The sequence below is a fragment of the Tympanuchus pallidicinctus genome, unplaced genomic scaffold (genome assembly GCF_026119805.1).
Source record: "Tympanuchus pallidicinctus isolate F22 unplaced genomic scaffold, pur_lepc_1.0 scaffold19, whole genome shotgun sequence".
NCBI classification, from domain to species: Eukaryota; Metazoa; Chordata; class Aves; order Galliformes; family Phasianidae; genus Tympanuchus; species Tympanuchus pallidicinctus.
This window is the reverse complement of record NW_026294710.1, coordinates 13,211,109-13,429,709: the sequence shown is the minus strand read 5'-3', so window position 1 is coordinate 13,429,709 and position 218,601 is coordinate 13,211,109. Positions and strand designations below refer to the sequence as shown.

At 42.2% G+C, this 218,601-nt stretch overlaps 5 protein-coding genes and 1 long non-coding RNA gene across 12 annotated transcripts; 4 read left to right on the top strand and 2 right to left on the bottom strand.

Moving 5' to 3' along the window:
• Nucleotides 1-4,179: 4,179 nt before the first annotated feature.
• On the top strand, nucleotides 4,180-29,329 carry ITIH2 (inter-alpha-trypsin inhibitor heavy chain 2). The gene is made up of 21 exons (XM_052680968.1): nucleotides 4,180-4,369; nucleotides 5,953-6,027; nucleotides 9,916-9,951; nucleotides 10,678-10,850; nucleotides 11,554-11,658; nucleotides 11,996-12,158; nucleotides 13,619-13,726; nucleotides 15,252-15,380; nucleotides 16,047-16,163; nucleotides 17,460-17,628; nucleotides 18,754-18,879; nucleotides 19,696-19,877; nucleotides 20,414-20,599; nucleotides 21,364-21,503; nucleotides 22,077-22,249; nucleotides 24,149-24,283; nucleotides 26,192-26,305; nucleotides 26,817-27,015; nucleotides 27,669-27,841; nucleotides 28,470-28,581; nucleotides 28,988-29,329. The coding sequence occupies exons 1-21, from the start codon at nucleotides 4,286-4,288 to the stop codon at nucleotides 29,133-29,135; spliced, it is 2,847 nt and encodes a 948-aa protein (XP_052536928.1). The 5' UTR covers nucleotides 4,180-4,285; the 3' UTR covers nucleotides 29,136-29,329.
• A 1,469-nt stretch (nucleotides 29,330-30,798) lies between these two features.
• On the bottom strand, nucleotides 30,799-45,819 carry KIN (Kin17 DNA and RNA binding protein). 2 transcript variants are annotated; one of them, XM_052680991.1, is made up of 13 exons: nucleotides 45,649-45,819; nucleotides 43,555-43,649; nucleotides 42,567-42,610; nucleotides 42,325-42,447; nucleotides 41,062-41,243; nucleotides 39,666-39,714; nucleotides 39,336-39,393; nucleotides 36,710-36,833; nucleotides 36,184-36,234; nucleotides 35,872-35,940; nucleotides 34,762-34,861; nucleotides 33,064-33,164; nucleotides 30,799-31,876 (listed from the first exon to the last, which is right to left on the bottom strand). In XM_052680991.1, the coding sequence occupies exons 1-13, from the start codon at nucleotides 45,760-45,762 to the stop codon at nucleotides 31,814-31,816; spliced, it is 1,173 nt and encodes a 390-aa protein (XP_052536951.1). In that variant the 5' UTR covers nucleotides 45,763-45,819; the 3' UTR covers nucleotides 30,799-31,813. The 2 variants fall into 2 exon arrangements, with proteins under 2 accessions (XP_052536951.1, XP_052536953.1); XM_052680993.1 differs by having other exon boundaries at nucleotides 36,710-36,830.
• Nucleotides 45,820-45,825: 6 nt separating this feature from the next.
• On the top strand, nucleotides 45,826-52,613 carry ATP5F1C (ATP synthase F1 subunit gamma). 3 transcript variants are annotated; one of them, XM_052680994.1, is made up of 10 exons: nucleotides 45,826-45,948; nucleotides 46,516-46,550; nucleotides 47,732-47,863; nucleotides 48,527-48,731; nucleotides 48,978-49,121; nucleotides 49,533-49,597; nucleotides 50,149-50,304; nucleotides 51,002-51,098; nucleotides 51,917-51,954; nucleotides 52,478-52,613. In XM_052680994.1, exons 1-9 carry the CDS (start codon nucleotides 45,905-45,907, stop codon nucleotides 51,921-51,923), a joined length of 885 nt encoding a protein of 294 aa, XP_052536954.1. In that variant the 5' UTR covers nucleotides 45,826-45,904; the 3' UTR covers nucleotides 51,924-51,954; nucleotides 52,478-52,613. The 3 variants fall into 3 exon arrangements, with proteins under 3 accessions (XP_052536954.1, XP_052536955.1, XP_052536956.1); XM_052680995.1 differs by lacking the exon at nucleotides 51,917-51,954; XM_052680996.1 differs by lacking the exons at nucleotides 51,917-51,954; nucleotides 52,478-52,613 and having other exon boundaries at nucleotides 51,002-51,102.
• Nucleotides 52,614-54,540: 1,927 nt separating this feature from the next.
• TAF3 (TATA-box binding protein associated factor 3) lies at nucleotides 54,541-168,045 on the top strand. Its single transcript, XM_052680969.1, has 7 exons — nucleotides 54,541-54,811; nucleotides 64,781-65,023; nucleotides 139,128-140,950; nucleotides 145,698-145,780; nucleotides 161,367-161,622; nucleotides 165,106-165,212; nucleotides 165,950-168,045. Exons 1-7 carry the CDS (start codon nucleotides 54,646-54,648, stop codon nucleotides 166,062-166,064), a joined length of 2,793 nt encoding a protein of 930 aa, XP_052536929.1. The 5' UTR covers nucleotides 54,541-54,645; the 3' UTR covers nucleotides 166,065-168,045.
• Nucleotides 168,046-189,632: 21,587 nt separating this feature from the next.
• GATA3 (GATA binding protein 3) lies at nucleotides 189,633-216,285 on the top strand. Of its 2 annotated transcripts, XM_052681000.1 has the most exons (6): nucleotides 189,633-189,761; nucleotides 198,428-199,046; nucleotides 201,410-201,946; nucleotides 204,565-204,710; nucleotides 209,438-209,563; nucleotides 215,842-216,285. In XM_052681000.1, exons 2-6 carry the CDS (start codon nucleotides 198,806-198,808, stop codon nucleotides 216,124-216,126), a joined length of 1,335 nt encoding a protein of 444 aa, XP_052536960.1. In that variant the 5' UTR covers nucleotides 189,633-189,761; nucleotides 198,428-198,805; the 3' UTR covers nucleotides 216,127-216,285. The 2 variants fall into 2 exon arrangements, with proteins under 2 accessions (XP_052536960.1, XP_052536961.1); XM_052681001.1 differs by lacking the exon at nucleotides 189,633-189,761 and having other exon boundaries at nucleotides 198,805-199,046; nucleotides 204,568-204,710.
• Nucleotides 194,532-198,996, bottom strand: LOC128079627 (uncharacterized). 3 transcript variants are annotated; one of them, XR_008206245.1, is made up of 3 exons: nucleotides 198,911-198,996; nucleotides 197,435-197,562; nucleotides 194,532-194,749 (listed from the first exon to the last, which is right to left on the bottom strand). It is a non-coding gene; the product is annotated as an uncharacterized LOC128079627 (long non-coding RNA). The 3 variants fall into 3 exon arrangements; XR_008206243.1 differs by lacking the exon at nucleotides 198,911-198,996 and adding an exon at nucleotides 197,988-198,434; XR_008206244.1 differs by lacking the exons at nucleotides 194,532-194,749; nucleotides 198,911-198,996 and adding exons at nucleotides 196,664-197,057; nucleotides 197,988-198,434.
• Nucleotides 216,286-218,601: the final 2,316 nt, after the last annotated feature.

The window sequence follows — 218,601 nt, the reverse complement described above, 5'->3', positions numbered from 1 at the left end:
AAAGACACGAGCTGGCAGGTGAGCTTCACTGCACAGTTCACCTGTGATGGATCGTGTTGTGTCAAGGAATCTCTCTGTGTTGACATACAAACACATAAACCTTGATGTTGCTCTGCCTTCACGCATCTGCATCCCCATTTTTCCACGCAGTGCTCATAGACAGGACTGGTCTTCTTCATTGTCACCATACCAGTAGTTAAATAAACCCTGTAGGAAGTTGCTGAAGTTAAAGAAAATATTGGTGCCTTTTAGATCAGGAGAAAGGGTAACCCAGGCTCCAGACTGAAGCTGAGGAAACCAGATTGCAGACACATTTAGTCATTAACTCTGTGCTATGATGTACAGATTTTTAGATGAAAGATTTCCAGTTCTTTGTTCTTCTAGGCAGAAGAATGGGACACCAGATACCCACTTCACACATTAAATGCTCAACTAGAAGTGTATAATCATGGAACTAAAACTACGTGAAGTATTAATAAAGCACAGAATTTATTGACAATCAAAGCCAGCAACTTGATTAGGCAATTGCTGAGTCCCAGAGGATTGCACAGATAGGTTGAATATTAGAAACAGTCTCTTATCAGAGAGTGATGAGGTATTGGAACAGGTTGCCCAGGGCAGTGCAGGAATCATCGTCCATGGAAGTGTTCAAGAGAAGTGTAGATGTGGCACTGGGGGATATGGCTTAGAGCAGGCACTGGCATGGGCTGATGATTGGATGAGATGATCTTATTGGTCTTTCCAGTCTTAATGATTCCATGATTCTATGACAAATAAATGTCCACAGTTAAAAACAGTTATGGTGAAATTTGGAGTACTACATTAAATATTTTATTTCAATCCTTAATCAGTCAAATATCCTCCACTGAAACACCTGGATAGAACCTTGTGGTCCCAACTTCTGATCCCAACTTGAGTTGCCTGTGTTCCAGGCCTGACTTTTCTGGTGACATAGTGGCTGCTGTTTTCCCATTGCCATTAGCTGTGTGCACTATTGCCCAGATGAGAATTTAGAACTTCAAACTCTGATATTGCTCTGATCTGCGATGAAAATATTAAAGATGCCAGAGTGTCTGCCAGAGGACCTCAGAAGGGAAATCTGAGTCTGCCCAGAGTGTTGCTGTGGAACACTCTTTAAAAAGGTCATCATGGGCAGAAAAGCAGCTTGCTGGGTGGTTTTGAATAATAATGCAAAGAGAAAAAGCTGAAGCAAGAGAAAGCCTATTGTACATGTCTGCAGTATCATCTCCCAGAACGGCTGGTGTACAGGAAGATGCATGTCAGTAGCACCCCATGTACATGCATTTCCTTGCAGAAAACTTATCTGGGCCACTAGACATTTTCAGATAGGAAATTCAGTTAGGAAAGGGGAAATTGACTATCTCGTAAGAGACATAAATTGTCAGCATCCCTTCCCTGCTGCAAGCCAGGATAACACAATTTAATTCTGAGGAACAGACTGCACAGTTGTGGCTCCAAATGCTTCAATGGACAGTGCATGAAAACTTATTTCCAGAGGACTTCTGGCCATGGAGAGGGCTGGCTGCCCAGCAGCCCAGTTGGCACATACCAGAAAATACCTGCCTGAGATCCTGTTCTCCCCATTAAATGCTGAGGAAGCCCACCTATTCCAAGAGTAAAAGTAGGGCTCAGGGATCGCTTTGAGCTGAGCCTCCTCAGCACTTATTTCTTCCATATATATTTTTTGTTCTTTTGCGTTCAGAAATCTCGGGTTTTTTAAATATTTGGGGCAGCATATTTGAGCACTTCATGCCATCTAGTGGTCACACTGTTTTTTAATGTTGTTACTTTTACCTAAAAAATAATTAAGCCCATTTGGTGGTAATGAGAGGAATGAATTAAAGCGTTAGGAAATTAACGTTTTAATAAAATTTTGTTCCATAGGACTCCATCTCTTCAGTGCATTGGTAATTAGCTTCCAGGTATGGGGTCCCAAATACTGCTTTTCCTGGACAGGACCCACCATTGTCACATAGGTTCTGACTGCAATCATGGAAGTGTTCCTAAGTTGTCTTTAAGGTAGTTAACTTAAATATCACTTAAGTACCTTATGAGCACAGAGCACTTAAGTGGCAAAAGCCACTTAAGTGGCTGAGTTAATACTGAGTCCAAGCTCTATGGCTAGTTTTAGCCCTTGACTATTTGATTTAAATGCAAGCTGGATGTTTTATATATAACTCAGCTCTAAGTCAACCTTCCTCTGAAGCGCTATGCATGGGTTCTGTGTGCTGAGGATCTCCTCTGCTCAGAAAGCCTATGAGGGACATAAATGCGGAGCACCTTATTCAGTAGGACAGGAATCTTATGATCATAGAGTCATAGAATGGCCTGGGTTGAAAAGGACCACAAAGATCATCCAGTTTCAAACCCCCTGCTATGTGCAGGGTCGCCAACCACCAGACCAGGCTGGCCTTGAATGCCTCCAGGGATGGGGCATCCACAACCTCCTTGGGCAGCCTGTTCCAGTGTGTCACCACTGTGTGAAAAATTTCCTCCTAATATCTAATCTAAACCTCCCCTGCCTCAGTTTAAGACCATTCCCCCTTGTCCTATCACTATCCACCCTTGTGAACAGCCATTCCCCTTCTTGTTTATGATGGTACACTGACTTTTCCAGAGCTGGTGTTCTCATCTGAACTCTTGACTGGACTCTCAGTACTGTACCTGGTGTGAATTAGACCTAGCACAGGTCGTATTTATCCATTTTTATGGTGGAAGCAGGTAATCAAATTGTCAGGCATGACGTGGACAAAATCAGTTTCTTTCCATGAGCTACAAAGGAGCATAAAGATATACAACAAGGCAGTCCCATCTATCATTACACTATTTATCAAGAAAATCTGATCCCATCCTTCCCATTCACCTTCCAGATGTCTCCTCTTGAGTCATGCACATCAATTCCCCTCACCTCCACGAAAAGCCACAACACAGAACACGACCTGCAGTAATGTGGAGGAGGAGAGTGCTGCCCAGATCATGCTGTTTCGGCCTGAGGAGTGCTGAACTACCTAAGGAGCGACTTCTGAGACTAGAAACTGTCTCTTCAAGAGAAGCAGTGTTGCTGACTGTACACGTGCATCTCTGAGAGCTGAATTGGAGCTTAGGGTTTAATTAATAAACAATTCCATGGCAGTGGGCTGAAAGGCTGAAGTTTTGCTTGGTTTCTTTGTGAATCTCTGAATGCAGTTTTAGGTCTTAACCTGAGAAGTCATCTGTTGAAAAGATGGAGAAAGCATGTGTAACAGCAAACTGAGGCTGTAGAAATTTTTACTGAAACATCAAAATGTGGCATAGCATAGTATAAGGTGACAGAATACTCTAGCAACACTACGCTATACTACATTACACTATGCTATATATCTATGCTGTGCTATGCTGAACTACACTATGCTAAACTTCGCTATGCCAAACTACACTATAGTTTGCTGTTCTGTCCCTGGATCCTCACAGTATTTCAATCCTTTCCAGTGGGATTACTGAAATGTCTGCAAATTTCCTTTCTTTCCAAAAGAGTGAATGTGTTATGCCAGCTTCTTTTGCCAGAAAACTCCTTCATCCCTTCATTCTTCTTTCCTCCTCAGTGGCTTACTTTATCCATTTTTTTAAGTGACAAAAGAAGCAGAAAGGCCAAAACAGTTTCAAAAATCACAAGAGCCTTACAACATGTTTTTGAAAATGTAATCAGATGCTTTCTGATGTGATCACAGCAGATGTGATCCCAGTCTGAGAGGAAAAAGGGTATTTGTGTGGGTCAGTATCCAGCCCAAAGGTCTCTGCCAACCACAGTGAGATGGCTGGATGAAGGAGTCCTTTAAGAAGCACAGTATTGCTGCCTCCATCACTCTGAAAGCCAGTCTCCACCTCTATACTATATTTATTATGTTTATTACTACAAACAGTCTGGGAGTGAGTTCTTGCTTTGATCCTTCCAAGTCCTGGATATCCAAGGTCTGTGCCTAGCAGGAAATTAGTCAAACATCATGGGAACCTACAAAAGCAAGAGGTGAGCCTATCCAAGCCTGAGCTGTTATCGAGGGCAGGGCCAAGTGAAGACACTGTTTGGATAACCCTTGCTCGGACACCACAGCTCTGACTTGCGTTGCAAGGCAAATATTTACCTATGGCCTAAACAAAGTCAGTGTTTCAAAACTTTGTGCAAAATACTACATAACCCCCATCAGTTTCCTTGAACTTGTCTCAGAGAAGGAAAGATCTTGTGTCTAGTCCCTATGCTGGCTGTTCTCAGGAGACAAGCAGGAAGAAAATGAAGCATCTGATCTACTTCATGATTGTGTTCCTCATTTCTGAAGTAGGAAGCTTTGATCTTGTTATCGATGGAATCCCAGATGTGAGTATTTCCAGCAGGGCCCAGGGCTGCCTTCCTTGCTGAAGTCCAGATTGGTGCTGCCACTGGCTTCAGTGAGAGCAGGACTGGGTTGGTGCTTCTTGCTCTGCTTGTGTCTCATAGTTTCTCTTCTACTCTGAGCTAAAATAGTGTTGTTTGGCTTGGTTTTCACCAAATTTCACCAAATGGTCTTCACCATTACTTTTTAATGTTGTTAAAGCTGGGATAGAATGAGCAATTCCAATTTCTTTTCAAACAGGATTCATGTTTTTAACTCAGCTTTGCTTTTGCTGGTGCTTTCAGCCTTTACATATTCAGCTAGGCTTCTATGTTCATATTTTCAGTGTTTTAGATTCCATTCCCTGGATTAAGAAGAAACTCAGAATCTACATGTCTTTTTGAATGGGATCTCCTGTATGAACCACCATGAATTTCAGCAGAGTTCCATATGAACTCAGATTACTGTTAACAGAAATTCAAATACAGAGTTAAGATCCTATTGTCATTACATTCCTTGGCAGGAGGATGAGATAACTTACAGAAAAAGCATGCAATAGGATAAGATAATAATAAAAAGAGGTTTTGTTATAGTTGTGATTCAAAAGTCAAAATTTAAAGGCCTATATTCAGGTGAGATTGCATTTGAGTGTCTACACGCATTTCCACATGAATTAGAAACTGCTGCAAATTCAAATTTGCATTTTTTTTGCAATCTTTCAGCTAAGTTGGCATGAATCATGTGAAGATTTCTTTTCTTACACAAGACTAATGTCTGGATATTCTTTCATTTTTCTTTCTTCTTACAGCACCTTTCATGACACAGTCTGATTTTTATCCTGAGTTTATGATTCCTGTCAAAAATAGCCCAGAAAAATATTTCTGTGCTCCTCTCTAATCACTGTCATCATATCACTTCAACATCAATGTGCTTAAGCAATTCAAGTTTATTTTGTGCAAACCTTTGTGTGTACGCTGTCATCTAAGTTGGAGAGCAACTCATGAACCTTGGCTTCTTAATTGCCATAAATAAAACTGCTAACAAACATAGAAGAGTTTTGCTGTGGTGTAAGAAGCTCATTTCTAATTTGTACAGACATGCATTTGGAAAAGATCTGATGTTTTTCTGTGTCATTTGGACAAATTTACTTTCCATACATAAGATTGGAGACAATTTCTTGTGGTTTGAGCAGAAATTCTCTGAACTTGCTGGTTTAGGTGAGATCAGTATCTGAAATGTCAATGTTACCATACAGTGACACATCCTGATGATCACCTGCCTCTTGCTTGTAATGGGCATTTCAGTCCATTAAATATTATTCCTTGTTCTGGAAGGAAAGGTTGTAAAATGAAGGTAAAAGTCATGATGATAAGAGTAGATAGAGCTGGTTGTCCACAGAGGGAAATGGAATGTATGAATACACAGCAGTTTGGTCTGAGGTGGTTTGCAACTGTACTCCATACTGGTACATGGGGACATAAATTTGTTTTGGAATTGTATTAGAGTGCTAATCAGCAACAATTCAAGTGACAAATCTAACTGCAAGACAGCAGTGACACATCTTTGTTTCCTCCTCTTTCTCCTTTAGGAAGTGGAAAATCTGATTGACATAGAAATCGATGGATTTCCTTCAAGCTCCAGGACAAGAAATGGCAGGTACCAGGTACAGTACCAGCAATGCTTCGAATAAAGGAAAACAGGAATCCCAGGGAGCTCTCCCCAGGCAGTTTGTTCCATTTCAAGGGTTGTGAATGTGCAATCAGGTGGTACCAACAGATCCTTAAATACATTGAGACATTCACACATCTAGTTGCTGATGCTACCCTTTCTGTAGTACCTAGAGCAAGGCCTTGTTTCATATCTGACTTCCTAAGGTAGAACCATAACATAGATGCCAAGAAATGGGTATACTTGTCTGTCTCATTTTGTGTGTGACACATGTGGGACTGAAAAAAAATGGAAAAGAAGAACTTCTACACAGGCAATGTATGTTGAAACTGTAGTCCTGCAGATAGTCCATTCATTCATATCTAGTTCAGGTCAAAAGTGCAGCACAATGTGACGTGGTAAATTGACTGGGGAAGTCCAAGGACAGGGAAGAAAATTTATTTCCAGAGTGCTGATGTGTTACAGATAGTTGTACACTGCTGGTTTCTGAAACAGAAGTATTTAAAACAACATTGCAGGAGTTTTGGGGATTTTTTTTGTGTGTGTTTTATCAAGTACTAGCTAAGAATAATGATAATGAAATCAGTTGTTTGAAGATGTTGAGTTTTATTGTGCTGAATTAAAGAAATGTTATTCAGAGTGGACCTTGTCCTCCATCAGAGCTCTGGTGTTGCCTTTCTTGAGTTTGTTCAGTACAGCAAAAACAAAAGATCATCTTGAGTAAAATTGGATTTCCCAGCATCTTTGAAGTTAAGAACAGGCAACTATGATTCATCTTTATCCTAAGGTGTTTTGCTTTTTTTTCAAATGGGCCTCACACAGAGTCTAATTGTGGCTTATTGACACCTGAAGATTCTATTACACTGCCAGAAAGATGGAATATTTTAGCATAAATATGAAACAAGCCAGTTCACATTTGCCAGATTAGTATTTAAATAATCTAATGACTATCTAAGCAGAATTCCTCACTTCTTCAGGGCATCATTTCTTTCCAACGTATCTTTATTAGCATATGGATTATATTGTCTCTGTTTTCCAGCTTTCTGGATACATAATAATATAGACATATGCATATAGCAATTTGCAACCATACTTGTGCTTTTTATTATAGTAGATTATTTATCCTATTCCCATATATTTCCCATTCTTTACATTTCATATGAGTCTTTGAAAACCAATAGAGTGAAGATCTCAGGATGACTTACCCTTGTGTTGAGTCACAATAAAAGATTAATAAATTAGATGAAAAAACATCTTAAGACAATAGTTCTTGGCCAACAGCAGGCACACAGTTACTTATTGTTTTAGCACTGCATTTTTGGTCTGATTTTAGGGTGGTCCTGTGTGGAGCCACGAGTTGGACTTGATTCTTGTAGGTCTCAACTTGTATGTCTCAACACAAGATATTCTGTGATTTTATGATTTTCCTACAGTGAGCTCATTAGGTCATTGGCAACAAGACAACAAAACTCTTCTGCAGAACGTGCTGATCAGATATAAAGACAAATAATTGTTTTCCATGCACTAGATTAGATCTTGTAGTGAAAAAAAAAGTGGTCACTGACGGATCCCAAAAACACTGTGCCTCAGGTATGCAAATGGTCCTTGAGACCACAGAAATAGAGTGGCCCATGGGATAACCTTGTGAACCTCTTGTGACAGAGCAGCATCGCAACATTCACACACAGTGATCTGGGCAAAGAGTTACAGAGAGCTAAGTATCCACAGCCTGCACAGATATCAGAAGACCGGTCTCAGCACACTCCTGAAGCACTTGCCTGCAGCCCAACCCAAACTGTGCCACACATGAGGAGTTCCACAAAACACTGCTTCTGTGCAATGCAACCATCAGCAGATCTGGATGTGGTTTAAAAGAAAGGATCAGACACAAGTTTTCTTGCTAGAAATAGCACATGCCACAGAAATCTCTTCAAGGCCCATGTTTTCAATAACCACATCAGCACTCAAACATAAAGTGTAATTATTTACAGCTCTGTCCTCATGACCTGTTGGAATAATTAATCTCTGCAACCTTTGGGATCCCAGGGGGATGGTTGGGCCAACCCATGTCTGATCAGTAACAACAGTGGTGGGAGTCACTACACATGTGAGCAATAAACTCAGTGTCTCTCTCACTACCTCCCCTTTTCCTCTGCCCTCACAAAAACAATCAGGAAGGAAACCTAGGCATCCTGAAAGCTTTATGCACCATGTGTAAGGTGAGCTGGAAACCCAAGCCCCCTCTGAAAACCAGAAAAGTATCACAATAAATAAATTGAGAAAACCCTCCTTTGTGCTAAGGTCTTGGTCTTAGTCTTTTCAAAACAATTTATTTCATTTGAGGTTCACTTAATTTGTATTCACAGCTTTAATGTTCCTCACCCTAAGGATATGTCCAAGGGCAGTATTCATTCTTCACAGTCTGATTCTTTATCAGATGTGAGGGGTTCAGTTCACTGTACAATTATATTTGTAGAGTTTCACAATGGGCTGTGCAAGGATCAATCCATCATGCTTTGCAGAGGGTATCTACGGTGCCATTAACTTTCAAGTCCTGAAATCCCAATCTGGATGCTTTAGGTGAATCTGTACAGCTGTGAAGCAAAACCTGAGTTTGTTCTCAGTGAGATGGGAATGCTGCAGTCTATCTCATTTTAAATAATCCTTAAAATCACTTCTTTAAAATGATCTTGCTATGAGATGTATCACCTCTTAAGCATATCTAGACTTTCCTGGTGTATAAAAAGGCTTCAAACTAAATTACTAAATGTACAGCAAGCCTTATATACACCATTTGACTGAACTGAAATCAGCATCATCTGTGGATTTGGGTCATTCAAGTGCTACTTCCATCTGGCATAATATTGGTCTGGTTTTGTACATATTTATAATTAATCCATCAGTATGTGAAATAGTCTTCCTAGACTCCTGATCATCATCAGTGGAGTTAAGGAGTTTCATTTTGTGGTATACAGTAGTGTGTGAAGTAGTTCAGGGAGTCTGTAACATCATAAAAATGTGAGAGCTGTCAGTTTCACGTTCTATAAACCCAGCTTAAGGCAAGGCCATCATCTTCATAGCCTTTGGACACTTTAAAATAGTTTTATGTTCTTCTTATATTGTGGCACCCAAACTATATTTGGTGCTCAAGGTGAGGATGCACAATGCACAGCAGAGGGGACAACCCCTTCCCTCTCCCATCTGACAGCACTGGGCCTGGTGCACCCCAGGGTATGGATGGTGAATCACCAATTGGAACAGTCAGCATAGTTCAGGGCATGCTATGTTCAACCAAATGGAAGTATCTATTTCAAGATGAAAGACATGATTCCGTTGGCTCTGAAGAGCTGAGGTTGTTTGGTTGTGACAATCTGTAGACCAGTCGCAGGCAGCTGCATTGAGCAATCACATGTCCTCCTAAAAGTGGGGGAGCCAAATCCCACCCCAGGGATAGACGTGTGAATTTCAGGGAATTACAAATAGAATGTTTCAAGTGGCCACAAGATGTCACCACATTTTCATAGAAATTTCCAAATGCGACTACTCATATTGCAGGAAATAAGCCAACTATTAATGAGCATTGTTTTAGCTCATCTAAGCATTGTGTACATAATCAGAATTGCATATATGAAAATGTACATATGCAGTATGTATGTAATATGCTTATACGAGGGATACATCCTACATATGCATATTGCATAAAACATAGTAATAAAAGTAAATGTAATAAAAGGAATCTGCTCACTAAGCCTGAGAACTCAGATGAATTCTGATCATTTTGGAAAGCAGCTTTTGGATAATTACACTGTCTGATCTCTTAAAACAGCCACAGTCTATGCTGATAGTTTTGCTGAAATACTTTCTCTGTATTTTTCTTTTCCAGCGAAGCACATCTGACTGGGGGTATGTTGGAGATCTGGTGAGTTTTTTTCCTCCTCTGTGGAGAAAAATATTGAATAAAGAGATTTTGTAGTTAACCATTTTTTGGAAATCAATTCTTCTGTTTGTTCAGTTCCTTGTTTTTACTGCTGGTTGGGTATTAACCTAATTTCTTTAAACAGCCGACTGTTTGCACAATGCTGTTTATTCAACTGCTCTTCTGGGGAGAAGAGTATGGTAAATATGAAGAAATGAGCAACAAAAACGATTAGACAAAGGCAGTATTTTAATGTACCAGTTTAATACTGTTCTACAACTGCTATGATTTAACCATTTACAATACTAGATCAGTATTCAGCGTTTCAGTTCTTTTTTAGTTAGGGCCTTTATTGAAAATAGTAGCTCCTTTCTCCTCAGTATATGATGTTGAGGATTGCTACATAACCCTTCTACGCTGGATTATATCAAGAGAGACTTTCCAAGGAATGATTGCCTGCTGGAAAGCAAGGAAAGCACTGCAGCTCAATAACTTCTCTCTTTCAGATAAAATGTTATAATGAATTTTATTCACATGGGTATCTTGCCACAGTCGCGGGTAAAATATTGAAGTGCCTTGAAATGGAATTCATGATCCACCTGGCTGCCATATTATAATAAAAAGTGATCGAAAAAAGGGCACTGATGCTATAAAAGGAGCTGAAATCATTCTTTAGGGTGCATTTTCTAGCTGTATCCTAAATTTATAGAGTTATTTTATCAATTACAGGTGGAGGATGATGACAAGATAGGTCTTTACAGCTACAAAGTTCAGTCCACTATAACATCACGGCTGGCCAACACAATGATCCAAGCCAAAATGGTGAATAATGCAAAACGGCCCCAGCACATAGTGTTTGATGTGCAAGTTCCCAAAGGAGCTTTTATTGACAACTTTACTATGTAAGTAGTGGGCAGACATCAGCCTTGTGCTCTGACAGGTTCGATAATAAGGTGAAAGTGGTGGGAGAGAAGTATTCTTAAAAACAAAACACCTTCTATCATTTGCCAGCTTCAGTGTAATTTGAGTGTGCTTTCTCAGTGAAAAAAGGCTTATGTCATTGTACTATCTATCTGTCCATCCCTTCGTCCCTGGTAATTATAGGGCCGTTGGCCAACGTCAACAAGAATTGACAAAAGGACAGGAGTCTCAAGCAGATCACTTGTCTTTGGCAAATTGACACCAGATCAAAGGAGAGAGAGTCCCAAATAAGAGCTCTCGCTGAACAGCTTTTTTCAAAGAGGCAACAGCCAGCTCGCTGGTCAGCAGACATGAACCCATCCATGTTTCGAAACAGCAATGACATGGGTAACTGCTGGTCTTGTCCAAAGCACTGGGAAGTGTGAAGAAGGTGGAGAAGAGCAGTTCCTCCTTAGAATACGAGAGTGCCAGCTAGATGAAATAAAGAGGCAGCTAGGCAAAAAGATGCAGATTTGCTGGAAAACAAGCTTCATTCATTTGATCTTAAATGAGAGCCTTATTATTTTATTTCCCACTGGGTATTAAAGAGGTTAGATTGGACTGATTTTTTATTTTTTAAGTAAAATAATAATTACTGATTATGAAGTTTTTTCTTTTGCAAATGGACTGTCTCCTCTGTCCTAGGGATGTCAATGGTATAACATTTACCAGCTCAATTCGAGAGAAGTCTGAAGCCAGAAGAATGTACTCTCAGGCAAAAGCCAAAGGCAAAGCTGCTGGAATAGTGAGGTATAAGGATTTTGGTATATGGATACTGTACTGAACTTATTCACAGAAGGACTGAGCTGACCCATCCCAGAGGAGAGATATGACATCCTAGTAAGAAAAATGGGTTGGAAAAGCAGGTTTTGCTTACTTATAGCAACTTTGATATTTAAGTGTCAGGACTTAACTTGTGCTTCTGCTTTCAGCTCGATAAAATGTATTGTGCTAATAGAGAACAGCAGTTCCCTGGTATAGGTCACAGTTAAAACTGGGTTCAGAAATGTATAAATCTAAAAATAATGCAAAGAAGCTCTCATTTTCCTTGTATTTTCTCAAAATAACTCCACAGCTAACTTTTCAGGAGCAATGCCTTGGATATGGAAAACTTCAAAACTGAAGTGAATGTGCCCCCAGGAACAAGGATCCAGTTTGAGCTTCACTACCAGGAAATGATTAGAAGGAAACTGAGCTCCTATGAGCACGTTATCTCACTGAAGCCGGGGCGCTTGGCGAAGCACATGGAGGTAAAGCAGAGCTGGTGTGTGTAGGTAGCATCCTACAAGTGAATCTTTCTTGAGAAGGCAGAGGAAGTTTCTATGAGCCTCATGGCAGGCCACTTCTTCTACTGCTCCTTCTTTTAATATTGGCTTGAAACAAATAGCCTCAAGGCCACTTGGCAGGCCATCAGGAGAAACTTCAAACTCATATATTTATATGAGTGGTCAGCAAATTTATCCTGCCTCCTGTCAATTTCAGGTTGGATATTAGGAAAAAATTCTTCTCAGAAAGAGTAGCGAGGCATTGGAACAGGCTGCCCAGGGAGGTGGTGGAGTCACCATCCCTGGAGGTGTTCAAGAAACGTAGAGATGTGGCACTGAGGCCACGGATTAGTGGACATGCTGGGGGTGGGTTGAAGGTTGGACTGAATGATCTCAGTAGTCTTCTCCAGCATTAATGACACAGTTGGGCATTTCCTGAACTGTGACTGACTCATGTCGGAATCCCTTGGACTAACGAGCTTTGGCCCATGTATACCTCTGTGTAAACTCACCCTGACTGAAGGAAAGCAAATAAAATGCGCAGTTTATTTGGAGCAGGGCTTTTCACAATAATCCCAAATTGATTAGATAGTGTCCTATTAGAGCAGCTGTTCTCTGTAGGATAAGTTCTCCACATCTGGCTGCCTAAAAACGATTTGCCTTATTCGTACCCTCTTGCCCATACTTTCCAAGAGTATCCTGTATCATCTGCCAAGAGACAGAACTGAGGGCTCACTGGACATTTCCATCTGCCTGTTCTCATGTTTCTATGTCATAAAAGTTTTTCAGTTTTCTATAACTTCAGCACAAGCTGTAAACCCCATAAATCAAAGTCCGCTGTTCACATTTCCTTAGTGCAGGCTGTAGTCTGCTTCGAGCTTTCTAAAGGCCTGAGTAAGTCCTACTAAAAGGGACACTGTATCTTGCTTCCTAGTAAACTTACTACTAGAACTCCAACCACAAAAAGCCTTTATCTCAGACCAACATGATAAAACCTTCATTTTCCAAATCACTCTGGCTATCTAACCAAAAGTGAAAGTACACTCCATCCTATGCAGAGGAGAATAGAACACAACATTTTGTGTTCTTCCTGGCCTCAGAACCCAAAGCAGCAGTTAGGCAGAGTCAACTCATACTTTCCTGAAAGCACGAATTGGATTTGTGCTTTCATGTTGACTCCTATCCTGTTAGTTTCCACAAGGGGATGCAGAAGGATAAAGAATGAGCATTTCTGCCAAATTCATCCTATTCTTTGGACATATGTTTTGTCTTTCCATCATAGTTTTAGCATTACATAGACCCCCATCCCAAGTGAAACTAGCCCTGCGAGAGCATTCTCAAGAATATCCCACTCTCTTTCTGGAGTTTGCCTGTGGAGGGTTTATGGGATCCTGACACAGCAGTGGCACTGCATCATACTAAATGTCCTCCTTTCCTGCCTCCAGGTGGATGTCCGCATTATTGAGCCACAGGGAATTCGCTACGTGCACGTTCCCAATTCGCTTGGAGATCATTTCAATGGAATCACCACCATCTCCAAGGGAGAGAAAAAGGTAACAATTACAGAGTGGAAGCAGCATGACACTTCAGTTTTCATAGTTATTCCTCCACAGCCATGGTATTTTCTCATACTTCCTAAAAGCATTAAAAATATGACCAAAATACACTATTTTCTTTATTGCTATCTAACCATATGTACAAGATGCTCAACTACTACAGCAATACAGAAACAGAGTGTAGACCATCTTTCTTTGTGCAAATCTTTCAATTTGTAATTCTGAAAGAGCAGTACACAGGAATTGCTGGACATGAAAAAGGTGGATGGCGAATGTCAAGTAGAATAAACATTGCTCCACAATCTCAGTTCCAACTGGGAACATCTACCTAGGAAACTTTTTTAGGACTGCTCTTCTCCCTGACGTGCTTACTCTACCTTTCTCTATCATAGCTCTCATGTGTGGATAAACCTTCCAATAGCAGACAGTTTTCTGCAATAAATGTCTATCGGTGACTCTGGGAAGGTACAACTCTTTTCACTTTCTGATAGAGATCTAACACAAGGTGTGTAAATCAGACCCAGAAAGTCTGTGTATATTACTATCATAATTTATCAGGCGGTACTGTTCCTTGATATCCAGGCTCAGCTTCATATCTCATTCACTCACATTCCTATTTCAGCGAACTAATTCAAAGGTAATGTAGGCAGATATCATCTGAGAGAGTTTAATCAAGAATTTGAAGGCAAATAAGTGAACAATAATTCAGAGCCCCGTTCACCTGCTTTTATGGCACATTCTTCTCAAGCCTGAAGGTGTTATTTGTTGCCATTATTCACCTTTATTGTTATGGCAGTATTCTTAACAGCATATGTGATAGATATATAGCAAAATGTCCTCAATATTAAAATAGTCCCAGGTATTCATAACATTAAAAGAAAGAGAAGGTTTCACATTCCAAAGACCTTACAAAGAAGATGTTGCAGAAACTGCAAGCATACAAGACAGTTTGCCTCTGGATGCATATATTTTGATTTAACTTCTTCAGAAATTTTGAGTGATCTGTCAAAGCAGAGAAATGCAATGCAAAGAATAACATAACATCTGCATAACCAGTCGCAAGACTAATGAGAAGAACTCTACCACTCAGTTTGCAGACAAATTACAAGCTTTCTTTTCTTCAGGGGAAAAAAAGAAACAACAACAAACTTACTTTGAAAGCTAATTCAAAATATTGATTAAGCTCAGCATAGTTTCAACTAAGAAAATGATAAATAAGGCAGAATATTGCTCTCTAGAAAAGAATTGCCCAGCTCTGATGGAAATATTTGATACAGAAGATATGAGTCACTATGCTTGTGTCACAATTGCTACTAATGAATCAGCATACCCAGGCAAATCTCAGCGCAGTTTTTGTTTTCAAGTGACAAAATCCATTTTCCATTTAAACTGGGTGTGTAAATAAAGAGAGAAGAGAATCTTTCTGTAAAAGAAGATCTTTCATAAATGGATGAACTCTCTATTTCAATGATCTGCCTTTCTCTCCACTCCTCATTAACTGATGATCACTTCTCATTTCAAGGCTCATATTTCTTTCAAGCCCACAATGGCTCAACAACGAAAATGCCCCACTTGCTCATCCACAGCAGTAGATGGAAATTTCGTGGTGCAGTATGATGTGAACAGAGAGAGCACAGGTGGGGAATTAGAAGTAAGTATCTCTGTTTAACCAGGACCTGTGAATAGAGGAATTGCTGTCATTAGGCAAACTGTGCTAAACCTCATCATTGCATTACTTCTGCAGTTCGCTAAGCAGAAATTAAGCTCCACTGGTACGTGCAGAGAGGACAAGATCAGAAAGAGCTTTGTATCCAATTGAAAGAACAGAGAGATTTTAAGTGGATAGAACAGATTTACTTAATTTATGACTAAGTCACAATCCTACAGTCAGGAGCAGATTTCTGTTTTGTCCACAGGCCAATGTCTTCATATCTAGCAGTCATCTGGTGATTTAATGTTGAATCAAAGGGCACTCAGTGGAAGTTGTACTGATTTATTATGAGAGAAACATCGATATTTTCATGTTAACATGAAGCAAAGATATGGGAGTTGAATTATTACATAGAGAATAGTCTTTTTAAAAACATGTTTATTCATCGCCATGCCATTGCATGGCGGTTGTCTGAGAACCAGGCTCTGCTTTCCTTGATAAACAGTAAAGAGTAGACAGTGCATGGCTACAAATACATGTGTATGTGCAGAACTGGAAGTAGCAACCAACCCATTGAGAGTAACAGTATTTTCTGCTCTGTTATTATTTTGGCATCTTTAGCACAGCTCATTTTACAGCAAGGTTTATTATTATTTTATTTTGCAGATTTTTAATGGCTATTTTATTCATTTCTTTGCTCCGGAAAATCTTGATCCCCTGCCCAAAAACATTCTGTTTGTTATAGATGTCAGTGGATCAATGTGGGGACTGAAAATGAAACAAGTAAGTGTTTGACTTCGAGAATCTCCTGCCAACTTTTCCCATGTGCTTTACCATACAATTCTATGGCAGGTTGCCATTCAGATTTACCATGTTTGTTCTTTACACTTTACTCTGTCAAATGCTCACTGTATTTGGTGAATATTTGATGAATCAAAGAGTTCATTTTACTCTTTATTTGCAATACTCCTTTCCATATTGTAAAGAAGAGATGATACCATTAGAACACTGATTTTAATAGTAAAGTGAAATTTTATTTGACAGATCATAAAGCATTTTATAAAGACCTTGAATCCCTTTTTTTTAAAAATCTCCCTCACTATATCCTGGGAAAGTCTCAGTGAAGGTACTATAACCCTGCCTTCAAAAAGTTATGGACAAGTTGATGGGTTGGTGATTAGGCTGGATGATCTTCCAACCTTCATGATTCTATGATTCTAAGTTGCTGACTGCCCACTGAAGGGCAGTAAGAGTGGATTAGACAATATAACTCGTGGAAAAAAGAAGGGCAAGAAATTTGATTTATTCTGCAAAAAAGAAGTCCTGGAGAAACATAATCAGCTTTCAAATATATTTCAAGAATTGTTCCAAAAGAAAAACCCAACAACTGACATTAATGCCCACACAGGATAGAATAAGATGGAATCAGATGGATTTACAGCAGGAAAGATTTACATCAGATAATACAGAAAAAGCTTTGTAGTGCTAAGGGGAAAGTCTGTGAGATTGTAAATCATGTGTCACTGAAGATTTTCAAGAGCTGGATATTAGTCTGGGATGATCTAAGGATGTTTGAATTTGCTTCAGTGTATAATACCAGGGCTTGGCACATTTCTTCCTTGGGGAAATCAATGCTGCAAAACTGGGATGTAGGCTAATCATCACTTCTTTAAATCACATATTTTCAAACAGATGTTACCCAGCCCAAAATGACAGCAGTGCAGGCAGAGTTAAGTCACCTCAGCTAGTACAAGTAATTCCTCTCTCCTGGACCACAGTGTCTCACAGACTGCTTCTCTCTCACACTCTCTTTGTTAGCAAGTGTTAAGCAAGGATAGGTTGAGGCACATGGATTTGTTCCTGCTAATTGCATTTTTTCCCCTGTGTTTCTTTAGAGAAAAGTTCTACTTTATGTTAGAAATATGTAAAAAAGAGATCTAGAGAACAGATGCTGTTTTTGGATTCCAACGCTCACGTTCCTATTCATCACAGGCATCTGTTTACTTGCAGCCATGTTAAGAAAATGCTTTAAAGAAAACAAAGCTTAAACCTGTTATTTCTGGAATTTCCTCTTTTCAGACCATCGAGGCCATGAAGGCAATATTGAGCGAGCTCCGTGCTGCTGATCAGTTTTCTCTTATTGACTTCAACCACAATGTCCGATGTTGGAGGGATAATTTAGTCTCAGCTACCCCAGCACAGGTTGAAGATGCTAAGAAGTACATCCAGACAATCCATCCCAACGGGGGTATGAGGTTTTGATTGCAAGGTGCTCTTGACACTTAGGTATCACAGGAATGGGTACCTCGGACAACATTCAGATTGGTGGAGTATTCCTAACAAAAAGTCTGAATCCTGATTTGGGGAAAACATGTCCTGGGCTAAAGGAGACCAAAGCTTCCAGTTTATTTTGTTAGGGAATGGGATGGCACCTCCTTCCACTGAATAGGCTGACAGATGGGAACATAGGGAGAAAGTAAAAGAGCTCTAGAGACTTCTTCCTTCTTAGCATCACCATAGTATCATGCTCCCAGCAATGAGGTATGTCTATGGCTGCACGTCACCTTTGCATCACTATGGCACCATAGGACAGCTGCTTTCAATCTATAGGGCCTACCTGCAGCCTTACAGACCCCAAGTATCCATGAAAGATCAGCGTTATGAAGCAGAGTCTCACAAGCCTACCTCTAGGGTCTCCAAGGACTATAGGTTGTAGACTACCTGATGTTCTATTAAGTGCTAACCTAGGCAAAGTGTCCATCCTTTTTATGCTTCATTTCCTTGTCTGGTAAACAAGAACAGTTGCCTTTTTCAGACTTCGGAAGCTTCACTGCGGTCCCCCTGGAATTACTGATAGTAGGAGGGATGAGGAGCCCCACATGGGGACAACAGCCCAGTGCAAAAGGGAGTATCAAGATCTGCTCTCTTAATGAAACTTAGGGCAAAACGTGTAGTGTGCCTATATACAAATGTGCTTAAATACTTACAAAATATGTGTTCCCATATTTTAAAATCACCATCATGCTGGTGGACAAACTCAAGAGCAAATAGATTATAAGCTATTTCTATTCACAGCACTATGACACCAATCTGACACTTTCCATTTCAGTAAATGGTGTAACACTAAATGAGGAAAACAGTGAAAGGTCTATTTAACACAATGATCAACATGCAACAATTTTCAGCTTCTGTTTCCTTAGGGAACCAGAGTGGTAGCAGATGTACCATAAGAATCACAGAGGGGAGGTTTTGCTGCTTTAATCTCAGGTCTTTGTTCATGCTGATTAATTCCACTAGAATCTCAGAACTGATCTGTATTTGACAAGACACTCCACAAGATTCAAACCTGTTTTCTTCATTGTGTCATTGGCAGGCACAAATATCAATGAAGCTCTTCTCCGAGCCACATTCATCCTGAATGAAGCCCAGAATTTAGGCATGTTGGACCCTAACTCAGTTTCCATGATTGTATTGGTTTCTGATGGAGACCCAACTGTAGGTAAGGATTCTGCTTTAAATTAGAAGAAAGGACAGTGGAATTAGCCTCATAAATGCAAGCAATATTTAGACACTTCGATAGTAAGTTAAAAAAAAAATTTTATTTCATTCAATGGCTGCACTGCTGCAGATGCTATAGATGCCATGAGGCTGTGCACGTAAGCTTTCACAAAAGATGAGCAACTACAGAGATGCATAAGTCCTGTAGGAGAGATAATCAGAACAGTGTAAGAGAAAATCTCCTCTTCTGATAATTCCAACTCTTAATATTACTCAGTCCCAAGTGTAACATCAAAATCTGGAAAATAAGGTAGAAAGCAAATTGATCTGGATTGAAATTGGTAAAGGTCAGAAGTAATCCATTAGTGTAAGATGCCAGCCCATAAGACAAACTGCCATAGGTTTGTTAAAAAGCCAGTCCCAGTGGGAGGATGTCAACAAACAAAACCTGTATGGAATTGTATTAGCCTGCAGAGAGCTTGAAGGAGAAATTCTGGGAGAAGTCTAGATGCATTATAATTGCAGACTCCCTGGGAAGTTATTCTGCAAACACAAAGAATATGTATCATATACCAGAAAAAAGTTCAAAAGAATTATCTTCAGTGGCAATAAGTTGCTAATCTCCATCCCGAAGAAGCCAAAATGTCACTTTATGTAGGGTTTATCTGGCCAAATGGAGATTTAGCAACTAAGCCAGCTTCCTCAGCGTTCCTCATAATTAAGAGAGAACCAGAGACACTTCAAGGGCACGAATGCTCTCATCCTAACGGAGACGTCCACCGTTGCTCAGATGAATGTCACTCTGTGTTTCTCAAAGGTGAGCTAAAGCTGACAACGATCCAGAAGAATGTGAAGCAGAGCATAAAGGATGAATTCTCTCTCTTCTGCCTCGGCATTGGGTTTGATGTAGATTATGATTTCCTGCAGAGAATCGCAACTGACAACCGTGGCATGGCCCAACGGATTTTTGGAAATCAGGAGACCTCTGCCCAAATGAAGGTACATTTCTAGCCCATTACCTTTTAAGCTGAGGATCCAGTTTTGCTCATAGCTGAAGAGCTAACTCCACTAACTAGAATGGAGTGACACAATTTAGAGAGGTGGAGGTCATTAAAGTTGTTCTTTGTTTTGGAGTGTTGTGCAAGATGACAACCATGCTTTAGCTTAAGTGCAAAAATTAGGTGAGAAGCAACCATGTTGCACAACAGCCAAGACCTGGCCAATCTGATGATTAATTCAGGCACATAACACACCTTCATTCAAATCTTTTAGTTGTAGCATGAACACATTTTTAAGAACAACCGATGGACCATCCCTTGGCTTCCACAGGATTTAGGCCAGACCTCCTTGCTCTACCCATATACAGATGTTCTAAGGCTTAATTATAAAGCCTACTTTTGCTGGGGCAGGGAAAGTCCTTCTTACCCACTGATGCTCCCAGTTTTGTCACCTGCTCTCCTCTCAGTCAGGGTGGCCCATGTGGGAAGCTTGCTTTGGGTACAACACACTCACTTCTCTGTTCCCTGCCATCTCAGAGATTCTACAACCAGGTCTCCACCCCACTCTTGAAGAAGATACAGTTCAACTACCCCCAGGAGTCGGTGTCAGATGTCACCCAGAGCAGCTTCCACAACTACTTTGGCGGCTCAGAAATAGTGGTGGCTGGGAAGGTTGACACTGCAAACCTCCAGCACTTGGAAAGCGTAGTCACAGCGACAGCGGTGAGTGGGACCCTCTCTAGGATGCCTGCTCTTGGAGTTTGGGCTGGTTCGTTCACTCATGTGTCCAGTCTCCTTGATGGTTGTGTTATGCCTGTTTGGGTCCTGAGTGGAAGTGTGGGGAACCTCACAGGGGTTTGTCCCACAAGGTGTTCATAACAGCTTCAAGTTACAGCCAAGAGCAGTCACTCTCTGAAGCCTTCAGAAGGGCTTGCTTCTTATAAGAAATGTAATGTACAAAATTCAATTCCAAATCAGAATTTGTTCTAAGATTATGAAGTCATCCTTCAAGCCTTATGGAGGTGCAGGGAGACCCCCTAATGTATCTCCTTTCATGGCTGAAACTGCTGCTGCTGGGGACTTCAAGCTGGCGCCTCTACATCATGATAGGTCCTTGTATTATTCTTTCATGGTATGCCTTGTGGCATATTACTCATTTAATGGCTGTTCCTCCACTTGGAGAAGAAAGAGGTGAGGAAGAAATACATCTGGATCCTTCTTTCTGAGGAGGACTTAACAACACTTACAGGGCTTGGAAACTGTGATTTGATACTTGCTACAGAAATCAAGCATGTTGAATATTCTTCGCAGCTGAAACACTGCTCCCCTTCCAATGGAGTTCTGGGGCTTTCTGAACTGTAAGTGACTGTGTGCAGAGCCAGAGTAAGTCCTTACTGCCAAGCATCTCAGGAGTTGACAAAAGGGGACCTCAGAGACACCCCATTCACCTGGCTCACCCTTGTCCTTTTTTCTCATTTCTTGCTTAGGCAAATGCAGAGCTTGTCATGGAAACCTTGCGAGATGTTGAAGAGCTGGATGGTTTCATGAAGAAAGACAAATATGCAGATCCTGAATTCACTAGGAAGCTGTGGGCCTATCTGACTGTCAACCAGATGCTGGCAGAGAGGTGAGGAGAAATGTAGTCTGTGATGGCAGGGAAGTGAAGCATGAGAGCAATCTGGTCTTTTCTGAGACCACAGGGTTTCAAATGAGTGAGGTAAATAAATCAGAGTGAAGATAGGCGATATCTTCTGTCCTCACACTCCCATCTTAGCACTCATAGATATCAGGTAATAGAGTTTGGGAGCAGTTAAATAGAGGAAATCTCTGACTTTGACAGACCCGGGTGTGGAGCTGACTGGAAATGAAAAGAATTTGCTTTTCTGAGCATAAGAGCTACAGAGTTTCAGGAAAAAAAAGCCCTTTGACTTTAGGAAGTCTGATGAATCCCATGTGAAGAAGAATGAGGTCTTCTGCTGGGACCAGAAGATGAGACTGAGCTTCTGTGTCCAGACCAACATCCACAGAAGCCTAGAACAGTCTGCTTGTACAGTGTGTTCGTGTACGCCTTCAGCCTTGCCTTATTGCAGCATCTGCATCCTACCACCTTGACTCTATGACTGCTCTGTGGTGGAGCCACAAACACTGTGGTTGGTGTGAGGAACTACTAACTATGCCTTCTGCTTTATCTTCCACCCAGAAACACAGCCCCCACTGCAGCTTTGAAGAGGAACATCACCAAATCCATCCTGCAGATGTCCCTTGACCATCATATTGTTACACCCTTCACTTCCATGCTGATAGAGAACTCTGAAAAAGATGAGATAATGCTTGCAGATCAGCCCAAAGACCCTAGAAGAGGATGCTGCTCAGGTCAGTGTCTCAGGCCTGCTACACTATCTGTCATTTTGGATTTGTTATCGTTGATTTTTTAAAACTAACATGTTCATTGTTGAGATGGGCAGTTTGTGCTTTTAGGACAACTTTCAGGGAAAGCTGACTAAATCTTCAGTCACTTTCACAGCATCCTGTTAAGCAAGTGCTCTTTGGAGCTATTGGAGATTCAGTGAGCATATTAGAGAGATAAGCTTCCCAATAAACATGTTATGTCACATATGGAACATCTTCTTTCTGAGGCAGATACGTCTAGTTCCTCACAAGCTGTAGAATTGACCAAACTGTATCTCATCACCACTTTCTTCTCTTGGAAGCTTCCCAAGGTTACTAGCAATCAGGTGTAAGTATATGTGGTATCTGAGATGTCATAATAATATGGAGTGCCTCATTAACTAAACTCCTGGATTACTCCTTTAAACCCAATACTTCATGTTCCTTGTTACAGCAACCTTATTTCTAGCCAAATGAGGTGAAGTAGCCTTGTTCTGGCATCAGCTGATAGGGTCCATTGCAAAGCAATGACTGTGGGTCATCCCCATCCAGTTGTTCTGTGTCCTCACCAGTCAGCAATTTGAAAAAGCACGACTGTTGCTGTTAGGAAAACATTACCAACGCAATGTAAGGAAAGCACTGAAAGTACAAGATCAACTCTTTGGACAACTGAGTCTAATGATTTGCAATTTATTAATAAATAGGAGAGTTTGAATTGTCTATGAAGGAAAGAAGCAGTCTATGTTAGGGCAATGGACATCTGACATTTCACACTGCAAGTGATGGTGACATTGCTAAGAGCCCAAGCACATTCAGCAGACTCAGTTCTCACACTCCTGGTTTACTATAACCATGTCCTGCCTCAGTGAAATGAAATTTTCACGTCTGTCAGTTGTCATTTTCTAGTTCATTTATTTGTCTTTTCAATTCGAAAGTCTGCAGCTGAGATCCAAAGAGAAATGAAATGTTTGTTACTCACCCCATGTGCTACAGCTCATGACTATCAAACAGGTGAGCACAGGAATGGCACGTATTACTGTGCAAATTCATGACAGGTGACACCAGCAGACTAATTCAGATCATGTTTCTTTTGTTCTAGAATTCAAAGGACTTGAGTGATTTTAACATTAGGTCCGTGTGTCCTTTGGTGTTTGACAGAGTAGTCAAACATTGACAGCACTGAAATCAGGGTCAAAACGGGCAGTGGAACATGACTTCTGAACCTTAGCAGAGAACAGAGGCTGTAGAAGTACTATCAAAGTGATTTGACGAGTGACAATCTTTGCTTGTGATTGTGTAAAACATGCAGTCTGTACCAAAATGTTTGTGTATACAAGGCATGGAATGGGTAATCTGAAGCAGCCTTCTGTCTGTCCCTTTACAGATTTAATTAGAGCTCCTCCGTCTGCGTGAGCAAAGTGTCTTCCACTGAAATGACACATTTTCAAAAGATTGGTCAGTTGTCCTTTTATCAGAACAGACTGATTGCAAAACTGAACTAAAGCTTCTTGCTACATCTACCCTCTTCTTGGGATCTCTAGATTTTAAACATGCAGTTTTTCATTTGGCAGAACACTCACAGCATTGCTTTGAGGGTCTAGCCAAAGTGGGTCCCATTCACATGAATGAGAGTTAAAATGTCAGCCTCCATTTTTCACCAATAGCTTATGGGAAGCTTAACTGAAATGGTATGTGAATCATGTTACCCTGGTGGTGAGAATGGAGCAAATGGATCCTTATTGTAGATTTGCCTGTAGTAAATAGTGCCGTGCCTACTTTACGTGGTATAATGATATCAGGCTCTGATTCAACACATTACTTTAAAAATTACACTATTAAAATGTCTTCACTAATGAAAACCTAATTATGACTGTCATTTAACAGGCACTTTAGGATTAACTCCAAATGCACCTGATAATAATAAAGGTATCCCATCCTGGGCCAATGTCACCGCTGTGCCAGTCAGCTTCATGCCTGAGCAAAGGAGTCCTCCTGTGTCTGCTGTCAGCATAAACAGAGGTAAAAGCTACAGGATTTCATAAGGCCATAGAATCATAAAGTCATAAAGGTTGGAAAAGACCTCTAAGGTCTTTCTTTGCAAATAACCACCATGCATCAGCATTCATTACACCATAAACAAATAAAGGAAATAATCGTAATTGTTGGGCGCTCTGGGAATTTCAGCTTCAAGAATGATTTAAGCCAGCACTCGTTTAGAGGGGGCAGCTGGCCTCATACATCACAGACACCTCAAAATCCATCTGGTGCCCAAGGATTGCACTTTTCCTTATAAAATATTGAGCCACTTTGACTTAGAATAGATGAATCTGTAAAAATATTCCCTAAATTACAAGAGTGAGACTAGTTCAGACCCAAATAGGCTCTAATAGTCACCCCATCTCCTGCTGTGTTCTCCCCAAGGCTGAGGCTGCTCACGGGCCTTCTTTGCAGTAGCAAAGCTAATGTGAAGTTGCTGTTATTGTAAATGGCAGCAAGAATGCTCTGTGGAAGATAAAAATCTCAGAATGCACTGATGACTGATGGGTCCTGTTAACACTTGGGCCTTTGCCACATCTCAGTGCCTGCTTACACAGAGCATTCAGGAGAGCCATTGCCTATAAAAGCAGTGTAACTGCAATTACTCTGCGAGTGTGCTGTGTGTGGATGTGTTTATTTATACAGCTGTCAAACAAAGAGCTATCCAACACCTTCCCTGTACAGATAAAGGGTTAATTTAAGACAGAGATAGTCAAGAAACTGCTTGGAAAAGAAGAGCAATGGGGCAAAGTGACCCATCTGCCGTATGTACATATTTTGCACTGGAAATTCTTTGCATTCTGAGAAAAACTGATCAGAAGAGCATCAAGCTGAAGATCAAGCAGTTAGTGAAAATAAGGAAAAAAGACTGAGGGCCATCTCCAATATTCTGCATATTCAGAAGATTTAATATATTCAGAAAGCTTCTTCACTCTTTGGAATTTCACAGAATCACAGAATCGTTAAGGTTGGAAAAGGCCACTAAGATCATCCTGTCCAACTGTCAACCCATCCCCAACTTGCCCATTAACCATGCCCCTCAGTGCCACATCTACTCTTTTCTTGGACACCTGCAGGGATGGTGACTCCACCACCTTCCTGGGCAGCCTGGTCCAATGCCTCGCCACTCTTTCTGAGAAGAAATTTTTCCTAATATACAATCTGAACCTTCCCTGGCACAAATTAAGGCACCTCTCATCATCTCTGTTACCTTGGAGAAGAAGCCAACCCCCACCTCATTATAACCTCCTTTCAGGGAGTTGTAGAGAGCAGTAAGGTCCCCCCTGCACCTGCAGGTGCCACCACTTTTCTGTAAAGAGAAATCTGATCAAGGGCCAAGGATTTGCCTTGGCTACAGGATGAGTTAATACTTCTAAAACATGAGGAACAGCTGTATTTGAGTAGAAGCTGGCCAAGATACCCCTACTGGCAGCAATGAGTACAAAAGTTGTCTCTGAATGTTGGCAGGGAGATGGTCAGCTGGTCCTGAAAATTGCTTCAAAATGCTCTGAGTGCAGTCGCTCAGTCCCTGTGTCCCTCATCTCCAGGACAGGTATAGAATCATAGAATCATCTGAGTTGGAAGGAACCCCCAAAGGCCATCTGTCCAACTTCCCACAGTGAACAGGGACGCATACAGCTAAATCAGGTGCTCAGAGCCCCATCCAGCCTGATCTTGAATGGCTCCAGGGATGAGGCATCTCTGAACAACCTGTTACAGTGCCTCACCACCCTTAGTGCAAAAACTCCTTTTCTTATATCGTCTAAATCTCCCCTCTTGTAGTTTGAAACCATTTCTCTTTCTTTTATCACAACAGACTCTGCTGAAGAGTCTGTCCCCTATTTTCTTGTAGCCTGCTTCTCAAACCTGTGTCTTTTCTCTCTGTTTCAGTTGACAATGACCCACATTTCATCATATACCTGCCCAAGAGCCAGAGGAACATCTGCTTTAATATCAACTCAGATCCCGGACATATTCTAAACTTGGTTTCTGATCCTAGTACTGGTAAGGGAACAAAAAGTACAGTTTACATTACAGTGTGATTTTCCTTCCCTCGGGTCTGAGAGGTGTTGAAAGAGTAAAGGTGAAGTGTCTGAAAGGAGGATGCATGGTGACCTGAATGAGGCAGCAGGTGGAGGGAAGTGGTTATTTCCCTTCACATGCAGAGTACTGTGCCTAGTTTGAGCTTGCCAGTACAAGAAAGATGTTGATAAACAGGAACAAAATTAGTGGTGGCCAAAGAGATGATTATAAGACTGGAGGACAGGATGTAAAGAGAGACACTGAAAGAGCTGTGTTTGGTCAGTCTTAAAAGAAAGAGGCTCAAAGTGAATCTTGTTGCTGTCTACAATCGCCTACTCAGCAAACAAACATAGCCAGAGAGTTCTTGGAGATGCACAGCAGAAGGACAAGAGGCAATAGAAATGAACTGATACACATAAAATACAGATTAGAGATTAAATACTAGGAAAAAATTTATCACCCTAGATTTAGGCAACATCTCTGCTCTTCACAGGAGTCGTTGTCAATGGGCAGCTAATTGGGGCCAAGAAGGAGGAGAATAAGAAACTCAACACCTATTTTGGCAAATTTGGTTTTTATTTCAAAAACAAAGGCCTGAAAGTGGAGATCGACACAGAAACCATAACGCTGAAAGATGGATCTTACAGCATCATGTTGTCCTGGTCTGACACAGGACACATCATTCGGAAACAGTAAGTTGCTGAGCATTTATTGTCTGCCCTGTGCAACTTAACATTGGGCTTACCCAACCCTGGGTGAGATACGGGTTGCAAGGTGCCTACAGTGGGGCACGTGCTCCTCAGCTAAAAGTCTGAGTTCTCATTATGAATATTATGAAGTTAATGAAGATTAGACAACAGGGCCAAGGAAGTGATTCAGTTGGCCAAGCAGAATTAGGAAAAGCTGTATTTCTTTCTCTGCTGCTGACTATGTTAAGAGCCAGTTGCCTAAACATAAGCATCCTGTGTTATTTGAGGTGCCCAAGGGGCTCCTGATATGACTCCAAATATCCACACCTTCATCTGCAGAATGAGAGTAAGCAGCAAAACTGGGGACCCTACAGCACTGGACCCTTGTTTAGGGAATGGGATCACTTCCTGAATTTCCATTCCTTGTAACAGGAGCTTAGATCTGTAGGGCAGGATTTGATGGTGTGGACATGGGCATGAAGTGTCCTATTAGACACCATCCTTCCAAACCTCTGGGTGCTGCTTCCAAGGCTGTGAGTTTCTGTTGCCCTGTCAGCCAGCTCCACGCAGTTGATGCGTTAGAACATCTCAAGGGGATTGAGCACTTACGTGTGACCGGCTGGACTGAGCTCTCTCTTTTGTTTTGCCTCTGCTAGGCTTCTCATATCGGTGAAAAAAGAAAGCAATGTTACTATCAGAGTGGGTGAGGAAATGTCCTTCATGGTTTTGCTGCACCGTGTGTGGAAGAATCACCCAGTTAACGTTGACTTCCTGGGAATCTACATCCCCCCTGAAAACCAGTTTTCTCCTGAAGCACAAGGGCTGATAGGTAAGGACTGCATGTTGGGTGAAGGGGGACACTAAGAAGGATTACTGCTAGGGTGAATCAGATGGCTCTGGGATTGCTGTAGTGCCCGGGAAGCTCCAAGAACTCTATAGAGCATAAGCAGCCAGGAGGTTATTCTGAATAACTCTGTTATGTGGTTTTCCCAGCTTGGCTATTCTGTTGTGACTTGAAGAAAAAAAAAAAGTGAAACAAACCCCTCAAACCTTCTTTTTGTATTGAAGTTTTTAATTCAGCTCTCCCTTGAATAGCTGCTTTGGCAAATAACACAAAACAAAAGCAAGGGCTTAGTCCATAGAGAAAAACAGCCCTTCAAGCCCTGGACCCACCCAGGGCTCCCTTTATGATGTGGGAATCCTGTGCAGCAGATTATTTTCCCAAATACTCTTCACAGTCCCAGTCTGATTAAGTAAAAGTTTTCTGGCTCAGAAGCAGAGCTTTTTACCCTCCCCATTTGGTCAGTCCTTTAGTGCTGGAGACAAGATGCTGCGATCCATGCAGGAGTGGCTTGCCTGCTGCATCCAGTTTGGATTTTTAAAAGTGCCTACCATCAGCTTACATCACAGCCATGGAGGTTAGAACACGCATAGAGCTTTTAAATCTCTTTGATCAGGTCAGTTTACATCTGAACCAGAAGTGTATATCTACAACCAAAGACCTGGGCAAACTCCAGAGAAACCACAAGCCACCATGGAAGTGAAAGGAAACAAACTCACTGTTACTAGGTAGGAATAATGTGCTTGATTGCTCTCTTTATGACTTTCTTCTCTTTTTAATTATCTCACTGACTGCAGGCTTAATTAAGGATCTTGGGGATCCCCTATTTTCGTCTGCTAACAATCTGTCTTTAGCTGCTGGCAAAACACTTGGATTCTTTTGTAATTTAACGTTGCATGAACAGTTCTGGTCATGTTGCTGTCCAACATCTGACCTTGGCTGTGTAGTAGTACCTGGGATCCCCACAAAAGGGCCCATGCAGTCACAGAACTGTGAAATTCATTGCATTCTGCAGTTGTTTCCACTCTGCACCCACTCACACTTTGGCAGAGAAGTACTGCAAGCCAGCAGGATTAACAAAGTCTTGTTGTCTGCTTGTCGTGACTCTCATATTGGATGGCCTCTTCCTCACAGGGGATTGCAGAAGGACTACAGGACAAACCGTGTGTTTGGGACTGACGTGCAGTGCTGGTTTGTGCACAACAGTGGGAAAGGTTTCATAGATGGCCACTACAAAGATTACCTTGTCCCCCACCTGTACAGCTTTCTGAAGGAACCCTGAACGCTCAAGCTAAACCAGTTTATTATAGAAAATTCTTCTCTGCTCCTTCACACCCAGACTGGTAGCTGGCAGCCTTCCAAGCCAGATTGACCAAACATCACCAACATTTCCTTTGTAAGTGATCAGTGTTTCAAATGTAACTCCCTCTTCCATTCAAAAATTAAATCTATAATAAACTGACATGCTGGACTGTAGGAGGTATCTCGTATTAGCTGCGTCTCACAACCACTAAAGTCAAGCTCCATTAGAAATTTCAGCTGTTTTGCAATAGACATCTCACAGCAGACTTGTAATAGCATTGTGGTGGCACCTGTAATCTTAGTATCATACACAACCAGATTTAAAAAAAACTCATGCTTTTCAACTTTTGTGCTTTCAGAGAGCAGGGAAAAATGTAACTTCATGCGTTGCTGGATTTGGCAAAAAGCAGCGTGGTTAAAATAAGCCCAGCAAGGATGATGTGCATGACATACCTGACAAATCTAACACAAAAGGAAACTGGGATCATAAAGAGTCCCTAGCCTTTACAGATGTGCTAACCAGTGGTCAGAATTTCCTTGAAATAGCTCATGCTACTACACTGCAGGAAAATAAATTAGGTGAGCCCAGAATATCTTGTTTCGGTTTTGGTAAACAGTTCAGCATCACAGTGAAGTTCTCACCTAGATACAGAACTGGGGAAGTAGGATAAAGAACTGGAATTCAGACTACATAGAAATCACCAGCAGTACTAGAAGCTTCACTTCCAGGGGGATCAGTTCCCAAAAGGTGTCATACTTTTCAAAAGCAACAAATGAGATCAGTAGTGAAACAAACATACACGTGTATGTACCTAGAATTGCATTTAAAACTCTGCTTTCACAGGCAATCTTAGGAAAAAAAATAATAAAATGCTGACCAGATTCTTCTCAGCAGCCCTAATGTAGGACAGGCACTCCAGTTATCTGCTTGCCTTCCTGTACTTTGGTGCCCTTTGCCTGTGAACCAAATACTGGTATGCATCCTTCTTTCAGTTCTGTTGTCAGGAGTGTGGATTTATGCATGTTGAGCATCTCTTCAAGTGATTCTCAAAAGAGTATGCATGTCTTCTGCCTAAAGTTCCTTTCTGCAGAATTGTCCATTTTTTAGATACTGTGTTACTGCTTGACTTGTATTTGTGCCTGGGATCCCCGGAAAGCCATTGAAATCCTCCATGTGAGGTTAGTCCAGACTGCAGCTCTTTCGGTTTTCCTGCAGGGGTCCCCTGTAAACCACGAATCGTGGTTCTCTGAGGTAAAGCAAGGGACAAGCAACAGTGAATTTGACACTGGTGACCTAACTTTTAGACTGCACTGTAACTGGGGTACACATCCAGAACAGCATCCTGTTCAATTCAGCTCACCAAGGAAGGGGCTGAGTGGCTTTTCTTTATGAAAAAAATGCAGTCTTTTGAAAGGAATTTTGCTCAACCACACAACACTGTGAGTTTGCAGGGAAATAAAACTCTACCTTTCCCAAATGAGCACTGGTTACCTCTTCTCACCTTCCCCTACTTCCTAGGTCTCAGCTCCACAGCAGTCAACACAGCAGCTCCACACAGCTAAGATCAGCTTTGAAAGGCACAGGATGATCAGTTTTCTTGCCATCAAATTCCAGACACACACAATAATAACCAAAGGCAGTCTGAACCACAGGTGATGGTCTGTTTTTGCTTGGGAAAACTTGCACCTTTCTTTCACAAAAATAAGGCAGTTACACCAGTTGGCCATTTTACTGTGCTGTTCAGTGGATATAAAAGAACAGAGCGCTGTTTAAAAGACTGGTTAAGAAAGCTCTGGCCTAAGATAAGTTTATGTTTATTCCTGAACATTCCTTAAAAATAAAATACTGTATAAAATGTGACATTTTTTAAAAAATTAAAAAGTAATGTTACTCATTTAGCATCCACAGCAGTGCAGGGGAAAACAATGGAACTATGGACAAGGGAAAATGCTCTGGAAAACCAGAACAGCAACTGCCAGTTCATATCTGCACAGACTTAGGCAGGAATGCTAGAAGCCCCACAAGTAACATCCATCTTGGAGCCCATAAGCAGATAAATTGTGTATGAGGAGCCCTGAGAACGAGGTGATGGAAGTCTAATTATGTGGATGCTACTACAGCTGATAAGTTAACTAAAACTTGGTGACAACACTTACTAAGGCAGACCCTTCTTACAAAATCCAGGAGAAGAATCCCTGTTACTTTCTGCTATTCTCTTAATCCTTTCCCTTGTTCCTCCTGCCAGAACTCAGTTTTGGCTGCAAACTGAGAAGTCTGCTGTTTAAAATCCATTGGCCTCAACACACATTGCCTGCCTCAAGCAGCTGTTGTGGACAGTTCTCTGCCCCACAAAACTTCACACATACTTCAGTAAAGAAAATACTCCAACTTGCAGCTGCTGTATTTTGCAAAAAACTTTGAGAAAGGATCAGATGGAGTATTTCCACCATTAAGATTTCCACAAACATTTTATGTAACAAATCTATAGTGATCTTTAAATAAATTCAATTTGCTCTTGGTTATTCTCTATATACATTATAGGTACATATACACACAAAGTTAAAACCCTGACATAGCCGAGTCTCCTGTGTCTGCCCACAAGAAGCCAGAAAGATGGTTTGAGGAACCCAAATCTTCTCTGATCCATAATGAGCACCTCAGGCAAGTTTGGAAATGTCTTCATACTGGATCCCTTCAACTCGGCGTCCTTTCAAAGGCCCCTGGAAAAGAACAGATTGTAAAAAGTAAAATCAAAATACAAACTTGTTTGTTGCATTTCTCAATAGGGAACTTAAAGTAACATAGCTAAAGGGGCTGTACCAAATCTTGCCACATTTAGCATTTTCTAAGGAGCAGGAGTGAAGTGAACAGTTCTAGATACCTCAGGCATTAGCAGTATTACAGTGCTGTGCACAGTAAAAGCACAACAGCTAATTTTCTGTTTAAGAGTTCTGTCCAAAAGCCACATATAAGTGCACGCTGCCTATTGTACAGTGCATACGTAGCAGAATGCTTTCAAAAAACAACAGAATTTTGTGTTCTGGGTGGTTTCTACTGTTTTTCATTTATAGATTTGGAGTTCATGTCGAAGGAGGTAACCTCTATATCTGAGTGCATCAAAACGAGAGAAAAAAGAGCCTTGCTTTCAAGACCAACGTATCATGAGCCTTGGCTCCAATCAAACCTCCTTCTGTGTTTAGGATACCTCCACAATCTCTCCTCAAATAAATTCTCTGAGCTTTTGTAGCTCTTCTTCAAATGGAATCCTAAGAGAGCCTCTCCCCAGCAAGCTGTGTTTGAGAGATTCGTCTTCAAGACAGCACTCTCCCTACTTATATCAGTGAATTTAAAGACAATTTTGCAGAGCAAAAAAAGCCACAGACAAGAAGGTGTTCATATGGACCAATTTTAGCCCAGAGAAAGGTGAGACAAACAAAACAAATACAGAAACTAACAAAAAAACACCCAAACCACCAATGTAATTGTTAGTTACAAACACGACAATGGATAAGAATATAGAACCCTATGTTCAGTCTAGTAAAGGGAGGAGAAAAATCACCTCATGCATTTTTCACATTTTTTACCTTCCCACAAAATAGTGCAACTACAGCTATATTCAAAATAAACACACAGAATATTCTGTTAGTCTCTTTCAAGTTAAAAACTCGCCAGATTCAGCATCTTGGCGTATTTCAAGAGGCAAACAGCACAGCACTAGTCTGCAGTGGAGAACAAGCAACTGTTTTCCTGCTGGTTGGAAATAAGTGGCTGAGAACAGCATTTTGTACTATAAATCCCACCTGTAAAACAGGATTAATGGTAGCATCTTTCTTTGTGAAAGCTCTCCAGCATACAGATGAAAAGTGCTGTATGCAAAATAGATCTTCCAGTTCTTTTTTATACTTACAGAGTCAATGATGATTGTTGCTGAAAATTTCTTCTCATTGATAGATTCCAAGATGCCTTCATTTCCCCTGTAACCACCATTTAATACCATAACTTTCTTGCCTGAAATGAGAAATAGGAAAAATTTCCTTTGATGGAGTTGTGTTCAACTTCAATGACAGCTGAGGGAGAAGTTTCTCTTCAAGCCCCCAGCAAGTGATTCCCAGCTCTGCCTCACACCCTGCCTACTTACAAAGTACAATGAAGTTTACTCTCTACACTCCAGGCTATGCTGGCACTACAGCAGAAGCCACTCAAACTACATCAGGGAAAAATCATAGAATCGTAGAATGGTTTGGGTTGGAAGAGACCTTTAAGATCATCCAGTTCCAACCCCCCTGCTACAGGCAGGGATACTTCCCTCTAGATCAGGGTGCTCAAAGCCCCACGCAGCCTGACCTTGAGTGCTTCCAGGGAGGGGGCATCCACAACCTCACTGGGCAACCTGTTCCAGTGCCTCAAAACCCTCACAGTAAAGAATTTCTTCCTAATATTTACTCTAAATCTGCACTCTTCCAGTTTAAAGCAATATCCCCTCACTCTACCTGCCCTTACAAAAGGTCCCTCCCCAGCTCCCCTGTCGGCCCCCCTCAGTTACTGGAAGGCTGCTATGAGGTCCCCTTGGAGCCTTCTCCAGGTTGAAGAGCCCCAGCTCTCTCAGCCTGCCCAAACTCGCTGAGGTTGCACTCGATCCCACTGTCCACAAAGATGTTAAAAAGCACCGGACCCTGCACTGATCCCTGAGGAGTGCCACTCATCACCAGTCTCCACATGGACATTCAGCCAGTGACTGCAACTCTCTGAGCAGCCATTCAGCCAATTCCTTATCCAGTGAGTGGCCCACCCATCAAATCCATTTTCCTCCAATTTGGCTCCAGGATGGCGAGTGGGACAGTGTCAAAGAAGTCAAAGTTACTTCCCTCATGTCCTATTCCATTTACTAATTGCTCAGTGCGCTTTCTTTCTTTCTTCTGTCTCACCTGGGCAGTTCTGTAGGGCATCAATTCTGGTGTAAGTGTGGGCAAAGCTCACCTGTACTGTTGTGCCTCCATCAACTGGCTATTCACCAGCTGAAGATGCAGAATGGAGCACATCTGATGAAAAATCTCAAGATCCTACATCTCCTTTCTCTTTGTGCTGACAGTGCTCTGCTTACTGCTACCCTGAATGTTCCCTGAAATGCTGATCAGATGCTACTCAGAAACCTTAGTATGCTACAATCAAAGAAATACAAGGGAATCAAACAAGAGTTATGTTTTGCCAAGTACCTACAGCTATTTGAGGCATGATTTGGAAGGAAGACACAAGATAAACATGACTAAGAGCTACGGAGTGCTCCCTGAGAGGCTTCCTGGCAGCTGAAGAGAGATGCTTTCATGTAGTCAAATGAATTGAATCATGAAGCACTTCTATTTTCTTAGAAGATAATATTCTTACAAGAGATTGTGCAGACTCAAAGAAGAAACAATGCAGTATTTCCCCAGAAAGTAACCAGAATATAGATGGTGAGTGACCAGACTAGGTTATGAAATGCTGTCCTAAGAACAACACAGCTACTGTTAATGTCGTTTCAAGTGGATGTTTTACAGTTTAAAAGAACTTAAATTTAAGTTATGCTGTGACAGCTAAGCTGAAAAATAAAGAACACAAACAGCCATACCTGGTGCTGGTATTACAGTTTCCAGATGTGTCTGATCAAGCTTCAGTTTGTCTCCAGAATCAATCATTTTCACAACTGCTGTATATTTGTCAATCACCTCCTATTGTAAAAGGTAGAGGCCAATCAGTGACTATAATATAAAAAATAATTCTCTAAATTTACATGTTCAAAATTAACAAGTCAGGAATACACTTGAATGCTTTCAAAAGCAATGAGGACTTCCGAGTTGCCCTAAAGGCATCCAGTCTCCACAAAGTGCTGGCTGACCCTACTCTGAAGTTCAGGCTAGACTAAGGGGGCTCTTCTTAAAAATCAATGACTGATCTTCCTTGTAAACTAAGACCACTAATGTTATTAGTGTTGTCTGGAGGTTTTGTCAACCTTCAGATCAGTTATCTTAGCTATCCTCTCAAATTCAGAGAGCAAGTTAGAGGCTTCTTTCCCTCATGGGAGGATAAACTAGCTTGAAATCACAAGGGAGAACTGGAATAAGGCCTCTCAACGAGGAAAAATGTCACTGATCATCTTTGCACCTAGCATGTCCAACCTCCCAGATCTACAGCTCAGTGAAAGACAGCCACTAGAACTCATAACCTGCTCAGATACTTGCCAAAAAAGCTGTGATTTTGGGTTCTATACACTGCTGTCAGTCATTCAAAACACACCTAGATGTTGTCTTCTGCACTGTTGCCAGAGACCGTTGAGCCTTGGACTACCTGGTACAACATCATTTCACTGGCAGTGGCTAAAAGAAACCACATCTAAACTACAGAACAAGGCTTACAGACTGAAGATTTTGTACACAAACAGGATCTTGCTCAAAGGCAGTAAGCAGCACAAAGGTTTGTGCAACACTGACTAGTCTCAAATTAAAATACAACTGCACAGCTCTTGGTCACGTCACACTGAAAAAATGATTATTACTCATTATGGATATGTTAATAGGATAAGCAGCACAGGACAAAAACAGACGCACAAGAAAAGTCCCAGTAAAGTTACATCACAGCTCCTTTCAGTGTAGACTTAAGGCTGAGCACAGTTCTGACTCTGGAAGTCATCTGGTACCAGAAAACCTAGCCAAAGCTACATGCTTCCATTTGCACACTTTACCTTAACAACTGCCTTCTTCTTGTGATACTTCTCTCCAAGCTTCTTTGTGACAATTTTCACAATGATTTCCTAGACGATTTGAAAGGAAGAAAAAAAAAGATTAACATTCCAAAATACACAAGCAACTACACAGTGATTACATGCTGAAGTCACTCTAACCCCAACCACCAGATGAAGTCATTTTTCACATTTGGCAGCTTGGAAAATGAGTGAAATAAGCTTGGGATCTGCTTCAGGATCTTTACATAACTCAATCATTAGCAACTGCAGACTGCAGAATTGGTTGTATATCACAACTTCTGAGATACTTACTGGCTGCAACCAGTAGTCTGTTCGAGATGTTCTTTTCTTCTCTTCTTCAATCTACAGAACAACAAATAAGTATCATTTATTTTCTCCCTTCACTGCAGCCTTCCCATGCCTTCAAAAATCTGAACAAATTCTCCAGACCCACATGAGGTTGAGGGAAAAAGCCAAGAAGGGTAGGTCAGAGTGTGTTTTCTGCACAGAAATCAATCTGGTAAGATCTAGGAATCCATGATAAAATGATGGGAGATTTACGTTTATTTTTGTCAAGTGATTCTAGGTATTTTCTTTTCTTTCAAAATCTGCATTCCTTTACTTCCAACATTTGGACTAGTCAAGGTTAATAGACACAGATGAGCAGCAGAAACCAATTTTAAATGGGAAGTGATATAATTTTGTCCAGAAAGACATGAAAGTCTGAATTGCACAAGAACTGGAGGTCTGAGATTGTTTCAAAGGGAGGCCCTGGAAAAGCAGACTGACTGCCACAGGCATGGGATTATAAAGACAGAAATCCTTGCACAATCGTTACCTCCATAATCTCATCCAGTGCAGATTTCTTCTTTTTCTCTTTGGACTGACCAGAGCTATGAGCTGTTTCTTTTCTCTTAACTGCTCCTTCTGCCATCTTCAGTGCACTTGGTCCAAGGATGCTACTGGAAGAGCAAGACGGCGTTTTCACAGCAGACCTCAAATTGTCTTCTCTAGCAAGATGCATTTGAAGAACTGGTTGTACAAAAAGGCCTGCTGATCTATTTGATTTCAGTTGTGCAAATCACCTTCCAGACCTCACATGCTACCCTTTTTTAGGAGTGTGCTTTGCAGCTGGAACTGATCTCCTTGAGGTATAAATTCCATGCCCACTGATGCTTGCTGCCATCAGTCCAGCAGAACAATCTAATGGTCAGTTCACCAGTGCAAAAGCTAGGAGCTGATTGGGGACTTGAGTTAAATGCTGGAGACAAAAAAAAGTCTGCACATAATATTTTCAAGTTTGTTTTAAATATCTGAATCAAAATGAGCAATCCTGTAGCTTTAGAGAAACTGAGAACTGAGCAAGTCTCCAACATACCTGAGACCTGGAAATCCTCCCACCCCCAGAAAATAAACACTACCTTCACCATCACATACAAAACAGGCAAACAGCCCATGAGTTACAAAAGGAAAGAGCAATTAGTACAAAACTTACATCTTAGGGATTGGGGAACACCTAGGTAAAGCAAGAACTGTCTGAAGGCAGTCTGAGTTTGCCAATTTTTATAAAAGCCATGCAGATGCAGTAAAAATTGTAGGTGTTTTCTCATCCAGAAAGTTGAAGAAGGCTGCTGTGAGATAATTTTATGAAGGCCTTAGAATGATTCTCATGCTCTGACTGTGTTCTGTGGTGAGGATTTTGGATATGCTAGTGAAGGGAGATGTATAATGGGAGTGAGTTACAAAAAGGGCAATAGAAACAAACGTGAGAGGAAAATAATTGTATTTCAGAGGAAGGCAGGATAAAGTCTGTACAGAGTTCCAGAAGAAATCACAAATACATAAATAAAATCTCATAAATGACATAATTAAAGCCTGGCATCAAAGAAGATGACACTAAAGAAGGAAAACAGATACCTGTGAGGTTACCAAGGGATTCCCAGGTGTCAGTACTAAAATGAATCTTACTTAACATATGCATTAGGGACCCTGGGACAAAGACAACCAGCACAGCTCAGGTATGTCATCAGTACAGAGGACACAAGAAAGAACTGGGCACAAGAAAGGACTGGTTTACCTTGAAATCTGTGGTTTACAGAAAACAAAACTAAACAGCACATTATGCAAGCTCACATACTTTAGAAAAGTTTACTCTGATTAGATTCTGTCCACAGGGAACTCATCACTGTCTAAGATCTGCAACAGCAGAGAAGGGTCCGACTACAGTGACAACTAATAATGTGGACCAACCATGGAAGAGTCAAACTCAACCCTAGCAATCACATCCTATGGTCTCTTTGTCCAAATTTCCGCACCCTGATCAAGAAATGCAAGAGGGAATCCTGGCCTGGATTCTGCAACACCTGCAGTGAGCAGAGAGGTTGGGAAACAAGGAAACCCTGCAACACGCTGCACCATGTGGTATCAGGTTGAACTCAAACAAGCCATATATTAACAGCAATAGCCAATGTGTCTCACAGAGGCAGAACACACTTTTACACTGACAGTGGGGAGCAGTTTCCATATACGACACTGAAGTGACTCCAGAACCACCAGTGAAGGAAAAACCACAGGCTGGTCACTTTAGTGACCAAATTTTTGCAAGCACCTTAAAAAATAGATCTAAGTATTCCTCACTGAAACTAGTCAAGTGAGTGCCTGTGCTAAGTTCAGGCTCATCTTAAGTGCAACTCAAAGCTCAGGAATAGTTTACAAGTATTCCTCAAAGCCTGAAATCTGTCTCTCTTATTGCAAAGAACTACTTTATTGTCTCGTTTTCTGCCTGGCATACATCCCATCAGATATCTTATCTAAAAGCTAAGCTTGTGATGAGAAGCAAGCTTTCACTTTACTTGCAATGCATTTAATTACAATATTGCCTTACAAGAAAAGATGTACTACTCATCAAACAGTTTCACTGACTTCTCTAAGTGTTGTTTGCATTATTGATCCCCTTTCCCTGTGTTGCTTGTGGTTATATGACAATTAAATTCATGAGCTTTGCAAAGATTGACATCAGGTAGATTCAGCTCCTTTAAGGATGATCAGAGAAAATATTACCTCCAATTAGACAAATGTTTTAGGAACTGAAATTAAGAAGTCATGAATATCCATTCACAGAAGGCAACTGGGACTTGATGACTTCAGTTAGATCTCCTATCCTCCCTTTCACTTACCTATCTCTTCCCAGAGGAAACTATCACTGCCTATTCATTGCTGGGCATCTGTCATGTATGAACCATAGAGAATTCAAGAAGGCTCCTCACAGCAAATATTTAAGATATAAACATTCATCCATTTAAAATACAAGAGGAACCACAACATCACCTAGGATCTCCTCCTGATATATAACATGATAGGATGAGAAAGTAAACTACAAATATTGCAGAATAAGATACATCTTCCTTCACATACAAATACCACTGACATGAAAAGTAAGAGTTACCTTCAAACAATTTTCTCACCTGGTTTTTGAAGATGCTGCTACTGAAGTACTTGCTCCTTTATTTAAATTAAATGCAACTTTAAAAAAAAAAAAGATGCTACAATTTAACAATCTGATAATGGAGAAGATTGTGCATTTAAAAATACTTTATTTTACGTTACGGTTCAGCTTTCAAAATAAACTATTTCAAAAATGGCAAGAAATTCTCTGCCTTTTCCTATTTTCAGTACTTTTTGAAACTCGCCTCAAAGCACTCTATGAAACACTGAGCAAACGTTAGCACATATTTCATTTTAATCATGAAATCAGCTTCAGCTCAAGAAAACAGCATGTATCAAAAGCTGGTTACCTTTTTCTTCTTCATTTTCTCTGTTCAGTTCAGTATAGACTGGCTCCTCCTGCCAAAAGAAAACTTAATAGATCTCAAGAGCAAAACAGATAGCTGAGCCAGGATAACATTTTTCAGTGATCGCTGATTGCCTGGATTTTATTGACGACAGTAAGATTATCTAATAACTGTAATATTCAGTCTGGCTTGATTTATAAGATTATAAATTGAAAACAGTTTCTCATTATAGGCTCCTGTGCAAAATTATCTAATTAACACTCTCTACAGAGATGCTGTCTGTACTTGTTTAATTTCAGCATCAAAGGAAAGTGGCCTTACTGCAAGCTTTCTCATTTTGAACAAGCATGATTAGACTGGTTTTTGGACAAACTGATAATCTAAAAAAGGAAAAATCATGGAGTCTTTCCAAATTTTTAGTACCAAAGGCTCAGACCATTTAAATTTCAATTAGTTTTAAATTAAGAAAAAGATAATAGTTTACAACAGCATTTAAATATATCTATCAATACCCAGAATCAAATGGGAGGTCCCAATCCCAGGCAACAACGTGCATGGAAGTCAAGGGATAATGCCAAAGAAGTTCTCAAATTCCTTGTCAGGACTACCAGAATAAAAGCTTTTCATGTGGGGATTTAATTATTTCAGCTTTCCTGGTAATCTTAGCCTCCCTACCATACTTGTTATTTGCAGCCCTAAAAGTTTGAGAAATATGATAAATGAGGACACCATTGGTTACTGCTTAGCCTCCCATCTTGAATTCAGTATTTCAAAATTGCTAGGAAAACTAACACTCATTTAATAGAAAAGTAAGCCAGGTACAAAGCAACTCCAAGTCTTCCTCCAGAGTAAGTTAACATCTTTCATAAATGCTTAACAGAAAATTCAGAACGAAAGCGAAGTAATGTGGTGATTTAGGCAGGGGAGAAGACAGACTAAATCAAACTCTGAAATGGCTAGGACTAGATACAGACAGTCATGAGGAACAGTTTCAATAAGTTTCAAGACAGCACATAATCTAACAGGAGCTGAAACCTCTGCTTTCCTTTTCTGAAACTGATTCCAAAGAGGACCCTGATGTTTATCTGCTGTAAAAAGCATCGGGTTGGTTATTTGAGGAAAAGTAACAAGCAGCAATTTCAACTGAAACAAGGTAGGCAAAGCGAGCATGAGAATTACCTGTGAGAAGAACACTTCTCAGTTTAGAAACAACCAACCATGCATCACATATACCCACTGTTCCCCAGTTTGAACTAGCAATCAGCTCGCAACCCACTGCATGAAGATTACTCATCACCTTCTAGCTGGCTGCAATGGAAACAGTAGTGGAAAGACCATAGGAGCATTAACTTAATTGAGAGGACTTTTGAGCTGAAGGTTGATATATAACTTTCCTCACCAGTTCTTTCCCCTCCAAACCTCTTCTAACTTGCTGTTCAATGAATTTCGCTGTTTTTTCTTCATCATCAAGGTCTTGTTTCTTCTTTCTTTCTTGTTCTTGTTGCCTGCGAATGGTCTCTGGGTCCCTGTCAATGTACTGGATATACCAGCCTTTTGGAGTCTCATCAACCTTACAAAGACCTAAAGACCCAACACAAGACAAAATTAATACTAACAAAAACGAGAAAATAACAAAGAAAACATCAAGATAGATCATTTTCCCAGGCCACATTCACTGCAAGAACCTAAAAACTTTAGCAGATGTACCTTTACAATGTATCTCTTACCAGACTTCTAAAATAGACTTCAAATTACCTTTAGTAACCATTTATACCCTTCAGCTAGCTGGTTGTATTTGGAAATGGGCCAAAATATGTAGCAAGAGTGGATGGAACATTTGGTATCACAGAATCACAGAATTGTAGGGGTTGGAAGGGACCTCCAGAGATCATCGAGTCCAACCCTCTGCCAAAGCAGGTTCCCTACAGCAGGTCGCACAGACCTGCTGTACTGCATCACTTTCCTTATTGACGAAACCTTTTCCTTCCCATTGTTTCAACAAGGAAGAAAACAGCACTCTAACATATATAAACACTGCATAGTAATAGCATCAAACTATAGAAAACTTTACTGTGCTACATTATGGTTACTGGCACTCATTAGAGTGAGTTTTCAAACACTCTATGACTCATTAATGTATCCTGTAGCACACAGGCAATTGCAACCAATTTAAACCTTACACAGCACTGTGGTATGACATAACCCCTGCTCCTCCCATGGAACACAAAACTGCAGATCTCAGATTTGAACCCTTTCATTAGGACAGAAATGAAAACAAAATACTACTTCTTGTCACCACAAATACTAAGGGATTCTGCAGTTGTAAGAAATGTCCTACCATAGTTTATACTTTTTAAATGACAACTGTTGGAAGTTGACTTAGAATTCAACAACAGATGCAGTAACTACAGGTAAAACAAGGAAAGGTTTGTAAGTGATGCATTTATCCCAGATCTCTGCCACTTTTCATAAGGAAATCCCATTGCTTAGAAATGGGATTTCCTTAGAAATCTATTTGGACACGTGTTAACATATATGCAGGAGGGAAGGGTAAGGGAAAAAAGGAAACAGGAGAATTAACATAAATGCTTACTGATTACTCATCAGCAACGCAATTACCTAATAGTTTTAAAATGCCATAACCCAGAACAACAGTATTTACCTTCTCTCCCCAACCATTTTGTAAAATCAGTCAGTGTCTCCCACTGTGTTGCATTCATGTGGATGTGTTCTCGGTGACTGATATATTCATTGTACACGATATTATTGTGGACTCTCTTTGTTCCTAAAACAGAGTTATCATTAAATGTAAGTAAGGGACCCAGGAGAAACCTACCAAAACTTCTTGCACAGAACCAAAAGGCATTAAAAGCAAAAAAAAAAGAAAAACAATAAAATATTTACCAAATCGTCTCCTGAGCAGCTCTAGGAAATCATTTCGGAATTCCCTTAGGGGATATAAAGAAAAGTGTCTTAACAAAACTTATACAATTACAAAGAAATGTTCTACTGTCAATAATAATGAAATATCTGCAGCATAAACAGGAGTATTCTTTTGAACAGAGCACGGTGAAACTCAGACACCTGTTTCCCATCTTCAGTAATACAGCGTGAAGTGCAGTCTGTACACACAAAGAAACACAGTATGGTACATGCACATACAAGTTTAATCTTCCAAAGGATAATACCCTTTCAAAGGGATAAAATGGGAAGAATGAACTCTAAACACTTCCCACTAATTGCTGGTATTTCATTACCAGGTATCTCCCAAGGTTGACAAACACTGACACAAAACACGAGGCAGAACAAAGGGAAGCAGTGGTAGACTGGGTAGATGGATCACTCATCTCCCTGCTAATTCAATGGCTTAAAGATAAAGCCTCCCTTCAGACTCACACTGAAGACAGTTCCAGTCAGCCCTGCTGTCAGGTAGGTCAGGTGGACAAAGGGATCAGGGGAACAGTGGGACTCTACTCATACTGCTGACTTCTTATCTCCATGTGATGGTTCTTTAGCTGTTTGTAATTCTGCAGCTCTGACAGTCACTCAGCTGAGACACAGCAGTGACATACTTCATACTGAAGAGAAAATTAAAAGAGGACTCAGACATGGAATAAAATTATCAAATTTGGGATAAAAAGAAGAATTTAAGGTAAAAATTGCCACATTTGGGGTTAAAAAAAAGTTAAATGAGGTAAAACTGTCAAATTTTAAACATCACGGCTCCCTTAAACCTACATGCTTTCAAAAGCAAACTTTTCACATAGCCACTATATAAAACAGCTGACACTAAAATTCATCAGAATAAAGTATCTTCAATGGGACATAACAGGGCTTTAGAGGTACAGCCATGCAGATCTGACATATGGATAAGAATATATAGCAAACTTACTCAGAAAAGTAGTTCAAGAATTGCTGAGGATTTTCAGAAGCCAGAAGTAATTGCCTTTGGTGAGATTCAGACATACAATGACATTTGAAGCCATTCTAGAAAATAAAGATAAATATTTTATCTGCCTTTGTCTCAATTTGCAACATACAGCTTTAGAAGTAACTTAAAATGATGTTTTCTAAGTGAAATCTCTTGGAGGCTTCACAAAAAACACTCTAACCCAACCACAGTCTAGCAGCACAGGTTGGCTATTCCTCCTGACTAGGACATAACAGAAGTCCTCTTGCTCCCTTGTGGAATGGGGTAGATGTGGCACCACCTGCTCCATGCAGGACCATATATCCAGGTACACATGCAAAAGAAGTGGAAATTCTTGCTAATTCCCTACCTGGCCAATACTGACATCATACGTAATGAGAGGATGGCATCCTAGGAGTGGCCAAGCTATGGATTACAAAAGTTTGGCCACCTCTGATACAGGGACAAAGTCATAACAGCTTCGCAAAATGTACTCAGATGTTGGAGGTTTGGCCATATCCTTTTTTTTTTTCTTTTTTTTTAACCTAATATAATACTCTCTCATCATAACATAATTAAACTTACAGCAAACTTCTTTCCATGGGATCCCCACACTGCTACGAAAAGATGTGGCTGTAAAGGTATGATGCTTTGTTGCTGTAATTTCTGAGAAAAGATTTAATCTCTTTGGGAGAAAGGAAAAGGGCAGCAGATGAAGAACACAAATAAGATCCCTTGGAAGTCACATTTCTCTTCTAAAAGCACATTAAAAGCTTTATTCATGTAGAATGAAAAACCAGAAGCACAGTTATCCCAGGTGGAGGTACTCTTGGAGCACAGCTCTGGTGAAAATAAGAAGGAATAGGACCCTCATAATTCCATGGGCATCTGGGTTCAAGTGAACAGAGAAGTGAAAACAAGGGGAAGCATCACAGAAAACCGTCTCTTAACAGGAGAAGCTGGGAAGAAACAGAATCAGAAGGACAAGAGACCTTGCTGTGCTCCAGACATGCAAGCCCTGGGGCATGCCCCAGAACCCACCTTGTTCCCAGGAGAAATCACAACTGCCCCAAACTCCTGATGGAATAATTCCTAACCCTGCTGCCCTTTCAAGGCTGATCAGTCATCTCAATGAGACTGAACATCCCTGGAGAAAGCTCAGGACCATCATACTTTCTCCAAAACACTTCTCCCACAGGAGTGGGATTCCAGCAAAATATATAGAATCATAGAACGGTCTGGGTTGAAAAGGACCTCAAAAATCATCTAGTTTCAGCCCCCCCGCCACGCACTAGGTGGTTTTGGAAGCCCTCAGGTCCCACTCAGCTCTTCCCATCATACATGAGGGACCAGGAATACCCCAAGGAAGCATGAGAGTCCTCTCCAATGCTACCTGAAAGCAAATCGCTGGTCCCAGACCCCCAGAATGTGAGATCTGGATGCATCCTTGAAGTCAGAGGCCTTACAGAGGGATCTGGACAGGCTGGATGGATGAGCTGAGACCAATAGGATGAGTGTTAACAAGACCAAGAGCCAGGTGCTGCACTTGGCTCACACCCACCCCACACAGTATGCTTGGCACACATTACCTCCCCTACAAAGACAGGTTGAGGGAGCTGGGCTTGTTCAGCCTGGAGAAAAGAAGGCTGCTGGGTGACCTCATTGCAGCCCTTCGTACCTAACGGGAGCCTACAAACAGGAAGGGAACCAACTCTTGGAAAGGGTAGATAACTGCAGGACAAGGGGAAATGGTTTGAGGTCGAGGGAGGGAAGATTTAGGTTGGATGTCAAGGGGAAGGAAGCTCTTTACAGAGAGAGTGAGGTGCTGGAATAGGCTGCCCAGAGAGGCTGTGGATGCCCTGTCCCTAGAAGGGCTCAAGGCCAGGTTGGATGGGGCCCTGGGCAGCCTGGTCCAGTATTAAATGTGGAGGTTGGTGGCCCTGGCTGTGGCGGGGGGTTGGAGATTCACGATCCTTGAGGTCTCTTCCAGCCCTGGCCATTCTGTCATTACGGAGGACCCCAACGCCGGGGACCGCGCACCAAACACCGCGCCGCTCCGCGCCCCGCCAGCCTCACCTCATCGCGGCACTGCTTCTGGCACATCTGGCAGTACCAGCGCAGCTTCTGCAACCCTTTGGATTTGATGCGGTTAGCGATAGCCTTCGGGCTGAGGAAATCCGACTTCCCCATGGCTCTCTCCCACCTCCCTTCACCCCTTACTTTCTCGTTCCCGGATGCGGCGGAGCGCCCTCGGAAGCAATCCCCGTGGCGCCGCGCGCATGCGCGGGGCGGGCGCGCTGACCTTCAGCGGAGCTGTGCTGCAGGCGCCGCCATGTTCGCGCGGGGCTCCGCCGTCCTACTGTACCAGCCGCAATGGTAACGGACGGAGCCCCGAGCGGGCTGGGGCTGTGCCGGGTCGTGCCTGAGAGGGGTTGGGGGCCTCCGTTCGTGGAGGAGCGGGGGGAGGCGGTGAGGTGGAGGGCTCTCCGTCCTTTTCCGCTTTGCGGGCCCGAGGCTGAGCGGTCAGGATGGTTGGAGGTGGCGATGGGCGCTGAGGGGAAGGGCGCTGTGTGGCGTTCGGGGCTGAGCGGGTGAGGGAGCGGAGAGCCGTGCGGGTGGCTGGCGCTGCAAGGACGTCCTGCTGGGTGCTGGGAGCCCCGCTGCTTCCTTGTTTTAATCGTCTAAAAAGAAAAGAAAAAAAACAACTGTGTTCTTCTAGGGATCTTGCCCTTCTGATGCCCTGCTTTGTTTTCCCTGTATTTGTCAGGCACACGGGCACAAGGGGGAGTGTGAAAGCTTTGTTACAAGGCCTGGTGTGAAGTGTCCTTGCTAAGAAATGGGTGTTCCTATGTGTTCATCTCTCTGAAGAGATCTGACCTTGACTGGTGTTTGTTTGCTGGAGAGCTGATGATCTCTCCTAATTTCTCCTGCTTTCGCTTCCAGGGGCCAAGTCAGGAACATGGCAACTCTGAAAGACAGTAAGTGTGCTTTTGTCTGCTTTTTACAGAAGGGGAATGTATGGAAGCGTTGGGTTTAAGCATGATTTCGCTTGGCTTCTGTTGGATGAAGTGATTGTTGTGGAGTGTAACGCTGCCGTATGAGCCTCTGGCACTTGTATGAAACAAGTGTCCTTCATAAAATTCTCCCCTTTGGGGCAAATTCTTTACTATGAGAGTGGTGAGGTGTTGGAACAGGCTGCCCAGAGAGGTTGTGGCTGCCCTGTCCCTGGAGGTGTTCAAGGCCAGACTGGATGGGGCCCTGGGCAGCCTGGTCTGGTATTAAATGTGGAGACTGGTGGCCCTGGCTGTGGCAGGGGGATTGGAGCTTCATGATCCTTGAGGTCCCTTCCTACCATGGTCATTCTGTGGTTTTCTGATTGATAAAAAGCGTTTCTTCAAGTTGTTTGATTCTTTGATGCCATGTAAGCAAACCAAACCCTGTTCAAATGTTTTAAAATTAACTTCATCAAGTGTGCTGAAACAGAAACAGATTTTTTGTTCATTTAAAAATGAACTTAGATTGCTCTTAGTTTCTTGTATTTACCCAGCACTGGAGAATAAAAAGTTTAACTGAATGGTTCTGCTTTGATGTTGCTTCTTTAAGTAATTACTAAAGGGTTCTAATGCAGGAATACTGTCTTGTGCTTGTGTTTGTTGTTAGGGCACCTGTTTTTTTTCCTTTTTGCATTAGTATTTTTGGGACACAGCCTAAACAGAGGACAACATTTATTTTGTCTATAGCACTAGGACTGGTTTTGTTATGTTTTGCTTTTCCTTCCTTTTTCATCCAGGAAAAGCTGACAATATACCTCAAATTATATATTCGAGAAATAAGTAGAAGAAAATAGTAGAATAGTAGGGAAGAGAATAGCAAATGGATCTTATGTTGAGTTAAATATTAAATAAAATTCATGGTGAGAAAAATATATTGTAAAGATGCATTTGGGTTATTGTAAAGATATACGTGTACAGTTTTGCTGGTGTTAGTACTAACAGCATATCTTACATCTGTGATGCTGTGCATGACTTGCTTATTTATATCTTCCTTGAGGAACTTCAGGAGAGATTTCTGTATAGCTGTTGCTTATGTCTTATTCTTGTTTTCACCCTTTTGTGCCCAATATAGCCCAATTTTGACCTTCAGCTTTTACCCTTGTTAGTTACCAGGCGTTTGAAGTCCATCAAGAACATTCAGAAAATTACGAAGTCCATGAAGATGGTTTCTGCAGCAAAGTATGCAAGAGCTGAGAGGGAGCTGAAGCCTGCTAGAGTGTATGGAACAGGAGCACTGGGTGAGCGAAGGCTCTTGCACTGTGTGGTGTGGAAATAAAGGAGGGATGCTTTTATGGTGTTGACTTCTAACCTCTTAGCATATTTTTTTCACAAGAATTTGTATCCCTGGGCCACTGTTAACCTTGAGTATTCCTAATAAGTAGTTGATGAAAAGTTACTTATAAGAGTGCTGATGTGAAATTAATTATCGTGTCTGATATTTTTTCTTTAGTTTCTTGTGGTTGCATGGATGTAGTTTTAAACATAAAAGCAACATCAATTTTGACCTGTTTCTTTCTGTTATTCATGAAACTGTTGGATTTCTGTGGCGTGAGGTAGTAATGTTTAAAGATGCTGCCAAACCTTCTTTGAAATGCTTGAACTGCACATGCTTCTCAAACACTGCACTTGCAGTCAGTGTCATTATTTAGTTGAAGTTCATTATAATACCTGATGCAGAGATGCAGGTGGCTTGGAATTACTTCTTTATCACTTCTGGTCAGCTAGCCTGCAAACTTGAATGATTGTGAGGGGGATAAAAATTCATCTGGCTGTGATTTGAAACCCTTTGGAAATGATTTATTGAATTTGAAGTTAGTCAAAGATGTTTTGATAGGACAAATTTGCTTCCTGGCACCCTTGAATATCTTGCCCATCTTGTTTTGTTGTTTTTTTTTCCTCAGCACTGTATGAGAAAGCAGAAATTAAGGCACCCGAGGACAAAAAGAAGCACCTCCTTATCGGTGTGTCCTCTGATCGAGGTCTGTGTGGTGCCATCCATACATCTATTGCTAAAACCTTGAAGAATGAAATTGCCAACCTCTCCAGTGCAGGGAAGGAAGTGATGGTGGTTGGTGTAGGCGACAAGATTAGAGGCCTACTTCAAAGGTAAAACAAAACAAAAAAAAAAACAAAAACAAAAACAAACAAAAAAAACACCACCTCTCCTTTTGTCATTCTGGAGTTCTGGTGTATCATAATTTAACTGAGGTTAAAGTTTCTCCAAGATTCTAGTTCAGCGAAATGCTTTGTTCTTGAACACTAGCAGTTACTGCTGCTGCTTGCCTCTTGGTGCCACATAGTTGTACATTAGAGCACCAACTTGCTGCTGACACAGATTTCACGTTACTGCAGGACGCATGGCAATTACCTCCTGATGACATTCAAAGAAGTGGGGCGGAGACCTCCTAGCTTTGGAGATGCTTCAATCATTGCTTCAGAGTTATTAAACTCTGGGTATGAATTTGATGAAGGCTCTGTCATCTACAATCGGTTCAGGTAAGATTAAACTGAAGCTGCACTAGGGAGATGTTGAATAGAAGATTTGAAAACAGCATATTGGTTGAATTAAGTAAAATGTGAAAACTGAGTCTGTGTTCAGATTTTCTTGAAAAGTCAGTCCATTTTCTTATTATATGTGAAGAACATGTTTGCTGTGGGTATTTTTAATAGATATGGTTGAAATTCTTTTTCTGTGGTGTTTCTAAGCTTGCTTTCTATAGTGTGTGCTGTTGTATTTACAGTCAGTACATTATTATATCCTTAGGGTATTTGATATCTCTTCATGAGGAGCATAACGAGACTTGGAGGAATTGGAAGGCCAGAAGTTGTCGGTGTTCTAATTTGCTATTAAGTGCTCAATTTAGGTTCTTCAGTCAAACCAACACTATTATGCTATTTCTTATTCAGATCTGTCATCTCCTACAAGACTGATGAAAAACCTATCTACTCTTTTGAAACAGTTGCTGGTTCTGGTAAGCAGTGAACTAGAAAACAGTAGATAGGTGAAGTAATAAATCACAGGGAAGATATTCTGCATCTGGGAATATGATATTGTCATTATTGTGTGTGTATCACAAGTTTAAAAGATGTAGTCCAGAGCTGACGCATTGTGGGGCTGTGGGGAAGGAGAGCTTGTACTCATTTTGAGCTTTTCTCTCAGTCAAGAATTATGCCTGTGCAAAATTGTTGCTTCTGATGTTTTCAGCAATGAGTGGCTTCTTCTTAATAAAAGCACTGCAGGTAGTTTGTGCAGCATTGTACAGCAGCATTAAATATATCAATAATGCCTTTGGCCCTGGTCAGGATCTGAATTTCCTAGTCTTTAAACTTAATTAAAACACACAAAATACATTATCTCTCTGGTATTTAACATTTTATGATAGTGCTCCTAAGGCAGCATGGAGGGATTTGTCACCATGTACTAAGTGCGGAAAAAAAAGTAACTTACTGTTTTCTATATGACATTGTATGGTTAGAATTAGTTCAGCCTGCAGTTCTGACTCTGCTCATTCATATTTTTCAGAAAGCCTGAGCATCTACGATGACATTGATGCTGATGTGCTGAGAAACTACCAGGAATTTACACTAGCAAATATTCTGTACTACTCCCTGAAAGAATCTACCACCAGTGAGCAGAGCGCTAGGATGACTGCTATGGACAATGCAAGCAAAAATGCTTGTAAGTCTACTCTGGATTTTCTAGGATTTCAACTACTGATGTCTCTCTTGTTGTTGGTCTGCAGATTTTGATTTCTTGCAAGCTGAGAATATGCTAATATACCTTGTAAAGTGTCCAAACTGAGTGCACTGCAGTGAATACATGGTTGGTATTGGTGGGCTAATAGTGTTTAAAGTGGCATAGTGATACGACTTCAGTTTCAAGAAGATAGTGATGCATAAAAAATGCTGGTGGCTGAATGAAGCTTATGTGCTATGCAGTAGGGTTACCTGGAACTGTAAGTGTGGGTCTCTGCTGATCCCTGTATCTTGAATGTAGTGATAAAGTCTCCATTAAAAAATATTAAGTGAAAAATGGCTCCATTTGCCAGAACAGAACTTGAAGGAAATACTGTGGTTATTGAGGGACATTAACAGTGCAAGAAACATTACTGGAATTTAAAAATGAATAACGTTCTACCCATGGTATTTACTAGTCTGGCTGTTTTTCAGATGCTTAATTCTGATGCCTCAAGCTAAATTATCTTCTTCTTAGATTGTCAGTAGTATTATCTGTAGGGAAAACTGAAAAGTGCAGTAAGCTGCTTGATCATTCACATGGATCCACAAGTCTGTGTGGTATTCTCTTCGTAGAACTTCCTTTACTTGTATTTGAATGCTCATTGTATGCTTAAATTCCAACTTTAATTTTTCCCTAGCTGAGATGATTGACAAACTGACTTTGACATTCAACCGTACCCGTCAAGCTGTTATTACTAAGGAGCTTATTGAGATCATCTCTGGTGCTGCTGCTCTGTGAGTACCTGTATACACATGAAACAGGAGTGGTTGCAATGTCGTGTAATGCTTGTGCCCTCCTTCAGGCAGGTTAATGGGGAACGTTAAGGCATGGAGCAGGACAATCCATGGCATGTCTCCCATCCTTTTTTAGTTTGTGGCAGTTTACTAACAAGTGTGAAGTTTGACCAGATATTCTTTAAAAACTGATTGATTATATCCTCAGCTTTGACACATGCCCTTGACTGAGCAGGGAGAGTGTTTTCTCCTTATTTGTTTTGAGTAGATATCCCATCTGCTCCTTTTACCCGGGTTCTTCATACTCTGCTCAAACAGCCCACTTCATTGCTGTAGAACAGTTTTGGATGCGGAGAGAGCAATTCTGGTGACTGAAATGCCTTTGCAGAAATCAGTCTGTGATAGTGTGCAGGAGTTTGGGGTTGAAAGGAGAAATATAGCTGGCATCAATGGATTCTGGAAATATGTATGATAAATGTTGAAGCTGAGTGTATTGCTTCGTTTCCTGAGAATGAAGTTTTGCAACTGTGTGTTCTGTAGGTTACAAAATGTGTGGGCTTAGACCACAATTTGTAACCTCATGTAGATAATGTGCATTCCATCTAACAGTTAAAAATGCTGTACTCAAAGATGTAAATATGTGTGATACTATTCTGTACATTTACAAAATGTCTGCAATACATAACACGTTGCAGTTATGAGCTGTATTATGCTCCTCACAATGCAGTTACAAATACGTGCATAGTTTTGCCTTAATTTGCATGAGTTACTTCTTAACCTGCTTGTTCTGTTTTTTTTCCTCATAACATCTTAACCAGGGACTAATCAGCAAAAGAGGTTTGGCCAAATCCAAGAGGTAAAGTTATGGAATAGAAACTAGATTGTCTGTATGCATCCGTTTTTAAGTGCAGTCTTGAAATCAGATGAGGAAGTCGGAACTCAGCAATAGTGGTCAGACACAATTTCTTCTTCCCACATCTAGGAAATGGCTATTGCTTTCTGTTTGGACAGATTCAAGCACCAGTAAATCTTAAACAAAATATGTCCGTGATAGAGTCCATCTGCATTTGACAGTTTTCTGTGGGTTTTTTATTCTCTGAGTTACTGGATGCATTTGAAAGTATTGCTTCATTTTTTCGTAGTGCCCTGGCATTGGGCTGTGACCTTAAAAATGTCTATTTGTAAAACACTACACCTGAAAAGAGATTTGTAACAAAATAAGCATTTAAAGTTTCAGATAAAAGTAGTCTTGAGAGAGAGTTGGAGGGGAGGAGGGAGTAGGGAAGAATGAATTGTTAAAGCACTTAAAATCAGAGGTGATGCATTTTAAAAAGAAGCATTGATTGAAAGATTTTAATTTGCTTCAATTTTCCTTACAGGTGAAGAATAATTCTGAGCGTATGATTGAACTTGCCTGTGTTCATTAATAAGACTGCTCTGCTATTTTGTGAAGAAGTGGCAAAGCCCCAGAAATATCTGTACATTCTTACAATAAACTCCTTCATGAAACACGTTGTTGGTTGTCGATACATCTGGGTTTGACTTGGTTACTCTTTGAAATGTAGGTTGTTTTTAAGGCTGTGCTCTGAATTGTATAATTCCTGGCACAGAAAGCATGCCAGCAGGAGCTTCTTTTGAAGAGTGAAAGATATTCTGTCTTCGTTGTGTTATCACTGTTTAAAAGTGGTGGTTTGTTGCATATGTTGTCCTGTGTGCTGAAGAGGAGAATGGAGAATAATCTTTCTCAATCATGCAGTCGGAACGCTTATCTACCTTACTTGAACACAACACTACGACTGTTTCTAGAAGTTTGCATTCCAAAATGAACAAGACAGAAATGGAAAGAAAATGGATATGGCAATAAACATCAAAGCCATCTGTGAGTTTGACCCTCGAGACAGGTATAAGCAGCCCCCTGCTTACTCAAGCTGCTCTTGATTTGAGTTGTATGCCTAAGTCAGCTAGCCTGGAAACATAAGCATCAAGTGCTGCTGAATCAGTGCTATTCCTCATTCGCAGCCATGAGCCTGAAATTCCTTAAGCACAATTTTATTTAGAACACTTAAATCAAGCACTGGATTTTACAGAAATTCAGATGCTTTGGCCCTAATGTTCTCTGACTTTGGAGTTGCTGTGGCAGATACAGCAATTGCTCACATCAAAGTTTCTGCACTAATGATACATTAAATACTTCTTTGGGGAATCTAAGGAATAGCATGCCTACAGGGAAGTTATTTCCAAGTTCTTGAACCTTAATTTTGTTAATGATAATACAGTTACAAAAAGGGCCTGTGTATTTGCAGGTTTTTAGAATACTCAAATGTTTCTAAGATTTGGAGGCCAGCATTCCTAAGAGCTTGTCAATGGAGTAAAAAGAGTGAGTAAAGAACACACGAATTGCAGGATGTTGCCATGGGTCCAGCTCCCTGCTCTGCAGCAGGCTTTGGATGGGACTGATCCAAAAGACTGGACTGTTGATTGACTAATCAGCACTCTACTGATCACCTAATAAATCAAGAAGCTAACTAGTCAACTAACCAACTTCTAATAAAACACCACTCTTACTTAGTTCTGTCCTCTTTCCAGTTACACACAATGACTGAATTACAGCATGGCAGTTGCATGACTGGCGTACATACACCCATTAGTGCATGACGTGTTGCTCCTCTCTGCCTGCTGCACCACTAAATAACCATCATTTCTGTTTCTGGATCCTCCAAATATCCATACGCACTTCTTCCAATTTTGCTCTCTGTTCCCAAAGATGGTGTTTTTAACATGGTTACCAAGGCAATCTTAGTCTTACGTGCAGTTATTCATATCCTTGCCTGCACAGAGGTACCCATGCAAGGTCCTACTCCTCAAAAGATCCCCAAACTCACCTTGAATTTATTTAGCTCATCCTGGGGCGTTTTGCTCACTTCCTACTGCAGGCTCTGGCACTGGAGGAAGTACTGAAATTGGAAAGGGGAGGAATGTAATCTAATAAATCAACTTTTTTTTTTTCTTCAAGGGAGTAATATCCTCTACCAGTCTAAAATCAGTTTTGTTTTCAAGTGCCTTAAATCAAGCTCCTTCCCCTGCCCTTGAGAAGCCTCTTTGCTATCAAAGGATTCTCTCCATCGGCTTCCTCTCAGATCCGCGTTCCTCACAGCACGGGAATGCTGCAGCTTGCACATAAGTGCGGGGAGTTGCTCTAAATTTAACGGGATGCAGCGTTAGCGACAGCTGTGCCTCGTGGTGCTCCGTGTAGCGAGTCTGCACGCGAGCAACGAGGAGGAGGAACACGGCGGCCTTACAGCGCACCTCCCAAGGAAGCCCCCTCCACAACCGCCCGCTCTGAGGACAGCTCAGCGCCCCGCCCCGCCCCGCCGTCCCCGCGGCGGCTCCGCTCGATGCGATCGGCGTTCGAGCGCCGTTGCCTGGCGCTGGGCGGGGCGAAGCGCGGCGCCAAGATGGCGGCGGCGGCGGCGGGCCCTGCGTGAGCCTCCCGCGGCCCTCCCGGCCCAGGGCGGGCGCGGGCGAAGCGGAGCCGAGCCCAGCCGGCATGTGCGAGACGTACTCGCGGTGGCTGCTGCGGGTGTCGGTGGCGCAGATCTGTCAGGCGTTGGGCTGGGATTCGGTGCAGGTTTCGGCCTGCGATCTCCTCACTGATGTGCTGCAGCGGTACCTGCAGGGATTGGGCCGGGGCTGCCACCGCTACTGCGAGCTCTGTGAGTGAGAGCGTGCGGGTGTAGGAGAGATACTTTGCAGGCGTTGGGATGTGGGGTGGGAGGCCGCAGGGCGATGATGGGGGCTATAGGGCTAGTAGCAGCACTGTGGGGTCACAGGAAAGGCAGCTCTGGGTTTAGAGGCTGTAGGGTGTTGGGAGCTGTGGGAATTAAAGCAGTTCTTTGGGGGTGTAGAAAGGGCAGCTCTTGGCTCAGAGGCTGTGGGGCACTGCTGAGGGCGGTTGGAAGGAAAGCAATGTGGGGGGCTGTAACAGTAGGCTTATGTGAGAGGCAGATGTGTGATTACAGAATCACAGAATGGCGAAGGTTGGAAGAGACCTCAAGGATCGTGGATCTCCAACCCCCTGCCACAGCCAGGGCCACCAACCTGCACATTTAATACTGGACCAGGCTGCCCAGGGCCCCATCCAATCTGGCCTTGAACAGTTCTAGGGACAGGGCATCCACAGCCTCTCTGGGCAGCCTGTTCCAGCACCTCTCAACTCTCTCTGTACAGAATTTCCCCCTAACATCCAACCTAAATCTTCCCTCCCTCAACTTAAAACCATTTCCCCTTGTCCTGCAGTTATCTACCCTTTCCAAGAGTTGATTCTCTTCCTATTTGTAGGCTCCCTTTAGGTATTGAAAGGCTGCAATGAGGTCATCCAGCAGCCTTCTTTTCTCCAGGCTGAACAAGCTCAACTCCCTCAGCCTGTCTTTGTAGGGGAGGTGCTCCAGTCCCCTGATCATTTTCATGGCTCTGCTCTGGACCCTCTCCAACAGCTCCCTGTCTTTCTTGTACTGGGGACTCCAGACTGGACACAGTACTCTGGATGGGGCCTTACAAGAGCAGAGTAGAGGGGAATGATTGGATGCTCAGGGGTGGTGCTGGGGGCTGTGGGACGGAATTCTGTACAGTGGTGTTGGGAGGTGTGAGAGTAGGAGCAATGCTTAAGAGCATAGGAGGAGCAGCTGTGAGTTTGGATGCTATAGGACAATGCTGGGGGCTATAAGAATCAGAGCATAAGGAGTGTTGAGAGCTGTAGGGCTAGGGGTAATTGTCTGGGGGCACAGGTAGAGGGTATGTGTGGTTGGAGGCTATAAGGTAGTAATGGGGGCCATGGGATGGGAAACTGTTAGGTAGTAATGAGGGCCACAGGATTAGGAGCAAAACTTTGGTCACAGGATGGGCAGTTGTGAGTTTGGAGGCTGTAGGGCAGTGCTGAGGGCTGTAGAGATAGGAACAGTACTTTGAAATCACAGTAAGGGCAGCTGTGGAGCTGGAAGCTGTGGGCCTGTTCTGAGGGCTGTGAGTAGGAAAGCCGTAGGGCAGTGTTGAGGGCTATGGGATAAGGAGCAATGCTTTAGAAGAGCAGCTATGGTATGGGGCAGTTCTAGGGGCCGTGGGGAGGAAAGCTGTAGGATGGTGTTTGGGTGTAAGAGGGTGTGAGAAATTTTATGGGGGCACAAAGGCAGGTATGCAGTTGGAGGCTGAGAGCTAGCAGTGGGAGATGTGAGGAGGAAGGTTTTAGGGCAGTATTGGGACTGTGGGAGTATGAGCAATATTTTGGGGGCATAGGAAAAGCAGATGTGCAATTGGAGGCCAAGAGGCAGTGCTTGGGGATGTGAGGAGGAAGACTGTAGGCCAGAGTTTTTGTGTATGGGAGTAGGAGTAATACTTTGGAGGTATTAAAAGGGCAGCTGTAGAGTGGAAGGCTGTAGGGGGCAGTGCTAGGGACTGTGGGCTAGAAGTGACACTTTGGGTCATAGAAGGGCTGACTGTGGGGTTGGAAGATGTGGGGCAGTGCTGAGGGTTGTGAATAGGAAAGCTGTAAGACAGCACTGGGGGCTGTACTTAGCAATGCTTAGGAGGGGCAGCTGCAAGGAGCCATGGAGAGGAAAGCATTCAGACAGTGTTTGGGACTATAGGTTTTATGGGCAATGCTTTGGGGGCATTAGAAGGGCAGCTGTGGGGTGAGAGGTTATAGGGCAGTGTTGGGGGACTGCTGGGCTAGGAACAGTACTTTGGGGCATAGAAAGGATGGCTGTGGGGTTGGAGGCTGTAGGGCAGTGCTGGGGGTTGGGGGATGGGAAGCTGTAGGAGAGTGATGGATCCATAGGGCTAGTAGAAGTACTTTAGGGTCACAGGAAGGGCAACTCTGTGTTTGGAGGCTGTGGGACAGTGCTGTGGGATATGGAGAGTAATGCTGTAGGGCAGTATTGGGAGCTATGAGTATAGAAGCAATAATTTGAGGGCGTAGGTGGATGTCCTGTGAGGTACTTCTGCATGTTGAGTGTCTGGGGAGTTGGTCTTTGGGCAACTGAGTGAGAGGTGAGGGGATGGAAGAAGTCAGGCTGTGGGCTAGTGGGAGATGGGCAAGGAGTTGGGACTACAGAACTGTAGATGTAGGGGTAATTAAGCTTTGAAGTAGCGAGGAGATGGGTCTGCTGCCTCCCTTTCTCTGTCTGCATTGTGTAGGGTTGGTGTGTGTGTGTGTACAGGAGAGGATATAGGGGTTTTGGTTTTGGGGAGAGGATGCATATGCAAAGAGAGCACAGGGATCTGTGTGAGTGGGGGGAGAGAGAAAGGAGCTTCAGGAGTCTGTGTGAGCATAAAGCAATATGTCTGTGTGGGGACGATTGAGAAAGAGGGCAACAAATATTGCCCTGGTAGTGGATAGAGGATGACGCTGTGAGTTACTTGGGGCTGACTGGGTCCCTGCAGAGCCCACAGAGAATGTTTATAGGGAGGCAGATAGCCCTGCAGAGCTTGGGAGTGCTGGAGGGTCTGCAAGGTGTGTGACAGGGAATGAGAACAGGGCAGGAAGGCTGCCTGTGCTTCAGGGTATGAGCGTGAAGCAGAGAGTGACAGTGTCCTGATGGGTGTGGGAGGGCTTGCTGAGGTGTCTCAGAGCTATGGAGCCCTAAGAGCAGGGCTGGGGTTGCTGCACTGCTTTGGAGGAGGGGATGTGTGGGAAGGATGACAGGTGGCAACTCTGATCTGGTCTCTGTGAACTGAACACTGTACTGGCACTTCTGCTTAACTTATGGGGATGTAAGAACCACAAAATGAGGGTGACACAAGCACATCTTCAGCAAGTTTGCAGGTGACACCAAGCTGAGCGGTGCAGTTGACAGCAGAGAAGGGAGAAATGCCATCCAAAGGGATGTGAACAGGCTCTAAAAGTAGGTAGGTGAGAAGATTCAACAGGACCAAGCACAAAGTGTTGCATTTGGGTCGGAGCAGTCCCAAGTATATTTGCAGACTGGGAGACAGAAAATACCCTCACAAGATGAGGCTCAGCTTTGTGAGGAGAGGAGCAGACTTGGCCTGAAAATGCTGTGCTTGTGGTCCCGCCATCTTCCGAAGGGGCAGAAGTTCTTATTGCATCAGTGATCCCCAGGATCCTGCAGTGATCTGAAGAGAAGTGATACCCAGCCCTGCCTTTCAGGCTTGGCTAACACTGCCACAGGTACTCAGTGTTTGTAGGTCTGGGAGGAAGAGATGCAGACGTGTGGTGAGCATACAGCTTGTGTCTTTCCTTGCTGAAGGGATTGGAAGTACACAGTGGGAGTTAGAAATGAGATACCCCTCTGTACTTCAGGTGCCCTAAAAAGGGGCAGAGAGAAAATATTTTTTTATTTTCTGTGAGTGGAGAAGGAAGAGATATCATAGTTCTGCTCTGTTTTGTTTTTTGCTTTTTTCTTCAATGGAGAAAGGGAATATGCTGTTTCCATGTCAGCAATATGGTATTTCCTTATTTACCTCTCTTAAAATGATACCTGTATTTATTACTCTAAAAGGTTTGTGAAAAGGCACCTCAATGCTCAGCTGGTGTCCCCCTGATTTTTCAGAACAGTTTCCTTTTGCACCTAAAATAAGAAGCTGTACAAACCCAGCTCTGGATTAATGAGTTGAATTTCACCATGGTTTTGCATAAGTAGAATTAATTAAATTTCAATTGTAGCATCTTCATTGTCAGCATGTTATCTCACAGTCCGACCAGTTGGGGTTGAGTTAGCAGGGCTGTCAGCTGGAGGGACATAATCTTTGTATTCAAAACTGAGTGGATTTACTCTGACGTAACTGAGGCACTGTGGTATTGCTTTGAAAAGCATGTCATCGCCGTTCACATATTTTCTCAGTTGCAAAAGAAAATGATGGCTTTCCCAGCTGTGTTAGATCTTTGTTCCAGCTGTTACATCCCATTAGGAGAGCCACATTCACGATTTTCATTACTTTTCTGCTGTTGTTTCTTTGTTTCATTTGCAGTAGCTGTATTTGATGGGAGTGAATAGAAGACAAAACAATTCGCAAAGCGGACTTGAGATGTGTTTGATGCTATGAAATGCTTCAGAATGCTGTGTTGGGGTGGAGGAGAGGGTGAACTTACAGGGGAGAAAGTGAGGGTTGGTTTGTTGAAGTAAACCGTGTTATGCTGTATGTGTTTGTGGAAAGCTCATGAGAGGAAATCTATTTGGTATGCAGTATGCTTCACACATGTTTTTGTGCTGAAATGTTTGAAAACCAGTGTTGGAGTATGTAATTAAGGTACTGGAACTACAAAACAAGTGGCATCGTGCTGTTTCTGAAGGCCAAGATGTCTATATTTTTGTTGTTTTAGGGGAGAGCTGCCCATAGTGTGCTGTGTCTTTGCACTCACGTTTCTCAAGGCTTTACAAGATGCAGAAGTGAGTTTGGGGATGCTGACAGTGAGCCGGCGTTTTCCTCCATGGGGAGAATGAACCTGGAATCAACCCAAATTGCACTGTAGATTTTTATTTTACTTTTTGAAACTTCACTCTTATCAGTATATAATAGTGATCTCTATAGCATTAGGATTGGAAGCTCAGTTTAAATGAGCTAATTCCCTGCACTGATTTTCTGTATGCTCTGGCCAGCATCTATTCAAGGCCTGTTACATTCTGTGACTTTTGTTCCAATAGGCGTACCTCTTGATGCCACATAACCCTGAGTTTTGATGGTTTTAAACCAATTAACTTCTTGCTGGCTAGCAATAAAGAAAGGCAACTTGATTTTTTTGCTCAGTGTTTGTAAACTTACCAGGAAAAGGAGCAGACTGAGCAGAAATAGCAAGAAGATGTTAACAGGGGCCTTTTTTTCCTAATGAAGTGCACTCAAATAAGGCATACGTGTATACACACTGTGCATGCTTCCAGCTGTCCCTGTGGCTGCTGGATGAAAGTAATGCGTTGTGTACTTGAGTTACTCTGGAGTTACTCCTCGATGCAGGTGCACATATTCAGTGCATGGTAGGGCTGTGTGACTTACTGGAGCACAGGGAATCTATGACAGAGCTGAGGAGCTAGACCAGATAATTTACTGCTTGAAAATTCTTCTCTACAAACATGAGGGTGAATGCTGAGCTATTTATAATAGGTTGCACACGTTGCATAGAAGTAACTCAGTATTTTTTCTCAGTGTATTTCTTTCAGAGCTGCAGTTGCACCCTGCTTAAAAAAAAAAAAAAGGCATGAAAACAGAAGCTTTCTGTTCTGTACTTGTTAATTTTTCACTGACTCCTATGGTCTTTGGGCCATGGACAGGGGAGTTGAAGGATGTGGGAGGACTGACAAAGGTTGTTCGTGCAGCAGGCAATGAAATTTAAGGAGAGAATGAGAGTTTCTCCCAGTGACATTCCCCAGCTCTGCAGTCTCTTTGGATAATGTGAATATTTGTCAGCTGGTGACGTGGAGCAGCAGTTGGACTCTGGACAGCTTCTCACTGGACACTTGTTGGTTTTTTGTTTTTCTTTTGTTTTTAATCCACTTCTGCATGCAGGTTCCTCTTTACTCGCTTACACAACAAGGTGCGTGGCCATTTCTGCAGCTTTGTGATAAAGGAGTTTGGGACTTAATTTAGCTCTACTGGTTACCATAGCTCTATCAATTTTAGAGCATCATTGCCTTTCAAGGAGATAGTATAACTTACAGCTTGTGAGGAGAAATATTCTCCACTGGTTTGAGATCAGCAGGAGAGTTGTAACTTGCTTTATGAAGCATTCAGCTGTCTTGCGTCTCTTCCCAATCCGAGAGAACGTGTGTCCTGGACGCATCCAAGGTCAGGCAGGACTCTGAGCACCTGACTGAGCTCTAGGTGTCCCTGATCATTGCACAAAGGTTGGACTTGGTGACCTTTAGAGGCCCCTTCTGACTCAAGCAATTCTATGATTCTGTGATATTTTTTTGAAGTGTTGTGATACAGGCAGCAGCGTGAGACTGGAACCCAAGACCTCCACAGCTGCAATTTGGCACTTGCTGTGCAACATTGGATTACTTATTTTACTGGAAGGTGCCAGCATATGAATTTTTAAACAGAGGGTAGCACAGATACCTGAAGAATATCAAAATAAGTTCAGTATACGTAAAATTATTACTTTTATTTTTCTTGTGAAACACCAGGAGAGTTGCATGTTTGTCAGCATTCTCTTTAATGTGTCTGGCTTCTGCTGTTTAAGTGAATTTCTATTGAACAAGATAGGGAAGAGAAATGTTAAACTATTAGAAGTATAAAGGCACAAGCTCAAGTTTTTTTCAAATTTTGATAAATCACCTGAAATTGCATTTAAAGCATTTTTTGCTGTATTTTTAGTTAATAAGTGTTTTGAAACCAAAATATTTTTTTTTGCTTGCTTTTCTCACTGAGGTGGTGTTTCTAGAAAAGGTGAACTGATCAGTGCTTTCATCACTGTGACGGTTGCAGCTTTTAAACGCTTTGAGTTTTCAGTCAGTTTTATCATAGAATGCCTTAAGTTGGAAGAGAATTCAAAGCCCCTCCAATTCCAACCCTTGCCATGGGATGGTTGCCCTGCTACCAGCTCAGGCTGCCCAGGGCACCATCCAGCCTGGCCCTGAGCACCTCCAGGGATGTAGCACCTACAGCTTCTCTGGGCAGCTGTGCTGGTGCCTCACCATCCTGAGTAAAGAATTTCTTCCTAACATCTAATCTAAATCTACCTGTTTCTTAGTTTAAAGTCATCACAATTAGATTGTATAAAAAACTTGGTCCTCCTCCTCCTTGTGAGCTCCCTCTGAGTACTGAGAGGTCCCAATGACGTGTTCCAGAGTCTTCACTTCTGAACAAGCCCAATGACTTGTCATCAACTCTTTGGGTCAGAGATATGGAAAAATAATCCTTGTATTTATTTTTTTTCGTAATGAAAAGCTAAGTTTATCTATTATGCTCATCTTCTAAGCTTGCTTTTTAATGCCATAATTGCTTAAATATTTACATACCTTAAACATTCGGTATATTTTCACTCCGTAAAACATTTCACATCATAGCTGATTGCTTCTCTACCACATACTCTCAATAACCACTTGTAGGAAGAAACCCTTTTTAGCATTTCTCACTTGCTTCTGATATCAGTACATCTTCAGGAGCTGCAGCACAAGAAGACTTTTTCCTATTGCATAGATAAACTGGTCTAAAACAGCCTAAGCATGTCAGTAGAGGTGACAAGAGGCTCTCATGGAGCAGGGCTCTCCAAAGACCCTTGTTCAGCCGCAGGAATGGGACAGATGTGTGTCTTGCAGTCTTGGGAACCTGGCTGTGTGTTTCGTTTTTCCTTCCGAGGCAGTGTGAACGTACTGGCCTTCCAGTACCTGAAGGGGCCTACAGGAAAGCTGAGGAGGGATTATGAGCGCATGTAGAGGCAGGACAAGGGCAAATGGTTTTCAACTGGAAAAGGGTCGATTTAGACTAAATATCAGGAAGAAACTGTTTACTGTGAGGGTGGTGAGACACTAGAACAGGTTGCCCAGCAAGGTTGTGGATGCCTCATCTCTGGAAGTGTTCAAGACCAAGCTGGATGGGGCTTTGAGCAACCTGGTCTAGAGAGAGGTATCCCTGCCTACAGCAGGGGGTTGGAGCTAGATGATATGAAAGGTCCCTTCCAACACAAATCTTTGTTAAGCACAGTGTGTCCTTATCTGTTGGTACGGTTTTGAGTCTGGGTGATGTCTGCTTTGGGAATGAGAGCTGAGGCTCCCCATGGGTCATCTCTGAGCACAGCACAGTCAGGAATTTCAAGAGCATCCAGGGAATAAATATGCTCTGCTTTGGGGCTTGTTAAAGAGTTTTCTTCAGGCTTTGCACTTGAATTAGCTGTGTAGCTTGACCCTAACAAGTGGTTCAGTAAGTTCAAAGGTATTGCATTGCATGGTGTGCAGAGTGACTAAAAATGACATACAAAATTTCTTGTCTGCGTCAACTAAGTTCAATTTTTTAATGGTAAAACACTTCTATCAAATGCACAATAACTATAGGGATCTCAAAACTGCCCTAGAATTGTGATGCTCTTAATTACATTTGTGTAAGCCTCTGGATTTATCTGTCCCTGGAGTCTGCAGGGGAAATAATTGGTACTTGTACTAAATATTGTACGAACACAAAGTAAGAGATGGTTCTCATCGCACGGAGTTCACACTCAATACAGACAAAAGAGGCAAGAGAATTAAAACACAAGCACCTTGCCCATAGTCACACAAGAGGCCTGTGTTACAGAGCTGAGAATCAAAGCCACGATCTGAGTATTACTCTTATCTTCACCGCAAGACTGAGAAGAGAAATTCTAGAACAAAATTCTTATTTCCTAAACGTACCTGGAGGCAGAAGTTGGCTGGGGGTTTGAATTCATCCAGTGATGTGAGAACCAGCCCGCTCGGCTGCTTTGGATTCAAGATAAATCAAGAGGAGATTAGGTTCAGAGAAAGAACAAAAGAGCATCCTTTCCACCCCCCTGCCCCGACCCAATTCTCTAGAGCTGAGCCTTCTGATTCTGAGTTCAGAATAGTGATTGTGTTCCTTCTGTAAGCCTGGGCTGATTTTGTGTTATTACTTTAGCAACCAAATTGCATCTTATCATTTAGGGTTATAATATCTTCATAAGCCATAGTGTTAATGATGTGGTATAATTTTATAGAGTAACGAGAAAAATAGATGTAGTTTAAGGCATCTGTTTGATAATGATGATGAGTTAGGAGACTCAAAGCAGTGCTGTAGGTCTGAAGCCAGGTGCCCCATTCTCCCTCTGGAGGTGTTTGGAGGAACTGATCTGCTTAGGGAAACTGAGGCACTTGGAGGACTTTTGTGCTGTATAATTTACATCTCTGTCCCCAGTTACATGTGTAGAATGAAGTTCCTAGTCTCTTAGACTGTCTTCTTCTGGGGAATGTGTAAAAGCAAGGTTCTGACTGCTTGGCCAGTAAGGCTTCATGGTACTTTTTTTAAGAAAAAGAAGGTTTTTGCTGCAGAGTTTAACTTGAATTGCGCCATAGGAAATTGGTCCCTAAAATCTAGACTAGAATATTCCCTCATCATCAGAACACTGTTGATATTACTGTGTTTCATCCAGGAGGTATATCTAGCTGGTAGGTATAGTGACTCATAGCTTATGAAGCCTGTAGCTTCCATCTGATGGAAAGATACTAGTAAAGAATTTTTGTTATCAAGAGATACACAAGATATCTTCTTTTTTTGTTCCCTATGAACTAGTTTCATTCAACAAATAGAATTATTAATTTTCTAAATTGAAAAATAATCTCTAGTCGGTTATGTGCTGGTAAAGGGACACTTTGAGCATTTTGAGGGCTTGTGTAGCTTATTTTAATGTATTTTATGAAATCGGTGTGCTTTGGGTGGTGCGTGTTGTTAATTTTCTGTTGCCAGGGACAGCTGCCTGTTAGCCTTCCTCGGTTTTCCTTGCTGTGCTGTTGACATACAGTTCTTTAAAATGGTAGGGATTGAAATAAAACATTTTTTAACAGAAATATGTTCTTAACTTAGAACTTTTTTGTAGCTCAGTGAGTGATAAACCTGACAGAGCTGTGGATCATTAATCTCCATTACTGGTACTGAGAGTAGGCAAACTGTAATCTCTGCAGGATAATTGTTTTTTTTTACCTGGATTTTTGAAAAAATGTCATTGTTATGTTGTTGTTTTGTTACAGATGGCCGCACAGATCCAATTTTGGATGACGTAGGGGATGCCTTTAAGCTCATGGGGGTTAATCTACATGAACTAGAAGATTATATACACAATATTGAACCTGTGACTTTCGCACATCAAATCCCTTCATTTCCCGTCAGCAAGAACAATGTCCTACAGTTTCCTCAACCTGGGAGTAAAGATGCAGAAGAAAGGAAAGAATACATCCCAGACTATCTGCCACCTATTGTTTCTTCTCAAGAAGGTGCGAAATTAATCATTTTGTTTTCAGTTTTGGTCCTCGCATGTTTGCATATTTGTGTACATCCTTGTGCTGTGTAGTCACTGCAAATTACACAGGCAAAGGTGATATTAAAACATGGTGTCAAAACGGGTGACAGTGCTGTGGCAGAAGCTAGTTTTTCACTATTATTTACTTGCTTCAGAGATGATCTGGTATCAAAATGTGCTACGTCAACACACATTTTTATAACATGCTTAAGTTCTAGGATGACAAGAAATATTCTTTACTGTACCTCGTATGTGAAAGCCTCCCTCTGCTGTACGTTGTGCAAGAGGTTGTAAATTTGGTAAAGGCAGAAGAAGGAGGGGTAGTGAGTCTGGCACAGCATTCTCAGCACCTGGCACTGGGTACTTCTGCTGAGCAAATGGAACAGGGAAAAAAAAAAAGAAGAAAAAGGAAAAAAAAAAAAAAAAAATGAAAAAAGCCAACCTGAAGTCATCTTCTAGTCTGATTTAAAATAAGATCTGTTTAAAGGCACAGTGCTTGCTTCTAATTTTCTTTACTGACATTGGCTGGCATTTCTGGTATTTTATCATTGCTATTCCAAGTGCTCTCCTTTCCTGTATGAAAGTTGCACAGAGGCAGGGGCTGAGGCTTGCTGAACAGTGAAACCAACTGTAGAAATGCAGCAAGCTGCAGTTAACCCAATGGTTTTAACAATGGCATTGAAAAAGGGAAGATTGTTGTTTTCCTTTTTTTTCTTTTAGCTACATGAAATTTGATTGCTAGCTAATAAGGTAAATGTTTAAGAAATGTAACCTCATCTAAATTTCTCTTCAAACAGTGAACGTCCTGCGTGTATGCTTTGGGAGGAAAAAAACACGAATAAGTTTGTGGTTTGCAAAAATGCCAGACAAAGAGGATTATACTTCCCTGAAAGAGTGAAACAAAATAACACAATTCCCCAGATATTTATTTCATTTAAAATTTTGGAGAGGACAGAATCGTGCTCTGTTGTCTCTTTCTTTTTGAAGAAGTTAGATCTCAAAGGCTGAAATACGTACAGAAATTCTGCCTAGTGTAACAACGAATAAATGATGTTACCTTCCCAGTAAGGTGAAATCCATTACTGTGCTGCTATAAACGTTGGATGGGGCGATTTTTCAATGATTAGAAAGTATAGTAGTAAGTATATCTTCAGTCTTTCTTATAGGGTATTCAGGTAGCGTTTCTGTGTGCTTCAGTTTAAGAGAAACTGCAGTTGGAAACAGCTATCTGCTTGTGAATGAATGTCAGATACAGTGCTTGCAGTGTGTGCAGTTGTCCAGAAAAATGTTCTATTTCCAGTAACAACTGGAAGACTTGCTCAAGGTGGCAAGTGTTTCCTGACACTTTGTAGACTTGACTTCTCTATTGTCTTTAATTGCACAGAGTAAGTAGTTACTGAAGTGCTTTTGGTCTATAAAATCTCTTACCTTCATATTACCCGGGAAGTGAAAGCGTTCAGTGCAGAAACATTTTCTTCAATTGATAAGAAGATACTGGTAGCTCTTCCTTATGAAGGTTGTTGAAAGTATCGTTCAAAACCTAGCAATGAACTCTTGAGCTGGAAAGAAAAGGCAAAATGTAAATAATGTGTATGGATATTAGAGCAGCATCAATAAGAGGAAGGCATAGAAGACGACTCTGGAAAGTGAAAAGGGATTTTGGCTGTGCTGTTTGGCTACTTTCTTGATACTCTCGAGTCTGATTTTTTTCAGGAGGTAAACAAACACCGTTCTGTCAGAGCAGTCCCACTCCTTTGATGTGTAACAGGCTCCCCGACAGCACTGCCTTTTGGGTTTTTTTACTTGGAAAATCAAACTTGAAAAACACGCAGGAAAGATCAAATCCTAAAGAGCTCAAAGCATCTGTAGAAGAATATCAGAACGTAGGGGAGGGAGAGGTGAGAGAATTACAGACTCAGTCTGGCTCTACGTGACTTGTGAAAAGGGAGTAAAAATTGAAACGAGGACAGTTGTACTTTTTTTCTTGTATGTAACTTTTTATACTCTCTCTCTTGCGAGTTAGATCCAGGAGTTAGATTTTAGCAGTCCTTATAAATAATGTATGAATCCTTTTAACACCCGAAGCAAGAAGATATTATTTCCAAAGTTGGATGAGAACCAGGAAAACTTCTAACGCCTGAGGCTAGTGTATCAGAGGACCCATAGACACAACTTCACAAAAAAGAATACTTTTTTAAAATAGCAATTTAAAGCGAGCACTAAATATGACAACTGAATATAGGGTTTTTTTATAGCTGAGTTAAAATACTTAGAATTGAGAACATTTTAATCTTGAGGAAATGTTTGCTGAAAATACTATTTGTAATTTTGTGCTCGATGTGCTTTTGTTCGGGTTTTATTTTTTTCTTTAAGGGGAGAAGGTAGATCAAGAGACTGCCGTAGGTGTTTTGTTGCACTGGAAGAAGAAGGTTTACTTTTGCAGGTTTGAGAGATGCATTGTAGAAATTCTGAAAAGTTGCAAAAACTTTTAATAGTTTGCAGATCTTTGTAGGTTAAACAAAACTGATGGCTGATGTTAGGCAGTTCACAATACTTGACTTGCTTTGAATGTGTAATAATTAGCCAGTAACAAAGGAAGGCTTCGTGTGTGTTGTGATGTGCAATGTGAATCTTTCAGTCCCATAAAATAGGAAAAATAGCTACGTCCCATTTGGTACTAAAGCCTTGAGCTCAGCTCATTCGATGAATATTTACTTACTGCTAATGATTGAGATATTTCTGGTGCTGATACAGTTAACAGTGATGTGACTGATGGTCTGAAGGAAGGAATAAAAGTTTATTAGGTGAAGTGGTATCTTTTAATTTTATCAGCTGATCCAATTAAAAGTATTATCTCTAGTTCAACGTGACTTCATAGGTAATTCCAGATCAGTGCTTGAGCAGTAAAAAGATTTTTTTTTAATTGTTCATTGAGATAAAAGTCAGCGTTCAGTATTCACCGTGACCAGTAGGTGCTGCTAACCTCCTTCTCAACGCTCCATGTGTGTTTGCTGGCTGCTGATTTCCACTCCTCTAGAACTGGTGCTTTCGTATTTGCAGTACACAGTCTACCCAGCAGTTTTTAAGATATCTGAGTTATCACTGTGCTGTTATCGAGTTTTTGGCAAAGTTCTGTCCAGCCTGAGCAAAACCTTTTCCTTCATATATACACTTAATAGTGAGAAATGCTGAAACAGCGCTCTGAATGATTTCTGAAGTTGAGGGGGAAGGGGATGACAGCACCATCTGTAATTTGTATCAGTTCATGGCTAGGAGTTCTGTTCCAAGAAAGCACCTAGCACTTTCTTGACTAAAACTGGAAGTGCCTCATTTCAGTAGGTTGCACTAAGTAAATGATCTGGTGCTCATCCGAAAGCTGGCACTGCAAGGATCTGCATATGAAATTACATGTTTTGTAAAACAATCTGATTCAGTATTGCCATAGCAAATGCTGGTTTTTAGCAGTATTTTTACAAAGGCCGCTGAAGGAATAATTTTATGCCAATGTATCACGATGTTCACTGTCTCCCTATTTTTAATTAGTCTCCTTTTTGTGTTTTTTGGAGTTATTTTAGCACTGTTGTCAGTAAAATGTCATGGTAAACTTGTAAGACAGATTAAAGAAGGAGAAAAAAATAAATTAGTTGCAAAACATGATGGTCATGCTTTATTTCTTGCTCTTTAATGTAGAAGAACATAGTTTTGCAATAATACATCAACTTCATAGAATTTATTGATTTCATTTGAAGCAAAACAGTACTGAGTTGAAACTAGGCCAATTGAGAAAGCCCAGCTACTTTTCCATAGCTAATAATAATCATTATTACATTTATTCTGTGATACTGTGTGAAGCCCTGGCTCCTGACGTTCTCAGAACACATATCATTCTCCGTTAACTAAACAAAGCCAAGTGTATCTGCTACATGTGCAATGGTAACCTTAATTTTAAGCTTCCTGGAAACAATTTCTACCTGTATTTGATGCATTGCCGGATTTATAATAATATATATTTCTTTAAATAACCACTTTCTCATCTTTCTGGGTTTGTCCTTCCCTGCTTCTGTGGCTGGGAGGCTAAAGAGAACACGTTGCTTTTGTGCTTGTGATAATTCACATTAGACCTTAATTCCTCTCTTGCCTTGTGATTGTATTGGGGTATATCAGAAGGATATGAGGGAAGGAACAGGAGTCTCTTCCCAATGTTTGAGGTGTTTTTCAGGGAGAAGTGGGTGGTTTCTAGGGAGTTAAACAATCTTTTTAATCCTTGCTTTCTTTTTCTGTCATCTGCTTCATATCTCTTTGCTTCCCACTCATAGAGGTTCAACTCCTTTTCCTTGGAGATCATTTGGAAACAAATGTAATTTGTACTGGGAATTATGTTTTGTGGTCTTTCATTCTTGATAACGTGCACTGGCATTGTATTTCTGGTCATTGGAATCAGGACCAGTTCTTGGCACAATGTACAAATTCAGATTTATTTATAACCTTTTCTGTCAAAGCATTTTCTTTCCCCGGCAGATCAAAGCATAAAATTGTTGATCTCCTTAACAGTCCTGCTTTTTCCCCCTCTTTGCTGTTGATGTGATATTGGAACCCATTACCCACCAGAGCCTAGTGCTTGCAGCCACCTGGTAGCATTGAAACCTGGCTGTCCGATTACAGAACATCTCCAGTTGTTCACATAACGTTGGTTGGTAAAAATCCCCTTTGAATTGATGAGAACGAGTGGGATGAAGCAAAGTTGGTGATGAAAATTAACATTTTTGCATCTGATGTCTGGGACCTCCTGGTGCTATACCTGTAACTGTGTAAGCATTAAGCATCACAGTGGCATAAAGCATTAGTGTGTAGCTCTGGTGGCTGGATATATGAGATTTTAAAACTGTCACTGGCCCCTCAGTCTTGCAGTGCTTTTTTTTGGCTGTGGTCCAGAACTGAATGTAGCAAGGATCTCAGAACAGCCTAATTTCAGTCTCTGGTTTCTTCAAGGGTTAAACAAAGGCAATACCTCTTTCTAAATTAGCATGCAATGGGCTTTAAAAAGAATACAGGGATATCAACTTCGCCATTTTGATAACACAGGTCTCGCTGTTGCTGTTTTTAAGCCTTTCTGCCTTTCCCCAATCTACTTTAATTGCACAGACTAACTCTTCTCTGTTCTAACAGCTGCACTGGTGGTTTAAAAGCAGCAGTGATCTTTTCAGCAGAGCTTTTCCAGTATATTTGGCTAGGAAACCACCACCCATCAACAAACAGGTACTGTGTAGTCAACCAGTTTGAATAGTTAAACCCCTTGCTAGGCTGTGAGCGCTTTGCTCCTGGCTGCTGAGCATTTGCAAGCTTCCTTTAGCCGGCCAGGTGCTGTGCGAAGTGTTAGACGCTGATTGCTTTTGTGTGAATGAGCCTTCATGTATGCATCAGGATAGCAAGGAAGAAGCAACAGGAAAAAAAAACAGCCAAAATGAGAAAGGCAGCCAAGCTTGAGATGCAGGCAGGAGAAAGGCGTTGGGAAAGAGCCAATAGGAGAGGCAGGTTTCAAAGAAAAAGGAAAATAGGAGACGGGAACAAAAAGTATACAGAAAATGTGCCTGGTTTAAATTTTGCCATTAGACAGCAGAATAACTCTTTTATAGAATGCATGCTGATAAAGCTGTAATTGGGAAGACAGCTGTATCTTTACCTTTTCTTGAGCAGTAGTATCATAATCTAAAGCATAATTTCCAGTGAAATACTGCAAGAAAGGATTTAACGAGGAAGATTTTTTTTATAGGCTTAAAATGTGAAGCTAAATAGGTTTTCACCGAAGAGCTTCAGTTAATTTGCAGCATTTGAGGGGAAAAAAAATCAATGTAATAAGCACCACAGTAAAACTTTAACCATGGCAGAAGCCTGATGACATCGCTAGGATCTATCTACTATGTAGACAGAGGCATACACTATTTCAAATTCTGTGGGGTTTAGTACCTTGCTTTCCTTAATCATTCTTGTCTTCGGGGAAAAAAAAAAATCTTCAACTGTTTTTGCAAGGAGAGTGGCTGCTGGAAGTGAGGGGCTGAATTAAAAGCATTTGCATTGTTTTTGGAGGGGAAATGACAGATTTTCGTCCTTAGCTTGTGAGGATTTTTGTGGCTTTATTTTGTCTTTTCTTACACATTTACGTTCTATCCTTGAAAACAGATAAACCAACCTGGAACCTCACTGCATAAAAAGAAAAATTAGAAAACAAGTTTTATAAAGAAGCTGAGTCCAATATTTGTGAAGTAGTAACAAGAAGTTAGTAATGCTAACAGTAAAAAATCATTATTGTGAAAATGCATTTTGTTTAGTTTCCTGAGCTATCGGAGTTTTACTTGCCGCATACAGCAAATGAAATACAGCTAACATGACTTTTCTCCAAGGAAATATCACCCCTGCAGAGCCAGAAGATTTTTCTGTGTTTTTTTTTTTGTTTTCTTTTTTTTGGGGGGGAGGGGGGACCTGTTTAGATAGCTTATAAGTTGTTAGTGATTTCTTAAGGATTCAAAATAAAAACTGCACAACACAGAAGTTGCTTCTTAGAAGCCAGTCTTTTACAGCGAATTGTTTACACTGCATTGGAATGAAAGTCATGGGTTCTTTCATTGCATTATGATGTGCAAATTGCAAGTTTGGCTATAACAAAGCTGGAGGAGAAAATGGGACTTTATGATAAAAGGATTCTATTGTCTTGTGTGTTTTGAACAGAAATGCTGTCATGATTTTAATTTCCTAATGATCCCTTTTCAGCAAAACTTCTGTCACTTGTCTTGACTTGTCACGTCAGATCAGTTTTTTCCCTTTTCTGACAGTATGTGACTTTGCTTGCAGCCCACGTTGCTTCCTGCACTGTCTACTGCTACTATTCTTGAGGGTTTCATTTCATCTGGATCATCAGACACCTATGCACCTTTGGAAGCATAAGTTTCAAATTAGGTTATCATCTGATAGCTTTGTGTTAGTGTTCGCAAGCCTTTCAGACTTTCCCTTACTACGCAGGGTACTTTGGTGACTCTAGGGGAGAGGGTGAGAAATGGAAAATTTATCTGCTGTTTAAAGCAGACTGAAAGGGAGAAGTAATATTCCAATTTTAAGGGCCAACGTCATAACTTCTATTATTTTTCAGTGCTTTTTCTCCATATAGGAGCCTTTCCTATTTTTCATATTGTGAAATGTAGGTTTTTTTTTTCTTCTTTGACTTTCGCCACCATTTTAATGTAATGAAAATGTTAGCCAGTGAATACTGACAAGTGGCCTTTGAGAAGCAAAATTAAAATTATTTTAGTTGCTGGTCCCACAGCCACAGACCTGATTGTTACCTCCTGCCCTGGTATTTGCACCTAGCTTGCAGGGAAACTGTTCAGAACCCAAGCAAGCCTTAATTTTGTGCTGTATTGGGAAGGACATAGAAGTAGAAGATGTTGAGTTTAGGTGTTAAAACCTCACATGTCTCTGGTTTTATGAAACGCTGTCCTGAGTTTCCCCAGTGATGTCCACATTCTTGTGCTGGTGATTAACAGCTGTGGTATTTGCATGGACGTGGGGCTGGATTCACACCTGGAGTTCAGGAGCTGTCCTGGTAATTGTTCCAAATAACTATTCTCCAGATTAGGTGCTTGCAAAATAACTCGTCTCAGTTTTAGACACTTTTGAAGTGTCTGAAATGTTTCTTTTGTCTTGTGAAACTATCCCCGCTCGAAGCTATTCAAGAGTAGACACTGTACTTTGTTTAGATGCTGTTTTCAAGTCTAGCTGAGCCTAACCTTGATCTTAGCATCAGAACAAGCCGTTGTCTAGACAAAGATCACGCGTGGATTACGGGACCTGTATCTCCCTTGCATCAATCAGGTGAATGATTCATTACAAGCTTCTGCAGACAAGTATGTGGTAGAGTCCAGGTTAAGACCATGGAACTCTGCCTTCTAATTTTTAAGATTATGACTAAGAAAGCTCATTTGAATTATTTGTCTTTTGCCACACACAGATAAGCATTATAACTTTACCGTACAGCACTTAACTTCAGTGCCTTCTTCAAGTCTTCACCTTTGAGTATGTGATCCTGTTTTCTCCAACTCTCCACCAAAGGGAATATTAGTGAGTGGGTAAGTCATTAGGAAAGGATAACTCATTTCTGTGTGTAGGCAGCTCCACTTCATTCTGCAAGAGCCTGAGAAATTTACAGTTGGATAACATGGAGAGTTGAAATTAGAAGGCAGCTGGAGACGTGACCCTGGTTCATACAGCAAGACACATGGATAATTAAAGATAATCTGTAAAGAGTGTTTTTCGTAGAATTATTCTTGTTTTTGTTTTTTTTTTTTTATTGCAGTCTTTAGATACATTAATGTCTTTCTGATGATTTGACAAGAGAGCATTTTTATAGGTTTCTTTAGTTTGGATTTTGTTGCTTTGAACAGCTGTGTATTGCGTGACTGGGTTAAATGTGATTCTATTTGCATATTATATATAAATGCATATTGTTTGGACCAGGTAAGTAAAAGCTACTGTAGCATACCTGTGTTTTTGAAAAGCAGTGTCAAACTTGAGCAGGGCTGGATTTGGCTTGTATTTAGCCCAAGGCTGGAAAACATAGGGTCTTCAGGTGGTAACACAATAAGTCACAAATTTCTCTGACTTGGTTTAGATTAATGTTTCAATCATGGTTATAAGTGATGACTCCACGCTGCCAGAGGTGATATTTTATATGGAGAGATAAATTTAAGTTCAAGCCTGCGTGTATATATTTAAAACAGCCCAATAACTTAAATGGCCTTTATTCTGGCCACTTTACAATCTGCAGCATTCAACTTAATTTATTTTCTTTGGTGAACTTGTTTGCCCTCTGCATTCATGCTGTTGATGTCTGCTGCTTTCCCATTCCAAAGAGTTGTGTTCAAGGAAGACTCTGCGTTTCATGTGTATTCTTACAGTTGGGATGAAGCATATTTTTCTTCAAACGTTATGAGCTCTTTTCCCTGAGGGGAGGAGGATGGTACTGATTCTGTGTGTCTGAGAGGTACGGCTTAACAGATTGGCCAAATAATCCATTCTGAATTGGAGAGTGAATAATTTTAATACCCCTTATCTTGCATAGATTTTTGTGGATACTCATCTCAGCAAATGAACTTTGCATTTCTAAATGTTTAGAGCAGCATGTTCATTCAGGTATAGCATATTTGAATCTTAATATTCTCCAAGTTTCTGGGGATGGGGAACTTTTGTTCCTGGCGTATTTAACAAAACTGTGCTCGCATGCAGACAACATTAATGATGTCTGACAGTCACAATTGGGAATAGCGTGGAGGAAATAATAGTTCTTGACCAATCGCTAAAACACAGGAAGTGCTGGTGCCATAGGAAGGGAGAAAAACTCACTTTTCATTTCCTTTCGAGTCCAGTGTGTTCAGATTAGCTTTCAAGGGAACTGAGATGTAGCTCTAAGGATTTGGTCTTCAATGGAGTGTTACCTATGCGTGGAGCCCATCTCAGCAGGCAGTTAGTCAGCAGCCAGGAAAGCTCTCATAGCTCAGCTGCTGGGTATCCTATTGCAAATTAAATATGAAACAAGGATACATTTGGTTTTGCATGGGAAACTTTAACACATGCATTAGAGAGGCTTTCTTTCTGTTCTGAATATTTTAAATCACAATATTGCTGAAGGTGATAGCTCTTCTGTAATCTGTCAGGGATATCTCTTTTCTTTCGCTGTTTTAAAAAGAATTGATAGATTTTTACCATTCCTGCGTGCAATAGTTTTAATTTTAACACAAGTTTTTACATATTCAGATGAGCAAGAATAAATTGCAAGGCATATTGTTTTTTCAGTGTGTATGTAAATGTAAATATTTGCAGTATGATTGCAACACGAATATATATTAATGTATTCTGAAGACCACAGTTGAGGTTAAAAATCACCCACCCTTCCTTGTCCAGAGAGCTTGAACTGGGATTTTTTAGGCAGCCTTAGAATTACAAGTGAAATCCATCTCAATTTTAATGAGATCTAGCCATTAGTTTATCACCCTTTAACATCAGACCTTATATTTTTCGTAGTTGAAAAGGATATCCTTAAAAAAAAAAATGGTATAAACTCGCACTGATTTTGGTGAACTGAAAAATCAAAGTGGGATTTTACAGCCATGATGGTGTCAGTTTGTATACTGCTCAGTTGCACTCACAAACTGCTGCACACGGAGGTTACTGCAGCTCATGCTGGCTGTCAATATAGAGACAATACAATCATTTTAGTGTAGTTAAAGAAAGTAAACCTCACCTGAATTCAAAAGCAATAGCATCTTAATGTTTATGTTGCCTTCTCTTAGATGTGCTGATTGTCACTGATTACAGTTGATGCATAATCTGTCTTTTTAAACATAAGATGTTTCAGGCTAAAGCACAGCATTTCTCCAAAGCCTCACTTTTAGAAATTGGTCCATCCTTAAGGAGACTTCCTTTACAGAGACATTCTCTCTCAAAAGGAGCTGAGCACCTTGTGTGCACTTTCTATGCGTACTTTGGTCTAATTTTACACAGTTGGGGTGCTGGTGTAAATCTGTCATATTAAAAACCCACAGTGTTGCTTGGTAAAAGTCAGAATGGAGGTCATGTATGGAGCCAGGAGTTGAATTCAATTCTCACAAGTCCTTTCCAGATTGGCATCTTCTAAAAAAATGCTTCCGCAGTTGTAGAAAGTTAAGAATCAATTAATTCCCATTCTTAAACTTACATTTTTCAATATTTGTTATTGGTAGAAATCAGTTTTGTACTTGTGCAGGACGTGTGCCCTGTGCTCTGCCGTGGTGGGTTATGATTGTGCTGTGACTTTCCTAGGCTAAACCAAACAGGGTTGCCGCAGTGTTCATACAGGAAGCAAGCACAGAAAAAACACTGGAGCAGGAAATGGTGTTGATTAGTAGATGGCATTTTATAAGAAGCTTGCTCTGCTGCTGAGACCGGCATATTTCAAATGAGATGAGAAATTAAGTCCTGGCCACTTGTGGCGATTAAAGCCTTGGTGGCTCACTTTTCAAGAGCAGCATGTTAAACCTCTTGGCGCGGTTCCAGTTGGGTTATAGAGTTCTGCCAACCTAAATGCCCCAAGCAGTTTCAAATTCATTGGGTAAAAACCACTCGGCACTGAGTAGCCACTGCATCCTCCCACCACGACTACTGTGTTTCAGTGGTAATTCAAATAATTGTGAGTTGAGGCCAGGTCCTATTGACTGAATGCATGCAGCAAGCTTTTTTCCTTTTTTCATGGCAAATCCAGCAGTGGGTGTGTGTTTTCTAGGTTGGTGCTAGACCTGTGTGTAATATGGATAGTAACTTCCATGTGATACTTTTCTATCGTTGTGTAAAGAAAAGGTGTGTGGGCTTTTAGAGTAATTATATGCAAAAAAGCAAGTTAGAGGGACAAATGACTATGATGTGCTGAGACAGAAAGGTGTGTGATGTGGGGAGGTGTTGCTGGCTGTGGTATATTCACCACCAGAAGAATGCATGTCGGGGTTAAATAACTTCCAGTAGCATTGTGTGAAATGGAATAATTCTTATCAGCCCCCAGTAGAACGGCAAACACTCGTGCTTTCAGACTGCAGTGTTACACATGTGCTTATTCTGTGCAGCAGCTATTGGCCTTATCTAAATGGAAAACCCTTTCCAGCTTGAGAACAACTTAGCAACTTTTTAATATCAAAAAGGGCGCATTATATACAACGCATGTACAAGACTCAAAGGAACATGTATGCTGCCTAAAGTTTTTGGAGTTACAGTGTGTGTACGCTAATCTCCTGAGAGTTCATTGCACCATGCTTTTATCAAGAGCAAAGGGAGCCGAGCCGGAGGACTTCTGTATGCAGCCACTCCATCTGAAAGAACCAGCTCCTTCTTTTTCTGTTCAAGGCAGCATGCCCAGAAGTATGTGCACATCGCTCCTATCAATACAGTCACAGGACTCTGACTTCCTTTTTATGTGAAAATAAATGAAAATGTTTTAATTCCTTATTGTTACACAGCAGAGGAGGTTTCTGCTATAGTTTAATTGGTTTAGATCTGGTTCCCTGTGCAGTGCATCTTTGCGTTGAGCTGCTGTTACCTTTAATGCTGCATAGAAGAGATGAAATGCAGTGCTAGTGTCTCGAGGAAAAACTTTGTTTCCTTTTTACAAAGAAAAGCATAGAAGTGGCTTTAAAAAACTGCTTCTTTTGTTTATCACAGATGACTTTAAGGTGACGGCAGTTCAAACTGCTCGGCTTTGCTGCAGCCTCTCTGTGTCCAGTTTTGCAGTTTCTTTGACTTAATTGGTGTACGTTTTGCTTTCCCTGATAATCTTTTATGAAAGGGCAGTGAGATGAGGGAACAACTGAGCTTCAGAGTGAGAGATCCCGTCCAGAAGTCGTGTCCACGCAGTATCACATGAACACGGAGAGAACACGGCAGCTATCAGATAACACGCTGAACACGATTCTCCAGAATTAGGTGACTTTGTTTCCTTTCCTGTATTTAGTGTCCTGACGTCTAACAGAGGTCAGGGTTACTTTTTGAACAGCCAGAAATGCATTAGTTCCATTCTTTTTTTTGAACAGTAGTTCATTTCTTTCTCTATCATTAAGACAGCAGCTGTAACCTTTTCATTTTAATGAGCCAAACCTTTGTTCAGACAGGAGCCACTCCTGGTCACAGGTAGCGCGTACGTGAACATATTTAAGGCAATCAATTGCTGTAAGAAACAGCACGCAAAGAATAGTCCTGCTTCTTCATCCAGAGAACCAAATTCCTAATTGCAGCAGAGTTTACTAAAAATGACATTTGGCAAAAATCCAGAGTAATACTCAGCCTCGCTACCTCTAAAACAAGAGGCAAAGTAGCTGTTCTGTCATCACACCTCCTGATATAATAGATGACAAGTTAGAAACACGTGGAGATGTTTTTACTTCTATTTGAAAGTGTTTTAATCCTGTACTCGCCAAGGATTTATATTTCTTAAATGTTAACTGCTTATACCAACTTGTGTAACGTATGCCTTCGCTCGGCCAATGCAACACCAAGGCTTTATTCTGCAAAACTCAGTTCAGTTCTCTCAATCTTTAATTTTGCTTTTCGTGTGTGTATCTCATTTATAGCATTCATAGTGAAGTATGTTCTTAAAACAATAGCAGCACGATTTGGTTACGTACAGCAAATGAAATAATACGAAAGACATAGGCTTTCTCTAATTTGAGTCTCCATAGCATTTTATATTATTGCTGTATGTTATAAAACATGTGGCTATAAAATACATTTCACAAGTAGAATTTTTTAAAATGTGTTAAAACTTTTTTTTTTAAGTTAGTGTCACTAAAAGACTAGTAATAATGGTTATTGCATTTTAATTAGTCTTAATAGAATGTTTTTTTCTAAGTTTACTTGAAATTGCTAAATAGATCTTTCTACCATCACCTTCTTTCTTGCTTGAAAACAAAATAAAGAGGTATGTACCTTGTGAGAGTGGTTTTTGTACACCACACACTAGCTTTCAGAATGGAGACTTTGGGATGGAAGCCGAGAAGAGCAAAACAAGCACATGCAAAGAAAATTAAATGTTTAAGGCTGATCTGAGCACTGCAGATCAGATAACTACATTCATAGTGTGTCTTCTTGGGAGGTTGTATAAGTACTTACTGTGCAGTAATCTCTGTTAAAGAATAAGAGCTTAGTGTATGATACACCTGGCACAGTTTTGAGTGCTAGGTCCAGCAGTTTGATCCCGGCAGTCAGGAAACCAAAAAAATCCCAAAAGGCAGGAAAAATAGTCTGGGTGTTGCAATTGCTGGAGTTGGGGAGAAAGGGAAAACTAAAACATCTGTTGATGAAGAGCACGCTGTGTGATGGAGTAGAACCAAAGCCATCAGAGTACACCAAACTCTTGGCAGTGTCATTGCCATTCCGGTTACAGCCCTGGGAAAATCACAGCACCATGACCTGTTTCCATTCTGTCCTGTGTGGTGATATTTGGGGAAGACAGATGATGGCTTGGAAGGAGCCAAACCCTTCCTGCAGCTGCAGTGTAGTTCCAGCATACAGCTCTATGCGGGCAGGTTTTGGTTTGTGATGGAAAAGGATATTCACCAGGATAAAAGTGTGTCTGAGGTTTTTTATGGTGACAGGTAAAGGGATGGCACTGAACTAATTAGCTTGATTATTAAACACATAAGAGTAGTGTTAAAAGGGCACTTCTATGTGGTCGTTTTATAGTGCTGAGCAGAACCCAAGACCAGTTGTGCTTGGGTGCATTGTCTGTCCAGGAAGGCGTGCTGTATTGAGATGTCTTTTGGATTCAGAGCATTTGAGAATTCTGTGCATTAGAAGTTACACGGTAGCCTTGTACAAGAGACACTGGGGCAGCATGTGCTTGAGGGACTGTTCTCTGAGGCTACTTCTACACCTTTTTGTCTGATATTCCACAATAGATCCATCTAATGACGAGTGGGAATCCCTGCTCAGAACAGGAGTCCCTTGGTACAGGCTAAGGGGTTATGTGAGCAGATGGGGAGATGGGTACGGTCCTGTCGTGTGCAGGCTAATTCTGGGGTGTTCTTGTCCTCTGTGAAGCAATGGAGCTGTGTGTCCTCGGACTGCTGGTCAATATTTGGGCTTTGTTAATGAGCCAACTGTTTGGAGAATACACGTTGCACTGCTTTTTTTCTTCATCAATCTTTTAGATATCTTGGAAAATGAGGTATTTTTTCTTTCTTCATAAAACTCAATCAGGTGAGATCTGGTGTTCTCAAATAACACAGCTGTGGTTTTTCACCATAGCTATCGTATCTCATTTGCTGCTTAATGCAAATTCAGTAATCATATCAGTTCAAACTTCTATGTTAATTGCACCAATGTGTTTTTAACAGTAACTTTTTACAAATCACAGCAGAACTACATAGGTAGCGCTCTGTTTTCAGAGGAATTTCCAACTTGAAAGTGCAGTAAACTTTATGTTAGCTAGAAAATCCTGAGGTGTAAAAGTTCTATATCAGTCTTCTCCCTTCAGATACCACACGTGCAAAAATTTTATAGCATTGTTCCAAGCCTTAAGTAGAAAGAAGTTATGACTTAAGGCTATTGAACACGTAGCTTTCAGACAGCTGCAAGTTCTGCTATTTTTAAACGCTTCTTTGCGTTCACCCTATTCGATGCGATAATGTATTCAGTGCACTTTGATTTAAAACACTTCTCATATCTTAGCTGCTTTTGCTAATAAAAAAAGGTGCGTGGAAGAAAATATTTTGTGAGATGAAATAGCTGAAGTCGTAGGGCAACTTTCTCAAAGAAATTGAGCTTCTGTGCAGAATCCATGTGTAAGAAGTTGTATTTTTAACAGTTACAGCTGTTTTGTCTTTTTCCTGAGAATTTGTTTAAGTGTCTGAGGCTTGATTTAAAATGGAAATAGCCAATTTCCAGTATAGTGTCACTATCAAATAGCTGGAGAGAGAAAATAGATACAGAAGAATTATCTGATGATATCTCTTGGTCTTCTACTTTCAACGCGCTTCGCGTTTAGTACCAAATGAAGTGTGTGTGTATGTGCCTATGGATGTTTCCAAAAGGGACTGTAGCCTGTGTGCTGTCTGTGCTCAGTGAGTTTTGGTTTTCTTTAGATAATTTCTTTATTGTTTTAAAACCTCATACACTCTTTTCCCTCACCTTAACTTTTACACGTGTATTACTTTGCTAAACGAAGATGTTTAGCAGTTTTTTATTTATATTTTTTTCTGAAAGCAAAATCTTTCCAGCATTCTGGAATCTTCATTTTTCTGAAGTCCCTCCTAATGTGTGCACAGCTTTTCAAGCTGGTGTATCCTGCCACAGCTAGAACTTGGTTTTGGCATACGGACCTGCACTGCTCCCATGCAGTGCTGTGTGTCTTTGTCTGCAGTGAAGGCTGCCCGAAATGCTGCGGTCGAATTTGCAGTATTGTATTCCGTGTGTTTCTTCTTAATTAATAGATTTCTTGAAATTAATATTGTTTCCTGCACGCCGAGATCAGCTTACTTCTTCTAAGCATAATAGTTTATTTATGCATGTATTTCTAACGACTGTCATTTTCTATTAGCGTCTGCTCCACGCTCTCAATCTTGCACCTTCTGACAAGGTTCATTTAATGGTATCATCCCTATTTTTAGAGTTTGCTGCAGTAAGAATGTGCCTGAATGAGACTCGTACTAGATAGCTCTCTGCATTTGTTCATTCCCACTCGTCTTAATTCTTTCAGCCTGTTTAATTTTTTGTCCCGAGACTTTTCAAGTAAGATTTTGTGATGCTGTCAGATATTGAACTTTAAAGCTTCTATTATAGTCTCCAGTTATCTGTTATTTTTGTAGTTCTTTCAGAAGAATCTAAAAATTGATCAACTTATCTTTTTTTTTTTTTATTATTTCCCCTGTCTAATCTTGTAATGTTTTTTGAGCACATCCTAATTCTGTTATAGGTTGAAGTGGTGGTTGTTAGGGTCATTCTTCTGAAGTGCATGTATATTCTGGACTTACTGATAATATTAATTAAATACATGTAATAACAAGCAGCTTTAGTAATTAGCAACCCCCTGATAGAGACGGCACAATAGTTGGAGACATGAATTTTTTTCGAACAGCAAGACAAAATGATTCAGATGCTCTGCGTGTCAGTGTCAAAACAATGTTGTCTGCTACGTGCAGACTTCTTGATAGTGTCTATAGGATACACACTGTTTGGTACTGACTGTAATTCTGGAACTTGGAGTGATGGGTGCTGCCTGGGGCTACTGAGAAACGGGAAGAAAAATGCAGTGTGTTGGTTTTACATCACTGAAAATCCATTTATTCTATCAGAGTTCTCTTACAGAAATGGGAAGGTGTTATTAAGGAAGCAGAAGCGGTTGGAAATGGAAACAGCTGCTAAAAGTTTAAAAAAAAAAAAAAAAAAAAAAGTACCCCCGTCCCCCTCCAAACCCACCCAGTGTAAATTGCAGGTAAAGAAGGACTTCACTATTTGTCTGTCTCTTATTTTCTACGGTGTTTGTTCACCATAGCTAAGATGTTAATTCTGTTTTACTGGATGATGTGGCAAGTGAAAAAACAAAACCAAGGGGAGAGCAGGGGAGAGAAACAACCCCAGGCTTTAGCCTCTTTAGCTCAATCTCAGCACTGCTGTGGCCTTTTTCCTGCTCTCCTGTCTCCTATTTGGGACTGGGATGTGGCTGTAACCCAGAACAGTCCTTACAGCAGTTTCCTCTACTGTTCTTGCACAAAGTGCCCCCAAAAAAGGATGTGTTGACACTGCACTGTTTTGAGACTGATGATCCAAATTTGGGGACTCTGGTCCAGGTTGCCCAGCCAGTGAACTTACTATTGGATACAATTACTTTTCCCTATTAAACATGGTTTACGTACCCCTTATTCAAAATTCCCATACGTTTTCTTATAGTTAAAGCCTCGTGTGAGATACTAATAGGGAGCAGGAATAACAAGGAACAATGACTGAAAATCCCCTGAGTTGGACTCAGTGATCCGTGTGGGTCCCTTCTAACTCTGGATATTCTATGATTCTAAAATTCTTTGCTTTCACAGAGTGGCTGTTCTGTGTGCTCTGATGAGCAGGCTGTGTTAATGATGTTTTGTATGCGAAAGGAACAAACTGAATAGTCTGAAGACTCAGGAAAGGTATGATGTTCCCTATAGGTGTCTCTTAGCAAAGTTCTTCCAGTTTGTTTCTTACGGTCGCACAATTTGTTTCCCTTCTTCAAATTACTTCAGGCATTTGCAGTACTTCTTCTTTGCGTCCTTAACTCTCAGAAGTTTTTTTTTTTTGCTGAATTTTCCAGGCACCTTTCAAGGAAGGACAGTTCTGATCTGTTCAGCAGCTGGTGCAGTTTGGCACGAGTTTGCTACTGATGTACACCAGTCACTTTTGTTCTGAAATACGAGTTCCTTTTTGTTAGGTTTCCTGTCTTGTTTTTTCTTTTATTTTTTGGGGGGAAAGATCACATTTCACTCCACTTTGATAAACTTTAAATCCTTAAACGAAAGCTGCTCCGTGGGCTAATATTGTAGCTGTACAAAATGCATTGCTGCCCTCACCAAATCCAATCTAAAAGCTCTGACTGCATTAACTTTTACAGTAGTGATCCGTGGAAAAAAAGGAGTTGTCCATGTAGGGCTTTGATAGCGATATGCTGTCTTGGAAAGCGTTTCTTGTGTTTGCTTTACTGTACGTAAAAAGGTGTGCCTATAAAATCTGATCTCACATGCTATTACTTATTTTCACGTTGTGGTAAATGTAACTGCAAAAAATCAATTAGAGGCATGAATATATAGCAAAATGATAAATACGCTCTTGGAAAAAATCTGCTTTGTGTATTTTAGCCTGAGTTCATCGCTGTAATAAATAGTCATCATGAAAGCTGCCGCGCACATCCCAGATATTGGCAGCTCACCATATATCACTGTATTTTAGCACACATAAATTAAGGTATTCTTTCTCATTTTCACTGAGCAGAGAGCAAAACATACCCAGAACAGGAGCTGGAAAATACTTGTAAGACAAAAAGCACGGGTTTGTGATTTGATGAAGGCTGATTTAGAAAGTTGTGGTATAGAAACGTGTTGTAGGACTAACAGTGTGCAGAGGGGGTAGCTTATACTCCCTGTTCTTAGCTGTCGATCCTCCATTTCCAAATAAACTGTGGAAAGACTTGTGAATAAAATAAGATATTTTTTTTTCTCTAACAGAGGAAAAAAAAAAGTTTGTTTTCAGGGAGAAGAAAAATATTTTTCTTTCCTCTCTTTGCCAGCGTCTTCATCCTGCCATGCTGCAGGGACTGGCAGCAGGCAGAGAGGAGGGAGTGGGCAGGCAGCGCAGCTGGGGTGGGCTCAAACTCAGGGGAAAGTGGCTATCGGTGCTCAAACCCCAGGTGGGGCATTGATGTGAGGGGCTGCTGTGTTCTTCTGTGTCACCTGGATGGGGAACTTCTGGCCATCTGGGTTTTGAGATGAGTGAGCAGATAGATCCCTATGAATTCGGGATGTTTTAAAAATTGTTTGTATGTATTTGATTGCAGTAACCTGCGGATCTGCTCTTCCCATGTCTTCCTTATTTCGAGGAAATGTTTTTCCCTTTAATTGCTTGCTAGGCATTTTGCACACTGAACAGTCAAACTTTTTGTAATTTTTCATTATTTCATTGACAGTACAAGAAATGTTGTGATTCACAGCCTGCTCCATTTGCTTAGCAATACACGCTGAATTGAAGACTATTTCTTTTAGGAATAAAATGCAACAGCGTAGTGCAGCCTGCAACTACTGGGAAGTGACGGATGCCAGATTTCAGATTGCATAACTGAGTAACACAACTCCAACTCCCTTCAGAAAGCCAAAAAGCAAAGCACCTTAAACATGCTTTTATTTCAAGTCTGCACATTTAAACGTGCAGCAAGTGGACTTTTAGGATTCAATGGTAACAAGGAATTTTCCATTGTTTGTATACCATTTTTAGTAAGCCGGTAGTTAAATAGTTCGGTCTAGCTTGAACATATGATATTGTTGCACACCACTGATGTTGCATTAATAACACACATTTTTTGTTGTAGTTGCACTGATGTGCTTCAGCACCTTGACTTAACCTTTGGTGTGCACGTGTCCAGTGGAGGCTCGCCTGGGGAAAAAAGTTCAATAGAAACTTGTCAAAATTAGGTTTACAACACAGATTTGAAATGTAAATAGCTGGTATGTGAGGAAAGATGCCTGACTCTTCAAAAAGAAATAGTTTTGAACTCAGCCTTTTCTGTACTACTGTGTAAGCAACTTCTATTTCGGGACGCAATTAACCAAAAGAACCAGATGCAAAACAGAGGTGAATCAGGATGCAGAAAGCCCAGGGCTTCTAACAGTAAATAAAAGGGCTGTAGGGATTGTTAGGAGTTCCTCATTCTTTGAAATTAGCAGCACCTGTAGGTACTCCCAACCCTGAAGGTTTATACCTACTTCTAGCATCTAGATTTCAATCCACTGCACTTGATAATGATCGCAGAAGTCGGTGTCCATATCAAAGCGTGAGTGAGCATCCTGTGCTGGCTCACTAGCACTGCCATCTAGATGAGCATCTGCTAGATTGCCACCTCACGGGAGACTTGCAAGCTGTTGGGAAAGTTACACTGCTCTACAGTACATGCAAAAAGCTCTGATGTTTTACAGTGTTCTCTCTCGTTTAAAACCACAAAAAAAAAAAATTAGAATTCTCCGGAATATTTAAAGCAAACCAACTTTTATTTTTCTTACTACTTATTCTACTTAAATAATGTTATGACTGCCATCTAATCCAAAGCACCTTTTTTTGCAGGTGACAAAAGCTATTTGTGAGTTATTTGGTATAGAACCAGAATTTTGGGAAAAGACGCCACCATTTTAGCAGGCTGAGTGTTTAATTTACAGCAGTTGAAATTCTTAAAACTTTTGTTAGAGGAAAAAACATTGAAGTAGAAGCCACTACCTGCTTATTTCTCTTATTCTGCCAGCCCAGGGATGTTAAGGGAAGATCTATGGACATGGTCAGTCTTGAACTCAGGTTTTACAACTACGTAACGGTGGTCACTAAATACATCGGTCATTCTGAAGTAATGTGTCGTATTTATTTCCATGGAAACTGCAACAGATACGGAGAGCACGGTAGCACTATTTGATAGAGAAATTCTCAGCTACAAAACATTATTTTTCAGCACAGTCACCATCATTAGCTGTGCATTTTCACCAGCACTGAATAATAGACTGTGTGCTGTGCTCATAAAAATCTGCACCAATGGAGGTGTCTTGCTGTTGCCACTGCTGAAACACACCATCCACAGCCTCATGTGCTCAATATGTCAGGTGGGAATGTTCAGATTCTACTGCCAAACCATCACCTGATGTCATGGGCCAATGTCACAAAATGGCAGGCATTACTTTTGGAGCAGTGCCCATAATTTCCCCAAACACATGTAATTAGAACAGAACGGTCAGGGTTGGAAGGGACCTCAAGGATCAGGAATCTTCAACCCCCCTACCTCATGCAGGGCCACCAACCCCCACGTTTAATACCAGACCAGGCTGCCCAGGGCCCCATCCAGTCTGGCCTTGAACACTTCCAGGGATGGACGGGGCATCCACAACCTCTCTGGGCAGCCTGTTCCAGCACCTCTCCACTCTCATAGTAAACAATTTCCCCTTGACATTCAACCCAAATCTTCTCTCCCTCGACTTCAAACCGTTTCCCCTTGTCCTGCTGTTATCTACCCTTTCAAAGAGTTGATTCCCCTCCTGTTTGTCCTGCTGGCCCACTCACTTGGGCCAAGTTTCTTTTACTCAGCCCTTTTGAAATCCCTCTTGTAACCAATGGTGGTGGTGGTGGAACGGTCATTTGGTCTATCTTTAGGGAAAAAGGGATGGTAGGGAAGCTGGCAGAAACTTTGTGCTACGCTTTTTGGTCACGCTCAGATCCTTTTCTCCCCATTTCAGTTTCCCCTCTCACACTTGACCATGTGGATGAGAATTCTGACTCTCCCAGTGGTGCAGTGGCATTTCGTTAGCAGATTTGCAGTGTTTTGAGGGAATGTCCATAAGTGCAATGTGATGCCTGGCTGCGCATCCTGAGCAGCTACTGAGCGTTATTTTGATGCATCAGTAGAGGGCACTGTTGTTGCGTTAAAAGCACTTGAAAGTCTCGTCTCCAGCTTTTCTTGATAAATATATATATATTTTTTATTTTGGAAAGTGTTTAATGTTCTCCATGTAATTAAATTCAGCTCCCTGTATAATTAGCAATGGAGCCTTATTCTCTGTGCCACTGCTGTGGATAGTATTATTTTTGTCTCTATTTGCCTTCAGTCAATGCAAAATACCGTTGCCTATCAGAATGAAGAAAGTTTTATTGCTCTCTCTCAAAGCTAAGCAATATTTAAAGGTGGAAATATAAAGCTGTTTAGTTAGTTTCATTTAGTTACTCAGTGTAAATAGGAAACCTTTAAAATTCCTGCTCATGGCTCAGGAAATAGCAGAATTAATGCGCCGTAATAATTTTACTTTTGTATCTGAATGTGTGTTGTAATGTTGTCGGGTTGTCGGTACTCGCAGGTTGTTACAAATACACATGCATATACAAATACCCCTGGTATTTAATTAGGTGGGAGACCTATTGATTTTATTTGGCAGATATTTTTTTCTTTAAATTGTTTTCCTCTGTATCTTTGCAAGAAGTTGTGCTGCGTTGGTGCTGCTTAGCATATTGAAATATTAAATGCAGAGCAATCAGGCGTAGTTATTTTTCATTAATTGCAAATGCAAAGTAATTACTATGACCTCAAAATAGCATACTTGTCCAAATACCTGTAAACATTCTACTTTTTTTCTGATTTATGAAGTCCAGATACAAAACACTGCGTTAGAGAGAAATAATTTTCTGAGGTGCCGGAGATCTTAAATCGTAATGCTCTGCATTACCTTCGGGAGCTCTTATTGCTCGTAAGGACATGATATTTGGAAGATGGAGGTCTATTAATATTCTGTTGCGTTCTGCTCCTAAACTGGCAAGTACATACAGCATTCATTATAAAAGCCATGTTTGAGTTTTCTTTCAGAAAGCAACTCTTTGTCTGCAACTGCTTGAGTTACACGAACAACCTGGAGAAGTTTGCGTTAGAGATTGAGGGATATGTTCTGCCGCAGACTGCCGGGATACTCTTACATTCCTTTAAAAACCAACCACAAAAGACATCTTCCCCCAAATCTCCACTGCCTTAGAAATAGCTGGGATTTTTTTTTTTTCCTCCCCATAGTTGAAAAATGGTAATTAAGTTATCGTCAACTAAAGGCGTAGGGAAGGAGCACCGAGGAGTTGGAATCGAAAGCGGCCGACTCCACGCAGCTCTGCAGGAAATCCCAGGCTCGAGGCTGGGTCCTGCATGGCCCTGCTGCCTTTGGGGGCTGAAGGGTCTCCGTTAGGGTCACAGGGTCTCTGGGAAGTGAGGATCCAACCCGCTGCAAACGGCGTGCTGTCTCAAGGCCAGTGCCGTGTCCGAAGTTGCCACTAGGATGTGGCAACTTTAAATAACAAAGGCCAAAGTTGATTGTGTTGCTTCTTTTCCATGTAGTGCTGCTATGCAGCTGGCTTTTGCCTCTCTCGAAAAAGCACGCTTACAGTGTTACAATGCACAGCAACATTACTGACGATCTGGCCGTAAATATTTTCTAAGGGGAATAATATTATGCCCAGGAAAACTGTAATTCAGTGTACAGTGCTGTTCTTTGAACCTTTCTTCCGTGTGGCTTCCTATTTATTAATGTCTCCTTACATCTGTTCAGTAGGCTAATGCTAACGCAAATTCTTGTTTCATCTGAAACATTAATAGTGATGTACTGCTCCTGTATCATCTCTGTAGCTGTTATCTTTTGTATGTTTTCCCCATGAGAGGCTATCGCAGGTTTTTAGCCCAGACTGTTTGTATTCGACAAGGTCAAGATAAGTTTTATCTCTAATAGATAAGTCAAGTGCATTGGGATCGATACACTTACAGTAAAATACATTGGCAATATTTATTGCCAAGATCCTAATGAATTTTTAAAGCTTGTAAGAATCTGGCAGTGCAGAGGAGATGCCTTAAATGGTTGTTTCTAACAGGACCTGTGCAATTACAACTTTTTAAAAATAAAAAGTGGGCAACTTCATGTTTTTAATGAGGATGGAGCTTTGAGCTCCCATTTCCCCAGGTCCCAGCAGATTCTTAGGGCACAATCATTGTATATGTTTGCTTTCTCTGTTAGCTTGAGAGTATAGGGTTTTATGAGGCCTGTTCCCAAATAGCTTCCTTGTGTTGTAAAGTTGTTCAGTTTTGTAGTAGGTTTTTAAAATTTTACCTTCCTTTTGTATTGACAAGATAATTGTTTCGGCTCTGACGGAGTAGCTTAGGCCACTTTCATTTGTGATAGAAATTTCCCAGGGTACATATTTATGCGGTTAAATCAATAAGTATTTCATAATCTCTCTAAATACTTATGTAACTTAATAATTCCATCCATTATGGTGCAGCTACTTAAATATGTATTTTATGTAGGGGCATTTAAAAATGCAAATTATAGGGATTATTTTCCTTCAGGCTTTGTATTTTTCTGTTGCATCAGATAGAGAGTAAGAAAATTAACCCACAAAAAATCCTACCAAAGTAATACTGAAGATCTGACTTACATCCGGTGAAGATAATTTGTTGATAAGACCGTGTGACTCATTCAAACTCATTTTGCTTTCTGTGTTTTCTGCAGTTGATCCATACGGCACAGCCCTGGTGCTTTAACGTAAGAACTAAGTCAGGGAGCAAGTTTCCACCTTTGCCCCTGTCCCCAGCTGTGGAGCCTTTTAGTAATACACGACGGTGTATTTTTGTAGGTTTGTTTTCTATCCCTTCTGTCTTCAGAGCACCCGAAGATGGTTGCACTTTGAAATTCACAATCAGAATTGATAATGCTGTGTTCGGAAGCTGCCGTGTAGCTTCTCTTCGTCTTTACCACGGAGGTTTGATACCTGACACATTTAATTTAATTTAATTAGGGAGGCAGAACCCCATCTTGGTGTTCATTAAGGGGATTATTCATCAAAGTTATTGCTTCCTTGATGGAGAATAACAATATCACTCGCAATGGCTGATGTTGCTCTCATAATTATATTACTTTCTACTATTTTTCTCTCCAGGGCTTTGTACTTAGCCTCTTTATTTAAAAAATTTAAATTGAGGGAAGCATAAACTTCTGCTATAGCAAATTCGCAAGGGCCACGTCTATTTTATCCTAGTAGCTTTATGTCATGTAAATGCTACATTGGAATTTTTTCAGCTTTTTATTGGTTCTCCGAGCTGTCTTTAAATATTTGTATTTCTTTCAAGCTTAGCTGCATGTCAACTCGGGGCTGGGGCTCCTGGCTGCCTGTTTGCTGATGGGGCTGAACTCTGCCGTGCTGAAATCCTGCAGAGATCGCTGTGGCAAGGGAGGCTCTGCAGAGCAGGGAGTCACTGTGGGGTTTTCTGGAACGGAGTCACCATCAAATGTAAAATTAATAAGGGAGGGGAGAGCAGGCTGTTTGCAAAAGTTATCTTTTGTAACGCAGCCCTAATCAAATATTCAGAAAATGGCAGCTTTAAAAATAGAACAATTGTCTTTTTAAAACATGACTAGTTTGGTTAATTTACCCCCAAGTTATCCGGTGTCTGTGACTCAGAAAAACCCTTATCTACTAAGGGTTGGGGGGGAAGGCGCTGCAGAAAAGGTGACAAGTTTTCACCTCTTTCCTCAGAGAACATTTTAATTCCGCTTTAATCAGCCTGCCAATAAAAGAGTACTTGGCTTTCAAGGGGAAGCAAATCAAAATATGCATTTATCAGTCATGAGGCAGGATTCAATCGCTCACAACTGATGAACTCCAAAAGGAATGAAACCAGTACCATCACGCTGCCTTGGTGGTTTGCTTTGTACCATCAAAGACCTGGTACTATCTTTTGCTGCCACATCCACTGTTTGTCTGTCATCCCTAATTACGGCCTTTCTAAAGAAATGCTTTATAATTGCTCTTAATGGTTAAAACAAAAAATTTTGCATCTAGATAACCGAATGAGCGTTCTGCTGCATGCAGATTTGTGTGTGCTCTGCAACTGCCAAAATAACTGGAAAAATACTTGGCCGGAGATGAGGCACAGGAAAAAGAAAGAGGTTGCGAAGTGGTGCTGCCAGTGTTACGATGCAGGACTCCTGGAAGGGCATGCCACAGGCCTGTCTTACTAAAATAAACTTCATTTTCCACTAGGAAAGGAGACTTGAGGGTCATGCTGCACTGCACAGGTGGGCTCTCATTTCAGGCTCCCCTCTGTTGCTCCAGTTAGGAGTGAAGAGCCTGAAGCGGAGAAAAAGGAAGGTGGTTGATTTTTTTGTTGTTTTTTTTTTTAATTTAAGCAAAGTTGGATACTGTGTCATTTATGGGTGTTTCTCGGTGGTGAGAATTTGTTGCTCCAGCCTTTGTGCTTGTTTAGCATGAGGCAAACACATTTCTCACTTTATTGATATTAAACAGAATCATCCTGATGGTTACAGTAGTTAAACTACAGCGTTATACACAAAGCTGAATCTTTCTGGTGAGAGAAACTGCATTCTTTGGGCTTATCTTGCTCCTTGCACTGGAATTTACATGCATAACTACCAGTGCATCAAGATGAATTTTTTGCCTTTGTGTGGTTTGCATCTCAATGAGGGCGGAGAGGTGCAGTCTGTTTAGCTTTCATTCTCCTTGCCCTGAGAAATGGTAAAAACTCACCTCACACTTTATTTACACTTTGTTCCATCCGACTTCTCTTCTGGTAACAAGGATTTACGAGGCCAGAAAGCAGGAGGCAGGCTGTTCTTCACTTTCATTTTTCCTCCTCTTCAACCTTTTAGCTTTCTTGCTGTGCTGTGCAGGACGATGTCAGGACATCGACTATGCCCACCGTGAGATGCTGCTGTCCCAGGTTTGCAGCTCACGTGTTCAGCTGGGAGCACAGAACACCAACCATAGTGTGGGTTTCATGTGCAGAGCCACCAGGATCTGACCTCTAGTCTCTCCTTTTCCCCTTCCTGCGGTTCCACAGTATCTCACTTGTGCTGCCCCAGCCTGGGGAGCTTTCTGCTCTCCTCCATCCCACTGAGCTCCATCCTCTCTTCAGTTCTCACCTCCTGACCTCCTTTCCCCCCTCCTCCGGAGCTGATTAGACAAAGGAGGCACGTTGTTATATGGGCAGCAAATACAAATAAATTGTGTTTTATTTTCCTTTTCTACAGTTGATGCTAATCTCGTGATTCAGAAGTGTGCTGATACAGTTTGCAGGTGTAAGAAATATAAAGTAGGATTGTTAAAATGCCTGGTTGGGTGGATATTGCTGGAATAGATAGGGAAAACTCGTGCTAGGCTGAAATTTAAGAAGTGGAGAGAAACAAATACAGACATGATGATGGGGGAGCAACTTTGGCCTCTTCTATTCAGGAGATAGCAGTGAGGAGGCAGCGGGATCAAAGGAATCTGCATTCAGACGTTAAGTTCAGGACTGCTTATATTTAATGGAAGTTTGAGTGTCCTTGATCCAAAAAGTATTTTGCATGGTTTCGGGAAATGGCATTTGGAAAATCCAAGCAGAATGGTAAATAATAACAAGTCAATAGAAACACTCTTATGGCTTCAAGTAGATGATGTAGGTGTATATCTTGTCTAAATAAACAATTAACTCTGCAAGCAATAGATATTACAGAACCCCTCAGCTCTCAAAATAGCCTTATTTTTAAAGGACAGCTACAGGAGGATTGTGAAGCTTGCATGGAGCTTCTTGCATTTCACGTAAGCATTTACATTCATGCTTATGTCATGGAGACCTTTGCAAACTTCATGCTCTCAGATGTGTTTCTTCTCCTCTTGCCCCTGTTGCCCAATTTTCTGATCGTGTGGAGTACTCAAGAAGTAGATACACATTCATTTTGGGAAGCACAGAGACACTTGACTGCTGTGTGAAATAAAATGTCCTTACTTCTTTGTGTGAATAAAGATATATTTGTGTTTTCCAGAGGGCTGATGATTAAATGAAGATAAATCTTTAAGCAGCACCAAGGAAGGTATGTCAGACAGAGGTCCAAGGAGGAGGAAAATGACTATAAGCTGTAGGATGAGTCAGAAGCAGGCAGAGTTCTTCAGAATTTGATATTTAACAGAAAATAGGAGTCAGCAGAAGCTGGAGTGACAAAGATTTCCGAATTCTTTTCAGAATGTAGATGTTCAGGTAATGTTGAGTCTATATCCCAAAAAGGGGATTTGATGTGTTATTCCATGTGTGATAGGTGAATTCTAGCCTTATCCCAGAAAAGTGGGACTTTCTTTGGAGGGCAATTGGTAAAACTCAAAGTATAAAAACAATCTTCACTTCCCTCTCCCTGCACGGCTTGTGTACTGATCAAAGGGACCTTAGCAGCTTTCTTTTCCAATAGAACCATGGCCAGTCCTCCAAAGTTGTGCCCAACTTTTTCCAAGCTTCTCATGAACTTTTCAGCTGTCTGTCAGTGCATTTCCTGCATTTGACAGTATGCTGTTTGGGGGGAGAGGGAGAGGAAAAAAAGGTGTTTAATATTTTTGTCTTTAGGAACCAAATGCCTCATTCATCTTCACCTTCCCTGTACCTTTTCTGTGTATTAATTTTTTTTTTTATTTTTAATGTTGTATTGCCACGTTTTGTTGTTTGCCATACAGCACTTACTATTATTTTTTTCTTGATTCTCCAATAAAAGGGAAACCACACAAATTGAAGGGGCTTCTGATTTTGTAGACCATCTGTCTGTATGGTATTTCAGTATTCTCAAGCTGTTTCTAGTAGGCTTTTCATGGCCAAACCTTGGACTCCACAAGATCAGTGGAAAATGTCTCCCTTATTTCTCTGGGGGCAGATTTTCCTACTGTGCATTTACCACTTCAAAACCAGCAATAAATATCTGCTCTCTGTCATAGGAGCAAAACACATTTGAGTGAAAGGTCGGAAAGAAGTAGCAATGCAAAGCAATGTATCTGAACGTCAAAATCAATTAAAATACTGCTTTATTTCAGTTAGGGAATTGATGGCCTTGTTCTAATTCACAGAGCCCTTTAAAGCCAGGAGTTTCACTTGGAAATACTAACACAAAAAATATTGAGTACCTGTAGGTTGCAGGCCTGGGACTTTTTTATTTCTATTTGTTTTAGGTGAGGAGAAACTTTTGAGTCCATCCAGCTTGCAAAAGGAGAGATGAAAGATGTAAGGATTGAAATACAAAGGAAAAATTAAGCCTGTAGGTAGATGAAGTTGGAAACTCAGCTATCCTTTAATAAAAATTAAAAAAAAAAAAAAAAAGAAAAATGGGAAAAAAAGCTTCTTGGCTGCATTGGGTTTCAGAAAAAGATGCCACAGCTATAGCCTGCAGTGTGGTGGTAACCCAAGGGTCAGCTGAACTTGAACTGCAGCATTAGGGCTGTCATTACATCGATCAAGCTTTTCCTGTGAGCCGGCTCGGGCTCACGCGCCGCTGCCGCGAGGGCTTCCAGGCAGCTCCTTCCTGGTGCCTCTGCTGCAGAACAGAAGTCGGTGTCCATGTACTGATGTGATCTGTAGGTTTTGCACCCCCCCTCTCCCCGCTCCTATCAGGAGGAGTTTTTACCTCCCTGTTTTGCTCAGCTGCTGGGAACTTGGCCTGAGCTATAGAGAAGTCACACAGCTTAAAGAAAAAAGTGTGTTGGCATGCACTGTCTGTCTTAAGATAGGAGTTCAGCGTTGAATGCATAGCTTTTTTTTTTTTTTTTTTTTGCCATGGGTGGGCTACAGTTGATGAAAAAAAACCTCAATATGACTTTTTGTGTTTTATTTGATCCAGCATACGCATTTTTCATGCTCAATTAGTGTTCAAATCACTAACAGCACACCAGTCACTGCTGGCTGTTAGCCTCATTTTTTGGAGTGGTCTGTGTGCTTTGAAATATGATGTTACAGCCCTGTTAGAAGTGTCCATATCCTGAAACCTTTTTGTTTCAAGGGTGATTTTAAAAACGTAGACGATAGCCAACCTGCAGGACAGACAGATTGCCTTTTTAAGAATGAAACCCATCAATAGTGCTGTTAATTTACTTAAAACTTTATACTTTCTGAATTAGACAAGAGGATTACCAGTGAAAAATAAGAGAGTAACTTTTGGGTCTGAGCCCTGCGGACGCAGGAGCTTCTTACACCATTGTGATGCCAAAATGGTTCACCAGTTCCAATCATCTTAATGTATTCGTAGTTTTGTTTAAGCCAGAGGAATCATTGTATCATTTACTTCAACCTGCAGTGGAACAAGCAGTAAATTTTTCATCCCCTTGCTTTATATGGAGTCCAGACATTGAGAACTGCAAGCTTTATTTTCTCCTCTAGTACCGCAGATGCTTTGAGTGGAGGACCGATGTAAAGAAAACTGACTGATAAGGAAAAGTGACAGTGAACTTCAAAAGAAACAAAACAAAAAGCCCCTGAAGCACACTTTGTGTGTGAGCGTGACCCGCGCTGACATGACCCTGTGTCCTGGGGCACTTGGTGTGTTTGATGCTGCGCGTCCTCCACTCCTCTGCAGCCAGCGAGCACCCAACCCAGCAAGCAAAAACTTTGGATTAAGTTGTGGTTATTGAAATAGCTTGGTTATATCCTGATTTTTTAAATATATATATATATTTATTTTTTTTTTCTCCTTGTTTTTGAAACTTCTGGATGTGCTTAAAGCGCGTTGCATTCATAACCACAGGTACTAGAAGGCTGGGTTTGCTCCCACAATCTCACAGATCTGCATGTAGGCCTGAGTAAAAGACAAAAAGCCTCTTAAAAAGAGGGTAAAATTTAGTGTGCTTATAATGTACTTTTCCCTTTTTCCTTTGCTCCTTGTGGTAGGCTAGCAAATTTCACTGGGGAAGCTCTGTTTGCTTTGTGTTTTTAATACTTACCCAGACTCTTTCATGTCCGTGCAGAGATTTCAGGTGTAACAAGGGGAGCAAAGACAGAGTCTGTCCTGCTCTTGTTGCCTTGGTGGGTTGGGGAAGGACCAAAGAAGAGGACACCCAACAGCCCATGGTGTTGGAGAGGCACAGTATCAGGACCGTAGAGAAGTGTTGGTATCAAAGCAGCAGACACTGTCTGCATTGGTCTGTTGATTCTGCTGACTCCTGTATTCCTGAGGGCTTCATGCTGCTGTTTAATTGAGGAGCCTTTTTGTAGGACAGGAGAAGAGGTAGCATAATAGTGCGGGATGAGGGAATGGTCTTCAAACACAGCAGATGAAGGAAGTGCTGGGGGTGCAGCGAAGCTAACACAAGTTGTGTTTGGCTTTGTGTTTGTGTATATATTCCCTGCATTGTTAGATGTTTCTGTATCTGACGGAGTGGGAGCTGCTGCAGGAGGTTTTGGGAGGTATGAAAAACATTCCTTTTAAAAATACTGGGAAGCTCCCTCCACCCCCATTGTTTATTGGAAACTTTTCCCCTCTCTTAAGATATTTGATTATGGTGTAATGCAGCTAATTTAAGCATCTGTTTATCACTGCCTGCCTAGACTGAATGCGAAATTTCAATTGAATTACCTCCCAAGAGAGCTTTGAGCTCTGAGGGTAAAACAAATCATTTTCTCTCCATTCCCCTGGGATTGTCAATAAAAAGAATTCATCTAAATAGTTTACATGCATTTTGAATTGTTGCATCTACTAGACTTGGTTTTGTTGTTAGTGGAAAATTGCCAGTGTGAGTGGAATATCAGCTTGAACTTGACTATAACAGTGCTACAGAATCTAACACCATGCAGCCTGGAAAGACTGCAGCCATGAAAGCATTTGCAGCTAAGTCATTCATATTTGATCAATAAATGTGTGTGTTTTATTTTAGAACAGCAAATAAATATGAACCTGAGCTTCCTGCAGCCTTAAGACTAGCAGCTTTTCCATCTCTTCCAGGTGACATTATAATGCAGCATGTTATTGCTGTGGGCTCCTGGTGGGATCCCATGAGCACCTCCTGCTCACCGTAGATGTGGCTGCTCTTATATATGTGTGATCATGTATTAAATATTTATTAAATCCATGCTAATAGTAGTTATTATTTTCATTCTGTCACCAAAGCAGTGCACAGAAAGGGCAGTGCACAGGTTCTTCATGCTAGACATGGCTACTTTCTTACTTGTTTTCTAAATAAATTAATTACCAGCTTGACATCTTCTCCATCATTTTGGTAGGTTGGTGAGAGTATGCTTGCCTTGGGATTTGTAGTGAAATCTGCAGAAAAACAGCAGGTGGGATCTATAAGTGCTTTGACTCTGCTGGGAGCTGTAATCCAAGTGGTGAAACTCAAGCTGCAGCATGTGGACCTGTCTGAGCTGTGGGCAGCAAGCCATGTCCTGCTGGTGCCCCGATGTCTCCCCACTGTTCTTCCCACAGGACAGGCAAGTTCTCCTCCCCTTTGCTTCACCCAGTGGCAGAGAACCCTACACTGTCTCAGCACAAATAACTGGGGGCTATGTTTCCAGATGCAGGACAAATAAGTGAGGCGTGGCTATAGGAATATCCAACCTCACCTTTGTGCCCCTCACCTGAGTCTCACCCATGGGGCATGCTTGTGCTTCATAGTGCTGAGCTTCTGGCTTACCTGGAACTGCATTGTAAAGGCTGAAGATAACTTCAATCAGTCTGGAAAATCCCAGTTTTCTCCCAGAGAGACACAGCATCTCCTGTAAATCCCCTGAAACAGTCAGCAGGCTCGGCTGACTGCATCAGGAGAGTTGGGAGATGCACTGCCCAGTGGCAGTGAGGAGGAGGACAAGAGTGGTGAAAATGGTGTCATGGTACTGTGAGTGCTTGGGGCAGCTAACACAGACAAAATGCAATAGAGGAAGGTGGATGGCAGTGTGTGCTTTGCTGACAGCTCTGCTGTTGCCAGCACGGATTCCAGCTGAGCGTTGGAGGAAGATTATGCCCACGGAAGCTAGATGGCTGATTGGAGAACACCTTCACATCAGTGTGCCTTTTATGATGTGGTTAGGTAAAATTTGCTCTCATACAGGCATTCAGGTGGAGGAGAAAATCTTTACAGATCTCCTAATAACGATAGCACTAAGAAGACTGAAGCTACCTGTGCAGAGCTGTTCATATTGAGGAGTAAGATGTGTTCAGACCTGTAGGAGCTTTGCTTAGGTTTGCAGTTAAACTCATGTCATCACTCTGTTGCTGTTTTGTGACCTAGTTCTAATAGATTGTAAAACAATCCCATTACGTTAACTGGGATAACTGTAGATGACCCATCAGGTTAGAGAACAATCAAGAATAAGTCTAAAAACTGCAGACTTTCAGATGAAACAGATGAAAGCTTGAAGAAGTTGTAGAGTTTGCTTGTTTGAGGATTTTAGTGTTTCTGTGGTAATTCTAAAAACTCATCTTGTTTAGTGGCAAAGCCTGAGGAAGTTTAAATGCTAACTACCTCACTACTGTATTTTCATGACAGTGAAAATCATCAGTAGTTTCAAAGGTTGTCTTGAAGGGTTTGAAGAGAGGCACTGTAATGCTCGTTTACTTACTGATATTTATTTTGTTTAGGAATTGATCATTTGCTGAAGCAATAGAAGTTGTTCACAGAGTGCAATGGTCTATGAATAATTGCTTCTAAATTTAAGCTTTTGTACTATAGCAGTGTTCATCTTTAGCAGCAAGGGCATAATCATGGTAAAAATCACTGGATTTCCACTCTGAAATGGTAACAGTCCAAAAGTCTGTGGTATGTTGTTGCTCTGTGACATGTTGTGAAGTGCTAATAGTATGTTTCCTTACTGACTTTAAATATGCAAATGTCAATTTTGACAGTTTTAGGTAAATACAAAATTATTTTTTTATGAAGTAATTACTCTTGACAGGGTTGATAGTAACCCAAATAAATTATAAGTAAATAAATAACGACACTGCAATTTGTTTTGATGAGTTACTGACACCGTCGCCAACAAAGCTCTACTAATAGGTGATAGCATGATGAGAAAGGATAAGCTGCCCAGAGGAGTTGTGATCATGTTTGATGGATCCCTAAGCAACCTGATTTAGTGGTTGGCGAGCCTGCCCATGGCAGGGGGTTGGAACTGGATGGACTTTAAGGTCTCTCCCAACCCAAGCTGTTTTATGATTCTGTGACAGGTCTTGTAATTTTAAAGTCCACTGCTAGAGCTAGAAGGAGGGAAGGCTCTTTCTCCATGGCCCTCCATTGTTTTCCAGTGTGCCTTGGGCCTGTAGTGTTTTCTCTGTGCCTGTGTCACTTTGTTTGTAAATCAAGATGAAGAAAAAATCTATTTTTTTGATGCTTGAGCTGAGCTGGTGTTCCTCTACAAGGGGTGTACAAAGATCGTAGCATTTTCAGGTAAAATAGGTGCAAGAGTTTATGCAATGCTAAAAGCGAGCACCTGCATGAGAATAAACTTCAGGAGTTTCCAAGCACCACTAAGTCACCAAAAGTCAGAAGTCTCCCTTGAGTGGAGCTCATTACCCTCAGGCCGCATGTTGGTCACTCTTTAAAATTCTTATAAAAACAAAGAAATTAATTAACCAGTATAAAAATGGGGCATACGTCTCCTGGCAAACATTCAATTAACTTTTTAGTGCTTGCTACTTAATGTTGTGTTTGACCAGCAGAGCATTGCAAACGACTTTCCTTTGAGAGGGAGCCGGGGTGGAACGCGGCGTTGCGCTGGAGTTGGGCTGGCCATCAACATTTTTCCCATGATCTTTGAGTGTGGAGCTGGTTATATTTTACTTACGCATGTGAGATGGAGTTTGCTTTGGGATAGGTCTTTTGTAGGCCAGGGGATGTTTTATTGAGAATATAATTTAGTTAGTTTTGCAGTCATAGGTTGGGTTGCAGTGGTTTAGCATGAACTGCCAATTAAAAGCAACTGTATAATACTTCTAATTCCCATGACTAATGGGCTGAAAATATGGAGCTCTTTGACCTGGTTTGAATCCAAGCTAAAGATGAAATATGTCTTCTCCTGTTAATTTGTGTGCTGAATACGTCCAGATCACATGTCCTACTGTTAAAATAGCAAACTGTGCATGTGCAAATCCCTAATTTCCAGAGTAATTGGTTCCTTAACTGAGAGCTGATGGGATGACGGATGCATTTTGAGTTGTGTGAGAAATACTTGAATGATAACTGTATACATTTCGTGGAACTCTGTCATACCTATTTTTCTCCACAGATTCCCTCTATAATCTCCCTAGCCATTAATCTCTTGCTGTTTTACTAACAAGTGGCCACTTACTGAAACAATGGGAAGGGAAAGCTTCTCTGGATATTTTTTATTGACCATCTTATGTCCTTTGGATTGGCACTACAAATCTCACCAGATACATCCTGAACGTGAAGGTTCTCACGCTGCCCTCTGATTGCTGTATACAATTTTATATATATATTCTTTTTTTTAATTCCACAAAGGGATCTTTTTTAAAAAAAAAATTTGTGGTTAAACCTGTATCTAAATAGCTGTGTTTTGTTGTTCTTGTAGCAGAACAAAATTAAATATTTCTAGGTTAAACTTGAGGCCAGTTGAACTGTTAAAAGGTGTATAAATATGCAAGGTGCCTGAGCTTCTATGAAGGAAAGTGCTCAGCTCATCAAACGCGGGAGTGATTACGTTGCAGGGCAGCAGGAGTTCTCCTGGAAACAGGGAAAATTATCAGAATTACCAGGACAGAATGCAAAGGTCGATCTGCTGAATACAAATAAAGTATTGAGCACCAGGTTCTGCCTCATGGAGCTGGCGCTTTTGGAAATGTTGTGATAAATGCACTGATAAATTCAAGGGAATGAGTGCTATTGCGAAAGCCTGATGAAGGCTAGAAAGTGTCCAGCTAGTAGGAATTGCATTGCTTGGTCAGGCACAATGAAATGAAATAGAATTTGCTTTAGTGAAATTGCATCAAGGATGATTAAGGGTGCTTCTGGGAAAAGGTGGTGATCACTTTTCACTGAAGTCACTTGAGTGGCTTCACTGCCCACCCCATAGGTATGTTTTGTTTTTTCTCCTTTGCTCCTTACTTCTAACTTCAAGCTCCTCTCCTGATCCCTGTTCCTTCTGTGGAGTGCCTCTGCAAAACCTCTCTGAGGTAGAATGGAACAGGGCTGGCGTTCTGAGACATGGAGCCCACCTGTGCTCCATCCACGGTTTGGATCTGGGTCTGTATTTCATTTCCAACAAGTCACAGAATCTTTAAGGTTGGAAAAGATCATTAGTCCAACCATCAACCCCTGCCCACTAACTGAGTCCCTCAGTGCTATATCTACCCTTTTCTTGGATGGTGAGTCCAACTCCTTGGGCAGCCTGTTCCAATGCCTCACCATGCAGCCTTCGATTCCTAGATGCTAAATCCGCCCTTCATGCCGTATGATGGGTAACAGGATTCTCAGCTTGGCTTGGCTGTTCCTTAACTCTTCTCTTGCTGCAGAAGGGAGTGCTGAAGGTTAGCTGCCACATTCTCAAATGTTCTTCTTCAGCAGGAAAAAAAAATTATCCCTGGAGTGACGAAGCGGCTTGTGCACACAAACCATGGGGCCTCAGAGCTTCCCCTGGGAGGCTCATGTTTTTCTAACTAACACAACCACTGTATCCAGCAAATGATTTTCTAGTGGTTTACAGCAAACGGCAGTAGAGCAGCAGTGTTAAAGGGAGGCAGAGCTGTCTGTTGGTCTTGCTTTAATATTTTCGCATTACTCTAAGGGGCCTCATGGGTGTAGAGCAATGAATTGTAGGATAATTGGACTCCTTCCAGTTGATCTGCATTACGTTTTGAAAACTGCTCCAGCCCAGCAGTGCCCAGCTGTGCTTGCCCTGGACGTGCTGCTGGTGCAACCATCCTTTATGGTAACACAGAAAGTACACAGAAATATGTATGCACATGTACAGCACACGTAATACCCATGGATTACCACAATGATGGAGCTGTCCCATTACTTTTCTGCTTCCATCTGATTATTTGGCAGATATTTAAAAGATGCTCTGGTAGTGGGAACAGAGATACTCTAAAGAAAAAAGAAAAAAAGATATTTTCAAACTCATGCAAGAACCTCTTGACGCTGTCATGGAGTCTGTTTCCTCACGTATATGTATTTTCTTGACATTTTACTTCTGCTGGTGGTTAATATTAGACTGAGAAGCGTCAGGAATATTTTCATGCCTACATCTGTTAGAGTAGTGCATGTGCAGAGCTCTATCTGGTCATTTATTCCCTCTTCATTTTTGTAACAATTCTAGCATGAACTAATTATTTTCCCAGCTTGAAATGCATTAGAGTTGTGTTTGATAACTGTTTATTTTATAGCTGCTTTTTTGGAGCACTAACCTAAGCTGAAACTTTTGCATTTCTATGTTCTGCTCCATTCAAAGGCACAGAGAAAATGAAGGGTTTTGCAAGGGAAGGAAAGCTTGCTGTGCTTCCTCCTTCTGTGTATGGAGCACTGGAACAGGTTGCCCAGAGAAGTGATGGATGCCCTGTCTCTTAGGACATGCAGCGTCAGGCTGGATGGGGCTCTGAGCAACCTGATCTAGCTGTAGGTATCCCTGTTCAGTGCAGGGGAATTGGACTAGCTGACCTTTAAAGGTCCCTTCCAACTCAGAAGATTCTATGATTATCCAGGTGAGTAGCAAATACTCCCTCCAACAGGACTATCCATGCTCTTTGCTGGCTGGCATGTCCCTTGTATTGCCCAGGTGGCATCAGAGGCAGGGTGGGGAGGGAAGCAGCAGGTTTTGGTCAAATAACCATCTTGGCTGGATGCATTTCTCCTTGCTTATCCCTGGAATTGAAGCCCCTGCAATGCTACCTTCTCCATGCCATTGACTCCCTTCCAAAGGATTTACTGTTGGCCAGCACAAAGTAACCTCAAATCACCGCAGCGCTGGAAGCTTGCAGCACAACGAAGCTGTATTAATGAGAAAGGAGTTCCAGTTCCTGACATTTAAATTGGCTCTGTAAATTTGACACCGAGTTTAGCCTCTGAGGTGATAATGCATCAGATTACACTGTGCAGTTGGGTGTCATTTGCTTTATTTTTTTTTTGGTGACGTCTCAGTAATGCAGAAACTAATATTCTATACTGGCATTTCAGATGATGTTTCTTTAGAAGGTGAAGCTTTCAGAGAAGATTTAAAGGCCTTTGGTGTAAACATGACCCTGCTGTTAGTTTTCAATTTAGGTAGATGTATTTTGTTGTAGAAAAATGTTAACATAATATTTTGATTTAAAGTTACATGTTAGACTTTTAGAACATAAGTAGATGCTCTGTATGGGGTAAAATTAAAATTGATCTTGAAAAAGTTCATTATCTTCATATTCCCTTAACTTCCTTAATTCCCTGACTTACTCAGGGCTTGATCAGTGTTACTCAGGGCTTGATCAGTGTTTGCTGAGTGCATTGTATGCACACAAGGGGGCAGTTATTATCCTGTAAAGTTTTGTCTTGGGACATCAAACAGAGCATTTGATAATACAGGAAGCACTAAACCTTGGCTTATTGGCACAGGCTGCCCAGGGAGGCGGTGGAGTCACTGTCCCCAGAGGTGTTGAAGAAAAGGGTAAATGTGGCACTGAGGGATGTGGTTAGTGGGCATGGTGGGGATGGATTGATGGTTGGATTAGATGACTTTGGTGGTCTTTTCCAATTTTAATGATTCTGTGATCAGATTTATGCAGTAAGGCATTCTGTAACAGAAGATGAGACTCTCAGTTGAACTAAAACTTTTCTTGAAAGGGAGTTTGTTTTCTGTAGAAAACTGCCTTTTTGTGGTAAACCAGAAAGCTTTTTTTTTTTGCTTGTAGGGAAGAGTTCTTCACAGGAAACCGTTTTCAGACCATCTTTAAAATACACAGATAGTGAAGACCACTTTCAGGTCTTTCTCATCATTTGTAAGGCAAGTAGATGCTAAACCATCACCAATGATGTGAGGCTTACTGAAAGCAGAAAAGATCCTTGCCTTTTAATCCTTTGCTGAAGGATTAAAGAAGAGGAAGAAAAGAAATTAAAATATAAATACCAGGGTATTTTTGCCCAGAAGATTGTAACATAGAGCTTTACCTGCTCCACTGCCTTCCTGTCTTCTCTCTGAAATTCTGCTTGCTCATCCCATATTCAGCAGCCTAAAACATTTAAAAATGTGTAGCACGAGAGGAGAGGAAGCAGGAGACTGTTACATTGACTTTTTCATGTAAAACATGATGCTTTCCCCAAACATTGATAAAACATCTTTCCAAGCAAGAAAGCATAGTTAGCATTTGGAAATGCTGCTGTAACATTTCCTGGCTGACTTGTACTCGTTTTCCTCCCGGCCGGGGTGAACTTCAGTTTCTTCATCTGGGTAGCTGTGCCTTTTCATGTTGGTAAACCATAGAAAACAGTCTGGGCTGTAAGCTGCATGTAGAGAGAGCAGGTGGAGGAAAAATAGAGGCACTGAGCTGCATGCCTGTGAGGAATGACTGCAATGGCTTTAGGATGGCATGTTTGGGGTTTTTACTTTTGGACAAAAATCAGCCTTGTGTTCCCCATAATGCCAGCCAGTGAACAGTTTGCTAAATAGTATGCTTGCCCTCTAAGCTGCCATTTAGTATATGTGCAACCTCAGCATTTATTAGTGTTAAAGCAAAACAGTGTCAGCAGGTCCTTTGTCAATGTGATGATGGATCTTTTTGGATTGCCCTGTAAATATTTGTCTCTGCTGAAGGTGGGCTCAGGAGCCACCAGGTAGCATTCCCAGACTCTGCTGGAGAAGCTTAGGTCAATGTGTGTAGCAAATGGATAGCTGGGCTAGTGGTTAGCGTGTAAGATTTCTTGATTCCTTCCCTTTTACCTGAATCTCAAGAGCATAATGATTTTCAGACAATTAGCACTTTTAATTAAAAAAAAATGAAAGTATTTGCATTTTTTTTTGCTTTGACAGCCATCTGTTCAGCAGTCTTATCAGTCTTAGCCCAAACTTCGGTGAATAAACAACACGGTTGATGTTGTTGGTTATTGGTAGTTGCTATAGCAATAGGCTGCTGCAGATTCCCGTATGGTGATTCTGGTGTGCAGCTGCTCACCACATCAGTCAGATCAGAGATGCATCCTCCCTGCTAATGGGGATGATAAAAATATCTCAACTACGTGTATACCAGACAGTTGGGTTTTCCTCAGTAGTAAGAATGGTAGAAGTTTCGTGTCCCTGTGTTTTTATCCACAGCAGTACAAAACGTGAATTGATTCCCAGAAGTGTGTTCGATGGGGTAAGTCCAGGTGAAGAATTTTTTGTTATGGCATCCATGTGCTTGGTCTGGTTAGTGCTGAAACAACACAACCATGTGACTGTGCTGGAGGAGGCTCTTTTTATAGAGTATTTTTAAGGCCATAAAAACTGTATTTGAGTGGCCGTAATCTTGAAAATAACAACACTTTGAACATTTCAGTGTGGGTTGTGATTTTTTGGGGTGCTCTCAGTGTTTTTTTTTCCTGGATTCCAAGAAGTTTTCCACTAATTCTAAACTGTGTCCCTCTTCATCAAATGATGACTTTGCAAGTAGCAAGATCTCCTCCTCTATGATGGGAGCGTTTCTGGCTGCCAAGAGAAGTTGTGGATGCCCCGTCCCTGGAGGTATTCATTGCCAGGCTGAATGGGGCTCTGGGCAGCATAATCTGGTGCCCGATTTAGTGGCTGGTAACCCTGCCTGTGGGAGGAGATGGTGGAGCTACATAATCTTTCAGGTCCCTTCTAACCCAAGCTGTTCTATGATTTCTGGACTGCTCAGCCCATCCAAATCCAGTGGTTATTTCACTGTGGGGTCTTGTAGACAAATGAGGACATTCAGTTACAGCTAGTACCTTGATTCAGTTCTCTCCTTCCATGTTCAAATAAACCGTGCCATGACTGATCAATAGCAAGCCAGTCTTCCTTAGGCAAGAGGAAATCCTACCAAAAAATCAATTATTGACAGTAGAAATTTAGGAAAAAGATAGAAAATGAGGCTTAGTTTTTGGGGTTGGTGTTTTTTTTTTGGTTGCTGTTTTAATTTGGCCATATACTTCGTAAAATGCCCACTGGGCTTTGGATGTAACATAAATGTGAATTTTGGTTGCTGAACTCTGCATAGATGGGAGACCTGCTTTTGACTGTGCGCAGAGTGTAGAGTGGTTTGGGGTGGATAGATGAGGGTGTACTGCCTGTGGAGGAGAGTTTATGTTGAAATAGATATTTGGGAAAAGAAAAACAGCAAAGTTATTCAAGCTACAAAGTGAATTCTGCAGCCTTTCTATGACTGCTTGGCTATAATCTCATTAACTCTTATTTTAATTGAATATGGACACACACTTAAGGTCTGAAATTTAGGTCTAAATGTTTTTAAAAAAATAATCAAAACTGCTCCCATTTGGTTCAGGATCTACTATGGGAGTAGTGTATATTAGGAACAGCTTCTCAGAAAGGGTGGTGAGGCGTTGGCGCAGGCTGCCCATGGAGCTGGTGGGGGTCACCAACCCTGGAGACTGAGAACTGTGGAGATGTGGCACTGAGGGTTGCGGTCAGTGGGCATGGTGATGGGTTGGCATTTGGACCAGGTGGTCCTGGTGATCATTTCCAACCTTACTGATTCTGTTCTGTGGTTCTGTTCGCTGTTGCCGTTACTGGCTGGTTAAGTTTAATGCATGGCACCTAATGGAAACCAAACACCCCTAGGAAACCACTGCACAGAGGGACGCTTCCAGGAAGGTAATTCAGAACAGTAGATATCTGAATTAGTTATCAAAGGAAAACTATTGAAGTCCTTTGGATTCAGCCTTTTTCTTCCTCACCCTGTTCTTCCCACAGAGGTTTATACAAATCTGCTCACAAAAAAGCCAGTCATCTCCAGTGTTTGTTTTGCTGATTGTTTTGGCCTTAAATACAAAACAATCTATTAAAATGCAGTTACTTAAGTTTTTATTTTTTAATGTGGCTCTTTGTGTATAAGCTGAAGAACCTAGGATCAAAAAACACATAATATGAATTAAATGCGGCGGTAAGACGGTAAATGTTTGTGTTACAGCAACAGCATCACAGATTCATTTCCTCTGTGTATCTTAGTGCAGTTTTGCAAACTGGGATAGGATTTTTCCAGGTTTTTCTGTATACTTTTCATTGAGGCTTTTGTTTCCAAAGATGTAAATTGAACGGGATGACGTTTCCATGCAAAGAGAAGGAATGTTTATTTTAAGAACACACAAGTACCAGCTACAATATCGTTTGTTGACTCCACATTGCCAGAAAGGCTTTGCTTGGAAGATGAATTTGAAAAGGATGCTGTCAAAGTAATTGGGCTTTATAACTTTACTTCTATGATCCAAATCTTTGCTTCGGACTCCTCTATTTTGCCTTTCAAACATGTGGTAGCAACATGTAAGGAAAGGAAATTTGCAGTGTCTTGAAGGAATTTTCATTGGGTTTGCAGCATATGATTTTATTTGTTGCATGCTTTGCTGCAGACAGTGTGCTTGTAGAAAAATCAGAAGTGGAAATTACACATTGTGCTACTACATGTCACTATAATGCTGAGTTTTTCCTACAGCTGCTGCCGTGTCCTGCCTTCCACCAATCTTTTATTCAGTGTTTAGAGATGTAAGATTCGCAGTCTTTCTTGTGGTATGTTTTTAATACTACTGTGCTTCCTGCACTCTACTTTCCCATTGGGTTTTCTGTGTTTCTAAATATTACACGTGTGTAGAAAGGTTCATAAATAAATACGCTTCATGTCAGTTTCCATTCATACACACTGATAAGAATGTGTATTCTTTGGTGAAGTTTCAGTTCTGCTGCAGTGGATTTCTGCCGTATTATCAGTGGCACCATTAGCAGAGATGGAAATGGAAACTTTTCCGACTAAAACCAGCTGGGATATTGCTGATCAAGATCCAGTGTAACCCATGAAAAAGTGGTGTACATAGTAAATAGAGCTGTAATGGAATCAAAATGATGCTTTTCTTGCTGCTTGTTTTTAGGATAGTTTATGAGCTATTCATTTATTCTCTCTCCTGTAAAAATATAAATTTCTTAGAGAGCAAGATGGTTTTAGGCTGCTTAAACAACAGATGCAAAGGTTGTCATTTGTTCTTTTACAAATGCTTAATAATAATATATTAGAAGTTTGTAGAAGGGGAAATATGACCCTCTAAGGAAATTTCAAATCAGTGACATCTTTTTGCCTTTTTGTGTTATACTTTGCATTGCTGTTTATAGACATGGAATCAGACTTCATGGTTTATAAATAGGAATAAAAAAAAAAAAAAAGCCTTCCCCAGACATTGGATTTACGTTTTAAAAAGAAAACGCGCTATAAAGAGCCCACTGTTAACTGTGCAGAAATGAGCATTTGATGATGAGTTTCAAAGGAAGCAGATTAAGTGGTTAGCACACACTGTGGCATTGGGCTGTGTGCAGATTCAAGCAGCAAGTCACAAAGACACAGATAAAATATTGTCAGCGAACCAGCTTTGGTGCAACTGTTTTGATGACAGGGATCTGATTTTGAATTACTCTGATGAATGAGGAATGTGGTTTAATATTTTTGAGTGCCATGAAGACACAACTACCTGCCTTGACCATCTCCTTTTCAATACTCATTTTGCATAACCAAGTTCCAGAGTCAACTCCAGAAACGAATTTACCTCTCTTTCTAAAATGCATTTTAAAGACCCAAACTGATCTGCATTCAGTACTTGAGTACTTACATGTCATCAGTCACTGTGATACTACAGTATGTGGAGTCTGGGGCTGGGGGGTCATATGGCATCAGGAGACAAAAGTTGTTTCCTAAATATCAGCTGTCATAACGTGGTTGCTGTGAGGATATTCTGAAGCAAGAAAATACTTTTTCCAATCAAATATGCTTTTTTAGCACATTCTGTCATTGATCCTGCCTTTCTGACTTGACTGGGTGGATGTTATTAATTTTCACTATAAGTTAGTACATGTATGGCTCAATTCTTTTCTCTTTTTTTTTTTTTTTTCCCTTGTTAGTTCTTTTCCATTCTCTCTTCCATCCAAAGTACTTCTTCACAACCCATTCCTGTTGATTTTATACTCTTCTTTGCATGAGGGTGATGTAAAGACAGTAGTATAGCAGCCCTAACAAGTACAGAGCCTGTCGTTACTGGTTGTGTGTATTACATGAGATCTGTGATTGTAGATCATACGTATTTATATATTTGTGTGTATATATATTATACATATACATCTACTATGTATATATGTACACATACATATAGTTGTACATCTTTGGCCGGTTTACCTCTCTACTGATGAATATGAAAAGCTCTGTGACAAATGCAGACAGCTGCTTTTTTTATTAATCGTTTTTCTGGAAGCAGAAGGAACGTTCTGTCTGTGCTTACTCGGGTTTTGAGAGGTCTTTGCAGCTCCTCTTGCATTACACATCCGTCCTTTCAGCTGCGTTCAAGTTGTGTGTATCATACAGTTCCTTCCCCAGCTGCTCCAAGGAGTGCAGGGCACCAAATGTTAGTGGACGTGGCTCATCATATAGCAGACCTCATGTTGAGATATGGAAAGAAAAAGCTGTTTTCTCTTAAAAAAGAAAGAGCAATAGCAATACAGAGATGTTTGTGCATCCTTGCTGCTGCTGTCCTTCACCTACCCTAGTGAAGTCATTCCTAAGGGTTTTGGCCATAATGAGCACACAGCCATGAAACAACGTAACTGGCATCTGAAAGTGTTGCCAGGACTGTGTGAAACCATTTTGTTTTCTCATCGCTCAGGAAAATTATTTCAACTCTTCTGATACAGGGGCAGTCAGAATAAACACGATGGTGTTTCAAGAAGTGTGATAATGCACTGTTTTTACGGGGCAGCAAAGCTCCTGAGAATACGATGGTTTGATTTTGTGCGTATTTGGTGCAGTAAGCATTTTCAGCATTCCTTTTTTTCTTCTTCTTCCTTCTGTATTTTTCTTGCTTGGTTTAATGCAGCATAACTCCCTCTAAATTCACTGGGAAGTGTAAACGTATGTAATGGTTTTTCTGTGGTTAGAAAATACATGTAGCATTAAGTTATTAAAGCTTGACTTTAAACTATGGCTTGGGCTAATGATTTTACAGTATAATTGCTTTAGTTAATTTGAAGGCAGGTATACATACAGCTTATTCCATTTTGGCACTATAAAGTTTGCCATTGGTATTATACCTCATTTTTTATATGATTTACATAATTTGTGAAACAGATTTAATATTTTCTGTGAGCTAATTAGTTTCTGGTTTAGAGCCTGCATTGTATGTTCATTGGTTTTTTGAATACCTTTTACAGTAGCACAGAAGGTCACTGTTGGATCTAAATTCTTTGTAGAGCAATCAATCCTGATTTAATAAAATAAGTTGCATAATTTTGAATGTAATTAAAATGGATTCCATGCAATTGTTTTCAGCTGTAAATTTGCTGAGTTGGAAGAAATGTAGAAGTGATGTGTTAATTACTGCGATGGGCTCTTACCCTTGTTATGGTGTAGTTCTAGATGAAGGGACTTCCAATGGGCACAGTTTTATTTGCACTTCGAAGGAGCTCTACAGGGGTGTCCTACTTTTCCTACTGGAGGTAATGGATGAAGATGCTGGAGGCATTCAAGGCCAGGCTGGATGTGGCTCTGGGCAGCCTGGTCTGGTGGTTGGTGACCCTGCACACAGCAGGGGATTGAAACTAGATGGTCACTGTTGTCCTTTTCAACCCAGGCCATTCTACGATTCTGTGAAAACGATTCTATGAAATTTGAGGAGAATTAAAAAATCTTTCTGCTTTACTTTCAGAAGATTCAGTGGTAATGCATCACTTCAACACCATTTGCCAGCACCCACCAGATGACAGCAGTGATTTCTTGAAAATCTCTTGCACTAAAACCACAGCAGGTGGGGGTGAGTTTAGGTGGTAGGCTGAAGGCTGAAGCAGGGGCACGTTTAGGAAGTCCAGCTCCTTCATGCACAATGAGCAACTTAGAGTCACACTGCACACCAGCCCAAAAAAAAAAAAGTTCTTTTCCTCTGGTATGTGGTTCCTACACGAGGGCACATGCTGGTTGTTTTCCTCTCAAAGGAATTGTTTTCTTGGCTGCCGCCATCCCGTGTTTAATAGCACTGTGTAGCTTTAGCGGCTCCTGTCTTATTAGGAGTCTAAACAGTCTCCTGTATCCTTTGTGTCAAAATGAGTGAAAGCTTTGGAAATGAGTTTGGTATTCACTGGGCAGGAAAGGGAGTTGCTCCAAAGGGGCAGCCCTGCTGAAGGGGTATTTCACAAGCAAACAGTCTGCATGAGCAATTCCTTGCTGGAACTTTTGTATCCATTCCTTGCACTTAAAATGTTAACACACGGATCATCTCAATACACAAGTATTTTCAAATTTGTGTTTTACTTGTCTTTTGTACCCCTCTTTTTACCTGTGTAATACATGCTCATGCGTTTTAGTTTTCTTTGTAGAGTAGCTGCACTTAAAGGTAAGCTAATGAGACAGAACCAGAATGCAGGGCAGGTATTTCCCTTCCCTGGTGCCTGTGGGCTGTTAGTAACTAGTTCTGGGGTCAAAAATAATAATAATAATAATAACATCAGCCATGAAACAAATCTATATCTTGCAGACCATGAAAAAAATAGGGGAGAAAAAAGTGAGGTTTTACTGTATTTGCAGTCATAGCTTCTCAGCATAGCACTGCTAGACCTCTGTAATACAATTATACCGGTGGAAGCCTTTGAAGCATTTGTTTCAGAGTGGGAATCCTGTTTCTGCTACTTTAAACAATTAGATGAAGTGTAATCTCACTTTCTTCCTGTGCAACACCACACTTTTATTGCTGTCATTTATCAGTTGCAAGATGTAAATAAGACATAAGCTTGGGAGTTGAGCTGGAATAAAACTAGACTGTATTGATTCTTAGATGGTGCAAAATGAAACAGAAAATCATCTGCCATCCACCAGCTGGTCATTGGAGCAACTTTTGAAGAATAAAGAGTGAATATGTACAATATAAATTCCTTATCTTGTTTACTTGAAATACACTCGCATTTTGCAAGTCTGAAAGCTGATAAACATCTCAACTAATTGTGTGAGATAGTACCTATTATTTTCATGATGGCCTTAAAAATGTGGGATGTTGTGGCTTAGGCTAAAAGCAGCTTCTAAGCAAGTTTGCAGATGTTCTGACAATTTACTGATTGATGCTTCACAACAGACAAGAAAAAAACAACAACAAAACAGAAGTTTCACATCAGTGACAGCAAAGAACTGAGTGAATAACTGCAGTTTTGGCCGTGCAGCAAGTTAATGATTTTCTTTTTGGAAAAAAAAAAAAGAAAAATCCCATCCCCCAGCACTGTTGGGGAGACAAGACGGCTGCTGATTTCTTAAAGTCTTAAAGTTAGCTGACCTCCTTGCTGAACCCAACTTTAATGTAAACATTTTCTTGAGATGGTTCGTAGCAGGGCCAGCAAATCTGGAGAATATTAGTGGTGCTGTGTTTGCGGGAAGCAGGAATCCCTTGGTAATTCTCAGGAGCTCTTTTCCAAGCCGAGGCAGCCTGAGACACAGTTGTGTTTTCAGTTTTGCAGGATTCGCTGGTAATGCCCTGTGTATCTTTTTAAAATGTAATTAGTAAGACACATAATTAGTTTTTGCTTTGAAGTAGAGTTTTTTTACTTGCTTTAGCTCCGTTAAAACTCTTATCTCCCTCCCACCATAGGTAAATAACATGATAGCATAATATTCCTGTTGCTTTAATAGTTGGCGTTTTAGCATTGGAATATGAATCCAAACAAAAGCAAAATCAGAGCACAGCTTCCTTCAGGTCACCTCTGTGCAAGAATATTGAGTTCCTTTCATGCTCCACACTTAAGTGCAGTGCATGGTTGCTGACTTGACCCCAGTATTTTAAAGAGAAGTTGTTGCCTGTTGAGGTGTTTGTTGGTATTTTGGGACATTCTCATGTGCTCGTTCTGTTCAGCATGAATTGATTGTAAGTATTCATTGTGGTTTGATTGCTTCAGGTATTCTGCAGATAGCAAGATGGGAATGAATTTCTAAATTTTGCTTACCTGTGTGGCATTTACCCTTTTATAGGCAAATTGTGCTTATAATGTTCTTGGTGCACATGATAAGCAATTGCAACGACATCCTGAAACAGAGTATAATGCTTAACACTTAGCTCTTTCTGACTTCGGAGCACTTTCCACCCATGGCTTGATCTTCCCAACACCATCCTGGTGTGTTAGTGGGCATCAATCACATGTGCTTATGGCACCCTACCACATGCTGTGTTCTGTTCCACTAGCATCTTCACTTTATGTGTGCAAAAAAAGTGCTCGTATCCATAATGAACTTCAGGATTCCGTGCTGTCTGATTTGCTGTCATTGCATGCTGTGTGCTAATCCATACTTTAAATTTTTTGTTCTACCAGTAGGTACCATTATCACAAGGAGAATTCCCATGAACAGAGCCAAACTGGAACTTTGGCAGGGTCAGAGCAGAACACAGGCAGAATGTTACTGATGTTTGTTGGGTTTTTGAGATGAGCTGCACCGATTAATCACTTTTTTCTTGTCCTTCTACCCCAGCTGTCCTTACTCCTTTACTTTGTCATACAATCCTGGGCTCTGGAACAAGGAGTCTCTTCATTTGATGCTTTGAACACGCTGGATGCTAGTTGGAGCATGTGTGACTTCCCAAAATATAAATAATAATGTGAAGGGTTTGTGTTATTGCATAATAATTGGATTGACACATCTGGCTGTATTTTTTTCAGGTTTTGATTGCAGGTATGTTTAATTGGTGTTAAAATTGGCTGTTGTGTATGTTCTTTGTCACAGCTTGTTTAATACCTCGTGTTTGCAGTTGTCCTAGTTTTACCATCTTGAAAGATGGTTTCTATTTAGTTCCTTCCATGTTTTCCACAGTTTGTTTTAAAACCCACAAATTTAGCTGAAGTGTTTGCTTTTTTACTTAAGAATGTTAACTTTAGAAATAAAATATTTCCTGTTTATCAGCAGAAGTGTTTCTTCCCATTCGCTCGCATGATTTCAAAGATAGATTTTTTATTTTCTTCTCTTACAGTGCCTTTCTTGTGCTAAACATAATAAAACCAGAGCGATGATAAAGCTTATTTAACCCAAATATGCCTGCCTTACCTCAAATAAATACAAAATAAATTGGGCAAAAGAAAGAGATAATATTTTTGAATCAGTATACAAACATTGCTCTCTGTAAGATATTCATTGTACTGCAGTAAATGGGGAAAATATATTGAATTTATGCACACATGATTGACTTTTCATACAGTGAACCCAGGTTAAACATCTTGAATATGGAATATGAATAGAGCTAACATTTTCATATGAAGCAATAATGAAAATGAACAGAGCTCCATTTCGACTGATAGCAAAGAACATTTGATACTCCAAGGCATAAAATGTGTTTAGTACTTGGGTTTTGTTAAGCTTGACAGAAGCCAGGAAATGGGACAGTACAACCGCAGCATAAAGGCTTCTTCTGTACCCGATGACAGACTCGAGGATGTAACTTGGTAAAAACAATAATGCCACCCGACTGCTCTCCATTCCCTACAGTAAAAGGAGAAGGCATTCAGGGCTGCCTGTCGTCAAAGGGTCCGCGTCTGAAAATATCAATCCTTGGGACCTGTGTTTTGTTCCCTGTTCGGAGCCTGGCGCCAGGCTGCAGGGAGGGAGGGAGGAGAGAGACGAAAAAACCTTTTTCTGTGCAATTTGCAGGGTGGACGGTGTAACAAATGGCATGGGGTTTCGTGTGGGTAGCAGGAAGGATGTCCAGGTGTTTTCCTTTCAGACTGAAGCACGTGGTTTGCAAACCAACAGCGTGATATGCTCTGGGTTCCTATCCCTGGTGGCCCTCCCCTCTCTGATTCCTTGCCTTGAGTCTTTCTGACAGAAGATAACAAGGGCTGCATTTCAGGAGCTCCTTCCTGCAGTGGTTTTGGTCCCCAGTGAGCTGTCTGTGTTACCATTTGATAGGCAAAATATCAGAAGTCAAAATACACAGGTCAGAGAAACTGCCTGAAACTTTTTCCCTGCACACTCACCCTTCTCACTTCAAGCCCAAGTTCAAATTGCTTTCTCTTTGCAGCCCCATAAATGCATTTTTCTTCTTTTTGTTTATATAAATTCCCTTGTTTACCATCAAGAGCCATTGAAGAGTTCACTTTTTATGCTTGTAGTGTTTTAAATTAAATATTTAATGGCATCTAGAAATTGACTTAAAGAAAAGCTCGTCACTACAATTGATGTTTGACGTGTGAGTCTCTCACAGAATCACAGAATGGCCCAGGTTGGAAGGGACTTCAAGGATCATGAAGCTCCAACTACCCTGCCACAGGCAGGGCCTCCAACCTCCACGTTTAATACCAGACCAGGCTGCCCAGGGCCCATCCAACCTGGCCTTGAACACCTCCAGGAACAGGGCATCCACAACCTCTCTGGGCAGCCTGTTCCAGCACCTCACCACTCTTTCTGTAAAGAATTTCCCCCTGACATCCAACCTAAATCTTCCCTCCCTCAACTTAAAACCATTTCCCCTTGTCCTGCTGTTATCTACCCTTTCCAAGAGTTGATTCCCCTCCTATTTGTAGGCTCCCTTTAGGTACTGAAAGGCTGCAATGAGGTCACCCTGCAGCCTTCTTTTCTCCAGGCTGAACAAGCCCCGCTCCCTCAGCCTGTCTTTGTAGGGGAGGTGCTCCAGTCCCCTGATCATCTTCGTGGCTCTGCTCTGGACCCTCTCCAACAGCTCTTTGTCTTTCTTGTACTGGGGGCTTTAGTCTGTATACAGGCAGCAAAACTTTCATGAAGAGTCAGAAAGCCATCTGATCAGCCAACATGCAGCCCACAGAGCTCAGAAGGAAAATTTGGCTTCCATTCAATTGAAATAGGCTCTTAATTGATCCTGTGCAAACCCAGAATGGGTACTTCTTGCAAAAATAAACAAAGACAAAAATAAGCAGAAGCCTGTTGGCTTCCAAGCTCCAGGTGTTTTAGGGCTGTGTTTGCCTGAAGGGAATTGTGATGCATGTGGTTTCCCCATCACAGTGAGGATTTACATTAAACATATGAACTTCCCAACTGAACCATAACTAGCCGAGTCCTGAGGACTGACCTAAAATCCCTTGATGTTGTGTATTTCAAATACAAACGTCTTAGCAGCATTCAGGAGAATGCCCACTTCTGCACTTGACTAAAGGCCACTGAGGGTTAATGAAGGTCCTGGGCCACTTATCTTTGTGGTTACTGTTTTCTCTGTTTTGGCTTGCATTTCTTTGCAGGTTTCTCTGTGTATTTTGCAAGTTCATTGTTGTGAAAGATTCTTCATCCAAGATGCCTTTGAATTTCTGTGAAGCATTTGGCTGGCAAGCAAGCAGCCTTCTTGGATCTTTCCTTCTTAGTTTGTTCACCTGTAAAATGGGTCTTAAAAAATGCACAGAACACACTGCTACATTCTGCAACTAAATAGGATATTCTGTATAGAATCAGGATGACTTGGGTTGGAAGGGACCTCAGAGATCATCTCATTCCAACCCCCCTGCCTCGGGCAGGATTTCCAACCACTAAAACAGGCGCTAAGTGAGGCTGGCTGCCTATGACCCCAGTATAGAGATCTTGCTGCTGTGTGTTGGGAATGTATGTTAAATTCCCAAGGCACACACAGTGTGTAAGGAACAGTACAGTTGTGGGTCTTGAATGGAATGAAACTTTTAGTCCACCAAGATCCCAAACCTCATTTAGAAAGTCCTTTGAGAATCCGCATGGATTTAAGCGAGAAAGTACAGCAAGGGGAGAAGGCAACCAAAGGTTTTGTCTTGCCATCCTTAAACTGATCACTGTTGCCTGCAGCTGTACAGTTGCTACTCTGGGGAGCAGCAGCTGCTCCCGTGGTACAGCATCAGCCTTGCTGTGCCCATTGCTGGTTGCAGAAGGAAGACGAAGAACAGTTTTGCAATTAGTGCAGTGGGCTGGGATTCAGAATATTGAGGTCAGGCTTGCTTTGTGACCTTAGGTAGGTCACTTCCGCCATAAATCAGTATTATTACAGTAATATTTCCTTTCCTTCATCTTAGGTATGCCTTCTGTGTTTGATTTGTAAACTGTTCTGACTTAAGGCTTTTCAGATTAAGTCTGGACAGCATCTACCACAATGGAGGTCTGTGGTTAGCTGGGGTCTCCGAGATGCTGCTTTAATAAAAACAATCATAAATTCAAAGCTGTTATTATGTGACCTTATTCTTTTAAATGTTCAAATGCATGAGGTTATACTTGTTAAGCTCTGTGAAGCCAGGAAATACCAGTGGTAAGGTTGAGACTACGATCTTAAGATGTCATAGCGCAAGTGAGCTACAGTCACAACTTATTTCTCAAGTATCATTGATATTTCATTTATCAGAACTTCTCTAAATAGGAAAGGATGCAGCGTAATGCCCATTCAGAACAGGGATTTGCGTGATCTCAACCCTGCAGTGCTGTGATTTTGCTTGGTATTTACATCAAGGCACCTTGTTTAGTCCTTCATGTAGTTTTGTAGGCGCACATTATCTCATGTATGAGATTCTTTTCTGCTTTAATATGAATTTATTCATTCATAATACTGTTTTTAAATGGAATATTTCAAACAGAGTCCAGAGAAGCATTTTGGATGAACAGTAACATTTTAATCAGCAATGTTTCATGTGAAGAAAGTCACTGCTGAGACTCAGTACAAGCCACCTGTGTGCACCCAGTCTGCCCAGCATTCCCAGTTTAATGCTGACTGTGTCTTCACAACCCAGCATGTGTGCATGGGAACCCCTGAGCAGACCTAGGAAAAGAAAACAACAGGACAAGGTGCCTTTGCCAGCAGAAGTCTTTCAGCCTGCTCTGATTTGCCCAGATTCCCCAGGTATGCAGGTATATAAGAGTAGTTTTTCTGTTCTGACAGGACATATGCAGAACCATCAGCTGTGGCTATCTCCACTACTAAAGATGTATAATTCAGCTCTTCCATTCTTTCCAGTATAGCGGGCATCCCTATCACTGTCTCAGAATGATTTTACATGAAATTTGTTACATATTTAAAAGACAAATACATAAATGCATTTGATTTTGGCTGCATGCTAGCAGACTAGTCTTACAAATGACAGAGTTGTGCCCTATGTCAAAGCTTGCATGCACAGAATAAGAGGTTTAATACTGCAGAAAAGTCCCTGAACAGAAAATTGACGCACTGAAGACACTATCCTCAGTTTCCTGCAGAAAGCAATTTTGTTCACTTTTGCTTGCTCTGCTTGTTGAGGGGTGAGGCTGAAAGCTAAAAGCCCTAACTTGTTTCCAAAGGGAACTCTGCTTGTATTTGTGGAAATAGGGCTAATTAATTCACGTTTGCACCTGGCAGAGCATAGCTTCGACAACCATGTAAATTCTCACTTTCATTATTTTGTCCTTCACTGAATTTACATAGATGAGTTCAATGATACCATACCTAGTTTGAACCAAAAACAAACTCCAAAGCATCATTAAGAGAGGCTGCACAAGGAGCTTCTCTCTTTGCTCTGTCACCCGTGGGGCAGCAGCTTTGCAGTTGCTTCTGGTTTTGTTCTACTTTCCCATGATTTCAGCAGGAGTGAACAATATTGCTAAACTTTTTTTTCTTTTTTTTTAAGGCTGTGACAGGCCAGACCTGATAAATTTTAACATGATAGGGAAAGCTATAACCTGCTGAAAATGGGGGTTATAATTAAAATGTGTAGGCATCCTGAATTATAGCTGTTGTGAGTGTTCCAGCTATAGTAATAATTGAAGACCTTTTAACAATTTTATATGTTCTCTTCTAGCTTGGCCTTGAGCTTAGGCAGGACTTCAGTTTCAAGATAATTTTCTTGTCCTCAAAAGTTAAATTGCTTTCTTTAATATAAAGCATACAATAAGGAGTGCAATTGAAAAGCTGCATGCCCACTGAACCTGCTCTTTCAGCATTAGACTCTGCTGGTTAGGAGCAGATCCAGAGGAACAAACACTCTTTTATTATTAGATGATAAATCCCTGATGCTGTATCGCTGCTTTGGCTTTCAACCTTATTGAGCTTTCAAGAGAAATGCCTTTGTTTATACCATTAACTTCCTGGTAGCATCCAAATATCTGTCACTGTACCATGGACTTGAATTTTTATTTGGTAAATACAGCTGTATTGTTAATGGCATGTGTGATGCTGTACAACCAGGATCTGGCTTATATCCTGATGAAAAGCTGTAGAAGCAGATGTGGGTTTTGCTGTTTTTATTGCAGAATTTTGTTTGCAAGGTGCAGCTTCTAATAAGTTTTAATTGAAGGAGCTGGTGAGTTAAGGTGGGTGCCTAAGAAATAGAAAATATTATTTCTGCTGAAAGTTACTGAGATTGTTATTTCTAGATTAAGTGCTTTTCAAAATATGGCCCTGAGTGCAGAAAGACAAATGGAAACAGTGCTTTGAAAAGTATTATTTACATCAAAATATCTGAACAAGTAGTATGTTTGCATCTGAGTGTGTTCCATGCAGAAAGTCTGTTAGAATAGGAAAGTAATCTCCATTTCTGAATGTGTGCACATCTGTTTGTCAAATTACGTTGGTTTGATTCTTAGCTTCACAGTTCTCACGTGGCTTCAGCTGGGGAAGCTGAGGCACGGCTCAGAATTCATTTGCCAGGAAAATGAGTTGAGAGGCAAAGGAAAGGTAAAAATGTAAATTCGGTGGCTGCCTGATCCATGGTTGTGGTGCTGAGCTGCTTGTGAAATTTGGTTCCCAACACCTGCTCTGAGATGGCTGGCGTGTTGGCTAGCAGGAGCTTTGCTTTCATTGGGACATTATGCTAACAAATGTTTTTATCACATGGATGTGCTAGCCCACAATACTTGTTTAATATCTGTTGAGATCCTGACTGTAACCAACTAGCAAAACTTTTCTTCTGATGGGAGCTTTCTGGCTACATTTAGCACGTAGTCAGGACTCAGTGTGCTATATTGCCAAGAAATGTCATTAAAAGGCTTTATAAGCTGTCAGGCTTTAGGCAGTGTTTTCTGCTGCGGAGTATCAAATTGGTGGGGTACCGTAATTTGGTTTTTAAGTTTGTCTGTTGAATGAGTACCAATTTGTATAGATAATATATTGTGTGTTAAAGTGAGTGCTCTGCTTTTGTACCTTCCCTTCCATTAAGAAGATGAGACCTCGGATAACTACGAGTTTCAGATAATGTGGAATCAAATACGTTAGCGAGTCGTACTGTAACGAATCAGCACAATGACTATTTTATGTTTGAAGTGGAGATCATGTTTTGCGTGCCTGTAAATGCCTTGTTGGAAAAATCAATTCTGAGCATCCCCTTTCTCCGTGTTTTTATTCCTTTTGCCTTGACTGTATTTTGACACTGGAAGTTTCAGTCTGCTCACATGCTGGGTTTAACTCTTGACTTTTTCAAACCCACTCCAGATTTACGTTGGGATTGCTGAGACCAGCGTGTGCTTTCCCAGAACGTGTGCTGTTAACCAGTGCTTAATTACCATGTTTGACTGGCAACATAGGAGAAGTATGCTCAGAAGATGCCTGAAAAAATGAATTATCTTCTCAAGCCTCAAACTCCTAATATTTTTGGATGCCTCCGGTTTTTTTGGCAAAGCGACACAGCAAAGCTATAGCATCCCACACAATAGGATTGAAGCCATGCTTCAGCTGAGGCAGGCACACCCATAAGGGCTTGAACCTCAAGGCACTTGGGGAAATTATCAGTAAGTCCCATTTGATAGAGGGATGCTAGTGAGACAGAAACTGGGTCTTGCCAAGCACCGCTGAGCTGCTCGCCGGCAGAGTGGGCTCTTCAGATCGACTTGAAATAGGAAAATTGATGAGAAAAGGAGATACAGGAGGGCTTTTCCAGACCACAGAATTGGGGAAAGAGGTTTTATAGAGAGATGTAACGCGTTCCTTGGTTTGATTTATTAATATTTTCTCACTAAAGAGACAGTCGGCTTTATTCCACTTTTAAGATAGTCTTTGCCCTGGGTGCAGTAAGCTTTTGCATTTTATGAAGGGATGTATTGGTAGCCTTGTGAAAATGTGACTGTGACCTATTTAGATGGGTTAGAGTAGGGTGCAAATCTCTGCACTGGGAAAAAGTATCATTTTCCAGCTGGGCAGAAAATCGCATTTCTTCTGTAATAGAACACAAGAGCTCATTGAACACCGGAGTGGGGTGGCTGAGCCGCCGGGGGAATGAATTCTCTGCTTAAATATTCCATCAGATAGCAGAAATCCTGGGAGTCCGAGGAGCAAAATTATTGGCTTCAGTAGAAGACCAAAAAGTTCTGCTTTGTCACAATCCAGACTGCTCGGCTGCAGTGGAAGATTGGGTTTGTTTTGTGAGATTGCACGACGCTTTATGTGTATATTCTCTGGGTTAGTTGTCCCGTCCCGAAAATAAAAAGGTATTAGATGTGAACACAGGCCTGTGCTGGCAAGGGGATGACATTTGGAGATTCATGCATAGTTCAGGAAGTCTGTCTTAGAAACTGCATTTTTTGGAACAGAGGCATCTGTTTCTTAGAAAATCAACTATTTGACCACTCGGAGCTGGGTAGGGAAGCTAAATCATCAGTGGTAATACAGTATAATATTTGTTTCAACACTCTTGCAGCCGGGATCAGAATCACTTTGCAGGGGGTTGTAATATCTAGCTTTGTGGCTATTGAAGGGTCCTGTGCACTTTTGTGCATCCAAAACTATGTTGGGTTTTTCCATGTGTTGTTACTAGTCTGATAGGAGATTGCTTCTTCTTAGGCAAACATTTTTCTTCAATGATGTACTTCCAGATGATGGATATTTGAAGAGTAATTTAAGATTTCAATAAGCTTTGCAAAGTCATGGCGTATGAAAAATAGGAACATGCGAGAGTTTGTGAATTTGGGCAATGCCACATCATTGGGTTCATGTGGGGGCTTTTAAGTGCCTCAGCTATTAAACTCCATTGTTCAGAATGGGCAAATCTTATCTTGGCCTCACACTAGCATCACAGCAGCAAACTTGTTGAATTCCCCTAAGTTATGGAAATACCTGGTGTAGAACCTAAAGTCCGTATTACAAGTTTTGACACTGTTCCCTTTCAACCAATGGGGAACATATAATATTTTCTATCCTTCAAAGCCGCTTTTTTGTAGAGATAACATTGGCAAGGATAGCTTCGAAGATACGCGCTCACTCAGCGGAGGAACATTTCTGTATTACTCACAGAGATAAGGCCGTATTAAGAACTTCCTTGGAGTTCTTACCAAAAATCAATTCTATCTTTTATAGTTCTCTGGAGATAATTCGTCTCTCTCCATCCTAATCCTTAGTGGGGGGGACAGGGAAAGGAAGGATGTGGTAGACAAGTGGATGTTACAGTCTCAGAGTCCTTTTGATGTTCATTTTGAAGTTGAAAACAAAACCTTTTCTGAGTGGTGAGTCAAGCACAAGTTGATAGACATTCTCACCTGAGTCACAGCCCTGTGGCCAGAGTTGTCTGTGCTAACTCTTTGCAATCTGTAGATCGAGAGCCTGTAAAAATGCATGGCTGTGGCATTAGCCTTTCAGTTTGTAGGCTCCCTGTGGGGATCCTACAAAGAAGAGGGGAATCAACTCTTTGAAAGGGTAGATAACAGCAGGACAAGGGGAAATGGTTTTAAGTTGAGGGAGGGAAGATTTAGGTTGGATGTCAGGGGGAAATTCTTTATAGAAAGAGTGGTGAGGTGCTGGAACAGGCTGCCCAGAGAGGTTGTGGATGCCCCTGTCCCTGGAGTTGTTCAAGGCCAGGTTGAATGGGGCCCTGGGCAGCCTGGTCTGGTATTAATCGTGGGGGTTGGTGGCCCTGCATGAGGCAGGGGGGTTGGAGATTCCTGATCCTTGATGTCCCTTCCAACCCGGGCCATTCTGCGATGAGCAGGTTATCCTGAAGTGTCAGGGTTTGGTAATGCAAAATATCCAAAGCAGTGGATCAGCAAAAATATCATTCCTGAGCAAGAATGAATTTAGACTTTTATTCTGAGTTGAGTATCTTTTGTCTCTAAATACATGCAATTCTTGAGCGGTCATAAAGCTTATTAATCATATTGCTTGTGATAAATGATATTTTTTGCTATTTTGTCATTCAGCTTGTCTGTTATATGTCAAGGACAATATCTTCTTGCATTTGCTTAGCATATCAAAAATGGAAATAATGTATTTACAGTTCTTCAGGTGACCAGAATAAATGGTCCCGTTTTTCCTCCTCCCAGTTCCTAACACTTTCCAGGATAAGTGATTTTTTTTTTCTTTTCTAATTTGCAGAAGATATATGTGCAACTCCTGGCAACACCTTTCTCTCTGAGGTGGTTAAGAAGGTGTCCCCTTGTTCTTGCTCACAAACTTGCTATTTCTTTCTCCCTATAAGGCACATAGATTTTAAAGACAGCTTTCTGTGCAGATAGCTGAGTAAATCTTAGATTTTTGTGGGAAGCCACAATAGCCAGAGAACTGTGTATTTATCCCATGGTAACAAATGTGAGTTAGAGACCCATGAAGAATTTATGGCAAAGGGAAACAAGTTGTTATTGTAGTAAAATTCCTAGTGCTTTATTTTTGTTGTTACTTCATCCCACAGTTCTGGAGGTCATTTTAATGAACTTAATGAGTTCCTGGGTGTACACAGATTACACCACTGCTTTGTGTTTGTTTCTCTAAGCCAGAAATGGAGGCATAAATGGAGGCAGAGGGGGAATTAAGAAATAGAATGAGAATCTGATGTCTGCTAGGGTCTTATCTAGCCCTTGAAACAAATTCAAATCTATATGGATCTGAAATTCTACATTAAGAGGTCTGCAGGTCCCTCCAAAAAGAAATGTTGGCAGGTCTTTTTGATTTGTCTCAGTGGTATTTCATCTCTGAGAGAGATGCTCAGCCATTATTTGAGGTTCTTGTCCTTCTGTCTTTCTGTCTGTCAGCTCAGCGCATGGCAGCTCTTGATGGGGAGGGAGAGAAGGAAAAACTTTCCTTCTCTCACTTTGTTATGAAATAATACAGATTAAAGAAGGGGAAAAAAAAATTAAAGACAAACAGAGAAGTGATCTCTGCTGAATCAAAGATGCCATTAAGGAAAAACAAAGAAATCTCAAGTCCCACCTGAACAGAAGGATCCTCTGTCTTACTGTGAAGTAAGAGCTCTGAATAAATCTTACTTTTCTTCATGTCCAACAGAAGGCTGAATGCACATGTCTGTATTTGCCCTTGAGAGAAGATGAAGGACATATCATCTTACCCAAACATGGGGAGACTCCTGTGCACAGAAAGGGGTTGCCCAGAGAGGTGATGGATGCCCCATCCCTGGGGACATTCAGAGTCAGGCTGGGCCAAGCTCTGAGCACCTGATGTTGCTGAAGGTGTCCCTGTTCATTGCGGGGAGTTGGACTGGGTGACATTGAAGGGTCCTTTCCAACTCAAAAGATTCTATGACTCTGCCTAGATGAGTATTTGGGAGCAAAGCCTGCAGAATGCACACTATGTAGTGGAATAAATCTGCAGGATGTACACCATGTGTTGTAATAACCAACTCAGCAAGCAGTTCTCCTCATTCACTCTCTGACTTGTTCCTCACTGTGTTAGACTACGTGTCCACATCCCCATCTTTCCCATATTCCTGCTTTAGTTTTGCTTTATCATTTCTCCCTCTCTTCATTACTTCTTACAGACTAACACTTCATCAGCTTTCTGCATTTTTTGTCCTTTGCACAAGACTTCAGTTTTGTGTTTCTCTAGCCACCGATTTCCTTCAACTGTTCAAGAAAATGTAACAAATGACACAAAAACCAAATGTGTTCTTGCCTTTTCCAGTTTTTATTTTTATGCTAAATGTGAGCAGAGCAAGCTTAGGATGTGGGAGAGGAAAAAGGGAGGAATTGTAATGTTTTATGGGTTTTGGAAGTTGCAGGCAAGGAAAACCAAACAAAAGGAAGCAAATACAAAGACAAAAGAAAACAAAGAATCAAAACAAAAAGAAGAAACAATAAAATGGGAAAGAAAATCTTCATTGTTTTTCATAATTTATTTGTGGACAGTGTGGGTAACTGCAGTAATTTACAAGTGTTAGTCAGGTCCCTCCCCCACAGATTTACAATTTGAATTGGGAGGAGAGAGAAATCAATACACAGAACTTCCCTCATTTCAATTTATTTTTGCTGTAACGCATCCCAGAGCATATTTCATTTTGGGGAGAGGAGGTAATGACAGATTGTTGTTGCTAATAGGATTTGGGTCAAACTACTGCTTACTGTTTGGCACCTAACTAGATTAATAGGGTGGGCGTTCTTCAAAATTACATGCCACAGCAGGAGGATAATCCCCTCCCCACCAAATTTCAAGTCCTGTTCATCAGCAAAGGAGTTTGGCTGAGCGTACGCTGCGACAATTTATCCATTAAAACCCAAGCTTCCCCAACAGTTCTGTTAATCCTACCTCGGAAGGAGCTGCCTCGCCACGGCTGAGCACACCTCATTCTGCCTGAATCCTGAGACTACCTTGGTAAATACTTCCGGTAAATGGTTCTCACTCCCATAGATAAATCTCTGTCTCCCAAAACTCATAGAATCATGGAACATCCCATTTTGGAAGGGACCCACAAGAATCATCAAGTCCAACTTCTGGCTTGTAAATTACACAGCGGAAGGTGGTTGAAATTGGAGTTTTTGAAAGCAGTGTGAGAGCTTTGTCTGCATTAGCCACGAACTGGAAAATACTCAAGCAACTTAGGTTGAACGTCACCAGAGTACCACAGTGGATGTTCACAGGTTATTTCTGTCTTAGAATCACAGTGAAGCTGTGTCTAGAAAACAACCTGTGCAAGGCACTGTATGAGATCTAGTGCAGGGAGATCTTTGATGGACTTGTGAAAACAGAGGCTGTAGATTTTGTTTGATGACAGCGAGTTTAGAGCATGGGTTAAGAAAGCATGGCATGATGGTCAAATAAATACTTGTGGATTTATTTCCCACCATTTGTAAATGCTGTTGCAGTGAATGGCAACTGAGGGAAGTTTTGTATCTTGAGATGAAGAAGTTGTCTTCAGTTTGTAGCTTTTTTACTCCCTGTAGAGCATCTTCAGGCTCCCCTGAGCAACTTGGTTCCCTCTCAGCCCAGAGGCACCTGGGAGGGTGCAGGCCTTGAGTCCATGAGACAGGAAGACTACATGGGAATCTGACAACTCTAAAATGAGGGATTTCTTTTTTAATATCTGAGTGGAAAGTTAATGTTACGTAAAACTGCCTACTGAAGCCAATTCCTTTACTAAATTTGTTTTCATAAGGTTTTTTCATTTCTCCCATGTGTCCAAGAAAAATATTAGTTAGCTAAAAGACATTAATTCAGTTAAAATAGGATATCAAGCCCATCTGAGTCTAGTGCTGATGTGTGTGCGTTTCTTGTTTAAATTGAGCCTACTGTTTGGTGTCTTTGTTTCTCTGCTATCCTTCCTTTCCTGTATAGAGGATGCTTATCTTGTAAACTGCTAGAAACCTAATTGCCATGTACCACTTTTTAAATAATTTAGATGGAAAAGCAATATCCTGCAGAATTTCTGTATAGCATATGCATGCAACCCAGCTTGTGCAGAAACTTGATCAAAATAGATCCTTAACTTCTAGTTAAGGCTAATTAGGGTTTTAAAAAAGCAGAGTTCAATACAAACCGCTTCCCTTTTTCCTTTGCAATCAGAACATCATTTTGTTTTGCTAAAGGACACAAGTTGCATCCCTCAGATATGCAGCTCGGGCAAGCTTTACAAAACAATTAGTGCATCTTTCACATGGCCTAAACTTGATTGAATAATTACTCAAATAATGGTCAGTAATGGAATACATAGGGTTATCTCTTGGCTAATCCTCAGGTAATGGAGTTGGTGTATCTCTGATTTTTCTCTTAGCGGTTCCCAGCGAACAGAAGACTGAGACAAAAGTGATTATGGGAAGTAGAGGGAGTCACTGGAGGCCAGCAAGGAAAAATAGGCCTTATCTTATGCAATTAATCAAGAAAACTCCTATTGTGGGACAATTATTCAAAGTTGATTCTAAAATAGCTTTAGAGCTTGAGGTCCTGTTTTTTTGTGTGAGTGTTTTGGTTTTGTTTTGTTTTAAGAATTTTGCCAAGGTCATTCAAAGCACTGGGGCAGACCTTGCTTCAAAATGAAGGCTGCTGCATACTTCAGAGTGGGTTGAGCATAAAGTGCAGCCTTACTGTTGGATTTTGGTCAATATCAGAACGTAACTTTGTATTTAAAAGATAAATGTTTTTGAAATTAGACATTTTGAAATTTGACTATGTTTCCTGGATGTTTCAGACAGCCATGCATGCATTCAGACAGCCTTCACACAGCCATCACCCCAGCTCTCCTCACATATTTGGCTCTGATGTCTCTGAATGGCTCTTCAGTCCTTTTGCTCTGGTTTCTGCACTGCTTTTTGCTTAGCTCACATGGCTTGCAGCAACTGCAGAACTGCTGGATTGTTTTGTGGTTGCAACGATGGCTTTGCAAAAAGCTTTTGCCTTTCATGTTGTCCCCCAAAAAGCTCTAGTTCTGGAAGAGCACTCAGCAGCCTGCTTTGCTCAGTGCTAAGCCTCTGAGCTCCCTTGTGAGTGAGATTTATTTGAAGATGTTGCCGTGATCCATGAGGTCCTGCAGAAAGAAGCAATAGATTTTAGCAGCTGTCCCTGAAAAATTATAAGGTCACCGTAAAAAGCGGAGGTTTTAAATTGGCTGTGGTTTAAATTTTCCTCCAGCCTCCTGCACCAGTTTCTGTGCTGGAGGGGGAAGCTGCCTGCAGAATTATTACTCAGCACGCTCACCCCATGCTCTCACAGCACTTTTTTCTTTTCCAGCAATGCTGACAGCAGCATTTTAAACCTAATTTCAGCATAGGACTGAACGGTCCCATTCCAAATGGCTGCTGAGTGCCACTGAGAAGTGCTGCCATATAGCTGTATAGGTGATCGTGCTGCCTGATGAGTTTTTTCCCTTCTGATGGGCACCTTTTGCAGGGCAGGTTACAGAGGAAGGCAGACACATAACACGTGTTCCCATACAGAATAAAGCAGATAGGCTGGGAGACAAAGAGAGTCTAATGGGATTTGTAGCTGTAAGGAAAAACTCTTAAAGTAAACATTTTCCTCTCTTTAAATCTTGAAAGTATCTGTTTCGGGGGTGAACCCTTCCCAGCAAATTTAATTTTGAGGCTTGTCAAGCTTTATTAAAGCCTTATCATCAGTGATTTCCTTCTCTGCTAGATCAAGAAGATTGTGTTTGTTATGGGATTCGTGTTGTATCTCAGAATTCTTCCCAGCAAGTGTGGAGTTTTGTACTGAGACACATCCTACCAGCACAGAGCACTGAGGTCCTGGGCTGTGTGCTGTCAGCACAAACTTGTGAGTTTTCAGATGCTGTTCAGACAAAGCCATAGCTGGAACTGTGTATGTGTATTTCTGAGTAACTAATTACCTTAATAAACACATTGCTGTGGATGACAACAGTTTTCCTAATTGCTGCTGGTGTCCTTAAAGAAGTTATCTGATCTGCCCAATTCCTAGCAGCTGGAATATTTGGTAAACACATCTATGTATGGTGTATGTGCTTATTTTTTTTCTTTGTTACTTTGCAAATATAATAACTCTGTTAGCCTTAATGAGAACTTCCAGTCAAAATCAGGGTAAGTCTTTCTGAAAGTTCCAACAATGTATGTTCAGCTGTACCCTGATGGATAGATACTGCTGATTAGGGTTTTGCCAAACAGTGCAGATGGACTTCTTCCCATTTATTTCGTGCACAGCATCTGATTGATGCTTTTATTTATCTCAATTTGTATTTTGAAAGTAAACTTCTCCTTCGCCCCATCTTTCTCAGCTTTATAAAATATTTCTCAGTTAGCTTGGGAAATGTGCCCTTTCCTATCCAATGGAGACAATCTAATGTAAGGAAGTGTCTCTGAAAAAAATAGTCTATATTCTTTCTTCCCAGTGCCCACAAGTAACCGATGCACCTTGAAAAACACAGATATAGTTCTTGCCTTGAGCAGCTGATCATTTAGTTTTGAGTGTGCCCTTGCAATTGCAAGTAACGCACAACAGAAAGAGGAGTAGAAAGACAATTAGTGGCCAAATGAGTTGTTGAGCAAAGTTATTTGAAGATGATGCAAACACTACTCACCTTCTGACAATGGTAAAGTTGCTTTTTGTGCTTCACAGCAAGTGTGCTGGTGGTCTTTGATTTGTGTTGAGCCAAAGCTTCCTTCTGGTCATGCATTTTTTTGCAGAATCAGAATCATTAAGATTGGAAAAGATCACTAAGATCAACTAGTTTGGCCATCAACCCATCCCCATGTGTCCACTAACCATGTCCCTCAGTGCTCCCTTTTAGCTGGGACTTCTTTCCTGTGCTGATGAACGTTGTCACCATCCCTTCCCTCCAGTTCTTTGGCCCTGTTGCAAAATAAGTTATGAAATAACCACAGTATTTCTTACATCTGTATCCAAGTGCGTATAGATGTGTGTGTAGGCTGCAAATCTTTGTAGGGCTCAAGCAAATTCAGCAAGGCCAGGTAAAAGATGTTAGGATGGGTGAAGTACATTTGGGCCCAATGTAATAAACATTGACAGTGTTCCTTTGCTTGTAAGTAGAAATAGCTGCTTCCTCAAATGTTTTCTAACACCTGGGGATTTCTTTAGCGCAGGAATTTTTTAAAGGTAGAGCAGTATATTTTCTTACACAGGACAGTAATGTAGAAAAGGAAAAGCACTGTAAAATTCTTCGAAATGTTTATATGCAGGTTTAGTGTATTTGTTTTTAGTAACATTTGTGATACTTCAGAAGCTGGTTTGGAAAGCTCAGCCAGGATAAGATGTGTGCGTGCACAGTGAAAAGACTGATCGTCTGCTTCCCTTTTGTCAAGAAAAATCCATATAAACCCCTCCCATTACATCTGAGAGTTACGAGATACCGATAATTCTACATGGATTTGGGGTCTTTAGATGACAAATTAGATCTTTTCAAAAAGGAACGGTGCAGAATCTCAGTCCTAACAGAAATCTTGTCCAGAAATACTTGTGGGAAGATTATTAAAATACTATAGGTATTGACATTGGCTGCAAAGATCTACTTGTGCATTTTTCTTTAAAGGAGGGGAAAAACCCCTTAATACTCTGTATTACCATAGCTAGTCCCCATTATACTATTGTAATCATAGCTGAAGCAAGAACGGTGATTAACGATGGCAATTTATTGTATCTGACGAGGGGAGAAAATAGGAGATGTTGTCGTTATCATAAATCATATCATAAATAACCAAAGAGAAGCACTCGGAAAGCTTGTGTGGTGTCAGCAGCAAGGCCTTTCAGGCACGTTAGCCCAGGATGTAGCCATAGAAACCCCAAAGTCATATTGTTATCTTAGTCTTGCTGCAGTTATGTGATACAACAGTATTAACATATAGATTAGGCCATTTATAATACTAGGTGTCATTTCAGGTTGGCTTGCTTATATAGCATTTTAGTTTTTTATTGTGCCGAATGTTAGGGAAATGCTGCATTTTTCCTGGTCAGTCTATAGCCATTTATAACAGATCAGTTTCACACCTCTGTCAGTCTCACTAATGTACTGTGTTATTGATTGGTTGTACTGTATGAATTGTCATTGCCTAATTACCTTGTCTTTGCTAATAATTTCATTTTTTGGAAGTCAAATGTTCCTTTAAAGAGAAAATCTCAATGCCTGCATTCATACACCTGGGCAAGTTCCCCACTCTGTTGAGCACTGGACATCCCAGAGGGAGTGAGAAGGATGATAAAAAGCATGCAGGTTGGTCCAAATCCTGCTGTGGAGGTTCCCTGTCTCCAGCTGCACGTTTGGATCAGGTGGTGGAGGTGCTCACATCACACTATTCTGCAGATGTCAGGGGAGAAGCTTCATCGCAGGTGGCAGACAGCAACACCAAGGTGACTAAACACAACAAAATAAAGCCTGCCCTGCAGCATGGAGGGAGCTGCCTGGTTCTCACGCGTGGTGTTGCTCGATCACTTGCTAAAGATGCTTCTGTGGTTGATTTTGCCTTACATCCAAAGTCTTCAGCTCCAGATACATTAGCATAACCTTGCTGTGCACATGCACTTATTTGTATATGTATTTGTAATCTGCAGAAACTGTTGATTTGCTATGATGAAGTCAGAGAGAAAGTAAAGTCTCCCTTTTTTAATTCATACAGAATTTTGCTTGCTGTGTGCAGCACAAATGCAGGACTGATATTTTGTCAGGTCAGAGAGATTGTGAGTGCAGCTGATAACAATCTGCCAACTGTGTTTTTCTGTCTTCAGCAGGAAGTTGGGTGTGTCGTTTCAAGAATCCTGGGTAGTTTGGCTTGATAAACATTGCATATTCTAAAAAATATTATAATGAGGACCGCCGCTTGTAAGTATTTAAAGATGTTTTTCTCATGGCATCCAGTATCCTAGAGCAGCACTGGGAGCTAAAGCAGCACATTATGCCATACTTTAAGCCAAGATCTGATGCCCGATGAGGGATGCTCTGTACCTCTGTCTTATTTCCCACACCCTTAGGTTTGTGTGAGCTTGAGACAGGCTTTTTGCTTTGCCAGCTGAACAGAAAAAAAAACCAACATTATCTCTCTAATCCCCCCCCCCCCCGGCACATACACACCAGATGTATTTCCTTCACAGTCAGCCACTAAGTCAGTTCACTGTGGAGAAAGGTGATAATAGAAGAAAGGAGGTGCAGGACTTCTCTCAGCACTCCACTAGCCCAAAAGGTTATGTAGTAGCGTCACAGATCAGATTGATGGTTAGAATTCAAGCTAACAGGTGATCTTTCTTATTTTCACCTTATTTTAATCTTATTTTATTTCCACTTTTTCCTGCATTAATGTTTAAACCAGTGCAAAAGAAAGAATGGGATTGTATTTCTTTAAAGCAATACTGTGAGATAGAACTGCACCTTTAGTAGTTGTGATTTGGTTCTGGTGAACTATGCATTTTTAATTCTCCTCTTGGCATCAAAACATGCATCTCTCTGTTGATTTCATACCAAGAGATGCCTTACCAGGAGTGTGAAGCAGTTGTTCAAGAAAGTGGAGAGGTAACTGCTTTGTGACTGAACAGGTGTGGAAATTTATGAGTCCTCAACCAGATGATTGCCATCATCTGTATTTTAAAATTTCATCATGGAGGGGAGTTTTCATCGTTTCTATCTTCTTGACAGGGTAAGGACTACTTCTGGAGTGACTGGTAAAAGTATGTATCAGCTTTGTCAGTCCTGCTCAGTCCAGGTTGGTACAGATTGTGAAAGGCACCGCCCATTCATTCAGGCCAAAATTCTCAAATATCACCAAGGCGTATGGATGTTTGACTTAAAGTGCCTTTCACATCCTCTTCACTGTGTTTTACTTACGCATACAAAATCACTAACTGATCCAAAAGCTCTTATTTTCTTTTAAATACACTTGTGCTTTCTCCATTTTAGAAAATACTGAGAGTGCACTGGAGTGAACTCAATGGCAATCACAGAATCACAGAATCGTAGGGGTTGGAAGGGACCTCCGGAGATCATCGAGTCCAACCCCCCTGCTAGAGCAGGCTCCCTACACCAGGTCACACAAGTAGGTGTCCAGGCAGGTCTTGAACATCTCCAGAGAAGGAGACTCCACAACCCCCCTGGGCAGCCTGTTCCAGTGCTCCATCACCTTCACCCTGAAGTTCTTGTGCACATTTGTGAGGAACTTCCTATGCTGCAGTTTCTGGCCGTTTCCCTTTGTCCTGTCTCCACACACGGCTGTAAAGAGTCCAGCCTCGCCATTCTGCCCCTCACACCTCAGATATTTATAGACCTGGATCAGGTCCCCTCTCAGTCTTCTTTTCTCAAGGCTGAACAGACCCAGTTCACTCAGCCTTTCTTCATAGGGGAGATGCTCCATGTCCTTCACCATCTTTGTGGCCCTAATGTCAGTGGTCACGTCAGAGGTACATGGAAAACAAGCTCCTGTGATGGTGCAGTATTACCAGCATTCTTGCTCAAAGAGTGCTACTTGGAAAATGTCAAAGTTTGGTATTAGGTTGGTTGATCTCCTTTAGTTGGTGGATGGTGCATCTGTTTGGTAAACAAGTCACATCAGTGATGAGTTGTTTTAGCACAGTGGAGAAATTATATGTATAAATCTGTCATTTTAAGCTCAGAACATATCAAGGATTTCTTAGTGTGTTCATTTTGCATTAGGATATCAGGATATTGGCCTGTAGGATATCAGGATTGAATTTTCTTGCTTTTCCATCAATTTCCTTTATGGACTACAAGCACGCTTTCTGTTTGTTTTGGGGAAAAGCCATTGTTATTACAAGTTAAAGAGATAAAACCTATTGTGGCATAAGAAAAAGGCCTTTCACTTTTAGCAGAAGTCAATAGCTGCTACTTATTAGAATATGATAAGTGTATTAAGCTCTTGACTTAGTGACTTAAAATTTCCCAAAAGATATCTTTAGCTTAATCTTGTGCTTTGTCTAGACAATAGGAAAATGATTTTGGAAGTCTGCATGAAAATTGTTGGTATTTTTTTCATTTTAAAGTTTCATATGTTGGGGTGGGAACAATCTCCTGCATTTGAGAAGCTGAGCTGGCTTGTATATAAAACCTTCAACTTGATATCCGTGCTGTCTTGAGGAGCATGTGCTTGGAATGAAAGATGAGTTGAAGATTTCAATACAGGCACTGCTACATTAGTTCCTTTCCTGAGTCTGAATTTTCCTTAAAAACCCAGAGACTTTCAACTTTCATACTTAAGTATTTGATACCACACAGTGCAAAGAAACACAGAGACCTGATATAAACAGAGCTGTGTGTGAAAGACATGCATGAGCTACTGATAGGTCTAAAGTAATGTCCTTTAGAAAGCGGAAGTTCAAGTTATATTTAAAAAAAAAAAAACAAACAACAGATTATACAAGAGATATGTAAGATATATAAAAGATTCATTTGTTGAAAATAAGCAGGTTTGAGTTGCATGGAAGTAACAGCTCATTCAGAACCCTATCCTTGTGGGTTTGCTATGACAGCTGATACTGATACTATAGGTATTATCAATGTAAAATCCAAAACCTTGCATTTCTTAATAAATATGGTTGGCTTCCACAGGAACTGTTACCTGCCAGAGCTTTGTGCATTTAGTTGATTTATTCTTATATCTCTAGGTCTTAGCTAGATGATTTTATGCTATCACCACTCTGTAAAATAGGGAAATAGTAACCAGTTTCCAAAAAATAAGCTGAAGCATTCCTTAAAAGCAATACTGGCCAACAGACAGAGTAAGCTTTTGGTCAGGCTGTGGGCTGAGCAGAGATCTTCCAGCTCTGTGCCATGTTCTTTAGAACATCCTTTAGATGTAAGTGCTCGTGGTGCTGTTTTCAAGACACCCAAAAAAGGCTAGTGTTGACCAAGTGAATGGCAGTTCAGACTGGATATCAGAAAAAGGTTCTTCACCAAGAATGTGGTTGTAGAATCATAGAATCACTAAGCTTAAAGAAGGCCTCCAAGAACATCTAGTTCAACCGTCCACTTGCCACCAGTGTGGTCAGACACTGAACAGCCTCTCCAGAGCAGTGGTCATGGCACCAAGCTTGCCAGAGTTCAAGAAACATATGGACAAGGCTCTCAGACATGTTCTCATTTTTGGCAGGTCCTCGATGGAGCCAGGAGCTGTACTTGGTGATCCGTCTGAGTCCCTTCCAACTTGGGATATTCTATGAATTTAAATTTTATTTATGTGTATTGTGTCACAGTTTTTCTTGCTTGAAGAATGCTTGTCCATAGGTGCTTTTCTCTTCAACTGGAATAATTTTGCATATATTTTTTTCCTGCCTTTAGTTTAATCTCACCTGTTGTTGAAATTGCAACAAGGCTCCTCTAACAGGGCAGCCAGAAGAGCACCATAGCATGGTATGGGTCGTTGCACTCCTTTTGTGCAATAAGGACAGAATTTCTGTTCCTGTACCCCTGGCTCAGATGTAAGGACAAACAGACCCCAGAGCATCGTGATCTTGGAACTTTATTACTGAAGTGTTGAGTATTACTGTCCTGAAACTGAGCTGTGGCCAAATTAAGAAGGTATACATTCAATAAGCCTTTGGTTTTGGAGTCTCTGCTGTGCTATGGGAACATGGTGTACAAAGAAGGAAATGTGCTTCTGTAGTAGTTTTTTGTTAGAAAGGTGCAGGAGTTTTGGTTTCTTGCCTAAACTGTTCAGCATAAGAATTTTTCTAGCATTTGAAGTGGTGACAGATCCCTACGGCTTGCATTTTCATTGTAATGTTCTCTCTCCTGCAGTCCTGAGGACGTATGTATTTATCAAGTTCAGATTTTACTGCACCTCTGTGAGATGAAATTGTCATCAGTTATCTAATGGGAAGACAGCAGAACACGGTGTGACCAGCCCAAGATTATGGTGCAGACTTGCATCAAGAGAGGGCTGGAGTGTTTGCTCCTTACCTTCAAAACTGTCCTTCCCTGGAAGTGAAAGTCTTGCTCCAGTTTAACAACCAGTGTTACATGTCCTGCTCATTGCCTCTAATTTGCTCAAGAAGGAAAGGCCTTCTTAAAACACTGCGTTCATCAGCAGAGTGCTAACAGCTGTCAGCTTGTCACTTCTGGGTCCTTTGAACTCAGGCTCTGCACATGGGGACGGCTGACATAATAAACAATTGCTCTGTGGAGCTTTAGTAACGTGAGCATTAATATTGATCCAGCACTGACTTCTCTAACAAATATATATATATATCTGTTATCTTGAGAAACCTCCCAAACAGCTCTCGTCTTCTTTCATTACAGGAGAGAGTTATTAGGGCAGATGGCCGAGGTGATATCCATTTGACCTATAGATGCTAACTCAGGAGGAGTATCATTAATAAGGTGGTTGGAAACAGGGAGACATCACAGTAAAGCGAGTTCAAAAGCAATCTGGTGCACAAAGGATTGCCCATTGAAAAGTGCCTGGTAGCGAATGAGATGGGCAAAGGTAAAAAGGAGTCACGCAGTCTTAGATGCTCATCACCAAGTCAAGCAGATTGCCTTTAAAGGCTGATGCTTTCCCACATTTGGTTCCTGCTCCAATGTAAATCCTTCTGAAGGAAAACAGGGCCCAAAAGCTCTTAAATATAAGACAGAGATTTCACTTTCTCTAATTAAAAAAAAAAAAAAAGAAGAAAAACAAAAAAGTGCTTTATTGTGTTCTGCCATGGGCACAGCTGCAATGGCTCAGGTTTGAAAGCTGCTGTCTGGCAGAAAACCAGTCCTTGCTGAGGATCAGACCATGGCCTTGTTCCAAGAGAAATTTGGGTTTCATTTGACCAAGATAGGATTCCAGATTGTCATCTGAGCATGTCTGAAAAGTGGTGAATGTGTGTCAGTAGTTAAGTGCTCGTGAGCTTCCTTAGTCCCTGGATTGTTCAGGACTGACCCAGACAATTTTTTCCAGATGTTTGGGCAAATCTAAGTCCTTATAAAAGGGATGGTAATGCTTCTGCTTCCTTGCTAAGTTGTCTTTGTGGCTTGCAGGAATGTGCATGAAAGCTGGAGCCAAGATACCCCAATTTCTGGTCTCACCTCTACAAACTGCACTTTAACCTCTTCTGCCCTTCCCTGGCATCTCCACACAAGATCATAGAAACTTCTTGGGCCCGGTGCAAACTTTACTTGGCCTTCTATAAAAAAAAATAAGCATCATTCTTTTTTGTTGCACAAAACGCCGGTTCCTGTTCTCCAAACCTCCTCTGAAACTGTTTTTTTGCCTTTGATCCAGCAGCTGCTCATTTTCAGCAACCCTGAGTAGGTAAAACATGAGAAGCACCTTGGGATGGGAAGGAGTTACACAAATATGAAATATTGCAGTGCCCTTTTGTGAACTGCAGTGTAACAGAGTGACTGCTGAAGCAGACACCAAGCAGAAATCTTTAGCAAAAATACTCTGATTTTTCTAGTAAATGGAATTTTTTTACTCTTAGTTGCAGGAATTTCTCTTCCACTTTATTGACTGTGATGCACAGCTGTTTATCCTTGTGGTTTCTGTATGAAAATATGTTATCAGTCTGTATGTGCAAACCCTCTCTTCCCTGATGTCTGAATTTGGCTGCACTTCTTGCCTTGTGGCCAGGGCAGAAGACTTCTGTAAATCCCAGTTCTGATATATGCTGTTTGTTTTAAACTGTATCGCTCTTTAAAATTTAAAAGGAAAACAAACTCTCAGCAGCAAATTAGGCTGAAATGGGTTGGGAGGGAATTGCTTGGTAGCAACCAGTGCTGGATGACATCTGATGAATGCTAATTCTTCATCCCCAAAACAATTTTGAGCAGATGAAGGGAACTGATTTCTGCAACAGCTTAAACAGAGATTGAAATGACTTCCATGATCTGGCAGCAGATTTTTTTTCCCACATAGCAGGTGCAGGCTTGGCCCACAGTGATTTCTCAGTTATACTCTAACTTTGCTGTTTCGAAAACGTAATGTCAGTGCCCAGCCAGGCAAAACCTAACTCCCTAACATTTCTGTTTTTCACGGAAGGCTAAGACTTTATCCTCAGGCAAAGTCTCCTCTCTGGGCTGGCTGCTGTAAATCCTCTGGGCCCTGGCAAAAGCCAGAGTTGCTAGCTCATTTTACTTAATTTGTGATGCTGGCAAGATTTGTGCTGCAGCCCAGGGCTCTTGACTGAACTCTCCTAAATTAGAGCGTTGACACATTAAAGAAACTCCAGCATAGAAGACCTGAAAATAAATGCCTCAAAAATAGATATTTCAGAAAGATGCTGTTTTACGAAGCTTTAAACAGCGTTAGTGTTTGCTTCTTCAGAACCTCCAGCTCGTTAAGTTGGGTTTTATCTGCCGTTGTGATAAATGTTTTTTATCACGTTTCATTTGAGAACTTTAGGGCACTTTATATCATTCTGCTGGACAGAATTCACCCATTTTTGCAGGTGAGTTAACACAGCCACAGGGTGAGGTGAGTTGAGGTTGTCTGCATAGGAATGTAACCAGCATGGATGTAATGACGTAATTACAAGCAATGTAAATGTGTCAGTTTAACTCCCGTGTGGACGTTCTTATTCCAGACCTGGAATCCTTTTTCCTGCTTAAATAATTCCATTTTAAAAGTGAGGAAGTGTAGCCAAGAGGATAAAGTGCTTGGCTGTGGTTCAGGAGATCAGAGGTTCTCATTCTCAAACTTGCCATGGATTTTCTGGGAGATATTGAGTGAATTTTCTCCCTTCTCTGCACTCTAATGTGACACATGTGAGACTGAAGACAATGGTATATGTAGGAAAAATTGAGCAATTGCAATTGAAAAACAAAATAATTTATCAAAAGCAGAGCAACCATACATGAGACGTCTACTAGCTAGCTTTAAATAGTGCCTGATGTTCATAACTGTTCATGTTTCAGGATTTGTTTTATTTTCAAAAGTTGGCTTTTTTTGGTCCCATAGCCTGAGTGTCCACTTGCAACTCAAGCATTAGGTGTATTCCTCTGACAGAATATCTTTCATTTTGCTTTCAGTAAAGCAGGAATCCAGTTTATGTTCTCCAGAATTGCTCCATGATGCAAAAAAACACCAGTAAGCAGGGTGATGGGGAGATGAATTTCAAAGGTGTGCTCCTGATCCAAACAAGCACACACACACGGTGACACAGGGGTGCTCCCATGTAATCATAATAACTAATGTCCACATACAGCAAGCTGTTAAGATGAATCAGAAACAGATCCTGGCAGTTGAGCAAAACTCAGTCCTCTGCTTCATCCTTCGGGCTGCGCCGCTTCAAGAAAAACAAATCCAGTTTAGGAAGTCGTCTTCCTAGTAGTTAATCCACCATCAAAATTCTGTGATATTTAAACAGGACAGCTAATTCCAGTGGATTTTACTTAAATGACACCTCGCAGTCCACTTTGTTACAGGGAAAAAAAAAGAAAAAAAAAAAAGCCACTTTGACTTCTCTTCCATAGTTTAAAAAGGATCAAGCAGGTTCATATAATTCAAACTGATGCAGCAAGAAATAACCAGGGCATTTTTGTATGTCACCTGCTCCAGAAAGTTTACCACTACGGGTGAGGTCTGTCCTCATGTCTTTCTCTCAAGTGTTTGATGTTACACTGGAATGGGGGGACCTTCCAGTTGTGTCAGCAGGTGATGCGAGCCAGAAGTAGCTCCTGACTTTTCTTTCAAATAAACTGCTATGAAGTGGTTTTATCGGCAGTTAATGTAAGAGGTAGCATATGAGGGCTAACATGCACATGAACTTTTGATGCTTATTTGTTTCTGTAAAATGCATTTTGAATTATCCCTAATGCTTTTTTAAAATTCTCTTTGTTACAGAAGAGGAAGAGGAGCAAGTACCAACTGATGGAGGTACATCTGCGGAGGCCATGCAGGTGCCGCTGGAAGAAGAGGGAGATATGGAAGAGGACGAGGCAATTAATGATGAAAATTACTTGAGCAAGAGACCGTTAGAAAGTCCTGATGCTGAAGAATTTCCACCCGTGAAACGACCAAAACTATCTGTTTCTAAAGCAGACGCTCTAGATGGAGCTTTGGAACCACGTGAGCCTCTTAGCTCAATAAACACTCAAAAAGTACCTCCAATGCTTTCTCCAGTTCATGTTCAGGACAGTACAGACTTAGCCCCTCCTTCACCAGAACCACCAATGTTGGCTCCTATTGCAAAATCACAAGTGCCAACCCCCAAGACATTAGAGTCAAAGCCGCTTGCACCCAAGACAAAGTCCAAAACAAGTTCTCCAGGACAAAAGACAAAATCACCTAAAACTACTCCCTCACCAGTGGTTGCTGGAAGTCCCATACGTTCACCAAAAACTGGATCCAAAGAAAAAAAGTCACCAGGTCGCGCCAAGAGCCCAAAAAGTCCCAAAAGTCCAAAGGCTCCTGTTCATGTTCCCCCACCACCTGTTAAGCCCGAAACACCAAGTAGAACCCCTCTGGCTGCATTAAGTGACAAAATAGGAAAGGAAAACATTCAAGTAAAACAAGGACAGACACCACCTGAGCCTGTGACCAAGCCAAATATTGAAAACCAGACTAAGAAATTACCAGTGATGGACAAGACTATTGATGATTCAATAGATGCTGTGATTGCTCGTGCATGTGCTGAACGAGAACCCGATCCCTTTGAGTTTTCCTCTGGTTCTGAGTCAGAGGGGGAAATTTTTACCAGTCCGAAAAGACTTTCTGTTTCGGAGACTACAACTACAACTCCTAAACCTTCTGTTTCTGCTAATTGTTCTAATAAGGCAGGAGCAACTCCGGTACCTCCATCAGGTGGGACTTCAAGTTCAGACATTTCATGGACAATGGATGACTCGATTGATGAGGTCATTCGAAAGGCAAACATGGGAACACCTTCTAATCCACCTGCGAACTTCGCTTACTTCTCTTCTCCTTCTGCTTCACCGCCAACTCCAGAACCTCTTCTCAAAGTCTATGAGGAGAAAACCAAGTTGGCCTCATCTGTAGAAGTAAAAAAGAAACTGAAGAAAGAGCTGAGGACAAAAATGAAGAAGAAAGAGAAACAAAAGGAAAAAGATAAAGAGAAAAACAAGGAGAAAAACAAGGAGAAGGAAAAGAACAAGGAAAAGGATAAAGACAAGGAAGCAAACAAGGAGGCAAAGTTTCAGTGGAAGGAACTTCTCAAAGATGATGAACATGATCCCTATAAATTCAAACTAAAAGACTTTGAGGATGCTGACACAAAAGTAAAGTTGAAAGATGGCAATACCAAAAAAGAGAAAGAAAAACATAAAGATAAGAAGAAAGAGAAGGAGAAAGGCAAAAAAGACAAGGATAAGAAAGACAAAGAGAAAGTTAAAGATAAGAGTAAAGAAGATAAGATAAAGCCTCCATCAGCACCTCTTGTGTTACCTCCCAAAGAAATGTCTTTGCCCTTGTTCAGCACACCAACTGCCATGAGACTTCCCAGCATGTTACCTTCCTTGTCTCCTATGCTTCCTGAAAAGTTGTTTGAGGACAAAGAAAAACCAAAAGAGAAGAAAAAAGACAAAAAAGAGAAGAAGAAAAAGAAAGAAAGGGAGAAAGATAAAGAAAAGGAAAAGAAGGATAAGGAAAAGGAGAGGAAGGAAAGAGAGAAGAAGGAGAAAGAAAAAGAGAAACATAAACATGAAAAGGTGAGTTATTTAAAAGAGCTGAGATGGCATACTTGTTTGATAAGTGCACATGGATTCCTGAATTTGCTGCTGAGAAGCATATCTGATTATGTAAGATATGCGACCACAGACTTCATACACTTTAAAACAAACAAACAAACAAAAATAAACACCTCAAAGTAAGAAGTACCCTAGAAATTTCAGGTATTGCTCCACTTCTTTGAGAAGCAAAAGAATGGAAGCTCAATTTTGTGAATTCGAAATATGAGATTGTCTCGCCTTGGTTTTGGTTTGATTTGGTTTGGTTTGGTTTTGCATGAGATTTCTGGTTTTCCTCAACTCGCTTTTCACTTAGAAAAACCAAGGCTTACATTTACTGGCAGAATGCAGAACAAATGTATGCTGTGTTGCAATGCCCAAATTTTGTTCTGTAGATTTTCTCTAGTAGGGCCAACAGCCTTTCATATAAAATTCAAATTTAGTTTCTAGAAGTCTGTTGTTTCAGAGCTTGTAGAAGTCTGTAGGTTGGTCAGATGGCCATAAATGAGGAACAGACCACCCTAGAGTAAGTCATTATTTGTATGTCAGAGCTACTGAGTCCTCTATTAGGAAGACCACAGAGTTGCTTCAGTTAGATGGAAATAAGAAAATTGTTGTCAACCTGTAGTCTAAATGCATACTCTGAATGTTCAGATATCACCTTTCAGTTAGAGTTTTAAGCTTGAGATGAAGAAGGGAGACCTGACTTTCAAATGGACTGAGCTACTTCTTCTCCTGTAGCTCTTACTGATTTATATCAGCCAAAGACAGTTCCTTCTTTCCAATATCACCTAATCTTGAGAATATCTTTAATATATAAAAAAATGAAACTAGCATATTTGCATGTTATCTGATTTAAAATCCCATTAGGGATGACTTCCCTAATTCAAGGTTTGCTGTACTTTTTGTCACTTAAACTTATATTGTGCATTAAATTGTTAATACAAAAAAAAAAAAAAAACAAGCAGAAAAGAAAGAGATTGTCTTGGATACTGATAACCTTGGATACAGGATTTCCTTAATCGCTATCCTTAGCTTTAGGAAGCATTGCTTACGTTCTGGTTTTACAAAGATTCTCTTTACGTCCTGCTTTGAGTGTAATACACACTTTGTACAAGCTTGGACTTGGGATATTCCTTGCTATCCATTTTTGATGCTGTGAGAGACGGTACCCTGGTGTGCTACCAGGCAGATTTAAAGCAAACTGCTGATTTCAAAACTTACACCAGTTTTTCAAGTTGGAAAATGGATTTTCGATGCAGAATCCAGGGGATCTGGAAAACTAACATTTGTCTGCCATGGATGAATCAGTGATTGACAGGGCGATGTTCCAGCTGTCCCTGTTAATTTAATGTCTGAGTTTTAGCTTGCAGCAAAGCTGCTGCATGGACTCCTCCTTTTGTCTACATGGCAGCTTTCTCCCTGCCCCTCATGCTCGAGGCATTTTGTCAGTATCTGACTGAGAATTTCTGCAGACTTTTCTCTTTAAGTTAAGCATACACATAGATAATAGAGGTAAGTTGCTTGTTTTTCGTATATTTTGCATTATTCCCCAAATCTCTCCATCTAATTTGTTTTAGAGCAATATAAAAGCTACACAAACAAATATAAACTGGTAAAGCTTCAACAGAGACCAAACATGTATGTATTAGGAAAAGGAGTCCAGCAGCAATAAAAACTTGGACAAATTAAATTGACAAAGCTGCCCATTACCTTGGCAAAAAGTCCCTGTCAAAAGATAAACTTTAAAGCTAGAATGCATGAAAGAGTCCCCAGATAGAATTAAAATTTAAACTGATTCTTGATAGATAAGCTTTTTTAAAATCCACCTCTTTGCTGCAAGTCGTCAGGATTTTAAAAATAAATTTCCCCTTTAAATCTCTTGAGCGATTTTCATTTTTTGCAAGGCCGCACTGCTGGTGTCCTGGAAAAATGGAGAGTTAGAGCTTTATCAGTTGGTGCCCTGAGGTATGTGGCAAAGAAGCTAAATCCTTGAAGATTAGCAAAAAAAATGCAGCACATGGCAATAAGGGGCTTATATGACTACTAGTATTAGTTCAGGTGAAAGAAGTATTGCTTATACATAAAACTGGACAAATCCACTGACAATGTATTTTTAGTTAGCTACAAAGGAGTCTTATATTGCTGGACTTTACCTCTTTGGTGATTTGGGAAGCTTAGTAATCCACTGTAAATGCTCTTCTGCTGGCCCCAATTCCCAGTATTACTCCAGAATGCTGCTCTTTCGTTTTAACCCCTAAAAGTACATGTTTCCTTAATTTAGCTTTTAGTTCACACAATGACTTATTTAGCCAGCAGTCATGCTGTAGGAGCAAATGATCAAGTTACTGCTCGGATGCTGAGCTTTGGAGGCAGAAGCACAACCTGGAAGGTTGGATTTGTGAGCTGACAGCAGCTGATGGCCACTACAAAATCTCAGTCATTACGTAACTCAGTCCTTAGCAAGTAGTACTATTCTTAAACAAAAGGTCTAACTCTGTATAAGAATCCATGGTAGCATTTCTGTATATTTTTCTGTATAGTTACAGTTACTGTGTAAGCATGCATCCCGTCCTGTTGGGGAATTTAAGCATATTGCGGAGTTTTCCCTGTAATTTTGTCCCAAGTTGCTGGATAGGAAGACTCAGAGCAGCACCAAATACTCTACTGAAAATAAGCTGTGTGCTGCAAAAGGACAGGCTAATGGCCGAAGAAGAGGAAATATGGGCAAGGCTTGCAGAAGAGCCTAGGAGCAAGGGTGCTGTCTTGCATGCATTACCAAATTAAAAGCAGACAATTGAAGCAATTACACCCTGCTTATATGATGGAGATTACCGGGCATGCTGTAGGAATGACTGAGCAGCTCGTGAGGCAGCTGCTGACCCAGTTCCAGCTAAACTTAATACTCTGAGCTGTAAACTAAAGCAGTCGAGGAACTGCTGCGTGAGGAATGGAGCTATCGTAGCATCGAGATAGAGCTTGCCAGTGCTGTCCCCAGATAAACTCCTCTTACTTGCAAGTAAAAATTCTACCGATGTAGAGCATGCCCACGGTATCCACAATACACTTATCAACACTCCTTAATTTGCCCTCCGCTCCAACCTGCAAACCCTTTCTTCCTCTTGTATCAAAAGATAGTAGTTTGGATTGTTGTGGAGCACAGTTTTCTCTCAAAGCAGACGATGTAAGTATCTTACATTAAAAAGTCCTTTACGTGCTTTTCTTTTGCCACCATTGCTTGGAACCTCTTCCTGATAGTAGTAATGCAAAAATCTTAATACAGAGGACTAATGAGATGGGTGTCTCTCGGTGCTAAGCAGCAGTGCCTGTCCTAGGAAGTTTCATATTTGGAATTGCCATGACAGAAAAGGATGTGGAGAAGCATATGAGACAGTACGTAATCAGTACACAAAGCTGCATACCTGAGCCTCCTGTGCCCAGGATTCAGTTCCTGTGGGTGATGCTACAGTTTAGGGTGCCAGGAAAGCAGTTAAAAGGCTTACCTATGGAAAGTAGCAGTGAAATCATTCCAGCCGTTTGGAGCTCCAGAGGAAAAAACTTGCAGCACTGCAGGGGAATGATGTCACAAAAAATTGTGCTGTATAAACAAAAGAGTGGAGAGTAGAGTAGCCTGTGAAGCAGGCTAATACACATCCATGGAGTGCTCTTAGGGTAACTCCAAGTCCCAACTGAGTCCTTCCACTCTGTCCTCCCGTCTCCTGCACTGCTTTCTGTGCTTAGAATCAATGGTGTCTTTCCTTTCGTTAGGAAAGCATTTTAAAGCAGATTCTTCCCAATGAGAATTACTCAGGTTTCCTTTTAGTGTACACATACTATTTTTGTCTCTCAAATTCTTGGACCAGATTCCACTACATTCTTATTTTATGAAATACGATGATGCATGTGCTCAAAATAAGATCAGTCTCCTTCTCTCTTTATGTATAATGTATATACACTTCTTTTCATGTATCTTAGTATAAGTTGAGCAACTCATATATAGAAAATCATTAGTTTCACACGTAAAATCTGAGAGGATGCTGTACAGGTGTTGCAAAGCAATGGCTTCATTTAGCTCAATGGAAGTCAGTAATTCCAAGATATTAATTCCAAGCATTTAAGGACGTCTTCAAGTGTTTTGAATCTACCAAGGCAGGAAATCAGACCATCTGATTTCCATCTGAAAAATAGCCATTAGAAACCTAGCTGAATTCCATTAAAAATCAGTGATTCTGTTATATCTATAACACTTTGTGAAGCATTCAGAGCTGATGCTAGAGGTTCATTTGCTTCCTCTTTGTCTAATTTTGTTTGAAGAATATAATTTATGTGGTGAATCTGAGTAGTAACTGCTTGAATGTGTACCTCAGGAAAAAAAACGTGCATACACCTGTCAAGTTTGAGCACTAAGGTCAAAGCATTTCATGTCATTGTTAACTGATTTTTTTTGTCTCTCTAAATAAATATTAAATCTTAACAAAGTGTGTGAGCTGTTGCAAACACAGTGAAATTTCAATATAACTTTTTAGTCTAGAATTCATATTTCCGTGTTGCTCCCAACGCGGTGTAACCATCCACACTGCAGCACGAAGATGAGAACAGCAATCAGTCAGTCATAAGTGTCTCATTGAGCTGGTATACTCTGGTTAATTCTATCAGTGCTTTCATGTAATTAATATTCTTTGGGAATCTCTTTACAGTCTTTGATTGGTGATTTTATTCCATTGCACAGATAAAGGTGGAACCAGTTGTTCCGGCTCCATCACCAGTTATTCCTCGGCTGACACTAAGAGTGGGTGCAGGCCAAGACAAGATGTAAGTACAAAATAAGCCATCTACAATATGCCTTACACAGTTCTTCATCTCTGGTGTGTAGCAGCTCTTACTTTCAGTTGGAAACGCTTTAATGTTAGTGGTAAATGACATTCATACAGCCATGAACAGGTTGAATGGGATCCTGGGCAGCCTGATTGCCTACCTGTGTGACCTGCTGTAGGGAACCTGCTTTGGCAGGGGGGTTGGACTCGATGATCTCTGGAGGTCCCTTCCAACCCCTACGATTCTGTGATTCTGTGATTCTGTGATTCTGATCTAGTGGTTGGCAGACCTGCCCATGGCAGAGGAGTTGGAGCTACATGATGCCCTTCAGAGTGAGCCATTCTATCATTCTGTGATGTCTTTTGACCATTCTGATGAAAACTCAAGCAGAACACTTACCAATAGAAACCTTTTAGACATTTTTCCCTTTTTGTTCTGTTCTGCAAGTGGAAGCTATCATCTTCCATTCATCCTACTGTGTTTCCCAGTAACAATTAGAAGACTCCATCAAGACTCACATGCTGCCTCCAGTGACATTCAGCCAAGCTTCCATAATAGCTAGGTATCCCTAGTGTAACCTGCAGCTCAGTTTCATAATGCATTTTAACTAACAGTTGTTTTGTGCTTTAAAACACAACAATTGAAATGCCTTCATACACATCTATTTTATTATAATTGTTGATTGTTTCTGAATGTACCTAACACACTTTAAATGTTTGTTCATTAGCTCCTTAATTATTGGGTTTTGTCATACAAATAATAGTTACCTAGAACTTGATGACCATAAGTAGGTTGATCCCTGTGCTCAGATTGTACAGCCGCCTGCTTATGCTGTAGAGGCTGAGGAAATGAAGCATCACTGGGCTTTATAGGCTGCTCCTGCCTTGTGTTTTCCTTTTATTGGGTTCTTCAGCGATTTTTTTAATTGTGCAGAGTGCACTTTTATGTCTGATGGCAAACATGAGCACCAGATTTTTTATTTTCATTCATCCCATTAAATATTGCTAATCAAGTTGCTTCTCTTTTAAAGCCATTCAAGAACTAAACCTTCTGATCACTAACTTTCCTGTGTTACAATTTGAGTGGCATCTTTGATGATTATTCTGTTTCTCTCTGCTATCCTATTCCCCTATCCTGCCCAGTAGATAATTTGTGAGCTATTCTGGTGTGAAATTGCTATGGGACTGTTTCTGTGAGAAACCACCCCAAATATCAGGACTTTTTCCTGTTCTCCCTATGCACATTAACCATTCCTGTTTTTTCCCTTTCACAATATCTGAGTATGATCTAAAATTTCTGTGCTCAGACTGTGTGAAAGTCTGCTTTTCAGAAGTTATCTGTCCTGCATTTAAAATCCTCTAAATCCATTTTCCTTCTCGAGGAGCTATAGATACTTTCAAACTTTTTTATTCAAGGGTTGTGGAAGTGTTTATATCAGGAAAAAAATCATATTTTCAAGGCAGAACTTCTGAATTATGGCTCTGAAGCCATATTTTAGCACCAAAAAGTTGATTTTGCACCCACTCTTATCTCTCCTCCATCATTCTCACACCCACACACGTTTTGAAAAGAGATCTGATACTTCTTCTGCTTGCTGCAAATACTATGGGTACATCATTTTCAGCCGTGTCAGCCTGCGGTGGGTCAGAGATACTGACATCTAGGTTTTTGGCTTTTTTGGAAAACCCATTTCTGTTTCTGCTTCCTTATGCATCTTTATTGGCTCAGAGGGAAGCTCCATCTCCTCCACTTGACATTTGTCCTTGCTACTGCTTTAGGCTACATAACCAAATGTGTCTTCAGTCTTTAGTATTCCATCTCTATTTGTTTACGTGTTTCCCTTTCCTACCTTAAGTATCTCCCCTCTATGCCTACTGTATGGGCCCCCTTAACATTACCTGAGTGTGATGGCCTTATCACCCACCTGTATCTTCTAAACAATGGTAAACAAGAACTATTGGAGCTTTGTTGGAGCTTTTAGGATTTGTCATAGTTTTCCCAGGCCAATTCCAGGAAGAAATTTGATGAAGCAGAAGAAAACACAGTTTGTACCACTTGGCTCAGGGTCTGGCAATTGTTTTGTGTTGCACGTTGATCCAGTGTCTAATGAGCTTTCATGGGAGCTCTCCTACTGTAGATAATCATTTTGCTTTCATAAAACAATTAATATTTAGCCTGGACTCAGAGTATGATTTCATATGTGGTGCTCATTATTAGAAGTGATCGTTTATGTGAAACTCTGAGACAAAGCTTTGCATACATGGTTTGGGCTGCTGAATTAATTCCAGAAATCTCTGCCACCTGGATTTAAAGTTACTAGTTGGCCGACCACAGTAGATTCATAAACCTTTTACATAGCTGGTAAGGGACAGAAACAAGAGCGATGCTCTTGTGATGCGTTATACCAGGGGAAAGTTAAACTTACATTTCATCTGTGTTGATGATGAATATCAGGTAGTTGTGTGTCAATTGAGATGTCTCTGGAGTTTTTACTAGCATGAGATTATTTTAAATTACTGTGAATGGCCATAGAAAGTTGTCTACGTTTTTTAGGATTGATAGAAAATGATGTATAAAAACTAGATAGGCAAATGAATTCTTTCAGTTCCCTCTGTTAGAAGAAAAAGCTGTTGGGAGGGTTTGGGAGCTACTTAAATACCTTTTCAGTTGGAAGTTGGTCTCTCTTGGGGAAACTTCATGCAAAAGATTGTACTTAGAGATCTTGGTGAATCCAAAAAGTATATATCATTGAATGGTAGAATCATTTAGATTGGAAAAGACCATGAAGGTCATCAAATCTAAGCATCACTTAATGCTACCAATACACTGTGCCCCTTAGTGCTCCATCTGCTTAACTACCTCCAGGAATGGGTACTGCACCACTGCCTTGGGCAGCCTGATCCAATGCCTGACCATCCATTGCATGAAGACATTCTTGCTAATATCCAGTATCTGAAGAAAAGAGGTCAGATTGAATGGCACTTAAAATGGAAATTCAGATTTCTAATGATGCAGCACAAGTTTAAATACTGCAGTGCTGAGGAAAATGATGTTGCAGTGGAGCAATTTCCAGTTATGTTGCTTCTGAGCTCCTCTGCTTGGACCAGTGTACAAAGCAATGCTGATTGTGGCAGAGGAGTCTCCTTCATTATTTTTTCTATGAATACAAGTATATTCTGGCCACTCAAGCTTGTCCAGCATGCAAATATTCTTCCAACACACATCAGTTCAAAAGAGATAGCTATTAGTAATGTCAGCTTAATAGACATGAAAATGTAGCTGTTCCTTTAGAAGGACGAATATAGGAAAAAATGTTACAGATAAGTGTTTTTTTGGAGAGTGTTTTAACTGTGCAGTAAAACAAGAAGAAAGTAGATTATAATCAAAGCATTTCCATCTTAGTTGTAAACAATTACAGCAATACTTGCATGGATGCCACATTAGAAGAAATTTACTGGATTCCATTCTAATGCAATTAGAGCTAATTTTGTTCTTTAAATGAATAAAGGGTCAGCTAGTAAATCTAGTTTATCTCAAGTCCAGGCTCCAATAAATTGTTTTATTTAATTTGTTGTAAAAGATCTTATCCTTAATGGGCCTAACTCTTATTAGTTTGCTTGGGTTCTAAAATATTTATGACCACCTTTTTAGATATGATTTGAATGATATGTTGGAAGGTTTTTTCACTGTTTTTTTCCACTCCAGTGTTATCAGGGTAGAAGATTGCTAACTGAGTTAGTATAGGAAGGAACTGGAGATGCTATCTTTTTTTAAGAAAAGAAATTAAAAAGCACAAAGCATGTTTCAATTTAAAATCATCTGCAAACGATGAGCAGAATTCTTTTATTCAGTTGCATCATGGTTTCTTTTTGTCTAGTTATTTTTCCTAAGCATAAATCATTTCATATGCATAACTTCTAAAAACTTTCACACACATAGGTTTCATACACATAAGTTTTTAAAAAGCATGTCTATTGATGGGGTACTGACATTCCAGTTACTGGTTAATGCTACAGTTGATATAAACTTCAGCAAAAATATGTGCTGTAATTTCTGATACTTCAGATAAATTCTACATTTAAATATGATTTTTAAGTAAAAACACATGACTTTTGACAACATCAGACCACAAAGCAGAGTGCCATTCATTAGTCGTTGTTTCTGTGCTTCTGTGCCTTTATGTATTTACGTACATATGAATGCAAATACATATGTATGCACTTATATAGAGAGAGGGCAGTGTATATATATGTGTGTTTGTGAAATCAAGTTCTGAACTTCATACTAAAACATCAGGCTTTTCCTCCAGATTATTACTGCATTGTATCATAGCTCTGCAATCAGCAGAGAACCTGGAAAGCAGACATGAATAGGGAAAAAACAGGTATTTTAACAGTGTTTAACTTGCAAATCTGGCCTGCTGCTCTTAATAAATTGCCCCTTGTCTTGCATATTTTTACTGTCAGCATATATGTAGCCTTCTCAAAAAAAATTGCACAGACTCAGATATGTGTGTCTATAAAAATGTGTATTAAATAACTTGTGGACTTGAAAATAAAATCTTAAAGGGATTAAGAGAGAGAAGCTTTTTAAGATTAAAGATTAAATTTTTAAGATTAAGATTTTTAAGATTAAGAGAGAGAAGCTTTTTATCCATACATTTAATTGACTCCACTAAAGGCTTTTATCACTTGCTAGGACATTATCAGTCCAAGGCCTAACTTAGGCTCTTTTGGAGGCTCACTCAGTGGCATGATATTCCCATGACAGCAGTGCCAGTAACGTAACCAGCTGACATCCTTTGTAGAACATCTGAAAGCCAAGTGGCAATATAGACCAAATGTTTTTGTGAGTGTGGAATATGATCTCTCTGTATGATATTGGTGACCCAGAAGTATTTTTTGGGAACTAGGAGGGAAGCCTGTCCTGTCATTTTGTGTTTTGTTGCACTGAGTCTCTGTGATTGATCCATCTGACGACTTCCATCACAATAAGGTGCAAAAATAATGCATGTTTTTATAAGTTGGCAAAATGATACATGTCTGACAAAGTAGGAACCTGTAGGGAAATACAGCCTGAGAAAATGGCATGATGCTGATGCTATAACCCTACTGGAAACACAGCTGGACTGCTGGAGGTGCTTATTTTTCATACATTGGTGGCTTGGGTCATCATTACTACTTGCTCAAGAACTGATTATTTTAAATACAGACGTGGTTGGGCAGTAAAATTCCAGTAAAACAGTTCTTTATTCATTCCTTTTGAAATTGTGTAAAACTTTACCAGCTCACCTGCAGCAGAGTGCCACCAACTTTGTTATAGGATAACATTATCCTAAAACACTTGCCTGAAATGTGGTTCCCCTGTCTGCAGCAAGTTTAATTTACAGAAGAATTGAATCATAGAATGGCTTGGGTTCGAAGGGACCTTAACAGTCATCTGGTTCCAACATCCCTGTCATGCACAGGATTGTAATTGGGCTGCAAGTTCTCTAGAGATTAAATTTTGGGGGGAACGTCTCACACATACACATACAAAATCAGACTTTAAAAAAGGACCAAAGGAGGAGCAAAGAGATATTAGCAGTTCCAGGTGGATACACCTTTTTTTGAGCTGGTTGAAGACAAGAAATTAGACAAGGACTGTGTTGGTATTCCCCAGAGTTCAGTGGGGATCTGTAGTTGCTGCAGAAACATGCATATGCATTTTTTGGGGAGTACTCAAAACACTGTGGGAGGTGTGAAAAAAGCTAGATATCTAAGATATGACTTTGCTCTTAGCTTCAATTAAACCAGAATTCTGCCACATGTAGTTTTTAAGAGCGCATCTGATTTTGACAGTATCATGCTTGGTGGATATTCATGAGCTTCCATTTTTAATAAGATCATTCTCTTTTGGATAAAAAAGACCTTATGGAAAATACTTCTGAACTTCAGGTGCTGTTTAGCAGAAAGCCATTCAGATGTTGATAATTTAGATTACTGTCTATATAGTGTTTGCCCACAATAGCGGAATAATGGGGTTCATTAAACTCCCTTTGTAGACATATCCAAATTGTTTGCCTCTAGCTTTGGCTCCCTATGTGTGGCTAGAGAGGAGAGGATTGGCTTTTTATTGACTTGTCAAGCCGTAGGTTTGCATTACCATCCAAGTAGCTCATGACCCATTCCATTTATTTCACTGTTTTGTGGTGGGGAAACAGGTAAAGAAATCCTGCTGGAAGCCCCTCCTTCTGCACGTTTTTATGAATAAGAGCAGTGTTTGTAGCAATTAAGGCACCGTGACCAAATCCTCCAAAAGATGTAATGCAAGCAGCATGGGGCTATTGTGGGACACAGCTGTGGGCGGTGTTGGTTACCCTGCAAGACGCTGCTTATTCAACAGAAAGCTCTGAAGGAGAACTTGCTGCAGAATTAAATAGGAGGGAAGAAGTGATACTTCAGGGAGGAAAATGTAGAAGGGCAAACCACTGTTTGGGAAAACTTAACAATGGAGTCCAGGCAATGAAAGTCTCTTGTTTATTGCAGTACTAATGGGTATTCCAATTATTTTACAATTTAGCACTAAGCCGTGAAAGACTGAGTTAACTGTGTTAACAGAACTAACGCTCTGCGTGCCAATCCAGCTTTTGCTGTAAGGTGGAATAGAGTGTGTAATGATTAAATCATTTTGATATGATCAATAGACCACCTAAGTGAGCAGTCAAAGCGATGACAAATGATCGCGCTCCTCTCCGAGAGATGTTCTTTAGGAATTCCAGTGATCTTTGCAGCTCTCATAAATCTTTGTACGTGTGCGTTTGTGTGTGTGTATACAGACACGCATTTTTCTGTTCTATAATTGTTAAGTTATAAGAGCTGGAGGACTGATTTTTCAATGCCTTTTTAAATTCTGGATGGATATGCATTTTAATGGAGATATTCTTCTACGTATGATTCATATCCCTTTTCTGATCGTTCTGTTTGAGTGTAACATATTGGCCCTGATCCTGCAGTGAAACCCCCATGTGTGGTCTTTTATCCATCCAAAAGTCCTGTTCACTGCAGTGGAGGTTCCTCAGCCCCTCCCTTGCTGCAAGATTGCAACTTTCAAATAAAAAAAAAGTGAAGACTATTTTACCAAAAGAAACAAATAATCAGTTTATATTTCTGAAGTTGATCTGGAAATTTTTTTTTCTTCTCTGAGTCTGAGTTATTTCCAACATCGGGTTTAGTCTTTAGCTTTTTCTTTTTCTTTTTTTTTTTTTCTAATTACAGAAGCCACCCTTGACTAATTATTCATTCAGCTTATGGTAGGTGGTAGGCTGCGACAAATAAATTATTTCATTTTGCTGCTGGCCATGTCAGGTGGTGACTCCAGAAGTGAATCTTTAAAAAGGCTTGAGTCATTAGGAAGCAAAACAACTTACTCAGAGTATCTTTGCTTTTTCTCCTTATTGCTCAAGAATAAAAAATTGTATACTGTACACCTCAATTAAAGAAAAGGATGTTTCAGGCAAGTTTAGACACATAAGCCAATTGCTTGTGTAAATGGACGTGGCCTTATTAAGCACAACAGAGATTGATCAAATACATGTGAATGAGTGGAAAGGCATTTGTTTAAAGAATAGGCTTTGCCTGGATAGAAGGTGACTGCAGGAGCCAAATGCTGTTTTGTTATTGTCTCTATTAGAGTTGCTTTTTTTATACTGAAGTTTTCATGCAAAACTGAGTGGACTATATAGGCTAAAGAATATGTATTTTAGTTCCTGAGAGCTGGACATGGACAGGAGGTCCACGGAGAAACTACCTTCCATAGATGCAAGAGAAGAAGATGCTCTTACTTGAATTTAGTAGAGCTGTTCTCTGAGCAGCTGAGTTGTAGCTGTACAGAGCCTGCAAGGTAACAAGTTAGAAATTACCATTGTAGAGGATTCTGCACCCATTGATGGCACAGTTTCCTAGTAGTTAATGAAATTTTGTATTCTACCCTGGTTGAAGAGGGTGGATGTACAAGTAATTTATAAGCTGTCTCCAGATCATACATTCCGTAACATTTCCCAGAATAAATGACAAGAAAGGGCAGTCTGCAGTGAAAACGTCAGAGAAAGTTTGCAAAGAGCTCTGTGGAATGAGCATGTTTTACCAGTTTCTGGTTTTGCTGTTGAGAACTCAGCACAAGGGGACGATGCTTGGTGGTTTTCTGTCAAAGATCTGAGCAGCTTGTTATGATAAGAGAGAGAAGAAGATGAGAGATACCAAGACACCACGCTACCAGCTCCATTTTGTTTTGTCAGACTGATGATGAACCACCTGGAGCTGTAAATTGGGATGGTGAGAAGAATAGGAGGGAGATGTGGGAGTCATTTGCAGAAAGGTATTTGTGGTTTTGGGGAGAGATAGCCTGGTGTAACAGATATGGAGGATGGAGGCCAAGGACAGAACTGTTTCACTTAAAGTAATGGAAAAATAAACAGTAGAAAACCTGTAATTCAATTTCAAGAGTGCAAATGTCCATAAACCAAAAGAGATAAAGTCAGCTGGACTGAAGACCTAATGGATTCAGAAGTGGTAATGTCTGCCTATGGAAAGGGAAGGCTTGCAGGAAATGAATACATTTATCAGTAACTCCTTCAAAATGTGTTTTGGGTATAAGCATCTTAACCTCTAGGAGAAAAGGACTGTTAGCAAAGAAGTTACATCTTCAAAGCAAGAGAATGTGGGGGTGAATTCAGGCTTGCCGTAAGTCAAGCTGAATTAAATGTTGCAAGGGATACTGAGCAAATAGGAAAAGAAGGGAAAACCATGGGAGTGAAGACAGGGAGGAGGTGAAGGATAATGCAAGTATGTGCCAAGAACAGAGTCACAGAATATTCCAAGTTGGAAGGGACCCACAAAGTTCATCAAGTCCAACTCCTGGCTCCACGCAGGACCACCCATGATTCAAACCCTGTGTCTGAGAGTGTTGTCCAAACACTCCTTGAACGCCGGCAGCTTGGGGCCGTGCCCATTGCCCTGGGGAGCCTGTTCCAGCATCTTCAATCCTATGTTCATTCTCCCCTGTACTGAGAATTAGGGCAACATGAATAGTGGCAGTAGATTGACAATGGTGAAAGTTAACTTTAATAGATCAAGAAGTGAAATATAGGGATGTTTGCATACTGTCAAAAAAGGGGAATAATCTTCCAAGTCAGAAAATAGCTGGCTTGTGAATTTACAGACTAGGGGACAAACAATTCTTGAATACATTTAGTTTTACTTTAAAACTTATTGTTGGTTAAATCTGAAGAGTACCAATTTTACATTATTTAATAAATAATGTAAAAGAGCAAATAGAAATGCTGAAGAAGAGAAGAAAGGGAAAGTGTTCTAGACACCTGTTGAAGCAATACAATTAATTACAAGTTTTGAAGGAAGAGCTATTTAAAATCTTGGAAATAAATGGAATAAAGCACAAAATGAAAGTAAACTGTGCTAAGCCAACTTAGCTTAGTATGGTCCCTTTGGCACTGGCAAAGGCTGACTTTTTTGCCATGCATCTCAGGGCCTAGAGTGACTGCCTCCACCTCCCAGTCGTGCAGTACATGAGGAAGTAGTTGCTGAGTGCTTGATCAAGTCACATCCCCTCCAAAGACAAGTCTGCACTGCAGAGGAGAAGAGTTGGGACTTTCATATGTGTGTGGCTGGAATAAAATTGACAGCTGTCCTATCTTCAGGAGAAGGGATGCTGTCTTCTATGAATGAAAGATGGCAAATCCAAGCTCCTTGGATTTTAGGTAGATTTTAGGTAGATACTCTCATGGTGAAGCTGACAGAGATGAGGATTAGTAGAGGAACTGTACAGTAGAAAAGAATTAGCTTCAAGAAAGCTAGCAACTGAGAGCTGAAGGAGAGCTCATGTAACCAGAGAAGAGGTTACTAGTGAACATGCTCAAGGATGTGTTTTGGCACTGATATGATTTAATAATTTCATTTAAAAAACTAGTCACAGTAGGAGACAGAACACTGATGTCATTTTTTGTCAGTGAGGTTGAAGGACCACATCATCAGTGCAACTGAGGACCTGATGGTTGTCCAGAAAGAACTGGGAAGGGAAAAAATCATTTTTAATTCAATAAAAGAAGAACTGCAGTTTAGGCTTTGTATCTGAAGAGTACCAAAAGAAATTTCAGCCAGAAGGAAAGAGCTGGTCAGTAGGTATATCATTATAGTAGGTGAATTAAGTGGGTGAGGGCTCATTAGTTGACTGTACAGTGGCAGTTACCAACGTGATGCAAGCGTGACCATAAGATGCATTGCAAGTGGTAATTTTAGCTGAGATAGTGGAAGTGTGTCAGCCATCACACAAGAGCTTGCTGATATTTCATCTAAAATGTTATATTCAGGTCTTGAACGCTGCTTGTGTTCAGGAACAGTGAATTGTAGAGAGCAAATGTAAAGGGGAGCACTGTCAGGGTGAGCATGGGGCTGCTATGTTATGATAGAAGAGGAGAACAACTTTGTGTGTTTTGTCTAGCATGTGAAGAGGGGATATGATTGCTGGCTACAAGTACATCAGGCAAATAAACATTTTGGAGGGAGAAAGCTATTTAAGTAAAGAATAACGTTGGCACAAAAACAAATGGGAATTAATTGGCTATGAATGGAAGCTGGAAATTAGAAGAGGTTTCTGTGCCACCAGAGCAGGGAGATCCTGAAATAGGGTAATAGTGGGGACAAAAAGATTAACTGGTTTTAAGATGAGGTTCAGTAAACTTGTGAATGGGATTAGGTGACACACTGCCTTTGAAATTGCTAGATTCATTTGTCCAGGAAGGGGTGTTTGCAGGGTTTTGCCACAGTGTTGAAATGAAGAATGAGCTGTTGAGCTCCACGGGCACCATCAAAGCTCTGTACACATGCACAGACCCTCTGCCACCTACATTAGGCCAGACGACATCCACAGAAATGGATGGCATTTTGAAATACGTGTTCTCTTTGATAGAGAAGAATGTAACATTGCAAGCAATTAATCACATGAAAATACGTTTTTATTAGTATTTCAAGGTTACATATTGAAGTCTTTTCACTTGCAAAATTGCTAGAGGCTTGGCTGGAGGTTTGATGCATTTTGGCACTCTGCAAGCACGCGAGCTGGTCATAGCACATACTTGTGGAGCTTCTATTTGCCAATACGACTTGTTTGCACAGAATAAAATATTCAGCAGGGCATAAGAGAGATAAAAACTAAATTTCCCTTTCTAAAAGTAATATGGGAATTAGCTTACATTACAGAGCTTAAATTACACCAATTCTCCTCCAGGGTTGGAATAAAATTTTCAAAATAATCTCTAATCTGTGAGGAATCTAAACCATATGGAAATGTTCCTAATTCCCCTAGGTGTTTTTGACACTTTTACCCATAGTTCTTAGAGTATTTCATTTTTTTCCTAGTGGAGCTATCTCAGTTACAAGTGTGAGATTTCCCAGTAATCAAAGTAGTTACGTCACCTCACTTTCTAGCATTGAAGAACTTGTATCAATAAGGGCATATCAACACTAATAGATAAAAATAGCACCCGTAATAATGTGAGTGGCAGTTGTGCTAGTTATAATTACATTGGTATAGTTGTTGGTGATGTTTTGCTGCATACAGATGACCTTGAGCTCCTGCTCCTTGCTTTAAAATGGGTCCTGGTTTTAGACAAGAAGACAATTAGAGCTTTAGAAACGTTGTTCCTCTTCTAGGCAGAGCCCATGCGATTCTGGTCCATACTGTTCTCAGTACTGATATGGCATATTTTTTTGGAGCCAATCACCCATAGCAATCATTCAACTCTGTGGCTCATATCCTATTTTTGAAAAGCCATTTCCTTTCGATGCACATGTCTTTTCCCTCTGTTTATGTGAAGGAGTCAATGGGGCTTTCAGCCATAAGGGTCAAAATGAAATCAAATAAATTACTTCCAAAGATAGGAAACTATTTCACACCTTGGAGCCTCATTTTGCTCCAGATGTAGCATGTTACAGCTCATGCCAGTTAGAAGCGATTATAAGCTGACTAAAGATCATGACACTAAAGATCGCAGTAGAGATCTCGTGAGCCAATACAGTTTTCGTACCATTTGGGTTTGGATCTGTCTTATGTGAACAGAGTGATTGCCCTGGAGTAATGACAAAAATGGGATTTCATTAACTCTGCCGTTTTTAAGAGGTTTACTTTAAACTTGTTATCAACACATGTGTTCAATTATAAATACACTGAGGTTCTGTAAGAAATACAGTCCTGTTAGCATTTAAGGAGAAATCCAATGAGAATTTGGGTTGGACACAACCAGACACACAGTATTTACATTAATTCTTTTTTTTTCCTTTTTTTTAAGGGAGTGGTAGCCTTTAGTTATGATTTATGAAGGCTCTTGTTACCACATCTATGCCAAGGGTTTTCTCACACCTCTTCATTCTAGGGGAACTATTTTGATTCAAAAACAGCTTTGATTTTTATCTTTCAGTGCAGAATATGCATGTGTGATACATTGCCAGGCAAGCAGCATGCGGAGAAGAGTAATTCTGGTCTTGGGACTCCAAGTGTGTAGATGGTGATTGGTGTTCATTTGTGTTTGATTACCATGAAAAATTATGAATCCAGCCTTGATTTTAGAGCTTTTGGACCTTGAACGATGAGGAGGGATATTTTCATCTTACTTAATATTGTACTTACAGACTTGTAACGCAAAAGCTTTGATTTTGGAAGCACATTTGGAAGGAATGTAATGATTTGGAAAAGCACGTTTGGGAAGGAATGTAACAATATAGGTATGGTGATGTCCAGATGTGCAGTTTAAATCCCAGCATGGACCTCAGTAGCAGTAGCACTGAAGCTTTTCTGTAGTGAGTGCCGCCTACCTGCAGCGTGCTCTGTGCCTCACTGCTCTTGTCTGTAAAATAGATCTCATAAATCTTGCCATCATTTACATACTGTTTTGATATCAGGTTTCTCTCCGAGTCTGAAGTAACATTAATTATTAGTCGTGGGACTGCTATTTCCCTTTGATTTCTTCCCACCTCTCTGTTGCTGTGTGTGCAAGCCCCTTTTTCAGGAAGGAGGACAGGCCCAACCACCCTCTCTGCGATTACCCCATCACCTCTAATGGTGTAGCACAAAGCCATTCATTTCTCCACTCTGGAGTCTTAAGTCTCAGAACTTTATTAGCCCAAGGGAGTGGTAGGGCCAAGCGTGCTCCAAAATGCCGATCTCCCGTTTTGATAACTGAGTTCTAAAAATCAAGATAAACAAGCTGCCCTATATACTGAACATGTCTTAATTGCACGCTTCAAGCAAGCCAGACAATCAATGAGTATGTGTCACCCTCTAATGAATATTTGTAGTTTTTGAAGATTTCATTTGTGATGTTCCCTACAGTTTCTGCAGCCATTATCAGAGTGGCTTTCGAAGACCCTGCTCAGGAGGAGAACCTGGCTTTATCTGACCGGGAAACTCTATAATTTGATTTAATACTTAAGTTGGGCATGGTCACTCTTATTCAAATTGTATTAGCTAATTCTTCTCTTAAACTGTTTACATTGTGTGTAAAGTTGTGTTTAAAATTCTTTTAGCTAATATATTTCCTAGTCCAGACTAGGGAAGGGTTGACTCCCCAAAGAACTCATAGCAGGACTTTGTTTACTTGGAGCAGGGTAGAAATGGGGGCAGAAGAAGGAATAATAATGTTTGAATCTATACAAATGGCTTCGACTAGGCCAAATATTTTGCTCGTCATCTCTCCCCTCCTTTATTAATGCCAAGATTTATTTTTTTTTAAGAGGTGGTTCGCAAGTCACAAATGGACTTTGCAAGCCATGGGAGCATTGCCCACCCTCAAGGTCTTAGATGCTCAGCTTTGGGAGCAGTGAACAACAGAAGGCACCAAAGAACTGGGGTGTGAGTCAGCAGTGTGCCTTGGCAGCTCAGAGGGCGGTTAGAGAAAGGTTCTGCACCAGAGGGAGGTGGGGATGGAACAGGCTGCCCTGGGCAGCGGTCGCAGCACCAATCTGCCAGAGTTCAAGGAGCGTTTGGACAATGCTCTCAGACACAGGGTTTGAATTTTGGATGGTCCTGTGCGGAGTCAGAAGTTGTATTCAGTGATATATGTGTGGATGCCTTCCAACTTCATTTATTCAGTGATTTTATGCATCAGAGCCGAAGTGCCCACCTGTAAGGAGCCCCAGTGAGCCAAAGTTTCTAAACTTGCTTAATTTTGTTTTTCTTCTAACAGTCACTTACAAGAGGTCTCAGAATGTTGGTGTGTTGGCGGAGTTGTCAGACTAATCAAGAATCCCAAACCCATTGCTCTGTTTTCTCTTTCCTAAAACCTTCCATCATTCTGATTTAGTAGTGAAGTAGCATATCTGGGGAGAAAACATATTATCTCAGCCAAGCTTTAAATATTGAGTAGTTCCAACCTTTTTCTCACTTGATGACTCTGATTATTGACTTGAATGTCTCTGATCCTATCAATACTGCCTTTTGAATATCCTAAGAGAGAGGCACTACTTCTGAAATTGCCTGTAAAATTCCCACTGATGATGGAAGTTGGTTTTTCTCCCCTGGTTTTCAGGAGCAGTTCCAACTTGATTTTCATCATGGTTTTCCTCTTTCTTTTTTTTTTTTTTTCTTTTCTTTCTTAGATGTCCTCCTCTCTGGAATGTGTAACCTTTCTTTCTTTAATTTTCCTTCTTCCTCTAGTCCCTACACAAATTAATTGTACTCCCACAGTTACCATTCAAATGTAAATAAGTTAAATGATTTACCAAAATGTGGTAAAAACAAATAGTCCTATCCAGTGTTTTGTTTGGGGTTTTTCTGTTTTGGTTTCTAAAATGTCCTTTTGCTTCTCGCTGCATTTCTTGTCTAGAGTCTTATAGTAAGAGCCTTGTCTGTTAAAATGTATGCACATCAATAACACTATATACTAACATTCGTTAGTAAATATTGGGTCCTGTATCCCCCTTCCTGAGCAAGATTATTCTATACTTTGTATTTACTAGAGCTACATCCTGTCTACTTCAGCTACTCGAGTAAGTAGCAATATTTTAACTGCAGAGTGTATAGTGTGCGTCATTTATTTGTCCTGACTAGATCTGCTGCTGATTACGTAAACATTTGAGGAAAGAAATACCAAACCAGCAAATATTTGCAGAACCCCTAATGTAGAATCTTAAGAGGATGATATCGTCTCGCAGTTTGAAGATTAAAATCAGTGCTGTTCACGGCTGATTAACTTTCCTTTCTAATATTTCCCACAAATTGAGCTAATGTAATAAAACTTAACGAAACAAGGTTTAGTAAAGCCACAGAGAATATTTATATGACAGCAGGCTACAGAGTGGTTCAGGCTGTCCTGGCATTCACTTTGTAATAGCTCTGTACTTCATCCTGTCCTGTAGTCAGGTTCTGTGGATGGATGTGGCAATAAGAGCGGTCCTTGTGTTTGGTTGAAACAGCCTCTTTGCTGACTTAAAGGTGATGTGAATTAGCTGTACTATATTTTCTTTATATCTACCCAGCGATCAACCATTGCCTTCTTCCCATCAACTCTTAACGATCCCCATTTTTGGTCCTACAGAGTCATCAGCAAAGTGGTGCCAGCCCCAGAGGCCAAACCTGCTACTCCTGTGAGCCGGCCCAAGACACCTCCCCCTGTACCATCGCCTGTACCAGCTCCTGTGCACGTCACCCCTCCTCCAGCTCCAGCTCCTGCTCCTCCACAGCCTACAGTCTCACCTGCCCTACTTCCACCAGCATCCCCAGCCGTCTCTGCAGCTGGAGGCTCCAAAGCACCTGTTAGGAGCGTGGTGACTGAGACCGTCAGTACTTACGTGGTAGGTGGCACGTGCTGTGATGTGTTGTCCCAGTGACATTCATCTCCTGAACTGCTGAGCTTCATGGTGACTCATCACTTCAAACTGATGGCATTAGACTTGTGATGTTACTCTCTGCTCTGGCCCTTGCTTCCGCACACTTGCTTGGAAGGGTTAATAGTTAAAACACTATTGGGCTAATTTTTTTCTGTCTTCCCAGCTCAACATTTAAATTAATTCCAACAAGCCCAGTTGTATCCACTTGGAATTTTCACCTGGAGCATATATTTTTGGAGATGACGGTTTTTTATAGATACTTTCATAGCCCTAAATTGAAACCTCAAATGTCAAACTCACCATAGATTTTGCTGTCAGGCAGAAGAATCTGACTTAGCCCTCATTTGTAGTGTGCAGAGTGCACTGTTCTCTATCCTGCTTTCTCCAGCATACAGAAACTGCACGTTTGTGCATCTGAATTTGTAGAATTTGCTCTGAACTTGATTTCTCTTTGGCACCATTAAAGCTTCTTAATTACTCCACATAGAATGGCTTAGGTTGGAAGGGGCCTTAAAGCCCATTCCGTTCCAACCCCCCTACCATGGATGAAGTTACCACCCACTAGGTCAGACTGCCTAGGGCCCCATCCGAGTCTCCCTTCCAACAGGATGAAGGGGCTACATTCTCTAAACAAGCACAGACACACCTCTGGGTAGTGCTGGGACTGTTCTGCTATGGAAAATTTTTACTCTAGATGCAGTGTAAGGTGGTAGTCCTACCATTTCTAATCACCGAAGAGCAGCAGATACCGCCAACAATAGCAGCAGTGTTGTAATCCTCCCTGCCCTGGCTGAGTTCCAGCTTGGTTGGTGACACCTTGCTTATCTATAGCGGGTACCAGTTTAAAACTCTCACCATTTGAAACTCCTGAAACTTGCTTTTATTACAGAGCTTTCTGTACTTCGCTTGCAAAGTCTGCATGATTTTTTCCTTTTTTTTTTTTTTTTTTTTTTCCTCCTTCCTGTTTTTATAATGATTCCTAGTGTAAATCTACCCTGCTGTTTCCAATGGAGAAGGTGCTCTTCCCTGCTTGACTTAAACTGCTGTATCATGTTACTGGTCTCTATTTAAACAGCTGCTATATTTCACTCCAGAGTTGGTTACAGTATTCGACTACCTCACATAGGCTGTGCATATCTTTGGGATGAAGATATGCATCCTCACCTCCTTTATCACAGCATAAGTGTGATGCCATCCTTATTTATTACAGTAGTGTCCAGAAGTTTTGCATTTCTCTCTAGGAGAGAAACATTTTCAAAATACTGTACTACATCCAATTTTCCCTAGTAAGCATTGGAGGCAAATAATTGAGAGGTGATGGGTGTTTAAGGAAGGAAAACCTGTTACTTCTCCTAAGGCCAGTGTTTCATTGGTAACGCTCTTACTGCCTTGGGGAGAAATTGAAGGATTCTATTCAGTAGACTCTGGGTTAATTGTTTTTTCTTTTACAGTTGAAACCAGGGCTTTAAGTGTGTTAAGATCCAAGTACCTTTGCAGGCAGAGAGATTCCTGATGTGAGAAGTTTCTAAGTTAAGAAACTGAAAGAGAGGTTGGGGAAAAAAAGGAATAATTAATTTTAATAGCTTCTTCTATGGAGGGAAATCAGGACTCAAAATGATGAAACAGTTTTCCCAAGGTCACATGGGAAAGCTTTTCTAGAGATAGGATTGGAGCCAGTGTGACAGAGGTGCACAACTCCCTTCCGCAGGGAAGGACAGAAGGACGATGTTATAGTTAAAATATATGATGTGGGATTTCCCTGCAGGATAGTATCTCAGTAAATGTGTTCTGATCATTAACTCTAAATGGTTTGTACTAAAATAGCATTCAGCAGTCACATACTGTCCCTTCTTCCACAACCCATTAAGGAAAAAGAAGTTAGGCAATATTTCGACATCTTCATTCAGCAGCCCAAGTTCTTTTTTAGCAAATCCAGATAGGTTGCAGTGGATGTAGACCACCCTGTCCCTCTCCAACCCATGATCATCTGGAAGCTGGCATTCTGCAGAAAAACATCCCCCTGAAAAATTAAGTTTGGAAAAGTGAAAAAGTCCATATTCTGGTGGAGCAACATAGGCAGCATTGTCTAACAGTGGTGGCACCAAGGTGGGGCACCTGCCCAGCATCAGCATCCACAAATGGAGAGCAGATGTGTAGATAGGAATGATCAGTTCAATGAGCTTTAAAATTCAGTTTGTCATATGGCATTGCCTGCTGCACATTGGGGTTAGAAAGGGATTGTTCCCTGCTTAATATTCCTGGGCTTTGTATTTTCTAGTTTTAGATCACAAAAAAAAAATCAGGGCTTTAAGAAGAGTCAGTCAAGAGTGATGTGTTGGTTGCAGCTTTGGTATATTCCTATTGATTTTTCTGGCAGTGGTGTAAGATGTACAGACCACCATGTATTGGCTTTTTTTTTTTTTTCCCTAAGAGCATTCGGGGATTTTTTATCTACTGCTTTCTAATACCACGTTTGTAAGCTCTGCAGATAGCAAAAAGTTATTGTCTTAGATATGTGTAACTGCACTAATGCACAAAAGCTGAGAACAAAATGGTTCATATTTTTGAGACTCGGCTATAATGTGCAAAATCTCCATAAAGAAATGATGAAATCAGGGTAATGCCACAGACATTTTGTGCTTCATATTGTTATTTTACACTCCTTTGAATGAACTTCATGACGTTTTTCATGTATGCAAAACAAAATAAAAAAGTATTAGAGCATTTGAAATTTAAAAATACAAATACAGCTTTAGCAGGATATAAATGTAAACTTTTTTTTATAAAATTCTGAATATGACAAATCCAGCGTGCAGCCATCCAGTACTGTAAATGATCTGCCTCTCTTGTTTCATTTACCCTTTAGTAAATGGTACCATGGCATAAATGTCATAAGGGGAATGGAAAGTTACTCAGTAACAACTTTTTTTTATATCCTGATCTTATCAGCTAGTTGAGTTGAAGACTTTGGCTAATAAGTAATAAGGCAATATATACACATGGCACTGTATATGTTACATGCATATAAGACTGTTATCTCACACAAGAGCCTGCTGTAGCCCATTCTTGCCATTAACAGGGTAGAACTGTAAAAGTCTTCTGGTCGTGGTAGTATAGACAGAGAAGGAATTGTGTCACTAAGCCCCGTCTGCTATATGTGAATGACTGTGCATAGGTCGGGTGGTATAACTGGCTTTGCTGGTTTACAGACAATGCAGAAAAATGCATGCTTTTGCTGTCCGGTGCAGGATAGGAAAAATCAATTAAACCGTAATTCTGAACACATACAACAAGAGAATTCATAAGTAAGGGCAGTGAGCATTGAAAAGCTTTCTTGGATAAACAACAAACTGCCTTATTTTTTTTCTTTTTTTTTTTTCATTGAAGATTGATTTTGCTGCCTGCTTAGCCCTTAAAACCAGCTAACTTTCCTTTTCTTTGCATCAGATTCGAGATGAATGGGGTAACCAGATCTGGTTCTGTCCTGGCTGTAACAAGCCAGATGATGGCAGTCCAATGATAGGTTGTGATGACTGCGATGATTGGTATCACTGGTAAGTTGTTCTCATCCATCCTGTTCTGCCGTTCCTTTGCAGATTGTGGCTACATTATTAAAATCTTTTTTGTTGTTGTTGTTGTTCATGAGGCTGGGCGTATTTGAATGGCTTTGCTGTGTCCAATTTAATCATCTGGAAGATACTTTTATCTCTGTTTCTCTGGAATCTGAAGAAGCAGATTTTAAACTGTGAAGGAGCGTTACTTTAATTAATGGGAATTGGTGATAACGGTTGTTTTCGAAACGACCAGGAAATATTGCTGATTCTGGTAATTTTGTGAGAAGTGCAGGATTGTGAGCATGGTGTATACAGATAGACATTTCAAGTTGTGGAGCATTGTATGAACAGTAATATCAATGTCAGCTCGTATAAATGGTTCGAGGGAATTAATCACTTTTTAGGCATTTTTTTAACAGCTACATAAAATCATAAGGTTGGGTTGTTTTTTTTTTGTTATTTTTTTTTTCAGATGTAAGTTTAGCATATTATGTGATTTCTTTTAGCAAACAAATGATTTCTTATTGGAGGGTCCCTTCAATACATTTTTTTTGTTTCAAAGCAAGTTCTTTTGCATTTCTTCTAGATCATAATAGTCATCAGTATAATGATAATTGCTAGAGGAATTGGGGGGACGTGTAGAAGGCCAGATCCCATCTCTCACTGAAAAGTTTAGTTCATTTGGTAAGAAATAGCAGTAACATTAAGACGGCGTGGTGTTCTCCTATCCTCCACAGGCCTTGCGTCGGAATTACGGCTGCACCCCCAGAAGAGATGCAATGGTTCTGCTCCAAGTGTGCCAACAAGAAGAAGGATAAAAAACACAAGAAAAGGAAGCACAGAGCACACTGAAGACTTGGCCGTGGATTGAAGTCGTGCGGTCGCTTCAGCGCTTCTGCCCTGACTCCGTCACAGAGGGATGCGGTGTGCTCGCGTCTCACCCTCCGTCATCGGGTGTTATGGGTTTGACTCTGGAGTGAATTGGGGGCAAGGATCGATTGTCCGTTCGGGGGCTGTTGCGTTTCTCAGGCTGTGCGAGCCCAGGGGGGTGGATTTGGGTACATTCTGATGCTGTCTTTCACCTACGGAGGGCCGTTTTTTGCACAGAGCTGTGTGAGGACTTCAGTAGTTAATGGTGCCGCTCCTGTGGCTCGGCAGCAACAAAGATGAATGTTGTAAATACAGATAGCTGTCCTATTCTTTCTCGATTTGTTTTTTATTCCTCTGAAACCTTTGCGGTAAGGTGCTGAGAGGAGACGAAAATGTAAATTGCAGTAATTGTAAACCTAGAAGACCTTTCTGGAATGATTTCTTTAGTCTGGGTGCAGTTCAGCCTCTACTCCTGCTGAGCCAGATAATCATAACGTGGAAATAAAAAGTGGCTGGTAAATATTTTTGTGACAAGAATATAAGAAGCTTTTTCCCTTGATTTTTAGTACTAACATAAAATAAACATGTTCAAGCTTTTGTGATATATCTTCTATTTTTTAAAAAGGAAAGTTTCTATTGTGTCGATTTTTTTCTTCTGTGTGAATTTATTTTGGTGGACCTGTAATATATTTTATACTTTGGTTTTGTTTTTTAGTCTTCGTCAATGTACCGTTTCATTGCTTGTACATTTCACAGGTGCGTAAAACCACCTCCCATTAAAAGAGTTTCACACGTGTAAATACCTGATATTTATAAAGTACCTTTTTATTTTTTAGGGCACGAGGACTTTTATTTTTGTTTGCCTCAGAAGACAAACCTAGCAGCTATTAAAAGCCTGCGTGACACACGCTTGTCCTTGTGGCTTTAAGGGATTGGCGAGATCTGCCCCAGTGGTGCGCGCACGAGAAGTCAACCAGCACCATAATTAGGCCTTGATTCAGATACTTAAACATGTGGTAACTTCTTAAGAAGTGAGTAATCCTATTGCCTTCAAGGAGACTGTTCCCACACTTAGTTATACATGTGCTTAAATGCCTTCTGAATTGAGGGCTTAGGCCAGGGGCTCTGCACTTTTAATGGTAGCTCCAGTGTGTTAATCTGTAGCTGGAGCTCAGCTTTTTTTTTTTTTTTTTTTCCTTTAACAAGTGGTATTGAGTTTGCCAAAATGGCCAGGCTTGTGTTGGGGTGAAGGACGTGCCAGCTGCCAGTAAAACCGAGAGACACATTGCTCTGCTTTGTGCATCCCCTTGGAAAGACCAGCAGAATGAATATGAGCTGTATTTTAAATGAGGGCAAAAATCACAGGGAGGAAAAAAAAAACAAAAACAACAGTATTAGATATTGTGGAACAGTGGGTCTCAGAGCTAAACAAAATATAAGAATAAATTCTGTTGTTTCTGATGCCATAGGGAGCATTTAGACTTCATTGGTTCATTTGGGGATATTTATACTTCAGGCTGTACAGTGAGAAACGTCTGAGGTTTGAGCATACAGCCCTTTAACCTGTTGCACAGATATTAAGGGTTATTTTTTAAATGCATCCAAATTGATATTAATGAGAATGAATTAGTCATGTTTTTAAACATACCGATCTAGTTAGGGAAATGAGGCTTTGCTGATAGAACTGTTAAATTGCAAATTGGTGGAGATGTGGATGAAATTGGTTTATTAAAAGTGCACTGTTACCTTCTTTGTTCAATGCCACTTCATTTATATTCTGTCCCTGGTAATTACCAGTCCGTGTGTTAGTCAAGAAAGTTCCTGGGTTTGCTGTTTTTTATTTTGAATTGTTGAATGTTTCAAACCTGATTCTTGTTTTACTCCACGTGTAATACGCAGACCTACAAAATATGCAGTCTTTGGTCATTTCTGGTTGCAATAATAAAGAACTAGCTTTTGGTAAGTTGTTTATCTGTTTCCTCCTCCGCTCAGTTAATCACAACTTCTCACATTTAACCAACTGAATTATTCAAGGTGCGTGGAAGAAGGGCAGAACTTTTACCATTTCTACCGTGGGACAGAGATCTCTGTGACCATGCATTGCTGCCGCCTGCCAGCTTGGTTTCCTACCCAGGGTTTTATGATTCCATAAATGACCTCGGTGGTAATAAAACCGAAGAATCATTTTCAGGAGGCTTGTGTGGCTCACGGGATTAGTAACAGGAGAAGGGGCCTTTCACCTCCGGGTCATCGCTTCGGAGCAACCTCGGTCAGCAGCCGTGAAGAGCCTGACTCCCCTTTCACTTAACGCTGGTGTAGACCAGGAATTGGGAGCATAAAAGAGCCATTGGCTCCCAAAAATGGTTGTCCTCTGAGCACGGGGTGGGTATGGATCTTCTTTCCTCAGAAAAAAAATTTAAAAAGACTAAAATATATGCGTTTGCTTCCATAATCTCATGGCTTATATTTCCTGTGCTTTTAATAAGCTCTGACAGAATTAGGGCTGTTTTGTTTGTTTGTTCATTTTTTTTTGTTTCTCTGAGTCCAGTTGTGATTTAGATTTTGGCCTAAGCATCCTCCTTCAGTGAGGGGATAGCACTTAGGGTAGCTAGGGGTTGCTTTGCTCATTGGTCTGCATGGAAGAGCATCGGGGCTCTGCGTGCTTTCCCTGTCTTGGAGAGTGGCTCTGTGGAAGAAGATGCGAGCACTGCCTCTGGAAAGCATCTCCTTTCACAGCCAGTTGAAGTTTATGAACAAAGCTGTTTGAAAAGGTTTAGGAAGTGGAGAATTAGGAGTTTCAATAAGAAGACAACTCACTATCATGGGTGTTTATATAAAGAGAAGGCAGATGCAACAATCCCCTTTACCAGTGCATGGAATGGGGTGGTTATAAGGAACATGATGTGTATTGGTAGGAAACACTCCAGAAAACAGTGCAAAAGCCATTCTGTGAGAAAAGCTTGTTGAATCCTGCCTTTACTCTAGGGCCAGATTTCTATCTGGAGTCAGTTGGGAGTCAGTTGGAGCTGTGTCGGCTTACAGCAGCTGAGCAGCTCCCCGCTCACGCTCCACCAGATTCAGGGATAGGGAGCAGCTACATCTATCAGGAAACAGCTCTTTTTTATTATCCTGACTAGTTTTTAAGTCTTCCTTAGAGCATTCTGTGCCTGCAGGTTGCTGGAGAAAGCAGCAATGCGACATCCTCGCTGCAAAATGCAATATTCCTTGAGCAAAATCACTGCTAATGAGTTTTTTTCCCCCAGAAAACAAAATAAAATAAAAAAATAATTAAAAAAAAAAAACTATGATGTTAATATGGAGACAGGAAGCAAAAAGCCCAGAAATGGAAAAAAATATATATCTTGACTACAGATTTTATTGGAGGGCAGAGATATAAATGCAGAACATCCATCCACAGAGTAATGGAGATGCACTTTTCTGGAGATAATCTTCCTTCGGGGCTGTATGTCGTGCTCAAAGCATAATTTCTCTGCTTGACAAGTTGTTTCTCTTCTGAAGGTGTCCGCAGCTCAGTACAGTGAGGATCTTTATGCTCCAAAACTGATTTGTGATTTCGAATGTCCTGGAAGAGGAAAAAAAAAATAAAACAACGAATCAGAGGGTATCAGAGCCTGCTGACTTTGTCTGGGCTTTCCAGAGATAAAATATAGTGTATTACTTCACTGTATCACCTAAACCTTCTTTGTTCTCCTCTCAATAGGACGATTAAACAAAGACCTACTAACCAAATTAAAGTATAAAATGAACGCTGAGATATGGAAACCTTGCCAGGAAGAATGTTAATGAATGAAGTTCACTAAAGGCGTGCTGGCTAAGTTTTCAATACAAATAGTTTTATGGCCAATCTCTTTAGATCATAGCAGTTTTCTTTAGAAGTTTAAGTCTCAAAAGTAGATGAGTTTCCTTCGCCAAAGAATGAGTTAGATAATGCTGTGAATAAACTCCCTCTTCACAGTCTTGTCAGTCACGCTATTTAGGAATCTCTCCCTTTCTCTTGGGCCCTCTTGGATCAGCTCTAGCCTAAAAAGCAGAAAGCTGCTATTAATCCCTGCGTGCAGGATGGCAGAGGACACTGTAACGGGAGATTTGTGGCCAGCAAGCGACTCCTACCTGGCCGATGCAAACCGAAGTGTTTAAATGCCAGCTATTGCAGCCATTCACTGAGATGTGTGGCCAATTCGCACCATTTAAACCAATAAAATGTCAACTGAACCCATGATAGGTGGAAGATCTTCCACATATATTTTTTAAACAGAGAGAGCTTTTTCCAGTGAATAAACAAGTCCTTGTTCAGGGAAGGGAAGGGAAGGGAAGGGAAGGGAAGGGAAGGGAAGGGAAGGGAAGGGAAGGGAAGGGAAGGGAAGGGAAGGGAAGGGAAGGGAAGGGAAGGGAAGGGAAGGGAAGGGAAGGGAAGGGAAGGGAAGGGAAGGGAAGGGAAGGGAAGGGAAGGGAAAATGGAGAGGAGAGGAGAGGAGAGGAGAGGAGAGGAGAGGAGAGGAGAGGAGAGGAGAGGAGAGGAGAGGAGAGGAGAGGAGAGGAGAGGAGAGGAGAGGAGAGGAGAGGAGAGGAGAGGAGAGGAGAGGAGAGGAGAGGAGAGGAGAGGAGAGGAGAGGAGAGGAGAGGAGAGGAGAGGAGAGGAGAGGAGAGGAGAGGAGAGGAGAGGAGAGGAAAAAAAAAACAAAACACCTGAAGAAGTATAGGTTTAAAAATCTGTCAGGAGCAGGAACGTGTTTCATAAATTAGAAACTCTTTTCTATTGATTCCTCCCTCCACCAGAGTGATTTGGACACCCAACCATGATGCAGGAATTTTGACACTCATCATTTCTTACCATAGAATTAAGGACCAGTTTGGCAGGATGGCACCTGCCCATCCCTGGTGTCCCCTGTGTCCCCCAGTGTGAACACTGCTGCATGCAAGAGACCTTCAGGACTGGGCTCTACTTGCTGTAGCATCTGAAAATTTGGCATTCAGGTTACGTGTGAGTCAGCTCAGGTAACACCACTGCATATTTATTTTCCTTATGCAGAAGCAAATTAAGAAATAGGGGCAGGAAGTTGTGTGCAATTGCTCGTTTTTAATTGAGATGTCATTCACAGCACTTATTAGAATGAGTGCTGTAAGAATAGTCATATTAGGTGTACACATCTGCTAAGACATAGTTCTCTGCATGATAGCCATTGCATGTACTCAAAGGGAGAAATGCACTCTTGTTATTAAGAAACTCAGCTCTGGCGTGGCTTTGTTGGAAGGTTTGGGCACAGGATCTGTGCATGTCCCAGTTTCTATCTGCAGGAGCTGGATAGTGTTTCTTGCACTGCAGCTCAGCTTCAGCCCCAGACCAAGGCTGATGTGAAGCTTGTAAAGAGAGACCAGAGATTCCCATGGGTTAAATCACCATTGCTCTGTTAACACCCAGTGCTCACAACATCAGTGCTATTTGGAGCTTTTTTCTTGCGAGATCTGTGCTTGGACCTGCTCTTCAGTTGCACCTTGATCTGCACTTGTGATTTCATTGAGTTTTAAGTACTGGAAGCCATCTATAGCACTACTGAACCAGGCAGGCCCCTCAGCTTTGCGTTTTGTAGCTGAGTCTCTTCCAAGAATTTTTCCAACACGAATCCATCCCTCTTCTCAATGGCTGATTTGGAGCCTGGCTGGTCTCACATCAAAGCCTTATTTTCATGAATCATTAAGACTGGAAAAGACCACTAAGATCATCTAGTCCAATGGTCAACCCATCCCCACCATACCCACTACACCATGTCCCTCAGTGCCACATTTACCTCTTGTCTTGAACACCTCCAGGTAGGGCGAGTCCTTCACTTCACAGGGCAGCCTGTTCCAGTGCCTCACCTGTTGCCTTTTGCTATTACTGGCCCTTTTTTGCTTCCAGGGTTATCTGGTGGGATTTATCTGAGAAGCAGCTTTTTGGTTAAAGTTACTTTGGGGACACCAAAATCTACTTCTCATAGTTGATACAATAGCTGCCTTCTCTGGGCTTTGTGGGCTGTGAAATGCCTGAGTTAGTGCTTGGAGCTGGCATGTATTAAGATGCTGAGAATGAAGTGATGCTGTTGTTCTCTATATTTTCTGCAAAGACAGATGCTCAGTCAACCCCAAAATCCATTTTTTTGCCTCAGTATCTGATAACCCAGCTTGGCCATCGACTCTTAGTGCTACCTGCTCTCTATAGGCTGGATTTGTAGCATTGTATCCCTTCAAACCTCCCAGTTGCTAATGGCCAAATGCTTCATTTCTTTGGTTTCAGAGTTGCTTTGGGCTGATGAAAAAAGAATTTTGCAGAGTACATTCACCATTTTTATGCTGAGGATACTGCTAGAAGTGTTACATCTAACACATGAGATGCTATTTAGGGAATTTAATGATAAGTTGTACAAAGTCTTGAGCTGAAGCAGCAAGAGTGTCCTTCAGAGACATGATCTGTGGAGGCCAGAAGGATGGGAAAGTTCTACTCAGTGATTCTAGATGCTCTTAAGATAACTATTTTGGTATCCTGAGAATGATATATACGGATGGCAAGATGAACATGAGCCAGCAATGTGTCCTCCAACTATATTCTGATGTATACCTAAGGCCACGGATTTATTTTTACTATGTGGCTTCTGCAACTCTTATTTAAAAAAAAAGACTCTTTTGTCTCAAATGAATCTAATCAGCATGGGCTATTTTAAATATTTTGGGGGCTTGGATGGAAAAAGGGTGGAGAGCAGCACGGAGAGTGAAACGTGATGAGCAACTGAGAAAAGGCACGGCTGAGTAGAAGTATTTGTCCAGCTTAGGAACTGCTCAGGAGCAGATCTTCACCTCTCATCACTTGCATTACAGGTTTGGAGTCCATCATTTCCCAGTGCATGTCCAATTTGTCTCTGTGCCCAGGATCTTTGGAAAAGAAATTAATTCCTCAGAGCAGGTGCAGCTTGTAACTTCTTGCAAACACCTCCAAGGGCAGATCTGCTATTACTAACGATGATTAGGCCCAAGGTGAGCTTTTGGCAAGTATCAAATCCTCCTTTCAAGCTGAGGAGTTCCCACTACTAGAGAGTAACGCTATGGTCTACTTAAGTTTTGTAAGCCGTTAATGAGTCACTCAATATCAGCCGGATCAGTTTGCTTACATGGAAAGGGCTCTTATTTCTCCTGGTGGCGTTGACTTCAGCGTGTAGAGCAGGGCAGCGCCGAGCTCCAGTGACTGATCCTTCCTACACTCGGTTGCACAAGGGTACAGCGGTGTGATGGGCTCATCTCAGATTCCTTCAGGAGGTGGTGACAGAGCTCCACCTTAATGAGTTCATCGCCCTGCCAACATTCTTCCCACACCCAGGTGCCCGTGTTGGCAAGGCCACACTCTACCAGCTTGCTGGAAAATGTTCCCTGGGATTTTAACAGGTTGCAGATCTTGGGATGCCTGCCTGATTCCTAATTTTCAGTTCGCCTTGGTTGATGGTCCAACTGTGTTTACAAGCACAGCCCAAGCATGTTGATTTGGTCTTGTGGAAGGAAGGTGGTGGATAATAAGTGCGGGGGGACCAGGTTAAACGCTGGGGCTCCCACTGGGCTAAGTTTTGTACAAGTCATCCAGTGTGCAGGTGGGTGGAGGGAGGAGCCAGTGCCTTAGCCCCTGCCTGAGGCTCCTGTGAGTATTAAACCGGCTTTGTTTACCAAAGCCATGCTTAAATGGCTGCAGAGCTCCATCATGTCTTTGTTTTTCTTCTTGCTGCTGGATCATGTACACTGGTCACAGAGTTAACACTTACCAAATAGTATTACTTGGACTTCTGGTATGAAACCAGCCTTGGATGCACCCATTGCAAAATAGTTTCAGAACTATGCATGCTCTTGGCATTGCCTCCCCCAAGGAACTCTCATTTTCTGCATGGACTTAGTAATTCAGCTGTTTATCTCCATTTTGATTTATCTCAATCAGAAGTATTGTGGTGCTTGTGACGGATCCCTCACTTTTACTCATCTGACACTATACATTCCCACTCTGTGCAAGATAACTTCTGGTGTCATCTGCTGGAGGTTTCCCGTCCGTATCTTCAGTGTCCAGAAGCATGGGAGCTGGTAGAGACCAGACTACAGCAAGTAGCAACCTGTCTCTTTCCTGCTGGCAACACACTCATCAGCCAGGGAATGCAATTGAACACTCTTTATAGGAATTTAGGACATAGGTGGACCTTCTGAAACATCTAGTCAAACTTTGCCATCACAGCACAACATGTCCCACCATGTTATGCTTACACTTGCGCAAGTTTTGGGTGAGGAGGGTGTATGGATGGTCCCACCAGCCACCAACTGAGAGAAATGAAAACAAATAACCATTCAGCATGGGTACTAATTTAGTGTCAGAAGGACTTGAAAGCTGTGGTAGCTCCTGTCAGATGTGCTGGGAGAAAGGTCGACATGAGTTGATTGAATGCTGAGAAAAAGGATGGATTTGCTTTATGCAGGCATTTAACTCAGTGAAACCAAAGCAGGGCAGCAAAGTGATTTGTGCCAGGTCACAGAGCATGGTAGAGGTAAAGATGAGTGGGTAATGAGTGCTTCCACATACCCAGCTCTGATCAACTTGAAGCAGATGACACCAGTGACGCCAGTGCCTGCTCCCAGCCAACAGCACCAGGAGAAGAATCACTGAGCAATATAAGAAAAAGCTTTGTTCTGCTTTCTAACCTTCAGGTCACTTTAACAGCTAATCTTTGTTTTAATTGTGACATCTATTGCAAGATACAACTCCAGGCCTTGTTCATCCTTGAGTAGCTCTCCGTGTACTTTTCCAGGTACCTCTATATGAACCTATCACCAGGGGCAACAGCTTACATGGAATTTTTATTGCAGAAGTGAGTCTTAGCTGCCAAGACCTCCGCATAAACAGTCATGCAGAATTCACTATCCTTCTGCAAGGTCCTTCCACAGCAAAACTCAGGGAGATAATTGTGCATTGGTTCCTTCAAGAGTTCTTGATGCTCTTCCCAACAACTACTGGGATACAATTCAAGGTGACCGCTGGAAAGCCCCTTGCAAGATTTTGGCAGGACCTGTTGATTATTCTTTTTTATAAAATCAGGTTAATTTCCCCTTGAACCAAAATAAGTGAATCTGTAGAAACAGCGGCAGCTTTGTCATGGAGTGTATGACTGGTCAGACCTACGGCATGGTGAGCAAACTGGAAATAAGGATCTCCATCTGATTGCGATAAGCACTATCAGCCAACACACATCTGCAAAAGGCATTTCCATTTCTGTGGTCCCAGGTCAGGATACCATGTTTCTAAATCCACCTTCATTTTTCCTTTCCCAGTGCTACTGCGCCGCATCTCCAAGTGGAAATGTTTCAGCTGCCTCCACTGTAATTTTCACACTTAACTTCTTTGTATTTCTTTTTCAATGTCTCACCTTAACTCTAAATTTATTCAAGGTTTGTTTTTGTTCATATGCTGATGGCAACATTCTTTTGAAATATATATTTTTTAAGCCTTGATTTGGTGAGATTTGCTTGCAACCTTCATTCCAGTTTACCATTTTTTTATGCGTGGGGATATTTGAAATGAATATAATTATATTTAATAACTTTAGCAGCTACTAAAGCATCTTTTGATTTGAGTCCTAACTTTCGTTACTACCCCCCACACACATACACACCTTTTTAGATATTCTGTTTAACATATGCCTAGAGATTAATTAAAGTGCCATTAAAACGCCTTTAGTACGTTTTGTGTCCTACATGCCTGGAAATATTTTTTTTCCCACAGTCAGAATTGTTGTGCTTGTACCAACAATAACCGGCATGTGGCTTGTTTTGTAGATTGCCACGAGATATAATGAACGCTCCTAATTAGAAGAAAACACATTCATTTTTTGGACGTGTGTTCAAAGATTTCTCAGGAAGACCCACTAGCTTTTCATTTGCATCTCTCCATCGCTCTTGGCTGTCTCTGATGCTGGGCCACAGAGGCTCACGCAATGGAAACTCCGCATCCAAACAAATCTTCCCAACCAGGTATAGGGCAAAATTTCTACTCTGTCTGTAAGGTTTCAAGCTCTGCATGTTTAATTGCATACAGTCCAGACTTGGATGTAAGCTCTCCCTCCTCTTAGTATTTCCACCTGGGGTGAACCCACAGCTGGAAAGGAGCTGGTTTTGATATTCCAGGCTGAGAATATGAATGCCAGGAGTAGGTTTACCTTTTACCAAATCTTACAGGTGCCCTTGCAAAAACTGAGCTGGTCAAAAGATAGAAATGCATGCGATCACTCTGTTGCTATTGATGATTTAAAAAACAAAAAAAACCCTAAAGACTGGGAAAAAAGTTCTTTGCCCCCTTTCTTTTCTCTGCATTGCTTCCAGCCCAATCACCTTCTGAGAGCTGGGTTACTCAGCCAGAGCCTTGCAACAGCACTGGCTGCCCTTTCCATCAGGAACTCCATGTCCATGCATGCATCCAGCCAACACACGACCATCAGGAAGAATTATGTGGTGTGAAGGTGAGATGATCTCACCTCCGTTGGCAAAACAGCTGAGACATCCAACATCCAAGGAGGTTTTAGCCAGGGCTGGAGCCCTCCTTGTCCCCTCTCTGGGTGGAACGCACCAAGAAGACACTAAGCCAGAGTTAAGCATCATCCCAGTTCAGTTCCTGCAATCTCCTCCATCCCTCTCTCGAAGAAGACAAGAAGAATGAAACAACAACAACAACAAAAATCAGAGCAAATTACCAACTTCTGGGGGAAGATTGTACTGGAGATAGAGCCGTAATTATAATCCCTTTCAACAGCTGAGAGTTTTGTTGTTTCATGGCCTCGATTCCAAAACCTGCTGGGTTCCTCAGCTTTGGTTGTGCTGAGAATCTCTCCCCCTGCTGGTAATTTGTTATCGGCTTCATATCAACCTTGGCTTTGCCATTGGCTGGTGTTTTGGTGAGGACACCCCTGGGGCCATCTGTGGAAGCGTGGCAGGCTGTGCCCCCCTCCTCCTCCCCATCGCCATGAATCAGGGACCATGTTGCCTCTCAATAACAAGTCTTGCTGATGTAAGAGGGCTGACAGTGACCCACCTTGCAATTAGTGGCATGTTTTGGGAGAAATGCTAATAAGCACTCTCGTGAAGGAGAACCAGGGGAGGGAGGCGTGTGCTGTCTTGACTCAGCTTCTGCTGGGGTGAAGGGAGAAAGGTGATCTTCAGCATCCACTGGATATGTTTGCATGGCTTTTCTCACTCCTGCATGGGTGAAGACCCTTCTCATTAGCCTGGGGCATCTTGTAATGGCTGAGCTGGTGAAGAGCCCTGGAGAACAGGTCACCATCAATTTTAGATGCTATGCATTGGCACTGACTATCCAGGGAGAGTCACCATCCCTGCAGGTTTTCAAGAAATGTGTAGATGTGACACTGAGGGATGTGTTTAATGGGCATGGTGGGGATGGATTGACAATTAAACTAGATAATCTAGTGATCTGTTCCAACCTCTGTGATTCTATGATTCTGTGTGCATTGCCATCCTCTCCCCAGTGTTTTTACAGCTTCTATGACTCTCTTCTTCCACAAGCATCTTATTGCCAATGTCCTTTCCTCCCTTATTTTTCTGATGGATACCTGGATACCACTTTGCAGCCTGCCATAGCAAGCCGCTATTTCTTCAGGAAGAGGAGGTGCCACCCAAAATAACCCCAGCTCCTCATTTCTGCAGCCCTCGATCCCTCCGTCTCCCTTCACAGGTCAGTGCCACAGGTTATAATTTGCACTACAGTAGCTCCAATCAGGATCTGGGTATTATTTATCGTATTTAGTACCTGCCATCAGTCATGAAAACTTAACAAAGACCTCATTGGGTTTATCTATAGGCAGCTAAACAAACGTATCTTGCTCTCCCGTTATCTTCTTGTTAACAAAACACTATCAGGATGTTCTAAACATCAGCATTTACTGCACAAGAGCCCTTTATCTGGCATGATATATAGAGAGCCCATCAATTAGTGCAGGGGGCTTGGAAATAACTGCCAAGCTTTGCTCAAAAGTCCCAGCACTATCCCAGCAAGCAAACACTGCGTGTTTCCTAGTTTCAGGCACCCCTCTGTGAGCTGAAAGAGTTTGATATCAGCAGAAATCGAATGAAGTTTCTTTTTTTCTATCAATATTTTTAGTATCAAGTCAGGCAAGATGGAGAATTTCCATGAAAAGAGCTGTGCCAGAGCAGCAGCAGGAAGCTGGGTGGTGCAAAGGATGGGGAAAAAATAAATGAGTTTTGATTAAGAAAGCTTAGATGTTTTTTTTTTTTGAGAAAACAGTGAGAAGTGCCATGGGATGATACGTCTTCAGAACAGCACAACCTTGACTCCAGTATCAATCTCTCTTGGATCCCCCATCACTACAATGTCCCATGGATAGACAAAGGCCATGGGTGACTAGAGAAGTGGACACATCAAGTCATGAGTACCAACCACTGAAAGGTCAGGGCTTTGCTTTTTCCAAAAAAAGAAGAAAAACAAACAAACAAAGACAAAGAAACTGCTTAATTACCATTTTAGCAGAGTAATTGCTTTACCCCATGCCATAAACCATGCCAATCTATGTTAACTGGACCAGTGACGCTTCACCCTCCTCCACAGTGGTTGAACCAGAGTGAGAAAGCGATTCTCCAGATAAGTGCCAGATTGGGAGGTTTTACCCCATCTCCATTTTGTCTCCAATTATTTGAATATCTTGCAAAATGGGAGCTTTGTAAACAAGCATGTGGTCTGGTTTGGAAACTGCAATTGTCTCAAAGTGATGGTTTGGTGCTGGGAGATGTTTTCCTTTAGGTGGATCTCCAAGCTCAGGGCTTTGTGCAATTGCAGAAATTGAGCTCATGTGGACACATGGCTTTCCCCCAGCATTTTAGGGTCCCCCAGTATCCTAGAAAAAGAACGTAGTGCCTGAAGTCTGTTGCTTTAGTTTCTAAAGCAAACAAAATAAAATATGGTCTAGTGGGTGTGCTGGTGGTGGATCAGTGGTTACACTAGGTAATCTCAGAGGTCTTTTCTAATCTTAATGATTTTACAATTCTATTCTATGAAAAGGAGAAACGGGAGGATCTGGGGCTGAGATGGCTTCTGCTTGGCTCTGACAAGGTGGTAAAAAGAAATTTAGAGAAAAGAAATGAAATAGGTGATAAAACCAGTGAAACCAGTGACAGAAGGAGAAGGAAGATGGAATCAGAGCTTTGGGCCAGGTCAGTGTAATTAGGAGTATGTTTTGCACAGGACACTGTAGGAGGGAGGCCAGAGAGGTGCAGCAATACAGAGAGATAAGATCCTGAGCCAGTGCTGAAGCTGTCTGGACAGAGAAGAGGAGGAGACACCTTAGAAATTTCCTGGGAGCTTATCACCGTGGGCCATCTTCTCCTCCTCTTTCACATCCGCAGCAGCCCTGATGCTGCAGCAGTGTCCGAGCAGGCGCCCAGCCCTCACCCTTCCCTGTGCTGTGGCTGCAAAAACCCCTGGCAAGGGGGATTGGAAATATGGGCATCCAGAGATGGTTAGCTGCCTTGAAACAGAGATAGAAAGAAGCAATGCCTTCAGCTCAAGGCACTGAGATGTGTGGAGCTGGTGGCCAGCAGGAACTGAAATTGGACATTTGTAGAGGTTGGGTTTGATGTAAATTCATAGAACCATAGAAACAGAATCATTTGAGTTGGAAGAGACCTTTAAAGGCCATCTGACCCACAGGGGGAGTTCCCCTGTGGTGAACAGGGACACCAACAGCTAGATCAGGGTGCTCAGAGCCACATCCAGCCTGACTTTGAGTGCCTGCAAGGACAAGGCATCCACCACTCCACCACTCTCTGGGCAATATGTGCCAGTGCCTCTCCACCCTTGTTCATGAAGATTAAAGGTGCTTTACCTGTTTCTCCTCTTATTTGCTAACTCAAGACCAGAGAATCGCTGAATCATAGAATATCCCAAGTTGGAAAGCATCAATAGCATAAATAGCAACACATCCATATTCAAACTCTATGTCTGAGAGTGTTGTCTGAACACTCCTTGAACACCTCTGGCAGCTCGGGGCTGTGCCCACTGCCCTGGGCAGCCAATTCCATGCCCACCAAACTCTGGTTGCAGAACCTTTTCTTTACACACCCCGACCCTCCCCTGACACAGCTCCATGCCATCCCCTCAGGTGCTGTCACTGTTACGCCTCTGTTCCACCCCCCACCCCCCAAAAAAGGGGGGAAAGCATAAACACAAATGGTGAAATGCTACTGGTACCTAAAACCATCTCAGCCTTACTGAGGGTTAGAGTGGCTTAGAGTGGCTCTGCTGACAGGTGTGCAGTGCTGCTCATGACATCAGTGCCTTTCCCCATGCTGGTCTCAGTGGGAATGGGCTGCTTGCTAAAAGCCCAAAGTGAAGCATCACATTCAGTCTCTGGAGGGAAGGGATTGGGCTGAAACCAAATCCAGCAGCACAGCCCCAGCTGGGAAAGGACTCAGTGGTGCTGAGGACGCACCCGAGGTTAGCGGGGCCCTTTCCATCAGTGGCAGGGGTGATTTTGCCACCCTTAAACCATAACACCACAAGGACCTCATGTACTGTAAACCCAAAGCCCAGGTAAGGCACCAAGCAATTTATGTCCAAGAAACTGGACTTGCATAGCAAAGCAGCCCATTGCCTGTTATTCAGTTATTTGTGTTCAGGAGGTTTTGCATGGCAAAGCTCTGTGTGGGTTTACACCAGGAATTCACCTCGCAGTGCTCTCATATTGTTGCTGTTGGCCGTTTTTTTCCTCCAGCTGCTATTAAAGTTACTCTTTGATAGGAGAACAAAAGGCAACTAGGAATCATTGGTGCAAAACCTCACCATCTAAGCATGATCTCTCTGGACCAGAAACTCCAAGCTCTTGATTTGTATGATACATAGTTTGAGTACAATAATATCAACTACAGTTATTATTACCTATGTTACAAAGACCCCCCTCCCCCCCAAAAAAAATAAAAAAAAGAAAGACAGAAAGAAAGAAAGAGACAGATGGAGAGAGAGAGCAGTAGCACACATGCTGGCCAGTTCCTCTGTTAGGGGGAGGGAGAAAAAAAAAAAGAATAAAGTTTAATAAACCTGTGCTGTGTTGTGGATGACTTTGTGGCGACCTTTGTTGCAAATGGCCTATGCATGCGGAATAATGGTCTCCGTGCAGAGAGGGAAATGGCTTAGTGCTATCATCGTTGCCTCGGTAACCATCAGAGTCTCCATCTAGCAGAGAGAAATGAGTTATGAAAAGGCTTGAGTGAAGAAGGGATTAACACATGATCCCAGGGACAGCATGTCAATCAAAATCAGCGGAGAAATTACACTGCTCTATTTGAGAATGTCTCCGGAAACGCAACCTTAGTGGGTGTATGTATGTGGATGCATGCAGGCATGATGGAGAGACATAGAGCTCTGATCCTCCTATGGAATATATATGTTGCTGTATGGCATGTGCAGCAAGATATCTGCAAGCATTGGTGAGCTCAGACTCATGCACTGCATGCTTCCTTCCCATGAGCTTGTAAGGTTGTGGCCAAACACACGGGCAGGAGGCATTACTCTACAGAGATGCATCCCAGCATACAGTGCTGAGCAAAAAGAGCATTCGAATTAAAAAAAAAATAATAATGAAATAAAAGGAGGAAGCAGTTCATCAGTCACAGGCTCTAAATGCAAAAGCTGGGTGATTCAGCTTTTGACCGTGGTGGCATCACCTGAATATCTTATTCCATGGTCTCACCAACGTGGAGGTCAAAGACGCGAGTAGCCAACCCAGGACAGACCACCTTGTGGCTGTTGATACCACAGCTTCCCTGGCAAGTACAGCCCCTGGCACTGCTCAGCCGCCTGTGGCTGTGCACACATTTCCTATGGCAGCTGTTTGCCTTGATTCAGCTGACGGGCTTTACATTACCTGGGACAGGAGCAAGCTCTTTGCTAATGTCAGAAGCAAAATGGGATTGCTGCAAAGGGAAGGGGGGGGGGGGAGGAGGAGTGGGAGGGTTGCTGCTGCAGGTTTGTCACTGTGTGAGGCAAAAAGGCCTCGCTATTTGTTCTGTTCATTGGCCACCTCTGTAATAGAAAAGTTTCTCTTCCAGGAAATTCTCTCTCTTTTTATTTTATTTATTTATTTTTAAGCAGGCCCTTATGAACGGTGAAAGCGAAATTCCTCGTTGGCTCCTGTGCTGCCTGCTGAGCCACCCAGGGAAGGGCAAGAGCCCTCCTAAACCATTACTGAGCCTATTGTAAAGTGTGGGTTGCTCACCCCCTTGCATCCCATCTTCGTTCCATGTCCTTGTGCACGATCCCATCTTTGCACACCCTGTGCACGGCTCACCTTGGAGCTGGTACTACAGTTTTGGCTACAGGAAGCATGGCTCCTGCTTTGGTTATAGAGGAAATCCACTGTTTTCCAGCCATTCCCTACACACACAAGCTGACCCTATGCTGCCTTGCCCCACTGAGCACCACCATGCGTTGGATGCCATTTCACTAACCACTCTCCCTCCAGCCCTACCTCACTCCCAGGACCACAAACCCACACCCATTTACTCTCTCCTCCAGCCCTGCCCTAACACATATTCTCCACGAGCACACACAACCTCCTTGTGCCCATCTTTGCATTTTTCACCCTGCTTACTCCCTCTACCCACAACCCTGCACCTTACCCCAACGTTTCCAACACCCATAGCTGCACCCTTCCATCTGGGACCCAGCATTTGGGATCGAGCCCAAATATGAATGGTCCAGCCAGAATGGTCCAGCACCAATGGATGAGGGCACCCCAGGACCAGCAACACACGCAACACCCCTCCATCACCCCACTCCAGGCTTTTTTTGGAGGCTCTCCAAGCTCCACACCTCTCCCCACACCCTGTCCCCTTCCTCGTTTTCACTTCTCCAGGATTCATTCCCCCTCCACTTCCATTCCTTCCCTCCCCCCGCACATCCCCAGCCTCCCACACAAGTTTAAAGCCATCAGCCCAGCCAACGGTTAACCAAATCGCCTTGACCTCACTGCTATTTGATATTCGCCTCCTTGACACTCATTTAGGAGTGCGCAGCGGTAAAGCAGACATTGGACAAGTCCAGTCTGAAACCAAAGCCCTATGAAAAGAGGAGAGAGATCAGAAGAACCTGATAGCCAGGAACTTGTTCTCTCCAAAGGCTTTCTGGACATTTTAGCCTGGATCAGGGGTCCGTGGAGCGCCAGTTCGTCGCCAAGCAGGGTGTAAACGTTAAATGTTAGCTATTTGTTCCAGAGATTGGCATGAAGATCGAGCCTTTCTGCCTCCTCTCCCCACCCGCCTCCCTCCCACAGTCTCTCCAACCCGTCCAGAGTCTCACAGACACTCATTCATTAGCGGTTTAATAACCCTCCCGACGTGATAACATCCTTTACTCCCGGCTCTGCCAGCGGAGGTGACCCTGGGCGGGGGGCTGCTCACTCGAGATGCACCAGGGGGGGTTGGGAGGGGGGGGGAGGTTGGGGCTAAAAATTGCCGGGTGAAGAAAGCATCTTCCTCCACCTCTCTCCCCCGAACCTCCCTCAAAGAAAGAAGGAGAGAAAAAAAGAAAGAAAGAAAGAAAGAAAGGAAGGAAGGAAGGAAGAAAGAAAACACACAAAAACCCCTCAAACCTTCGGAGGTTCAGTTCTATAAAAACTACTGGGTAACTCAATCTGGTGGCACTGGGGTCCCCATACACCCGTGGGCAGGGGGAGACATGATGGGCACTGCTCCCTGTGCCCCCTGCCCCCCACTCTCCCCATCCCTGGCTCCCCTATTCCCCATCTCCAATTCCCCCTAACTCCATCCCTAATCCCACCCCCCCCTTCTACCCATATGGGATGCAGTGATGCTGGCTGTACCTCACCTGACCAAGCCCTATATTATTTTAAATAGCTCTAATTTAGCATTTATCACGTTTGCCCCGTAACTGCGGATCCAGCATCTGAAGCAACCTTTGGAAACTCCGATTAGTTCAGCTTCGCTCAGTGCCTTTTCCTCCCTTCCCTTTCTCCCCCGTTTTCTCGCTCTCTTTCTCTGCGACTTTCATGCGCCACAGATAAGATATAAAATGCTCTATCGGGATACTGTAATATTAAAGATCAAAAGTGGCATCAATTGAAGACCAAACGCACGGAAAACAAAGGGGAAGGCTGAGAGATGTTCATCAGCTAATTACAACTGCAAATATTATGCAAATTTATCTTGGCGCAGAAATGGAGAAAGCGAGTTTAAGTGCAGAGATAATGCCGGAATATTGAATGTTCAGCTGAGGGTGGGACGCGGTCCAATAAATTCATCTAAGGGAGAAGCAGTGCTGTATATGTGTACGTTCCTATCGAACCATCTGCGCTTCAAACTGGGAGGGGAGGGGGGGGTGGCGGGTTGGGGGGGGGGGGGGAGGGAATCAAAAATTGCGGTTATAATTGATACTTGAAATTCCTCGACAAATATTGTAGGAAGGTGGAGGAGCAGCGGGGAAACCGAGATTGCCGTTCGGCTGGGGTTTGAGACACACAGCAGAGGAAAGGAGGAACCTATAGCGGGGAAAGGAGCAGCTACCCCCTCCCTATCCTCCCCACTCCCCCCGACGGCAGCCCGCCCTATAGGAAAAGGGGAAAACAAATTATTTTTCAACCTTATTTCGGAAAGGGTCCCCACCCTGCCTGGAAATTAAGAAAAAGATAAATAAATAAGTAAAGCTGGACCAGGTTAATGATTAAACACGGTCCCTGTGTAGAACCAAGAAAGGGATGGGGAGAAGTTAAACAGCGCAGGGCAGGGTGGGCAGCACCTGTGCTCGGGAATGTCGGCATCGGAAGTGAATGGAGTAAGAGAGAAAGAAAAAAAAAAAAAAAAAGAAAAAAAAAAAAAAAGAAAAAGGAAAAAAAAAAGAGAGATAATGATAGTAATAATTATTATTGAAAAGAAATGAAAAGCGAAAAATGGAATGGGGTTCTGGGCACCATCTTTCTCGCCACAAAGAATGAAAAGGAAGGGATGCTCCGAGGAAGCATGGGCAGCCCCGGCCCCTCCGAGGGGTTCTTGGAAGGGGGGGAAAGGAGGGTGCGGGGAGAGGTGGTTGGAGCCTTTTTGGTTTGTGTTTTTGGTTGTTTTTTTTCTGTTGTTTTTTGTTTTGTTTTGTTTTGTTTTGTTTTTTGGCACGGGACCAACGCGGCAGCGTTCAGCCCAGAGGAACTGTTGGGATGCGGTGGGAATCCCCCCGCCCCCCAAAAAGGGGGTGAACGGCTGCCGAAAAACTGGCAGGTGGGGAAGGGAGACGTGGAAGGCTCGTTCCTTTCCAGCAGTCAAACGAATGCATCCAAACATCAACTCATCTCCCCCTGCCCACCCCCGGCAGCCATCCGGCCGTTCAGGCGGACGCCCCGTTCCGTCCCCGCGGCCGTAAACGCGGAGCAGCTTTCATTTGCATACAAAGCGACCCGAGGAGTTTCTTCTCCGGTTTAAGGAGAAATGCTTTAAAAAGGGAGGGGGGAAAATTATTGTTATTATTATTATTATTATTATTATTATTATTATCAATATAATAATAATAACAATAACAAAAGGAGGCAGAAAGAGAGTGGGGAGAGGCTGCCAGCAGAAACCTTATCGATTTCATGCGATGCGAGTATTTCTTCGGCGGGAGAAAATTGAGCATTATTGGCGGCCCTCCTTTATATATACATACATACACATATATATACACACATATAAAGAAAGAAGGACGCAAATTGTGCCTTATCTTGACCCAACTCCACTCTCTCTTCAGCACTTAGGATGCATTTCCAAACACCCTCCCCCCCCCCCCCCCGAAATAAAAAGAAATAAATTATTGGGATCTCACAGCAGCTCGGGTCGATATTCCGAATTTCAGACACGCTAATTAAAGCCCCCAACTTTTTTTTTTTCTTTAATTATTATTGCTGCTATTATCAGATCTACCTTATATTTTCCTCATTAAAAAAATAAAAAATAAAAATTAAAAACATCTCCACTCACTCCAGGATACAACCAGCCTAAAACCAGCCTAATAGAGGGAACCCCCCCTTCCCTCCCTTATTATTTTATTTTATTCTATTTTATTTTATTTTATTTTATTTTATTTTATTTCATATATTTTTTTCCCCAACGTTGCCCATCGCTTTCCGCCATCAGATTCATTGTGATGTATTAGATGCAATAAATTATCCCATGTAACAAAACATTGGGAGCTGAAAGGGTGATAATCTGGAAAGCAGAGATAAGGATTCATTATTCCGAATCATTATGAATCCAACGTTGCCTCTGACTTCTTTCTTAATCAGCTCCTCTGATCCTGGATATGTGAGCAGCACAGATAAGGAAAGAGTCATTTATAATTCTGCACCTCGTCTAATATTTTAAATAAAGTCAGAGGCAAGAAAACGCCATAAAACACAGGCGAGAGGCGGCTCCGAATGAAATATCACTCCGATGTTGTTGGAGCCGCAGTAAGATTTAATTAAAAGCCCCCGCTTCCACGTGCTTTATGCATTTTTGTAAGTGTGTTTTGCACCTTGAGAGAAATTTGTTGGCCGGGTTTGACTTTGTTCCCCGATCTCTGGTTCGGGTAAGCGGGAGGTGAAAGCGGAGGGGGGGGGGGGGAATTGTTTGTAATTCCGACCCCTCCCCGAACCCACACGAAGGGATGAGGGCGATGCTACCAACGTCGGAGGCTGCGTTCGGGAAGGGGCGGGGGGGGACACCATCGTTAAGAGAATACATTCCGCGCACACAAAGCGCAGGATCGATGCCAAAGGGGCTCATTCGGGGCGTTTTTCCCCCCCTCTCCCCCCCCCCCCCCCCCCCCCCCTTCGGGAACGAAGATGGTGGCTTTGATGTGACAAAACAGCCCCGCGTTGAGGGAGGGATGATCGGACATCGGCAACTTTTCGTCGGGGTGGGGGCGCGGAAAGGTGGGCTCTCCCTCCGGAGCAGTTTAATTATAGCGAATAAAACACCCCGAGCTCCTTTCTGCTGCCCTTATCGGTAACAATAACGTGTGGATTGGATTTATGGACGTTCCGACTGCAAATCCCAGTGCGGGCGGAGCCGAAATCGATGTGTGTGTGTGCGTGCGTGCGTGTGTGGAGGTATTTATTTGGGTGCATATACGTAGAGGTGTTCTCAACCCCGAAGAATCAGAGCCTCCATTTGGTTGGAAAACACGAGGAATACATGGCCATACATCTCCCTCCGTGTATATGTATTTATTAAATGACCGCTCGCTGTCCATATATTGCTTCGGTATCTATTGGGAGCTAAACTGCAGGCATCGAGGAAAGGCTGTGATATTTATGATAAACCCCGGCTGCCATTTAGAGCCTCATTAGTTATGTTTAACCTCTGGATCGCCGGAGAGAAGAGCTGGAAAGGAACTCGGAGGCGCGGGGTTGAAGGGTCTGCTGGCGTATACGTGTGCGTTTACGTGGGTGTGTATAAGTAGGTGTGTATGCGTGGCTGCGCATATGCCCAAATTCCCACCCCGCTCCCCCACCAACCCAGGGGAACTCTGGAGACAATAGCAGCGAGACTCCATCTCTTTGGGCTTCCCATATGTGTGCGTGTGTTTCTTTTTCCAAAAGGATCCCCGTTTGTTTGTTTGTTTGCTTGTTTCGTTCCACGATGCCCTCAGACAGCCGAGACCCAATGCCCTCCCATGCTTTTGTTTTGTTTTATTTTATTATTCTTTTTTTTTCTGGGCAGTTTCGGAAGGACCCGGCAACACCACCTCCCTCCCGCAGCTCTACACGCGGGCAAACAGATCTCCCTGCAATTTTCCCTTCCCACTGATGGGGAACGAAGGTGTTTCTAGCTATACACACATACATACATAGCTTTTCTGTACGAATTTCACGCCATCTTCCCCACTCGTTTCAACGCAAAACCATTGTGGCTCTAAAAAAAAAAAAAAAAAAAAAAAAACAAAACAAAACAAAAAAACACGAAACAATTTTTTTACCCCTTTCCATAGCAAAGCCACATTTCTGAGCGAGGAGACGTGTGCTGATGGCTGTCCGAGCTGTTTCCATCGCTATTCCGCTGCGAGAAGGCTCTATCCGCAGCTCTAATGAGCCCGAAGTTATTACCTTAATTGAATGTGTTTTCTAAAGATAGAATTGGGAGGCGATCGCGTTACCTTTCACCTTATAGAGTCACTCTAGAAGCGGAGATAGCGAACTCCCGGCGTCAGCAGAAAAAAAAATCCAGGACTTAGAGCCTGTATACATACATACATATATATATATATATTTTTTTTTTTCTCTGTGCAATCAGTTTTTCACTCCTTTTTTCACCTTTTTTTACAGATCTCAGCCTGAATACGGCCCGGAGCGGATGGCTGTGCCCCCACGCGGCCCTTCACGAGTGAGAGGGTGCCCCGAGGGGGGGGACATGGAAGCAAGAACCCATCTTTAATAATAAAATCCAACATCACCCAAACGCGTGTCGTTATTTTTGAGCAATGGGGAGGGATAGGGAGGGGAAGAGGGGGAGCGATTTGTCAGCAGAGAGGTGCAGGGAAGAAAGGACACCGAAAAGGGGACACGTCGGGGCTGCAGCATTCGGTGGGACTGACACGAGTGGGTATCGATATGGAAAATCAGTTGCGTGTTCCCCTCTTATTCCCTTCCCCTTTTCTTTATCGGTGCGGAATTTGAGGCATCCCCCGGTGCTGACGGCCCTACAGCGGCGGCACGGGGGTGTTGCTTTCCCCGTTGCATCCCCACGCAGGGATGCGGCCTTCGGAATCCTCCAGCTTTGCGTTCTCGTGGGGAGGGGAAATTGTGTCCCCGTGTGGAAATACGCGGCTGTGAGGCCCGGCCCTTGGGCAGGAGGGAGTTCGGTCCGTGGGAGAACAGAGAGGGGACAGACTGACACCGCCTGTGTGCATCCCCTATGTCGGGGGACGTGCGTGGACTTCTTTTTTTAAATTATTTTATTACTCGCTTTTTTTCTTTTTTCCTGCAGGGATTTAGAGCCTTTCACACATGTATAATAATAATAATAATAACAGCAATAATAATAGTAATAATAATGAAAAGAAAGGGTCCATACAAATCCCTCCCGAGGGGGGGGGGGGAGGGGGGGGCAGTGAGAAGCCACAACCCCTCGCAGCTATAATGTCACCGCTTTTCCTCGAAAGCTTTTGATGCAACCGGAGTGAGCCCCGCTGCTATGTGCGCGATCACACGCTCGGTTATTATTATATTTTTTTCTCTCTCCTGCCAGTGACAGTCGCTGCCGGGACGGGTTACATCACGCTCACAACGCTGCGAGCCCCGGGATTTGGCTCGTCCCCGCCCCATGCGATTATTGGGATGGGTGTGTAGAGAAATAGCCCATCATCTTTCTCTCTCTCTTTTTCTCTGCCCTTTTCCAACCCGGAAGAGCTCTGATCTTCAGCCCAGCCCGGAGGAGGAGGAGGAGGAGGAGAAGGAGGAGGAGGAGGAGGGCAGGGTGGCGGTGGGCGTTCGGAGGATGCGGCTCCCCCAGGTTTTCCCCCTGGGTGGCAGCTCGCGACATGCCAGCAGCCGCCCCGCTCCGCCCGCACTCCTGCGCTGAGAGCTCCAGCGGAGCGGGACACCACAAAAAGCATCTCCCCAGGTCAGTGAGCGCTCCTTTTGTCCCCCTCCATCACTTTCTTCTTTCATTCCTTCCCCCCCCCACCCCTCCACCCCCACCAGCCCCTCGGCTCCTCACCTCCTCCTTTTACTCCTTCTCCACGTGGAGGGCATTCTGCTCAAAGGGCAGCAGCGGGCTGAAACTCAGCCCCCCTTTCCTCCCCCAAACACTCATTGCTTATTTTGGGTCGGGGGAGTCGGCTTTTCGCGGTGACCTTGGAGAAACGCACCCCCGGAATGTGGGAAGAGGGTGGGAAGGAGCTGCTTTTCTCCTTTGCTGATGGGTTTAGGGGCTAAGGAGAGAGGATGGAAGCGTGCGGGTTGGATGGGACACGGCTCTGGCTGCGAAATATCCATCTCGGGACGGGAAGAGACGCGTACAGGGCCTGGATTTATGTGCATGTGTATTGGTGTATATGCAGACACGCATATACCTATCCGATATTGCCGTGTAGCGATGTGTGCGCCGCCAGAGCATTCCTGCTCTGTTCCCACACGCATTTTTCCACCGACGTGCCTCTGTAGATCCATGCACAGAATGCATCTTATATACCGTGCGTTCATACAGTACCTACACGATATATTTAATGCTTCATACAAGTATGTGGGGAAAAAAAAAAACCTGTATGATAGAATACCTAAGAAACATACGCGTCTAATGGGATGTAATTAGGGCGAATTCCCAATCCTCTCCGTTGAAAGCCCCCCTTTCACTCTTCTTACGCCCAAATCACTGCTCTGCTCTCTCACCCCTTAACGCCGTTCATCCTCCTCAGTTTTTGGCCCCGTAAAAAAAAAAAAAAAAAAAAAAAAAAAGCATTAGGTGTCATTGAGAGCCTTCAAAAGAGAAAGGGAGGAAAAATACACGTCTGTGTGTGTGTGTGTGCGTGCATATCTTGGTTCTTGTCACCTTCACGTGCGGCGGGCTCTGGGAGACGGATTTTGATGCAAGTGGTAATTAACAACGGCTGACCCTACTAGTTCTCCCCATTATTTCTGGGCCGCAGGTGTGGAGCTCCCCGGACACTGGGGAACGGACGAGGGGGTACTGAGGGTCCCGGGGACAAGAATGCAAGGACTGGGGTGAGGAGAGAGGGCAGCGCACCCTGTGGGGCTTTGCTCAGGGCTGGGGCGAAACGCTTCCTTCTCCTCGGGGATGTCATTTTAATTTTAGGTTTACTTCTAACGGAGCAAAGAAGGTGGTGGGGGTGGGGATGCGGGGGAAGAGGGGGGTTCATTTCAAAGGGAAAAAAAGCTGAGGGTGGGTGGGGGAACGGGGTGAGGGGACACCTTTGGGACACAGCATCTCAGGGGATTAGGGACCAAAGCGCCTTTTCAGGGAATAATAATAATAATAAAGTGGCAAATTTGAAAATCGAAGCAGATTTTGCCCTCCCAACATCGGAATTTGGGAACTTGGGGCAGTAAACGCGAAGCCCTCACTCACAGAGCGGAGCTTCGGGAAAAGAGCAGTTGGGAATTGCGCTGTCACTTCTCACGTCGGGCGGTTTGTGAGCTTTGCTTTATCCTAAGCCCTCCACTTCTTTTTTTTTTTTTTTAAATTTAATTATTATTACTTTCAAGAAAACAAAAAACAAAAAAAAAACATTAAACCCAACGGCAGCTTCACCGTTTCTAGGAAGCGCGAAGAAAATCGTGCGCTTCGTGCTTAAAGCTCCCACAGCAGCCCGAGGGATGCATTGACTTTGCTTCCATCCACCCAACCCTATCGCTCAGAACGGTCCTGGGCGATAAAGCAGAGCCGAGAAAATCCCTTCCCAGCGCCTGAACCGGGCGGTGCGGTGGTGCATCCACCCCGACCTCCTCCAGCGCTCGTTACTGACATCGGCCGATGGTAATTGTAGGAATATGATTTGTTTAAAACCTGCATTGTAGGGAAAGAAAATACTAAACTGACTCCTTTTTAACAACAAACAAGCAAACAAAGAAAAAAAACCATTTAGGTTGTAAATACGCATTTCCTTAAACTCAACGGATTTTTTTTTTTTTTTTTTTTTTTTGGGGGGGGGGGTGGTGGTGGAATTTTTAATTATCTCTACTATTTTTTTTTCCCCTCCTCTTTTCTCCATCTCGCGTTTTTCTCGGCCAGAAACCGAAAAGAGATGCTGGTGGGAGCGCTGCCCGCAGCCGCGGCCGGGTCTGCGCAGCGCGGATCCTCTCCGCGGAGCTCGGAGAGGGGGAAAGAAAGAGGGAAAGGAGTAGGGGAAAAAAATAAAAAGAAGGAGAACACCTTTTCACCATCGCTGTCCAGAAAGGACAGAACGGGGGGAAATAAAAGGGAGAAAAGAGACTTACCGAGCGTGAAACCGGGGCTGCGTTACGGAAAAAGGAACAGAGGAGGAAGAAGGAAAGGGAGCGGCATTGGGTCCCATCCAACCCGGGGGGGACACGGACACCCCGCACCCCCCGCCCCGGCCGGCCCCGCTCCGCGGTAGTGCAGCGCACTTTGGGGAATGTGTCGATAGTGGGGGGGTGGGGGGGGGAAGAGGTCGCCGCTGGGACTTGCGGAGCCGGTTTTGATCTTTCTCAGATTTTTTTTCTTTAAAAAAAAAAAAAGAAAAAAACAACAAAAAAAAAAACCTCCTGCAGTGTCCCGGGGCAGTCGCCCTCCTCTCAGCTTCAAAGATATGAAGGGGGGGGGGAGGAGGGGAAAGAAAAGTCCCACTCTCTTTCTCCTCCCCAGTTCTAATTCTTCGAATTTCTGTCCTTTGGCAGAGCAAGGATTTTCCCCTTCTTCCCCCCCCATAGCTTTTTTTTTTTTTTTTTTTTTTCCGCTGAAAAAGTGCGTGTGTAGGGGGTTGAGTGTTGCACGAAGGGATTAAAAATCGCACCCGCTGTCATCAGGCTCTGATTTGTACTCTTGCTGTATTTGCATTGCCCTGCACTGCTTTGTGTGTGCGCGTGTGTTTGTGCCTTCCCTCCCGATCTTCGCGAAAGGGAGAGAAATGAATTATTAGAAGAGAACGGAAACAGAGAGATAGACGCGATTTTTAAACAGAAGTGAGAAAGTGCAGCCACCCCCTGGGGCTGGGTTCAGAGCGGGGAGGGATGGGCTGACATGGGATGGGGTGCGCGGAAAGGAGGGAAGCAGAAATGCTGTTCTTTGACATTCTATTGTTGCTAATATAATTATTACTACTTTATTTATTAATTATGCTGATTTGAGCTTCGATTTTCCCGAGAGGTAGGCGGAAGAGGTGGGGGAGAATTGAGGGAAAGAGATCGTAATTCCTGATTCATGCGAAGGACTCATCATCATCATAAAATAAAAAGGGAGAAAAAAGAGAAATATTCCCTCCTCTCCCCGTCTTTGTCCAACCCGAGATTATCGCACCGGGGACCTCAGTTTTCGCTCTGCACCCCGGGAGGGGTCGGTGCGCACAGAGGGGGAGCAGCGCTTCTCCCCCCCCTCCCCGTCCCCTTTTTGCCTTCGGTAGAACACAAGTTGTTATACAGCGGGCAAAAATCTTTGGGAGTTCTGCCCTGGGCCGTGTCCTCTCCGTAACCCTCCGATTCGTAGCTCCCGGCTGTTTGTACAGCTTTACCTGTACTATTCTGGTACCCTGTAAAAACCCCAGCCCGGCGAACGTAACTTAATCCGCTTTCAGTCAATTGTCGTCTAAAAGGGGGCTGGGGGCTTGGGGAGGGGGAGGAAGGAGGGGGCTTTTTGCCTGTCCCCGCCCCGAGCAGAGCTAGCGAAATCCACGGCGGTGCCAACGGTGGGCACGGGGCTCCCCAGGACCGGAACGCAGCCCCGATATCTATTGTAACAGCAGGGCTTGGGGTGATCCCCAAGGGAGGGTGGAGGGATTGTGCTTTTTGGATGGTCGCTTGCAGGGGAAAGTTTAAGGTGGGTCGCCCCATGTCTCTGAGCTTTTTCTTCTTTTTCTTCTTTTCTCATTTCGGGACTTTCAGACACTTCCACCAAGCCCGTTCTGACCTCTCAGTGACAGGACTCGCCCCATTCCCCCCCCATCCCGCATCCGTCTCTCCAGCTGAAGGGATGATCCAGTTGAAAGGATGCTGCCGGCAGCTCCCCCCCGCCCCCCACCGTCCTCCTTCCCCCCCTACTCCCTACTCCCCCCCCCCACGGCTGCAGAATTAACCCCCGAGCCTTTATCTTGGCGGCTGGTGGCGATCGTGGGGCTAATTGCTCCAACAATGGGCCCCTATTAGCGCCGGGCTGTCACTGGAAACCCTGCTGGGGGTTGCAGGAGGGGGGGCGAGGTGATGGATCTGCAGCCACAGCCTGGGAAAAGGACGGTCAAGGCCAGCTCTCCTTCCATCATCTCTGGGGATCGCAAGTTAACGGGGAGGGGGGAGTTGGGAAATAATAATTTGCTCTCATTTTTTTTATTTTCGAAGGGGGGCTGTTTTTACCCTCCCACCACTGCTCTCTCCCGGCTAAGAAAGGTATAGAAAAAATTGGAGTAGAAAGTAGGGGCAGATGGAGAAAAGTTGATTTAAAGTTGGCGTCCTCGGCAAATCGGGGCTGTGATGATGCATAGGCTCTCGCTGTGTCACCCCTCCCGTCCCGTCGCGGCCCCTCAGCATCGCTCCCCTCCTTTCCCTACCACTGCCCGCATCACACTCGGAGGACTTTCCCTCCCTTCTCCTTTAAAAAAAAAAAAAAATATATATATATATATATACATATATACATATATATATATATGTATATATATATATAAATAATTGCTATTTTACTGAATTACATTTTATTATATTCCATTCCAAAATCTTGCATTTTTTTTCCCCCTTTGCTTTTTACTCATTCTATTTTGCCTCAAGCATCCGTCGTCCTCTGAACAGCTGAAGGATGGCGACTTCGCAGTCTTTCCTTTACCCCCGGACAGGGGCAGAGGCACGTTTTCTCTATTCCTCAGCGATTTTGTGACCTCTAGAGGGAATTTCCCCTCCTCCGTGCTCCCACCGCTGTAGGTCCCAGAGCTGTAACAACGGCAGCAGAGCAGGGGAGGGGTGAGGTGTGGGGAGGATGTTCTAACTCACCTGCCCCGAGCTCGGCACTAAGACATCCTCCGTTCAGTGTGTTAAAAGAGATTTGTTTAAAGTGGCTTTTTCAAAGTGTTGGAGAGCAGATCTCATCCAAAAGAATGGCTTGGGGTCAGGGAAAACGTAGGGAGCAGGGATAAAGGGAGCACTTTCACGTCTATAAAACACATTTAGAGCTGGACTGGGGAGGCGGAAAGTTTGTCCTAACAGATGAATCGCAAGTGAGGTGTTCTACTCTCCCCCTTCACCCTCGCTTCTTTCCTGCTGCTCTCCTGCTCTCCTAATGGGCTGCTGGGAACGCTGCCCGGCTCCCCTCGCTCGGCTGTATCTGGCGGTATCTGGCGGTATCTGCTCGGCAGGGCTGCAAGGGGGGATTGGTCCTCGCAGCCCGGGGTATTCATTCCCCATCCACTTGGTATACAACATCCCCCAGATGCCCTCTCCCCGCTTATCCCCACGGGGCGCGTTTTCCCGTGGCTGGGCTGCGCGCTTGGTTCCTTTACCCCGCATTTGTTTCTGCCCCGAGTTATAGTAATATATACCGCAAATAAGATTTTTAACGCCCTAACCTAAGAAAAACGATATTTCTGTGTACCGTCTCTAACGTCGAGTGGGTCGCCTCAGCCCCGCTCTCAGCGGAGGTGTAAAAACGCGTTTGAAAATCGGCGCAAGGACCCGGCGCATCTGCTGCAGGCTGCGCCCTTCGGGGAGCGGGCAGCGATTTCCCGTCGGCGCACAGAGCGGAGCAGAGGGGAGCGGGGGGTGCGCGGGAGGCGCTGCGGAACCGCGGCTTTTAATGAGCCCCCCCTGCATGAAAGGGCTGAGAGGAGCTTCCTCCGGCAGCCGGGTAGAGTCTGGCGTGCTGCTGCGCGGGGAGACAGCACGCTCACAGCGGCCCTGTAAGTCACTTCTTCTATTTCCTTCTTTCTTTTTTTTTTTTTCTTTTAAAACTTTTTTTTTTTTTTTTTCCCCCTAAACCTTTTTCCTTTTGCTACCTTTTCTCTTTTTTTTTTTTTTTCTCTCTCTCCTTTTCACCTTTTTCCCTTTTCCTTTTCTTTTTCTTCCCTTTTCCTCTCCTTTCCTTTTTTTTTTTCCCTTTCCCTTTTTCTTTTCTTCCCCTTTCTTATCCTTTCCCTTTCTTTCCTTTTCCTTTTTCTTTTTTTGCTTCTCCTTTTTCTTTCCTTTTCTTCTCCTCTCCCTTCTATTTTCCCCATTTCCCTTATTTTCTTCCCTTTTTCTTTCCTTTTCCTTTTCCTTTTCCTTTTCCTTTTCCTTTTCCTTTTCCTTTTCCTTTTCCTTTTCCTTTTCCATTTCTCTTCTCTTCTCTTCTCTTCTCTTCTCTTCTCTTCTCTTCTCTTCTCTTCTCTTCTCTTCTCTTCTCTTCTCTTCTCTTCTCTTCTCTTCTCTTCTCTTCTCTTCTCTTCTCTTCTCTTCTCTTCTCTTCTCTTCTCTCCTCCCCTTGTCCCCTATCTTCTCTCTTCTCCCCCCACCCTACCAACATTCTCTCCCCTCACTCCCCCCTTCCTCGCCTTCCCCCACATCCACCTCAGACCCCCGCTCTGTCCCCGCTCCATCCCTGCCCCTATCCCACGCCCGGTGCCGTGCCGGCGGTACGTCGGGGCCGCTAGGGGATGCCCTGGCTCAAGGCAGCGGCCGGGCCGGGCCGACGGGGCGCGGGCGGGCAACCAATCAGCGCGGCTCGCTGCCGGCGCCCCAGTTCCTGCTCTCCCCCCATTGGCTGACAGAGCTGCGGCGGCGGCCCCCGCTGGGCGGTGGGAGGCGCCGCGGGGTGCGGAGCCCGGGGGGCAGCGGGGTCCGTTCGCTGAGCCCCACCGGGACCCTTCCCACTGCCGGGCACACCGTGCCTGTCTGTAACAGATCTCCTGTAGAACCGAGATCTCCGCTGGAACTTGAAGGGAAAAAAAAAAAAAAAAAAAGCCCCAGAAAACTCCAACAAAACAACGCTAAACGTCCCCAAATTGTGTTATTTCCAAACTTGGCGCTCAGGTCCTTAAAGAAAAATATTTCCCGAGTCAGAGCGGCTTTAAGCACGAAGAGACGCGGCTTTCTTTCCCGGAGGTGTTGCACCTGCCGGAGCAACGGCTCGTCCTGAGGCTCTGCATCCATTGGGATGGGCCGGGGGGAGGCGGAAGGAACGACCCCCGTGCAGCCCACAGCGTCCGGGAGCGGCACCCGCGCTGCCCTCAGCTCCCAGAGTTTCGTGGCTAGTGGGAAAAGTTATTTTCTTTTGAAAAGCATAGTAATAGGGCAGAGGAAAAAAAAAAGTGAGGGAAAACATATAAAAAAGAATAAAAAAGTAAATAAAGTTTAAAAAAGTTAAAAAAAAAAGCGGAGAAAAAAAAAAAAGAATAAAAAAGGAAACAGATGGGAAGAGAAAGTAAATAGAAAATGAGAAAGTAAAGAATAAAAAAGGAAAAAAGAAAAAAAAAAAAAGAAAAAGGGGAAAAATTAAAAAAGGGTGAGTAAATAAAAAGAATAAAAATAGCCAACGATGGGGGAGGGGGGTGGGAAGTGCAAAAAAAATAGTTGTGAAAGTTGCGTCGCCCACCGCGGAGTTGCGCGGGTGCGCCCCGGGCCGGTCCCTGGCGGTCCCCTCCTCACCCTGGGCCAGGCTCCGCCTCCCCCGTGCTTATGACACTGGAACCTCCTTAAGTTGCGTCTCGCCACAGCTGTCTGTAAGCACTGAGCCGGCTGGCGCCATCCTGCTCCTTTCAGAAAGAATGCCTTCCCTGTAAAAAAAAAAAAAAAAAAAAAAAAATAGAGAGAGAGAGAGAGAGAGAGGAAAGCCAAAAAAAAAAAAAAAAAATAGGGAGAGCGAGCGAGCACAATCCGATCCGATCAAGCACTTTCAGCTTCATCCCTCCTGGGTCACACACTGCTCCTCCACCAAGGTTTGTGCGGAATTTCTTTTGCAACTTGACTTTTTTTTTTTTTTTTTTTTTTTTTTTTTTTTTTTTTTTTTTCCCCTCACTCCCGTTTCCTTCTCCTTTTGCCCTCGCACCCCCACCTTCTTCTCTATCGCTTTCCCCCCTCCTCTTTTATTTTCTTTTCCTCTCTTTTCCCCTCTCTTCCTCCCTTTTCCCGGTTGCATAATAATTAATGAGCAATCAGAGCGGCCGTAGGCTGCGGCGCAGCGAATGGCACAAGTTCTCACCGGGCTTAAGGCACTGGAGCTGCTCAGGTGCAAATTGAGCAAATAAATAAACAAACAAACAACAGCGGCGACAAAAAAAAAAAAGGGGGGGGGGGGAGGGAAGGAGTGAAAATGAAAGAAGAAAAGTAAAGAAACGGGGGAAAAAAGTGAGGAAAAAAAAAAAAAAAAAAGAGAGAAAAAGCGAAGCGGGAATCGGAGCCGCGGCTGCACGGGCTTCGCTGCGAGCCGGGCGGGGAGAGAGCGAAAGAGAAAGAGGCGCTGGGAGAGGTGGGTTCAGGGCAGAGCGGCGCTTCCCAGGGCTGGCTCAGAGATGGGATGGGTTTGCTCCTGCCTAAAAAGTCAGGTGCTAAAGTTCAGAACTTCTCAAGCACGTTTCTCTCTGCCTCTCTCTCCCTCTCTCTGCTCCTTCCCCTTTTCCTCCTTCCTCTTTCTCGTTACAGGTGATCAAAGAAGAGAAACATCTACAAGAAGAGCGGAAGATACAGAGGGGATCTCACTTCGTAGAGATTTTTTCCCCCCCTGAATTTGTTTTCCCTTTTTTTTTTTTCTTTTTTTTTTTTTTTCCCCCTTCAGTATATTCTCTTATTTTTCTTTTTCTTTTTTCTTTTTCACTTTTTTTTTTTTATTTCTATTTTTTTAATTTTTTGGAACCGAACATTTCTCACCACCACCCCCCTCCTCCCTCCGATTACAAACCAACCCAACCCCAACCTCGCCGAAGCTCTTTCCCCACCCCGACTCTGCACAGCCGTCCCCCCCCTCCCGTCGCCAGCCTCGCTGAGGAGGAGGAGGAGGAGGAAGAGCAGCGAGCGCGGAAGATGGAGGTCTCCACGGACCAACCGCGGTGGGTGAGCCACCACCACCCGGCCGTGCTCAATGGGCAGCACCCGGACTCCCACCACCCGACTCTTGGCCATACCTACATGGATCCCACGCAGTATCCTCTCGCCGAGGAAGTGGATGTACTTTTTAATATCGACGGACAAGGCAACCCCGTGCCTCCGTATTACGGCAACTCCGTGCGAGCCACCGTGCAGCGGTACCCGACGGCCCATCACGGTGAGTGTCCGCCCCGAGCCCCGGTGCCGCCGGGCAGACCCCGGCAGCGATCCTGCGGGGCCGGGAAGAGACGTCACGGGTGGGTTTTGGGGCCGGCTTTTAGAAATACGGCTCAATCCTGGCTACTTTTCGTTTTCTTTTTCTTTCTGTCTTTCCATTGTTTTGCTTTCTTTCCTATCTTTCTTTTTCTTCTGTTTTTAATCTCTTTCCCTTCTTTCCCTCCTCTCTTTCCCTATTTCTTCCTCTTTCTCTTTCACCTACCTTTTTTTTTTGTTTGTTTCCTTTCTCTTTCGCTGAGCTATTTTCCTCTCTAATTAGCTTAACGGCGTTTTCACATGGTGTTTAGCTTTTGCACCGTTCGCTGCTCTCCAGAAGCAGAGCCGTAGAGCAGGGGTGATGCAGGTGATGCAGTAGAGCAGGGAATGACCCCGCAGCCCTCATGCTTGGGATACTTCATTCGCACTTCAGGAGCTTGTTAGGCTCAATTTGAAAGTTTCACCCAGGGCCGCATCATGGCGTGTGCTAAAACAAGAAAGTCAGAAGGAAGATCCCAAACCAGGCAGCAGAGCAGTGGTGTTTTCCTGCAGGAAAGTGGTTGATCCACGATGTGAATGTTGCTCCCGGGTCACTGCTTTTAGAGAAGGAGGTGAAATACCTGTGGCCGATGGGGCCTGGGGCTGCGGAGGGATGGATGTTTTGGTGCCATCTTTTTAGGGATGAAGCAGAGCAACCCAGGGTGTGTGACTGGAGTTGTCTCTATGGTTAAAAGTTAGGGAATAATAATAATAATAACAATAATAATAATAATAATAAGGCAGGGAAATGAGCAGCCGCTGAGCTCCGCAGCTGGAGAGTGACCTCTCTGAAGTGTTGGAATCTAAAAAGCCCGAGGCTCAACCCAAAATCAAGGAGAAGAAGGTGGGATGAGAGTGGCAGTGGAGCCGAGCTGGGCTCAGCGCTGCTCCCAGCTCTCAGCTACTTGTTGAGTGCGAGTCTGCATTAGGTCCGCTCAGTAACTGCTTTGTTCTGCCATTAGTCCCTTTAAAACAATTATTTCTGAGGATCAGCAGCCTTTGTCCTTTCTTTCTTTTCTGCTCTTTTCATTTTTTTCCCCCAGTATATCAGCAGAAAGTGGAACTGCGGTCTCTCTGATCTAGCCTGAATATTATTTACTATGCTACTTCCTGGAGAAGATAATGAATCTTGACCCTTTCTGTTCGTATAACCCACCTTCCCTTCCTTCTGAGCAGTTACTTTCAGTATTGTTCAAGAATGTCTGGTACAATGAAAACCAGCCTGTAGGTTTTCTAACACACACATGCCCACATGTAGACATATGTGTCCACACTGCACCCGCTCTTTTGCTGTCTGTGGCTCTATAGATGCGTTGTTTGCATCTATCCTGTTCAGCACTCTGTACCACGATAGCTGGAGAGATTCAGGCTCTCTGGGTGTCAGTGTGTTTCAGGGTTGTACAGCAGACACAGCCTTGCTCTCTTCCAGATGAATAACTGTTTTTTCAGCTTCCAGCGATTTGCTGAAGTTGCAGTGGATTTGGGTAGATTTGATTCTTTGGGTGTTTTTTTTTTTTTTTTTTTTTTTTTAGAAAGGGCTAAAATGTGAGTTATGATCCCTCCAGAACATTTGTGACAAAAGGGAAGAAAGTTTCGGTTGCATTAGCTCAGAGGTTTTCTTTCCCCCTGAAAGCCCAGGTCTGTATTTTAATATACAGTGAAGAGTTTGTAGTTGTGAGAAGGGGTTGGAGAGAGAGTTTATTTTCAGGTTGGTACTCTCTCTCTGTGCCACATTGCCACCAAAATCTGTCTGACATTTTTGTGCAACCCCAAGGATGGGGGGGAGGAGGGGAGAAAACAAACTGCGACGAAGTTTGCAAAGTTCAGCAGTTCGGTTGGGAAGGTTAGAAAGGTTATAATCACATTTTTGGGCATCTTCTGATCCTCTTCGTTTGGCCAGAATATACCTAGGGTTTGTAGCCCATGGCTACTTTTGGAAAGCGCCTGACAAATTATTTCCCAACTCAGAGAAATGGTTTCTGCAGCAAGGGCTGGGCAATTTCGTGCAGGATCTTTGCTTCCAAGTCCACCTGGGGTTGTCTGGGAGAGGGCAAAGGGGGCTCTGTGTCTCAGCACATCCCCGCTTGGGGGGTCCCAATCCCTCAGGATCGCAGCTTTCAGGATTTCAATTTAAAAGGGAGAACACTGAGGGGTTCGCACCAGGTGGGTTTCTCCTATGCTCTAAGCGTCCGAGGAAGGAGCAGGGCTGCAGCCCGCATCCCCCAGCAGATCGTAGGGCAGGCAGAGGGAATGTAACCGGCTTTTTCTCGCTGTGCTTTCTCCGAGCAGGCAGCCAGGTGTGCCGGCCCCCTCTGCTGCACGGCTCGCTGCCATGGCTGGACGGGAGCAAAGCGCTGAGCAGCCACCACAGCGCTTCCCCTTGGAACCTCAGCCCTTTTTCCAAGACCTCCATCCATCACAGCTCGCCGGGACCCCTCTCCGTTTACCCGCCCGCTTCTTCCTCCACTTTATCAGCCGGTCACTCCAGCCCGCATCTTTTCACCTTCCCACCGACCCCTCCTAAAGATGTGTCCCCGGATCCGTCCATCTCCACTCCTGGCTCCACCGGCTCCACCCGGCAGGATGAGAAGGAATGCATCAAATATCAGGTGTCCCTGGCTGACACCATGAAGCTGGAGTCGTCTCACTCTCGGAGCAGCATGGCCTCGTTAGGAGGAGCCACCTCCTCCGCTCATCACCCCATCACTACTTATCCACCGTATGTCCCCGAATATAGCTCTGGACTTTTCCCCCCCAGCAGCCTCTTAGGAGGATCGCCTACTGGGTTCGGGTGCAAGTCACGACCGAAAGCGCGGTCGAGCACAGGTAGGGTTTTTGGCTGCTTCGTCCCAATTTGCTGGGGAAGGGAGAGGAAGCGATGGGATGGAGCGTGGGTTGCGTACCCCGGGGGCTGATTCCCGAGGAAAGGAGAGGAAAAACGTTGAATGTTTCTCATAGGTTACCCTGCTGGGATGCTAACCCCAGGCTAAGTCCTTCCCGAGTGCCCGAGCCTTGTGCCCAAGCCTTGTGCCCGAGCCTTGTGCCCGAGCCTTGTGCCCGAGCCTTGTGCCCGAGTCTTTCCCTCCCGCTGGGCTCCAACCCCGGGGGCGATCCCAAACGCCTCTACTGTGCTCAGCTGCGGGCGTTTAATGAGGAAGCGAAACCGAGGGAACCGCAGCATTAGTGTATCTCTCCGTATTTTAATAATGGTACTTAAATCCCGGCCAACTTCCCCCGCCTGCCCTCCGCCCCGCTCTTCCCAGCGCGGCTCAGCCCAGGGCCTCTTCCCATGCGGCGCCGGGAGGCTGGGAAACAGGGAGGGGGGGGGGAGAATTACCCTGAGCTCACCCCCCCAGCCCCATCCAGCTCCGTGCCCGCCCCCGGACCGGACCCCAAACCCCGAGGAAGGCACAGCGGTGGGGTCTCGGCGCACTGCGCACACTGCGGGGCTGTGCCGGATGGATGGTTGGGATTTAGGGTGCACCAAAGGGTGCTGCTGTGTGAGTAGAAGAAAGGGCGATTAGTCAAAACTCTTTTCCTTTTCCTTTTCTTTTTCTTTTTCTATTTTTCTTTTTCTTTTTTTTCTTCTTTCTTTTTTTTTTTTTTTTTTCATTTTTTTTTCTTTTTTTTCTTTTTTTTTTCCGTGGAGGCTGCTGCGGGGTTGCCTGGCATGAATGAGATCAGTTTTCAGGGTTTTTCCAGGGTGACATTTACTCTGTCTGTCTGAGCAGGGACTGTCTCTATTTAGCTGATATGTTTGAGCTAATCCAATTATTTTCAGACTGCTGCACGCGACAGTTGCATTGTTTATCCAGCGCCAGGAACTTTAATAGAGTCCGGATGCGGTTAGAGTGACAAAAAAACCCAGACCTGTGTGTTTTGTACATGAAAGCAGGAGAGAGAGAGAGATGGAGTGAAACAAAAGAGAGGGACAGAGACACAAACGGCCTCAGAGCGGCCGCCCCGCTTAACCAGAGCGGAGTGAACCCACCCGGGTGCTCCGGAGCGGTCCCGACCCGACCCGACCGCTGCGGCTCCGCTTTATCCTCACCCCGAACCGCGGGGCAGCGGCTGCGCGGGATTTTCAAACCGTTTTGCCCCCCCCCTTCCTCCTTCCTCTTGTTTTCCTTTTGCCACTTTCTGTTACTTTACCTTCTAGAAAGACTTCTGCGGTTTGCGATAAACCAACCCCAAGAGCAACACCTATTTTTTTTTTTTCTTTTTTTCTTTTTTTAAAGTCGATTTTAGCAAGCTGGGGAGCTCACAGACAAAGGGGGATGGGTCCGGGTGAAAAGAAGGGAGGGGGTGTTTGCGAACGACAAAAAGAGGGAGAAACGGATGCAAATTAACATTTCATTATTACGATTATTTTTTGGAGCAGGGGAGGGAGGTTTAGCACAAAGGCTCTGGAAAAACGGCTGCTGTTTGTGGTTAGGGAGTGGGTGCTTCGTGCTCGAACCCACTGCTGAGCTGGGTTAGTTCTGCTTCGGCCAGCTGAGTGTTTCTGCTGCTCTCAGACGGGCTGGGAGTGCCTTTAGGTGCAAGAAATAAAATAACAACAACATGAAACCACTCATTCAATCCTCTGTCAGTAGCTGTGAGGTACTGTGTCCCCTAAATCCTGGGAGCCAGAGGGCTGAGGGAGTCCACTCATAACTGAGACAGAAGGGTGCCAAAAAGGAGGAGAAGAAGATGGAAAAGACTATAAACTATCCAGGGTCCCAAATATTGGGCATGGTCTGTACATAAAGTGAGGAAGACAGAAGGATTTCTGCAGCCCCGCTGGCTGATCAGTGAAAGCTTACTTGCAAACAAATAGATAGTGGGTACTGGCCCAGTGACTGTGGACTGACTAGGGCTGGAGAGGTGTTCTGGTGCTTGGGCCATGATTATTTGGGGGGTTTGATCTGAGACCAAAGGAAGAGCACCTCTGGCTCATGCACCCCACTGGGATGCAGGGTGATGCTCAAGGAGTGAACCCAGGGTCCACATACGCGTTAGGAAGGTGTTTGTGGACATATATTTGGCATCCATCTGTCTCAGGAGGGTCGTAGGCCCCTTTTTTTCTAACTCCAGGGGTGACAGAGACCCACCAGCCTCTCATCTTCCTCCTACCAAGAGGGACCCATGTGTGGGGGAGAGCTCCAGGGAACCCCTGAGCTGGCCAGGGGTTTGGGTAGGGGTTGTCACCATTACCTACCTCTTCCTAAAGGGCATAGGAGACATGGGGTGTCAGGATTGGGGTGATGGGGCAGGATCAGACCCAATGAGGGCTGATAGTCCCCTACCTCTGTGTCTTAACCATGGCCTTGGGCTCTTGGGCAACCTGAGCTCGGAGAGGACAGACAGTGCCTTTTGGAGTTATTCTGGGGCAGGGGGGAGATTTCTCCATCCTCTTTCACCACTGTTTTCCCTAAGTGAACTATGTGCTCTCTTGTTTCTAGAAGGCAGGGAGTGTGTAAACTGTGGGGCTACCTCAACCCCTCTGTGGAGAAGAGACGGCACCGGGCACTACTTGTGTAACGCCTGTGGACTCTATCACAAAATGAACGGGCAGAACCGACCCCTGATCAAACCCAAGAGAAGGCTGGTGAGTGGTTTTATTTTATTGTACAGAATTTGTTTTCTCCTACCACTTTTGTTTCTTGTTCGCAGCTTGGGATGGAGAGGGAAAGCTCAGCCAGCCCCAAAAAGTGGACGCACTGTGTCTGAGGGCTGGGGTGGAGGATGCTTGGAGAGAGGATCCCACGCGCTGTGGGCCTCAGTTGTCTGTTCCTATTGCAAACATAAAACAGGTTTAAAAAAAATCAAGATCTAGAGGTTTCTGTAAGCCAGGACTGGGTTTTCTCCCAGGTTGCAATAGGGTGGCAGCCTCTGCACAGCGGACCTGGGTGGTGACCCAAGGGTGAAAGCTCTTTCTAAAGACATTTCCCACTGACCAAAGAGATAAGAAGCTGGAAATTTCTTTCTGTGTGCTTTCCATTCCTCTTGGCTGGTGGTGACACAGAAGGGACCTGAGCAGGGTTACTTGTTCCTGAGCACCGCCACTGTCTCCATCTCATTGCCATCTCAATGTAGGGCATGGCAAAGTGTGTGAGGGTGCAAAACTGAGTGTGCACCCACAACCACACAAGCTGGAGGAAGGTGAAATGCACAGGTAACTATTTGGAATAATGGTGAAATAATAGTTTCAGGCCTCAGGACCATAATATATACAGGCAATACATTATAGCATCTCCAGTGATCTATTTATGAATTTCCCTGGAAGCCACAAAAAGGTCTGGAAGCTGTGGGCATGGCTAATAAATGCATTGAAGTCTATTTGGCAAATAATCAGGCAAACCACAAGGGGAAAAATATATCAAGTGGGGGAAAAAATATGTTCCCTGCCTGTGAAGTTATTGAATGTTTTGAATCGAGGCACATTTGGTCGCATTAGGATTAAAAATGGAAGGTGGAGGAAAAGCAACTCGTGCATCCCCGTGGTGTTTTGGGGCTGATGGACTGAAGGGGACAGCGCTGGTGTGGAGCTCTGCCATGCGTGCTTTTAGGGACAGACTTTCCGTGCTTTTCCCTTATAAGAAAATGTTGGTCTCCTTTGGCTCAGGCTTGTCTTTCACAGCCTCGTTAGGAAAAAGGAAAGGCTTTCTAGGGAGGGAAGTATGGCTTGAGATTTTTAATTTTTTTGGAGCAGCTCTCTTGTTCTCTTCTCCTCCTTCCCGCCAGCCCTTCTGTCTTAAGCGCACACATCTCGTTTTCTTTTTCTTTTTTTTTTTTTCCTCGTTCTCTCTTTATGTGTAAAGTCAACTTCCTAGGAAAAAGCTGCCGGATATCTGAGCCCTGGAGATAACTCATAAACAACAGCTCTGTTTCCCCAGCCCAAACACACAGGAGCTTGAGCGTATCCAAACAAGCAGAGGGGGAGGCAGGATAGGAAAGCGGCTGGAAAGGGGGTAGAGCTTTCACAAAGTGTCTGATGGAACCATGAAAGAATGTCCTGAATTACCCCGAGCTCGGCACATGTAAAATGGAATATATAAATAAATACATTTTGAAAGGTCACTCTTGGGGAAAAAAAGGAAAAAAAAAAAAAAGAATGAAAAATGTAAAGAAAGACCTGGTCTTGCATAATCATTCCTATCTTGGGCATTTTAGCTGAAGTCTGAGTTACAAAAAACTTTGCATGCAGTGTTTGCTAAATGAGAACTTCAGATTTTTTTTATTCTCCTTTTTCTTATCACTGTCTGAAAAAATGTTTTTTACACCGTTTGCCTCTATTTTTCTTGCTAACGCTCTCAAAAAGAAAAAAATCAGAATGCATCAAGACCTTCTGCATTTGCATCTCTTTGTGCAAGGATGTGGAAGCATGCATGTCTGTGGTTTGAATGATCCTCCCGGCTCTGGGAGGTGAGCGGGCTGGGAGCCGAGGTGTGCACCTCTTGCTCTGCCACAAGTTTCCTGTGTGACCTTGGGCTGGTTTTGTAGGCTCTGATCCCAGTGCACTGTAGCTAATGACAGGACTCCGATGGGCTGGATAGAGAAGTCAAATAAATCCTTAGATGCTGGGAACCCAAGCTTCATTAAATTCAATGGGAGTCTCTGTAGGGCTGACTTTATGGGGAATGATGAGATGAGCTTTGCAGGTTGAGGAGCTCTACTTTGTTTTGGGGGGAAAGCTGTGGATCTTGTAGAGTGCCCCCATCCAAGCCCGTAGTAGCTCCTTCATGGCCCTTAGCTGAGACAAAGCCTTCCTTTGAATTTTCTTCTTTCATTGCCCACATGGATGCAGAGCTCTCTGTTTCCATGTCCGTACTGATTTTGGAAGAATAATGGCTAGTTTCTCAGAGGGATTTTGCACATGCAACATGATTTTAGGAAGCTGTCCCTTGCAACTTTTTGGATACTCCGTGTAAATGTAGGCACCAAAACCAGCTCTTAAGCATGTTTATCAGCACTCAGTTCCTCCTTCTGCACCTTCCTTGGTTCCACCTTTCCATCACTGTCAGCACTTCCAGCATGAAGTTGTGTCTTTGCTCAACCAGCTCTGGTCCTGTAGATGATAGTGTGTCATCCCAGTACTGACATGGACATGATTGGGTTGGTGATGAGTGTCAGTCCCATTGCTGGGAGCCTTGAAAATAGTGTTATTATTCATTATTTCCTGCCTACTGTTGCTGTCTCTGGTCTAAATTGGTACAGAATGAAAGCTACGGTCTGGGAAGAAAAGAGTTCAGGACTTAAAATATTGAGATAACAATGCCAAGGTTTTGTAGAGAAAAAGTGACAGATGGATTAGGTTTTAGGGAAGATAATGAACATAGTGATTTATTGGTGTATTTATAATTAGCTGGTGAGAATTTGCTTGAGATCCTGAAAAGGTAGTTGGAATGAGGCATACCTTTAAACACATTTACCATCCGAGAAATTATGGTGAGCACAGTGTTGAAACCCCAAATGTCTTCAAAGGGGATGTTTCCCCTGTGTGGGCTGAGTCAAATATCGCTGGTTTTCAGAAATTTCCTTAGGCTTGATTTTTGGGTCTGATAAATTCAAAGCTGCCACAGAGAGTCATTCCAGCCTCTGAGCCACCTATGCTTGGCCCCTGGGTTGTGGTGGGTGTGCAGCTCTGCGAGCAGGTATGTCCACCAACCTGGTGATTTGAATGGAAACCAAATCTGGAGCCTTGGCAGAGTCCAGAGAAAGACAGGATAAAGGCCTCTGTGCGCAAACTTGCCTAATAGGCTCTGCTTTTGGTGGTGGGGTGCCTCAACTTCTTCAGATGGTTTCTTTTTTTTGCAGGCAGAACACTTTTCGTGCTGCCTAGTAAGAGCCCCTTGTTGTCAAACTGGGCATTCTTCAATTCTTCTTAACGCTTGTGGGCGCAGCGTGATTTATTTTTTCAGAGAGTCCTTTTTTTCGTGTGTGTAATTAAAAAAGAGGAAAAAAATCCTACTCTATCTAAAACAAAACCAACCCGTCCTCTCTCCACCTACGCCACATTCAATTATGATTAAAATTGCAACATGACCTAACAAGAGTTGGTATTAATGCTAGCGCCGTGCCAGTGTCCATGTTTGCATTTTGGGTTTGCTGTACAGTCTCCAAAGATGCGGTATTTTATTATTTTTTTAATGTTGGATGTGCTACAGTGTGCGGCTGAGTGGGGTGAGGGGTAAATTTGAAACAGTAAGAGCACAAAAGAGAGCATTAAAGGCTCAGTTCTGCAAGGTGCCAAGCATTGCTATGATCTGGCAAATCGTTTAAGCACATGTTTTAACTTTAAGCACATGAGCAGTCCCATTGAAAGCGATGCATCGGGATGAAATCAGAGCTCTGGGACTGTGTCATGTTGATGAAGAAGAGATAGGAGTGGGATCTAAAGATCTTTTTTAGGAGCTGTAGGCACTTGCATGCATGCAAGCAAGCATACGCATTCATATAAAAGTCTGCAAACTCCTTTTCCTCCTTCAGTGGCAGAAGGACAATTTGTTTGCCAAAGTTACAGTTTTTAAATGATAAGCAAGAATTCATGCATGTGAATGAGAAGCGACTTGGCTAAATTTGGCTTTCCTAAATCATTATCACAGCTCACAAAAAAGCTTCTTTATACACCTTGACACATATACTTTTTTTTTTTTTTGTTCCTCCCTTTTTATGAAATGGTAAATTCTTCTTTCAACCTCATTACCAGTCCTTAAATAAACATGAAGTTTGAGGCTGCAGAAGGGTGTAATTAAAAAGTTGGGATTCTTGCTCTTCGCCGCAGTGTTATTTCCGATCTGGAGCCTGTATCCTTTGAAGCAGAGCTGAACTTATGGGATGAGGCTGTGCTTGCTGACAGACCCAGCGAGCAGCTGTCCAGTGAGCACGGCGCGGGTCTCATCCAGCACTGGCTGAAGCCATCGTGACTCATGCCACTGACTCCAGCAATTGCTGGTTCAGGCCTTGACTGCAGAATTAGATCCCTGGGGGGTCTGAGAGAATTAAGATGGAAAGACATGTTGGCATTTAAATAATATTTTCCCCTCTGGAATGGGCCGTGCCAGCGTTGCTAATTTTGATGAGCTCTATCAGAGGTTTAGCACTCACTTTTAGGATGCCCTTTGGCACCTGATTCAGTTCATATATAATTTGGGATTAAAGTACCTCGGGGATTTTTTGTCGGAATTATTATTTGTTCTCACAAGCCAGTTTCTGTAGGCCTCTGCTGTTGTGCGTCAGTCTTGTGTGGTTGATGTTTTCTTTCTCAGAGATTTTGCTGATGGCATCTTTTTAATGTTTTTTTTTCACCTCTTCTTGTCCCACCCGTTCCCGCAGTCTGCAGCCAGGAGGGCGGGCACGTCCTGCGCTAACTGTCAGACCACCACCACCACCCTGTGGAGGAGAAATGCCAACGGTGATCCTGTCTGTAATGCCTGTGGGCTCTACTACAAGCTGCACAATGTAAGTGTGACGGTAACGCGCGGTAGCGGGGCCTCCCTTTCCATGCTTGGTGTCTCAAAGTCTTCCTTAGTATGAGGATTTATACTCTTGGGTGGTCCAAAGTCTTCCTTGGTTTGAGGATTTCCACTCTTGGGGGGTTCAAACTCTTTGTTGGCTTCAGGATTTGCTGTAGGTGTCTCTGTTCATTGCAGGTGAATTGGACTAGGTGACCTTGTGAGGTCCCTTCTGACTCAAACGATTCTATGACTCTACGACATCCAGTCTTGGGTGGTGCTGAGACCTCCTCTGTCCCTTTGGGGATCCCTTTGGGAACCTGAAGTTTTGAAGCAGTGAGCGAGTGTCCCCTTAAATGTAGCTGATCTGACTTGGGAAGGTATAAAACAGGACTGTCAGTGGGTAATGTTAGAGCTTTCCCATGCCTGAGCCAAGGAAGGAGGGGTGGATCAACAGAGAGACATGTTATCCACTGCGGATTGGGCTCAGCGTGCTGGAAAAGACAACACGCCATCCTGCAAGCTGATACCCTTTCTACGCACAGCTTGGTTCCTCCAGCAAACACAAACTCCGCCAAAAAAGCAAAATGTGCCAGTGACTATTTAGATCTTTCCTGGGTTTGTGGCTATCTTTGTCCCATCCCTCTGCCAGTCCCCAGAGGTGATTTATTTAGGTCTCTTGTTTGCCCCATTTGACGCAAGCGATTCCTAAACAGAAAGGACTTGATTTAGTTAGTAGGATGTAGAGTGTGCTAAACCTGTGATATGAATTTTAAAGCATCTGTCACGGAAAGGAATGAGAAATGTAACAAAATGAACTGGCTGGAAGATTTAATCTAATATCTCCATGCAAAGCCAGATTGCAGAAACCAAGGATATGTGCCCTAGGGAAAGAGCTAAAGGAATCTGAAAAGTCTTCTACCAAATAATACTGCTAATACAGGAGTCTTAAGGCTACTACTGTTACTCTCATTCTACATGTGACATTAGAATAATTATTATGTCAGAAGAAGGAAAAGACTTCCAATTTCTGTGCTTTGGCATAACTTTTTTTTTTTTTTTTTTTTTTTTTTTTTTTTTTTTCCTAGTGGCCGTTTGCTTTATGTTTCACTTAGAAATCTCAGGCTATGTTTTACCCTAATGTCTACCCACACAAGTACATCAAAGATGGATTGGGTTTCACGAGGCAGCCAAACCTGGTGGTGTCTCTGTCCCTTGTTATTTCAAGCTCTTTGTATTTTTGACATGAGTGAACAAGTTTGGATTAAACAGGAGGAAAAAAAGAAGACCCAACTAGGCTAATTTTTCACCTGTTCTGTGAGAGGCATCTCTCTCTTGGAAAAAAGGAAAATGTGTTTACCCTTTAGTAGGCGAGCATCTCAGCACCCTTTGAGTTCTTTGTAGCAAACAAAGGTTGTCATCAGACTCTCTGTGTGATCTGCAAACAGAGGGTTGGACCAGGCATGAGGAGTGAAAACTCGGAGTATCATAAGAAAATACTTAGCTTGCTATTTCTATGGCAGGAAGGTAACGATGTCAGCTAGCTTCAGTGAAGGAGTATATTTTTGTGTGCTGTTGTCATTGTGGCAGTGTAGCTACTGATGTTAGGACTTTGCTTAGATGGCGATGAAGCTGTTGGGTCCACGAGGTAACCCAGAGAAATTGTAGGGTAACCCAGAGAAATTGTAGGTACCCCATTCCTGAAGGTGCTCAAGGTCAGGTTGATTTGGGGCTCTGGGCAGCCTGATCTGGTGGGTGACAGCCAGACCATGGCAGGGCATTGGAACTGAATGAGCTTTAAATTCCCTTCCAACTTCAGGAATTCTATGATTTTAATCATCTAGCGCGAACACGAGCAGTAGGGACACCTCTACCTGAGTTGTTCCCCTTGTGCTGCAGCAAAGCCCTTGAATGGGAATAGTCTCACCTCAGGTACCATTTGTTGGACCTGGTGAAGATGTCTGCATTTGGATGAGATCATTTATAGCCCTGAAGACTGTACAGTATCTTCCTGTGTCTAGAAATGGAGACAGAATGTTAAGTTCATGTGGATCTGCACTGTAGCTGTCAGACGGGAGGAATTCCCCTTAAGGCAGCTGAACACTGGAGTTCTCCAGGAATGAGCACCTGCTCCCTCTCTCCTTTTCTTTTTAACACTAACTTTGTGAAACTAGTTGGCCTGAACCGACCCCCTGATCCATTGTTTAGGGATGTTAGTGAAATCTGTGACATAGGGCAGGCCTTGAGCAGATTGGAACTGTTTTCATACTCATTAAAAACACTGTCAGCTTCTGAAAAGCTCAGTACAGCTAGTTACCAAAGTCAAGTAGTATCTTGCCTTAAGAGCAGCTCCACTGATGGGACCTGCTTAAATGATACCCCCTAGAGTACTATGATAGAACTAGGCAAGGATACTAAAATCTGGCTATGAGTAGATAGATTTTTCTTCCACTTTTTTCTTTTTTTAATTTTTGCTGCTGGATGATGCTTAATTATAACTACAGTAAGAAATGAGCAACATCACTGCAGATCATCCTTGAAAATACCACTCTCACAGCTTTAAAGCTTTACAAGGGCACAGTGCTGAGGCATTGTTCTGCAGCCTAACGTGGCTTACAAGGTGTATAGCTGTGAAGGCCACACTCTACTTTATAAATTATATGTGAGTGACTTTATTTTTTAAATTCTTTTGTGACTGGTGATAAGGCAATGGTAACATCGTGAAGTTTCCTTCTGTTTTTGGCTGCTAGGAGGTGAGCTGCTCTAACTGCCTTTAGTCAACTCAAAGCAGGGATGAAGTTTTGTGGTTGATCATAGACAAGTTTCGTAGGCTGGTGGGAATTGGTTTGGTATTTTAAAGTGCAGGTATGGTCCTGCTCCTTTTCGGTGTTTGTCTCTGTGTTGGTTCTCCACCAGGAGAGGTGCTGGAAATGCGTTCAGGCTCGCCATAGCATTTCTCTTTTGAGCAGCAGGGTGTCTGCACAGATGTGTCAATGACTGCAGAAGTCTTTTGGCTACTCGGAAGACGATTTCATTCTGATTTAGGCTAGTAGGAAAACCCTTGCTCTTTTAGTTCCCCCTACCTTTCCTCCTTTTGTCTTTTCTTTCTGTTTAATGAGTTTTCCTAGGACCTTCAGATCATTAGGGTATTTTAATGGATTGATCTGAAGATAAAACGTGTCTGCATTTCATGCCTACCTCACGAAGGGTTGCAGTAAATAATACCAACACTTTTTTCAATTTTTTTTTTTTTTTTTAAATGAGCGATATCAGTTTGTTTTCCTGTTGATTCCCTCAGCTGAAGTGAACCCATTTGACAGTAGGATATAAGCAATGGCTATAACAGTCTTGGGGTACCTTTAGTGGAGTTGCTGACATTTTTCCAATTGACTTCAACAAGAGCAGGCTCCATTAACACCAGTATTAAGAATGACTAATATTTCACATTGATGCAATGCCTTTCATCCTGTGGCATCCCAGAGTGTTCTTTAAGATACAGCCAGTCTGGAAGATTAACCCAACATTGTAATGACTATGTCTAAAGGATAAATCCGCTTCAGTGACAGGACCTTATTGAGGTCAGTGGCAAAATCCCTTTGTCTTCAGTCAGAGCAAGATCAGACCTATAATGTCTATGATTGTCCCCTGGATTTGATCTCTTGAATGTGGGGTTCTTGTCCTTGCTATTTCAGTCCTTCTTAGAAGTGGGATCAGCCTTCGCTCACTTCAGGGATAGGTGGGAGCGCTTGTACCTTGCTGGAGGTATGCAGCACCCTGTCTTGCACCCATAGAAACGAACAAGATATCACTGATTTTGGCAAAAGTCCTCAAAAGCAACCTTTGTTACACAATATCCAAAGGTAGAGTGAAGTGTCCCAAGAGCAGAGCAGTCAGTGTTTTGCATGTGATACAGCAAAGAACGTAATTCCTGCCCATAATTAATTAGCTCCATCTGAAATTAATGAATTTCATATACATGCTTTGGGGTGGTTTAATTTTAATTTAGCATGTGTTTGTCATTTTTATCACAATGAATTTTCATGTGAAAGGTCTTCCCTCCAGGTCTCTCATTTCTCTCCCCCAGAAACAGATATGGGTTTGTGCCTTTGATGTTTCGGGGACCCCTTTAACTTTGCTGTGTTTAATCTTACAAGTCAGTGGGAAATGTTTCTGACTTGCTGTTGTGTTTCTGGCTTTCTGTTGTGGCTGTTCTGGTCTCCCTCCTCTTGATATTTGTCTGAGTGCTTATCTCTTTGGGTCAAATACCTGGCAAGAGAGTGAGGCCAAGTACAGCAGGATGATGCTATCAGTTGGAATGGCACCTTGACCCCAGTTGCAGGGCTGGCTACAGCTTATCACAGAATCATGGAGTTTGAGTTGGAAAGAAACTTTAAAGGTCATCTGCTCCAACTCCTCTGCAGTGGATAGGGTCATGTACAGAGAGATAAGGTTGCCCAGAGCTCCATCCATCTTAACCTTGAATGTCACCACGGACAAAGTATCCTCCACCTCTCTGGGCAAACTGTTTCAGTGCATCCTGAACAAAACTCATATTCCTATCCTTTAGGCTCACATCACAGTCTATGAGGACCCGTTCTTTGCAGTTGAACAAAGCATGAAAGATGCTGCTTTAAGGAGGTGATTGGTGTTCTGAAGGACCCTCCAAGAGGCAGCACAGCATGAGGCTGGTGCAGTTTTGCCACCACCAGGTCCTCAGCTTGTGTTTGCTGCTTTCTCTGGAAATCCAATCTGGATGCCCTTGAGACTTCATATCATGGTGCAAATTCTCATTATGAGCTGGGGAGGCAGGAATTTATGTATGTCTCCCCAGGTCTGAGCTGGTCTTATTGGAGATCAGGACCTCCAGATCAGCTGTGACATTGCTCCCCAGTGGGGTTCACCTTTTGCCTTTTGAACATGGACAAGAAATCCCTACTGGGTGACTGGAAACAAGCAGGCTATGCTTTCGCATCACAGGCTGAAGCAAAGGGCCTCCCTTGTATGTGTATCCCATGAGGACAGCAAGTCAAGGAGAAGGGTGATATTGTATTTAAAGCCTATGACATTTGAGGTTTTGGCTTGCTGCTGCCCCAAGGCTGCTGTGGATCTGCACATGGGCTGGCATACCTTCAGCTGCTAGCAAGCTGGGCTGCTCCCACTGGCTGCCTTTATCCAGAGGTAATCAGACTTTCAATTGCCCATTTTTTAGGGTGAGGTGAAATTTCTCATCACTGCTGGTGCGGAGAGCCTGGGGTCACTAATTCAGAGTGAGATGACGAACTTTGGGATGCTCTTTCCTCTCCCCATGTCTCTGTCCCTGCATATAACAGGGAGGTATTGTATCCCTGCCTCCTTGGGGAGAGAACTCACAGAATGGTTCTCACACTGTGGGGAAAGGCACCGATAAGCAAGCAGCTAAATTATTCTGTGATCTCAAAGAAGGGTGTGCTTTGTTCCCTGCACTGGTTGAAGATCTTACGAATCAAAATCTGCTCAGGATCCTTGCAAGAACCTCCTTCCATTGGCCTTGTGGTTCTCAGTGGATAGTCGATCCATTTTTTTCCTCCCTTTTCATCATCATCAGCACCCACAGTTATTGCAAGAAGCAGTGTTCAGTGCTACGGGGTTTTGCCTTCTGCCTTGGGTGGGATTCTGCAGAGAAGCCACTGTGAGACCCCTGTCATTGCCCAGGCACAGATTTTTAAGGGTTTTTATGCATGCTTCCCAACTGTTGCAAAAACCTTTCTTAAAAAGTACAAGTAATACAAAATCAGCTGTCAGTCTTATGAAGAGTTTGAGCAGCACCCTAACGACCCTGGGAGAGTTTGAGACCTCCGGTAGCACTGAAATCCCAGCAGCTGCTGTCACTAATGGTTTTAGATCAGTCAGGGAGCCTGGGGGTGAGATGGTGTCTGCAGGGAATATTTCAAGGTGATAATGATTGGTCTCATTCCTAAACATGCTGCAATTACCTTATGCGCAGATAGCTGAAATTTTTCAGCCACTACAAGTTATTTGGGTATGCTTTCCTCCTGTGGGGCTCTGTGCTTTTCTGTCTTCTCATCTCTACAAATTTCAGTCCAACCTGGGATTTTCTGCAGTTCCCAGGAGTGGTTTTGGCCCTGATTTTAATTTTGGAGGTGTTTGAGCTATGCAGGGGGAGGAGGGGACTGCTGGATGTTCAGCTGGACCTGGGCATATCCTGTGGCATAGGGTGCATGAATCCCACAGTGATCTGGGGAGAAGAGATGGAAGCACAAAAAAAAATAATTTATTTTTGTTTAGATTAACAGACCCCTGACTATGAAGAAAGAAGGAATTCAGACCAGAAACCGAAAAATGTCTAGCAAATCCAAAAAGTGCAAAAAGGTCCATGACAACCTCGAAGACTTTCCCAAGAGCAGCTCCTTTAACCCCGCCGCCCTCTCCAGACACATGTCCTCTATCAGCCACATTTCACCCTTCAGTCACTCCAGCCACATGCTGACTACACCGACACCGATGCATCCTCCATCCAGCCTCTCCTTTGGACCTCACCATCCCTCCAGCATGGTCACTGCCATGGGTTAGTGAGAGACTCCCCTGCTGAATGCTTACGGTCTCAAAATGAGATTTACTTTATATACTTGCATTTTTGCAGGCGTGTGGTTATGGGTCTGATGTCCCAAATCAAATGGGAGGGGGGAAAAAAGAAAAAAAAAAAAAAAGAATAAAAAGAATAAAAATAAATATGTTATTTGAAGGCGTAAGAATGAAAAAAATAATAATAAAAAAAGAAAAAAACTACAAAAAGCACAAAAATGGAAAAAAAAAAAGAAAAAAAGGAAAAAAGAAAAAAAAAGTTTTAAAAAAGTGATGTTTGCCACTTTTTAAAGGAACTCACTATGGCATCTATGTATTCTTACCCACTGAATCTGGATACCATTTGTGAATAAGCCATTCAGAACTCGCATTCCCTATTGAACAGGATCTCTAGTGCTGTGAACAAAATAAAGTAAAATAAAAAAAGCTGAACATTGCATATAACTTATATTGTAAGAAATACTGTACATTTGAGGAAGACTTTATTGCATCTGGAGAGCTGCGAAGAAAAAGGCATGAAGGACTCTGAGAGATTTTTTTTTTAAAGGAAAAGAAAAAAAAAAAGACGACGGGAGGACAATTTAAAAACCAGAAAAACAAACAATGCAGACCAAGAGGAAACGCGGTCTTAATGAACAAATGGACCAACTGCCAGTCATGTCTTCTCCTTTTATTTTATTTTAATTTTCTTTTTTTGTTTTGTTTTGTTTCTTCTTCATTTCTGGGAGAGGGGAGGGGGCTGGCTAGAACGGTTTTGATGCATTAACTAACTAACTAACTAAATAACTAAATAAATAAAACCTGTAGGGAGATCATTCATTTTGGGCCATGGGCCCTTTACATAGGAAGTACCAATGGTGTCAGGCAATCAGTGTTAACATGCGGACATTGCCAACAAGGGGTTTTTGGATAGCCATTCTCCAGGTCTATACGCATTGTGAACAAGTTCCTGTAATTGTTGTTTGTATGTATAATTCAACGCACCAAAATAAGAAAGATGTAGATTTATTTCATCCTATTATACAGACTGAATGGTTGTACAAATTTATTTACTGCTAGTGATAAGACCTGCTTTTATTTTTGTTTTGTTGTCATATTTTTTCCTCTTTTTTTTTTTTTTTTTTTTTTTTTTTTTTTTTTTTTGAGAATAAACTAGCTTCAATTCTGTTGACTTAAAAGTGTTTTGTGCTTGGGGGTTGGAAAGGGAATGTTTTTCTTTCTCCATTAATTTTGTTTTTTGAACTTGTTTTGATCGTACTTCTTGCATAGTTTCCATGGGTGCAGGAATGTGTATCTTTTTTCACTCCTGCTAATGGGTAACTCAGTACTTATGGTGACTTGACAAAAACAAAAACACAAGAAAAACAAGCCTGAAACAGAAACTAAATATATATATATATATATAAATAAATAATCTATCAAGACAAAGGAAAAAATCAGCACCTCCAGATAAATGGACTGTCAGTGTAACCCTACTGTCTCTCATTGGTCTTCCTCTTCCCTTGTGGAATGGGTCCCTTTTAGTCTCAATTCATTTTGGCCACCATGGTAATACCCCTGTGTCAAGGACTGGTTTGTGACTGGGAGAAAGTGCAAAGAAACATCAGGGTCATTGTGATGCTGGCTACTTTTGGAATAGTGTTAGCAAGGGCCTTAAGACTTTGGAAGGGAGGCACCAGGTACTCACAGGTGTAATTTGGTGTTCTGAAGTCAAGTTCTTGATGTGACATTGTGATAGACCAAGCCCTGTGCTGGCAGGAATAAGAAGAACTTGTTATGAAAGGATGGATTTGATGGTAGACAGAGGACAATTCCCAAAACTCAAAAGCTACCAGGTAGTCTTTTCCATGACAGATTTCTTCATAATAATACAGGTTATATTACTATTATTGTTAGTAGAAACGCTTGGCTCTTATGATATGATTTCTGATTGTTTAATCCTCAGGAGTCAGCTCTTCTTTTAGTCTTTGGTATTTACCCATCCAGCTTCTTTAAACCACTATAAGAGCTAGCCATTTACTTTACAAATGAAGGGTTAAATTTCTTATCATCTCAATCCCTTTGCTGGAGACTTGAAAATGATGTGATAAGAGGATGCCAAGGCTGTGAGAAAATGATAAAACAGGACAAACCAACCAACAAGCCAAAACAAAAAAAAAAAGCCCCAACAAAATAACATCTCCTCCAAATTAAAAACCTTAACATATGTGACTTGAAAATAACGTATCTTTCAGATGGTATTTGGAACCCCTTTGTTCCTGGAACAGAATCTGTTAAGGGTACCAGTGTCATGGGATCATCTTTGCAGGAGTAAGGCTGTTTCACATGAGAAAGGAGAGCTTTGAAACTTTTCAAGGTGATTATACACGGGGTTCAATATTCATTTGATTTGGGAGAGCTGTAGGAGTGGGAGGGAATTTGCCCTTATTTAGTCTCTTCCTTCTCTGTTTCAAAACGAACCTA

Coding starts and splice junctions, on each gene's coding strand:
- ITIH2 (XM_052680968.1), top strand. CDS start 4,286: ATGAAGCATCTGATCTACTTCATGATTGTGTTCCTCATTTCTGAAGTA. Junction 12,159..13,618: donor GCTTGGCGAAGCACATGGAG/GTAAAGCAGAGC, acceptor TCCTGCCTCCAG/GTGGATGTCCGCATTATTGA. Junction 13,727..15,251: donor TCTCCAAGGGAGAGAAAAAG/GTAACAATTACA, acceptor TCTCATTTCAAG/GCTCATATTTCTTTCAAGCC.
- KIN (XM_052680991.1), bottom strand. CDS start 45,762: ATGGGGAAGTCGGATTTCCTCAGCCCGAAGGCTATCGCTAACCGCATC. Junction 36,235..36,709: donor CACTGGATGAGATTATGGAG/GTAACGATTGTG, acceptor GTTGTTCTGTAG/ATTGAAGAAGAGAAGAAAAG. Junction 35,941..36,183: donor CAGACTACTGGTTGCAGCCA/GTAAGTATCTCA, acceptor CAAATCGTCTAG/GAAATCATTGTGAAAATTGT.
- ATP5F1C (XM_052680994.1), top strand. CDS start 45,905: ATGTTCGCGCGGGGCTCCGCCGTCCTACTGTACCAGCCGCAATG. Junction 47,864..48,526: donor GTATGGAACAGGAGCACTGG/GTGAGCGAAGGC, acceptor TTTTTTCCTCAG/CACTGTATGAGAAAGCAGAA. Junction 50,305..51,001: donor CAATGCAAGCAAAAATGCTT/GTAAGTCTACTC, acceptor ATTTTTCCCTAG/CTGAGATGATTGACAAACTG.
- TAF3 (XM_052680969.1), top strand. CDS start 54,646: ATGTGCGAGACGTACTCGCGGTGGCTGCTGCGGGTGTCGGTGGCGCAG. Junction 65,024..139,127: donor TATTGTTTCTTCTCAAGAAG/GTGCGAAATTAA, acceptor TCTTTGTTACAG/AAGAGGAAGAGGAGCAAGTA. Junction 140,951..145,697: donor AGAAACATAAACATGAAAAG/GTGAGTTATTTA, acceptor TCCATTGCACAG/ATAAAGGTGGAACCAGTTGT.
- GATA3 (XM_052681000.1), top strand. CDS start 198,806: ATGGAGGTCTCCACGGACCAACCGCGGTGGGTGAGCCACCACCACCCG. Junction 204,711..209,437: donor TCAAACCCAAGAGAAGGCTG/GTGAGTGGTTTT, acceptor CCGTTCCCGCAG/TCTGCAGCCAGGAGGGCGGG. Junction 209,564..215,841: donor TCTACTACAAGCTGCACAAT/GTAAGTGTGACG, acceptor ATTTTTGTTTAG/ATTAACAGACCCCTGACTAT.